Raw genomic sequence first — 243,793 nt, 5'->3', positions numbered from 1 at the left:
GAATGGTGTATGTCTTGAAGGGGAACTTATAGGTTGTCCTCTTTCCATGCAACTGCTGCCTTTGTGCTTTTGAAATGACAAAGGATTTAGAAGGTGCTATCTAAAGAGCTTTGACAAGTTGCCACAGTAGATTTTAAGTTAATGTGTGAAATTGGAGGGAGCGAGTGTTTAAGATGGTGGATTTACAAATAGTAGAATATGGGAAGACTGTGGCCAGAGGTACAAATGGTCAAGTGAAGTGTTAACATTGGCAGGAAAGGGCATTTCAGCAGAAAATCAGCTAAAATAGGCAGCTCATGCCCAAAACATCGACTCTCCTGCTCCTCGGATGCTACCTGACTGGCTGTGCCTTTCCACACTTTTTGACTCAAATAGGGGTGGAGTCAGGCAATGTTATGCAGGTGAAAATCTTAGTGATGGTGCAGTAACAAGGTGAGATGTGTGAACAGAGTGGCTACATCTCACTGCTGCTAGGAAGAGCAATGCAGCTGGAACACGGACTGAGAAGAAGTGAGGACTGCAGATGATGGAGATCGGAGTTGAGGGTGTGGTGCTGGGAAAGCACAGTCAAACAGGCAGTATCCGAGGAGCAGGCAAATCGACATTTCGGGCAAAAGCCCTTCATCGGGAATGAGGCAAGGAGCCTCGGAAGTGAACCGACAAAGGAAGGAGGGTGGGGCTGGGGCGGAAAGTAGCTGACAGTGCGATAGATAGATGGAGGTGGGGGTAAAGTTGATAGGTAGAGAGGAAAGTGAAGAAGATAGGTGGGAAGAAAGATACACGGGTAGGACAGGTCATGAGGGTGGTGCCGAATTGGAAAGTTGGAACTGTGATAAGGTGGGGGGAGGGGGAATGTGGAAACTGGTGAAGTCCACTTTGATGCCATGTGGTTGGAGGGTACCAAGGTGGAAGGTGAGGCATTCTTCCTCCAGACATCGGATGGTTAGGGAGTGGCTGGGGGAGGCCCAGGATATACATGTCCTTGGCGGAGTGAGAGGTAGAGTTCAAATGTTTGGCCACGAGGCGATGGAGTTGGTTGGTGCGGGTGTCCCGGAGATGTTCCCTGAAGCGCTCTGCGAGCAGTCGTCCAATCTCCCCAAAGTAGAGTAGACCGCATCGGGAGTAACGGTTACAGTAAATGACGTGTGGAAGTGCAGGTAAAACTTTGATGGATGTGGAAGGCTCCTTTGGGGCTTTGGATGGAGGTGAGGGAGGAGGTGTGGGCGCAGGTTTTGCAGTTCCTGCGGTGGCAGGGGAGGGTGCTGGGACGGGAGGGTGGGTTGTAGGGGGGTGTGGACCTGACCAGGGAATTCTCCTGCTCCTCAGATGCTGCCTGACCTGTTGTGCTTGTCCAGCACCACTCTCTCCACTGGGACTGAGGGGGTCTGGGGGTGGGAAGGGCCGAAGGGGTGGTGCAAAGGTGGAGGGGTGGGGCCAAGGTGGTGAGGGCGGGGCCAAGGTGGTGAGGGCGGGGCCGAGGTGGTGAGGGTGGGGCCAACGTGGTGAGGGCGGGCCGAGTGTGGTGAGGGCGGGGCCGAGTGTGGTGAGGGCGGGGCCAACATGGTGAGGGCGGGGCCGAGTGTGGTGAGGGCGGGGCCGAGTGTGGTGAGGGCGGGGCCAACATGGTGAGGGCGGAGCCAACGTGGTGAGGGCGGGGCCGAGGTGGTGAGGGCGGGGCCGAGGGCGGGCAGATGTTGGGGGGCGGTGCGGAGGTTTTTCGGGGCGGGATCGAAGCTTCTGGAGCGGAGCGGAAATGGAGGTAGCGATTGAAGGGGCTGGGACAAAAAAATGAAGATGCGAACCCGACGAGGTCAGTATTTAACGGTGCGAACCCCCTGAGATGTGGGTGGGCGGAATGCGGAAGAGGGCGGGTAAAGGGCGGTGCCCTCAGTGAGGCGGGGGTGGGTGGCAGGGAGAGGGCGGGGCTATTGGAGATGGGGCGGAGTGGGTGGTAGGGAGAGGGCGGGGCTACTGAGGATGGGGCGGGGGTGGGTGGTAGGGAGAGGGCGGGGCTATTGGGGATGGGGCGGAGTGGGTGGTAGGGAGTGGGCGGGGCTATTGGGGATGGGGCGGAGTGGGTGGTAGGGAGTGGGCGGGGCTATTGGGGATGGGGCGGAGTGGGTGGTAGGGAGTGGGCGGGGCTATTGGGGATGGGGCGGAGTGGGTGGTAGGGAGTGGGCGGGGCTATTGGGGATGGGGCGGAGTGGGTGGTAGGGAGTGGGCGGGGCTATTGGGGATGGGGCGGAGTGGGTGGTAGGGAAGGAGCGGGGTTATTGGGGATGGGGCGGGGGTGGGTGGTAGGGAAGGAGCGGGGCTATTGGGGATGGGGCGGGGGTGGGTGGTAGGGAGTGGGCGGGGCTATTGGGGATGGGGCGGAGTGGGTGGTAGGGAGTGGGCGGGGCTATGGCGAATGGTGCGGGTGGATGTTAGGGAGTGGGCGGGGTCTTTGGGAAATGGGGCGGGGTCTTTGGGGTATGGGCGGGAGCGTTTCGAATGGGGCGGGGCCGCGCCGCTGGTGGGTGGGGCCCAACCGCCGTTTATCGGACGCCGCCATCTTGTGAGCCGGATTTGGAGATGAACAGAACGGTGGGATTCTAGAACTTTCTTCTCCCCTCATTACTCTTCACTTTCTGCCTCTTTTTCCTCCTTATCTTTCGCAGCTCGGCACCCTTCCCTCTTCTGCTCGTCATAAAATAACTCCAGAGTCACCCTTCATTTACACGTGGAGACACCTTCACACTAATCCAACTCACTCACAGTTGAACGTTCCTCTTTAGATCTGTCTGTCAGGGTCCCCTGATTGGACCAGATTAACAGCCCGAGTCAGGCAGCTCACATTCCATGAGGTCCACCTGGTTACAATCATTATTTAAGAAAGAATTGGATAGAGCTCTTAAAGATCGTGGAGTCAAGGGTTATGGAGATAAGGCTGGAACAGGATACTGATTGGGAATGATCAGCCATGATCATATTGAATGGCGGTGCAGGCTCGAAGGGCTGAATGGCCTACTCCTGCATCTATTGTCTATTGTCTATTATCCCTTTCCCCAGGAGTTCGAGGACTAGGGCCGACTGATCTCCATCGGGGTCACCCAGGGGTTGGTGTGGTGTCTGGTGGTCAGGATTGGAGGCAGACATAGTTGTGTTGGTGGGTACAGTGCCAACAAGAACAGAAATTACCATCAGCAGTACCCCCACATTGGTGGGAATGGCTGGGTAAACCTTGGTTGGGTTACGCATTGACTATGCAGGGTCTTTTGTGGGCTCAATGTTCTTAATCATTGCTGATGCCCACACAAAGTGGCTGGGCATGTACAGACTTCATTCTTCAAACACAGCGACGACAGTAGAAAAGCTGCAAGCAAAAACTCCCATATGTGTTGGTTACAGATTTACCAGCAGGCAGTTTGACTGTTTCCTAAAGTTGAATAGCATTCAACATATAAGGAAAGCTCCAAACCATCCATCATCCAATGGTCTGACAGAAAGAGCAGCCCAAACCTTTGAAGGCATGCTTAAAGGAACAGCCTACAGCTTCACGAGATGCCAAACTGTCCCGGTTCCTCCTTGACTATAAGACCACCCCTCATGCAGCTATTGGTATAGCTCCAGCAGAATTGCTAATACAGGGAAGACTCCACACCAGATTAAGTCTGAGCTTCCCAGAACGTTGGGGTGGGGGAGGGGGTTAGGGTGAAACGGCATCAGCAACACCAATGCTGGTCACAAGACTGCTAAGCAAGACTGGGTTTGGTGTATGAATGACTGGAATGGCCCTGCATTAGTCAGAGGCATATTTGATGGAACGTCAGGTCCACTGACATAAAGTTCAATTAAGTGCGATGGTCCTGAATAAGCATGTGAACCACATGAATACTCCAAACTTGCAAGTGGTGCGGGAGTAAAATGTGCCTGGCTCCTTGACTGCCTTTCTAAAGATTCTGTAACCTATGTTCTCCATCTCTGTCAAACTTTGAAGATACCTCGGAATGTGAGTTGGACACTGCGAATGTCACTGCCTCGATGCATTTGCTGCCTGAAGAAGAAAATGAATTTCTTCGAGATGCTGCAGATGTAAGAGATCAGCTACTGTGTGTCACATGCTGCCCATTTCAGAGGAGGAGTTGAAGGAACCTGACCCAGTGCTAAAGTGTGCTAGGAGGAGCTATAAAAATAAGAACCAGCCTACATCCTCTGACTCAGAAGGGAAGGAATGTAGTGTTTGTAACAAGGTCAGACAGGTGGACCTCATAAAATATGAGTTCCCCAATGGTGACTGTTCATCTGATCCAATTAGGCAGCCTGGCTGACAGATACAAACTTGAGTGTCAAAAGTTCTGTTCACTCTGAGAACTGTGTCTGAGAGAGCTGGACCAGTATGAAGGTCTCTCCGTGTGTAAATAAAGGTTGGCTTGTAATGTGATACTGGCCTATGTGGAGTTATTTCAAATATAACTTTCAAGAATTAGATTGAATCAAATTCCCCCTCTCCATCTAATCTGTTAGGTGTTAACTTTCCCACGCAGCAACACATATAAGATAAGCTGGTTATTTCTTAGAGTCTCTGACACATTTAAGTTTAGCCCACTATAGGATTCAGAGATCTTATGATTTTTTTTGTCACAAGAGAGCATACTACACCATACTTAACTCTTGTTTCAACGGAGGTGATATTTGACATCTGTCTGTTGGTCTGTTTGCCTAAATAAAATCTTTAGGGGGTATTTTATTTTATTTTAAAGAATGCTGTAAATTGTCTTATTTGGAAAGTTGTGGATTTTCTCAGCTGCTGAGATGAATATTGCAACAGCTATCAGAGCAGAGCTTTCAGAACAGATTGTTGGATGTAGATTGGTCTGTTCTTATATACTTCAATTAGCCAATCACAAAATGGCACTTACCAGGACCAGGAGTAGTCACGTCTAAAGTGAGGTATTGTGTAGAATTTGGAAGCTTTGAGAGTAGAGAATGGTGATGTTAGTTTAATGAAAAACAAATTCAAGTATGTTGAGTTGTGGTAAAGCACGAAATATTGTAACGTGAAGCACTTTAAAATCACTATGACTAGTGTTAAATTATATAAGTGACTGTCACTATTCTACTTAGTACACATTACAGGTAGTTCTTCTATAATGCAATAATTGTGATCTTGTGCAACCCCGCATTATAGAAAAATTGTTCTTTAGAGTCAGCGCTTAAACATTTTAAAGGTTTGTGCTTTAAAAACAGTGTCCACAATTCGTCAATCGCTTTACAGTAAATTTGCGCTAATGAAACACGTGTTGTAGTACAACAACTTGTAGTTTCATCAATTAACTTCTAGTATACCGCAAAGAAAGGGAAGCACTCTTTAAGGCCATATATTTTAGATACAAAAATAGAAATTACATGGAATATCAGGAGGTCTGGCAGTACCTTTTGAGTGTAAGCTAAGTTAAGGTTTTGGATCCAGTGACCCTTACTTCAAAACTGAAGCATTTTAGATACTTGCAGTGCACCATAAATTTGCTTAGATATACCTTTCAAAATAAAGTGGGAAATTTGTTAAATCTGTCTAACTTCATATCTTTTTCACAGATTTTCCACACTTGAATTGGTCTGGTTAGCTACACGGTTTCAGTGAGACATAATTCGAATTCCATCCACACTCAATGGACTGACATGAAGGATGACAGGAACAGTGCAGACCAAAACCCACGGTCTAAATATGAGCTCCTCATGCAAGCTAAGATTCTCCCAACTAACAATTCAAGAAAATTTGTGCTGAAAAGACTCTACTTAAAGCAAGCCAGGACTGTGGGGAGCATTAAGGAGGACCTCGGGCAGCCGAGATGTGGTGGAAGATGTTCTCAGCTTGTCGTGTGTGCTTGACATCACGTTTCAGAATAAAACCACATTGTTATTGTCAAAGTGAAGACACAATATTTTGTGGGGCTGTCTCTTTTCTAAATGCTCTTCCCAGAAATCCTTGTCGATTTATACATGACAAAATTACGGGATTTAACTGTGTGACCCATTGGCAAAAGGTATTTGAACAGAATGGAGTATCAGAGCCACAGCAATCAAGTGAACACATAATATCTCACGTGCTTGGAGGAAAAACAGTTAAGTATCAAGCAGTTCAGCTCTGGATTAGGTAATGTAGAGATTTATGTCTGTTAAAATGCCTTAAAGGGACGAGGTATAAGATGCATGTTGAGGAGTTGAAGAAAATGAAAAGAACATGAAGGTGACCCATAAAAAGGTGCTGGATGTTGAGGGAATGTTAGAACATGTAAGCTATGCAGCTCCTTGGAGTCTGTTCCACCATCCGATTTAGCTGTTAGATCAATTGACACAGGAACAGGAGTAAGTCATTCAGCCCTTGAGGTTGAATTTGAGTTTGCTATGCTATTCAGTAATATCTTGCTTGCTCTGATTATGGTGTTAACACTACTTCCCTGCATCCTCCCCATAATCTTTGACTCCCTTCTTGATCAAAAAATTCAAAAATGTTCAATGATTAGCTGGAAAGAAAATTCCAGCGAAGAAATTCCTTCTCATTCTCTACTTTAAATGGAAAGTTCTTATTTTTAAACTATGCCCCACAGTTCTACGATTCCTTCACTGAAGAGACATCCTCTCAACATTTCCTTGTTATGCCCCCTCAGAATCTTTTATGTTTCAATAAAATCACTTCTAAATTCTTTTGAACTCGAATGAGTATCAACCCAACATGTTCAGCCTTCAAAATGCAGTTCCTTCATCCTAAGAATCCATTGAGTGAGACTTTTCTGAATTGTTTCCAATGCAAGTATATACCTTAAAATTAAGGAGACCAAAATTCCAACTCCACGTACAGTCTCACCAATATCCTTGCACTGTAACATTAAGACTTCCCTGCATTTATCCTCCATCCATTTTGCAACAAAGGCCAACATTCCATTTGCCTTCCTATTACTTGTTGTACATACATGCTAATTTTTATGGTGATGATCATGGGGTCTAGGTATATGCTGTCAACAAGCACCAGCATCATAGTGTCAATGCCAATAGATGGCGATATGACAACATCTTGGGCTGTGATGCTCGCCTTCCTGCTGCTGATGGTCAAACCAAATATTTTACATTTGTGAGAGACTTAATTTGCTGCTATATAGCTGTTCCTCAGCAAGGGACCTTAGAGCAGCATTGTCAACATATAGCAGCTCTGTGATGAGGACTTGATGGGCATTTGCCTTGGATCTCAGACCAGCAAGGCTGAATATGTTTCCATCAGTTCAGGCAGCATCCAAGTAGCTTCAAAATCGACATTTCGGGCCAAACATCGATTTCGAAGCTACTTGGATGCTGCCTGAACTGCTATGCTCTTCCAGCACCACTAATCCAGAATCTGGTTTCCAGCATCTGCAGTCATTGTTTTTACCTCTATGTTTCCATCAGTTCTAGTTTGTATCTTGTCCTCTGTAGATTAGGTGAAAGCAAATGGAGCAGAGGAGAAAAATATGCCCAAGATTCTTGGTGCCACAATATACTATTGTTTGACCCCAGTATAGATTCCGTTGTGCTCTACCTTAGCTGACCTCATCCATCACAGAAAGAGAATATTACTTTGAGCTGTTTCGGCAGGCAGCCAGTTTTCTACATGAGCTGAAATAGACTACTTCTGCTCATGTGCTTCACTGTTATGTTCCCTCTAACTTTATTTCCTTCTGCGTGGTCCTTCAAGATTCATGTGTGGCAGCAACTTCTGAAAACCAAACTTTGCTATCTCCATCATAATATTTCTCCAGCAGCCAATGGACCGAGAACATCATACCAATTGTAGAGCCTCCACTTCTGAAACCACACTAGGATTCAGGATAAAAGTGTTCATTCAGAATTTGCAATCTGACAAGAACAATGCAATAATTGTTACAATGACAGCAATTGCCATTCAACAGGATCATTGTCTTTCCATCACACAAGTAATGTTATACACCTGCCAGACAAGTACCATCTCAAAGAAGAAAATTTAACCTACACCCATTGACATGCAGTGGTATTACCATTGATGAGTCCCTCACTGTCAACATCCTTGGGATACAGTTGACCAGCAACAATATTTTAAAATTCCGTCATGGCATGTGGGCTTGGCTGGCTAGACCAGCATTTATTGCCCATTCCAACTGGGCCAGCCATCTAAATACTGTGGCAGCGAATGTAGTTCATGAAAATAACACCAGCTTTTTCAGGGCAGTAAGGAATGAGGCAATGAAAGCAACTCACACAACATCTTGTCAAATCTTTGCAGCATTACAGATAGGAACCTCAGCAATGGGCTCATCAATAGCTGGCTGAGGTGGTTAGCCTTATGCACAAGCTGCATCTGGAGATATGGCAACTGAGGATGTAGTGTACATGTTGAATGGGCTGGGATTTCACATTGGAATGGATCTGCTGAAGTTATTGTATGCTGCTGGATATTTATCTGCAGAGCTCTAAATAGGAAAACCAGCTCTAAAGTTGTTCAGGCATCTTACAAATTGGAGTAATTCATGTACTGGCTGAATGAATGGAAGAATAGACAAGTACTGCAAACATTTTCTACCCAACAACTTTCTTGTAATTTCTATGTAATATTGGGCTAGATTCTGAAACATATTTGTTTAATAACTTGTTCCTCCTAAAGAGAAACATCAGCTTCAGACATTATCTGTTTATGGATGTAGGTTTGCTTGCTGAACTGGAAGGTTCATTTCCAGACGTTTCGTCACCCCACTAGGTAACCTCTCTGGGTTGGTTATGTCATTTCCTGTTCTTTTTCTCAGGGGTGGTAGATGGGGTCTAACTCAATGTGTTAGAAACCAACCATGTAAAGAGAAAGCAGGAATCAGCAGCAGTGCTTTGCCCGGCAGCCCACTGAAGATGTTACCTAGTAGGGTCGAAACGTCTGGAAATGAACCTTCCAGCTCAGCGAGCAAACCTACATCCAGACCTTCAACCTGAGCTACAAATCTTCTCAAAACTCGCTACTATTTTTTATTATCCTTGCTTTTTCCCAAAAATGCCCCTCATAATTACCTAATGATTTTTCTTTTATATTTCAAGTTTTTTCACCACAACCAAGTGCTTTCGCATAGGTTATACTGAGCTAACTCCTGTCTGGGTGACAAGGTGGCTTAGTGATTAGCACTGCTGCCTCACAGCACCAAAGACCCAGGTTTGATTCCAGCCTTAGTTGACTGTTGGTCTGGAGTTTGCAGGTTCTCCCTGCATCCGTGTGGGTTTCCGTCAGGTGCTCCAGTTTCCTCCCACAGTCTAAAGATGGTGCAGGTTGTGTGGGTTGCCCTGTCGTGTCAGGGTATGCAGGCTAGGTGGATTAACCATGGTAAATGTAGGGTTACGGGATCGGGGCTGGATCTGGATAGGGTGCTCTTTGGAGGTTGGTGCAGACTTGATGAATCAAATGGCCTCTTTCTGCACTGTAGGAATTCTACTCCATACCACATCCTAAGCACAAATAAATATTCTTGGGACAGTGCCCTCTTTCAGCAGGGCTTCAGATATCCATGCAGATGTTACTGTTTCCAATGCTGGATGAGTTATTGTGGTGTATTGCCCATGGCAGATGAGTTAGTATCTTTGCTAAGCTCCTTCCCTGTGGATTCTTCAACCAGCTCTGCCGTGTGAGATGGGTTTTCTGTGGTGTCTGGAACTTCCTCAGTGACTGCATTTTCCTTGACATACAGCTCAGGATTGTGTTCCACTCACCTTTCAACTGTTTTTGTAGTCATAGTGATCTTGACCTTTTTATTCAGCCACTCTTTTTCAGTGGAGCTACTTTCTTTGATAATGAGCCCTGTGGACTTTTGATGTTACATACTTCTGGCATCCCTTGTGTTGAATGAGTTCTGGATATTCTGGCAAAACTTGTGAGCATGGTCATCAGCCTACCTCCTAGCAGTCTGTTGGACTTTACGCAACCCTTAGGTAAAAACAATGACTGCAGATGCTGGAAACCAGATTCTGGATTAGTGGTGCTGGAAGAGCACAGCAGTTCAGGCAGCATCCAAGTAGCTTCGAAATCGACGTTTCGGGCAAAAGCCTTTCATCATAAATAAAGGCAGTGAGCCTGAAGCGTGGAGAGATAAGCTAGAGGAGGGTGGGGGTGGGGAGAAAATAGCATAGAGTACAATGGGTGAGTGGGGGAGGGGATGAAGGTGATAGGTCAGGGAGGAGAGGGTGGAGTGGATAAGTGGAAAAGGAGATAGGCAGGTAGGACAAATCCGGACAAGTTATGGGGACAGTTACTGAGCTGGAAGTTTGGAACTAGGGTGAGGTGGGGGAAGGGGAAATGAGGAAACTGTTGAAGTCCACATTGATGCCCTGGGGTTGAAGTGTTCCGAGGCAGAAGATGAGGCGTTCTTCCTCCAGGCGTCTGGTGGTGAGGGAGCGGCGGTGAAGGAAGCCCAGGACCTCCATGTCCTCGGCAGAGTGGGAGGGGGAGTTGAAATGTTGGGCCACGGGGCGGTGTGGTTGATTGGTGCGGGTGTCTCGGAGATGTTCCCTAAAGTGCTCTGCTAGGAGGCGCTCAGTCTCCCCAATGTAGAGGAGACCGCATCGGGAGCAACGGATACAATAAATGATATTAGTGGATGTGCAAGTAAAACCTTGATGGATGTGGAAGGCTCCTTTAGGGCCTTGGATAGAGGTGAGGGAGGAGGTGTGGGCGCAGGTTTTACAGTTCCTGCGGTGGCAGGGGAAAGTGCCAGGATTGGAGGGTGGGTTGTTTGGGGGCGTGGACCTGACCAGGTAGTCGCGGAGGGAATGGTCTTTGCGGAAGGTGGGGAGGGATATATATCCCTGGTAGTGGGGTCTGTTTGGAGGTGGCGGAAATGTCGGCGGGTGATTTGGTTTATGCGAAGGTTGGTAGGGTGGAAGGTGAGCACCAGGAGTGTTCTGTCCTTGTTATGGTTGGAGGGGTGGGGTCTGAGGGCAGAGGTGCGGGATGTAGACGAGATGCGTTGGAGGGCATCTTTAACCACGTGGGAAGGGAATTTGCGGTCTCTAAAGAAGGAGGCCATCTGATGTGTCCTGTGGTGGATTCTAAAGAAGGAGGCCATCTGATGTGTTCTGTGTACGCAACCCTTAGCCCACTTACAGTCTCCTTGCTCATACATCTCATTTAATTAAGGTGAGCAAATTGGTTTTAATCACAAGTTCCTTCATAGTGATGTTAGCCTCATAAGAGTCTGCATTTTCTGCTCCTACCTTCCATATGTTGTGAATGTGGCATTGTGATTAGTATCTTGGACGATGTTACATTTGGATTTTGCATTCCATGTGGAATGCTGGAGGGTGCCAGTTCAGTTGTCAAAAATGATTAGTTTTATATGGGTGGGCACTATGATTGATGTTGATATAAGATTCTTTGAATAACAATCTTCAAGTATTGCATGCGCACCTTGGTGCCAGCCAGGAAGTGATCTATATTACAGTGAGATCTGTAGCACCTACTTGTGTTGAGAATTCTATTCAGTGAGTCACATCTGATGATCAGGTCTAGCAGGTGCCAATGCCCTGATCTTGGATATTTCTCAGACATCTTGTGGCATGATTCCTTCTAATAGAAGGTGTCCATTATCTAAGGTTTACGCTTGTAGAAAAGCGTTAGTGGCTGTACATTCTCATTTACCTTTCCCTGGTAATGATGCCCAAGGCAGGAAATCCATGTCACATAAGACTGTAATTGTTCAGTCAATAAAGATGTTATGCCTTAAGGATTCTGCAGATTGAGGTGTCACTCTCTTCATGGAATTGGTATTTTCTTTCGGTAATGGAGCACTGCATTGGCTTGTCGATAACCATAAAGTTAACTAGAACAAACAAAGAAAAAGCTGGAAAAGCGCAGTAGGTCTGGCATGATTTGGAGAGAAAAACAGTAAAGATTTCAAGTCTAGTATGAGTCTTTTTCTGGACAAAAGAATGTGAAGTTAACTGGCTTTGCTCAAATTGAGAAGTGAATGAACACAGTCTGAACCATTTGTAGGGTGTGCTATTTTTAAGAGCTTTCCCACAGAAAAACTTGCACCTTTCTCATGTGTCTCCTTTGAACTGTTTCCCTGCCAGATGAATGTGTTTTTATTTCAGTCATCTGCTCTCACTCTGCTTGTTCTGCAGTGTGGGTTGGTGTCTTGATGTTCAGAGTATCAGGTTCGATGTTGATCACAGCTGTTTTGTACTCATTATCAACCAGTTGAAAGTTGTCTGTCAATGCTGTGCGCATTCAACCTTCATGTTCCACTTGCCAATGAAGAGTTGTCATCTTCCTTCTTTTCATTTATTTTCTTGCTGTGTCTTTGATTGGAGTGATGCATTCTGTCCATTTGATGAACCTAACTCTTAAATGCTTCGATTACTCATGTAGCAGATGTACCTTGATGGGATAGCATCTCAGTTGCAGAAACTATCTTACTGGAAGTAGTGCTGGATGATCACTTCAACACAGTGTTTCTCCTGCTATTGGAGACAGCCTGTTGCATCACTTCTTTATGCCAGTCAAATTGGGGTTTTCGTTTGTAATTGTTGTTTTACTTAGAGTCATAGAGGTGTACAGCATGGAAACAGACCCTTCAGTCCAACCCGTCTGTGCCAACCAGATATCCCAATCCAATCCAGTCCCACCTGCCAGCACCCGGCCCATATCCCACCAAATCCTTCCTATTCAAATACCCATCCAAATGCCTCTTAAATGTTCCAATTGTACCAGCCTCCACCACTTCCTCTGGCAGCTCATTCCATACACACATCACCCTCTGTGTGAAAAAGTTGCCCCTTAGGTCTCTTTTATATCTTTCCCCTCTCACCCTAAACCTATGCCCTCTAGTTCTGGACCCCCCAACCCCAGGGAAAAGACTTTGTCTATTTATCCTATCCATGCCCCTCATAAGTTTGTAACTCTCTATAATGTTATCCCTCAGCCTCTGACACTCCAGGGAAAACAGCCCCAGCCTCTTCAGCCTCTCCTTATAGCTCAAATCCTCCAACCCTGGCAAAAACCTTGTAATTTTTTTCTGAACCTTTTCAGGTTTCACAACATCTTTCCAATAGGAAGGAGACCAGAATTGCACGCAATATTCCAACAGTGGCCTAACCAATATCCTGTACAGCCACAACATGACCTCCCAACTCCTGTACTCAATACTCTGATGAATAAACGAAAGCATACCAAACGCCTTCTTCACTATCCTATCTAACTGCGACTCCACTTTCAAGGAGCTATGAACCTGCACTCCAATGTCTCTTTGTTCAGCAACATTCCCTAGGACCTTATCATTAAGTGTATAAGTCCTGTTAAGATTTGCTTTCCCAAAATGCAACACCTTGCATTTAACTGAATTAAACTCCATCTGTCACTTCTCAGCCCATTGGCCCATTTGGTCAAGATCCTGTTGTAATCTGAGGTCACCCTCTTCACTGTCCACTCCACCTCCAAGTTTGGTATCATCTGCAAACTTACTAACTGTACCTTTTATGCTCGCATCCAAATCATTTATGTAAATGACAAAAAGTAGAGGACCTCGCACCGATCCTTGTGGTACTCCACTGGTCACAGGCCTCCTGTCTGTAAAACAACCCTCTTCCACCACCCTCTGTCTTCTACCTTTGAGCCAGTTCTGTATCCAAATGGCTAGTTCTCCCTGTATTCCATGAGATCTAACCTTGCTAATCAGTCTCCCATGGGGAACCTTGTTGAACGCCTTACTGAAGTCCATATAGATCACATCTACCACTCTGCCTTCATCAATCCTCTTTGTTACTTCCTTTCCAGGGTGCGGTATATGACAATCCCGAACTTGCCAAATAGCAGGGTGTCCACCCTCTTGGCCTCCCTAAGTGCATCCCAAGGCATACAAATCAGTGCATTCTGTTACAAGAGTTGCAGGAAAAATGACCTATTTACACATCAGTCTATCTTTCAATTACATTATAGTTTCTTTTTCCTCAGCATTTACTCCCTTAGTCTTCACCTCTTCTGAGCTATTTGCTCAAACCTGAGAAATAAATTTGTGAATCCAGGGCATGACTACATGTCATTAGGCCTGCACATTATCTTTGTGCCACCATGAGAAAACAAGGCTGTGAACTGTCTTATGGGCAAACAGTATACTGTTGGAGAGATGTGTACGTTTAATTCTCTTTTTCAAAATGTAGCTAGTCAGCAGTGGAGGTTGAAAATGAGAAATAAACTAGTATGCCAAAGTGGAAAGCTTTGCTAACTGTCTTTCACCCATATACCAGACACATCATATTGATCTGCTGGTACCCTGAATTACAAAACTAAATGCTATAGCATTAATGGTCACCAGTCTGACCTGGAAGTGAAAGATGTGGGCAAAGCTCGCACTCTTTTGATGGGATCAATTCGATGTATGAAAGACCCTTAAGTTGTTGATTCGTTTTAGCTCAAAAGGAGTTCATTCAGCCCTTCCCATCCATGCTATACGTCCATTTAGCCATACAGTCATTCTATATGTTGAATCATTCCTAAGCCTCATTATGAAGTATGAAAGCAGACATAAATCCTTCACATAAATTATTCACAGAATGCAGTATTACATATATTTGCTTCCATCTTCTTACCCAGCAGTCACTACTCTTGATTCTAAATTAAACAGTGACCTTCATTCAAATACCTTAACAATGTCCTTAAAATGTCACAAACACCAATCCTCTCTTCTAGCCCTGTAGCCCTGCAAATCGATCTTGCTCAAGTGGCCAGTTTTCTTTTACCATCATTGATTAGCTCCTCTCCATAGAGAGTGAATTTGCAACTTTCAAAAGGAGTTTGAATAAGCACATAAATTGAAAAACATTTGCTGAGTTATGGGGAAAGGACAGGAAGGTGAGACAGGTTAGATGGCATTATCAAAGAGCTACCATAGGCACAATTAGCTGAATGGCCGAAGTAAAAACTGAAAAAACTGCAGATGCTGTAAATCAAAAACAAAACTAAAAAGCTGGAAAAGCTCAGCAGGTCAAGCAGCATCTGTGGAGAGAAATCAGAGTTAATGTTTCGGGTCGAGTGACTTTTCCTCAGACCAGCTGAATGGTCTCCTGTGTTCTATTATTCAATTCTATAAATGTATTTTCATATCTAGAAGTGAATTCATTCAGCTGCAATATTTTTCTATAGTGTATTGGCATCAACATGGCAGTGCAGTCACAGTAGGTATATTTATTTTTAATCAACAACAGTGTTCACTTTTTATTAACTGTTTTTCTGTATCCTCCAGATTTACAACCTTACAGAAGAGGTCCTGTCACATCCACTCACTGCAGAGCAGAAGCAGATGATCTGGAATTTGTGTACGAAGCGCTTACACCAGTACGATATTTTAAATATATTTTTACAGCTCCCTTTTTTTATGTTTTTCACATATAATTCATTTTCACTTATTTTCATCTTAAACACTGTCCACTGCAATTTTATATTATTTGTCAGATGGCTCGGTAAAGAGCTCAGCCAATGTCTTAGTATAATCAGTGACTGACCACCGTTAGGATTCATCTAGCATGTTTTATTTCCCTCAGTGTGTGAAAGCTCCTCAACTCTGTATCACATCTTCAGAGGGCACTTCTGTAATAAGGATGTCCACATGTGCAGTATGAAAAAGCAGAATACCCTCACTGTGCAGGGCCTTGGTGCAGTAGAGCTACAATGGTAGCACTTATGGTTGAGCACAGATCACTGTGGGAATTCCTCATTTTTAGTCAAACTGACAACACAATGTCCAACATCAGATGTGATTCTGCAATTGGACAACATTTACTGGATAATCTGGAGTATGCAAAATTGTGTTGACGTCCAGTTTCAGGGGTTCTGAGGAAGAGTCACTTGCCCCGAAATGTTAACTCTGATTTATCTCCACAGATGCTGCCAGACCTGCTAAGCTTTCCAGCAATTTCTATTTTTGTCTCCCAATTTCAGACGGTCAGTCAGGCAGGCAGTCTGAATATCTTGCATGTACTGGAAGCTACATACATTAGTACACATAACCCTAACCTTTGCAGTCAGAACATACATACAGTGCACCTGTTTCAACTCAATAGGTGACAGTCATTCACTTCTTGGGACAATGCGTGGTTCAACCTGCATTGTTTAAATTTAATTGAAGCTGGATAGATAGTTGTCAGTCATCACTAACTGGTGCATTCTCCATGGCAATGGCTGCTAAACAATTAACATTCTTCTTTCATGCAGTGTAAATATTGATTTTTCCATTGAATAATATTCTTGCAAATTGTCCTAATGAGTGCAAGATGGAAGTTTTCGACAAAATATTTCTCTTCTTAGCAGTGCCCAATATTTTAACAATTTTGTAAATGGTTTAGTTTGCAGCATGTTCTCTTTTTTTTTACTTCTAGCATGCCTGTGCAGTATGTAATCGAGGAGTGGGACTTCTGTGATCTGACCCTGAAAATAAAGCCACCAGTTTTTATTCCCAGACCAGAAACCGAGGTAAACCGATGCATTCAATCACAAAATCACCTTATTGATTTGCATGATGGTGTATTTGTACTCCATTCATTGAGTTACCCTACATTTTCATATCAATAAATTTAGCAAAGGACTGAAGCACTTAATGTGAGATGTCACTCAAGTTAAAAATGTTGTCACTGGACTTTCTCTTCTCACTGTCACTGCTCTGCCACGAGTCATTTATTTTTCTTCTGTTCTCTTGGCCTCCTTTGCCTCAAGTGCTGATATATAGACAGGAATTTTTGAGTGCAGGAATGGGAACCATTATAGCCTGAAAATATTGGACCTTGCTTAGGCACTTTAAAAGCCTTTTTAAAATTCAGCAAAAGGTGGCTGATTGTAATTTTGTAGCCATAATGGAAGATGCTGGCGTTGGACTGGTTGGACAAAGTCAGAAGTCACACCATACCTGACAAAGTGGCAGTACTCTGAAAGCTTGTGATTTGAAATAAAACTGTTGGACACTAACCTGGAGTGTGACTTCTGACTTTGCAATTTCGTAGACAGCCTCAAATTTCCTATACTCTTAGGGGCAGTTTAAGTGTCTGAAGGCAGGTACTCAGCAGCAGGCTGGGGAGAGGAGTGGTTGCAGTGGTAGAAATACTCCAGTCAGACACAGAAGCTGGTCTTCCTGGCTTAACTATGAGAGCAATTATATCTTTTCCGTAGACACGTACCACTGCCGCCTCCAGGATGGCTTGGTTGCAAGAAAGATTTTTAAATTATAAAGTTTGAATACATGGTTAAGAGGATGCTTCCCTGGTGAAACATCTTCCTTGTTATCCGCCTGTCATCGTAGCCTGCTCTGCTTTCCTTCTTGCTGCCACCTTCCTCAGTTGAACAGAACATGAATCTCCACCCCATTTAGGAGTTTCCTTCATGAAGATAGGACTAGGAATTTCTGGTCAGCATTGATAAGTTGGACCAAAAGGTCTGTTTCCATGCTGCACGCCTCAATGGCTCTAAAATCCCAACAATTGACTGCCACCACTGCCCCCACCCACCCACCTCAAATGGGTTTGCAGTCCAGAAACTGTCCTGACTCATGTTTCTCCCATTCCCACCCAGAGGGCTTATCTAGATCTATTAATTTTTTAAAATATGAACAATTGGTAGAGGCAGGCACAGTAAATACATTTAAGATACGTCTGGACAGATGCATGAGTAGGTGGGGAGCAGAGGGTTACAGATGCTTAGGAATTGAGTGGTTTCGACAGTAGATTTGGAGCGGCTCAGGCTTGGAGGGGCAAAGGGCCTGTTCCTGGGCTGTAAATTTTCTTTGTTCTCTGTTCCCCCAGCCACTGTTCACTTTGCCACACCTGCATGGTCTTGAGAACCTCCTTAAGCCTTGCCTTGCCTGAGCTGTGGTTCCACTCATTTTGCTATGCAGTGAGGCTGATCACTGGTCTTGTTAGACTGGATAGAACAATGCTATCCCTACCTGATCTGGCCTAAATGATCAGCAATGTCCTTGTTTGCTGCAACACAGGAACCTGACTTAACATGTATCAAAGAATCTTCCATACAGAATCTTCTTGTAAGATGAGCACTTCCACTGGAAATCTGCTGGTAGATAGTCACACTTTTCAGCTGCGTTGGAAGTGACTCAGTTTATATTGGATTACCTACAGACTGGAATGTGTTACAAGGCAGCTGAGATGACGTTACAAAACTAGAACTGTGATTCTTGAGCCGCTTAATCAGTGTTATTTGAACCTTGGGAGACGTTCATCCTTGAAATGCTGTCCAATCTTTCCTATTTATAATCTGTTCAGGTCAACTTCAGGGAAGCTGTTTATTCTCTTTTCTAGTGATTGGTATGTTGTTTTGTTCCTAGTAGTGTTGAAGCACACACCAACCAGGAACAGAACCCAGCTATTTAAAGCAATAAACTATAACAGAATGTGTAGGACTGGAATTGATTTTCCAAATGACTGAAAGATTGGAAAGACTTGGATTTCAGTCGTCATCATTCAGAACCTAAAAGCATCCAACGTAATGACGCAGTTTTGATGTTATAGTATAGGAAATCCACTGACAGTTTATATATCATTCACAGGATGCAGACATTGTTGGTTAGGCCGGTATTTATTGCCCATCCTGTATGTCTCTTGAGAAGGTAGTGGTGAGCCATCTTTTTGAACTGCTGTACTGATAGATCAGCCATAGTGAAAGAATGTTGATTATAGTTTCAAATTAGTATGGTGTGTGGCTTGGAGAGGAACTTACAAAAGCGGTATCCCCAGGCAACCTAGTCCTTCTAGGTGGAGAGGTTGGGAATTTGTGAAGAATTTTTGCAAGTGATTTAGCTGAGGGATAAATACTAGCTCTGACAACTGGGGAAAACTGCTAATCTTCTTTGGATAGTGCCATGGGATTTTTTTATGTCCACCTGATAGAGTAGGTGGAGCCATAGTTTAACACCTTGTTTGAAAGCTAGCCTCTCTGGTGGGGCAGCCCTCCTGGAGTCTCAGCCTTGATTTTGTGATCAAGATTCTCAAAAAACGTTACAATTAGAAACAAAGACAGAAAGTGCTGGAAAAGCTCAGAAGATCTTGTAGCATCTTTGGAGAGAACTAATTCTGACAAAGGTCTCGGGACCCAAAACTCTAGAGATGCTGTCAGGACTAAGTTTCTCCAGTATTTTCTGTCTTCGTTTCAGATCTCTAGCATTCACAGTTCTTTATTTTGTTTGAGAGTTGCAGTTTTATTACGTTTAGATTTTCCTATAATTCATATGTGTTGGTAGTTTAATTTGTTGAATACAACACAATAAAACCAATCATTGCTCAGCTTGGCTTTGTTTATTCCAAAGGTTTATAGACTGTGGTGGTCATTTGATTGTGAGTCTGAGACAGCATTGCTGAGTGTTGAGGATAGCCTCTGGCTCTTTTCTTGAATTCTTGTGGATGTCATTGACAAGGTCAGCATTTGTTACCCATCCTTATTTGCCCTTGAACTACAAGGCTTCCTGGACCATTTCAGAGTGCAGTTCAGAGTCAAGGACATTGCTGAAGGGCTAGAGTCACATATAGGCCAGATCAGGTAAGGATAACATTGTTCTTTCTCTAAAGTTGGGAAATTCCGTTGATGTGCTTGTTATGAAGGATGTAGTTTGAATAAACATTGGAAAAATGACAGGACATTCTTGGGATTGAAGCTCATACTTCATTGCCTTCCACACACCACTTGACTCTGAGGCTCCGTAAGAGTCTTCAAAACAGTGTGGACAAAACCATTGGTACCTTTCCAACAGAGCAACAGCCCATCCTTACTCTGAGATTGCACCTATTTTCAAACATTAATGATAGGTCACAGTAGAAAAACACTTGGAATGCACTGTTTTATTCATTCTGTTATGACTTTTCTGTGCTACCCTTAGTGTCCACCAGATGGCTGAGTTAGCACATTAAGTTTAAATCACAGCATTATTTCATATTATAGATGGACAGTTTTGTCCGTGAATGTCTATTATTCAAATTATATCTGTCCATCCATGTTTCTAAGCAAATCACATTCTGTATCTCAGTTGATGATTTTCATTTACGTGTTATTACAAGTGTAAAGTTATTTCGAACATGCTGGATTCGGTCTTTGCAGCACTCTTTCACCTTCAGATCTGCATGTTTTTTGCCTTGCAACTTCAGACTTGAGACACACTTGTTTTTAAAAGAGCTCTTAGTTCAGGCTCCAGAATCTTGAAGAAGGAATCATTTGGTGGCCTAGGAACCATTGAGCTTTAAGCAGCATCTGATCATCAATCTACCTACACTGATATGATGCTATGATAACTCTCAGTACTCATTTTGTTGTGAGCTTTGACTCAGTTAATAGTATACTCTCACTGTCTCAAATGAATAGAAAATGTCTTTGTGTTGCAATTGCAGCTCTGAGGAATGCCAAATTCCAAAATGTAGTTTGCTTTTTCGTTGCAAAGAACTGTTTTAGGACTTGTTGAAGGTAGTTACAGATACATTTTATGAATAAATTATATTCTTGAGAAACTGTCCTGCAGATCTGTCACAGCATGTTCAAACAGGTTGATGAAAACAGTTATTAAATGTACTGGAAGGACTCTTGTGGAGAAGTATTAGTGTCATTACCTGGTTGGGAGGCCCAGGTGCAAAACTTACCTGCTTCAGAGATGTGTCATGACATGATTTATAAAATATCCATAATTGCAATCGAGAGGGTACAGAACTGATTTACACAGTTATGATCAGGACTAGAAAAAAACAGCTGTGAGGAAAGATTGGATTGGCTGGGCTTGTTCTCCTTGAAGTAGAGGTTGATGGGAGTATTTGGTTGAGATGTACAAAGTTGTGAGAGTCCTGAATTGAGTAGACACCATGATTTACCACAGCAAAGAGATCAGTGACCAAGCAGTGAAAAATTAAAGTGCTTGGTAGAAGGCTGAGAGAGGAGATAAGGGACGATATTTTCTCTGAGGGTGTTTAAGGGTCTGGAATTCACTGCCTGAAAGGCTAGTGGAGGCAGAAACCTTAACCCAATGAAAATATGTCTGGATATGAGCCTGAAGTGCCATAAGCTATGGTCCAAATGCTGGAAAATGGAATAGTGCCTGCTGGCTCATTTTCCAACTAATGCCAACAGGAAAAATTGAGTGACCGTCACTACCTCCAACACAGAAAGACAGAGTGAAAAGACAGAAAAAGAAGCGAAAGAGAACAGAGTAAGTTAGCAAGAAGGGGTTAAGAAGAGAGTAGCAGACAGAAAGCGAATATGACTGAAACAGGTCAGAGGCATTGCAATGAGAAGCAACAGCATAGAGACACCATATTCTTCAAGTTGGTGTATAGTGTCATGGGATATTATTCACAATGTGTCTTCATACTATAATAAGTTTTATAAGTACATTGAATAACTTTGTTTTTGTATTTTGATTAACGAACAATACAGTTGATTCATGGTTTTAATTTTGCATACTTGTTTAGTACATAATGTTTTCCATCATTGGTTAAACTGGAATGAATGAGCTGACCATTCCATTTCACAGTTTCCTCCAATCAAATTTTTTAAAAATCTAAGCCATGTCATGGTTGCAAGTTCAATTAACGATTTTGGGTCCTGAGAGACTCGGAGCCACTTCAAAACATCTTCGTTATGCTGTGGACAGTGCTTTAAATAAAAGTTTAAACAATTATTCTTCAAAAATAAAGACAAAATTAATTTCTGACAGATAACCATATCCATTTCAACTTGTCTATTGATGTTTATTTGCAAGTTCTTTGGATGTTATGAATCATTAAAGTAGAGATAGGACCACTAAAGTGCGGAACGTTTCAGAGAACACCTCTGGGACACCCGGACCAACCAACCCAACCACCCCATGGCTCAACACTTCAACTCCCCCTCCCACTCCACCAAGGACATACAGGTCCTTGGACTCCTCCATCGCCAGACCATAGCAACACGACGGTTGGAGGAAGAGCGCCTCATCTTCCGCCTAGGAACCCTCCAACCACAAGGGATGAACTCAGATTTCTCCAGTTTCCTCATTTCCCCTCCCCCCACCCTGTCTCAGTCAAATCCCTCGAACTCAGCACCGCCTTCCTAACCTGCAATCTTCTTCCTGACCTCTCTGCCCCCACCCCACTCCGGCCTATCACCCTCACCTTGACCTCCTTCCACCTATCGCATTTCCAACGCCCCTCCCCCAAGCCCCTCCTCCCTACCTTTTATCTTAGCCTGCTGGACACACTTTCCTCATTCCTGAAGAAGGGCTGATGCCCGAAACGTCGATTCTCCAGTTCCTTGGATGCTGCCTGACCTGCTGCGCTTTTCCAGCAACACATTTTCAGCTCTGATCTCCAGCATCTGCAGTCCTCACTTTCTCCACTACAGATTGATCAATTGTGATTGTGCTTTAGTGTTTCAGCACATTTACATAGATCCTGTTTGTACGATGGATAAGTTTAATTTACTCAGCCACATTGTGATTTATACAAAGGCTCCCATTTCTATTTTGTCCCTTATTGTAAATTGTCTGTTCCACTATAATCATGGCATTGAAGGAATAAAACCACAGATTTCTCAGTAAGTTTGCTCGTCAAGTTTCCTTCTCAAAGCCCTCTGTACATTGCCAGAAGGCAGAACTATCACTGGATAATTAGATAACAGTGCCTGTTGCCTTTTCTTGTGAATAGAGATGCTTTGTTTCCAGAGGAAACTGAAGGGGCAGCGATGGGGCATTCCCCATCTCGTGATTCAGCAAAGAGCTAATGGTAGACTTGCATGTGTTTGTTCTTATTGCTGCAAGAAGGTTTGAGTTTCCTGCTGCTATGTGAGGAAAGATGTGGTCTTTCTACACCCACCTCTGCAACATAAGCTGCTTCTCAGTGTCATCAGCAAAGCATTATTGTTGACTGCTCAAAAATGTTAATCAGAAACAACATTTGTAAAGCACCAACCCTGAAAAGGGTCTTGGATATATCTCACAGACAGTGATTTATTTTGAAGTGCAGTATGTTTTTGGTCTATAGGAAGAAAAGACGAAACTTCTGTTTATAATTATGCCTCTCACAATCTTAGAACATCCCTACGTCATTTATAGCTAATGATTTCCTTTTGAATTATGAGCACTGGTATATGGTAGGGAAACACAGTGTCCACTTTGCACACAACAGGCTTCCTCAGGTAGCAATTTTATAACAAACAGACAAGTTATTTTAGTGATTTTTGGGATAAATATTGGCCAAGACAATGAGGATATATCACCTGTTCTTCTTTGAAATAGCATTGAGATCTTCTGAAATACAACATCTCTGATGATGTAGCAATCCCCTTGTACTGCAGTGAATTCCCAGTCTTACTCCAGACTCTGGAATGGAGCATGGAACTACAACCCTGTAAGTGAGGCATCAGCAAAATGCTCTCTACCAATTGTAACATCAAGGTTCTGACCTACGTTGCTATACTATTGTGGGAATAGTGAAGGAAATCTGACACTCTGGAATCAACCATAAATGGCTCCATTCTGTCCTTATCAGAAAAGCAAAGCCCATTGATGAAGGAGTTGAAGAACATTGGGTGAAGGATGTTTGCTTGGAAACCTACAATAGCAACCTTCTGTAGTTGCAATGTTTGGTCTCGGCAAATTTTCCTTTTTGATTTACTCAGATTTCAGATTCAATATTAAACTAGCTACTTAAGTACAAAACCACATGGAAAGCCTCTAATGAGTAGCTTGAGCTCACTTTTCCACTTCCAGGCCATTTAGTTAGGAATAGTTTATTCTTCTGAACTCTCGTCCCACTCCACAGCCCCAAAGACTCATTGTCCAGTGCTGTTAAAACACTAATGCTGTTTCTCTGTTTCAAAGCCCTTACCACAATGTAGAATTATACAGAACGGAAACAGACCTTTTTGTTCAACTCATCCACGCCAACCATATTCCCAAACCAAACTCGTCCCACTTGCCAGCATTTGGCCCATATCCCTCCAAACCTTTCCTGTTCAAAATTGGCTTGACGGTTAGAGACAGAAGGTGGTGGTGGAGGGTTTTGTTTTGGACTGGAGACCTGTGACCAGTGGTGTTCCACAGGGATCAGTACTTGCACTTAACCAAATGTCTTTCAAATATTGTAACTGTATCTGCATCCGTCACTTCCTCTGGCAGTTTTCTACCAACAAACCAACTCTCTGTGTAAAAACATTGCCGTTTGTCCATGCTAAATCTTTCTCCTCTTACCTTACAAGTGTGCCCTCTAGTTTTGATCTGCCCCACCCTAGATAAAAGACCCTTGCTATTCTTACCTATGCCCATCATGATTTTTTAAAAGATTTATAAGGTCACCCTCAACGTCCTACCTTCCTGTGAAAAACGTGCCAGAGTATCTTTATAATACAAACTTTCCATTCCAGGTGCCATGCTTGTAAACATTTCTGAACCCTCTCCAATTTATTAATATCCTTCCTATAGCAGGGCGACCAGAACTGTACCCAGTACTCAGAAGAGGCCTCAGCAACGTGCTGTACAACCACACCATGACATTCCAACTCCTGTACTCAGAGGTCAGAACGAAGAAGTCAAGTGTGCTGAACACCTTCATAAACCACCCTGTCTACATCGCATGCAAATCCCTGGGTCTTTCTGTTTTACTACACTACCCAGGGTCTACCATTAACTGTATAAGGTCTACCCTTGTTTGTTTTACCAAAATGCAATATCTCAAATTCACTCAAATTAAACTTCATCAGTCACTTTATCAACCGATTGACCCAATTGATCAAGATCTCTTGGGAATCTTAGACAGACTTCTTCACTGTCTACTATACCACCAATTTTGGTGTCATCCACAAGCTTGCCAGCCATGTCTCCTAATTTCTGTTCCAGATTGTTTATATAATGTCAAGCAACAAAGTGGATGCAGTAACAATCCCTGTGGAACACCACTGGTCACAGGTCTCCAGTCCAAAACAAAACCCTCCACCACCACCTTCTGTCTCTAACCATCAAGCCAATTTTGTATCCAATTGGCAAGCTGTCCCTGAATCCCATGTGATCTCACTTTACTAATTTGCCCACCATATGGAAACTTGTCAGAGGCTTTACTAAGGTCCATGTAGACAATGTTTACTAATCTGCTGTCATTAAACATTCCTCAAAAAACTCAAATCAAGTTTATGAGACACAATTTCTCTCACACAAAGCTATGCTGACTCTCCTCAATCAGTCCTCGCTTCTCCAAAAGCATGTAAATCCTATCTTTCAGAATCGTTTCCAACAATTTACTCACAGTCAGTATCAAACTCACAGGTCAACCATTTCCTGGCTTCTCCTTACAGCCTTTCTTGAATAGAAGTGCAGCATTAGCCACCGTCCAGTCTTCCTCACCCATGGTAATAGATGATAGAATACCTCTGCTTATAATTTCAAAACATCAATATTTATTTCCCTGAGTTTTCTAGCATCCATTTTTTTCTTCACAGTAAAAAGGGATGTGAAATATTCATTTAATATCTCCCATCTCCTGAGGTTCAACACATAGATGACCTCACTGATCTTTAAGGATCCGTATTCTCTCTCTAGTTGTGCTTTTGCTCTTAATGTATTTGTAGAATCTCTTTGGATTATCTTTAACTATAACTGCCAATGCTATCTCATAACCCCTTTTTGCCCCCCTGATTTCTCTTTTAAGATTGCCCCTACACTGTTTATACCCTTCAAGAGATTCATTTGATCTCAGTTGTCTGTTTCTAGTATATGATTCTTTCATATTCTTGACCAGAACCTTAATATCTTGATTCATCCATTGTTCCTCACTCTTACCAGCCTTATCCTTCACTCTAATAGGAATATAATGCCTCTGATCTCTCGTTAGCATGCTTTTGAAAGCTTTCCACTTCAGTCGTTCCTTTTCCTGAGAACAGTCTATTGCAATCAACTTTTGAAAGTTTCTGTCTTCTGCCATTAAAATTTGAGAAATTTAACTTTTATGGAAGGCCTATGCTTTTCTATAACTATTTTAAAACTAATAGAATTCTGATCACTAGTCCCAAAGTGTTCCCCTGCTAACACTTCAGTCTCTTGCCCTGCCTTATTTCTCAAGAGAAGGTCAGGGTTTGCTCCTTCTCTAGTAGGTACATTTATATATTGACAAATAAAATTATCTTGAGTACATGTAACAAATTCCTCACCATCCAAACCCTTAAAACCATGGCAGTTCCAGTCTATGTTTGGAAAATTAAAATCCTGTAATTTTACAATTGTTAAATAAATCTGAGATCTCTCTACATATTTGCTCTCATTTTCCCTCTAAATATTGGGGAGCCTATAGTACAGTCCCATAAAGGTGATCAATGTATTCTTATTTCTAAGTTCTACCTATATAACTCTAGTGGACAATCCTCCAGAAATATCCTCTCTAAGTAAAGTAGTAATGCAAATGTAGTAGTAATAGTGCTGTAAATGATCACCATTCCAGTTCTTTCAAATCCTATTCCCCCATTCAGGAGCAATCAGATCCCAGAATGAGCACCTCAGAGCTGTCAAAACTCAGGTCTATAATGGATGAATAAAGATATTAAGGTTTTGCTCAAGAATATGAAAGAATCATATACTAGTTAGAGATAACTGGGATCAAATGAATCTCCTGAAAGGTATAAATAGTGTGGGGGCAATCTTAAGAGGGAAATCAGGAGGACAAAAAGAGGTTATAAGATAGTATTGGCAGTTAAACTTAAGGATAATCCAGAGATTCTACAAGTACATTAAGAGCAAATGAACATACGGTGTGTTAGCTTTTATTCGTAGAGAGATTGAATTTCGGAGCCATGAGGTCATGCTGCAGCTGTACAAAACTCTGGTGCGGCCACACTTGGAGTATTGCATACAGTTCTGGTCACCGCATTATAGGAAGCATTGGAAAGGGTTCAGAGGAGATATACTAGGATATTGCCTGATGTGGAGGGGAAGGTCTTATGAGGAAAGGCTGGGGGACTTGAGGCTGTTTTCGTTAGAGAGAAGAAGGTTAAGAGGTGACTTAATTGAGACATAAGATAACCAGAGGGTTAGATAGGGTGAACAGTGAGAGCCTTTTTCCTTGGGTGGTGATGACTAGCACATGGGGGCATAGCTTTAAATTGAGGGTTGATGGATATAGGACAGATGTCAGAGGTAGTTTTTTTACTCAGACAGTAGTGGGGGTGTGGAATGCCCTGCCTGCAACGGTAGTAGACTTGCCAACTTTAAGGGCATTTAAATGGTCATTGGATAGACATATGGATAAAAATGGAATAGTGTAAGTTAGATGGGCTTCAGGTTGTTTTAATAGGTTAACACAACATTGAGGGCTGAAGAGCGTGTACTGCACTGTAATGTTCTGTGTCCTAACCTAAGGTTTTCACCAGAAACCTCAGTTCATTTCTGCTAAAGATCTAGGCTGTTTCTAGTGCTGCTGATTCCCCATGATTTCATTAGCTTCAGTGCTGCTTAATACTTGTTAACTACCTCCAACCCAGTGCATCTTTTTACAGTGATCAAAACTATAAGAATTTAATCTGAGCATGATAAACTATTCTGCTCTAACAATCAATGTGAATCAGGACTTTCCTTTGCCCACTATATAGTAACACTACAACTCATGATGGACCTATGCCTGAAATTTTCATAGGGTTTCCCCAATCAGTATTGAAATTGCAAAGTGCTGTTTATGCAATTCCTTTGAGGTTTCTGCTGAGGTTACATTTGTTGATCAAGGGAATCCTCCCTTTCACACCTGACTTTCACCACCTCCTGTTTCCCCTCCCTTCACCTCCCCTGTGGGGAAAGTTCCACCCAATGTTTTCATTAGTTTCTTTGCAACTGGAAACATGGTAAATTTTGCTGCTTATGCTGGGTAACTCCCTTGCAGTTTTAGTTTACTACCTGATGTCAAACCCTTCCAGTAACTCTGGAGATTAATTCATTTTACAGTGATTATGTTAGATAACATTATCAGAAAAGACTTTTCTTACAACAGCCTTATGTGATATTCCTTTGATGTCTGGTATGTGTTGATCTCAGCTGAAAATGTGTTGCTGGAAAAGCGCAGCAGGTCAGGCAGCATCCAAGGAGCAGGAGAATCAACGTTTCGGGCATGAGCCCTTCTTCAGGATCTCAGGTGGACCAGCTTTTTGGGATTGATCTCACTGTTAGCTAATAGAGGAAAATATTCCAACCTGGATTTCCATTCCTCATATTTGTGCAGTGAATTCTGCTTTTAAGTTTACGCGGGTCCACAAACAAATAAGAGTAGTATATAGCTCTGTTGTTATACCCCATATAGTTGAACAACCTCTCAAAGTCACTGTCAAAATTCCGTAAGACCATAAGGCATAGGAGTAGAAGCAAGGCCATTCAGCCCATCGAGTCCATTCCACCATTCGATCATGGCTAATGAGCATTTCAGCTCCACATACCCACAGTCTCCTCATATCCCTTAATTCCTTGCGAGATCCAGAATTTATCAATCTCTACCTTGAAGACATTTAACGTCCCGGCCTCCACTGCACTCCATGGCAATGAATTCCACAGGCCCACCACTCTCTGGATAAAGAAATGCCTCCTCATTTCCATTCTAAATTCACCCCCTCTAAATCTAAGGCTGTGCTCACGGGTCCTAGTCTTCCTGCCTACCGGAAACAAATTCCCAGCGTCCACCCTTCAAGTAATTCAAATAAAGAATGGCCACTTAGGCAAGATATTTTGGTGTTACTGGTCCCAGGAGTTGGCCCAAGCAAGAGAAGGAACCTGTCAGAAGAAAAAAATGTAAAATTAAAAGAAACACATCAGTGTATTGAAACTGCAGAAATATGTTGTGTTTTCCCAAATGGTTTCCAGATCAGAACGCCAGTTTCATTACCTCAGTAATTTTAATGAAACTTTACCAGTTTTCATTATCTGAAAGCTTAGCTGGATTCCTGCCTTATAATTCAATGAGAATTACCTGAATAAGCAGTGGTCCAGCTTTTTGTCTGCATATAGTAATTTTTATTTTTAAATATTTTTTAAGCACGTGTTATTCCATTCTTGTGAATATTCGACTTTAATTACTCACCTGCCTCTATTTATCTCCCTTATATTAGATCTCTTCATTTAGAATCATGGAATGATACAGCATAGAGGTGCTAATTTGGCCCATCACCCCTGGGCATGTACTTTGAAACAACTGTCCAATTAGTCGCCACTTACCTGTATTTTCCCACAACCCTTCACAAGTTTCTCCAATTCCCTTTGCATGTATCACAGTGTGCTTAAGATTACAGCATATAATATCTGCTCTATCCAAGACACTTGATGCTTATCTCTCTTTTACATTTCCATGTCAGGCTGGTGTCATGTCAGCAGAGCTGCTGTGTTTAGCTGTGAAATGCAGAGACTGAATTTGGCAGAGTTCAAAAGACTCAAGTAGCTTTAACCCAGTAACAGATTTGCTGATCTACATTTCCCTACAATGTAGTCAGTGTCCTAATGGTCACCTCAATTATACTTAGAATTGCAGCCTGTACTGGATAAATTCTGCTCATGTGAAAGCTACCAGCTTTTAAGTCAAAACCTAAAATTACATGCAAGAGCTCCCAATGCTGATACGGGATTACCACTGTCGTGTTATATGTCTCCTGCTTCTTGGCATTACCAAATACTTGTACCGGAGCCAACAAAGTGTATAATTGTACTGACTTTTTTTTTGCAATTCCAAGTGAATATAGCACAAACATTTGGCGCATTATATTAAAAGGACAGATGCTCAAATGTACAAGGATTTCAGTGTCACCAACAAAATGTTGTATGGCTACCCTGTATTTTCTCAGTCACACTAATTCCATGGGTTGGAAAATTTGCAACTCACTTTTAATCACTCATTGGATGCGTCTGTTAATGGCTGAGCCAGAATTTATTCCTTGGCCCTGTTGCACTTAAGATGATGTGAGCTGTCTTCTTAACTGCTGCAGTCCAATTTATTGGTCAGTGCTTTGAGTATAGGAGTTGGAAGATCACGTGACTATACAGGACATTAGTTAGGCCACTTTTGAAATACTGCATGCAATTCTGGTCTCCCTGCTATAGAAAAGATGTTGTGAAACTTAAGAGGGTTCAGAAAAGGGTTGCAAGGGTTGGAGGGTTTGAGCTATAGGGAGAGGCTGAAGCGTTGGAGGCTGAGGAGTGACTTTATAGAGGTTTATAAAATCATGAGGGGCATGGATAGGGTAAATACACAAGGGCTTTTCCCTGGGATAGGGGAGTCCAGGATTAGAGTACATATGCTTAAGGTGAGAGGGGAAAGATTTAAAAGGGACCTAAGAGGCAATGTTTTCACCCAGAGGATGGTGCGTGTATGGAATTTGTTACCAGAGGAAATGGTGGAGGCTGGTACAATTACAACATTTCAAAGGGACTTGGATAGGCCTATGAATAGGAACAGTTTCGAAGGATATGGGCTAAATGGCTAAATATATGGCAAATTAATTTAGGATGTCTGGTTGACATGGGTGAGTTGGACCAAAGGATCTGTTTCCACGCTGCACAATTCTATGATTCTGTGAGGGTATGTGATGTAGTTAGATCCACAAATCCGTTACCCTATGTTACAGCATTGAAGGAATGACAGTATATTTCCTAAGTCAGAATGCTGTATGATTTTGGGGGAGTCTTGAAGGTATTTATTGCCAATTTCCTTCCATCTGGAAGTGGCTGTGATTTTGGAAGATTCAGTCTAAAGAGCGTGGTAAATTTCTGCAGTGTGTCTTGCAAATGGTATGCACTGCTGCTACTGAGCATCGGTGGTTGAGTGAGTGGATGTTTGTGGATGTGTCAATCAAGCAGGCTGCTTTGTCTTGGATGATGTATAAGATCAGATGGATTTAAAAAAACACAGGCTACTGAGACAAGTTGCATGTTTCAGGAAATTTATTGATTCACGGGACAGAAAAATCTCCCCTGAATTTTGGAATCTTTGTTCTGGGGTTGGATGGAGGATGGAATTGGGCCCATAGGCCTGAATGTAGATTGGAGCTGGCCACAGACTCAGTTCACTAGGATGTCGTCCTAGTGGTTTAAAGTTATAGGCCCTCATAGCTCATCACCTCCAAATTTTACTCATGTCCCTCCATGCCAACTCACCCACCATCCTTTAGCCTTACATCCTCCCTACTAGTCATCTAGTATTTACCATTGGCAAACGAATGTTGAGTTGAAATAACATAAAAATTTAAACATTTATTGCAGTCATTACTGTTTCTGAAAGTCTGTTCATAACATTTAAGTCTCCTCTAGCACCTAATCGACATAAAAACAAACTTGTATTCATGATCCCTTGGTAAGGTCCTTTATTGACTACTTTCAGTTATCAATCGGACTGAATTTTAGATCACTGCCTGAGATAACAAACATTGTGCAAAGCAGCCAAGCATTAATAAAGCCTTTTGTGCGAGGTGACAACAGCTTTTGTAACTGGTAGAAAAGACCATTTTTACAATCTTAAAAGCACAGGATCCTTCCTTTAACTTGATTAAGAGGTGTGGATTTAAATAAGTTGAGCATTTAACCGGCCTGAGGCTTTATCCACCCTGCAATGTGTAGTTGCCACACTCCATTTTCAGGCCCTTTAGACAGTGAAAATGGGGTCCCTTTGAACTCAGTACTAATGACCCTGCTGACTTGGAATTTCTTCACATAAGTCATGCCCCATCCCCTTCACTGTATTTGTGAAAATGGGATTGGTTGTTAAATGGAGTTGGGATTTCGAATCTTGTCCCTTTGGCTGTTTAGAAGAACCATGGAATGTCAACAATTCCATGCAAATCCAGGACATAGAACAACAAAATAAAGTGATGGGCAAATAACTCTTTTTAAATACTTCAGATTCTCAAACAGCACAATAAGAAATTCTGCAAGATATTATTGACCTGATGATTTTTCCAACTTGCGGTTTGTTGCTCACTCACCAGCATGTCTGATTCTAAACTTTCAGATGTGTTCTAAAAGTGAATGTTCTCTGTGTTTGAACTCATAATGGAATACAACTAATGCTGAAAAATAGCAAGCATGTTAATCCTTTCCAACACAGCATTTATGTGCTGAAGATTGCAGTTTCTGTTTTTGTGTGTTCAGATGCGCTGTGTACCATAATATTTTCAATCACATTCATGAATAAATGCAGAACTCCCGTGGATGTTTCTGACGATTGAGGAGTCCAGGTCCAGGGATCAGTCTCAGCATGTGGGAGCAGGTCACATAGGGCTATGGTGAGGAGAAATTTCTTCACCCAGAGAGTGATGAGGCTGTGGAATTCTCTGCTACAACAGAAAGCGGTTGAGGCTATGTTTTCAAGAACATAGAACATAGACATAGAACAGTACAGCACAAAACAGGCCCTTCAGCCCACAATGTTGTGCCGACCTCATGTATGCACCCTCAAATTTCTGTGACCATATGCATGTCCAGTAGTCTCTTAAATGTCCCCAATGACCGTGCCTCCACAACTGCTGCTGGCAACGCATTCCATGCTCTCACAACTCTCTGTGTAAAGAACCCGCCTCTGACATCCCCTCTATACTTTCCTCCAACCAGCTTAAAACTATGACCCCTCGTGTTAGTCATTTCTGCCCTGGGAAATAGTCTCTGGCTATCGACTCCACCTATGCCTCTCATTATCTTGTATACCTCAATTAGGTCCCCCTCCTCCTCCTTTTCTCCAATGAAAAAAGTCCGAGCTCAGTCAACCTCTCTTCATAAGATAAGCCCTCCAGTCCAAGCAGCATCCTGGTAAACCTCCTCTGAACCCTCTCCAAAGCATCCACATCTTTCTTATAATAGGGCGACCAGAACTGGACGCAGTATTCCAAGTGCGGTCTAACCAAAGTTTTATAGAGCTACAACAAGATCTCATGACTCTTAAACTCAATCCCCCTGTTAGATAGGAGTTAGATATTGTAAGGAGCATGTGGAGAAAGCAGGGGTAGAGTTTGATGATCAGCCATGATCATGTTGAATAATGGAAGGCTCAAAGGCTGACTGCTGCTCTTATTTTTCATGTTTCACTCAGGGCAGGGGTGAGAGAATTAATAATAAACAAGCAAATTGCTCTTCACACTTGCAAAATGGTTCTGTAAAGCTTGAGCCAGATTGTCCGAGCTTCATTGAGCACTTGTTATCTGATCCAACTTGGGACTGTAATTCCATGATTGCTGAGGCCAGCTGTAATTAATTCCTAAAGCTTTCTTGGAAAGGATCATTCTTCTTACAAAATGAATCATACACCACTCGGTTAGGTAAGAGACATATTTGGTAAAAGGATTAAAAAGGCAGATGTCTTTGAACAAAGTAGCTGAAATGAGCTGCTTAACCTGTTTTGGAGAGGTCACAGCACAGAAATAGATCAGTAAATAGTTTTAAGTACAGCCTTGCTGTAAATCTACAATACTGAGTAGCGTGAGTTCTTTCTTGATTATATGTTTTTATTGGGATCTGTCTCTTGATTAAATTTTTAAAACATAAACCGTAAGTATTAAGTTAGCCGAGAGCAGGGTTTTGTAGAGCAATAAGGTGGTGCTATTTTCTGGTTCTGTAGATTGGAAAGAGCAAAATGTGTTTAGTAGAGTGATAGACTCTACTTGTCAGATGTGGGAGTTTCGGGAGACTTTAAGGGTTACTGAGGATTACATCTGCAATAAATGTCATTGGTTGCAAATCCTGTCAGAATGAATGGATTGGCTGGAGTGACAGTTAGAGGCAATGAGGAATTTACAAGAGCTAGGGGGTATGATGGATGGCAGTTATATAAAGGGAAAAATGCTGTCGATACAGTCAGGTAGATGGGTTAACTCCAAGGAAGGGTAGGTAGGTAGTCTTCTGTGGCCATCCCCATTTCAAACAAGAGTGCTGTTTTGGAAAATGTAGGGGATGATGGACTTTCAGGGGGAGCCAAGTTTCTGGTAACAGGAGCAGCCAAGTTTCTGGTAACAAGACTGGCTCTAATGTGATGAGGGGTACATCGTGATCCAAGCGATCGATAGTGTTAGAGGACTCTCTAATCAGGGGCACAGACAGACGTTTCTGCAAGGCAAAAGTGAGGACTGCAGATGCTGGAAGCCAGACTTTAGACGTTTTACCTATACAGTAAATGAACCTGCACATCCACCAATGTCATTTATTGTATCCATTGCTCCCGATGCAGTCTCCTCTACCTTGGGGAGATTGGACGCCTCCATGCAGAGCGCTTTTGGGAACATCTCCAGGACACCTGCACAAATCAACCCCACCGCCCTGTGGCCCAACATTTCAACTCCCCCTCCCACTCTGTCGAGGACATGTAGGTCCTGGGCTTCCTCCACCGCCGCTGCCTCACCACCCGACTCCTGGAGGAAGAAGGCCTCATCTTCGCTTCAGAACACATCAACCCCAGGGCATCAATGTGGACTTCACCAGTTTTCTCATTTCCCCTCCCTCCACCTTATCTCAGTTCCAACCTTCCAGCTCTGCACTGCCCTTATGACCTGTCCTACTTGCCAAACTCCCTTCCCACCTATCCACTCCACCCTCCCCTCTGACCTATCACCTCCATCCCCACCCTCATTCACCTATTGTACTCTTTGCTACCTTCTCCCCAGCCCCCCCCCCTCCACCTTGGAGGCTTCCTGCCTCTATTCCTGATGAAGGGCTTTTGCCCGAAACGTAGATTTTCCTGCCCCTCGGATGGTGCCTGACCTGCTGTGCTTTTCCAGCACCACTCTGATCTAAACAGACGTTTCTGCAGCCAGCAGCAAAAATCAGGATGTTGTGTTGCCTCCCTGGTGCCAGGATCAAGAATGTCTCAGAGAGGTTGCAGAATGTTCTCAAAGGGGAGAGGGACCAGCAGGAGGTCATTGTACACATTGGTACCAACGACATTTTGTGGATTCAGATGCGTTGTGTACCATAATCTTTTCAAATACATTCACGAATAAATGCAGAGACCTCCTGTGGATGTTCCTGATGATTGAGAAGTCCAGGTCCAGGGGACATAGGAAGGGAAAAAGATGAAATTCTGAAGGGAGAATATAGAAAGTTAGGCCGGAATTTAAAAAGGAGTTCCTCAGAGGGGTAGTAATATCTGGCTTACTCCCGGTGCTATGAGCTGGTGAGGATAGGAATAGGAGGATTGAGCAGATGAATGTGTAGCTGAAGAGTTGGTATATGGGAGAAGGATTCACATTTTTGGATCATTGGAAGCTCTTCTAGGGGTAGAAGTGACCTGCACAAGAAAGATGAATTGCACCTGAATTGGGAGGGGATTAATATACTGGCAGGGAGATTTGCTCAAGCTGCTCGTGTGGATTTAAACTAGTCAGGATGTGGGATGCGACCCAAAGAGGTAGTGAGGAAAGAGATCAGTCTGAGACTGGTACTGTTGAGAAAAGAAGCAAGTCAAACAGTCAAGGCAGGTAGGAACAAAGCAGAGAACAAGGTAGGACTGATAAACTGCATTTATTACAATGCAACAGGCCGAACAGAGAAGGCAGATGAACACAAGGCATGGTTAGGGACAGGGGACTGGGATATGATAGTAATGCCAGAAACGTGGCTCAGAGATGAACAGGACTGGCAGCTTAATGTTCCAGGATACAAATGATACAGGAAGGACAGAAAGGGAGGCAAGAGAGGAGGGATAGTGGCGTTTTTGATAAGGGATAGCATTACAGTTGTACTGAGGGAGGATATTCCCAGAAATACATCCAGGGAAGTTATATGGGTGGAACTGTGAAATAAGAAAGGGATGTTCACCTTATCGGGATTGTATTATACACTCCCTAATAGCTGGAAATTGAGAAACAAATTTGCAAGGCGATCTCAGTTATCTGTAAGAATAATAGGTTTGTTATGGTAGAGGATTTTAACTTTTCAAACACAGTCTGGGACTGCCATAGTGTTAAGGGTTTAAATAGAGAGGGATTTGTTAAGAGTGTACAAGAATATTTTCTGATTCAGTATGTGGATGTACCTACTAAAGAAGGTGCAAAACTTATTGGGAAATAAGGCAGGGCAGGTGCCTCAGGTGTCAGTGGGGGAGCACTTTGGGGCCAGTGACCATAATTCTGTTAGTTTTAAAATAATGATGGAAAAGGATAGACCAGATCTAACACTTGGAGTTGTAAATTGGAGGAAGGCTAATTTTGATGGTATTAGGCAAGAACTTTCAAAAGCTGATTGGGTGCTGATGTTCACAGGTAAAGGGATGGCTGGAAAATGGGAAGCCTTCAGAATTGAGGTAACTTGAGTCCAGAGAAAGTATATTCCTGTTAGGGTGAAAGGAAAAGCTGGTAGATATAGGGAATGCTGGATGACTAGAGAGATTGAGGGTTTGGTTAAGAAAAAGAAGGAAGCATATGTCGGGTATAGACAAGGTAGATCGAGTGAATCCTTAGAAGAGTATAAAGGCAGTAGGAGTGTACTTAAAAGGGAAATCAGGAAGGCAGAAGGAGCTAGCTCTGGCAAATAGAGTTAAGGAGAATCCAAAGGTTTTTTACAAATACATTAAGGACAAAAGGGTAACTAGGGAGAGAATAGGGCCCCTTAGAGATCAGCAAGGCAGCCAATGTGTGGAGCCGCAGGAGATGGGGCAGATGCTAAACAAGTATTTTGCATCAGCGTTTAACGTGAAGAAGGACATGGAAGATATAGAATGTGGGGAAATAGATGGTGACATCTTGAAAAATGTCCATATCACAGAGGAGAAAGTGCTGGATGTCTTGAAACACATAAAAGTGTATAAATCCCCAGGACCTGATCAGGTGTATCCTCGAACTCTGTGGGAAGCTAGGGAAGTGATTGCTGAGCCCCTTGCTGAGATACTTGTATCATCGATAGTCACAGGTGAGGTGCCGGAAGACTGGAGGTTGGCTATCGTGGTACCTTTATTTAAGAAAGGTGGTAAGGACAAGCCAGGGAACTTTGAACCGGTGAGCCTGACGTCAATGGTGGGCAATTTGTTGGAGGGAATCCTGAGGGACAGGATTTACACGTATTTGTAAATGCAAGAACTGATTAGGATAGTCAGTATGGCTTTCTGCGTGGGAAATCATGTCTCACAAACTTGATTGAGTTTTTTGAAGAAGTAAGAAGGAGGATTGATAAAGGCAGAGAGGTGGACGTGATCTATATGGACTTCAGTAAGGCATTTGACAAGGCTCCCCATGGGACACTGGTTAGCAAGGTTAGATCTCATGAAATACAGGGAGAACTAGCCATTTGGATACAGAATTGGCTCGACAGAAGGTGTGGTGGAGGGTTGTTTTTCAGACTGGAGGCCTGTGACTAGTGGAGTGTCACAAGGATCGGTGCTGGGTCCTCTACTTTTCGTCATTTATATAAATGATTTGGAGGTATAGTTAATAAGTTTACAGATGACACCAAAATTGGAGGTGAAGTGTACAGTGAAGAAGGTTATCTCAGATTACAACAGGATCTTGATCAGATTGGCCAATGGACTGAGGAGTGGCAGATGGAGTTTAATTTGGATACATGTGAGGTGCTGCAATTTGGGGAAGCAAATCTTAGCACTATATATATATATATACACACACACTTAATGGTAAAGTTCTAGGGAATGTTCCTGAACAAAGAGACCTTGGAGTGCAGGTTCATAGCTCCTTGAAAGTGGAGTCGCAGGTAGATAGGATAGTGAAGAAGGCATTTGCTTTGCTTTCCTTTATTGGTCAGAGCATCGCGTATAGAGGTTGAGGGGTCATGTTGCGGCTGTCCAAGACGTTGGTTAGGCCATTTTTGGAATACTGCATGCAATTCTGGTCTCCTTCCTTTTAGAAGGATGTTGTGAAATTTGAAAGGGTTCAGAAAAGATTTACAAGGATGTTGCCAGGATTGGAGGAATTGAGCAATGGGAAGAGGCTGAATAAGCTAGGGCTGTTTTCCCTGGAGCGTCGAAGGCATGGATAGCATAAATCGACAAAGACTTTTCCCTGGGTTGAGGGAGTCCAGAACTAGAGAGCATAGGTTTAGGGTGAGAAGGGAAAGATAGGAAAGGGACCTAAGGGACAACTTTTTCCCTCAGAGGGTGGTGCGTGTATGGAATGAGGTGCCAGAGGAAGTGGTGGAGGCTAGTACAATTGCAACATTTAAAAGGCATCTGGATGGGTATATGAATAGGATGGGTTTAGAGGGATATGGGCCAAATGCTGGCAAATGGGACTAAATTTGGTTGAGATACCTGGTCGGCATTGAAGAGTTGGACAAAAGAGTCTGTTTCCGTGCTGTACATCCCTATGACTGTAAACAGGGCTGGAGACTAAAACAGTAACAGAAATGATAGTCTTGTGGTTAAACATTCATAACCATTGCGTGTGTGACATTGAACATTAAAAGAGTTAATCAGATAACGTTCCTACTCCTAACTGCTGTACAGTGACACTTACAGAAAGGTTAAGTGTTGTAGAGCAAAGACAAACAGGTTCAGACGGATCTGAAAATTTGAAACAAACAAAAAGTGAAAAAGGGTCACTTGACTCGAAACATTAGTTCTGTTTTCTGTCTACAGATACTGCCAGATCTGCTGAGTGTCTCCAGCAATTTCTGTTTTTGTGTGTTTATAATTTGAGTACCATAATTGTACACTGCCTGGGATCATACATAATGGTTGTTTCGCAAAATGCCCTCTGATTATCAATGCGTGCAGACTTTTAATGCATCAGAAAAAGAGGACAGATCAGAAAGCACCAAAATAAATCAGTGTCTTTCTTTTTCCACTGTGGTGGGTATAGCTGTTGTGTCTTTACATCACAGTAATTCAGTGGCAAAAGGAAAATTAATTAACTGCAACTTATGACATCAGAAGATTTAAAACTGGGGGTATTGGCAAACAATCTTGACAACTAATGTGCCACAAGAGTTTTCCACCTCCTTTTGAACTTTTAAGTAGTCTGTCAAGTTTTGAAGTGGGACTTAAATCTGGTGGCTTTCAGCTCAGAGACCATAAGATGAATCATGACTCAACAACAATGAACAGATGTGATAAATGTACATGTGGAAATGGTCTGTGATTTGAAGAGGAACTTGAAAGTAATGATGTTTCCCTGGAATCTCTAGATGATTGATGTCACATGTTTAAAAGGTCCCTCCACCTGTTATTAACCGGAGTTGATGAGGGGCCAGTTTCAAATCTTATGATATTCATTGTAATTCTGTCATTTCATCCTCCAACCAGTTTGATGTTCTTGACTCATCCATTTTCTGACCTGACCTGTTCATTCTTGATGTTTTATCACCTATTGTCACCAGCACCAGATTCAACCTCACCCTCTGTGGGCATACATGCATAATTTCTGCTTCTTCATTTCATCAAAAACCCTGAAGATACTCAAATTTTCCTGTGGACAAATTAATTGGTTCGTCACTTTGTCCACTCTTTCAAAGGACCCTTCACTGTCAAAAGTTGTCATTCTCATTAGGCTTATTGAGGGTCTAACTCTCACATCCATGCAGCTCAGTTGTCCACACCAGGAATTCTACAAATTAGAATGGTAATTAGAATAGAACAGCAATTTATTATCACTTGTATTTATGAAAATATGTATAAGTTGCCACAATTTGGTGCCAGTTTAATTACAGAAATTATAAAAATAAATAATTGAGATAAGAATTTGTCTTGCAAACGTTTCGTCCCCTGTCTAGGTGACATCCTCAGTGCTTGGGAGCCTCCTGTGAAGCGCTTCTGTGCTGTTTCCTCCGGCATTTATAGTGACCTGTCTCTGCCGCTTCCGGTTGTCAGTTCGAGCTGTCCGCTGTAGTGGCCAGTATATTGGGTCCAGGTCGATGTGTTTATTGATAGAATCTGTGGATGAGTGCCACGCCTCTAGGAATTCCCTGGCTGTTCTCTGTTTGGCTTGCCCTATAATGGTAGTGTTGTCCCAGTCGAATTCATGTTGCTTGTCGTCTGTGTGTGTGGCTACTAAGGATAGCTGGTCGTGTCGTTTCGTGGCTAGTTGGTGTTCGTGTATACGGATCATTAACTGTCTTCCTGTTTGTCCGATGTAGTGTTTTGTGCAGTCCTTGCATGGGATTTTGCAAAAAAAAAATCCCATGATAGCTGCATGGAACTAAGATGGTGTTGCCATATAACCACATTGCAGGGCAGAGTCCAACTCCCTAAGTGTTAGGTCTTGGGCGGATTGTAAATCCCACGGTCAATCCATCACCATCCGTAGTAAAATCAGACAGATTAATTTCACTCATTATAGATTGGATAGAAATCTTTGAATCTACTGGACTAGATAATGAGTGTTACTGACTTGTGCAGTCCCTGTGATGAAACCCTGCATCCATCAAAGTCTGATACACAGAAATGGAGAGCGTTGCCTCCTGAGCTGAAGCTGAAACTGGCTCCAAATTATAAAAAATTCAGTTTGGTCAATTATTCTTTTGGAAATGGGAAGAACAACTTCAATCCATGGAGGGAATGGGTTTGAGTGGACCAAATGTGCCTCAGACCCCATTCATATTCGTCAGTGCAGTACAAAAGACGCAAGCAGAGATTCTTCCTACGGACATGTCAAGACATTTCTGCTGAGTTCATTTTTGCTGACATCACCGGCACCATCCATGCAGGCCATGGTCATCTTTGCTGGCCACCCTTATGTTTTCATCACCCTCTTGGTTTTGGTGTGCCTGCATGCTCCTCACATGTCCTCATGTATACTTTATTGAACCAGAGTTTATCCACTGGCTATGTGGTGATTTGCCAGGCAATAAGATTAGAGATTGTGATTGATTAAAATTCTGCTGATGGCCCACAGCATATCATGGATTCTCAGTTTTGAGATATGAGATTCATTTGAAAAACATCCCATCCATTATGGTGACAGTTCCCATATTAAGTCTAGGAGCTGAAGGAGGCCATTTAGCACATCAAGTTTGTTCCGCCCTTTATTGAGATCATGGCTGATCAAGTAATCATTAACTCCACTTTCCTGCTTTTTCCCCAGAACTCTTGATTCCCATACTGATTAAAATCTGTCTCTCTCAGCTTTGACCACTTAATAACCCAGCCTCAATAGCCCTTTGTGGTAAAGGATTCCACAGATTCATTTCCTTCTGAGGGAAGAAATTTATCTTTATTTCAAATGTGGGACCCCCTTATTCTGAGATTAAACCCTCTGGATTGAGAGTGTTCCCACAAGGGGAAGTAATCTTTCCAAATATTGTCTGTCAAGTCCTCCAAGAATCCTGTAAGTTTCAATAAAGTGGTCTCTCATTCTTCTTTATTCCAGTGAGTACAGGGCCAGTCAACTCAACCTCTTATAGAACAGTTCCGCCATATATGATATCAATCTTGTGAACCTTCTCTGGACTGCCACCAATGCCAGTATATCTTTCCTTAGATAAGATGTTCAGAACTGTTCACAGTATTCCATCTGTGGTCTGACAGATGCCTTGTGTAGTGAAAGCAAACTTAGAGTCATAGAGTCAGAGAGATGTCCAGCATGGAAACAGACCCTTTGGTTCAACCCGTTCATGCTGACCAGATATCCCAACCCAATCTAGTCCTACCTACCAGCACCCGGCCCCTATCCCTCCAAACCCTTCCTATTCACATACCCATCCAAATGCCTCTTAAATGTTGCAATTGTACCAGCCTCCACCACATCCTCTGGCAGCTCATTCTATACACGTACCATCCTCTGTGTGAAAAAGTTGCCCCTTAGGTCTCTTTTATATCTTTCCCCTCTCACCCTAAACCTATTCCCTCTAGTTCTGGACTCCATAACCCCAGGGAAAAGACTTTGTCTATTTATCCTATTCATGCCCCTCATAATTTTGTAAACCTCTATAAGGTCACCCCTCAGCCTCCGACACTTCAGGGAAAACAGCCCCAGTCTGTTCAGCTTCTCCCTGTAGCTCAGATCCTCCAACCCTGGCAACATCCTTGTAAACCTTTTCTGAACCCTTTCAAGTTTCACAACATCTTTCCAATAGGAAGGAGACCAGAATTGCACGCAATATTCCAACAGTGGCCTAACCAATGTCCTGTACAGCCGCAACATGACCTCCCAACTCGTGTACTCAATACTCTGACCAATAACGGAAAGCATAACGGAACGCCTTCTTCACTATCCTATCTACCTGCGACTCCACTTTCAAGGAGCTATGAACCTGCACTCCGAGGTCTCTTTGTTCAGCAACACTCCCTAGGACCTTACCATTAAGTGTATAAGTCCTGCTGAGATTTGCTTTCCCAAAATGCAGCACCTCGCATTTATCTGAATTAAACTCCATCTGCCACTTCTCAGCCCATTGGCCCATCTGGTCCAGATCCTGTTGTAATCTGAGGTAACCCTCTTCACTGTCCACTACACCTCCAATTTTGCTGTCATCTGCAAACTTACTAACTGTACCTCTTATGCTCACATCCAAATCATTTATGTAAATGACAAAAAGTAGAGGGCCCAGCACCGATCCTTGTGGCACTCCACTGGTCACAGGCCTCCAGTCTGAAAAACAACCCTCCACCACAACCCTCTGTCTTCTACCTTTGAGCCAGTTCTGTATCCAAATGGCTAGTTCTCCCTAGTTCTCCCTGTATTCTATGAGATCTAACCTTGCTAATCAGTCTCCCATGGGGAACCTTGTCGAACGCCTTACTGAAGTCCATGTAGATCACATCTACTGCCCTGCCCTCATCAATCTTCTTTGTTACTTCTTCAAAAAACCCAACCAAGTTTGTGAGACATGACTTCCCACGCACAAAGCCATGTTGACTATCCCTAATCAGACCTTGCCTTTCCAAATACATGTACATCCTGTCCCTCAGGATTCCCTCCAACAACTTGCCCACCACCGAGGTCAGGCTCACCGGTCTAGAGTTCCCTGGCTTATCTTTACTGCCCTTCTTAAACTTCTTTCCAATTTGTACTCTTAGGCATTAAATTGTGACTTCTGCTAGATGTAAATATGTCTCATTCAAAAATGGCAGCTCCAGTACTTTATCACTCCAACAGAAATGCACAGGGGTATCAGTCCAAAGAAAATGTCTTTGTCTCATGAAAAATTTAATGGCTACTAAGAGCAAGGTTCTGACTTCAAGTTTTCCAAGACATTGATGAATTGCACATTCTCAGCACATGGCCATCATCCATGAAAAATCACTGCCTGGGGGCGTGTGATTTCAGATAGGTGCTCTTAAAGCAGACTGTGAAATGTAACATCATTTCAGAATAAAATGCGTGTTTCTGTACACAACATACTTGAATTTTGAGAACTGCTGAAACAGAATTGGTAAAATTTGATCAAAACATGGAAACGGTATCCTCACTGTCAGAAATCACACAACACCTGGTTATAGTCCAACAGGTTTATTTGAAATCACAAACTTTCGGAGTGCTGCTCCTTCATCAGGTGAATTGGACAGAAGCACACAGGCACAGAATTTATAGGCAGAGGGATCAAAAGATCATACAAATAGTGTGAGTGGAATGTCAGCAGGCTGAATAGTTAATCTCTGCAGGTGATCAGAAGTGTCAGACAGTGTGAATAAAGTGTCAATAACTGAATAGCAAGTGAAGAGATGGCCCATAATCTGATTAATTGAGACAGATAATTACAAAACATTAACAATAAAGTGGTGCTGAAGACAAACCAAATGACTGGAATACCATGATAGGTATAAGAGTCACATGCTGAGGGTCCTCAGTGTGACATTGGGTCTTCATTGCCACAGCGACAGTCCCATGGTTAGTTCTGATGATACAGTTGTTGACAGGTGCATCTACAACAGACAAGTTGGTGAGGGTGAGGTCTTTGCTACCTTCCCCCACCCTCCCCTCTGACCTTTCACCTCCATCCCCACCTATTGTACACTTTGCTACCTTCTTCCCAGCACCCCCCTTCCCACCCACCCCCATTTATCTCTCCACCCTGGAGGCTCCCTGCCTCCCTCCTGATGAAGGGCCTTTGCCCAAAACTTCAATTTTCCTGCTCCTCGGATGCTGCCTAACCTGCTGTGCTTTTCCAGCACCACTCTAATCTAAACTCTAGCCACAAGTCAGTAATGTGAATGACTACTTCGTAATGCATGGAAAGTTAAAGCTGTAAGAAATTCAAAAACATTCAAGAAACAGCATCCTGCTTGATCAGTTGGCTCATCCACCACAGTATGTACTATGCACAGACAAACTGCAGGGACATTCAAAACAGTACACTCAAACTTTCAATCATACCTGACCGAGTCTCAGGTAAAACATGGGAAGGAAACATCCTGATTACCACCAGCATGCCCTCTCTTAGCTGATAAATTAATTCTCCAAACACTATTTGGAGGATGTAATAAGGTTGGCAAAGGCATGGAATTTAGTTTGTGTGGGAGGCTTCAAGGTTTACCACTAAGATTATCTTGGTAGTACCAATGCTGATTTCTCATTGAAATTGCAGTTTGAAAGGTAATACAGGTATTGTAAGAGCTAATGTAAGCCTCAAGTATAAGATCTGGTTGATTATCATGTCGATGTGTGACAGTCTTTGTATAGAGTGTTGGTCAGGTCTGTGGTGTATGTTTCCTCCATGTACCTCATGCTGACTTAAATTCTAGGAACTTGTGCATGCGCCACTTCTACTAGGAAGGCAATGCAAGCTTAATTTCTCAGGGGGACTTTGTTAGCAATGTGTCTTACCAGGAACTTGCGTTTGTGATAAACACAGCAATTCTACTTTATCATTTTTTATGATCAGTGAGTAAGAAAATGCATGAAATCTTCCCCCCACATGACACTTGCTTGTCACTAATTAGGATAGTTCATTATTAAACATAGTCTGTAACCAAGAGGCACACCATGCTGGAAAACAAATGCAATAACTTCACAGCTTTGGTGACTTTAGTCATGCAATAAATTTAACAATAGCCTTCAAAATTATCAAAGGCTTCGTAAAGGAAAAATTAAAAAAAACTTGCATTTATGTAGCACATTTTATGACCTCAGAGCATCCCAAAATGCATTACTGCTAATTAAGTACATTTTAGTTGAAGTGTAATAATGGTGGAGCAGGCTCAAGACACTGAATTAACTACTCCTACTCCTAATTCTCATTGAAAAAGAAGTGTTTGTATGTCTAATGGGGAAAGAATGGGAAGTAGAGTTAATTGGATAGCTCCTTCAAAGAATTGGTAGAGGCTGAAATGGCCTTCTTTTCTGTGTTATTTTATGAAACAAAACACATACAGCATTGAATGATCATGGAAAATTGAGCAGGAAAAATCAAAAGTAATTGAATTTCAATATATGTTTAAAATCTGTCTGAAAGAATAACTAAATCTGAAAACATTCACATAATCATCATGTTGCAAATCAATTGAAGAGAAAGTTTAGAGAAACAGTTTGCCAACTATTCAAGACAGTCATTTTTCTTCAGCCTACACAAAGTTTCGAAATGTTGCTTAATCTCAAAGATCAGCTCACTTCAGCTGCTGGATCAGTCTGCACATTGCAAAGTCATAAAATTCTCAAGATATTTCAAAGGTATCGATTCCTGGAATTGGGCTGCCTCTTTGGTGGACCAAAAGATGACGTGTATCTGATCGATTTCCAGGCCATTAGTTAATGATTGATACGAGCTCCAATCCCTGACAGATTTTTTTTTGGAATGGCTGTGGACATTAGCTTGTTAGAATATTATTTTTGAAAACTCTACTGTATGTGTGCATTTATTCCATATGTCCACGATTATGGAATTATATTTTAGGATTGAACAATATGATACATTATTGATTTTCTAAGGGCTTTGGGACTCTGGAGCAACTTTGTGATGATGTCTCAGAACTTCATATAACTGAGCATAAATAGCATAGTGTGGGTAGAGTTAGAACATCTGAAAGGCTCTCATGAGCACATTGTTGATCCATGGTTACCAAATTTAATAGAATTCTTTGAGAAGGTAATAAGCAGGATCGATAAAGGAGAAGCATTGGATATATCCTATTTGGAATTTAGGAAGACACTTGATAGGATATTATGTGTTAGGCTAATTATTAAGTCAGGGAGAAAGTGAGGACTGCAGATGCTGGAGATCAGAGCTGAAAATGTGTTGCTGGAAAAGCGCAGCAGGTCAGGCAACATCCAAGGAACAGGAGAATCGACGTTTCGGGCATCAGCCCTTCTTCAGGAATGAGGAAAGTGTGTCCAGCAGGCTAAGATAAAAGGTAGGGAGGAGGGATTTGGGGGAGGGACGTTGGAAATGCGATAGGTGGAAGGAGGTCAGGGTGAGGGTGATAGGCTGGAGTGGGGTGGGGCGGAGAGGTCAGGAAGAAGATTGCAGGTTAGGAAGGCGGTGCTGAGTTCGAGGGATTTGACTGAGACAAGGTGAGGGGAGGGGAAATGAGGGAACTGGAGAAATCTGAGTTCATCCCTTGTGGTTGGAGGGTTCCTAGGCGGAAGATGAGGCGCTCTTCCTCCAACCGTCGTGTTGCTATGGTCTGGCGATGGAGGAGTCCAAGGACCTGTATGTCCTTGGTGGAGTGGGAGGGGGAGTTGAAGTGTTGAGCTACGGGGTGGTTGAGTTGGTTGGTCCGGGTGTCCCAGAGGTGTTCTCTGAAACATTCCACAAGTAGGCGGCCTGTCTCCCCAATATAGAGGAGGCCACATTGGGTGCAGCGGATGCAATAGATGATGTGTGTGGAGGTGCAGGTGAATTTGTGGCAGATATGGAAGTATCCCTTGGGGCCTTGGAGGGAAGTAAGCGGGGAGGTGTCGGCGCAAGTTTTGCATTCTTGCGGTTGCAGGGGAAGGTGCCGGGACTGGAGGTTGGGTTGGTGGGGGGTGTGGACCTGACGAGGGAGTCACGGAGGGAGTGGTCTTTTCGGAACGCTGATAGGGGAGGGAAGGGAAATATATCTCTGGTGGTGGGGGATAGGGGAGGGAAGGGAAATATATCCCTGGTGGTGGGGAATAGGGGAGGGAAGGGAAATATATCCCTGGTGGTGGGGGATAGGGGAGGGAATGGAAATATATCCCTGGTGGTGGGATATGATTTTGGAGTCAGAGCATTAGCATGAATAGAGGATTGGCTAACTAATGGAATTGAGGGAGTTGGGAAAGGTGTGATATTTTCAGGATGGCAACCTGTAACTAGTGGATCACAGGATCAGTGCTGGGGCAGAATTTTATTTTACGATATATATTAATGACTTTGGGTTAGGGTTAGGTTTGATGGGTAAGTATTATAGCCGAGTTTGTAGAGATACAAAAATAGGTGGGAACACAAGTAGTGAGGATAATACCAAGAATCAGTAGAGGGATAAAGACAGGCTAAGCAGGTGGGACAAAAACTTGGCAACTGGAATATAATGTTGAAAAATATGAGGTTATGTACTTTTTCAAGAGGTATAGCAAAGTTGAATATTGAAGATGGAAAAAGGCTGCAGAACAGAGGGATTAGGGAATTCTCATGCGTCAGTCACAAAAAGCTAGTGTCCAAGTTCAGCAGATAATGATGAATTTGACCTTTAATTCAAAGGGAAAGGAATATAACAATGCAGTCCTGCTAAAGCTGTATAAGGCACTACAAGATGCACTTCAGAAACTCACCAGGGCTTCTCAGATAGCATCTTCCAAACCCACGACGGCTACAACCTAGAAGGAGAAGAGCAGCAACTATATAGGAGCACTACCTGCATGTACCCCACAAAGCCATTCTTCATATTAACTTGAAATATATCACCATTTAGTAGTATTGCTGGGTCTAAGGCTTAAGAGTTCCCTCCCTAGTGGCTTGGTGGGTGCAACTACACCAAATGGACTGCAGTGGTTCAAGAATCAGCTGTCCACCATTTCAAGAGAAATTAGAGATAAGCAATGAATGCTGTCCTTGCCATCAATGCCCATGTCATATTGGTGAATGAATGTAAACCAAACAGTTAGATCATCGTTAATATATCGGTTTGGAGCCCGTTATCTTAGGAAACATATACTGGCCTGGAGGGGAGTCCAAAAATGTTCTCTTGACTGAACCAGGTATGGAGATAATGTCTTATAATGAGAGGTTGAGGAGGCTGAGTCTGTACCCAGTGGAGTTTAGAGGGATGAATAGTGACCTTATTGAAACAAGCAAGATTCTCAGGGGATTTAACAGGGCAGATGTAGAAGGGTTGTTTCCCACTTTGGGAGAGTCTTGGAATAATCAGTGAATAACAAATTACTTCTGACGATATCATAGTAAGGCATTGCCCATTTAAAACAAAGATGAAGAGGAATTTGTTCTTTCAGAGAGAAGTGGATCTGTAGAATTCTTTACGAAATAGGGATGTAGAGGCTGGGTCATTAAGTATATTCAAGGCCAAGATAAACAAAAGTTTAATTAATAAGGGAATCAGCGGTTATGGGGATAAGGCAACAAAGACGAGTTAGGGATTAGCAGTTCATCCATGATCAACTGAATGGCCTACTTCTGCTCCGACATCTTATGGTCTGAACGAAGATTTAAACAATAGTAACACGACAGAAAAATGAGTCACGTACAAGGAGATCAAAATCCTAACAATCATCCTCCAAATCAAGAAAATAATCAGCAGTTTCAAGTGCCTTGTCAACAACATAACGCAGCAAAATTCACCGCTACAACCACAAATCTTTCCACCACAAAGATTTGAGCTTTCAAAACCATTTACTAAATCAACAAATTGGCAGAACGTGGAAACCACATTCCTAACATTTCAAACAGTTTTGGCATTGGGCAGCAAATCACATCATTAGCAGACATTTTTCCTGCATGAGAAGAATATCAGATTATGTGGTACACAGACAGCAGGTAATGAGAAATAAGCTACATGTGATAGTATCCCAGCAGCTTGTATCAATATTTCACATCAAGAACAAATAAGACACAGCAATAGGATTAAAGGACACATCTCAATATAGAATATCAACTCCCCGGAGATTTTGTAGATAATTTCATTAACAACCTGTGTGCACCTTCAGAACCATGCAACTAAGGAAACTTACAGCAAGAGTTTATTTGTGACAGGATTGTTGTTAGTCTCTTAGTTCAGTCACTGAACGTCTTTAATCAAAAGAGGATCTAACTCTAGAGAAAGCAGTCCAAATAGCAGTGAGTACAGAATCTACAAGGTTGTTCAAGAGGCTTTATACAGCAAAGGTTCTGTTTTATGCAGAATACTCTACAGAGCTTGTTGTCTATTTAAGCCATAATAAACTTAGATGGAGAGAGGATGTTTCCACATGTGGGACAATCCAGAAAGGAAGATCATAGTTTTAGGATAATGGGAAGCAGATTTAAAACAGAGATGAGGAAAGATTACTTCTCTCAAAGGATCGTAAATCTGTGGAATTCATTATCCCAAAGAGTGGTGGTCTCTGGGACGCTGAATAAATTGAAGGAGAAGATAGACGTAGTTTTAATTAGTAATGGGTTGAAGGGTTATAGAGAGTGAACAGGAAAGTGAAGTTGAACCCAAGATGAGATCAACTAGGAGAAAGTGAGGACTGCAGATGCTGGAGACCAGAGTTGAAAAATGTGCTGAGAAAACACAGCAGGCCAGGCAGCATCCGAGGAGCAGGAGAGTCGGTATTTCAGACATAAGCCCTTCTTCCTGATTCCTGAAGCCTCATTCCTGAAGAAGAGCTTATGCCCGAAATGTCGATTCTCCTGCTCCTTGGATGCTGCCTGGCCTGCTGTGTTTTCCAGCACCACATTTTTCAACCCAAGATGAGATCAGTTTTGGTTGTACTAAATGGCGGAGCAGGCTCGAGGAGCTGAATTGCCTGTTCCTGCTCCTAGTTCTTATATTATTATGTTCTTATCTGACCAGAGGAGACAGACCTCTCATCTGTATAATATACTGCACATGACAACATCAACACTATGTTGTAAAATATCTAATACTTCAGTATTTTCTCAGAGTTTAAAGTCACACAAAAAGGTGTCATCTCAGCTCAGGCAATGTATTAAAGGTGTGAGGTTAGAGTTTGTCTGTATCCCAATTTTGATTCTGGATTAGTGGTGCTGGAAGAGCACTGCAGTTCAGGCAGCATCCAAGGAGCTTCCTGAACTGCTGTGCTCTTCCAGCACCACTAATCCAGAATCTGGTTTCCAGCATCTGCAGTCATTGTTTTTACCTCCCAATCTTGAGTCAGACTGGTTCTATTTCTGAAGTGGAGTTTACAAAATGTTATATGGATTGACTGTCTGCATTGACTGTCTGCAGATTGTGTGCTTTTTGAGCAAAAAACAAATGTATCTGCAAATACAATTCTGCAAATGTAAATTCACCCCATAGACCTGTGTGTGTGTGTGCGCGCGCGTGCATGTGAGAGAGAGAGGGACAGTGTGAATATGCATGAGAGTGTGTGTTTACATGTGTGTGAGTGTGACAGAATATAAGCCTGTGAGAGGGTGAGTGGTTGTGAGTGTGGGGAGTGTATGCGCGTGTCTGAGAGTGAGCATGTGTTTGAGCGAGGGTCTGCATGACTGTATATGTGTGTGTATATGTGTATGTGTGTGTCTGAGAGTGAGCGTGTGTATGAGCGAGGGTCTGCATGACTGTATATGTGTGTGTGTGTGTGTGTGTGTTAGAGTGTGTAGTATAGTGGGGTCACCTGTAATGTGACATGAACCTAAGGTCCGGTTGAGGCTATCCTCATAATTTTATGATCCTGCCTCACTAGTTAACTGTTGAATCTGACCTTCTGAATCTCCTGTTTATATCTGTCAGCCAGGACTCCCTTCCTGGCCCAGTTTAACAACCCAATCAAGGATGTCATTGTCAAAGACCCTGGCGATAGCAACACCTTCAAACTCTGGATGCCCTTGGATCCCACCCCAAAGACTCTTAAGTCTATACTACCTTCCCAGAGTTCTTGAATGTGTTAAGACTACCACTAATACTCCCATTCCTCACCCTGCCTAAACCCAGGACAGCCCCCACTCCCTAGTTACTATCAGACCTCAGACCTCAGTACTTCCAGATCCCAAAACACTCACCAGTCTTTTCATATCCCAAGAGTTATCCTAAATACTGGTGTAGGAATGCCCTTATAAAATGCTTTTCATAATGCCCTTGTTCCTATAGAATCCGTAACTCACTGTAAGAATTGAAAGCCGTCAACTAAAACTGTGTTAAATGGTTTATGAGCAGCCCATTGTTCCTGTAAGTGTAACACTTACCTTGTTACATTTCATGGATAAATGTATATTTGTATGTATAAATGCTTGTTGATCCATACTCACCATATCCTAAATCTCACAGATCCATTCATCCATTGCACCTGTGCTCACTGATCTACATTGACTGTGTTCAACAACATCCCTGTTTTAAAATTCTCATCTTGTTTTTACATCCTTCCATGTCGACTCACTTCCCAATGTCCCACTAATTTTCTTTTTAGTTGCATGGGTCTCCGAGGCCCATATGTGGTAGTGACTTGCATTACTATCTTGGAACAACCACAAGCATGCAGAGCTATGCAGCTTATAGAGAATGGTGCCTGTGTCTATAATTGCCTCCACTGCAGCAACTTTCTGAGGTCTCTATGATTAGAGTCATTTTGTTGTACAGAAGTTGAGTATAGCAACAAAAGACACGTTTTGTACCAAGGTAAAGGGAAAACAACATTTATATTGTATAAGTGGAGATTGCTAATTGGTTGTCAAATAGACTTTGATTGGTAGAGATGTTGTCATGAAGAATGCACCAGTTAATGATTATTCACAGTTAACTGCCAAAGTTTGTTTAAAAATTATACAGGGCAGGTTGACTCTGATGGATTAATATTAGATTAGATTCCCTACAGTATGGTAACAGGCCCTTTGGCCCAACAGGTCCACACCAACCCTCCGAAGAGTAACCCACCCAGACCCATTCCCCTACCCTATATTTACCCCTAACTAATGCACCGAACACTATGGGCAATTTACCATGGCCAATTAACCTGACCTGCACATCTTTGAATTGTGAGAGGAAACCAGAGAACCCAGCAGAAACCCACGCAGACGCAGGGAGAATGTGCAAACTTCATGCAGACAGTCGCTCTAGGCTGGAATCAAACCCAGCTCCCTGGTGCTGTGAGGCAGCAGTGCTAACCACTGAGCCACCATGCTGCCCTAAGGCACTACCCTGAAAATTGCACCAGGCTTCTTTATTTCTGAACTCCTATACATCCATGATTTTAAGAATGCGTGTTGCCTTCAGCTTATTTGGTCATAAGCTCTGACCAGCATTTTTAAACATCCCCTTCACTCTCTTCATTCCTTCTTTAAGACACTCATTAAAATCTAGCTTTTGAACAAACTTTTAGCATCAACCCTAACATTTCCTTAAGTGGCTCAGTGTCATATCTTGTTTGGCAACTACTGCTGAAATGCGTTAGAATGATTTCCAAACTTAAATAAAATTCATTGGTGCAAAATTGTGAATTGATATTTTATGTGTTATGATCCCAGCTATGTTATTACTGAACAAGTCAGTACCAGACTGAAATCTGGTGTGACAGATCATGCTTTTATTTCATTTTACAAGGTGAACGTCCACTGAAACACGGAGTGGTGCGGTTCTGGTTTTAACGATGAAACAGAAGTTTATTACTTCAAAGAAGAAAAGCTAAAATAGGATAAAACAAGCTATAAATGAGAGTGATTAATAAAATTGAGAAATACATCATTTTTTTCAATGCCTTGACTATTTTGCTTCCAGATTTTAGTTGCTGCAATGTCCTGAGGTGGAATTTAATCCTCTTGCCCATTGCATATTAAGAGGTAGGAAAGGCATTTAATTGGATGGAGGGTGGCAGGTGAGGCCAGTTATTGTCAGTCTTGTAGGTGTATAATAACATCTCTGCAACAGGTTAATTAGAAAATGCCTATTATTACTGAAGTGCTACCATGCTTGTATTATGTGAGTGACTTACCCCTTCATTGCTATCCTCAGCAACATGTAAAAGCAGTAAGTCCAAGGTTTGCTCCCTTTATGTTCTTCCTCCTTCACCCAACTCAATCAATTTATCCATAACTGCGCTGTCATCATTGTGAACTCTTTCACACAATACAGCTATTGATTTTCTTCATGTCACCCAGTATGTGATGACTAAGACCCTTAATCATGTTTATATCTGTTTTATTGAAATGTGAACGAGTAAAATAGACTCCAATTCACAGAACCTTTTGACACTCTTCCTATTTTTTTTTGAAAGCACACACTTCATGCTGAATGAAAAGAGCTAAAGCCAGGATTTCTTTGTGTATTTGTTATTTTTTAATACTAGGATAGAATAGAATGATGAGATCTGTCAAGATTTGTCATCAATTAAAAAAAGGTTCCACAACAAAAGAACAACTTGTATTGTCTCTGTAGCAAATGTACAATGTTGCTGATACTTCTATGACTTTTTGTTTCACCTTGCCTCAGCCTAGCACCTTACTCATTGATAGGCCAAAAGTAAGAATTTATTGTGGGTGGAGTCTTAAATTTTAACCTTCAGCATAAAGCACTGTTCTAAGCTCAATTAATACACAAGACAAACACCGTAAGTTTGGAAAATTACATAAAACACAGGGGAAAAAAAGGAAAGGTGCAAGTTCCTGTCAAAGAGTTAAGTAACTTTTAATAGTGTTTCTTTGATTTGCTACTTTTTTTAGTAAGAAGGACTGTTAATGTTTAACTTTTTAACCTTGCTTCTTTACTTTTCTGCTTTGTACCTAAGGTTCTCTCAGGAGCACCAAAGGTGGCAACTTGTAAACTTTTCACTGTACTCATGTGAATCCATGACAATAAATCAAATTGTGTTTTTAACCTGAAATTTTCATCAAAGATATAAGTTTTAAACATTTCCTCTTACTTAATTCACTTGTGAGATGATGAAGGTGGCCAGCAAGGCTGACATTATTTGGATTCCCTAATTATCCTTGCGGATGATAACTTTTGAACCAGTGTAGTCCACATAGTAAAGTCACTCTCACTCTTTGCTGCCAATATTGAAGTCTGAACTGATTGGCCACATCTCTGCTGCTCTTAACACTTGAAAATTCCATGTGAAGAGTGTTTATCTGGCACCCTACATAATCCTGCTCAGTGAATCTAGACTGGTTACCTGTCAGCTCCAACCACTGCTTCTCTCCTGCAGCCACAATGAACTAAGTTGACTTGTTGTAACAGTTCATAGGTTATGGATGTCCATGTCTTGGTCAGCGTTTATTGTCCACCCCTATTGCCTGGAGAATGTGGGAAAGTGGGGATCAACTGCTTTCTCGAACCCGTATTAGTCCTCCTTAAGACTGGAGGGACTACCACAGTGCTGTTAGGAAGGGAGTTCCACGATTGTGACCCAGCAGCAATGAAGAAATGACAATGTAATTCCAAGTCATGGTAGTGTGTGGTTTTGAGGAGAGCTTGAAAGTGGTAGTCTTGTGTATCTGCTGCCTGTGCTGCTTTTCTCGCTTGGTGGAAATGATCATTGCCTGGTACTCGTGTGGTTTAAATATCATATGTCACATCCAGGACCAAGCCTTGCTGCATTTGGACACAGACTGCCTCAGTATCTGAGGAGTTATAAATGGTGATGAACATGATGCAGTTATCAGTAAACAGTCCCACTTTTGTTCATATGGTGAAGGGAAGGTCATTGATGAACCAAGTGAAGATAGTTGGACCCTAGGACATGACCCAGGAGGCCAGGTTCACATTCCACCTGCTCCAGAAGCTTGTAATAATATTCTTGAATAGGTTGATTAGAACATGCCTGTCCTCAGGATCTCCTGCAGAGGAGTCCTGGGACTCAGATGACTTTTAACCCTCAACCATTTTCTTTTGTGTTAGGTATGACTGTAGCTCCCATTGGTTGCAGTTTTGCTCAGGCTCCTTGATGTGGTACTCAGTCAAATACTGCCTTGATGCAAAGAGCATTCTCTGTTATTGCCCCTATCAAGTTGAGCTGTTTTGTCCATGTTTGGACCAAGGATGTGATGAAGTCTGGAGCAGTGTGGCTCTGTTGATAAACAAACTCAGTGTTTATGAGCAAATAATTGTTGTTGAAGTTGGAGATATTTGTGGAGCCTCCACCTTCTAGAGGGGTGAGGTATGACTACAGAGCTTAGATCTAATCTATTGATTATGGGATCTCTTAACGCTATCTACTTCATGCTTTTCTCCACTGTTTGGCATGCACGTTGTTGTGTGATGTAGCCTCACCAGGCTACTTTTTTAGGTATGCTTGATGCTGCTGCTGGAAAATCCTCCTGAAATCTTCATTGATCTCTTCTTTGGCGTGCCTACAAATAATTGATTTCCATTTTACTTTTAATGCAGTACTCAGGAAACACGGCAAATAGGAAGACTGCCCTTTATTTGACTTTGCATACAACGTCCTTGCGCAAAGTTTTCCCTGGATTGAGACCAGTTGTGAGTCCTAAACCTGAGGAACTGAAGGAACAATGTCTTTGGAGGCAACCTCCTATTTGCTTGCTGATCTGTTCAGTTGCGCTTGTTCCCACCACTAGGTGTAGCATACAGGCAGATGTATAAAATCAGAGATTAATTATATTTTTTGCAACTCTAGTTTCTCTTAAGGGGGTGTCCTTTTTTTGTTCTGCGAGCATATACCCAATCTCAGCACTTTTCTTTAGAATTTTCTGGCAGAGGCTATTTTTAAATTGTGCTGAGATTAAGCTGACCGTACTTTATGACAAACCATCCACATCAAGATCCGTCAGTGTTTCTGAGATAATGGTCTTATGATAAAGTAAAGAGGACTTGTAATTTGCATTTGTTTAAAAGGGCAGACAGTGGCATAGTGGTAATGTCACTGAGCTAGCAATCTAGAACCTCAGGCCAGTATTTTGAGAGACAAAAACAGGAATTGCCAGAAAAACTCAGCAGGTCTGGCAGCATCTGTGGAGAGAAATCAGAGTTAAAGTTTCAGGTCCAGTGACCCTTCTTCAGACCCTTTTTCCAGCAGTTTCTGTTTTTGTTTCTGATTTCCAGCATCCGCAGTTCTTTGTTCAGTATTCGTGGGACTTGGATTTGAATCCCACCAAGGCAGATGCATTCAATGTTTTCTCTGCTCAGTTTGAGCAGAATGTCACCTGCCCCAGACACACCTGTCCCCGCTGCCACTGCTGCTGACATCAGATCAGACTTCCTGAGAGTAAACCTGGGGAAAGCGACAGGCCCAATGGAGTCCCCATGTCTGTCCTTAGATTGTGTAGACCAGGTGGGGGAGGTATTCACTGACATCTTCAACATCTCCTTGCCATAATCCATAGTCCCCACCTGCTTCAAGAGGCTGGTCATGGCCCACATCAACTCGAACCTCCAAGTCTGCCTTTATCCTCTGCAATTTGCCTACTGGAGAAATAGGTCCATTGTGGACGTTATTTCCCATGACTGCACTCATCCTTTAAACATCTGGATAACAAGAACACCTTTGAGAGGCTCCGACTCAGCAATACAGCTCCTCCTTCAACGCTATAATCCCTACTAGGTTAATCTCAAAACTCCGAAACCTAGGTCTCAGCTCCTCCCTCTGCAACTGGATCCTCAGCTTCCTGACCCACAGACCGCAATCAGTAAATATAGATAACTGCACTTCTTCTACAATAATCCTCAATGCTGGTGCCCCACAAGATGCATTCTCAGCCCCCTACTCTACTCCCTGTACACCCACGGCTGTGTAACCAAATTCTGAGCAAATGCCATCTGCAAGTTTCCTGACAACACCAGGTAGGGGGTTGGATATCAAACAATTATGAGTCAGAATATAGACAGGAGATGGGGGGCTTGGTGACATTTGCAATGATAACAACCTCTCTCTGAATGTCAGCAAAATAAAAGAACTGATCATTGACTTCAGGAAGAAAGGAGCAGGACACGTCCCTACCTATCAACGGAGTGAAGGTGGAGAGTGTCAAGAGCATCAAATTCCTCAAAGTGACGATAACCAAAAATTTGTCCTGGACCTCCCACGTAAATGCGACGGTCAAGAAGGCACAAAAATATCTCTTCTTCCTCAGGGGCTTAGGAAACTTGGCATGTTCACAAGGACGCTCACCAACTTTTACAGGTGCACCAAAAAGCGTATTCTATCTGAGTGCATAACAGCCTAGTATGGCAACTGCTCTGCCCAGGACTGTGAGAAACTACAGAAGGTGGTGTACACAACCCAGACCATCACAGAAGCTAACCTTCCATCCATGGACTCCATTTACACGTCTCATTGCCGCAGAAAGGCTGCCAACATCATCAAAGACCCCTCCCATCCTGGTAATGTTCTCTTCCAACTTCTTCCGTCAAGCAGTAGATACAGAAGCTTGAACACATTCACCAGCAAGTTCAAGAAAAATTTCTTCCTGGCTGATATTATGCTGCTGAATGGACTTCCCTAACTTCGAATAATGCTGATTTTGCTAATGTTGATCTTGCTTTGTGCACCTCCTGTGCAGCTGTAACTTTGTGTGCTGCACACTATCTAAGCACCCTAGGATCTGTATGTCCTTTTTTTGCTATGATTTGTATGACCTTGTTTGTTATGATCTGCTTGTACTGCTAGCAAAACAAAGCTTTTCACCATTCTTAGATACATGCGACTACAATAAATCAAATCAAATCAATTAATACTGGTCCCAATCTCTCGTGTAATGACTGAAACAGCTCCTTGTAACACATCAAAGAGGTTGCTTTGTGGATTCTTTCAAAATCTACTTTTCTGAATCTATTTAAACCTTGGAAGTGTTTCACTGGACCTTCATTATTTCTTTAAAGAAAGGGCATGCTTTTATGAATATTATCGATCATTCCTTTCAGACATATTATAATGTACCTTTGGAGCTGGTGAGACTTGAATAGCAGATGACATGGTGGCTCAGTGGTTAGCATTGCTGCCTCAGCACAGGGACCTGGGTTCGATTCCAACCTCAGGTGACTCTCTATGTGGAGTTTGCACATTATCCTTGCGCCTTGTGGGTTTCTACTGCATGCTCTGGTTTCCTACCAAAGTCCAAAGATGTACAGGTTAAGTGAATGGATCTTGCTAGAAAAATTGCCCTGTGGATGTACAGATTAGGTGAATTAGTAATAGTAAAAAAGCCCATATGGGATGGGGACTGTGGGTCTGCTTGGGATGTTCTTTGGAGAGTCAGGGTAGACTCGATGGGCCAATTGGCCTCTTCCCATACTGTAGACATTCTATGATCTTCTTCTTGAATTGCTGCAGTCGATCCAGTGAAGGTGGCTGGCCTGTAGTTTCGTACAAGAGTTGATGGTTTATTTGCAAGGAATGTCCTGTGAAGAAAGGGTTCTCAGAAAGCTGTAAGCTTCTTATAGTTGAATTTCTAAGTGTTTGGTTCTCAGGTGATTGCAATTTTGGAACAGTTTGGGTCGCGTCCTTCTCCCACATTCAGAATACTGTACTTTATTATCTTGACTGCTTAGATGATGTAGTTGGTGTTATGGTTTTTTTTAAGATTATGATCCCCTACAATATGGAAACAGGCCCTTCGACCCAACCAGTCCACATCGACCCTCCGAAGAGTAACCCAGACCCATTTCCCTCTGACTGATGCACCTAACAGTATGGGCAATTTAGCATGGCCAATTCACCTGGCCTGCACATCTTTGGACTGTGGGAGGAAACCAGAACATCCGGAGGAAACTCACACAGATACGGGGACAATGTGCAAACTCCACACTAAAAGTCACCCGAGGTTAGAATCGAACCGAGGTCCCTGGCACTGTAAGGTAGCAGTGCTAATCACTGAGCTACCGTGCTGCTCAACATTCTGATGGAACTCTGTTTGCAGAACAACTTGTTGCTGGCAGACAAAAAAATTACTTCCTCATCAAATGACTTAAAACCTTTTCCAAATAGTGTGTTAGATCAATTATACATCCTGTACTGCAGCTTTCACATCGTGAGATTCACCAAACCCGGTTTAAATGAGAGAAACCATCAAGAAACAATGGATGTTTGCTACAATCTATTTAAATTGTTCTAATGCACATTGGGTTTTGATGTTTTATTTGCCCAAATAGAAACAGAAAAATAGTATGTCTGGAATGCATTTGTTAATCATCACCCTTAAACAAAAGAATGTATGAGTTCCCTGGATGAATTTGAATATCCATAATTACTTGATTCTTATGACAACCTAGAACTCAGAATACTAAAGGTCAAACGGGTTTCAGTGTTCAAAGTGTCAAAGTATTATGTTAAAATTCATGGTATACCAAAATATAATGCCACCAATTTTCCTCAAGCACATTATTGCCCCACTGGATCAAATTGTTCTTGATGTCAAGTGCAGTCACTCTCACTTACTCTCTTTTGTCTGTCATTGAACTAAAGCTGTGATAAACCCATTCACTGAATGATGATGGCAAGGAGAAAAATAATCTAATCTTGTGAAATTTGTAATCAACTGGGCACAGAAAATCTGCATGCGCAACAATCAGTACAAAATGAGTGTCAGTTCTTTCATGTTGATTTTGTGGTTTTTTTTCATTTTAATTAGGAGTTAGTTAGTCTGGTGGTGTCAGAACTTGCTGAAGAAGAGGATGTTTTATTTTCTGCGGAAGACGCTCATTGGCAGAACTCCCATCGGGCTGCTCGCCCTGTGTTCCTGGAAATTGGATGTGGATCTGGTGCCATTGTTCTGAGCTTGCTGCATTTCTTCAAACAAGTGTGTGCTGGCAATTTCTTTCATTAAAGCACTTTATTCTTAACAGAATGAAATTGGAACTTTCCCATCAAAATGTTAAAATCATTCCAGTTTTTTTTTTCTGGTTTTGTTTGAAAACAGTGTTAGCATGGCCCTACACCATATTGTTGAAACACAATAATAAATTTATATGAAAGTTTTGCATTCTTTTAAGCTTTTGCTTTCTTATGGTTTGCTTGTGCAACATATCATCCTTAATAGTAGTTCTAAACCAAAACATCAAACTCATTAGATTAGATTACTTACAGTATGGAAACAGGCCCTTCGGCCCGGCAAGTCCACACCGACCCTCCGAAGAGCAACCCACCCAGACACATTCCCCTACACCTAACACTACGGGCAATTTAGCATGGCCAATTCACCTAACCTGCACATTTTTGGACTGTGGGAGGAAACCAGAGCACCCGGAGGAAACCCACACAGACGCAGGGAGAATGTGTAAACTCCACCCAGACAGTTACCTGAGGCGGGAATTGAACCCAGGTCTCTGGTGGTATGAGGCAGCAGTGCTGACCACTGTGCCACCGTGCCATTAGTTGTGAAAACTTCATACCAAATTTCATCAAACAAATCTTATAATTTCTAACTAAAAATATTAACACTGGTGGGTCAGAAAAATGTTTTCTCCTTCGCTTACTTCCCTTTTCCAGCTTCTTTACTATGACCAAAATTTCAGCCCACATCCCAGTGGGATGGGCTGACATGTGGAGAGGATGTAAAGTGGGTGAAATGACAAGGTGTGACAGGGTGGGGGCAGGTTGGGGGGTAGGGGAGGGGAGGTTTGATGTGCCATACCCATCGCCTAACCGCCTTGGCTGGAATTTTACCAGTGCCGGTGGTGATGTTGGGCTGTTCATCCACTCTATAGCCCATTAAGTGGCTAATTGATAATTTCTGAAGGCTCTCTTTCTGCTGCCCCTGGTATTTTATTAGCAGTAAGGAAGGTGTCCATGCCATGTGGTGAGGCCATTGGGCATGATCCCGCTCCTAGCTTGGTCTTTCTCCTATTTAGAAACCCAGAGTGCAAAGGGCTGCCTCTGCTTGATCCCACTGCCCACTGCCTTCCTCCCTCCCTCCCCCTGCTTCACCCTTTGCCATAGCCTGCCTGACTTGCCTAGCTCCTTTGCAAGCTTCTCTTCCTCCATCATCACTCCTGGTCAGGGCTGCCTGCAATCCCAACAGTGGCCATCACTTCTAGTGGCACTGCTAGCCATTTGATTTGCCAGTAAGTCTTATTACAGAATCTCTACAGTGTAGAAACTGGCCATTCGGTCCACTGAGTTCACACCAACCCTCCAAAGAGCATGCCACCCCTGTAACCCTGCATTTCCCACGGCTAATGCACCTAACCTACATACTCCTGGACACTATGGGCAATTAAGCATGGCCAATTCACTGTGCATTTAAAATCATGGAATCCCTACAGTGTGGAAACAGGCCATTTGGTCCAACAAGTCCGCACCAACCCACCCAGACCCATTCCCCTAACCAATTACTGTACATTTCCCCTGACTAATATACATAGCCTACACATCCCTGAACATTACTGGCAATTTAGCATGAGCAATTCACCGAACCTGCACATCTTTAGACTGTCGGAGGAAAGCACCTGGAGGAAACCCACGCAGACACAGGGAGAATGTGCAAACTCCAAACCTCTTGGAGGATGAAGCTATCTTATTAAGCATCTAAAATCCTGACACCTATAAAATCTGGTCATGGCTCCCACTGTTAACAGAGAGATAGTTTCATATTTATTTTCTAGCCACACTTTTCTCATTAAATTCCAACTTCCTTTCATTCTTCCGTTCTTTTTCTGGCTCCCTTTACTTTCTACTGTGTTCCTGTCTATCCATTTCTATTTCATTATTTCTCTCATGACCTTTTATTTTGTCTCCCTGCTTCTCTTCAGTTCTCTTTGCTCTCTTGACATCCTTATCTATATTCCTGCTTTGTACCTTTCTCACCACCTTCTCTACACCTTTCTCATGTCGTCTTTCTCACCTTGTTTCTGTTGATGCTTGTTCTTCCCATATTATTCTTTTAGATTTCCAAACTGAAAACAGATAATATTAAAATTAAGATTAGATTCCCTACAGTGTGGAAACAGGTCCTTTGGCCCAACAAGTCCACACCAACCCTCCGAAGAGTAACCCACCCAGTCCCATTTTCCTTTGACTAATGCACCTAACACTGCAGGCAATTTAGCAAGGCCAATTCACCTGGCCTGCACATCTTTGAACTGTGGGAGGAAACCAGAGCAAACCCAAGCTGAATGTACAAACTCCACCCAGACAGTCACCTGAGGCTGGAATCAAACCTGGGACCCTGGTGCTGTGAGGCAGCAGTGCTAACCACTGAGCCACGGTGCCTCCCAAGCACTTGTGGCAGCATCTACGGAGAGAGGAAAACAGCATTAATATTTCCTATCATTGAGCTTCGTGTTTCTCTCTGTAAGTGCTGCCTGACTTGTTGAATGTTTTCAACATTTTCTGTTTCTGCTCTCTGTGAAATAATACACACCTGACCTTTATAATGCAACACTTTCCAATGTAGTAGCTTTTCAGTTAATCTTTAGATTAGGTTCCCGACATTTAATTTTTTTTAGAGTTATGCTGTTCAAAGTCATTGTCAACCTATCTGTCAGCTCAATCACTCTAGGTCGAATTGTTTTACTTTGCAGAGTTATGCTGTGGCAGTCGATAAGAGTGCAGAAGCTGTGAACCTCACGAGACAAAATGCTGAGAGGTAATGAAATGTTCCCCCATATCATATAATATTTAAGTACCATTGATGCACTATTTCTGAAGTGTGTGATTAATGTATTATCAGATTATTTATATGCATAGTATTATGTAGAGGTGATTATGTACTGAGAAATAGTTTGTCATAATTGAGTGTTGAGTATCACTTGACGACGTTCAGTGATTACATTTTCACACAGTTAAGATCTGAAAAACATTGCCTGATAGTGTGGCCACTATCATTAAATTAAAGCATTTGAAAGAGAATATTTGGAAAGGGATAACGTGTAGGTGTTATGGGGAGAAGCAGGAAGTGATACAAAATGAATTGCACAACTTTCATGTGACAAAATCTATCCATCAGATGGCAGATTTTGAACCATCATGATGTGAATGGTCTTTGCTGAACAGATTCAGGAGAAGCCAGGGTCCCTGTGCAGCCAACCTTTACTGCTGGTGCCTCAGTACAAACTCCTAATGCATTTGTAGAGCAATATTGCATAATACTGAGGATATCCACTGACTAATTAGCAGAATAATTCCCGAAACTCAGCTAATGGCGTTGCTTGGTTTGAGAAATTTGCGCTTGCGAAATACATAAATAGCAATTACCCATTTGGAGAACTTGTACAGATGTGATACGCTAAGCAGCCTTCTGCACTATAACAATTTTGTGACTCTTGATGCGGTGATCTTTTGTACCAAATTCATCTGCTCTCTCTGGTGGACCATAAATATCCCACAGCACTATTTGAAGAGCAGCAGAGAAATTCTCCAAATGATCCATATAAATTGAAAACGTTCCCAGCAACCACTGAGGTAGTTAAAAAAAAAGCTCATTGTACATAGTCACAAGCATGAAGCCATGTCTGCGCAAAACCTTTAGGGGAGTATGCAGTTAAATAAATTACCCACTGTCTCCAAAAAAAATTGGAGAGAACAGTGCCTACTGTCAGCAGATAAAACCAATAGCAGTCATTTCCATCATTCATACTTGAGTACCTTATTTTGTATCAGTGTCCTATTTTGACTCAAAATCACCTTGAAGTGTCCTGAGGTTGTGCAAGTTCCAAACTCTCCCGTGCTCTTAAAGTGCCTCTCTTCTTAATGGATCCTGTGGCCATTTTGAATATTTGAGCTAAGAGAATGGAGGCTTGATTTTTCTCCACTATGAAAAGCAGGAGGTTTTGTGAATTAGATGAGGAATTTCTTCAGCCAGAGGGTGGTTAATCTGTGGAACTCATTGTCGCAGAAGGCTGTGGAGGGAAAGCCACTTGAGTATATTTTGAACAGAGATAGATTGTTTCTCGATTAGTAAGGTGATCACTGATTATGGAGAGAAGACGGGGGAATGGAGTTCCATGATCGAACAGTAGAGCTGACTCAATGGACCAAATGACCTAATTCTGCTTCAATACCTTAAGGTCTTATGGTCAATCTTCACAGTAGAAGACTGCAGGGATGAGAGATGAACTGACCACCAAAGTGTGATAGAGGGAACCATTCAAGTAAGAGGATGAATAGCAATGCAAAAATATGAATGAATTAAGGGGCAAAGTGAGGGAGGATATAAACATAATAACTATCAGCTAGAAATAAGTTTTATGGAAGCTAATGGGGCAAAAGGCAATATGCCCCTTGACTCTGATGGGTTCCATTCTAAGATATTACGGGGATAGTGGTTGACTGGTAGTAATCATCCAAGAATCCTTAGATTCAGGAAAAGTTGCAAACGTTTGGAAAACTATCAATGTAACACCCTTTTTCAAAAAGGGATAAAGACAAAAAACAGGTAAGTATAGGACAGTTAGCTTGACATCTGGCATTGCTGGAATGTGAAAGACTGTTTTCAAAGATGTAATAAGAGAGCAGGGTCCTTCTGGTTTGTCTGACAAAATTAAAGTTCTTTGAGGAGGTAAGATTCTAAGATGGAATTGACAGGGTGAATACAGAGAAGCTGTTTCCCATTGTGGGAGAGTGTTGGACCAGATAGCATAATCTCAGAATAAGAGATTGCACATTTAAGACAGAGATGAAGAGGGATGTCTTTTATCAGAGGGTAGTGAATCTGTGGAATTCTTTATTGAAGAGAGCTGTATTATATACTCAAAGCTGAGGGGCACAGACTTTTAATCACTAAGGGAATGGAGGGATGTAGGGATAAAGTGGGAAAGTGAAGTTGGGAATTATCAGATCAGCCATGTACTAATTGAATGTCAGAGCAGGCTCAATATGCTAAATGACCTACTTTAGCTGCTACATCTTATGGTCTTTTGACTCCTTTCTTTCTCTTTACTTACCCATCTTACCCTCAAGTACATCCATGCCTCAACTATACCATTTGGCAACAGGATATGAGAGACCAGATACTTGCTCTTTTCTGCAGCTTCTCTGATCCTGGCATTAACTCTGGAAACCTCCTGGTTGGTAGTGCTCACAGAGTAGGACTAATGAAGTCCCTTTGAAAGAGGGAGGGTGGCCAGGTAGCCACTACTCCCTTCTCTGAGCCTCCATTGGCTTATTTTAGTCTGAGGCCTAGGCAAAACATTGTTCTAGGTCCCTAGAATTTATTGAGCACTATCAGCCCAGCCACTCCCTTTCAGATGTTACATTAGATGCCTCAATCATCTGTAACACTTTTCCTTCCTTTACAACAGCAAGCAATTTCTTGGTAGCCAAAGTAGAATCAGAGGTCCACTCTGAGAAGAGAAAAAGACTCCATTTATGTAGCACCTCCTCTGACCTTAACATTTCTGAAAGTACTGTATAGGTAATGAAGTGCTTTTGAAGTAGGCATTGTTGTAAGATGGGAAACATAAGTCAATCTGCATACAATAAATCCCACAAACAAGAATTTGATAGTGATGGCACTTATCTATTTTAGGTAAAGCATAAAACAAAGAACTGTGGGTGCTGAAGATCTGAAACGAAAACTAAAATTGTTGGCAAACTCAGCAGTTTTGACAGCATCTGTGGGGAGAAAGCAGAGCTAACGTTTTGCATCAGGTGACTTTTCACCAGAACTCAAGATGTTAACTCTGTTTTCTACCCATAGATGTTTCCAGACCTGCTGAGTTTTGTCAGCAATTTCCATATCTGTCCATATTGGTCAGGACACTGACTGACAAGGATAACTCACCTGCACATCAATGAATTTGCATGGAATTTTTTCTCTCCATCCAGGCAAGGCAAGGCCTTTGTTTTATGTCTCATTTATAGATGACACCTCCAGGGATGCAGTACTCCCAGCACTATTGCACTGAAATGTCAACCATGTTTTTGGATTCAGGCCCCAGCATGGTACTTGAATCCACATCTGACTTTGAATTCTAACCTTGCATAAATAATTGGCACCCAGGTTGACAGGGTTGTTAAGAAGGCATACAGTGTTTTAGCTTTCATTAATAGATGGATCGAGTTTCCGAACCATGAGGTTATGCTACAGCTGTACAAAACTCTAGTGCGGCCGCACTTGGAGTATTGTGTTCAGTTCTGGTCACCGCATTATAAGAAGGATGTGGAAGCTTTGGAAAGGGTGCAGAGGAGATTTACTAGGATGTTGCCTGGTATGGAGGGAAGTCTTACGAGGAAAGGCTGAGGGACTTGAGGCTGTTTTTGTTAGAGAGAAGAAGGTTGAGAGGTGACTTAATAGAGACATATAAGACAACCAGAGGGTTAGATAGGGTGGACAGGGAGAGCCTTTTTCCAAGAATGGTGACGCGAGCACGAGGGGGCATAGCTTTAAATTGAGGGGTGATAGATATAGGAGAAAGTGAGGACTGCAGATGCTGGAAATCAGAGCTGAAAATGTGTTGCTGGAAAAGCGCAACAGGTCAGGCAGCATCCAAGGACAGGAGAATCGATGTTTCGGGCATGACCCCTTCTTCATAGATATAGGACACTTGTCAGAGGTAGTTTCTTTACTCAGAGAGTAGTAAGGGTATGGAATGCTTTGCCTACCACTGGTAGAAAATTCGCCAACTTTAAGTATATTTAAGTCGACATTGGACAAGCACATGGACGTACATGGAATAGTGTAGGTTTGATGGGCTCAGATTGGTATGACAGGTCGGTGCAACATCGAGGGCCGAATGGCCTGTACTGCGCTGTAATGTTCTATGTTCTATCACTCCTTTCTCCCCATTATCCCAGAGCAGGAAGATTCTTTCACTCCTCCTGCAATGGTCAGCCACCTTATAAAAAAATCTAGGTGTGAGGATCTGAAACCTTTATAATCACTGAAGACATCAGATAAAACTGGGCTGGTTTCCAGCCTATGCTAATTGAGTGCTCCCTTAAAGCTCACTTGCCAATGATCCTTGTGATTAGAGCCAAGAGTCCAAGCTTTATTTTCAAGTGTTCCAGTGAATCTGAAGTCGATGTTGTGCCTGTCTTCTACAATTCATTGATGTCAGTAGTAACTAAAATTTGATCAATTAGTTACTTCGTGACAGAGCTTCCTCAGTTCACTGGGATAGAGATTTCTAAAGATTCTCCATACTCTGAGTAAAGAAATTCCATCCCATCTCTGTCTGATGAACCTCCATTGTACCCCCTCTTTGGCAAGCATATTCTTCCTTAGGCAATGCTCTAGGTTTAGTATCACCAGTGTTATATACAGTTAAAGACTTCTTTGCTTCTGTATTCAAATGTTTTTGCAGTAAAGGCTAACATATCATTTCCCTTTTTGGAATCGCTTACTGCACCTGCATGATAGCTTTCACTGACTTATGAGCAAGTCCCTTTGGACATCAATACTTTCCAGTCTCAAACCATTTAAAAAATGTCTTGCATGTTCAATCCGACTTATAACCTCACACTTATCCACCTAACTTTCCATCTGCTGTGCCCATGCCCATTCACTCAGCCTGTCTAAATCCCCTTGAAGCCTCTTTGCATTCTCCGAACAAATGTACATTCACAAAAAGTTTTGGATCATCTGCAAACTTGAAAAATTGTACTGGTTCCCAGATCCAAATCACTGATATTGGACCGTGAACAGCTGGGGCCCAAGAACTAATTGCTCCATACCTCACTTGTCACAGCTTACCAACGGTGAAGGCCATCTTTTCCAAGGCCATACTCTTTGACATTTATTCTTCCTCTCTACATGTTAACTAATTCACAATCCATTCTAGTACATTACTTCCAATTCCATGCACTTTGATTTTGTTTACTGACCTGTGTGTGACTTTATCAAAAGCCTTCTGCAAATCCAAATGTAACACATCTACAACTAGTTTCTAATCAACTCTGCTAGTAACATTCTGAGAAGTTTTATCATATTTATCAAACATGATTTTCCCTGTCTAATCGGGCAATTATTTTCTGAGTATCCAGTCATCAATGTTTGAAATAATTTCTGATATTTTCTGAACTATGGACTACATCTGTAGTTCGTGGTTTCTCTCTTCCCCACTTTCTGAAGCAAGAGATTACATTTGCCAAGAAAGCCCAACAGCATCTCAACTTCCCGAGCAGACTGAGGAAAGCCCAACTCCCACCACCCCCATTCTCACCATAGTTTTCTAAGTCAAAAGGCCCAAGTTTGTGTCTACCTGCTCCAAGGGTGAAGAATAATATCTCTGAACAGGCTGACTAGAAAATACCCACCCTGGAGCACATAAAAATAAAAACAGCTGGAACACAGCAAATGTAGGTGAGGGAGTAAGCAGATACTAAATACTGCATTCTGTAAGCAAACCTATTATCAGGCAAAGGACCTTACCATCTGAAGTAATGCCACTCACCGCAAACCTTGCTACTCACCACTTCCTGAAACAGTAAGGTAGAGGGGTGGGTTGGGGCTCAGTGAGTGGAAAGGAGGCAAGACAGCGGAGCAGTAAGCAGGAGGGCAGTAAAAAAATAGGAGATGGCAACAATATATCGAGTGACGCAGCAAGCTAAAGACCGGAAATATCAAGTAGTTGGTAATTTGAAAGAGTAAGTCATTCAGCGTTAGGTTTTGAAAGTTAGTACGAACATTTTGGGATAGTTAATACCACTCATCTCACCATATTGCTTCAATGGTTTTGTGAATTTTTAAAGGGAGATTGATTCCAAAGATGATTGACACCTTGAAACTACAAGGCATTTCTAGAGAACTTGTGCAATGTTTTGGAATCCTAGCACACATACTACCTTGCCCCACTTCACCTTGTGTATTATGAGACACAGTTTAAAAATAGTGAATCGTTTTATTGTTGAAGAATTCATGGATGTTTAGTCTGAAGAAAACTGTAGGTTTAATAATTCTGCCAAAACTAGCTCAACAGGTAGTTTCCCTCCTGAGATTCCAGATTCTCTTCATCGCCGTGATATCATTCACAATTCCCAGATGCAGTCACACTTTTCAATAATACGTCCTGTTGACTATTCACAAATGGCAGTAAACCACTCGTGGTCAACCAGCTTTGAGTTTGCAAGTCTCAGAAAAGTATATCCATCATTAGATGTGATTCAGCCATTAGAAGTCATTTATTAAATAACCTGGACTGAGTTAATAGTTACACCAAACACTAATTTAAGATCATCGGCTGTCCCGACGGAGTGGTGTATTGTGTGCAACAATGTTTAGACCCTGATTTATGTAGGTGAAAGGAATTTGTAGATTGCATCTTCTTCAAAAGGATGGGTCATGGAGACAGCTAGACTTTGCTTCATCTCATATCAGAACCTTGGCTAATCAGAATCTACTTGGCTGGTTTGAGAATTAAGTTTGACCAGTAACTGTTCTAGCTGCATTTGCATGCCAATGATGGCCCAGTCAATCAACACCCACTTCTAATGCTATATGAAATGATATCGTTTTTTTCAAGTCTGTTCACATTCTAATTTTGATGAGTGCTGTACTGATTGTAGCTAGGTCAGCCAGGTGGACTTTATGGAGCGTGAGTTCCCTGGTTGGAGCTATTAATCTAGGCGCCCTGGCTGACAAATATAAACAAGAGTATCAGTAGTTCTGCTCACTGTGAGAACTGCCTCTAAGGGAACTGGATCAGTGACAAGGACTCTCCATGTGTAAATGAAGGGTGACTTGGTAATGGGATATTTCAAGTGCAGGACAAAAAATGGTTCAGCTTCTAGTCTCCTTTGAACAATGTTTAAGTTCTGCACTTGAAGTAACTGTCTGGAGTGTCAAGCCTTGGAGTCAGAAGGCTACCATTATCATATCACATTATCAAATGGACATGTGCTGCACAACAGATTTTGTAACCTTACATTATCTTAATGGTGTACCTGCAATTTCAGTTTAATTGACAGCTCCTCTTGATCCTAGACTCTGTGTGAGACTATGAATTCCACTGTTTGTTATCATAAACATTAAGTACTTTCATGAAAGGCTTGATGTTACAAGGAATCGTATAGCAAAAGGGATATAAATGTAGTGAATGTGTATTTTTGAATGAATTTTCTTTTCAAAATAAAATTTTGAAGTATTTAGACCTTAGAATCTCAGCATAGATCCTGAGGTCTGCTATGATGAATACATGGTAGTTGTAAGGGCAAAGAGTCGAGGGTGGGAGGGAATTGACTGGCATGAGTTGGAACTAGGTTGACAAAGTGGCTATAAAGGACTTTGGGGTGTAGAGAGGCATAGGTTGGCGTAGAGGATATGAGGGATTATAGAGGGTGGAGGGACTATTGGGAATGGATAGTATGGGTATGGGATTGGAGAGCTGTTTTATGTTTTATTGATTTTTAAAAAAATCTTCAAGACAGTCTGGAACCCTGAGGCAGACCTTCAGCCCAGTTCTCCTCCATACAATCGCCTGGCCTGACTGACAGAGAATGGAGACACTTGGGAACTTACATGGCACTTGCTGCAGATCAGATTAGCAGAACCTGGAGCTGTTCAGATTCCACACTGCTGTCTATCTGACCTTCACCCTCCAGTACACAAGAGCCAATCTCTTTCCAAGTTCAAAACAGCCACTTTGCTGCTGTTTGATTGTATTTGTCAATGTGAAAAAAATCCTTCAGCTATTTTCCTCTCTATTCATAACAGCTTTAAAGAAAGCACTCATTACACTGAAAGAAGTTGCTTTTTTAATATGTTCCATCAATTCAAAACATCAACCTCCTTATTTCCTTCTATTTTGATTATCAAAATGAAACACAAGATTATTGTTTTGAGATGTTGTTATAATTCAGCTGCTCATCACTCAAATAACTAAAATCAAGCTATGGTATAAGATGATAATGAGGTTAAAAATGTACCTTTTAAGTTTGATCTCATATTGGTCAATTTGAAATTGAGGAGGAGAAAGTGAGGACAATCCTAATGAAGAGCTTATGCTCAAAATGTCAAATCTCCTGCTCCTCGGATGCTGCCTGACCGGCTGTGCTTTTCCAGCACTGCACATTTTGACTCCAGTTTAAAATTGAATTGAGTAAATCTAGTCATTTATGTGCGGTGTTACGAAGTGGAAATAATTGGTGGCACGAACATATAGTTCAAAGTTGGAAGCTCGATTCAGAAATCAGATATGGCACCAGGTTTGCAAAGCAGTTTTTGTCAGGGAGGGGTTTTAGAAAGTCGGTGATTTGGGAAGAAAGTTTGGAAGGGAGACTGAGGATAATTGATTTGGTCTTACGGATATTGGAGGAAATTTCTGCACATTCTGGTACAATTCCAGAAATACTCCTAATGTTTTTTTGCTGATTGCATCTTCAGGTTATGTGTTCAGCACAGACTTCAAGCATTGCAGCTCAATGTTATATCAGGTATGTAAAACTGAGAATACTGGAAGTTATTGTTATAGCTTTGTGTCTCTTCATTTGAGTTTTCAATCATGAAGAAAATACTTTTGTCCCTCATTTTCCATTAACGGCAAAGGTGAGATTGAGCTAGCTTCATTGGAACTCCAGAGGTAGCAGACTGAGCTTTGTAGCAGGATATACTCTTTTAACTTGAATAGATTATTGGGATGTGACAAAGTTTGTCTCGAGAGGCAGCTGCTGTTCACTATTAAAGGAGCAACTATTGGTGATGCTAGGAGGAGACTGTTCTCTGGGCAGCATTGCTACTTTTGATGCTGATGGGGTGCTAAAATGTACAGTTGAATTAAAAGATGGTTAAATAATGTTAAACTTGTATAACACTTTGGTTAGCCTACACTTGGTGTAGTGGGAGCTGTTCTAGTGTCCATATTGGAAAAAACATTGAGAAGCAGTGAAGAAGATGCAAAAAAAAGTGGTGTTGGATATAGTTGCTGAGAGATTTTAGTTTTTGGGAAAGACTTCAGGTTCTTTTGAGCAAAGTAAAGACAGAGCAGGCCTGGTAGAGCACTTGAAAAGGGCTTTGAAAAGGTAGATATAGAGAAGCTATTTCCACTTATGGAAAAGGTCTGAATAGAGGCCTTAAATCAACATAGTCACTCATAAATTCAGTAAAGATTTCAGGAGGACCATCTTCACCCAAGCATGATTGGAATGTAAAACTAACACCCATGTGGAGCGGTTGAGGCAAAGAGTATAGATGGATTCATTGGGAAGCTCAGTAACTACGTGAGATAGAATGCAGTTAAAGAGTATGATTGGTTGGTCATTGAGGACTATTTAAATTTATTAATAATATTTCAATGAGGCCCTAAGCATACCCTATGGCACTGCCATATTATAGCTCCACAGTCAGGCACATGAGGTCCTGAGTGGCAGTCCACCTGCTCTTAGCACAGCACTGCAGCGTCAGCATAGCCTCGGAAACTGAGGGCTGTGGTCTAATGTTCCCAGAGCACTGCTGTTGCGTGGGCATGTTTAATGTACAGTTCAGTTTCATGTTCATTCATTTTGGAAATTCCCAGCACAGGCCTTCCACAGATTCTTGCACCTCCAGGCCATATGCTGTCAGTGGGTGCAGATGTTGCAAATAAATCAAGTGCATGCTTTTAGTGGCTTGGTCAGTATCAAGTTATTCTGTGTTGTAATAATAGATTGAGTTATAGGTTCATAGAAACAACTCCCAGTAGCATTATTTTAAGGGGTTACTTTCATTTCTGGACTTTTTCTGTTCCTTTGCAATTTTTTCAATTATATATGTCAGTCTAGATCTGATCATATTTTGTTATTGTGGTTTTATTGGGTGCTAATTTTTTTTTGCATTAGTTGCTAATCACACTTAGTAAAACTTAAAGAGCTTGTATATGCATTTCAGGATGTGTCACAGCACTGTATAGCCAATTATGTACTCTTGAACTGTAATCACTGTAGGAGACATGGTAGCCAATTTTCACACAGTAAGTTGCCACTAACAAAAATAGGATCATTATCAGATGTTCTGTTTGTGTGATAATGATCATTTTGTAATTTGTTCTTAGTACTGCTGTAATAAACCAAGTACTTAATAGGGCTCATGAAATTATGTTTATTGTTAAGGATGTTGTACCATGTGGTGATGCAGTACAATTGCATTCCATCCCAGTGTTGGGATTTCAATTTATTAATTATATACTCGAAACACAGCAGTGTAAAATGGAGCGTGGTGGATAATGGGGAGGGAAGAGCTAAGATTGAAGCTCAATCTAGGTAGGAAATCAGCAAAGACAACAAGGTGACTCCTCAGATACTGAAGCATCCCATATCTAAATGCAATGAGACTTGAACAATATCCAGATTTGAGCTGACAACTGACAGGTAACATTCACACCACACAAATACCAGAAAATGACCATCTTTAACAAGAGAGAATCTAATTCACACCTCTTTGCATTCATGGTATTACCACTATTAAATCAAAAACGTCAGAACTAGGGGCAGGAATAGGCAACTCAGGACCTCGAGCCTGATCTGCTATTTAATACGTGGCTAATCTTATCTCAGTCCGAACTCCACTTTGCTACCCACTCACCAAAGACCTTCAACCAAATGCTACTTAAAAATTTATCTACTCCTGTTTTTTTATAGATATTTTTATTAGAAATTTAACATTTTTACAAGTTTACAAAAACAAACAAAACTCTCAAGTACAAACATTGATATACAATTAAATCTTAAATATATAATAACCAAAATTTAACAAAAGAAAAATACCGAGAAAAATAAACAAAACTCAACTAACTACTAATTTAACCTACAACTAACCAGAGTGTATATTTAAGTCTCTTACATTATTCAAATAAGAGAAAGAGAAAAAACGAACAAACAGTGGATAACATAGAAATTGGGTAGTGAGATACATGCGTGGAATGTGTTAACATCAAATGTAACAAAACCCGTATTCGTGCGGGATTCCTCTCCCAAGGGGCCCCGGACCAGCCAGGTTTGTAACGACAATTAAATAAAAGCCCTTGTTAGGATAGCCGAAATATCTATATTCATATAATTCAAGAAGGGCTGCCGTATTTTATAAAATAATTCAGTCTTTCGGTGCACCATATTTGTAAGGAAGTCAAGGGGAATACATTCAATAATTAATCTGTGCCAATTTGAAAGTCCAGGGGGGCCCTCAGCCACCCAGTTTACCAAAATGTTTTTCCTTGCACAGAAAGAATAGAAAATAGTCTCTTCCCATGCATGTCCAGGGAGGATAAGTTCGAAAAGCCCAAAAGGAGAGATACGGGGTCCACTTTAATTTCCATTCCTAAAATTTCTGTCAGGGCACTTGCTACTTTAGTCCAGTATCTACGGATCTTATGACAGGTCTATAGACAATGTACAAGAGTGCCCACCTCTATTTTACATTTGGGACACATTGGAGATGCCCCTGCCTTAAATTTTGCCAATCGATCCGGTGCTATATGGGCCCTATGAAGTATCTTCAACTGGATAGCCTGATTTTTGTTACAGATGGTGATTCTTCTGGCGTTTTCCCAAATGTCATTCCACGTTTCTATAGAGATTTCTAGTCCCAATTCCTGATCCCATGTTTTAAGCAGATTGTCCATATCTCCCGATACTTCATCATGTAGTAAATGATAAATAGTACTGATGGAGGATACCCCCATTGGTCGTAGTACTCTACATTCTCTATCTGATTTATAAAGACTATCTAATAACATAGTCTTCTTCTGTTTATAGTCTCGAATTTGGAAGTATCGATAGAGGTCTCCATTAGGTAATCCGAATTTCTGACGCAGCTGTTCAAAAGACATCAGGACCCCATCTTTAAATAGGTCCCCTAGACATGAGATACCCCTGGATCTCCAGAGTTTAAAAGTGGCGTCTGTAAACCCCGGTTGAAATCCCCATGCTCCCACTGTTGGCGCATAGGGGTATGTTTTAGATTAGATTAGATTACTTACAGTGTGGAAACAGGCCCTTCGGCCCAACAAGTCCACACCGACCCGCCGAAGCGCAACCCACCCAGACCCATTCCCCTACATTTACCCCTGCACCTAACACTACGGGCAATTTAGCATGGCCAATTCACCTGACCTGCACATCTTTGGACTGTGGGAGGAAACCGGAGCACCCGGAAGAAACCCACGCAGACACGGGGAGAATGTGCAAACTCCACACAGTCAGTCGCCTGAGGCGGGAATTGAACCCAGGTCTCTGGTGCTGTGAGGCAGCAGTGCTAACCACTGGGCCACCGTGCCGCCCTTTTTTATGTAAGTTGCCCTCATTTTGCCACATTATATTACAAGCTTTAATTGTATTTAGTATTATAGGGTTTTTACAGTGATCCGTAATGATTTTCCTCTTGTCTGAAAATAAAAGGTAAATAAGTGGGCATTTTACTTGAGAAGCCTCGATGTCCAGTCAGATTGATTGTCGATCAAACAAGACCCAATCAGCTATGTAACTTAATAAGGAACTTAACTGATATTTCCTAAAATCTGGGAAGTCCAATCCTCCCCTTGCCTGTGGAAGTTGTAGCTTCTTCAGCTTAATGAGAGGCCGTCTATGATTCCAGATAAAGGAACCCAACCAGCCATATAATTTACGTAGTGCCAGCCTCGGCAGCATCACCGGAAGCATTCTCATAGGGTATAGGAGACGGGGCAGGACGTTCATTTTAATTAGTGCTATTCTACCCAGCCAGGAAATTGGAAGGTCTCCCCATCGCTGGAGGTCCTGCCTTATCCTTTCCAGTAAATGCACAAAGTTAGCCTTGTATAACTGACCAAATACTGGGGTAATAAAAATGCCTAAATATAAGAAAACCTCCAGGGACCAACGAAAGGGAAAATGGGATCCGTCCACTAAGTGGGCTATCATAGCAAGGCCACCCAATGGCATAGCCTCCGATTTTGAGAAATTAATTTTATAGCCTGAGAATGCTCTATTAATAACTTGGATTAAGCGAGGTATGGACATCAGAGGATTTCTGAGGAATAGAAGAACATCATCTGCATACAGGGTAATTTTATGTTTACCTGTACCAATCCTCGGGGCCGTTATATTAGGATCAGCCCGTATAGCTTCTGCTAGTGGCTCAATTATTAGCGTAAATAACAATGGCGAGAGAGGACATCCCTGACGGCAGCCCCTACCCACACTGAAACTATCCGAACCTAATCCATTGGTAACCACAACTGCTTTGGGATCACTATACAATGTTGAGACCCATTTGGTAAACACCTTTCCAATGTGTAAAACAAATATGACCATTCAACCCTATCAAATGCCTTTTCCGCATCTAACGAAACTACTACTCCTGGTAGCTTTCCCTGATGGCTTGAATCATATTCAAAACCCTTCTAATATTAATGGATGATCTACGGCCCTTAATAACCCCGTCTGATCCTCCTTTATGATATGTGGCAGTACCCTTTCTAGTCTCAATGCTAACGTTTTAGAAAGGATTTTAAAATCTACATTTAGCAAGGATATTGGTCTGTATGACGTACAATCTTCTGGATCCTTTCCTTTTTTAAGGATAAGAGAGATATTTGCCTCTTTCAGCGAAGGCGGGAGACAGCCCTGACTATATGCATAGTTATACATGTCCATAAGTGGACCAGCCAATATTTCTGTAAATTCTTTATAGAATTCAGCTTGAAAACCATCTGGGCCTGGTTTCTTACCGCTCTGAAGTTGCCTGATTACGTCAAGTATTTCTTGGACTGTTAGGGGAGCATTTAAGACCGATACCTGTTCCAGAGTTAGGCCCGGAAAGGTCAAATTTTTAAAAAATGATTACATCCTCCTAGTCCTGTCTTCACAATCCTGCGATTTATATAAATCTGAATAAACTTTTCTAAAGATTGCATTAATCTTTTTATGATCATGAGTCAAAATACCCATCCTTTCCTTGATAGACGTGATAGTTTGAGGGGCCTTTTTTTCTTTGCAAGAAATGCTAAGTATCTACCCGGTTTGTCGCCAAATTCATATAACCTTTGTTTTGCAAATAATATTTCCCTCTTAGCCGTTTGGATAAGCGTGATATTTAGAGCTGTCCTAAGGGCCGTAATCCTTTGCAATTTAATAATAGAAGGTCTATCAGCGTATGCAGTTTCAGCTGCTTTTAAGCGAGCTTCGAGCAGACGCTGTTGTTCTCCCTTTAATTTTTTCTGGGTAGCTGAGTAGGAGATGATCAAACCTTGCGCGCAAGCTTTGATGGTCTCCCACATTATCTACACCTTAAATTTACTTCATATCTCAGCATCCACTGCACTCTATCATAGTGAATTCCATCCTTGCATTTCCCATTACTAATCACATCCCTGGACAGTATGGGCAATTTAACATGGCCAATCAACCTAACCCACACATCTTTGGACTGTGGGAGGAAGCACCCAGAGGAAACCCACGCAGACACAGGGGAGAATGTGCAATCTCCACACAGACAGTCGCCCGAGGGTGGAATCATGCCTATGTCCCTGCTGCTGTGAGGCAGCAGTGCTAACCACTGGGCTACCATGCTGCCCTATCCATATCCATTTGTAAATTTCTTATTTCTTCATTGCAACCTACTTTCTCACAATTTAGCAAATATTTGGCTGTAGTACTTTCTAGCCATGCATCCAAGTCATTCATATAGAAGGTAAACAGCTGGAGTCTGATGACTGAGTCCTGTGGCATCCCACTAGTTACATCTTTTAAACCAGAAAAACCCCATTTATCCCAAGTCTCTGCTTTCAGTTCATTGGCCATTTATTATCCAAGCTAATAAATTGCTCCAATGCCATATGATCTTCCCTTGTGCATTAACCTTGTCAAATGCTTTTGGAAGTCCAGATATCCTACATCTATAGGATCCCTAGTATCCACATTGCTTGTTATTAGATTAGATTACTTACAGTGTGGAAACAGGCCCTTCGGCCCAACAAGTCCATACCAATCCTTCGAAGAGCAACCCATCCTGACCCATTCCCCTCCATTTACCCTTTCACCTAACACTATGGGCAATTTAGCATGGTCAATTCACCTGACCTGCACATTGTTGGACTGTGGGAGGAAACCGGAGCACCTGGAGGAAACCCACGCAGACACGGGGAGAATGTGCAAACTCCATCCAGACAGTTGCCTGAGGCAGGAATTGAACCCGGGTCTCTGGCACTGTGAGACCCAGATTCAAAGAACTTTAGCAAATTAGTCAATCAAGATTTACCCTTCATAAAAGGGTGAATGCTGACTCTGATAGATTTTATTTTGACTTTCCAAATGTCATTTTATTACTTCCTTAATAGTGAATTTGAACGACTTCCCAATGCCACTTATCAAACTAACAGGCCTGCCGTTTCCTACATTCTTCCACTCTCCCTTTTTAAATAAGGGTGTTATATTAGATATTTTCCAATCCAGTGGAACCTTCCCTGCATCCAGGAAGTTTTGGAATATTATAACCAGTAGATCTACTATTTCTGCTGCCAATTTCTTTAGGATATAAGCCATCAGGCTCTGGGAACTCTTTGGCCTTCAGTTTACTCAGTACTTTTTCCCTAGTGATGATGATTGTTTTGAGTTCCTCCTGTTCAATAATCTCTGTATTACTTGTGACTATTGGGATAGTAGTAGTTTCCTCCACTGCGAATCCTGAAGTAAAATATTGATTTAGTAACTCTGCCACTTCTGTGTTCCTCACTATTAGCTCCCCAGTCTCATCGTCCCAGGGACCACCATTCACTTTAGCTATTCTATTCTCTTTAAATACAAGTCGAAGGTTTTGACGGGTTAGAGAATGGGAATCCTGCAGAGGGTAACTCACGAGAATCAACATTTTGTGCATAAGCCCTTCATCAGGAGGGCTTATGCCCAAAACGTCAGGCATTCCTGATGATGGGCTTATGCCCGAAACGTCGATTCTCCTGCTTCTTAGATGCTGCCTGACCTTTTCCAGCACTACACTCTCGACTCTGAGCTCCAGCATCTGCAGTCCTCACTTTCTCCTAGAGGGTAACTCACCACCTGATTCCAAGAATCTGCCTGGCATCTGCAAGGCACAAGTCAGTGGAATATTCTCCACTTGCCTGGATAAGTGCAGATCGAGCAACACTCGAAAAGCGAGACACCATCTAGGGCAAAGCAATCTGTTTGATTGGTAATACTTCCATAAACATTCACTTCCTACACCATAGACACTTAGTAGCAGCAATGTGTACAATATACAAGACATTCTGCAGTAATTCACCAAGGCTTCTTAAAAAACACACTCCAAACTATGAATGCTACTATCTAAAAAGACATGAGCAGCAAATGCATGATAACACCACCTACGGGTTCTCCTGCTAGCTGCTCACCCTTCAGACTTCAAAATATATCACCATTCCTTCAGTGCTGTTGTGTCAAAATGCTGGGTCTCCCTCCATAATGCTATTATGGGCCTACCTACAGCATACGGACAGCAGCAGTTCAAGAAGGCAGCACACCAACACCTTCTCAGGGGCAACTGGGGTTGGGTAATAAATGACAGTACAGCCAGTAATGCCCATATCCCATGAACAGTTTAAAAAAGAGAGATGATTTTGAGAAACTGGCCAAACAGGGATTGCACAAGCTTGAAGATGAGTCAGACAGGAGCTATGAAGGCACCATGACAAAGTTACTGGATTATTTCTTAGATGATTACTCAAGCTCTAGAGAACATACATTGGCAGAGATAAGACTATAGGTTGTTTAATGTGCGTTAGTATGTATCTGTAGGTTGTTGCTCATGATTGAAACAAACTTTCTCTCACCAGTCTCACTGATAATTGTTTTCACAAAAGTTCATTTCATGTAATCTCATTAGATGTGGGAAAGGCTGACTAAGTAAGTATTTTTGACAGCATGTTGATAGTTTTAGTAATAGGTTTGTATGATAGCTACAAAGGTGTGGAAAAAAAAGTCTCCGAATTGTTACGTGTGCCATGTGCAAATTGGCATGGGGTAAAAGAGAGATATAATTGCATGGTTCCAAGATTGGTGGGGAGAAATTGGTTCCAGTTCACGGGCACCAGCACTAGTACTGGGGAAAAAGAGTGCTGTTCCACTGGAATGGGTTTAATTTGAACCATACTGGGACCAGTGTCTTAACGTATTATGTATCCAACATTGTAGCTAGAGCTTTATACAAATTTGTAGTTAGGAGAGTCTGATTGAAATGAAGTTTAAAAAATCAAAAAGAAATGAGAGAGCATAAGACCATCAGACATAGGAGCAGAATTGGTCATTCAGCCCATCAAGGCTGCCCTGACCTTCACTGACAATCATGGCTGATCTATTTGAGAGCTGAAGTGTTGAGTAGTAAAGAGATAAATGATAATTAAAGTGCAACAGGAAGGGCAGAAATTATAATTAGAAGGGTCCAACTGTAACTAGAACTAGAGTAAGTAATAATGGTAAAAAGTCAAAGCTTAAGACTCTATCTGAATGCTAACAGCATTTGTAATAAAACGGAGAGTCGATGGCTCAAGAAGAGATAAGATGATTTGATAACTATTACAGACATGATTGCAAGACAATGAGGACTGAGAACTCAATAGTCAAGGTTTTTTGATGTTTTGAAAAAATAGGCAGAAAGAAGAGGAGGTGGAGTAATATTGTTAGTAAAGGAAGGCATCACCGACAACTTTGGGCAACTACATATACACACTCATTCGGGAACGCATAGTTCTAAGCACTAACGTCCAAACATACACTTTGTGTGACATCATGTGCAAATGTATTACTGTACATGGTCAGGGAAGCATGTGATTTTAAACTGGGCTTCATTGGTGGGCAGAAGGGGGGGCTTCCCAGCACAGGATCGGGAAGCTCCTGGAGTGGGAAGGGAAGAGGACGCATAGCTGGGGTTAGTGGCCAAAGGAGAGAAAGGATCTGCGTTAAGGATCGAAAAGGAGAGAATAGGAGCTGGAGTTCTGGACCAAGAAGAGAGAGCAGGAATTGGGAGGCCTTTCTTCCTCGAGCTCCCTTCACGCTCTTCTCAGCTCCCTTCATTGCCTTTCCCCTCTGGTTCTTTCCCAGATCCCCGTGGACCCCCCTCAAACCTTCCTGGATTCTCGTGATCTCCCTCACTGCCATTCTGATCTGTTAGACTTGGCCATCTCAATCTCAACTCATTCTGTGTCAATCTCTTACTATCCATCGCATATTCCCCCAAAACCTGAGCACGTGCCATTTAAATCGGCACATGTGTCCATGTCAGGAAACGCAGCCATGATGAATAGTGTTGGTACAATAGGTCATAATGTAAAATAAATTTGGGTAGCATTAAGGAATAGCAAAAGGATAGCAGTCTCAAGTGAGAGGAATCTATAGGTCCCTGATGAATTTCCTCAGTGTAGATCTAAGTGCAAATCAGGAAATAATAGAAGCATGTAAAAACGATGCTGCAGCTGTAATGGGTGATTTTATTCTGCATACTGACTAGACAAATCAGATGGGTGATGGAAACTTGGGTTGCAAAGTTATAGCATGTATCAGGAATTGTGTGTTGCAGTACATTGCACACCATACCCAATATTAGATCTAGTAATGTGTGGTAAGGTAGGATTAATTAGAGATGTTGTAGTTGAATATCCTAAAGGGTAGCAATCATATCATGATCAAATTTCAAGTTCAGTTTCAGAGCAACTTGGGCCTCGAACCAGTATCTTGAACTTAAATAAGGCATTGCAGAAGTAAGAAGAATAAGTTGCCTAAAGTGGGCTGGAAAATTGACTAATTGGAAGGTTAGGAGATGAGCAGTGGCAGACATTTAAGTAAATATTTCAAAATGCTCAGCAAAAATACATTCTGGTCAAAAGGAAGGACTTGAGAGAGAGAGAGAGAGAAATGGAGATGAACCACCCATGGTTAATAACAGTAGTCAAGGAGAGTTTCCAAACAAGTACTAAAACAGTGAAAACTAGTGGTAGGCCAGAGGATTGGGAACCTGTGGCGGATGACTAAAAAGCAAATACAAAGGGTGAAGGTTGATATTGAAAGTTAATTAGCAGGAAATATTAAAAACATGCAGCAAGAGCTTCAATGGTTATATAACAGAGAGTAGCTAATGTGAATGTGGGACCCTTGGAGGATGCAACTCAAGAACTGATAACAGGGAAAGGAGAAATGATACATAATTTCATTTAATATTTTTCAACTGTTTTCACAGTGGAGGATACTGTAAACATCCCAAAGATATCATGTAATTAAGGTGATAACAGGAGGAAAGGACTTGTTTGAAAGCCTCTGTCAAGATGGGCAAAGTATTTGGCAAACTAACTTGACTAAAGGCAGACAAATCATTCAGATCCGATGGCCTGTATCCAAGGATTTTAAGGGAAGTGGCTGTAGAAGTGGTGGGGGTATTGATTAGATTAGATTAGATTAGATTACTTACAGTGTGGAAACAGGCCCTTCGGCCCAACAAGTCCACACCGCCCTGCCGAAGCGTAACCCACCCATACCCCTACATCTACATTTACCCCTTACCTAACACTACGGGCAATTTAGCATGGCCAATTCACCTGGCCTGCACATCTTTGGACTGTGGGAGGAAACCGGAGCACCCGGAGGAAACCCACGCAGACACGGGGAGAACATGCAAACTCCACATAGTTTCAGCATAAGGGGACATTCATTGAAAACTGAGATGCAAAGGAATTTCTTCTCTCAAAGAGTAGTAAATGCTTAGCATTTTGTATCCCTTAGCTTTGTGGATGTTAAATTTCAGAAAATATTTAAAGTCAAAGTTGATTTTCAAAATATTGGCGATTCGAATGCTATGAGGAGCTGAAACACAATGACAGTTGAGGCCATCCGGGGTAGGTCAGCGATGATCATATAGAATGGGAGTGGGAGGCAGGCTTGAAGGGATGAATGATCAACTACTGTTTCAATTTTGTATATTCTAACATGACAATTGATTCAGATTTTTGAGAGTATATTGGACCATGGATTCTATGTTACTTTGTTTGGCATGCGGAAATTATCTGGTTGTGGGTTGTTCTTGCAAGTCAATCTATGAGGCCACCAAAAATAGGAAGTGGCTTCCCAATGGAGAATTCAAGAGAACTTTGAGATTTAAATGAGGAACTCACTACCACACAGAGTTGTTGAGGCAATTAATATGGATATTTTTAAGAGAAAACTAGAGAAGTGCATGAGAAGTGATGGAGGAGCATGATGGATTGAGATAAACAGGGGTAGAAGGCACACGTGGATCACAAAGAATAGCATGAATCTGTTGGGCCAAACAGTCTGTTCCTTTGCTGTAAAAACTTAATGTTAGCAGTGTTTCAGGTGTTAGCACAGGAAAAATGATTTTTGCCAAACATATCCTTGAGTAAAATATATGGTTACTGTATTTTTATTATAAATTATAAATACAATTTGTAATGAGAGTTGGATTTTTAATGATACCAAAATAGACAGGTAAATGAGTTGTGAGGAGAATGTAAAGAATTTGCAAAGGAATATAGATATTAAGTGAGTGGACATTTAATTGACAGATGCCATGTAATGTGGGAAGTTGCAACATTTGACAAGAAGAATAGAGAAGCTGAACCGAGAGGGACTATAGAATGTTGACATGCAATGGTATCTGTATTATTTTTTATGATTCATAAGAAAATATGATTTGAAGCTGCTGGACTGGGCTGGACAAATTCAGAAGTCACACGACACCAAGTTATAGTTTAGTAGGTTTATTTGAAATCACCTAATGAAGGAGCAGCACTGCAAAAGCTTGTGATTTCAACCTTTCACTCCAGGATTTAACTGCTTGCAAAGCAAGTATATCCCTCACTAATTAAAGAGATCAAAACTGTATACTGACTGACTGAAGTCCTGTACATTGATAGGAAGAACTCTCGACTTATTTAACTTCGTGTCCCTTGCCATGAAGGCCAACATTGCACCTGACTTCCCAATTATTTGCTATTGTTGCATGCTTTTGTTTTGTAGAAAAAGTCAAAAGTCACGAGATACCAGGTTATAGTCCAACTGGTTTATTTGAAATCACCTAATGAAGGAGCAGCACTGCAAAAGCTTGTGATTTCAAAAAAAAGCATGCAACTATAGCAAGTAATTAGGAAGTCAGGTGCAATGTTGGCCTTCATGGCAAGGGACATGAGGTTAAATAATTCTAGAGTTCTTCCTATCAATGTACAGGACTTTAATAAGTCTGTATACAGTTTTGATTTCTTTAATTAAAGAGGGATATACCTTCTTTGTAAGTAGTTCAATCCTGGAGTGAAAGGTTGAGAAAAAGTTGAGAAAGCTGGCCATTGGAGTTCAGAAGAATGAAGGATGAAAACATTGAAACAAGATTCTGAGGGGCTCAGTAGGATCAAAATTGAGAGGATGTTTCCCCTCATAAGGCAATCTAGACCTAGGTAACACAGTTTAAAAATAAAGAATCTCCCATTTAAGACTAAGATTAGGAGAAATTTCTTCTTTTAGAGGGCTGTTAATGTTTGGAATTCTCTTTGTCATTGGGCAGTGGAAGATAGAATATATTTGAGGCTGAGTTAGACACATTTTTGATCTGTGAGAAATGAGGGACAGGCAGGAAAGTGAAGTTAATGCTGCAATCAGATCAGCCATAATCGTGTGAAATGGCAGAGCACACTTGAGGAGCCAAATGGCCTACTGCCTGAAGGGCTGCAAAGTGAGGCCTGGAAGTTAAAATTGCCCGGGCTTGGGTGTTGCGAAGTTGCATGGAGTGCACATTGTCTAACCAAGCAAGCATATAGGCAGACATCAATCCTGCCCTAGCCCCACCCTAACATATACACCTGCTTAGTGAAGTTTAGTCAAGATTTTAATGAGTTCCAAATAGGAAGATTGACAAGTAGGGAGATTTAGGAAGACTGTTCTAGAGCTTAGGCAGTTACCACTGATGGCAAAGTGGTAATAGATGCAGATTTCCCAGAGTATAGTGGGATTGGAAGAGTTCCAGAGTTAGATGGGGCAAAAGTAGTTTGAGACTTGCTAGACAAGGAGCCAGTGTTCATGTGCTCAGGGGTGGCAGAGGATCAGGGCTTTGTCTGAGGTGAGGTATGGCATGTGGTCTTTGGGTTAGCTCAAGGAGGATGAAAGATTGAAAGCTATTCAGAATTGCTTTGGAGTAGTTCATTCTAGACATAATAGAAGCACGATTGAAGGTTTCAATATTGGTTGAGTTGAGACAGAAAATAGATAATAATAAAGTGGAAGTGGAAAGAAGCAGTCTTAGTGATACATCAAATATGAGATTAGAAGCTAATCACAGTTGCCAAAGATCTGCGAGCAATTTGTTTCAGCCTGTATCAATGTCAGATATTATCCAAAAGGACATTTTTATCCCCTGTCAGACTTTGCAACTCCAGTAGCTAAAGATTGCCTCATTTTCCCACTCAGTGACTAAGATAATTAAGTTGCCATAGTTCTAGAGGACTACTTTATTATCAGAGAGGGATGACTGGTGGTGGCTTATCCTGAGAGTTGCCACACTTCACACAACAGAAGAAGTTGAGAAGGAGAGTTCCTCATGGTAACCTCAGCTGATGCAGGAATTGAAACTATGCTGGTATTGTTAACGAGCCATGAAGCTAACTGAACTAACCTATCTCTAAGGTTATTAACAGACTGATTGGAAGCATATTGCATTTATACACAGTCCCTGAACTACAAAAGCCATGGACTGTATCAAGCTCTTTGCTGCATTTCAAGATGTTAGGAAAAGAAGTGTTATATCAGCCAGTTCTCAAATACATTGCTGGATGAGACACAGCTGCAAAATGGTGCTTCCGTGAAAATTAATCAGGCAGTGAGCAATAGAGAATCCTTATCATTAATCTGTGCTTTTCTAAAAACAAATCAACGATTCCACCTAACTGACAACTTCAATTTTACTTTAAATATACATTCTCCTGGGTGCGTACCAACTAAAATATTGTTTACCATTTTACTTTTTTCCCCTTCAATCTTGTGATTGAAATGAGATGCATTTGGCTGCAATTCAGTTGAAGGATGAATGGCTTCTTAGTGCAGTTTATTCAAACCTTTGTACTGGTTGGAAGGCCAAAACAACAACTTGAAAAGATTTCTGTGCTTTTCTAAAATTCTTTGATTAATAGAAGCATGTTTCATTGTCAAACCTGTCCTGACCAGAATTTCTATCACACAGATTCCCAGAAGCTGGCACGGATCTGTGGATCAGTGGATGTTATTGTCAGTAACCCTCCATACGTGTTTCATGAAGATATGCCTGGGCTAATCCCTGACATTCTCAGGTAAATTGAACAAAACATATTCTCCATACTACCTCTACACCCCGTTGAAGCACCATTCTTTTCATGCCATGGAATGAGGATCAGAATAGTTTCTTCTTTTCCTCTCAAAATCTTGGAGAAAGTGAGGACTGCAGATGCTGCAGATCGCAGTCAAAGAGTGTGGTGCTGGAAAAACGCAGTGGTCAGGCAGCGTCCGAGGAACAGGAGAATTGTTCAAGCATAAGCCTTTTCAGCACCACACTGCTTTTCGCAGCAGAGAGCGGCGGGAGCTGGGCGGAAGTTCAGACGGAGCGCAAAGCTGGTCGGGTAGGTAAGTGATTGTTATTAGAGTGGGTGTTTTCTAAACCCCAGATCCTACAAAGTAGGGTCTCCCTCCCTCCCTCCTCCTCTAACCTTAATTAAGAGTCCACAGAGTTGCCATAGGAAGACGGTCTAAGGAAGTTTAGATCGAAGAGTGAGGCTTCAGCTCAGGAATCTTGATAAAGAGGTTGAGTAAAGAGATTACACCACAGTTGAAGAGGGTGAAGACATGACTGCTCAGCTGGTTCAGTGCGCTACGTGTTTGATGTGGCAAGTCAATGACTCTGGTGTGTCTGGCTCGTATATGTGTGGAAAGTGTGCGCACATTCAGCAATTGACCGAGCATATTGCAGCACTGACGAAAGAACTCGAAGACCTTAGGCTCATCCGAGAGAACGAGATCTTTCTGGACAAGACCTTCAGTGATGTTATTACACCAATCATGCCAGAAGAGAGCAGAAGAGTGCAGACGATGAGGAAGGCAGAGAGGAGACAGGTGCAAGAGACGCCGGGAGAAGTACCTGTCAGGAACAAGTTGAAGCTTTTGGAAACAGTAGAGTCTGATGACACTACCAGTTCGCAAGGCGGCCATGTTTGTCAATCAAAAGTTGCCGCAGAAGCAGAGCGGAAGAGTCGGACATCACATAGAGCCGTGGTAATAGGGGACTCCATCGTGAGAGGAACTGACCGGGGTTTTTGTGGCAGCAGACGGGATTTAAGGATGGTGTGTTGCTTTCCTGGTGCTAGAGTGAAAGACATCGCGGACAGAGTGCAGGACATCCTCAAGGACGAGGGTGAAGAGCCCGAGGTGGTGGTACACGTCGGCACAAATGATGTCGGGAAGAAGAGGAGGAACATACTGCAGCGAGACTTCGCAGAACTAGGAAGAAGGCTAAAAAGCAGGACGTCCAAGGTGGTTATCTCCAGTTTGCTTCCAGTTCCTCGGGCTAGTGTGGTCAGAAACCGGGAGATAATGGACTTGAACGTGTGGTTGGGGAACTGGTGCAGGAAGCAAGGTTTCAAGTTCTTGGATCACTGGGGTATATTTTATGGTAACCATAAATTCTACAAGAGAGATGGCTTGCACCTTAATAGAACAGGGATCGGCATTCTGGCAGGCAGGTTTTCTGCTGCAACACCGCTACATTTAAACTAAGTAGCGGGGGGGAGGGGACAAGCTGGATGTTTAAAAAGGAAATTGAAGGGGTAGTTAGAACAAGAGAAGTCAAGAAAGACAACTGTATCAAGGAGGCAGAAAACTGGAAAAGGCATCATGCTGTAAAGTTGAGTGAAATAAGGGTTGAGGGGAAGGGTGAGAGCAGTAACAAATTAAAAATTCTATATATGAATGCACGAAGCATTAGACACAAGGTGGATGAGCTTGAGGCTCTTTTGGAAATTGGCAGATACGATATTGTGGGGATAACTGAGACGTGGCTTCATGGGGACAGGGCCTGGGAAATGAATATTCAAGGCTACATGTGTTATCGTAAGGATAGACTGACGGGCAGAGGGGGTGGGGTGGCCTTGTTGGTAAGGGAGGATATTCAGTCCCTTGCGCGGGCGGACCTAGAGTCAGGGGATGTAGAGTCAGTGTGGATAGAGCTTCGAAACACTAAGGGTAAAAAGACCCTCATGGGAGTCATCTACAGGCCCCCAAACAGTAGTCTGGATGTTGGAGGTAAGTTGAATCAGGAGCTGAAATTGGCTTGTCGCAAAGATGTTACTACAGTTGTTATGGGGGATTTTAACATGCAGGTAGACTGGGAGAATCAGGATGGTATCGGGCCTCAAGAAAGAGACTTTGTGGAGTGCCTCAGAGATGGATTTTTAGTGCAGCTGGTGCTGGAGCCGACCAGGGATAAGGCGATTCTGGATCTGGTATTGTGTAACGAACCAGAATTGGTCAGTGACCTCGAAGTGAAGGAGCCATTGGGAAGTAGTGACCATAATACAATAAGCTTCAATCTGCAATTTGAGAGGGAGTGGGTACAATCTGAAGTGACAATATTTCAGTTGAATAAAGGGAAATATGGAGCTATGAGGGAGCAACTGGCCAAAGTTCAATGGTTTAATACCTTAACAGGGAAGACCGTGGAGGAACAATGGCAGATATTTCTGTGTATAATGCAGAAGATGCAGGATCAGTTCATTCCTAAAAGGAAGAAAGATCCCAGGAGGAGACATGGGCGGCCGTGGCTGACAAGGGAAGTAAAGAAACATATAAGGTTAAAAGAGAAAAAGTATAACTTAGCGAAGATAAGCGGGAAAACGGAGGACTGGGAAGCTTTTAAAGAACAACAGAGGATTAGTAAGAAGGAAATACGCAGAGAAAAAATGAGGTACGAAGGTAAACTGGCCAAGAATATAAAGGAGGATAGTAAAAGCTTTTTTAGGTATGTCCAAGGCAAAAAAATGGTTAGGACAAAAATTGGGCCCTTGAAGACAGAAGCAGGGGAATATATTACTGGGAACGAAGAAATGGCAGAGGAATTAAATGGGTACTTCAGATCTGTGTTCACTGGGGAAGACACAAGCAATCTCCCTGAGGTAACAGTGGCTGAAGGACCTGAACTTAAGGGAATTTCTATTTGCCAGGATTTGGTGTTGGAGAGACTGTTAGGTCTGAAGGTTGATAAGTCTCCGGGACCTGATGGCCTGCATCCCAGGGTACTGAAGGAGGTGGCTCGGGAAATCGTGGATGCGCTGGTGATTATTTTCCAGAGTTCAATAGAATCGGGGTTGGTTCCTGAGGATTGGAGGGCGGCTAATGTTGTGCCACTTTTTAAGAAGGGTGGGCGGGAGAAAGCAGGAAATTATAGACCAGTTAGTCTGACCTCAGTGGTGGGAAAGATGCTGGAGTCTATTATAAAGGATGAAATTACGGCACATCTGGATAATAGTAACAGGATAGGACAGAGTCAGCATGGATTTATGAAGGGGAAATCATGCTTGACTAATCTTCTTGAATTTTTTGAGGATGTAACTCGGAAGATGGACGAGGGAGATCCAGTGGATGTAGTGTACCTGGACTTTCAGAAAGCTTTTGATAAAGTCCCACACAAGAGGTTAGTGAGTAAAATTAGGGCGCACGGGATTGGGGGCAAAGTACTAGATTGGATAGAGAATTGGTTGGCTAACAGGAAACAAAGGGTAGTGATTAACGGCTCCATTTCGAAATGGCAGGCAGTGACCAGTGGGGTACCGCAGGGATCCGTGCTGGGACCGCAGCTTTTTACAATATATGTAAATGATATAGAAGATGGTATCAGCAATAACATTAGCAAATTTGCTGATGACACAAAGCTAGGTGGTAGGGTGAAATGTGATGAGGATGTTAGGGGATTACAGGGTGACCTGGACAAGTTAGGTGAGTGGGCAGATGCATGGCAGATGCAGTTTAATGTGGATAAATGTCTGGTTATCCACTTTGGTGGCAAGAACAGGAAGGCAGATTACTACCTCAATGGTATCAAATTAGGTAAAGGGGCTGTTCAGAGAGATCTGGGTGTTCTTGTCCACCAGTCAATGAAGGCAAGCATGCAGGTACAGCAGGTCGTGAAGAAGGCTAATAGCATGCTGGCCTTCATAACAAGAGGGATTGAGTATAGAAGCAAAGAGGTGCTTCTGCAGCTGTACAGGGCCCTGGTGAGACCACACCTGGAGTACTGTGTACAGTTCTGGTCTCCAAATTTGAGGAAAGACATTCTGGCTATTGAGGGAGTGCAGCGTAGGTTCACGAGGTCAATTCCTGGAATGGCAGGATTGCCTTACACGGAAAGACTGAAGCGACTGGGCTTGTATACCCTTGAGTTTAGAAGACTGAGAGGGGATCTGATTGAAACGTATAGGCTTATGAAAGGACTGGACACTCTGGCAGGAGGGAACATATTTCCGTTGATGGGGGAGTGCCGAACCAGAGGACACAACTTAAAAATACGGGGTAGACCATTTAGGACAGAGATGAGGAGAAACTACTTCACACAGAGAGTGGTGGCTGTGTGGAATGCTCTGCCCCAGAGGGCAGTGGAGGCCCAGTCTCTGGATTCTTTTAAGAAAGAATTGGATAGAGCTCTTAAAGATAGTGGAGTCAAGGGGTATGGAGATAAGGCTGGAACAGGATACTAATTAGGAATGATCAGCCATGATCATATTGAATGGCGGTGCAGGCTCGAAGGGCAGAATGGCCTACTCCTGCATCTATTGTCTATTGTCTATTGTCTATTGTCTTCGACTCCTCTCGAAATCTATCTGGGTTCCAATACAGTCCAATATACTACGATAAAAGTTTCTTTCCAAATAGGATGATGTTTGCTTAATTCCATCTAATTAGGTACATTTAGAACAAACTGACATCTACAGGCAGCACAGTTTTGCGGTGGTTAGCATTGCTGCCGCACAGTGCCAGGGACCCAGGTTCACTTCCAACATTGGGTGACTTTCTGTGTGTCTGACTGTTTTTGTCAGGTGCTCTAGTTTCCTCCCACAGTCAAAAGATGTGGATTTGCCATGCGAAATGCGGGGTTACGGGGATAGGGGTGGACGGGATGTTCTTTAGAGATTCGGTGCAGACTCAATGGACCGCTATCTATACTGTAGGGATTCTTTAATTGATGAGCTAATGTCTAATTATATAAGACATCATATAATAACAGCCCCTTGTGTGGGAGGGTAATGGTTGATATGTATGTAGGAACATACAGAATTGGAGCAGAAGTAGGTCATTTGCCCACTCAGGCCTGCTTTGCTAGTCAATAAAATCATGGGCTGATCTATTTGTGCTTTGAATTCTCAATTGTTGTGGTAGCATACATTGTAGGTTGAAGCTTTGGATAGTGAGAGTAATGGATGCAGTGTAATTTCCATCACATGGCTGACCAGAAATCTTACTGCCTCAATTGACATGTGCTGGGAGGATTTGCAGATGGTTACTCAATCTGTTTGGCCACATTGTCATTTCCTTGACCATCAAGTCTTAGAATGGAACCTAAACCCAGAGCTTCTGGTCTACAGACAGAGATGCTACCCACTGCACTGCAAGATCTGCAGGCAGGATGTTACCCATATGTAAATGTTATTTAATGATGATGTTATTTGATGATGATGTTATGTACTCAGAAAATAAACAGAAGCCTGACATCTTAGAATTGAGGGAGGTGAGTAATTGTTAACCTCCCCAGAGTTGCTTGTGTTCACCTTCTGCCAGTCATTTGTGGATGCTGAGCTTCTTGAGGCCAATGAATAGATTATTCTATGTGTTGGCCTGATCACGTGTAGCCTAGAACTTTGTGAAAAGCTAAGGAAGTGATTGCTGGGCCCCTTGCTGAAATTTTTGTATCATTGATAGCTGCGGGAAGAGGTGCCAGAAGACTGGAGGTTGGCTAACGTGGTGCCATTATTTAAGAAAGGTGGTAAGGAAAAGCCAGGGAACTATAGACCAGTGAGCCTGAGACCAGTGGTGGGTAAGTTGTTGGAGGGGATTCTGAGGGACAGGATTTGCTTGTATTTGGAAAGGTAAAGACTGGTTAAGGATAGTCAGCATGGTTTTGTGCGTGGGAAATCATGTTTCACTAACTTGATTGAGTTGGTTGAAGAAGTGACAAAGAGGATTGATGAAGGCAGAACGGTGGACGTTGTCTATGTGGACTTCAGTCAGGTGTTTGGCAAGGTTCCACATGGTAGACTGATTAGCAAGGTTAGATCACATGGAATACAGGGAAACTAGCTTTTTGGATACAAAATTGACTCGAAGGTAGGAGACAGAGGATGGTGGTGGAGGGTTGCTTTTTGGACTAGAGGCGTGTGACCAATGGTGTGCTGTAAGGATCAGTGCTGGGTCCACTGCTTTTTGTCATTTATATGAATAATTTGGATGTGAATATAGGAAATATGGTTAGTAAGTTTCCAGATCACACCAAAATTGGAGGTGTAGTGTGCAGCAAAGAAGGTTTCCTCAGAATACAACAGGACCTTGATCAGATAGGCAAATGGGCAGAGGAGTGACAGATGAAGTTCAATTTAAAGTGCTTAAATCTAAAGTGCTTCATTTTGGAAAGGCAAATCAGGGAAGGACTTATACATTTAATGGTAAGGTCCTAGGGAGTGTTGCTGAACAAAGAGATCTTGGGGCGCAGGTTCATAGTTTCTTGAAATCAAAGTCACGGGTAGACATGGTATAGGAGTTGGGTGATCATGTTGCGGCTGTACAGGACATTGGTTAGGCCACTTTTGGAATACTGCGTTCAACTCTGGTCTGCCTGATATCAGAAAAATATTGTGAAACTTGAAAGCGTTCAGAAAAGAAGTACAAGGTTGTTGCCGGGATTGGAGGGTTTGAGCTATAGGGAGAGCCTGAATAGGCTGGGGCTATTTTCCCTGGGGTATTGGATGCTGAGGGGTGACCTTACAGAAGTTTATGGATAGAGTGAATAGCCAAGGTCTTTTTTCCCCAGGGTGAGGAAGTCCAGAACTAGAGGCACAGGTTTAAGGTGAGAGGGAAAAAAGGGACCTAATGGGCAACTTTTTCACACAGAGGGTGGTGCACGTATGGAAGAAGCTCCCGGTGGAGGCTGATGCAATTACAACATTTAAAAGGCACCTGGATGGGTATATGAATAGGAAGAATATTGGGGGATGTGGGCCAAATGCTGGCAAGTGGGAAGAGATTAACATAGAATATCTGGTCAGTATGAACAAGTTGGACTAAAGAATCTGTTTCCGCACTGTACATTTCTGTGACTCTAACCAAGAAATGCTGAGAGCACCAGGCACTTAAGAAAGTTAGTGAGAAAAATAGCATGATGCTGTTCACAACAAGAAGAGAGCCAATGGAATTATAAGGGGAAAATCCAGGAGTTTGTTAAAGCAGCTTCTTTACCTGAATACCTGCAGGTATGAATACTATGATGCCTTAGATGGTGGTGCAGATGGATTGAAAGTCATCAGAGCTATACTGCAGCTTGCGCCTACTGTTCTTAAGGATCATGGGTAAGTGTGGATTATTATCATTTTACATTTTAGTATGAATTTAGGAACATACGACTGACACTTATTTCAATGTTAATTTAATGAAATGACGAACTTGGTACAACATGTACGCGATTTACTCACCATGGTTAAATGGCCACCTGCTTCCCCGTGTTAATTATAGTTAACTATAAGCAGGTGGAGGGCATTGATCAGGGTGTCACTTGAGATACTTACAGACACTGTGGCACGTTTGAGTTCAGAGGGTTGTACTCATAACATTTCACTTTGTGAATAAATCCAAATTGAGGCAAAACTGAGTCCAGTTTGATTCATCCCTAACTGGCTATCAGCAGTATAACTCCCTGCAACCTCTGTCAGTGAGCAAGACATAGACTGCAGTACTATTGAGAACACAGCCATCTCCAAATTGCGTCATCACTAGTGCAGTTTGGATGTGTATCTCTGATATTGATCTGGCAACAGTGACTTGGAGGTGATATGTTCCTATGACCTTAATCCAGAGTATTAAAAAAGAATCATTATTTTATATCCTAATCTCATTCTATAACTTTTTAGAGATTAAAAAGTATAATTATAAGGATCATAAAATGTCCTTACTGAGAAAAGCTATCTGACATCTGAAAGTTTGTTCAGTGTAGATACATTGAGATACATGCAGTCTTGAGGCTCATTAAATACACCAATTGACATTTTGAACAATACATTTTGACAAATGAAAAGAACTTCTTCAATTTAAACTCATAGAAATGTACAGCATGGAAACCGATCCTTTGGTCCAAACCGTCCATGCCGACCAGATATCCCAACCCAATCTAGTCCCACCTGCCAGCACCCGGCCCATATCCCTCCAAACCCTTCCTATTCATCTACCCATCCAAATGCCTCTTCAATGTTGTAATTGTACCAGCCTCCACCACATCCTCTGACAGCTCATTCCATACCCGTACCACCATCTGTGTGAAAAAGTTTTTCCTTAGGTCTCTTTTATGTCTTTCCCCTCTCACCCTAAACCTATGCCCTCTAGTTCTGGACTCCCTGACCCCAGGGAAAAGACTTTGCCTATTTACCCTATCCATGCTCCTTGTAATTTTGTAAACCTATATAAGGTCACCCCTCAGCCTCCGACACTCCAGGGAAAACAGCCTCAACCTGTTCAGCCTCTCCCTGTAGCTCAAATCCTCCAACCCTGGCAATATCTTTGTAACTCTTTTCTGAACCCTTTCAAGTTTCACAGCATCTTTCCGATAGGAAGGAGACCAGAATTGCACGCAATATTTCAACAGTGGCCTAACCAATGTTCTGTACAGCCGCAACATGACCTCCCAACTCCTGTACTCAATACTCTGACCAATAAAAGAAAGCATATCAAACGCCTTCTTCACTTTCCTATCTACCTGCGACTCCACTTTCCAGAAGCTATGAACCTGCACTCTGAGGTCTCTTTGTTCAGCAACATTCCTTGCTGCATGCTTCTCAACTTTGAGATCCTGGGAGACAGTAGCAAATGCTACAATTGCACATAAACTTAAATTTGCTTGTAATAGGGCTGGAGTTGACATTGGGCAGTTGCTCATGCCCTCCTACCCAACACCTGCATCTGAACAGACGGCCATGCGCAACAGTCAGAGTCCATAAAATGTATAGAACAATACTTTCTTTATCCCTTTATGGGATTTCCCTGTAACAGCTATTAACCTCAGAAAAATCTAATTGTAATCTTTTGAAATTCACAGAATGTTTCATGTGTAAAGATCTGTACCCAGCATCTCATGCTAATCTCATATAGCCTTGCATTGACTTTATCGCACAGATACACACCACAATGCTGTTGTTAATGCTCTATGCAAATTTCCCCTTGAGCAAGTTGAGATACTATTTGCTTTGGCCACTCACTGTGGTAGTGATTTTCACATGCTCTCCACACTTTGAGTTTATTTTATCGTGACTAATAAAATGTATACAGAAAGTGCTGGAAATAGGCAGCAGGTTAGACAGCATCTGTGGAATTAAAAATAGAGTTAGCATTTATTTTGGATCAATAAATTGTTCATCACTACCTATCTTTCCTTCCATTTTGTTGTGTCCAGTATTTGGAGCTCTTGCTTTTCACCTATATGTTGGCCTACTGTCTGATCTGTCTTTGTCACAGCAAAGCACCAGGTTTCTAATCAGCCTATCTGATTAGCAGCAGGAATCAGATCAGGAAATGAGCAAAGATTGTGCAAGGAATTCTGACCTAAGCCCTCTTTAATATTAAAATGACAGACTTTGTTCGGCAACAGAATTGTATGATTGAATTGGTTTATGTTGTTGATTGGCTCAGAAATTAGATGGAATGCATTAGGTTTTCTCTCATTATTTGATCAGTGCCAGAGGACTGTTCCTGAAGCAGATGTTTTTTCTTCTCTTACTGGGAAGTGTAGATAACAATCCAGATAAGCTCAGACTGTACAGCACGTTCCTGTCAGCACGACCAAGCTCAACGTAAATAGAATTGATCTACGTGGGTAGAATGTACAAGGCCTTTTTAGAAACAGATTCACTCAGTTCTCGTTAATCATTTGAGAGGCCGCACTGCCAAAAATATAACTGATCATTTTTATTACAGAGACTTTTAAAAGAAAACATTTTTTTCCCCATCCCCTTACTAATTATGAGCGTGATGATACATTATATAGCTACAGGAGGCACTTTATGTGTGGAGAGGAAGTACTTTTGAACAATAGCCTTTTATCTTGCCAAATATAATGAGAAATATTCAGGTGTGGGAACAACCAGGATAGAGAAGCAACAATATGAGAAATTGAAAAATTTGCAGTTGAATAGCTTCTTGTACAATACCAGGGCAGAGGTTGCAATTACAGCGTATATTTTTCCAAGATATATATACGTAGAAGGATTCACAGATAATAATGTGATGATGATCTGGGAGGAAAAATCAGCACATTGAACATAAGAGCTTCAGACATGGCTTGCATCAAAAGCAACTGCAAAAGTATTTAATTGACACTAATGTGTTTTAGGGTGTCCTGCAACCATGAAAGGGATTATGTAAATGCAAGCCTTTTATTCTTTAAATCAGTGTTTCTCTGTTGGTCTAACAGTCAGACTGTTAGTCATTTTCTCTTTTTTAGTTAATGTTAACTGCTTCCCAATTCATTTATTCCCGCTTAAATAACTTTGCATCAAAGGTAACAATCTAAACCAAGATTTTCACTTAACCACACTATTTTAAGGTCACTACCAGCATCTCATCTTCCGCTTGGGCAGTCTACAGCCCCGTAGGACTCAACATTGACTTCCTCAATTTCAAATAACCCTCCCGCCATCCCTTGGTTCCCTTTCCAACTCCCGCCTCCTCTTTTCCATCTCTCGAACTGATCCCTCCTTCTAGCTATCAACTAGATTCATTCCTCCTATTGACCTACAAGGTCGTATACCTACCACCTGGATTCACCTATCACCACTTCACCACTCTGCTCCTCTCCCACTCATGACCCTTACCTCCCTTCTCTTTATCTGCAGCTCACCCTACCCCACCCCCAGTCCTGAAGAAGGGTTATACCCGAAATGTCAGACCTCTCCACTTCCTGAAGTTGCCTGCCTTGCTGTGTTCTTCCAGCCTCCTGCTTGTCCACTACTCCACTTGGACATAAGTCCAAGTTTCTCTGCATAATTGCTGGTTTGAGGCCTGAAGCATCAGTAAGAGAAAGCTGGTAGGGTTCATTGAATAGTACCCAGCGGCAAGGCACGTGACCTAATTTTCCACTGAGGCCCATTTTGACATGTCTACAGCCATTGTGCTGTGACCAGCATGGACTGGGAGTCAACTCCTATGTTAGTATCATGCTTTAGAATGGAAAAAGCTCTGGACAGCCAACTGTATTGTTGTGCACTAACATGTAGCAACTAATATAAATATAGTTACTTGAAAATTTATTTTTCCAAATTATGTTGTGGCTTCTCCCAGCCACCTGTTAAAGTGCATGTTTCAAATCATATACCATGGTATCTCATCTCACTCCTTATGCCGCAAAGCTGTGATGTGTTGTTTAAGTTGGGGATTAACCATAATGTCTAACTAAAAGGCTAGAATGTTACCATTCAGTCAACCAACTGTTCAGCACAGTGGAATTACTCAACTGGGTGAACATGTTTCAGCATCACATGAGGCTGCTCTTTTTATACTTCTACACTTCTTTCAGCATTTGTTACAAATGGCGTAGGAAAGTTTATATGTTTCCCTGAGACAACAGAATTAAAATGTGCTAACTATCTCATTGTTTTCTCTGTGAGCTTGCTGTATGCAAATTGATGACACATTTCCTTGCATCAGAAGAAATAATCTCCTCATATGCTGCTTGATTCTATCTAAAACATCTTGCCAATTTGCTCTTACCTCTCCTTTGTTGCTAGAGTAACAAAGTCAGGATCTACTTCCATACAATAATTGTTAACGTGTCCTGTGTTTTTAAGAGGATTCTTAAAATCTATTTTTAAAAATTGTGACAATAGAGAATCAAGGCTGTTTTACTGTATGGCTGCTAAGAGTTTCTCGTGGCAAATAGTGATGTTAATTTATCTTTCCATTGGGTGGCGCTGGAGATTACTACAGGGACAGAGTTATAGGCAGCAGGAGGTCTTTTTAATAGTAATTTTATTTAGCTAGGAATAAAATAGGTAGGAAATCTGAATCCTGAATTAAGAAGCTGGAAATAGATCACATGGAGAAAAGAAACATCCCCAGAAGACTGAAGGATAGAGGGTGAATAAGTGACATCGAAATGCTCAGTTTTACAGATGTATCATAGAGTCAGAGATGTACAGCTCAGAAACAGACTCTTCGATCCAACTTGACCATGATGACCAGATATCCTAGTCCTATTTCCCAGTACTTGGCCCATACCCTTCCTATTCATATACCCATCTAGATGCCTTTTAAATGTTATAATTGTACCAGCCTCCACCACTTCCCTAGCAGCTCATTCCATACAATCACCACCCTTTGCTTGAAAATGTTGCCCCTTAGGTCCTCTTTAAAATTTTCCCCTCTCACCCTAAACCTATATCCCTATAGTTCTGGACTCCCCCATCCCAGGCAATGTTTATTTATCCATGCCCCTCATGATATCATTACATTTGCCTTTCTAACTACTGACTTGACCTGCAAGTTTACCTTCAGAAAATCCTGGACTCGAACTCCCAAGTATTTTTGCACTTCAAACTTCTGAAGTTTCTCTCCATTTAGAAAATAGTCCATGCCTCTATTCTTTCTATCAAACTGCATGACCTCACACTTTCCCACATTGTGCCACTTCTTTGCCCATTCTCCTAACCTATCCAAATCCTTCTGCAGCCTCCCTGCATCCTCAATGTTACCTGTCCTTCTGCCTATCTATGTATTGTCTGCAAACTTAGTCGAATGCCCTTGGTTCCTTTATCTTGATCATTATTATATAAAGTGAAAAGTTGTGGTCCCAACACTGAGCTTTGCAGACCACCAGCTGCCATCCTGAGAAAGACCCTATTATCTCCAATCCCTGCTTTTTGCCAGACAGCCAAGCTTCTATCATGCTAGCAGCTTGCCTTTAACACCATGGGCCCTTATCTTACTCAGTAACCTCCTGTGCAGCACCTTGTCAAAAGCCTTCTGGAAGTCCAGGTAGATAACATCCGTTGGCTCTCCTTGGTATAACCTGCTCATTACGTCCTCAAAGATTTCTAGCAGGTTTATCAGGCATGATATCCCTTGGTGAAACCATACTGACTTTGCCCTATTTCACCAAACACTTTCAAGTATTCAGAAATCTCATCCTCCACAATGGGTTCCAGGATCTTACCCATGACCGAGTTAGGTTGATCAGTCTGTAATTTTCTGCAATTATGGCCCTGCAGCTTCACTTAAAAAAAAGCTATCCAATTCTTCCCGTTGTGGGGACGGCACGGTGGCTCAGTGGTTAGCACTGCTGCCTCACAGTGCCAGCGTCCCCAGTTCGATTCCAGCCTGTGTGAAGTTTGCACATTCTCCCTGTGTCTGCCTGGGTTTGCTCCGGTTTCCTCCCACAGTCCAAAGATGTGCAGGTCAGGTGAATTGGCCATGCTAAATTGCCCATAGTGTTAGGTGCATTAGTCAAAGGGAAATGGGTCTGGGTGGGTTACTCTTCAGCGAGTCGGTGTGAACTGGTTGGCCTGAAGGGCCTATTTCCACACTGTAGGGATTCTAATGATTTTGTAAACCTCTATAAAGTCATCCCTCAGCCTCCGAGACTCCAGGGAAAACGGCCCCAGCCTATTCAGCCTCTCCCTATAGCTCAAACCCTCCAACACTGGCCAGCTGGAATATGTCTGTCACCAGAGGCACAAGATTTGCAGAGCCCAATGTAGATGAGAACTCAAGCTGTTATCCAGCTAGTAAGCGAGTTCCACACAACAGCTGAAATGTGCCTGTGCTTCCCAGGGCTAGGGAGCATTACTGATCTGTAATTCAAACAATAGGGACCCTCTCCAAACACCTCCCTACCCCTGACAATGGACCCAGAGTCACCATATATTCAATAATTTTAAGTAGAGGAATTTCCTGTCAGTTTACCTAAGATCCCATGTTCCATCCTCCTCTCCCTGGAACTCCTTTTGTGCTGTATTTGCAGGACAACTAGGAGTGATACCTCGCCAAGTAACTTCCACTTCTGGTCACTAGCCTCCAGTTCAGCCAAAATGAAAATCAAATGATTGCTCCTAACACAGTGCAACTTGAAGATCTGCATTTGATCCAAAGTTAGGATTCCAACCTGGAATGGGAAATCCTGTTTGGTATCGATTTCAGATCATTTTCATGCATACCACACAGTTGCCTTAGACAGATGTTAGGACTTGTGCACGTGTTATTAAGGGGCCCCTTAGCTGTTGTATGATCCCTCCACAACATGGATCATGGCTGGGTATGTCATTGTTAGGGGGGGATACCAGCCGCCGGCCAACAATGAGCAGTTTGTTTACACAACGTACTGTGGACCCTGGAGGAACAGGCTCCACCATTGTCTTGCTACCCTGTGCTAGTCAGCAAGCATGCCTCCTCCAGAGGCTTTCTCCATCGTCTTCCATCCCTACCATGCACCTTAACCTGAGCTGATGACGTCTGATATGCTTCCATTGTGTGTTTAGCTACAATTTATTTCAGCTTTCCTTTAATCAGGGTGTGGTCCCTTTTTTTTTATCTCTCTGTAATTTGCTGTTTCTTTGTTTTATATGCTACCCTTAACCTGTACTATTCTGTTTCATCTGTTTTTACATTGAACCTAAACTTCATGTGGCCACAGTTTTTGCCAAATCATGTGCATTGGGGTCGACCTGTTTGCTCTATTGCATGATCCAGAGCCAGATCAAATGGGCTAGTCCTGTGTTGAAACAGAGAAATACATGCATTTTTGAGTGGAAAGTTATTCCACAACTTGTATTATGCTTCAAATATATTCCTATCCTAAACCTCTTTTATATAAAGGCAAAGTAAGGCAGCTTCTAGAAATTGGAAGTAAACGCAGGCAGTGATAGAAAGTCAAACATTATCTGCAAGTAAAAGAAAAACATTGATTGATTTCATGCAGCTCAAAATCAGTTCTGGAAATAGTCAAACTTTTTAACTTCCTCTACACCTTCTGAGTGTTTTAACATTTTCTGTTTTTCTTTCTTCTTTAGTCAGAACTCATACAAACTCTCATTTGGCTTCAGACTTTATCCTGAATTTCCTTTTTGGTCTGTAATATACTTCAACTAATATGAGCTATTTCCTTGTGCCTGACTCCTGAGGAAACTGATGTTTAAATTCTAAACCCAGTGTTCAAGCTGATGGGGAGATCTTGTGAGTAGTGGATAGAGTCCCTGCCTCTAAGTCAGAAGCTCTCGGTTCAAATCCCGGTTAGGGGCTTGGATATTATGAGGTGCCACCGAGTTTGTTTTAGTAGAGGGGCAAGTAATTAGGGAGGACGCCCAGCTCACACATAATCACGGGTTCACCCTGTAATAGAGAGGATAGAAAGCCAAAGCATTTAGCAGACCACCCATCATACGAAAATAAATAATTGGCCCTTAAAATAATAAGGTTGGGTTGGGCAAATGGGTGTGAGCAGGAGGCCCATTTTTTTCCAAAGTGTTAAAATTAGCAGTGGGCGGCACGGTGGCGCAGTGGTTAGCACTGCTGCCTCACAGCGCCAGAGACCCGGGTTCAATTCCCGCCTCAGGCGACTGACTGTGTGGAGTTTGCACGTTCTCCCCGTGTCTGCATGGGTTTCCTCCGGGTGCTCCGGTTTCCTCCCACACTCCAAAGATGTGCAGGTCAGGTGAATTGGCCATGCTAAATTGCCCGTAGTGTTAGGTAAGGGGTAGATGTAGGGGTATGGGTGGGTTACGCTTCGGCGGGGCGGTGTGGACTTGTTGGGCCGAAGGGCCTGTTTCCACACTGTAAGTAATCTAATCTAATCTAATCTAGCAGGAAGGACATGGGGAATGATATCATTGGAGGGTACCATTTGCTCCTTACTCGGGGCAACTGCCTGGAAGATTGCAACCTCACCTTCCTCCCTATCCATCTGTTTTACTGAGAACCCACTTCCAGATAACACCATCCATCTGCCAAAACAGAAAGGTCTAACCTTTTTTTCAAATGTCTTGGGCCCTTTGCCTGGGCCAGTAAGGGATAGCAGCCCAGCTAGTCACAGCTGTTTATGGGCACACGATGAGTTCTAACCAGAGAGTTAGCTGGCTGTCAGCATTTCATCCAGGGAGCCATTTGCCATGTGCATAACTAAAGCAGGAATTTTGGTGCTTTGATTTTAGGTCGAGGGACAGAGTGAAATCTAAAAGATCAGTATTTTGGAGATCTTGCACTCTCTCCTAGGATTGTATTTCCCTTTTAAGAGATTAGTAAGTGTGCACTAATTCAAGAAAATAAAACAGTTAATGCAATGACTTCATTTTGGGTCATGTGTGATTTCAGAATGGGAGAAGCTACTGACAAACCTTGCTTTGCTTTGTATTCAACTCCCTGTCTCTCTGCTCCTGCCTACCCTCCCCCTGATTCCCAAAGTCCAGTGTAGAATCTGTCACTGATAGTATTGTTGGAAATCAGCAGACATGAAAACCATTGTTTTCTTTCACTGATATCTCTCTATTTACTTCATGTATTTGCAGAACATATTACACAGCACAAGTAAAGGAAGGTGAAAAGTTTAGTCCTTCATTTAAGTAAATAAAGCACACCACCAACTGTTGCCAACTGGGGATCATCATTTTATTTTACAAGAACAATAATTTTTAATAGTTTGATACTTACTAGGAAGCCTAAGTACTCAATGATCGTTAAACATTTTTAAAGAATAAACATCTGATAGTTACAGAATGTGCTGTTTTTGACATGCTGGTTGTGCAGGAGAAATGAGAATATATTCCTGAAATAGCAGCAATTATATTTTTCTTGGGTCTGACGTTGTTGATCCTGTTCCAGTTGCCTCTGGTAGATGCAGTATAACTTGCTAAAGAAAATTGCTCGAAAGCTTTATTGTCATTAATCTTTCAGTTGAATTGTTGCTCAGTAAACCTGGACACAAAAAGCTTCATTTCCAATGAAGGAGATAAAATTTCACAAAAGTAGCAAAGAGGAAAGTGAACAGCAGCAAATTGCCTTTGTATAATATCTTTAATGTAGAAAACAATATGTGACATTTTACAAACACAATAGCAAACAAAATTTGACATCATGTCAGACAGTAAGACAGGGAACCAAAACTTTGTTTAAAAAGCCAGTACCAGGGAATATCTTAAAACCATTTTTAAAACTAGTACCCTGCCAGATAGGAAACTGTGATTCAGTAGTGATTGTAGCGAGGTCAGCCAGGTGGACCCCATAGAATATGAATTCCCAGATTGGAACTGTTAATCTGGTCCAATTCTAAAATGCTATTAGTTTTACTCAGCAATTCAAGAACCATATCAGAATTTCTGACTAGGCTAAGTGACTAGCAGAGGCATGTGACTTTGGTTTAACTGTTATTGAGATGCTGAGAGACCATCTGCTATGTGGAATTAATAGTGTAACCATGCAAAAGCACCTACTAGCTGAAACCCAATAGGACTTCTGAAACCAAAGGGCCATCACGACCAAGATTTGAAACATATTTGGATCCAGAGAGACAAGATCACAGTAGAGGACGACTTTACTATGGTGAGCAAAAGTGATTGTCCCGAGCAAAAGTTGAAGCCAAATACTGGCTGAACTCCACCAGCATCATCCAGGGCTCTTCAAAATGAAGATAGTGGTGAGAACATATTGGTAGGCCAGGATTAGATGCAGACATAGCCCTGTTGGTGGGGCAGTGCCCAGAGTGCCAACAAGGACAAAATTTAATGCCAGCAGCTCCCCCACATTCTTGGAAATGGCTGGGAAACCCTGGACTCAGTTACATGTCAGCTATGCAGGTCATTTCAAGGGCTCGATGCTTTTCATCATTGTGGATGCCCTCTCAAAGTGGCTGGAGTTCATTTGTCAAACTCAGGGATGACGACAGAAAATCTGCACACGTCTTTTACAGTACACAGACTCGTGGAAGTGTTGGTTACAGATGATGGATCAGTGTTTACCTGCACAGAGCTTGAGTATTTCCGAAAGTCGAATGGCATTCAGTATATAAGGACAGCTCCATACCATCCATCATCCAATCATCTGACAGGAAGAGCAGTCCAAACTTCGAAGGCAAGCTTAAAGAAACAGCCTACAGCTGCACTAGATACCAAACTGTCCCAGTTCCTGTTTGTTTACAGGACCAGCCCTCATGCAACTACATTGATAGCACCAGCAGAGTCGTTAATGGGGAGAAGACTCTGCACTAGATTAAGTCTGATCTTCCCAGACCTAGGGGAAGGGTGAAACAGCATCAGGAATGCCGATGCTGGACACAAGAATCGCTAAGCGAGAGAGGCAGTTTATTTCGGAGAAAGAAGTTTGGTGTAGGAACCATGGGAATGGCCCAGCATGGCTAAGAGGCTTGGTCAACACGAGGTCAATTTCAATGACATATAAAGTTCAGGTTGATCTGATGGAACTGAACAAGCACGTTGACCATATAAAAGCTGCAAACTCGCAAACAGTGTAGGAGCAAAACATGCCCAGTCTCTCAACGGCCTTTCCCTCTGTTCTGGAACCCTTGGATTCTATTTCTCCGTCAAACATTGAAAATACCTCACAATGTGAGACAGACACGGCAGATGTTGCTGCCTCACTGCCTGAAGAAGAGAATGAGTATCTTCCAAGACAATCCGGGTGCAAGAGGTGAGTTATTGTGCGTTACACATCACCCATATCAGAGGTGGAATTGGGGGAACCTGAACTGATGCTGAAATGACCCAGGAGGACCTACAAAAAAAAATTGCCCCATATCCTCAGATTCAGATGGGGAGGGATATAGTGATTGTAACAAGGTCAATCAGGTGGATCTCATAAGTATGAGTTCCCTGATTATGGCTGTTAATCTGCTCCAATCAGGGAGCTGTGGCTCATAGACATAAACAGGAGTATCCAAGGTTCTGTTCATTCTGAGAGCTGAATCAGCATCAAGGACTCTCCAGGAGTCAATGATGGGTGACTTTGTGATGGGATACTTGCCTCTGTGGAGTCATTTCAATTTCCACATGGGCTGCGGCGCTTCAAGAAGGCAACTCCCACACCTTCCCAAGGACAACTAGGAAAGGGCAATAAATGTTGGCCTAGTAAGCAATACTCACGTCCCACGAGTGACTATAGAAGAAAAAAGATGGGATTGATATGAAATTCTGCTCACACAGTCATGCTTAAAGCTGTCCCAAGATAAACTTGTGAATATTTTTTTATTTCAAATGATGATTTAAGGGGTGCCACAGAATAGTGTGACTCTGTCTTATAAGCAAAGACACCACCACGTGCCCAAAATTGACCGTGCAACTAGCTTGAGATTTTCCAACAGGAACCCATGCTTCTGTGCAGTTGGTGATAGAAGCTTCAGATCTGGAACTTTTCTGAAGGTGCATTTCCCGAAACCTGCACGTGGGCCAGCCACTAGCTCAGCTAGAGATAATCAATGCTGTAGCAAGATCCAGGGTCGATAAGGAGAAGAAATCTTCTTAAAAAGAAACAAATAAAAATGAAAAGTCAATAAGTTTTATGCTTTTAGCTTTGATTCGAGTTTTTGAACATGGACTTTATACTTTTCTTACCCTCTTCCACCCATTATCTAATAATAAAAAATGGCAACTGTTGTGAAGTAACATGGATAGAGACAACTTTGTTCCTCAATTGATTAAGCCATCCAAGTTAAAATAGAATTGCTGAGAAAAGTAGCTACCAGGCTCCTAACTCATTATAAAAAGAATTTATTTGGCTGCAAGATATTTTCAAATTTTTACTATCTCTGCTTTTTTATCAAAATCATCTGACTTGCTAATTCTACAGAGAAAGGTATTCCAACCAAAACAGAATCTTGACATTTAATAGATTTGATGTTGAGGGATAGTTTGTAGCATGACAGCTTTTACTTGCAACACCAATTTTATTAATTAAATTGATAAGTGCTAACACAAGATTTGTTGCAACAGTGCCACGTTTTACCACTCTGATCTGGCACAATGTCTAACTATAACACCAACCATGTCATAGACTCCAGAAAATTCTGCCTTAATGAAGTGCTTTGGGATGCTGCCATTAGATTTTTTGAAGTCAGCAGACGTGCTATCAGTACTACCCACTTCTCTTGTAAGGTGCCCAGAAGATCAGTGCAGAAAAGGAACACAATAAATAGGAGCAGGAGTGTGTCATTTGGACCATAGGGCCTCCTCTGCCATTTGATAAGATCATAGCTGATCTAGTTGTGACCGTAACTGAGCTTTCATTTTTTGTTCATTCCTCTGTGGAGAGAAATCAGAGTTAACATTTCAGGTCAAATGACCCTTCCTCAGAACTGGCTAAGTTCAATCAGAAAAGTCAACTCTTGACTTCTGTCCACAGATGTTGCCAGACCTGCTAATCTTTTGCAGCTATTTCTATTTTTGTCTCTGATTTACAGCTTCCAAAGTTCTTTCAGTTTTTATTTAGTAAAAGAACATTAAAGTTTATTACAATCAAAAGGGGAAAAAATGCAAACTACTTCACTACATGCAAAAACTATTTAAAACAGCCTTTTTACAAATCACCAGAAATAAAGATTTAACCCTTTTGCCTAAATAATAACCTTACAATATTCGACTTCTGTGAAGTTTACTGAACCCTTGTTGGATTTTGGTGCTTTGGGACCACAGTACCTAATGTAGACAGTCAGCCTATAGGAAAGAAGTTTTCAGATAGTTTATTAAGTTTGTTAAGAAGCAACAATTTAGATACAATACCTTAGTTTGACAAAACAAATGTACTACCTGTGACAGGACAATTGCTTATGGCATCCCAGTTACTGTTGTCCTTTTGTCCACCTTCATTGAAAGGTTAGTTTTCATTTTTTTTTGGGAACAAAGTGTTTATTTTCTTCAACGCTACATGGAATATATGTGCCAGATAAGTCTTTGATGTCAGCGTATGGAACAACGTGGCCTTAGCTCTCTTTATTGACACCTTCCTTTTATTCTTACTTATTATAAACTATTTATGTTTGCGAAAGGAAGTAATTGTTATTGTAACCATTATATGAGGCCTCATGCTACACTGGATATACTAGAAAAAATAAGTTTTCAAGAGACCTCAATTTCCAATCCTGTCTCCACTTTAAAATTCCGAGTGCATTTCATACAGCTGGAATTGTTTTCTGGAGTTGTTTTTGTACTGGCTCCTAATCCTTTCAGAGCAGGCATTTGTGTTGTCCACACCCTTCACTGTTTAGCAATTTACTGCTTCTGGAGTTTTCTCCTCACTCAGAACTTTTTCCACAGCCTTGAATTTTTGGAAACTGTAAAACTAGCAGTGTCTTTTCACTCTGACTGAACTGACAAGTTATATAGCTGTGTCTTTCTGTAAATCTGGATTCCAGTCACTCAGCAACAATGATATTTTTTCTCCTATCTTTGTTTCTAAAACTGAAGACTACATTCTCCACCTCAAGCTTTACTCCAAACCCTCAATAAAAATGCACACATTAACAAACCTCTCTAGCCCTTCCCTCCTTAAATCAACCAATATAGAAATATAAATCAAATCAGTCTCACCATGGTATTTCAAAGACTGCCGTTCAACAGCGGATTTATCATAAGAAATTTATTGGTGAGTTCCCATGTGTGTTCTTCCTTGAGCAGTTATAGACCAAATATCTGTCAGTTTCCTCTCTGAGAAAAATAATTCCAAACAGTAATGATCCTTCTGAGAAAAGAAAGTCCTCCTCATCTCCATCTTAAATGTGAGATGTCTTAGTTTTAAGCTATGCCCCCTAATTCTCTAGGATGGGAAACATTCAGCATGCACTCTGGTAAGTCATCATCAGAATCTCCAATGCGATCACCTCTCATCCTTATAAATTTCAAGTTGCTCTACCTCTCCTGATGAGAAGACCCATTCATCTCAGACATCAGTCAATCTGTGTGGGTTTCCTCTGGGTGCTCTGGTTTCCTCCCACAGTTTAAAGATGTGCAGGTTAGGTGAACTGGCCATGATAAATTACCCCTGATGATAGATGTGTTAGTCAGAGGGAAGTGGGTCTGGGTGGGTTACTCTTCGGAGGGTCAGTGTGGACTGGTTGGGCCGAAGGGCCTGTTTCCACACTAGGTAATTTAATCTAATCTAAATAAAGTGAGCCATCTTGGAACTACATCCAATGCAATTTCTTAAGGAAGTAGGCCAAACTATACATACCACTCTTGGTAATGCCCTGGTCAGCTGTCATGAAACTTGCCAACTTTTATCTTCCATATGCCTTGCAATAACTGCCATCATTCCATGTATTTTAACAGCATTGTGATTCACTTTTGGGAGCAATGGATCAACCCCAACCTAAATGTTGAATTATGTAGCACAAAAGGAAGCTATTCAGCCTATATCACATGTCAGGTCTTGTAAAGAACATCATAGTCTCCCCACTCCACCCTGTAGCCTTGCAATGGGTATCATTAAATCTGTTTACAACACCTTTACAGGCATTCCCTTCCCAGTTGCAACTTAGTGTGTTAAAAATTTTTTTCTTTCAACTCGCTATGGTATCTTTGTTCAGAACATTCAGCACTAAACAGTTCAGTCAGTTAAATCTCAATAATTGAAATCTGAAGTCACTGACTTGGCCCTGTTGGCAGTCCTTAGTCTTTTTCCAGATTTTAGGCTCCATAGAAAATTAAAAATCGGGGAAGTATAGAAACTAGGTTATATAGCTGTATTTGATTTACACACTAAAAATTTACACCCTTGACCTATCAAAAGAATTCCATTTAGGCTGGTGTTTTAGATTTGAAAGCTGCATGGAGGACTGACCACTTGTGCCAATGATCTTAATGTATAAGTTTTATTTTCCCTGACAACACTGTGCATGTGAACAGAGGAGGCCACTTGAGTTTGTCACACCTTTCAGTAAGATGACAGCTGATCTGATTACTCCACATTCCTGCCTACATCCAATAGCCTTTCATTTCTTTGTTTCACAAGAATCAATGTACCTATGTCTTAAAAATATTTAAAGATTCTATTTCCACCACCTTTTGTGGAAGAGAGTGCGAATAATTCATGACCAAGTGTGCTAAAATAATTCTCAACAATTCTGTCTTCAATGAACAATATCTTATTTTTAAATAGTGATCCATAGTTCTGGATTTTCACACAAGATGATCAGCTTTTCCACCTGTCAAGATCCCTTGGGATCTCATATTTTCAACCAAATCAGTTCTAAGTCCAGCAGATACAAGCCGAGCCTCTCCATATTCTACCTTAGCTTTACCTCATAAGACACACTGCCCATTCTATATATTAGTCCAGTACACATTCTCTGTCCAGCTTCAATCCAGTTACATCCTTCCTTAATTTAGGAGACCTTTTATATATAGTGCTCCTTAATGCTATATTAAGTCAATTGCTGCCTTGATGTCAAGGGCAATCACCCTCAGTCCACTGTTTTATCTGTGTTTGGACCAAGGCTTCAATAAGAACATGAGTTGAATGGACCCGGCAGAACATTAACAGCGCCAGTGAACAGGTTATTGTTGAGTAAGTGTTGCTTTAAGCATTATCCATAAGACCATAAGTCATAGGAGCTGAAGCAGATCATTTGGCCTGTTGAGTCTGCCATGCTACTCAATGAGATCATGGTTGATTTGATAATACTCAACTTCACTTTCCTGCCTCTTCCCACAATCTATGATTCCCTTACTGGTTAAACAGTTGCCTGATTCAGCCTTGAATATACTCAATGACCCAACCTCGATAGCCCTCCACCATAAAGAATTCCACAGATTCAGTATCCTCAGAGAGAAGGAATTCCACCTCATGTTTGTCCTAACTGGGTGATCTTATTACTCTGACTTTTGCCTCTGGTCCTACAGTCAGACTGTGTTTCATTCTTCTAAACCCCAGTGAGTATGGATCCAATGTACTCAGCCTGTCACAAGAAAATCCAATAAAAAGTTCACAATAGCTTCCGTCACGTTACTGATGATTGAAAATAGACTGATATGGTGGGAATTGGCCAGGTTGGATTTTTCTACCTCTCTGTGTGTATATAACATAGCAGGGCAATTTTCCACATGGCAAGGAATATGCAATCATTCTAACTGTATAGGAGCAACTTGGCTTGATAATGGGGAGGGGTTTGTGATTATGGAAGCAACTAGATCCGGAGCAGAAGACTTTAGTATTTTTTCCAGAATTTTGTCAGGGCCCAGAATCTTTGGTATCCGGCCTTCAGCCAGTTTTTGATATCTCAAGAAGTGAATTGTATTGGTTCAAAACTCACATCTGTAATGCTAGGAACCTCAGGAGGAGGTTCACTAAACTCCTAGCTGAAGATGTTTACAAATCCATCAGTTTTGTCTTTTATACAGAGCTCTCTTGGTTTGTGTAACTTAACTCTTCTAACCTTGTTTTAGCTGTAGTATATCATTTCTGCTGATCCTGAACAGTGATCACATTCCCGACTCCAACATATGTGGTCCTGAGGTTTAGTGTACCTCTGCCCAGACTGAGATTAGTGAGCACAGCACAGATCAGGGATCTATCCCAGAATTTCTGTGCTCTTCAGGAGTCAAATACCTATCAGCAGAGCAAAGAAATATCTCATGGTTCAGGCAACAAGCCTCCTCACTTTAAACTTCTAAGTGTTGGCTTTTGCAGATATCTGGAGCAGCTGGAGGATGCTGGTCCCTGCACTCTGTACAAAGCTCATTCCACCTTGCCAGATCCTGAGTAAATTCATCGACTTGTCCACTGCTGGAGCTGAAATGCATGAATAGAATATAGAACGTTACAGTGCAGTACAGGCCCTTTAGCCCTTGATGTTGCGCCGACCTGTGAAATGAATATATTACCATTTCCAGCCATAGGTCAGATTGGGATGTCTGGTCAGTGTGGACGAGTTGCACCAAAAGGTCTGGATCCATGTCTTTTGACTCTGACTCCATAGTTTCCTGTCTTCTGCCTCCATCCCTTCTTAAACAGGGGTGTTACATCAGCCATTTACCAGTCCTCTGGGATCCTCTTTGATTCCAGTGACTCCTGAATGATCACCACTAATGCCACTACAATTTCCTCAGCCATCTCCTTCAGAACTCTGGGGTTAGTCCATCCGGTCCAGGTGATTTATCCACCTTCAGACCTTTCAGCTTCCCTAGCATCTTCTTCTCAGTGACTGCTCTCATCTCTGACTCTCTTGAAGTTCTGGTATGCTGCTGGTGTCTTCCACTGTGAGAATTGACGCAAAGTATCTGTTGAGTTCCTCTGCCATTTCTTTGTTCCCCATTCTCCAGCCTCATTTTTCAATGCCCATTCTTGTCTCTCTCCTGCATTTTATGTATCTAACAAAAATTTGCAATCTTCTTTTATATTATTGCTAGCTTACTCTCATATTTCATATCCTCCCCCTCTATTGCTTTTTAACTTGTCCTCTGCTGGTTTTCAAAGGCTTCCTAAACCTCTGGCTTCCCACTAATCTTCACCAAATTGTATGCTTGCTCCTTTGCTTTTAAGCTGTTCCCGACTTCCCCTGTCAGCCATGGTTGCCTTATCCTCCCCTTGGTATGTTTCTCCTTCCATGGGATGGATTTCTGTTGTGTGTCCTGAATTACCCCAGAAACGCCTGCCATTGCTGCTCCCTTGTCTTCCCTGCTAGGTTTCCCTTACAATCAATTCCGGCCAGCTCCTCCCTCATGTCTTTGTAGTTACCTTTACACGATTGTAATACCGTTTGATCTGATTCCAGCTTCTCCCTCTTAAACTACAGGGTGAATTCTATCATATAATGGTCACTGCCCCCTTGGGGTTCCTTCACCGTCAGCTCCTTAATCCAGTCTACCTCATTACACATCACCAAATCCAGAATTTCCTGTTCCCTAATGGGCTCTGCCACAATCTGCTCACAATCATAGACATTCCATGAATTCCTTTTCTCAAGATTCACTTACCAGTCTGATTCTTCCCCAGTCCACCTGCATATTGAAGTCCCCCATGACTATTGCAGTTGTGCCTTTCTTACATGTCTTTTCTCTCTCCTGATTTATTTTCCTTCCCCACATCCTGACTACTGCTTGGAGACCTGTATACAACTCCCATTGTGATCTATTCTTTCTTTTGCGGTTCCTCAACCCTACCCACAGAGATTCTACGCCTTCGAACTCTATATCCCTTCTTGCTATTGATTTTATTTCATTTTTAACCGACAAGGTAGCTCCACCCCGTCTGCCCTTCAACCTGTCCTTTTGCTAGGATGTGGATATTTAGTCCCTAGCCCTGATCTCCTTGCAGCCATGTCTCTGTGACACACACAGTATCGTACCTGCCAATTTCAATCTGCACTACATGTACTTTGTATCATACACTGCACGCATTTATGTACAACACTCTCAGTCCTGTGTTGACCCCTTCTCTTTGAGTAGTTGTCCCCTTATCTGCTGGGCCTGAAGTTAGATTCCGGACCCTTTCCATACTCTCTGTCCCATTACTTGTTCTGGAAACTTTAATAACGTTTCCTGAGCCCTCCCATTTTCCATAATTTTCCATGAACTGATCTACCATTTAGTTCAAACCCTAACCCTAGTTATGCGGTTGGCCAGGACTCTGTCCCAGCATGGTTCCGGTGAGGCCAGTGCAATCAGGACAGCTCTCTCCTTCCCCTGTACTGGTGCCAATTTCCAGGAATTCAGGTCTATTTCTCCCAAACCAATCTCTGAGCCACGCATTGATCTCTTTAACCTTGTTGACCTTGTACCAATTTGCTCGTGGCTCAGCTAGTAATCTAGAGATTATTACCATTTGGGTTCTGCTGTTTAACTTTGCCCCTAGCTGCTCATGTTTCCTCAGAAGAACCTCTTTCCTGTTTCCACCTATATCGCTGGTACATGGACAATTATTATTCCAGCATGGATGAGAGTTACACAATGAGACGCAGTCCCTGCAGAATCTCCATCATAGCAAACTTTGAAGGGATAACCTAGGAAATTGAATAATCCGATGTTGTGAAACTTGAAAGGGTTCAGAAAAAATTTACAACGATGTTGCCAGGGTTGGAAGGTTTGAGCGATAGGGAGAGGTTGAACAGGCTGGGGCTGTTTTTCCTGGACTGTTGGAGGTTGAGGGGTGACCTTACAGAGGTTTATAAAATCATGAGGGGCTCGGATAGGGTAAACAGACAAGGCCTTTTCTCTGGGGTGGAGGAGTCCAGAACTAGAGGGCATAGGTTTAGGGTGAGAGGGGAAAGATATAAAAAGGACCTAAGGGGAAACTGTTTCATGCAGAGGGTGGTACATGTATGGAATGAGTTGCCAGAGGAAGTGGTGGAGGCTGGTACAATTACAACATTTAAAAGACATCTGGATGGGTATGTGAATGGGAAGGGTTTGGAGGGAGATGGGCCAAATGCTGGCAGGTGGGGCTAGATTGGGATATCTGGTTGGCATGGATGAGTTGGACCGAAGGGTCTGTTTCCATGCTGTATATCTCTCTATGACTCTCCCATTATTTAAGATGGGGCATATTTATGGTACCTCCTCCTTCAGTGAGTTCAGTTGTCCACCACCATTCACAACTTGATGAGGGGAATTGATTCATCAGCTGAGGGGGTATGGTTCATGGTCATCAGCAAGAGGATTACTTACCCTTGCTTGACCCAGTGGCAGAAAATTTCATGAGATCCAGAGTAAACATTGAGCCCTCCTAGGGCAGTTACCTCCTGACAGTATGCCGCTTTCCCACCAACTATGGATGAGTTTGTCTTGTCCCAATCGGATTGTTGATGTGAGGTCTGGGATCAAGTCATCTCCATGAAGTCGAACTTTACAGACAATGTCAGGTTGAAGCTTATCTGGTCTGAGGGAGACAGCTCTACTAATTTTGACACAAGGTCCCAGTCAGAGGACTTTGCAGGGTCAACAGGCTGATGTGTGCCATTGTCGATTCTTTAGTCAATGACAAGTGGTCCTTCTGGTTTCATTCTTTTTATCAGATTTTGTTGTAGTTACATCTGACCGAATAGCTTGCGTGGTTATTTTACATGGCATTTAAATGACTCACCTTGCTGTGGATCTGGAATCACATGTAGACCAAACCAGGTGCAAATGGTGAACCAGATGGGTTTTTTGACTGTTAGCATTAGACTAGCTTTGAGTTCCATATTTTTATGAATTAAATTCAGATTTCACCGACTGTCTTGTTGGAATTTGAACTAATGTCTCCCGAGCATTAGCCTTAACCTTTGGATTACTTATCCAGTGACAACATCATGATGCCTCCACCTCCTCAAGTAAGTTAAATATTTGAAGAGGGAATGTTGGTAGGGCTAAGGGGAAGAGCTGGAGAGTGGGACTAATTGTTTCTTAAAGAATCACAGCGCAACTCGAAGGGCTAAATGGCTTTGTCTTGTTCCATGTTCATATTTTCAGGTCTTTCAAAGATCTGGTTTAGGCATGATGGACTGAATGGTCCCCCTTTGTGATATATCTTTCTGTGGGAAGGTAAAAGTGAAGTTTAATCGAAGTGCACAGTATTATGTAAGGTTTCAAAGGAGTCGACAAGGAGAAACCATTTCACCGACAGGAGAGTCAGTAAGCAGATGAAAGATAGCTGGCAAAGAACCAGAGGCCAGATGAGATTTCTGTTCACACAGAAAGTTATTATGAACTGGAATATGCTGCCAGAAAAAAAATGAAAGAAGATTCAAAAATAATTTGCAAAGTGGAATTGGATAAATATCTGATAAAGAAATGTGCAGGTTTACTGGAAAAAATCATGGTAGTGGGGTTAACATATAGCTCTTTCAGCAAGTTGGCATCATTACGACAGATTGAATTATCTTCAACTCTGCTACATAATGTGTTTATAGTAATCTTGGGAGGTCTGTGCACATTAGTGGTATCACTATCTCTGGGACAGAAGCCCTGGGTTCAAGACCCTCTCCAGGGCTCATTGGCTGCAGAATGTGCATATATGATGTGATACAACAGACTAATATTCAGCCGAGGAGTTCTTCCATCATGTCCCCATTGAAATAGCTCCACGAAAGCCAGTTTCCTGCCACCAAATCACCTTTTATTTACAAATGCATAGTGCATGACACTGACCCAGCTAGCATAGAGCTGGCTCCTAGAGTGAGCAGAACCCCTGACTGTTCTGTTTATACCTGTCAACCAGGACTAGCTGACAGTGTCAGATTAACAGCCCCAATCAGGGAACTTATATTCTATGAGATCCACCTGCTGACCTCATTCCAATCACTACATCTGTTATTCCCCAAAGGGGGAAAGTGTAGCCATATGTACATGTGAAGGTATTCAAAAGAAAATAACACTAGTCACTCCACATCTAGACAATTGGAGAACATTACCAATGAGCAGTGAATGCAGATCTGGTCCCCTTACCCATACCTCCACTGCTGGAAGGCAATTTACTTTCCCATTGTCTTGATTATTAAATCATTTTAAAAGAACAAAATGTTTCACATGGTTTCATTAGGAAAGGTTGATGCACTGTTGAACTTATTTGAGGAAAGTCCCAGGTAAACCCTTAACCTTCCTCAGCTTAGCAGAAGTTAATTTGCTGATATTTGGGTTCCCCATCCCTCCCACCAATACCACCACAGTTTTTTTGCTAACTTTCCATTCAACTACCAATCATAGTGAGCCTTGTGAAACAAAGGGACTTCTGGAATGATTACCTAAAGAGTCTTTCAACAGCAGATTTCCATTCACCAGTATTAAATTTTAACAAAAAATAAAGTTAAACTGAATTGTCAAGCTGATTGTCTGCAGGAATGAGGTGGAGATGCCGGTATCGAACTGGGGTGGACAAAGTTAAAAATCATACAATACCAGGTTAGAGTCCAACTGGTTTATTTGGAAGTACAAGCTTTCAGAGCGCTGCTCCTTCATCAGGTAGCGAGTGGAGTAGGACCATAGGACACAGAATTTATAGCAAAAGATCATGGTGTCATACACTGATACAATATATTGAACAAACCTAGATTGCTGTTTACTCTTTCATCTTTTATAATGTATTGCAGGTTTCGTTCATTAATATGTAAATCCCAGAACTTCTTTCAAGTCATATTCCTGAGATAACTTAAGGTTTTATAAAAAATGGTGACATCTCAGCTCAGACAATGCATTAAAGATGTGTGGTTAGAGTCTGCATGTATTTCAGTCTTGAGTCAGACTGGTTCTATTTCCAAAGTAGAAATTTATAAAATGTCATATGGATTATATAAAATATTGACTGCCGACAGATTGTGTGCTTTTTGAACAAAATAGAAGGCATCTGCAAATACAATTCTGCAAATGTAAATTCATCCTGTTGACTTATATGTGTGTTTGCATGCATGTGGGGTGGGGGGGAAGAGTGTAAGAGAGAGAGAGAGTGTGTGTGCACGCAAGCAATAGTGGGGTCACCTGTAGTGTGACATGAACATGGTTGAGGCCATCCTCATGTGTAATGAACTTGACTATCAGCCTCTGCTCAGCCACTTTATATTGTTGCCTATCCCGAAGTCCGCCTTGGAGGACCACAACACCATACAACCCTGTCATGACAACCACTGCGAGACATGTCAGAGTGTTCCAATGGATACTACTATTACACATGGGGACACTATCCACAATGTATGCAGCAAATATTCATGAGACTCGGCAAATGTTGTCTAGGCAAGGATGCCCTGAGGCATGGTACATTGGTGAGACCAAGCAGACACTACAACACTGGAATGGATGAATGGAACAACAGTCGTCAGACAGGGATGTTCCCTCCCAGTCGGGATTCAGTTCAGTGGTCAGGGACATTCGGCCTTGGATCTCCAGGTCCTCCAAGGCAGACTTCAGGATACGTAACACCACACAGTGGCTGAACAAAGGCTGATAGCCAAGTTCGGTAACCATGAAGATGGCCTCAACCGGGAGCTTGGGTTCATGTCACACTACAGGTGACCCCACTATACTATATATTCTCATACAATCACAAATACTCACACACTGTTACATACTCACACACTCACGCAAACCCTCTCTCATACATATGCTCTCTCTCAGACACACACACACCGCCCCATATTCACAGGCATATATTCCATCACACTCACACATACACTCTATCATGCATGCATGAACACACACACCCACATACTCCCACACACATGCACATACTGTTATGATATGGGGTAAATCCTCCTGCTTAATTTAAACCATTAACGCAGAAAAACATTTATCCTGAGCGGTTATCTGTGAAAATTCAAGAGGCCGAAAACTATTTCAAGTAAAAATTAACAAATTTATTTTTTAAGGTATAATACAGAATAATTAACCAACAACTATTGACAACTCCTTCCTCTAACCTATCTTTTACCTTCCCTTTGATAATACTAGTCTGATAAAACCCCAATTAAGATTTATCAAAATTCAACTTTTCAAAAAACCAGCCAGATGTCAAATCTTATTTTCTTCTTCTTAGGGATTTCTGCTTAGGGAACTTTTAAGAGAGCTATTCTCCGGGCAGTCTGCAGATGTCATTGGCTTGGCACTTCTCCCCCCAACTTTTTAATTTTCCCCGGTTTTATACACCCAAAGCATTGGATTGTGTCATTGGCTTTTAAGATCGTCAGTGTACTAAATTCAAACTTGATTGGAATTTGGTATTTTTCGGGGTATAATTTAAACTGATTGGCCTAATTTGAATCTGTTTTGTAATTTCCAGGCAACCCAGCTAATCCATCTTTTGACCAAGTGTTACATTATTACCTTATTGAGAACACTTGGTGCTGTCAGATAGTTCTTCTAGCTTTTAACTCTCTTAAAGGTACAATACACCCACATCTTCATAACACCTCCCCCTTTTGGAAAGAATGAACCATCATAATGAAAAAATGGCTTTTTTTTCTCCTTTGTTTTAAACACTTTACCCTAACATACGGACAACTTTAATATAAGTTCACCTGAACTTCTTCATACAAATCTCATCTAAACTTTATCAGTTAAATTCGCGATAATGCATTTGCATTTACATCCTTACGACCTTTAAATTTTTTAATTAACCATCTGTAACGTGAGACTCCAATGAAATAGTCTCATATTCTTGCTTGTAAAGTGTTCTAAGAATGTAAGCAGGTTCTGATCCAAGTACATAACCATCTCCGACACGGTGTTCATGGCATACACATTAAAATATTGGAAGGCCAGTATTAAACTCAATAGTTCATTATCGATGATGGAGTATTTCCTTCGATGGATGTTGATCTTCTTTAAAAAGTAACGAATGGCATTTCAATCCCATGCTCATCTTCCTGGAGGAGTACAGCTCCAACTCCTATGTCACTAGTATCGATGGCAACTTTAAAAGGTTTTGAAAAGTTTGGTGTAGCTAAAACTGGTTTGGTGGTTATTATGACTTTCAAATGGTCGAATGCCTCGTGGCATGGTTCTGTTCACTGAAATTTTGTGTTCTTCTTCAGAAAATCGGCTAATGGTGCCACTACACTGCTGAAATTTGGAACAAATGTCCAATACAATCCGCTGAGTCCCAAGAATTCCAAGCACCTCTTACTTTGAGGTTGACGTGGAAATTCCTTGATTGCCTTATCTTTGCTTTCTTTGGGGTCAACCTTCCATGACCGATGTTATGTCCCAGGAGCATCACCTCTGCTTTTGCAAATTCAGTTTTATTTAAGTTTATCACCAGTTTTGCTTCTCATTGTTGTTCAAAGAGCACTGCCAACTGTACCATGTGATCTTTCCAGGACTCACTAAAGATCATGACATCATCCAAAGAGACTGCACAATTTGTTAACCCAGCCACAACTCTCTTCATGAGTCTTTGCAATGTGGCGGGTGTGTTCTTCATTCCAAAGGGCATCACTTTAAACTGATATAGCCCATTTGGGGTTACAAACACAGAAATCTCTTTCACCATCTCTGATAGAGGTACCTGCCAGTAACCACACATTAAGTCCAACTTGGTGATGTAACTGGTATGTCCAACTTTCTCGATACAGTCCTCCCATCTAGGAATTGGATATGAGTCCGATTTTGTAACAGCGTTGACCTTCCAATAATCCACGGAGAATCGTTGAGTCCTGTCTGGTTTGGGAACTAAGACGATCGCCGAACTCCACTCGCTTTGGCTTGTTTCAGTGATGACCTCATTGAGCATGGCCTCCACCTCCATCTGAACCTGTCTGGCTTTGAAAGGATTAAGCCGATAGGAGTGTTGTTTTATCGGAGCAGTATTCCCTACCTCTACTTCATGTACAATAGCATTAGTCCTCTCCATCTTATGCTTACATCTGTCCTTATACTGCAGTAACAAATCTTTCAACTGTGTTCTACGCTCCTGAAACGGATAGCCTAGTAATCTATCCCACTCCTCAAGGACTTCTTCATTTTTTTAAATCTATTTTGAGGCACATCAAAATCCACATCATCTGGATTTGATTCCTCGGTCTGCAGTAACTAACACCTGTTTCTCCAGTTCATTCTCTCTAGTATAATACGGTTTCAAGATGTTCACGTGACATACCCGATACCGATTTTTTTTCTGTCTGGCATCTTTACTAGATAGTTCACCTGACTGAACTTTTTCTCAATTTGATAGGGACCACTAAACTTGGCTCTGAAGGGATCTCCTATCACTGATAACCGTACTAACACGTCATCCTCTTGGGAAAGCGTCAGAGTCTCAGAGCTTCTATCTGCCACCTGCTTCATTCTACACTGGGCCCTCTTTAGGTGCTGTTTATCTAACTCACCTACTCAATTTAGTCTCTCCCTCACCTCCGATACATAATCTAAGTGTGAGATCTCCAACAACTTTGGTCCTGTCAATTTTTCTTTTAATTAATTTCAAAGGACCTCTCACTTCATGCCCAAATATTAACTCAAAGGGAGTGAACTGAGTAGATTCATTTGGGTCATCTCTAATGGTAAAAAATATGAATGGGATACCTTTATCTCAATCATTCGGGTAATCCTGACAGTAAGGTCTCAACTTGGTCTTCAAGGTCTGATGCCTCCTTTCTAAAGCTCCCTGGGATTCAGGATGATATGCACTGGATTTAAAGTGCTGTGTACCAAAGCTATCCATAACCTCTTCAAGCAGCCTAGCAGTCAAATTTGACCCTTGGTCCGACTGAATCTGTCTGGGTAGCCCGTACCGTGTGAAGAAAGCTACTAACTCCTCTACTACCCATTTTTGCCTTGATACTCCATAATAGAATTGCCTCTGGAGATCTAGTAGATGCATCCATTATGGTTAACAAGTACTGGTTCCCACTTTTAGTTCACGGAAGGGGACCTACACAATCAATTGTAACCTGTGTGAAAGGTTCTTCAAATGCGGGAATTGGCAACAAGGGTGCTGGTTTTATTACTGCCTGTGGCTTACCGACCATTTGGCATGTGTGGCATTTACGACAAAAGTTAACCACATCCTTGTGCATTCTGGGTCAATAACAATGTTTTTGTATCTTAGCATGAGTCTTTTGTACGGCTCGGTGACCTCCTACAGGTGGTTCATGTACTACCTGTAACACTTCCTGACTGCATGCTACTGGCAACACAATCTAGTGCACATTGGTCCATTTCTCCACTGCACTCACCTACCATGGTCTCTGTTTCCACTTCAGGATTCTGTCTTCCAGATAATAACCCTCCAGAATATTCTCTTTTCAGAGTACACATCCACATATATATCTTTTATCGTCTTGCCTTGCTGTTGCAAGTCTCTTAGTCTTTCGGACTAAACACTTCTGTCTGACCCTCTGCCTGATCAGGGTTATCCTGTACCAATATATCAAACAGGGTATCTGCTAACCGAACCTCATCTCCTTCATCTTTCTCTTTACTTTTGATTTTGTGCAGTGACTTATGATAGTGGGATCTGGTTACCACACAGATTTAGAAAACACCAGGATATTTCTGTTTTAACTCCTCAGTTTCTTGGTCTTCCCTGGGCTTCTCCACAACAAGGGGTGTCACTCCCACCTTGGATCCTGCTAAATCATTCCCAAGAACAAACTGAATTCCTGGAATTGACACTCTGTCAATCACTCCCACTGTAACTTCCCCAATCTTGAGTTGGCACTCCAACCTGATTTTACATAGGCAAACACTAAATTTCTGTCCATCTGACCCACAAATTACCACACTCTTGGGTAACAGATCAGAAAGAGCGCACATTCATTCATCGCTTACTATCAAAGACTGGTTAGATCCTGTATCTCTCAAAATTATAACTTCCTGTCCTTCTCCCCCTGTTATTTCTGAGTAAACTTTACCCACAGAGGCAAATTCTTTGTAAAGATCAGGTACTTACTCCGTACCCAGCCCCTGCCGCTCTTCTTAAAATCTCCTCTATTACCTTCACTAATGCCACTGACTTAGCTTCTTTTTCCACATCTTTTCCCACAGTGCCTTTGTTTAATGACCAGTACTGTGTCTTTACGTGTCCTACTCTCTGGCGGTGAAAACACCTGTTCCCAGTGCCTTTCTGAAACCACTGGCACGTAATTTTCTGCGTCCCACTCCATTACAGTGAAAACACCTGAGGCCTTTCAGTTCCTGTCGACCCTCTTGAGCTTCTTTTTTATCCTGCGATAAATTCTTACCAGTGTTCTCCACTTTTGGTTTTGTAGTGTAGGATCTCCCCTTCTCCCAACTTCTGACCCTCACAGAATGAAATTCCAACAGGAAGCTTGTCTTATGCACCAACATGTACTCATCTGTGTGTGTGGCTACTAAGGATAGCTGGACAAGCCAAACAGAGAACAGCCAGGGAATTCCTAGAGGCATGGCACTCATCCACAGATTCTATCAACAAACACATCGACCTGGACCCAATATACCGACCACTGCAGCGGACAGCTGGAACTGACAACCGGAAGCGGCAGATTGAAACCACTACAAATGCCGAAGGAAAGATCACAGAAGCGCTTCACAGGAGGCTCCCAAGCACTGAGGATGTCACCTAGACAGGGGACGAAACGTCTGCAACACAAATTCCCAGCTCGGCAAACAGAACCACAACATACAGGCACAGCACCTGAAGGGTGGAGGTGTAGCATAGACTCTATGCTACTTTCTCCCCACTCCCATTCTCCTCTCACTTATTTCTCCATCCTTCAGGCTCTCTGCCTGTATTCCTGATGAAGGGCTTTTGCCAGAAATGTGAATTTTACTGCTCTTCGGATGCTGCCTGAACTGCTGTGCTCTTCCAGCACCACTAATCCAGAATCTGGTTTCCAGCATCTACAGTCATTGTTTTTACCTAATACATATAGGCTGTCTTGCTGATCTTTGAAGGGCCCTATTCTCTCCCTAGTTACCCTTTTGTCCTTAATGTATTTATAAAATCTCTTTTGTTTCTCCTTAACCCTGTTTGTCAAAGCTATCTCATGTCCCCTTCTTGCCTTCCTGATTTCCCTCTTAAGTATACTCATGTTGCCTATATACTCTTCTAAGGATTCACTCGATCTCTGCTGACATGTGCTTCTTTCTTTTTTTAACCTAAACCTCACTTTCTGTAGTCATCCAGCATTCCCTGCACCTACCAGCCTTTCCTTTCACCCCAACAGGAATATGCTGTCTCTGGACTCTTGTTATCTCATTTTTGAAGACTTCCCATTTTCCAGCTGTCCCTTTACCAGCAAACATCTGCCCCCAATCAGCTTTTGAAAGTTCTTGCCTAAAATCATCAAAATTGGCTTTCTTCCAGTTTAGAACTTCAACTTTTAGATCTGGTCTATCCTGTTCCATCACTATTTTAAAAATAATAGAGCCCCAAAGTGCTCACCCTCTGACACCTCAGTCGCCTGCCCTGCCTTATTTCCCAAGAGTAGGTAATGTTTTGCACCTTCTTTCATAGGAACATTTACATACTGAATCAGAAAATTTTCTTCTTAACACTTAACAAATTCCTCTCAACCTAAACCCTTAACATTATGGCAGTCCCTGTCTATATTTGGAAAGTTAAAATGCCCTGCCATAATCACCCTATTATTCTTACACATGTCCAAAATCTCCTTAGAAATTTGTTTCCCAATTCCCCGCTGACTATTAGGGGGTCTATGATACAATCCCAATAAGTAACTATCCCTTCCTTATTTCTCAATTCCACTCAAATAACTTCCTTGGATGTATTCCCAGGAATATTGTCCCTAAGTACAGCTGTAATGCTATCCCTTATTAAAAACATCACTCCCGCTTCTCTCTTGCCTCCTTTCTATCCTTTCTGTAGCATTTGTGTCCTGGAACATTAAGCTGCCAATCCTGTCCATCCCTGAGGCATGTCTCTGTAATTGGTATGATATCTCAGTCCCATGTTCCTAACCATGCCCTGAGTTCATCTGCCTTCCATGTTAGGCCTCTTGCATTGAAATAAATGCAGTTTAATTTCTCATTCCTGCCATGTTCTCTGCTTTGTTCCTACCACCACCCACCCACACACACATATGCACACACACGCCTAAAAGGTGATTTTTAACTTTGCAGGAATGAGGATCAATTAATTGTTTGGAAATGAGAGCAAATTCTCAAATGTTGCACTTAGGATTATGAATAAACAGGTCAATAAAGATTTTAACTGGAGAACTATTCAAAGTTTTTATTTTTTTAAAGAAACTCACAAGGTTGGAAAACAGTCATCTATGACTTTCATTATAAATAGTGAGGTATAGTGTTGGGATTTTCACCTAACTTTCATTCCTGCCAAGAGCTTGAATGCGCGCATTGGGGATGTCGCAAATTGAAAATTTAACAATTGCTTCGTATTACTTTCCTGATCCATATGGTGTCATTGTATGGGCACCTTAAAAAGGACAGCCTAAGTTTACTGCCTGATTCAGTCAAATACAGTTTTAACCAGTTTAAGTCAGAATCCTGGGATATGTAAAGGACCTACAGCTGTTTCAGTCACCAGTAGGTGCATTGATCCAGGCCTAGAGCAGCCGAGAAAATAGCAGTCCTTAAGGAGAACACGTGTACTGCATAGTCCAGAATTAAAACCAGGTTATTGCTTTTTGTATGAGCAACCAAGCAACAAATGCTAAAACTTGTTTATGGACATTTTCTGCCCTCTCCCTTTAATGACCTATTTAACTCTGTGGTGTAGTCTCCAGATGTCTCTTCTCTGTGTAACCTCAATTCCCAGCCATGGGGATGACTTCACATGTTGAACATCGGTGGTTCCATCGCCTCTACGTTAGCTGCTTCATAAACATTAAAATCCATTGTAGGGATGAGCAATGGATTGAAATGTGTTGCACCTCACAGTCGCAATTTCTGAAATGTAGAGCAAATAACCATTTGGGCAGAGAACTGTCAAAACCAGAATTCACTCTAAGGGTTTGAACCTTAGGAAGAGAAGGGTGAGGACATAAAGGGCAATTATACTTACTGATGCAAAATTTATTTTCAATTATTTATTGCAATTCGTGGTTTTTGTATTTGCTTGTTTTTGGACAGACTTCCTCATTTCTGATTTTAAAAAAAACAAATTGAGCAGAATATTTGTTGAGCTTAGGTTCCATTAGCCATCAAGTTACAGATATTTCCATTTAAAACAAATAAATCAAGCTTCCTAAATCTATAGCACCCCAGGAATAATGTACAGTCTTGACCAACTCTGAAGCCTCTTGGATGAAGATTTCTGTTGACTATGTGAAAGAAGATATTCTACAACTTTCATACCTTGTTCTTTCAACAGCACAATTGAAAGCAGCTCAAACCATTTTACTGCCAGGAGGCATTTTGTCTCTCCTGTTGTTGTTTAATGCCAATAAAACAACCTGGCAATCCACCGCAGGCTAATCAGTGACCTGTGATAGCTGGAAAGCAGAAATGAACTGCTAGTATTCTAAATGCACAGCTTAAATCACTGGGGAAAAGGTTATTTTGGGTACAAATTATAAATTAAAAGTCTTTATGTTTACGCAAGGAAATCTTTAAAATAGAGCATCGGTTCATTTAGGTAGTCAGTTTGGGTATTGGATTAGTGGTGCTGGAAGAGCACAGCAGTTCAGGCAGCATCCAATGAGCAGCGAAATCGACGTTTCGGGCAAAAGCCCTTCATCAGGAACGTCGATTTCGCTGCTCGTTGGATGCTGCCTGAACTGCTGTGCTCTTCCAGCACCACTAATCCAGTATTTGCTTTCCAGCATCTGCAGTCATTGTTTTTACCTCACCAGTTTGGGTATTGGAATTGTGTGTCCAGATTAGGACACTGTTTGGATCCAGTACACTATGCCCTTTTCTGCTGCTATTGCAGATTTCGTGGAAAGCATGTTGTTATGGGAGAAGAGCAACATAGGGAAAGTTTTAATTTTGTCTTTACCCCTCCTCAGCATGCTGTCTCAGTTGGTTTTGCCTCCATGGCACGGTGGTACAGTGGGCGGCACGGTGGTACAGTGGTTAGCACTGCTGCCTCACAGCGCCAGAGACCCGGGTTCAATTCCCGCCTCAGGCGACTGACTGTGTGGAGTTTGCACGTTCTCCCTGTGTCTGCGTGGGTTTCCTCCGGGTGCTCCGGTTTCCTCCCACAGTCCAAAGATGTGCAGGTCAGGTGAATTGGCCATGCTAAATTGCCCATAGTTTAGGTAAGGGGTAGATGTAGATGTAGGGGTATGGGTGGGTTACGCTTCGGCGGGGCGGTGTGGACTTGTTGGGCCGAAGGGCCTGTTTCCACACTGTAAGTAATCTAATCTAATCTAATCTAATCACCACATTTCCAGGCATTGTGTTCCATGCTCACTGAGTGAAAGACAATTTCCTCACTTCACCATGACTTCTTTTGCAGATCACTTTAAGCCTATACCCACATGTTCTTGTTCCTTCAACAAGTGGGTGCAGCATCTCCCTATGTATTCTACCCAGCCCATTCATGGTTTTTAAAAGCTCGGTCAGATCTCCTCTCAACCTTTTTCTCTTCAAGAAGAACAGTCCCAACTTCTTCAATCTATCTTCATAACAAGTTCCTCATTCCTAAAACCATTCTTGTAAACTTCTTCTGCACTCCTTCCTTGGAAGCTGCTGTGTAAGAATCTTTAGTGAGTATTGTGGAGGATACTGAATGTTACTTACCACACAGTCTACCTGTCCTGTCACTTTCAATGATCTGTGCACATTTACACCCAGGCTGCTCTGCTGTTGCAATCTCCTTAAAATTGTATCCCCTATTTGATGTGGTCTTTCAATGTTCTTCCGAGCAAAATGTATCACAAAATCCAGATCAGATAAACCACACACACGTGAGATTTGTGGTGTAATTGGCTCAGTAGCACACCAGCTGGAAAATGCTTTCACTGCCAAGCTGACTTTGTTGGTGATGATTTGAATTTGAGTGTCATGTACTATGCCTTTAGTGACTGGGATGACAGTACATCACTTTATTCTTCTGAAATTTTCCAGTGTTCATTGTTGTTGACCATGATGCTATCCTTTTCCACTTGCTCCCTTCTTATGGTCCAGCTCCTTGGAACTGCCCTTACATGGTTCTACCGAACCAAATACAGTCAGTGGCTGTCTAGTATTGGCTTTTCTTTTCTCCCTCTCATTGACCTGAACACCAGAGATGAGGTGAGAGTGACTGCCCTCGACATCAAGAGTGCATTTAACCAAGTGTGGCATCAAGGAACCCTAGCAAAACTGGAATCAGTAGCATTTGAGGGGAAAATCTTCCACACATTGGAGTCCTATGTGGTACAAAGAAAGATAGTTGTGTATGTTGGAGGTCCGTCATCAGAGCTACAGGACATCTTTGCAGGAGAACATCTGTGCAGGGACTCCACAGGTCTTCTTGATAGGCAAGCCATCTTCAGCTACTTCAGTCACAGCATATTTGCTCAGCAAATGTTCAGCACCATTTGCAGTCCTTCCAATTCTAAAGCGTTCATGTGCAAATGCAGCAAGTTCCAGGCTTGGACCAAGGAATGGCAAGTAACATTCATATCAGACAAGTTCCAGCATTGACCATGTCCAACAAGAGAGAATCTAACCATTGCCCCTTGATTTCCAGTCATGCCCTGACATGTAAATTGCAATGAGTTGTGACTTAATGTTATTATAATGGATTCCAGGCCGGTCTTATGAAGTATGAAACAAGACACAAATCCTATCCTTTTCTTGGTAATAGGTTTAGTTGCAGAATGCAGCATTACTTATGTCTGCCTCCTACAAACACCACCACTTTGTCCCACAAATCTCCAGTCATTCAATTTGATAAATCAATGAAAGCACTGAACCTGAAATTGAACCAGATTAGACATGTTCCAGTCTATTACAGGAGCATTGTAGCTAACAACAAAGACTCAAAGGAATCTGAATAATTTAAATTAGAATATAATTTTGCAGGGTACGCACAAGTTGTAAAGAGCCTGAATTGTGCCAGCAACACCATGAGCTCCCTCTTCAAGGACACATAGTGCAGATATAACTGTGAAAGAGAGGCGGGCAGTCAAGTCAGTCTCTATTTTTACCCTTTTAATAAATTAATTAAAACAATGAAATCAAATTCAACCACATGAAACTGAATTAAAGAAACTCAGCTAAATTTGAACAGTGACAGCCCCCAAAGAGAAACTGCAAGAGAAGGCAAGATCTCAAAAGAAACTTAAATTAGAATGTGGTTTTAGGAGGCAATGGTACACTAGAGCCCCTGCAGTGTACATGACTTAGTGAGTTCCTGAAGTGTGTCAGCAGCTACTATGTTATTGTTCACCATGTTCACAATATCTGTTCAGAGATGTTCTTACACACCTCTGGAGCAGGTAGGACTTTAACCTCATTCTCTGGTTCAGAGGTAGGGACACTATCATCCATGCCACAAGAACCTGGAAATGCTCCAGACCTTTTCCATCACTAAATCACTCATGGGATTTTTAACTATTTTTAAATCACCAATGTTTCCTGTTACTCAAATTATACATGATGCCCAACAACGACAATATAGACCACAAAAGGGGAGGGAGCAGGGGCTAAATCAAAATAGAGTGGAAGGGCAGATAAAGCATTGCATCCCCCACTGAACACACTTTTCTCTAAAACCGTCAAACGTATTGGTGGGTATTGCCTGCTCCCTCTCCAAGGACACCCAAACATGAACATAGCTGTGGAAGAGGGGCAGGTAATCAGCAGCCACCAGTGCTCTAGCTTTTTTCCAAGCAACCTGTTCAGAGTTATTATGACACCACATCTGGAGCAGGTGGGAATTGAACCGAGGACCCTGCTCCAGAGATAGGGATGTTACCACTGCAAAACAAGAACTGTTAACCCAGAAACGCTCAGGAAAATGAGACAAAATTAGCTTGACATTCAGATGTGTGATCTTAACCTGTTTTGCTTGAGAATCTGCCAGTTTGAGAAATCATGTTCCTTCTTTCTGGAACTATACATAATGTGGCCACTTTGGAGACATCACAGGTCACAGAGAACTCCTTGAAATATGTAGGAGTGCAGGAGAGAATTTGAAGTAATAAAATTGTTCTCCTGAGTAGGCTCCAGTGATGTGCAAGACAAAAGTGAGGACTGCAGATGCTGGAAACCAGAGTTTAGATCAGAGTGGTGCTGGAAAAGCACAGCAGGTCAGGCCTATTCCTGATGAAAGGGTTTTGCCCGAAACATCAACTTTCCTGCTGCTCAGATGCTGCCTGACCTGCTGTGCTTTTCCAACACCACTCTGATCTAAGCTCCAGTGATGTGCACCCTTTCCCCAAAAATTTCAGAAGAATGGCAATCAATTTCATCGTTGAGACTCTCTTCCTTGTATAACAGCAGAATTAGGCTGACACTCACACTGCTGCAGTATAGAGGACGCACTGCTCTCTATTTTTCAGGTTAAACATTAGCCACAGCATCCACAGTGGCACCCCTAAACACCAGGAGCTGCCATCCACTGATTGGCATGCAGCTCCCACCAGCTGTGACATCCACCACCAGGGTTTTGATTCCAGGGGCCCACAAGTGGTTGTGCTGCTACTGGATTGGCAAATGGATCAGAGGCCTTCCTGAACAAAGTCACCATGTGTCTCTCACCAGCTCCTCTACCTGAATGCTGAGTATTTGCAATAGATTTTATTTTTGTATCACAGAAAGCATGTTGGATGATTACCTCATTGCTGTTTGTGGGAGCTTACTGTTCAGCATTTCCTCCATCGTAACGGTGGGGTCTGTACTTCAAAATTATTTCATTGGCTATCTAAAATCATTTGGACTATATTGAGGTCCTGCAAGGTGCCATATAAATGAAAGTTGTTCATTTCTTGTGGTGCTTCCTTTCTGTTGACATATTTTTATTAATCTACCATTTTGAGTAGAATGGTATAAAGTCAGAACGATAGAGGTAGGTTGCCAATCAGTCATTGAATGACCAAACAAGCTTGAGGGAACAAATGGCCTCCTTCTGTTCCCACGTTTCCCTCAGCACGCTTCTTCTTTACTCCAGCAAGGTTTTCCTCGAGGTGGATCCCAGACATCCAGAAATGATACAAAATTGGCTTCAGGAATGTGCTGACATGCAGCTCACCTACAGGGCTACCCACCGTGACTTCTGTGGAAAGTAAGTATGAACATTTTTTTAAAAAAATGAACACAGACAATGATTAAAATACTATATGTCACCGAAGCTATAAAGAGTTGGAAGTCTGTAAAGCCAACAGAGAGTTCAAATTGAATTCTGTTTAAATTAAATGTTGCTTTGAAAGAACATGTTTTTGAATGAAAGCCAAGTCATTTAAACATAAACTCAAGGAGCTACTTACTCTGAGAATTAACTTCTGGTTGACCCATCTTTTACTATTTTTTATATCCTAGGCAAATGCCAGAAACAGGTGGATTTTTTTGCTTATCAAGCAAATTTCTTTCAGAACGATCTAGTTCTAAAAGAGACCATTTACCCCACATAAAATGCAGGTTTTCCCTCCCCAAAGCACTCAGGCCATCACATAATGAAAAAGAGATTAAGCATGATATAGTAAACTTAGATTAATAAAAGTAAAATATATTAAACTTCTTGTACAGCTGAACTGGAAGATCAGAGAGATATTTTAGATCACACAACACTAAAAAAGCTTCTGGAACACTGATAAACTATCATTTGTTCCAGCTCCTATGGAACATAAAAATAGGGATTAATGTTTAGTGCATGTAAAACTCTATTCAGACCACAGTTGGAGTATTGTGTGTAGTTTTGGGTTCTACAGTAGAGAAAGGTTTCTGATCCAGGGGTCAACAGAGCTGCACAACGAATTTGTCTGGTATAGTCTTTGAAAACTTGGGCTGACTTAAAATTGAATAAAACTAAAGGGCAATTTGAAACAAGTTCAGTCATGTCCTTTCCGCCGTCCTTCCCTGGTCTGGCCTACATGATATTCCACACTCACAGCAATATAGTTGTCCATTAACTGCCCTCTGAATGGCCTGCCAAGTTACTTAGTTCAATGTTAATTCGCAACGGAAGCAACAAAGGTGACTGCTGGGTTCCATGAAAGAATGAAAAATTTAAAATCATTTAAGTGATTGGGTAGGACAGACTCCTTTCTGTTGTTAAATGGTTAAGTTAAATGAGTATTGTAGTGATTGTAACGAGGTCACCTCACAGAATATGAACTCCCTGATTGGAACAGATAATCTGATCCAATCAGGGAGCCCCTAATAGGTAAAAACAGGAGTGTCAGAGGTTCTGCTCACTCTGAGTGCTGGTTCTAAAAAAGCCAGTTTAGGTACAATGCACATGTAAATAAAGGGTGACTTGGTGGTGGGATAACGACCTCTGTGGAGTTACTTTAGTAACGACGAAAGAGAAAAATACGCTACTGAAGAAATTAGATCTCAATATTTGACTTTGATTTGGATCAGCATTTCTGGCATCATGCCGCTATTCGGAAAGCTTAGATCGTTCGATCCTGCCTTCAATCACTGGGCCTAGTATGTGGAAAGAATGCGTGAACGTGCATAAAGTTCGTTCGTCAAACACTGGGACAATGATAGAAAAACTGCATGCATCTTTTACATTACATGGACTCCCTTATTAGAGGCAGAGTTGGAATAACCTGACCTGGTGGCCCTGGGGGAGGTACAAATCAAGAACCAGCCTATGTCCTCAGACTCGAACATGGGTGGGTTGGGGGGTGATGTAGTGATTGTAATGAGGTTAGCCGAGTAGACCTCATCAAATATGAGTTCCCTAATTGGGGCCATTAACCTGGACTAATCAGTAAGCCCTGGCTGACATATGAGCAGGACTGTTAGACCATTCTGACAATCTGAGAGGTAGCTCTAAGGGAGCTGGATCAGTGTCAAGAGGACTTTACACATGTAAATCAACAGTGACTTGGTGATGGAATACCAGCCTCTGTGGAGTTATTTCAGGTATTGCTGTAAGATTTAATGGAAGTGATTTAGGAATGTAAACCGGAAAAATATTTTTACACATTCAGACTTGCTTATCTAAGTTAGTCATTGAAGCAGAAACTGCATATCACATTGAAGAATGAGTTAGGTAGATATTCCAGGGAAATGGGTGGGGGGGTAAAGGGATATCGAAATGAGGCCGGACTAGAAAAGAATCTGCTGATTGCAAAACCAAAAATCTCCAACTCGCCCAATCTATCAAAAACACATCTAATTCCTACAAATTTGATAAAGCTGTTGATTTTTTGTGTCATGATGTTGGCACCCTGAAAATGTTGTATCTTTGTTAAGGCTTTGTAATTAAGTTAAAGCTAATCTGTGATACCATAGGGAACAGTCCTTTTGTGAATATTTCCCTCACAACAGACTAACAATACCCCCATAGGAAACCTCAGGACTGTATTGTTAGAGGTTCCTGGGGCAGATTATTCACCCCTTTCTTTTGGAATGAGCTGTCAGCTTCACAAACACCGGAAATAAGCTGAGAACAAAATAGCTTTAAATATGCAGTTTCACTTCCTCAGAGTCTTATCTAATAATTTACAATGACGTGGATTCTAGGAACAGAGCTTTGGCTTGAAATTCACCAGTAAATGGCTTCAGTGCCAGCTGTGGGTTGTGAACTTCTGCTTGGATATAGTCCTGCAGGTTTTATCAAATGCGTTCCTAACTACATCTGCCTCATCTACCCCAAAATGCCTTGCCTCTCCCTATCCATTCCGTTTATAATACCAGCATATATTCACACAGTGTAATCACATTTCGATAACCTGAAATCTCTGGTTGTGATAAGTTATTCAGCCATTCCTGCCAGCAGGGTAAGAAACTCAAAATAAGGAGACTCATGATAAGTCTAGTTCCAGACTGGTAAATCCAAGTTACCTGTGCACACTTGTCATATGAGCCATGCCAACCAGTCAGAGTGGTGTTAGATATCGAAATCTGCCAGTATGTCTAAACCTGGTAACAATTTGTCGATTGTAAACAAAGTGAAGTTGATACAGCAAGTGGAACACAATGGTGTGAAACAAAAGGCTTCATAAAGGGTTGGAGATTCCACTGTCACGTTTGTCAATCATTCTGAAACACAAGGCAATCATCTTGGAACAGTTTGACAGGCTGGCATTCTTTTCAGCAAGGAAGATGATGAGAATGGCTGCCTTCCCCAACCTTGGGGGACCTGCACTAACATGGTTCATGGCATTTCAAGCAGATCCAAGTCCAATCCTACAGGAAAGGGGAATCACCTTGGAAAGGAGGCTGGGCCACATGGTGTCCACATGCAGCGATGGGTGGCTGAAGCAATTGAAGACAACATGTGGCATCATCCTCTGAATGGAAAGCAGTGAGGGTGTGGCAGATTGGACTGTAATGACAGGTTATTAGCTGCAACATGATCTTCCCCACGTCCTGAATCAGGACTCACCAAGAGACAAGAAGCTGGACCATTCACCATCTTTTACCAGATCATTCTTGAATATTGAAAGATGGAACAAACCGTGGAAAGCAAAGCAAGGAATGTCTCACTGCTGTGGTCTGGCCACATGGGCAGCGCTGAAAAGCTGTTACTTCATGTGCTATGAAAATCCAAGGGGCCTTTGACCAAGATGTCACTTTGTGAATGTCAGAACACTAACCACACGTTACAAAGCTGGCAAAACTGCCATCGTGAAATGGACAAAATGTATCAATGGAACAAAAGTAACATTATCATCATTACAGGCTCTCCCCAGTGCACCTCCCAACATTGCTGACCTTAGGAGTGTCAAGCTGACATTCTCACAGCCAAACTTCAGCTTGTAGTTCTGGTGCTGCTTAGGAATCTATAAAACCTTGGACAAGTGATCTCAGATTATAAAGAGGCAGGAGTATAACTCATCTACTTTATTAGTCCATGATAGATAGTGACAGAAGCCACAAATACTGGCAGCTTCCACCATGCTGAGTTCAAAAAGGTTACAACTTCACAAGGCATCAAAGATGAGGAAGAACTAATCATTCCAATGATGAGGTTCTTTTTGCTTGCCCAGCATAGAAATTCCAGCAGCTGAAACTATGGAAACTAGTGTACTCATCTTAGATGACACCATACACTGCCAAATCTGACAGTTCTACTGTGCAATTGCAGATGCAATACAGTTTTCATTCGAGGAGGCTGAAGATCTTGAAGAATCTGATGAATGCTGTCTCACTCGTACAGCTGTTTCCCTAGCTGAAGCTGTGAGGGTCAGAGAGATGCTTCAAGATTTTGGGTTGTAACACGAAAACACAGAAAACATTTTGACTGCATTAACGACTGTCTAAACTATATCGGCCATGACCAACAACAGAACACTAAATGGAAGTAGATTACTGAGGTTTTCCAGAGCCAACTTCCAACTTTCTTCAATGCCTATTACTATTCAAGATCCAGCCATTATAAGATATGAATGGATTGGAAAATTCAGACATATTTAACATATTTATGGAGTCACCATGTTTTTCAATTGTTTTTCTTTTGACATAGAGCACATTTGTAGGCAGAATCAGGTTGCTAGGGGATGTCTTTATATTCTCTACCTAACACAGATTTTTGGACAAGCCCTATACAATTCGACTGAGTGTGATTTTACTGTACTGAACAAACAAAGCCTTCAAAGAAATTTAAAATTACATGTAATAAAAGCAAAGTGCTGTGGATACTGGAGATTGGAAATAAAACCAAAATGCTGGAGAAACCCAGCAGGTCTGGCAGCATCTGGGGTGAAGGAAACAGAGTCAACGTTTTGATTATGATATAACTCTTCTTCAGAGTCAAAGGGAGCTGGAAAATTATGGTAAAATGGTGGTTAAACAATGTCTAATTCATTTAGTGACTTTGTGATTTTTACTCCTGGATGTTGCTCAGACATTGTCCAAAAGTTAGTCTTTAATGTCTGCAGACTTGAGCAATTCTGGAGGATTGTCAATTCCATTTCAGAGTATGAACGGTCTGGGGGATTGAATTTGAGAGTGCATCTGGACAGTGTATCTTATCAGCTCACACAAACTGGGATTGAGACCATAGAATTGATCTTCTGGTGTGCAAACCTTCTGCAAAATTAACTTTGATGAACTGGACACTGCCCAGATCTGTCTCTTTCAAACTCTCAAGTGACCAGCTTTCCAGAGAGGAAGATGGTAAATGTTGCTGTCCTTAAAGCAGAGCAACATTGTCAGTAATAGCTGGGAGGAGCTTGCTGCCAATTGTTCAAAAATGGCAATAGCAGGCTGTTCCACGCTTTGAGCTACAAGGCCTTAATGCTGAGGCAGGATGCTAGCAGAGCAGGAACGAAAAACAAACAAATCCTGCACCTTGTGGAAGCTCCTACCTCTATGTGCTCAAAGGTCTGAAGGTTGAGAATCAACCTGTTCACTCATATTAGACCCAAAACTTGGAATCCTGACTATACGTCACCCTGGAGTCTGACATTGAAAATGCTTTCATATGCTTATGTCATAAGCTCTGGAATTCCCATCCTAAACTTTACCACCTCTCTCCTTTTACAATGCTCCTTAATATGTATCTTGTTCACTTACCTTTTGGCCACCTGTTCTCACACAGTTCAGTGCCAGTTTTATTGGTTTGAATTGCTCTGAAGCGTCATGAAAGGTTGGTTTGCATTTTGTAAATTATTCTTTTATGGGATGTGGGCGTCATGATGAGGCAGGCATTTCTTGCATATTCCTAATTGCTCTTCAACTGAGAGGCTTACTAGGCCATCTCAGAGGGCAGTTAAGATTCAGCTATATTGTTGTAGGTCTGGAGTCACATACAGGCCTGACTACGTAAGGATCCTTACCTAAAGGGTATTAGTGAACCAGATAGTATTTTTACGACAATTGTTGGTGGTTGCCATGGTCACCATTACTGAGCTGAGCTGTCAATTCTTGATTTATTAATTGAATTCAAATTACATCAGTTGCCAATAATACTACCTCTACACCACCATTCTCCACCTCCCCCCTGCACCAACGGATCAGCACTGGAGCTTACAAGTGAGTTATTAATGAGTGGTACACACTGCCTTTAGAATCTGAAAACGGGAATCATTGAAAACTGTGTCTTAAATTTGACTCCTAAAATTGTCAAAATATGTTGAAAATGAAAAGTAACTAAAGGTAATGTTTATGGTGTTTTGCTAGAAGTGATTTTTAAATTTGTAAATTTACTTGTTCCCATTACAGGCTGCGTTTCTGTGAACTGCAGAGAAGTTGAACAATTGAAGGACCAAGCTCTTACTCCATCGTAGAGATACTTAATAGGAACTGTCAGAATATGCCTGCACTATTCTAGAACTTGTTTATGAATCCAAATTTCTACTTGGAAGGAAGGGCAATGTTTTGCATCGCATCTGTTACGAAGGGCAACTTCTCACTGAGATCTCTGATGTATAATGCTACAAATGGCACTAGTTCTTCAGGGAGTGGATTCTAATCAATCACTAACTCTGGGAGAAGATTGGCTGGAAGCCTTTTTAGACATGCCCAGGATTCAAATCAAAGTGGAAGAAGTCAGTGGAGTGTCCCCATGATAATCAGCTTTACTTTCTATTCACAGAATCAAAAATTTTAAAGGGAGTAGCTAAACAGCTGGACGAACAAAAAGTGTACTGATTAGCAGGTAGGCCTTGTGTGATCAAGGTGTCGTGGTAGAAAATGCACCAGGGAATGTTTGTTTAATTTGAAAACACACAATACATATTGCTTTTTTCCTGTAAAGGACAGGTCCCAGGTTATGAATATGTGTAACTTCTAGCAAATATCAATGAGCCACACGTTAACCCTGCCTGGTCCTCTTTAATTGATTGTAAGTTAAATTCTTAGCTCACTTTGAATTGCTTAGCAACTGCTGTTCATCTAACATTATGTTTTGAGTGTTGTAAGTGCGGCCTAGCTGAGTATTGTCAATATTATGCCAATTGTAAACATCCAAAGGGTTGTGCTGTTTATTCCACCAGTCATTGAGATGTAAAGCCTATGTTCCTGGTGATGTAAAAGCCTGGGGCAATGGCTCTCTAATACATTCACTGTGATAATTTCTCGACCACTGTGGTAATTTCCAACCAGTCTACAGCCTTTCCTCATCCAGTGCAAATTGTTGTTCCCTTTGATGCTTGGTATTCTTGAGGCTGTCCTGATAACTTCAAGACAAAAAGCTTCAGTCATGTGTCTGCTTTTTGCAGCAATAATCAAGTTCTGTGCTACCAAGCCATAGAGTTATACAGCAACAGAAGAGAGTCATTTGCAATTGTATTGTCTCTTAGAAGATCTATCCAAATTTGTACTACTCTCAACTTTGTCCCATTATCGTGTAAGTTTATTCTCATCAGCTAGTTGTTCAGGTGTTTTTCGTAAGTTCCTATGAAATCTGATTCCATCACCTTCTCAGAAAGCCAACTCCAGATATAACAGCCCTCTGAAATTATTTCTCCTCATTTTCTTTCTAGTTCTTTGGTCAATATTTTAAAATCTATATCCTATGGTTTGCTACTCACTTGTCAAAGAATGTTGGAACCCTTCAGAATTTTCAGTATCAATTTTCAAAATCAATTCAGTAGGATCCTTCTCTGCTATAAGAGGAACTATCCTTGAATATTGTCTCCACATAACTGAAGCCCCTCACCTCTGGCAGCATTCTGATGAATGTCCCTGTACCTTCTTCCAAACCTAAATTGAATTGCCCACTATACTCTACAGTTACACGTGGTTCTAATTTTCCTCCTGGCTGGTTGCCATTATTGGACATGAATATTTCATTTCTTTAATAAGAGACTTTTAAAATAATGCCAGACATCCAGTCTTTAATGTCCTGTCCTGAACCTGTGGAGTATGTCCTCTTCAGTCCTTCTATAATCAGTGGAGCTCTCTGGACCTCTTAGACCTACTCAGTTGACAGCAATACGTTGTTGAGTCAAGACATGTTCGAAGTTCTGAGTAAAGAAGTCAAGATGCTGCCTTTCAGAAGGAATGTTAAACTAAGATTTTCCCAATTTGAAAGTGGCATTGAAAATCCTTTAATACCCAATAAGTCAACGTAATGGTTCAGCCACAATCTCATTAAATGATTGAATATACTAGTCAGATAGCCTGATCCTATTTATTATGTTCTTACTGTCACCAAAAAAAGAAATGTTTTATTGCTGCTTGGGTGTGTTACTGTGCTCAAATTGGCTACTAAACAGTGACTAAATTTTAAACAAAAAAAAGCAATTCATGTGAATGGCCATGAGTGATTTCTCAAGAGACGTAGTGTGTCAGTATATATATATATATAATATATATATATATGTATATAGAGTCATAGAGATGTACAGCATGGAAACAGACCCTTCGGTCCAACCCATCCATGCCGACCAGATATCAAAACCCAAACTAGTCCACCTGCCAGCACCCGGCCCATATCCCTCCAAACCCTTCCTATTATACCCATATAGGAAGGGTTTTCATATACCCATCCAAATGCCTCTTAAATGTTGCAATTGTACCAGCCTCCACCAGATCCTCTGGCAGCTCATTCCATACATGTACCACCCTCTGCGTGAAAAAGTTGCCCTTTAGGTCTCTTTTATATCTATCCCCTCTCACCCTAAACCTATGCCCTCTAGTTCTGGACTCCCCGACCCCAGGAAAAAGACTTTGCCTATTTATCCTATCCATGCCCCTCATAATTTTGTAAACCTCTATAAGGTCACCCTCAGCCTCCGACGCTCCAAGGAAAACAGCCCCAGCCTGTTCAGCATCTCCCTGTAGCTCAGATCCTCCAACCTTGGCAACATCCTTGTAAATCTTTTCTGAACCCTTTCAAGTTTACTTATTCCTTTTGTCACCAGGCAGGATGGGAGACTACATCACTCAGCTGTCAATTCAGATGAGAAAGCTGAGAAAAAGCTTTTCTTTAAAACGCTTGGGGGAGCTACACTGCACAGCAGAGTACCTCATTAGGTAGCACAGTGGCTAGCACTACTACCTCACAGCACTAGGGACCCAGGTTCAATTCCAGCCTTGGGTAACTATTTGCACATTCTTCTTATATCTGCTTGGGTTTCCTCCGGGTGCTCCTGTTTCCTCCCACAGTCCAAAGATGTGCAGGTTGGTGAATTGGCCACTATAAATTGCCCAGTGTGTTCAGGGATGTGTAGGTTAGGTGCATTAGTCAGGAGTAGTTGTAGACTGATGGGGAATGGGTTTGAGTGAGATATTCTTCAGAGGGTCGGAGTGGACCTTTTGGACTGAAGGCCCTGTTTTCACACTGTAGGGATTCTATAAATATGTGTGTTAGTGTGACAGAAATTAAACCACTGAAGCGTCATGGTTTAATATATATTTTACCAGCAGAGACCCGCAGAGCATTTGCGGTCGAATTTGTTTCCTTATTGCAACAGAACTTCTTTAATTACAGGAATTCCAGTCACTATTTCAGCAAAGACTTTATCAGAATAAAAATTTCTCATGCAGGAAATAAGTTACATGAAGCTGTTCAAGCAGGCCTAGGAATTAATTACCTACTTTGTCAAAAGTCTGGTCTTGTGACTTTGTGGAATATTATCATTGAATTGGGAAATGTTTTCTTGTGAATTGAAAATGTTGAGATCTGCCCTCAACATTATTTGGGGAATAAATACGTTTTCCTTCTGTTCAGAATCTTTCATCAAAGAAACAGCCTTCCTAACTACAAACCTTGTTCCAGTAGAGTCCATTTTTAGGTTTCAAATTATATCCAAACGTAACTGCTTCTTCTTTGAGTGTCTGATTTGCACTGACATGCCTGCAGTTGGAGACTTATCTATAGAATCAATGCAACCAGGCAGCTTTTCTAAAGCATTGTCATTCAAATCTATTGAATCTTCATTTAGGATATTGTTGGAATATAAAGAACCTGAGTTTATTGTGTGTTTTTGTATCTTCAGCATGTTTCAATGTGCTTTACGACCAATGCATTATTTGATAAACTTCCCAGACCTTACAGTCTTTTCCCTCAAAAGAAATCCCTAACTTAGCAGAGGACATGAGAGCTTAAGGCATAGAAGTTTGACCTGGGTACTTGAGTGAAAGAATAGCTTAGCTAATTACATTGCATCATCCAACCTCTCATACCATCCCAGTCACATGTCATTCCATCCTGTCCATGCCATCTATGTCACACCATCTCCTTCTCACACTTGACATCCTCATCTTTCCCTCAGATCCCATTCCAATCTTACATCCAGGGTAACTTTGTTGCTGGGCTGTCCTATTGCCACCAAATGTTTTTGTTCCCTACCACTTCCATAAACCATTACTGGCTGCACATTTGCCACGCACTTCATTCCCCTGTCTACTGATAGAATCCCAACAGGTGGAAGCAGGTCATTTGGCCGTTGAGTCCACACCGACCCTCCAAAGAACATCCCACCACAGACCCACCCCATCACTGTAAATGCCATTGCTAAGCCACCTAGCCGACACATCTCTGGAAACTATGAGCAATTTACCATGGCCAATCCACCATGGACTGGGGGAGGAAACTGGAGCACCTGGAGGAGAATCCCACAGGCACGAGGCGAATGTGAACACTCCACACAGTCGCCCAAGGGTGGACTTGAACTCGGGTCCCTAGCGGTAGGAGGCAGTGGTGTTAACCACCTAGCCACTATGCCGCCTCACATGCATCTGCATGCAGCAGGCACCACCCACCAAATAAAGCTACGAGTTTCTTTTCATCTAACCAACAAAAGTATTCCAGACAGACAAAAACAGACTTACTGATGCAGCTTTTTAAGGAAGCTGTATCTGTGATATGCTTTGAGAGAGGAAATCTTAAAGCTGCACTTGAGCAGGCTTTGATGAGATTCCCTACAGCATGGAAACAGGCCCTTCGGCCCAACAAGTCCACACTGACCCTCCGAAGAGCAATCCACCCAGACCTACTCCCCTACACCAAACACTACAGGCAATTTAGCATGGTCAATTCACCTAACCTGCGCATCTTTTGGACTGTGAGAGGAAACTGGAACACCCGGAGGAAACCCACGCAGACACGGGGAGAATGTGCAAACTCCACACAGACAGTCGCGCAAGGTGGGAAATGAACCCAGGTCTCTGGCGCTGTGAGGCAGTAGTGCTAACCACTATGCCACAGTGAGGCAGATTTCCTAGTTTTTCTTGTTATTGTTCCTCATTTCACAGAATAAGTCAATTACTTATGGTTTATTGCACCAGAATTCACAAGATTTAGTGAGTAATGCATCACGCGATGTCCTGAGTAAGGGAGAAGGCCTGGGGAAATTTCTGTTTTTTGTCCCTTTGGAGTGCTTCACAGTTCCTTAATCTTGTTAGAGACAGAAGTGTGCAGCCTGAGTTAGAAATTCAGGAAGTGATAGCCCTGAGCTGGCCATATTACATCATTACAATCAGCCCTGGTCTATCAAGCCAATGCTCAACTCCATTAAAGTCATTTAAATTCAATATTGGACTATCAAAGCCCTTTCACTCTAGCACCCTGGTCAAATTTCTATCCTTTGAGCTCTCATGTGCCTCTGCTAAGTAGGGAATCATTTTTGGAAATAAAAGACTGCAAGCCATGCAAGTTTATCAAATAATGCACTGGTTGTCAAGCACTTTGGAACATATTGAATGTATGTTAACACAACTTCAAATCAGGTTCTTTCCATTTTGCAAAGTACTTTCTTGCCACCCGTTTTGGTTTCTCTGCAAGGCAGTAAGTATTCAGGAATTCCCTTTCTTCTTGCTCTTACAAGGGCAGTGACTCATGCCAGCAATATCCCAAAGTCTTATGAAAGTTATTATTCTGCAGAAGTCAAAACAGTGAGTTCATTAGATACCCAACTGTGAAACACAACCAATTCTCATACATCTAGGAATCTTGCAGCAAGTAATTCACCTCCTGACTTCCCAAAAGCCTGTGCACCACCTACAAAGCCGTGCAGATTGATGGCACCACACCCACAAATATTCATCCCCCCACCACCAACACGCACTAGCAGCAGTGTGTACCATCTATAAAATGCACTGCAAGATGTCATTTAAAGCTTCTTAGACAGCACCCTCCAACCTCACCACCACTACATCAAGAAGGACAAGGGCATCAAATACATGGGAATACTACCACATGCAAGTTCCCTTCCAAGCCATTCACCATCCTGACTTGGAAATATATCACATTTCCTTTACTCTCGTTGGGTCAAAATCATGGCATTGCAATGTGGGTATACCTTCACCAAATGCAAAGGTTCACGAAGGCAACTCACCACCACCTTCTCAAGGGCAATTAGGGCTAATAAATGCTGGCCCAGCCCATGAGTGAATGAATAAAAACAATATTTTTGGAGAGGTTAATAGAAGTTGATTAAATATTCCTAATAGCTCTAGAGGTACAAATTCATGACAGCTAATGAGACTGAGAGTACCCATCAGACTAGGTTGTAATTGTGGCAACTTCATCATCAATTTCAAGGAATACCACGCCCCTCTCAACAAAAGTCTCAAGGGTTTTATTTTGAGGATTATAGTAGCCATGATGATTCAACAGCACCTACTTTATTAACTAATGGTGTCCTTTTCCTCTGGAGTAACTTGTAGACCTGGTTAACACATTCTTGAACCTCAGCACCATCACTTTGACGAATGTTGGCTCAAAGTGGAACAAAGCTCCATGCAGGGCACCAACTCATCAATTCACAATAAACAAATAGGACCGTTGGCCTTGTAAGATGAGATGTTGTTTTGAGTAGCCAATGCATCTGCTTGAAACAGAGAACACTGTGTTCTTTGTGCAAGTACTCCAAGAAGCCTTGGTCCTCATAATTCTGGCTATATTTGGATTGAACTCTCAGCTTGGTTATGCTGTACAAACAGCAAGGATAGTTCTGCACTGACATTAAGGAACGGGTCAGTAACATAGCTTCAGTCACTGAAAACATTCAATGTTTTGGTCTCAATTGTTTTCTGTGGCAAAGAATGCCACAGGCTCACCACTCTTGATGAAGCAATTTCTCTTCACCTTTGTCCTAAATTGCCTACTCCTGTCCTTGTATATCCTTGCATCCTACGACAGTGTATAGATTATCTATTAGCCCATTAACGTCCTTTATTATTCATTCTTCTACATCATATGGATGTCAATGGCCCGGCCAGCATTTGTTCCTCTCGAGAAGATGGTGTTAAGCCTTGAATTGCTTAAGAGCATCTGATATGTTGTACATCAACAGTTCGAAAAAATTCCAGGATGTTGATTTAGCCACATAAGAGAACATTAGTGGATTTCTAAGTCAGGATAGTGTATGACTTAAGAGGTGAATCTACAAGTAGTAGTGTTCTCATGCATCCACTGCCCTTATCTTTCTTTGGTAGTAGGAGTACCTGTATGATCTGTCCCACATTATTACTGGAGCAATATTCAAGTACTTGTTCTGAGCATTTGAATGATGCTGCATTCATTGCTCCCTTCTTCCTCTTGTAAGAAGTGTAGCTGTGAACCCTTTGCAGCTCTGTGAAAAGTTAACATAGTGACTTTTGTGGGGACAAGGCACAGATATCATTGAACATGTTATTATAGTGAGATTTGTTCTCAAAACTATATTATTTAGTTGTTGGCTCAAATGCTGAAACCACTCCAGTCCCATTATGACTAAGCCCCCATTACAAATGTGTTATACCTGAGTTAGTAAAGCACTGAGAGCAATCTCAGTAAACAACAGAGAAAATTAATCTTTGACACATTAACTATAAAAAATGCTGCTAACCTGCCCAAGATGGAAAATATTTGCAAAAAGTGCTATTTTTGGTTTGAATGGTTAACAAATTCATACTAAATGCTGGTTTGTTTTAAATGTTAATGTTTCTTTTAATTCATTCCAGCGTAATGGTTCAGGTAAAGCATGTTTTTTTTAAAAATTCCAAGGGCTCTGTATGAATCCATGTATGCATGTATGTCTTCATGTTTGGTTTTAGAATGCAAACCAAACTGTGTGAGAAATTCCAACCCTGAGGGATTAAGTATTAGACAGCCCCCAGAAAAAAAAAATCAATGAGTTCAGGAGAAACTTTCTTGATCCTGACTGTGGTTTCAGTGTGAAATGTGCGGACACACCAAGTGATTCAAGTGAACATTTAGGGGGAAGCAAAACATCAAGATGGAGAAAGTGTGGGGGACATGTCAATAGTTTCAGATGACTTAAATAGAATGGGAAGAGGCTTATCAGGAGCAGATTGTGTTTCTGTGCTGTACGTTACAATGTTTTGCATAAAGTTACGGGGATCCTTTAGTGCACCTACAAAGCACTGGCAGACGAAACCACAAGCCAGCGTTCCTGAAAAACAATCAGGAGGGATAATAACTGCGCTAGTTAAAATTTTAAAATGGATCAGCAATGTAATGTAAATTATAGCTCAAATGGTTTCCCTCTGGGGGTTTCTTAAATGCAGCCATAAGCAATGTTGTATTGCTTGTTGTATTGCATTTCAGGAATGTGCTTTTCATAGCTGCAATGTGAGAATTGAAGCTGTGGGAGTTTTTGGCAATCACGTCTGTATGACTAGTGGGTTCTCTTGAATTAAACTCAAACCTCGAGTTCAGCAGCTGGCGCCAGAACTTGAGCTTTACTAGAAAACTGAACAAGTGCAAGTGGAACAGGGTTCCCTGCAGAGCATTCAAGTCTAATAACAGGCAGGAGCTTATCGTGCAGCATAGGATCAGTGCACATATTTAGCATAATTATCACGTAAATTAACATGGCATTTTGCTAAAATATGTCTTGATCCCTGAAAAGTTATAGACATACGCTGATAGCCCTGAATTTGAAAGAGAAAAGCAGGTTAATGTTGCAGGTGGGTGCATGGATTTTTATAATACCTTCTAAGAACTTAGGAAATCCCAAAGCACTTTCCAATGATGTTGTTAACTTTGTTAAGTAGCGGGTTGAAGTAAGAAAACCATGCTGAAACTTGTGCTGTTTTCTATCCCCAGGAGGGCTCTTACTCACCAAAAGTTATTTCTTATTCTGTGCAAATTTTCATTGGCAAGGGCAGCATTTGTTACACACCCCTAATTGCCCTAGAGAAGGTGAGCTGCCTTTTTGACTCACAGCATACCTACATCCACAATACCAGCAGTAAGAAAGTTCCAAGATTTTGACCCAGTAACAATGAAGGAACAATGGGATATGTTTCTAAGTCAGTATGGTGCACGGCTTGGAGGGGAACTTGCGGGTGGTGCTGTTTCTATATAGCTGCCGCCCTTCCTGGATGGAAGTGGTCATGAGTTTGGAAAGTGCTGCCTCAGGATCTTTGGTGACTTTCTGCAGTGTATCGTTAGATAGTACACACTGCTGCTACTGAGCGTTGGTCATGAAGAGAGAGAATATTGAAGATAGTGGACAGGTTGTTTTGTTCTAGATGGTGTTGAACTTTTTAAGTGTTAGTGGAGCCACACTCATCCAGGCAATGGGAGGTATTCTTTACAGGCTCAACATATATCTTTAGATGATGGGCAGAATTTTAAGAGACAGAAGGAGAATTAACAATCAAAGAATTCACTGTTTCTGACCTGCTGTTCAGCCACAATAATTATATGGTTGGTGCACTTCCATTTCTGGTAAATAGTAACTCCCAGGATGCAGATAGTGAGTGATTGAGTGTTGGAAAGTCTCTCAGAGGTGGTTATTGCCTCGTAATTGTGTGGCACCAATGAAACCTGCCATCTATCAGTCCAAACAAAAAAATTGTCTAGGTTTTGCTGCACGTTAACCCTGTTAGATGTGGTGGGACTCATGCCCCATTGTCGACAAAAGATATGGTGCTGGAAACGCACAGCAGGTCAAACAGCATCCAAAGAACAGGAGAGTCGACATTTCGAGCAAAAGTCCTTCATCAGGAATGATGAAGAGCTTATACTTATAACGTCGACTCATCTGCTCAAAGTTTGGGAGAAGATTTGTAGCTCGGGTGCTCGTTGTTGTGGTTCTGTTCGCCGAGCTGGGAATTTGTGTTGCAGACATTTCGTCCCCTGTCTAGGTGACATCCTCAGTGCTTGGGAGCCTCCTGTGAAGCGCTTCTGTGATGTTTCCTCCAGCATTTATCGTGATTTGTATCTGCCGCTTCCGGTTGTCAGTTCCAGCTGTCCGCTGCAGTAGCCGGTATATTGGGTCCAGGTCGATGTGCTTATTGATTGAATCTGTGGATGAGTGCCATGCCTCTAGGAATTCCCTGCCTGTTCTCTGCTCCTTGGATGCTACCTGACCAGCTGTGCTTTTCCAGCACCACACCTTTTGACTCTGATCTCCAGTATCTGCGGTCCTCACTTTCTCCTCATGTCCCATTATTCCTGACAAGTGTCATACTTCACACCTTACTGTACAATTTACATTTTCATTTATGCTGCAATAATTTAGATGTTGTTCTTAGGGGTAAAGGAATCAAAAGGTATGGGCGAAATTGGTAACAGGATACAGAGTAAGAATGATCAGCCATGATCATATTGAGTGACAAAGCAGGCTGGAAGATGTGAGTGGCCTACTCCTGCTCCCATTTTTTATGTTCCTATATACAGAATGGGCCAGGATTTACCTTAATGAGTGGATGTATAGAGATCACATTTATTAAGATTTTCCTTGACCATTTAATTTCCATTAAGATCTGGAGGTACAGTAAGTTGCTGTAAATTGCAGTTGCTTCCTATAATGTGTTTATTGGTTACCACAAAGTAAAATGAAAGCTAGTTACACCAGCAGTAGAAATCACATGACTATGGTCAGTACAATTGCATTTAAAGTCATAGAGATATACAGCACCAAAACTGACCCTTCGGTCCAACTCATCTCTGCCACCCAGATACCCTAAATTAATCTAGTCCCATTTACTAGTATTTGGACCATATCCCTCTACACCCTTCCTATTCATATACCCATCCAGATGCCTTTTAAATGTTGTAATTACACCAGCCTCCACCATTATCTCTGGCATGCTCGTTCCATATAGATGGCACCCTCTGTGGAAAGAATTGCCCCTTAGATCTCTTTTAAATATTTCCCCTCTCACCTTAAAACTGCGCCCTCTAGTTTTGGACTCTACTACCCTGGGGAAAAGACCTTAACTATTTTCCTAATCCATGCCCCTCATGATTTTATAAATCTCAATAAGATCACTCCTCAGGCTCCAACGCTCCAGGGAAAATAGCCTCTCTGAACTCTTGTGGCTGCTGAGCAGCACTTATATTAAAAGTACAAGCAAATACCCTGACTATAATTCAGCAAACCAAAGTATTGCTAATGAAGAAACAGAGTTGGAATCGGGAGAAATGAGCGAGAGTAGTGAAATCAACATCAAATTAGAATTGGACTTAGAGAGATGGAAGGAAAGAGTTGGTGAAGAGAGGAAAGAGAAAAGAAGATGGAGAGAAAAGAAGATGGAGAGAAAAAAGCAAACAAGACATTGAATATATCTTTCAGAAAAAGAACTCCAACAATTAAACTCTGGAGGAATGAGACTTCATTCTTGTAAAAAAATTGTTTTCAGTGCCAGCGAAGCTGTTTGGCAGAAAATCACATTTATCACATCCTTAAAATAGACAATTAACAGAGGTGGATGAACTACAACTCTGAAGTGAGGTTAATACATCTCCATAGCATCAGTAGACAAACTATATTTCCCTGTTCCCCTTAGTTGAAGAGTCATTAACAAGGGGGCATAATTTTAAAGTGAAAGGCAGGCAGTTTAGAGGGGACAAAAACAGAAATCTCTGGAAAATTCCAGTAGTTCTGGCAGCATCCGTGGAGAGAAAGAGAATTAATGTTTCAGGTCTAGTAACCCTTCTTCAGAACTGATTGTAGATGGGAAAAGTTGGCTCTATATGCCAAAGATGGGATGGAGGGAGGTAGGGAAGAGTAAACAATAGTTGGAAATGGAGCCCAGAGAAACAGACAAACAGTTGGGCAGATAAAGGAATAGGTAAAGGTCAGCCTGGGAGAATCAGTAGCTGCTAGTGGGGACCATTAGAGGCTGACAATGGTTGGTTTGTGGTGGTAGCCCATGTGAATGACAAGGCTGGTTTGTGAAGGTTGGGGTGAGATCATGGAAGAAAGTGCTTAAGCCCAAAAATTATTGAACTCAATATTGAGCCCCGAAGACTGCAGGTTTCCCAGGTGGAAGATGAGATGCTGTTCTTCCAGGTTGCGCTGAATTTCACTGGAGCACTGCAGCAAGCCTAAGACAATAATGTTGGCCAGGGGACAGGGTGGTGTGTTGAAATGCTGGGCAACTGGAAGCTCAGGGTCATTTTTACATACAGATCATAGGTGTTCTGCAAAGTGGTTGCCCGATCTGTACTTCATCTCCCCAAAGTGGAGGAGACCACATTGTGAGCAGTGAATACAGTAGTCTAGCTTGAAGGGAAGTACTGTTTCACATGGAAGGTGTATCAGGGTTTGGAGGGGATTTGAAGAAAAACCTTTTCACCCAGAGTGTGGTGAGGGTCTGGAATGCTCAGCCAGGGAGGGTAATTGAGGCAGGAAGCCTCACAACTTTTAAAAGGTATTTGGATGATCACTTCAAGTGTCATAACATTTAAGGCTATTGGGACTAGTGTAAATTTAATGTAGCTTTGATGGTACAGCCTGAGTGGTCCAAATGGTCTTCTATACTCTATGATTCAATGGGGAGGCAATGACCTAGTGGTATTATCACTGGACTGTTGATCCAGGTAACATTCTGGGGACTTGAGTTCCAATCCTGCCATGGCAGATGGTGGAAATCTGGAATTTTGAGTCTAAATGATGACCATTGTTGATTGTCACAACAAAACTCATCTGATTTTTTTTTGATTAGATTAGATTACACAGTGTGGAAACAGGCCCTTCGGCCCAACAAGTCCACACCGCCCCGCCGAAGCGCAACCCACCCATACCCCTACATCTACCCCTTACCTAACACTACGGGCAATTTAGCATGGCCAATTCACCTGACCTGCGCATCTTTCGACTGTGGGAGGAAACCGGAGCACCCAGAGGAAACCCACACAGACACAGGGAGAACGTGCAAACTCCACACAGTCAGTCGCCTGAGGCGGGAATTGAACCCGGGTCACTGGCGCTGTGAGGCAGCAGTGCTAACCACTGTGCCACCGTGCCACCCAAGGCCTTTAGGGAAGGAAATTCTACCTGGTCTGGCCTACATGTGATTCCAGACCCACAGCAATGTGGTTGACTCCTAACTGCTCATTGGGCAATTAGAGATGGGCAATCAATGCTGACCTTAGCCAGTCATGCCATCATCCCATGAATGATTTTTTTTTAAATTCTGTGATTCAATACGTCTGATGGGTAAGCTGGATGGTGAAATCCATTTTCACACAGTCTGTGGAGAATCAGTAAAATTCAGATAGTGAATCCTGGCTGAAGCTTATGAGTATGACAGGTTTCTTTAGAAAAATGTAGCCTGGAGCAAGTTGTTGGCACTGGCAGACAAATACTGAACACCTTGCTCTGATTTTAAGTCTGCCATTTTAGTTGGCATTAATGGATGTATTGGTGCATTGAACAAAGGCAGCTCAGCTAACGGAGAATCAGGTTTTCAATCTGGCAGTCTTGGCTACAGGCCCTTGCTCAGGTCATGCTATATGGGACAATAGCGTAATGGTAATACCATGGGGTCACTTGGTTCACGAGTCCACAGAAGTTAGGGAATTTCAATTCAATTAATTCAGAAATCTTAAACAAGAAGCGTGTCTCAGGAATGATTGTCACTTTCATTGCTACATTGTGCTAACAATGCATTTGGTTCACTCGTGCTGCAGGGAAGGAAACCAACCATCCTTGCGCAGACTGACCTACACGTGACTCCAGCCCCACAGCAAAATGTGGTTGGCTCTTAATTGCCCTTTGAAAGAGTTTGGCAAGCCACAGATCTGTATCAACCACTACAGAAAGTAAAACCAAATGAGAACCAGGTGGACCACCCAGCATCAGCATCAAGCACACAGAGTGCAGTGGTTTCAAAAGGTGACTCCCACTACATTCTCTGAGAAAGTAAGGAACAGCCAATATATCTTGGCCTTACCAGCCATACTTTCATCCCATGATGAATAAAAAGCAAGCAGACTTATGCCACATTAATGTTTACCTTCTCATGTCTCAAATAAATTTAATGGGATGCACAGAGTATTGACCTAAGTCCATTTCTATCTTTGCCATCTAGAAAAAATATTGTTAATTATCCCCCACCTCATTAAAAGAGTGCTTTGTCTAATATCTAGAACTTTTCAAAGCTGCTTCTAAGTAAGGGCTTTTAACTCAGTTCCTAGGGGACCCATGCCTCAGCTTCTAAGTTGGACTTCCTATTCTTGGTACAATGGCTCATAGGCAAAATAGCATCTGCAAGACTCCCACTGGGTTAAAAGTATCAAACTTAGCAGTGCAAAATATTAAGAGCTGTTTCCAGGAAATCCAGTTCTCATGTTTAAAAAGAAAGAGTTCATATACAATGACAGCAACTTGTAATTAGATATAATCTTTAACATATTAATATATCCTAAGCAACTTCTCAGCAGTATTGCCCAAGCTAGATAGATATAAAGACAGATGACCAAACACTTAGACAAAGAGACTGTCGTGAAGAAAAAGGGCTCACCTTCGCAAGAGAGCGGGGAGCTTCATCACTGTTCACAGTCAATGTTGTACATCATAATGTGGCTGATATGTGTACAGCAAGACCCCACAAATAAATAAAGAAATAGTTACATGACCGATTAATTGATCTTTATTCATGGTGTAAATTCAGGGACAGGTGCATTGTTAAAAACACACTTAATCAGCGCCTAATGAGCCTAAAGGATCCATTCGATACTGCCAGCAAACTAACGTCATTTATAAGATACCATGCAAGAAGTGTAAAAAGCACTACATTAGACAAACAAGCAGGAAACTTGCCACCAGGATACATGAACACCAACTAGCCACCAAAAGACACGACCCACTTTCACTAGTTTCCATACATACAGACAAAGAAGGACACCACTTTGACTGGGACAACACACACATCCTAGGAGAGGCGAAACAAAGACACGCACGAGAATTCTTAGAGGCATGGCATTCTAACCAGAATTCCATCAATAAACAGATTCCATCTACCTTCCCCTGAAAAAAAGAACCAGAAATGACATTAAGAAACCAAGACCTATAAATAGCAAGGCGGGACATAGCACCAGCACTTCACCAGAAACTCTCACTGATGATGTTACCTAGTATGGTGACAAAAGTCTGAAAACAAACCTTCCAGCTCAGCGAGCTAACTTACATACTTATGATCAACCTTAACTACAAATCTTCTCACAGATGCACGGTGCCATCATCTGAGAGGACAGAAAAGGGGTTTTGGTTTAACATCTCAGTAAAAAGCAGGCACTTCCAGAAATACAATACTCCTTTACTACTGCGGTGAAATATCAGGCGATTTCCATGTGGATAAGTCTGTCAAAATGAGTTGGCTACCCCCAAGGAATAAGCAATTAGGATTCACCTATCTCACCTTGTACACTATAAAATAGAGCCCCAGTATATGCATATATTATTTTCCAAAGATTACTGGTTTCTTGACTGTTGCTTCCTCTCTGAATCAGAGTGTGACCCTTGAAACATGGCTGAGACCTATACAAAGGCAGCTTCAAAATGAGAACCTGTCCTTTAACTTGTTTCTGATCAGAAGACATCCATATTACTTTGTCCTGCAATAGACTGTGTTAGAATGCTTGCTGATTTTTCAATGTTTATATTCTATGCTTGTATCAATTTTTAGTTTTGAGCTGTGAACTGTGAGCTGAAGGTGACCTTCAGCCTGGACAGTAGCTTGTGTTAAAAGAAAAAGGGACAAACAAGATGTTATTTGTTTGTCTGGTCAGGCCTGAAAGTCAATTGCAGGTTGGTTCTCTATTAAAATGCTCCATAGATGCTTCAACACTGGGGAAAAGCAGTATATCTAACCAGATAGCAGATCTTTTGGCCATTAGCAAGGTCGGTGCATGGGGATTGATGCTAGCATGACTGGGAGTGAACGTGATTGTCAAATAAAGGGAAGGCTGAAGAATTTGAATTAGGTTTTGGATTGTGTTCCTGAGTAAAGGAGTTTGGCTGTTGATGCTACAGCATGAGGGTTTGAAAGCTCCTTACCTAACCTTCCATTATCAGCTAATGAAAGTTCAGAGAATAGAAGTGAAGTTAGAAACATTACTGACTTCATCAGAGTGATCTGGAAAAAGTAGCCCTGATCAACGTCTTCAGAAAATCATTTAGGAAGAAATCATATATACCGGTGAAAACCACTTAAATAATCTAGAAAGTTTTATTATTTTCATTTGTTCATTTTTAAATTGTATTTGGTTATCTCTTTTGTGTTAATGGACTGAAAACAAAGGTATTCATTTTAAAGACATCAGTTACATCACCGGAGCAGAACAGGCTGGATGCCTGGAGAAGAGTGCGAATGGTTGTTTGACTGGGCTCTGGCACAGGCATTCAGCTGCATGCAAAGCCCTTCAGACCACATGTGTAAGCCTTGTGCAATGTAATGTTTACGTGTAATTTGTTTATCTATCCGCAGCGTTTATCCTTTTAACTACAGTCGTTTCTGCTATAAGATGTATTTCTTCAACACAAATTGGCTTACACATGATTGAAGAATTTAGACTGTTAATTGTAGAACACAAACTTTCCTTATCTGTATTGGCTATAACGTGATTCTGGCCCCATTAGTTTAAATGGCGTGACTATTGCTTAATTTTCTTATAACGCAAGATTGCACAATAAAAGAGATATCACGTTGTCTCAGTACCAACTGTATGTCTTATTTCTAAGAATCACTGTAAGGTAATATAACTTTTCTTTTTCATTCCTCTTTTGTACCTAAGATTTGCACTTAGGTACTTTGTACCTAAGATGGCACCATGAGAGCGACATTGTAAACTTTTCACTGTAATCCCGTACTTCTGTACTTGAGAACATGTGACAATAAAGGATATTCTGTTCTATTCTATTTGTTGTTCAATTTTGCTCTGCTGAAGTTACTGTATTGCTAAGAATGGTTAAGTCTTTTGTTTAAGCTACAAACCCAGACTCGAGAATTGATTAGTCATAGAGTCTGGGATTGCTTATTCAAAAAGTCTGGTTATGAAACATTGGGGCCAATTCTGAAAGTCTTCGAAGGTTTTAATCCTACTGTATGACAAATACAGATTTGGAAAGGCTGATTTAATTCGGTTGTCTGTTTACATGTCATAACTGAATTTTCCTGTAGACCAATGTCATTTGCTTTATGTTTTCAAATCATATAACCCAGAGGAGACTATTTTACCCAGCCTCTGCTGGTTTGTTGAAGTAATTGGCAATTATCTAATTAATCCCACATTCCTGCTTCCCCCCCATTGTGCTGCTCAACATTTATGTCAGCCCCATTTTTTTCTGCCATTTGACCAAGAATCACTCATCCTTGCCTTGAACCTGAGACTGGAATGTCCATCTACACAAACATAAAACCAATTTAGAAGGCACACAGAATGTGAGAAATTCCAGAAACTCTATGACACTCAGTGACTCTATGGCACTCAGTGTACATTGACCCTGGGTGAGTGACATATTTTCTATTCATATTCTTTTGTCAACCATTTCACAACAATTTCAGATCTCCTGTTCTGCTGTTCCAGCTTTCTTAATTTACATTTGTGCAGAAAGTTAAATGGCTGTGGGATTTTGCAAGGCATACAGAACCCACACTGTGGAAGTATCGATGTTGGACTGGAGTGGACAAAGTTAAGAATCAGAGTCGAAAAGTGTGGTGCTGGAAGTGCACAGGAGGTCAGGCAGCATCCGAGGAGCAGGAGAGTCGATGCTTTGGGCATCAGCCCTTCATTAGGAGTCACATTCCCAAGATGCACCTTTAATGCATTGTTTGAGCTGAGATGTCGCCTTTTTTTATAAAACCTTATGTTATCTCAGAATGTAACTTGAAAGAAGTTCTGGGATCTAAATATTAATAAAATTCTAAGTGATTAAGGACTTAACAGCAATCTAGGTTCGTTCAATATATTGCATCAGTCGTATAACACTTTGATCTTTTGCTATAAATTCTGTCCGCTCCACAACCTACCTGACAAGGGAGTAGCCCTCCGAAAGCTTGTACTTTCAAATAAACCTGTTGGACTATAACCTGGTGTTGTGTGATTCTTAAAGTTGTTTTTGAGGTTAGTTGGTGTAAAACTCCAAAATTTCGGCAATATTTCCTTTAAAGTTGGCTGCAAATTCTTGAGTTTCCAATCTCAACTCAACTCATTCTCCCCGTGTCTGCGTGGATTTCTGTCAGGTGCTCCAGTTTCCTCCTACAATCCAAAGAGGTAAATGGATTGGCCATGTTAAATTGCCTGGAGTGTCCAAGGATGCGCAGGCTAGGTGGATTAGACATGGAAAATGCAGGCATAACATAAGAGGGGTGGGTCTGGATAGGATGCTCTTCAGTAGGTTGGTGTGGACTCAATGGGTTAAATGGCCTGCTTCCACACTGTAGGGATTCAAAGAATGGTAATAAAATGGTATTGATTCCTCGTGCCCACAGCTGCAAGTAATGGACAGGGGCAATCCCAGCTCAATTTATGTCGAACTCCAATAGGTAGGCAGAGAGAGAAAGAACGATTGGATTTCCATGTCATGTTAATTTAGTCAAAACTAAAGATTAAGCAAACATACAGGTTTAAGAACTAGAGGCAGGCACTGTTATTATAAGCATCCACCTCTTGCACTATTTCCAAACCCTGTGATATCTTTAGTATCCAAACATCCATTGATCTCTGCCTTGAATAGACTCAACAAGTGAGAATTGTGGCAAATTCCGAAGGTTGACAACCCAGAGGATGCTATTTCCCTCGCCCTGTGCTCATCTCTTGAACATCTGGGCCAAAAGGTCACCTATGTCAGACTCCTGCTCATTGACTACAGCTCCACCTTCACTATCAGTCCAGACTGATCTCAAAACTTAGAGCAATAGGTCTTGGCTCCACCCTCTGCAACTGGATCTTCAGCTTCCTAACCCATAGACCACAATCAGTGAGGATAGACAACTGTGCCTCCTCCATGATAGCATTCAACACTGGAGCCCCTCAAGGATGCATTCTCTGTCCCCTACTGTACACCCAGGACTGTGTTGCCAAATTCCGAACAACGCCATCTACAAGTTTGCAGATGACACCACCGTGGTAGGACAGATATCAAACAATGATGAGTCAGAATGTAGAAAGGAGATAGAGGGCTTGGTGATGTGGTGCAATGATAACAACCTCTCAATGTCAGAAAAGCAAAAGAACTGATCATTGGCTTCAGAAGAAAAGGAGGAAAACACATCCCATCTACAGAGCTAAGATTGACAAGTTTGAGAGCGTCAAGTTCCTCGGACTGTCCTGGACTTTCCACATAGATATGACGGTCAAGAAGTCACAACAGCGCCTCTTCTTCCTCAGGCGGCTCAGGAAATTTGACATGTTCATAAAGACCCTCACCAACTTTTATAGATGCACCATAGAAAACATACTGATTGGGTACATAACAGTCTGGTACGGCAACTGCTCTGCCCAGGACTGTAAGAAACTACAGAAAGTTGTGTACACAGTCCAGACCATCACAGAATCCAACCTTACATCTGTGGACTTGATTTACATAGCCTGTTGCCACAGAAAGGCTGCCAACATCTATCAAAGACCCCTCCCACCCAGGTAATGCTCTCCAAAACTTCTTTGATCAGGCAGAAGACACAAGCTTGAACACAGGCACCTGCAAGTTCAAGAACAGCTTTTTCTTGGCCGTTATTAGACTGATGAATGGACTCTCTAACTTCAAATAATGCTGACCTTGTTAATGTTGATCTTACCTACCGCACACCTTAGAACATAGAACATAGAAAAATACAGCGCAGTACAGGCCCTTTGGCCCTCGATGTTGCGCCGATCCAAGCCCACCTAACCTACACTATCCTCCATATGCCTATCCAATGCCCGTTTAAATGCCCATAAAGAGGGAGAGTCCACCACTGCTACTGGCAGGGCATTCCATGAACTCACGACTCGCTGAGTAAAGAATCTACCCCTAACATCTGTCCTATACCTACCACCCCCTAATTTAAAGCTATGCCCCCTCGTAATAGCTGACTCCATATGTGGAAAGAGGTTCTCATGGTCAACCCTATCTAAACCCCTAATCATCTTGTACACCTCTATCAAATCATCCCTAAACCTTCTTTTCTCCAATGAAAACAACCCCAAGTGCCTCAGCCTTTCCTCATACGATCTTCCTACCATACCAGGCAACATCCTGTTGCCCCGATCACCTTGTTCAGTGTGATCCGTAAATCTGTGTCAACATTTGTTTTCATCCTATGATCTGTATGTCCTTGCTTACTATGCTGTGTCTGGTTATAGTCCAACAGGTTTAATTGGAAGCACTAGCTTTCAGAATGCTGCTCCTTCATCAGGTGGTTGTGGAGGACACAATTGTAAGACACAGAATTTATAGCAAAAGTTTACATTGTGATGTAACTGAAATTATACATTGAAAAATACCTTGATTATTTATTGAGTCTTTCATCTGTTTGAATACCATGATAGTTTCACTTCTTTCAGATGTAAATTACAAAACTTTTCTTTAAAAGTTACATTCTCAGGTTAACTGTAACAATTGGTGTTAGCCAGATAATATGTTGAAGGTGTTAGCCCCCTGTGTTCTCTGTCTGTGCCATAATGTTTAGACTGATTCTAATCTAAAAAGTGAGTTAACAGTCTTACATGAATTCATGCAATTTTTGAGCAAAGTACAATGTAACTCTGCAAGTACAAATTCACCCCACAAACGTATATGTATATGTGCGCATGTGGGTTTTGTGTGTCTGTCTGTCTGTCTGCCTTTCTGGGGTGGGGGGGTTATGAGTATGTGACCATTTGTTACAGTTAACCTAAGAATGTAATTTTTAAAGAAAATTTTTGTGATTTACTTATGAAAGAAGTGAAACTAACATGGTCACTCTAACAGATGAGAGATTTAACAAGCAATCAAAGTATTTTGCAATGTATAATTTCAGTTACATTACACTGTAAACTTTTGCTATAAATTCTGTGTCTTACAATTGTGTCCTCCACGGTCACCAAAAGCTCCAAAAGCTCCTGTGCTTCCAATTAAACCTGTTGGACCATAACCTGGTGTTGTGTGGTTTTTAACTTTGTACACCCCAGTCCAACACCGGCATCTGTACTGCTTACAAACAAAGCTTTTCACTGTACTTCGGTAAACATGACAATAAATCAAATCAAATTATTTGAGTGGTGAAATTTCACTTCAAGACTATCTTAAGTCAATGATCCCCATATCATGAGACAGTGATCTTGAGATTTGGTTCTCCAGTGGGTGGGAGGGAGATATCCTCCCAGTGCCCACCCTGTCCAGTCTGTAAAGAAATCTGTGTACTTCAATAACCATTCAGCAGCACACTAGACCATTAATCCAGAGACCTAGGTAGTATTCTGGGACCCATGCCATGTCTGTTAGGCATGATACAGAGGTACCAGTGTTGGACTGGAGTGGACAAGGTCAGAACTCACACAACACCAGGTTATAGTCCAACAGGTTTATTGGAAATTTCGGGGAAGTGATATCCGTGACGAAGTTCCAAAAGCTTGTGATTTCAAATAAACCTGTTGGACAATAACCTGATGTGTGTGTGTCTTCTGACTTTGTTTGTTTGGGAATACGTGCACAAGTCAGAATGAGTGGGTGCTCAATTGTTTATGATGTTGGCCAACTTATCTCCAACCCAGCATACACGTGGGAATCACAGGGCTGCAGATCACCCGCAATTTCCACCAACCACAGGGACTGGGGTTCTTGGCACTATTATCAAGGCTGTTCACTCTATTTTAATCTCTCCAGACCCACCTGGGTATTTCCAGCATTTTCAGATAAAGATATCAGATTTCCAGATTTTCTCTTTTGACATAAGTGGAACCATATAGTTTCAGTCCTTTCGTTTCCTGTTTTGTTTCTCCCTTCCCAGTTTCTTCACCCAGAGAGTGGTGTGCTCATGGAATTCTCTGCCACAGAAAGCGGTTGAGGCCAAAACATGCAATGTTTTCAAGTAGGAGATAGATATAGTTCTCAGGGCTAAAAGGGACCAGGATGAAAATGAGGACAGGGTACTGAGTTGGAATGATCAGCCATGATTATATTGAGTGGCAGAGCAGGCTCGAAGGACCGAATGGACTACTCCTGCTTCAATCGCTCTAGTTCTAACTGGCCTAAGCAGGGGATTTGACTCTTTTCAAATTAGATACAATTCTATGTCAGGGTTCTGGCACTTTATGACATCAGGAGTGAAACTCATACAGAAGTTACTTGAAATAAGAAAAGTGGAGTTATTGTGATTATTCTGATAATAGCAATTCGCTCAATCCATCTCAAAAAAGCAGATAATCTGGTCATTACCACATTTCAGTTTGTGGGAGTTTGCCATGTACCAAAATTGCCAGTTTTCCTACGTTACAACAGTGGCTACACTTCAAAAATACTCCACTGGCTGGAAAACACTCTGGGCCACCCCATGGTCTGTTTCGTTCTGGAAACCAGACTAATTGTAGACTCAGTGAACACAAACTTTGAAAGCTTTCATTGGGAGTAATTATTGAATGAATCACAGATGTGAAATCATTGCCCTGTTATTTGCTGCTGTGCAGTTAGTGAGTGGTTTTATTCCAGGTTTTATGGGTCAATGATTGGACGACAATCTGTACAACGGCAATCAACGGGAATGTGGAATTCAAAGCACAAACGGCTCAATCAAGATCCTGTTGAATGGTAGATAAGCCTTGAAGGGCCTGTTTCTTCTCCCAATGAAGAGCTTCTGCTTGAAATGTCGATTCTCCTGCTCCTCGGATGTTGCCTGAGCGGCTGTACTTTTCAAGCACCATACTCTTCAACTCTGATCTCCAGCATATGCAGTCCTCATTTTCTCCCTGCATGTGTTTATAGACCTGCCCTCATCTATCATTGTGATTCCAAATATATAAACATTTCCTCGACAGAGAATATAGAACAGTACAGCACACGAACAGGCCCTTAGGCCCACCATGTCTATGTCAACCATGATGCCATTCTAAACTAATCCCATCTGCCAGTACATGGTCCATATCCCTTTATTCTTTGCCTGTTTATGTGTCTGTCAAAATGCCTCTTAAATATTGCTATTGTATCTGCTTCTGCCACCTCTCCTGGTACCTACCAATGTCTGTAAAAACTTTGCTCACACATCTCCTGAAAACTTTCCCCCCTCACCTTAAACCTATCCCCTGAGTATTTGACATTTTCACCCTGGAAAAAAGTCTCTGACTATCCACCCTATCCACACCTCTGATAGTTTTATGCACTTCTATCAGGTCGCCCCTCAGTCTCTAGTGAAAACGATTAATTTTTGTCCAACCTCTCTTTTCAGCTAAGAGAATGCGAGGAGACAGCATTTTATGCAATGAGTCATTGTGATCAGCAACGTTCTTCTTGAAAGAGCAATTGATGCACCAGGAACATTCAAAGGAGAATTGATAAGTGGTTGAACAGAGAGGTTCTGCAGGATTTTGGATAGTGGGGTCGGACCAATTGAAAACCTCTACTGGAGAACCAGCACAGGTAGGAGGGGATGAATGGCCTCTTTCTGTGATTTTTAATTGGCCAAATCCCTATTCATCACATGTGCATTGTTATTTAAAGATTGAGCATAATGTGTTAATTGACTTCCTACTTTTTATTTGCATGTTCTTATACCTTTGCCTCTTCACTCTCCAGGGGAGCCGTACCGGAGGATAGGAAAGAGGCAAATGTTGTTCCCCTTTTCAAGAAGGGTAATAGGGAAATCCCTGGCAATTACAGACCAGTCAGTCTTATGTCTGTGGTCAGCAAGGTTTTGGAAAGAATTCTGAGGGATAGGATTTATGACTATTTGGAAAAGCATAGCGTGATTAAAGGCAGTCAGCATGGCTTTATGAGGGGCACGGTAAAAGCAATGACTGCAGATGCTGAAAACCAAATACTGGATTAGTGGTGCTGGAAGAGCACAGCAGTTCAGGCAGCATCCAACGAGCAGCGAAATCGACGTTTCGGGCAAAAGCCCTTCATCAGGAATAAAGGGGGGCATCAGGAATGAGGGGCACGTCATGCCTCACAATCTTATTGAGTTCTTTGAGGAGGTGACGAGACAGGTCGACAAAGGTCGAGCATTGGATGTGGTGTATATGGACTTCAGCAAGGCAATTGATAAGGTTCCCCATGGTAGGCTCATTCATAAAGTCAGGAAGTATGGGACACAGGGAGATTTGGCTATCTGGATTCAGAATTGATTGGCTGACAGAAGACAGAGAGTGGTTGTAGATGGAAAGTATTCTGCCTGGAGGTCAGTGTTGAGTGGGGTCCTGCAGGGCTCTGATCTTGGGCCTCTGCTCTATAGTTTTTGTAAATGACTTGGATGAGGAGGTTGAGGGGTGGGTTAGTAAGTTTGCAGATGATACAAAGGTTGGAGGTGCCGTTGATAGTATCAAGGGCTATTGCAGGCTGCAGCGCGACACAGACAGGATGCAGAGCTGGGCTGAGAAATGGCAGATGGAGTTCAACCTGGATTAATGCAAAGTGATACATTTTGGAAGATTGAACTCAAATGCTGAAACATAGGATTAAAGGAAATTAAAGGAATTAAAGAAATATAGGATTAAAATATAGGAGGAACAGAGGGATCTTTGTGTTCAAGTACATATATCCCTCAAAGTTGCCACCAAAGTGGATAGGGTTGTTAAGAAAGCATATGGTGTTTTGGCTTTCATTAACAGGGGGATCGAGTTTAAGAGCCACGAGGTTTTGCTACAGTCCTGGGTGAGACCACACTGTGTACTGTGTCCAATTCTGGTCGCCCTACTATAGGAAAGATACAGAGGATTTGGAGAGGGTGCAAAGGAGGTTTACCAGAATGCTGGCTGGACTGGAGGGCTTGTCTTATGAAGAGAAGTTGACTAAGCTCGGACTTTTCTCTCTGGAAAGAAGGAGGAAGAGAGGTGACCTGATCGAGGTATATAAGATAATCTGAGGCATGGGTAGAGTCAAGAGCCAGACACTTTTCCCCAGGGCAGGATTAACTGGCACGAGGGGTCATAGTTTTAAGATATTAGGAAAAAGGTACAGAGGGTATGTCAGAGGAAAGTTCTTTATGCAGAGAGTTGTGAATGTATGGAATGCATTGCCAGCGGTGGTGGTGGAAGCAGAGTCATTAGAGACATTTAAATGACTGCTGGACATGCACATGGATAGCAGTGAATAGAGGGGTGCGTAAGTTAAGTTATTTTATTTTCGATTAGGAATAATCCTCGGCACAACATCGTGGGACAAAGGCCCTATTCTGTGTTGCACTTTTCTATGTTCTATGTGTTGATATTTGTGATGTATTCATAACTTGCTGATGAGATGATAACCAGCAGAAAAGCAAAAGAAACTTGCAAAGACTTTAACCATTATTTGCAGATAGATATAATCTGGCGTCAGCCTTTCCTGTTTTGGAGTGTTTTGTGCAACAGGCATCCAGGTGTCTGCATCTTTAGCTCCCAACAGAAAGGATGTTGAACAATAGTAGGTCAATGTCAAGTTCGGTTAATGCGAGTTTTTCTTAACTAAAAATAGATGTACCTCTTGAACGTTTTACAGTTATTTATATCATTCTTAACAACTCCCTGACATTGACAGCTGTGGTATTAATGGGCCAGTTTGAAAGGAGGACTAATTTAGTGACTCACAATGGTATTTTTATTCACAAAAAAGTCCTTGTGAGGTGTTATTCTGCTGTTGTCCTGGTCAGAATTTATTATGCACTCAAGCAAGTGCATCATGCAGAGATTATAAACTCATTCACCTTGCTGCTGTTTGTACAACAACATGGTGCACAAGATGGTTACCGTATACAGGAACTGCATGTCAATATAGAAACATCAACATGGTCATTCCACCATCCAATAAGATCATGGCTGATCATCCAACTCAGCCTCCCGTTCCCACTTTCTCCCCATATTTTTTAATCCCTTCAGCTGTAAGAACTATATTTGTGGCAGAGAATTGCACAGGTTCACCATTCTCTGGATGTCAAAATTTCTCTTCATCTCAATCCTAAATGGCCTATCCTGTATCTTAAGGCTGTGAACCCCTCTAGTTCTGAAATCCCCAGTCATCCGAACTTCATTTTGAATTTTTCCTGTCTTAGGCCTGTTAGAATTTTACAGATTTCTATAAGATGACCCCTCTTGATTTTTCTCGACTACTACCTCCCTCCACTGGCGAGACATTGCCTAGTGGTACTACCACTAAACTGTTAATCCAGAGAACCAGGTAATGTTCTGAGGAGCTGCATCTAAATCCGATCATGGAAGATGGTGGAATTTAAATTCAATGAAAAATCTGGAATTAAGAGTCTCATGAAACTATTGTTGGAATATATCCACCTGGTTCGCAAATGCTCTTTAGGCAAGGAAACTTCCATCTTTACCTGGTCTGGCCAACTCTAGATTGACTGTAATGCGGTTGACTCTTAACTGCCCTCTAGGATGGGCAATCTATGCTGGTCTAGCCAGTGACACCCTCATCCAATCAATGAAAAAAATAAAATGAGAAGATTATCTGTGGTTCACATCATTGGCATCGGTCCTTTCTCTTACCTCTTCTTGGGTGTACAGTAGTAAATGGCTGAAGTGTCCTGGTGATGACCAACACTGACCATCTAGATTAGGGTGTTTAATGTTCGGTCTTATCAAGGAATAGCAATTTAAAGTAAACCAGATGAGGAAATAGCAGAGATTTAAAAAGTGAAAGGTCAGTTTAAGACATTCAGTATGCGTATGCACGGATTAGAGAAGGTGCAAAGCTTGGATCAGAGTGATGCTGGAAAAGCACAGCAGGTCAGGCCTGACCTGGTGCTGATCTAAACTCTGGTTTCCAGCAACTGCAGTCCTCACTTTTGCCAAGGTGCAAAGCTTGACCTACTCTTGGGAAATAAGGCAGGGTAGGTGACTGAGGTGTCAGTGGGGGAGCACTTTGGGACCAGCGACCATAATTCTATTAGTTTTAAAATCATGATGGAAAAGGATAGACCAGATCTAAAAGTTGAAGTTCTAAATTGGAGGAAGGCTAATTTTGATGATATTAGGCAAGAACCTTCAAAAGCTTTTTGGGGGCAGATGTTCTCAGGTAAAGGAACAGCTGGAAAATGGGAAGCCTTCAGAAATTACATAATGAGGGTCCAGAGATAGTATATTCTTGTTAGGAATAAAGGAAAGGCTGGTAGGTGTAGGAAATGCTGGATGACTAAAGAAATTGAGGGTTTGGTTAAGAAAAAGAAGGAAACATACGTCAGATATAGACAAGATAGATCAAATGGATCTTTAGAAGAGTATAAAGGCAATAGGAGTACACTTAAGAGGGAAATCAGGAGGGCTGATTTCAAAGAGACCTTGGAATGCAGGTTCATAGGTCCTTGAAAGTAGAGTCGCAGATAGATAGGATAGTGAAGAAAGCGTTTGGTATGCTTTTCTTTATTGGTCAGAGTATTGAGTACAGGTGTTGGGAGGTCATGTTGTAGTTAGGCCACTTTTGGAATTTTTCATGCAATTCTGGTCTCCTTCCTATTGGAAGGATGTTGTGAAACTTGAAAGGGTTGAGAAAAGATTTACAAGGATGTTGCCAGGGTTGGAGGAGTTGAGCTAGAGGGAGAATTTGAATAGGCTAGGGCTGTTTTCCTGGGAGGGTCAGAAGCTGAGAGGTGATAGGTTTATAAAATCATGAGAGTCATGGATAGGATAAATAAACAAAGTCTTTTTGCTGGTGTGGGGGAGTCCAGAACTAGAGGGCATAGGTTTAGGGTGAGAGGGGAAAGATATAAAAGAGACCTAAGGGGCAACTATTTCACGCAGAGGTACTACTTATATGGAATGAGCTGCCAGAGGAGGTGGTAGGGGCTAGTACAATTGCAACATTTGAAAGGTATCTGGATGGATATACGAATAGGAAGGGGTATGGGCCGGGTGCTGGCATTTGGGACTAGATTGGGTTGGAATATCTGGTCGGCATGGATGAGTTGGACCAAAGAGTCTGTTTCTGTGCTGTACACCTCTATGACTCTTTATTAAGGAGAGCATCTATTTTCAGAGTATCTGCCACGTGGGACATTAGAAACATGGGAAGCTTGAGATAATCAAGCTGTGGGTGGATGCTGTCTGGAAGAGCAACTCTTGATTAGCCGAATGGCCTTTCTTTATTCTTCTTAGCTGTCCTGATGCCATGTACAAAACCATCTCATGTTGAATTCACTTCTGGAAGGAGAGTAATATGAATTATCAAAATATGAGCTTGGCTCAGACGGATAAACTCTTGATATGAATAAGGTCATATAGGAAGATGAGTAGGTCACCTGACCCTTCAGACCTGCTCTTTCATTCATGAGATAGATATAGTTCTTGGGGTTAATGGGATCAAAGGGTTTGGGGCAAAAGTGGGACCAGGGAACTGAGTTAGATGATCAGCCATGATCATATTGTACGGCGGAGCATAGTCAAAGGCCAAATGGCCCATGCCTGTTCTATTTTCTATATTTTATTCCTTTATTATGAGATGATCCCATAACCTACTCTTGTCCCTAAATACTAAAAGTGAACAAAAATCTATCAATTTCAGGTAAGGACAGTGGATTTACTTCACCAAAGAATATTAGGGGATCAGATGGAGGTTTTTTAAACAACTGACAACATAATTGAGATAGATTTTTATTGATTTTAAATGCCATCATATGTCATGGTGGGATTGTGAACTCATGGACCTAGGAATCTGTGTTACTAATCCAGAAACATTACCACTTCACCATTTCCACCACAAAGCTGCAGCTGCTGTAAAAGTACAGTAGAAATGCTGATCCCAGGTGAAACAGCTCTTCCCACGCAAATTAAGATTTTTGGATTTGTTAAATGAATTAGCAGGGGTTTAGATTGTAGTAGAAAGAAAATGAGGACTGCAGATGCTGGAGATCAGAGCTGAAAAATGTGTTGCTGGAAAAGTGCAGCAGGTCAGGCAGCATCCAAGGAGCAGGAGAATCGACGTTTCGGGCATGAGCCCTTCTTCAGGAATCCTGAAGAAGGGCTCATGCCCGAAAATTCGATTCTCCTGCTCCTTGGATGCTGCCTGACCTGCTGCGCTTTTCCAGCAACACATTTTCAGCTTTAGATTGTAGTGGCAGCTCAGTTGAAACATTCACACTTTTGCCAAATTGTCAATTTCTTCTTTCACTAGACTGTTAGACTCACATTCATGGAAATCCTGTATGCATTTTCCTAGTGAATCCATTTTCATGGAACTCTACCAGATCTCTTTGAAACTTCCCACTCGTTCGCCTCACCCTCCCTCCCTCCCTTCACTGCATCTTACTAAGAAAGCAGAAGCCAAGTCTTCCTGGAAGCATAAAGCAGTGCTCACATCACAAAGACATAAATATTCCTTTATCATTGCAGTCAATCATCATTGCATGCAGTTTCTCTCTCTCTCTCTCTCTCTCTCTCTGACATTGTGTAAAGTAGAAAATGAATGGTTTAATGTAGAATTTTAACACATTGCTCACTGTGAGGTGGGAAATTAAAGCTGTGAAACCTTTATTCTGGGAATTGTAATTTCATTCCTCATCGTAAGTAACCAACATATTAAATAACACACTCATTGGCCTGGACGGGGTATATTCACATCTTACAGAATACGTGGCTTGGATCTGCTACTGTCCCCCATCTGTCAGGCTCCAACTGAAACACATGAACATTGCTAGAAGTAAACAAAAAATCAAAACTTTTTGTCTTGCACTTGTCAAGACTAGGATGCAAGAAACAGGTTTGAGAAATGGAGACCAGTGCGTGCCTCATGAGGAGAAAGGACTGATTAGCTGGATCATCATTGCCATGGAAACGTAACAGGAACAGTTATGTTGCGGCTGTACAGGACATTGGTTAGTCCACTTTTGGTTACTGCATTCAATGCTGATCTCCTTGCTACAGGAAGAATGCTGTTAAACTTGAAAAGGTTCAGAAAAGATTTACACGGATGTTGCCAGGGCTGGATGATTTGAGTGTAGGTAGAGGCTGAATAGGCTGGGGCTGTTTTCCTTGGAGCGTCGGAGGCTGAGGGGTGACCTAATAGAGATTTATAAAATCATGAGGGGCATGGATAGGGTGAATCATCAAAGTCTTTTCCCCATGGTAGGGGAGTCCAAAACTAGAGGGCATAGGTTTAAGGTGAGAAGGGAAAGATTTAAAAAGGACCTAAGGGGCAACGTTTCACATAGAGGGTGGTGCGTGTATGGAATGAACTACCAGAGGCAGTGGTTGAGGCTGGTACAATTACAATATTTAAAAGGCATCTGAATGGGTATGTGAATAGGAAGGGTTTAGAGGGATATGGGCCAAATACTGGCAATAGGACTAGATTAATTTAGGATATATGGACGAGTTGGACTGAAGGATCTGTTTCCGTGCTATGCAATCTTAGTTCTCAGATGAGGCAGGTAGAGTCTGAATAGTTTCATTGATAATAAACTACCAGATTGAAGCACCATTGACAATTTTCCCTCTTTGCTATGTTTTTATCTAACCTACATATGGTGCTGAATGTTGCCTTGGGAATGCAGCAGAGATTGATAGTCTCCATGGCCCCTTTTCTTCCCAGTGGAAAAGGTGCAACATATATACAAATTCCACTTGCCAGCATAAAACAGAGCACCATATAGCCTCTAGTATGTCCAAATGCATCACATTACGACTGAACTGATAACCGTATATTGGTTTCCAATGTAATTCTTGGCACAGTCGAGCTTATTTACGAAGTGGTATCCAATAGCTGAATCGCATCTAATATTGGACATGCTGTTCAAGCTTTGTTGAGAGCAATCATCATGCTGTCCTTTGCAAATGCTTATTGGGACACGTTGTTTGATACATTCCATCAGTTGTTCGTATGTATGGTCTACATACCTGTCATTGCACCATCACTGGCCCTCTTATATCATGTTACTCATTTGCGAGGTAGGCAAAACTGTTTTTGGATTGATGGCACCAGCCATTGGAGAAAACCATGTGTGTGTTTACTGCAGTGTAAGGGTGTGAGACACCTGTTTTCAAATGTTTGAGACACATTCCCCCTCCAGGGTAATCTGAGGTAAACTGGGCACCACTCAAGGCTGGAAGTGTTGGCCATAGACCCCAATTGAGTTTTCGTGATTTACGACTAATGATTTGACCAGGGTAGCGATTATCACACTGGATAGTTTTGATATCCTCTATCACAGCATTAAGCTTACCAAGTGAACATTCATAAGATTGCCAGCAAGTTGGTCTTATAGAGCAAGGAACTTGTAGAAAATTCATGTCTTTTCTTCCCAGACTGGCAGTGTGCCAGAATACATGGTATCAGCTTTGCTTAGGCAGCGATTTGCAAGCCCCATGACCTTTACAAAGATGAGAGTGGTCCTAAGGGAAGAGTACTAAACTGGGCCAAGGTCAGTTATATCAAAATTAGGCAGGAGCTGGAAAATGTCAATTGGACACAGCTATTTGAAGGGAAGTTCACATTTAAGTTGTGGGAGGCTTTGAAAGGTAGGTTAAAGATAGTGTAGGATAGGCATGTCCCGTTGAAAGCAAAGGATAGGAAGGCAAGATTCATGAACCGTGGATGACAGGAGAAATCATACGACTAGCCAAGAGGAAAAGGGAAGCATACACAAGGTCCAGGTAGCTAAGAACAGAACGGGCCCTGGAAGAATATCGGAAGAGTTGGACCAGTCTTAAACGAGAAATCAAGCGGGCTAAAATGGGTCATGAAATAACTTTAGCAAGCAGAATTAAGGAGAATCCCAAAGCCTTTTATTCTTACATAAGAAGCAAGTGGGTAACTAAAGAAAGGATTGGTCTACTAAAAGAATAATGAAGGAAGGTTGTGTCGAACCTGAGAGAATGGGTGAGATTCTGAATGATTACTTTGCATCAGTGTTCACTGAGGGGAGAGACATCATGAATGTTGAGATTAGAGATAGAAGTTTGATAACTCTGGATCATGCTGACATAAATAGGAAGATGTGTTGGGTAGGGTAAAAGTTATTGAGGTGGACAAATCCCCAGACCGGATGGGATCTATCCCAGGTTGCTGAGAGAGGCGAGAGAGGAAATAGCTGGAGCCCTGACAGATATCTTTGTAGCATCCTTAAATACAGGTGAGATGCCGGAGGACTGGAGGGTTGCTCATGTTGTCCCCCTGTACAAGAAGGGTAGTAGGGATATTCCAGGTAACTACAGACCAGTGAGCCTGACGTCAGTGGTGGGAAAGTTGCTGGAGAAGGTACTGAGGGATACAATCTATTTATATTTAGAAAAGAATGGGCTTATCAGTAATCGGCAACATGGTTTTGTTTGGGGAAAATTGTGCCTTAACAACTTAATAGAGTTCTTTGAGGAAGTGACCAAGAGGATAGATGAAGGAAGGGCTGGAAATGTCATATACATGGACTTCAGTAAGGCATTTGATAAGGTTCCCCATGGTAAACTAATAGAGAAAGTGAAGTCACATGGTGTGCAGGGTGTTCTAGCTAGGTGGATAAAGAACTGGTTGAGCAATAGGAGACAGAGAAGTAGTAGTTAAAGGGAGTTGCATGAAATGGAGAAAGGTGACCAGTGGTGTTCCACAGGGGTCAGTGTTGGGGCCACTGTTGTTTGTGATATACATAAATGGTCTGGAAGAGGGCACTGTTGGTATGATCAGCAGGTTTGCAGATGACACGAAGATTGGTGGAGTAGCAGAAAGCATAGGGGACTGTCAGAGAATACAGAAGATTGTAAATAGAATGTAGAGTTGGGCGCAGACATGGCAGATGGAGTTCAATCCAGGCAAATGTGAGGTGATGCATTTTGGGAAGTCTAATTCTAGAGCGAATGATACAGTAAACGGAAGAGCCTTGGGAAAAGTTGATGAGTAGAGACCCTGAAGGTTCTGCACAGGTGGATAGAGTGGTCAAGAAGGCAAATGGTATGCTTGCCTTCATCGGACGGGGTATTGAGTATAAGAGTTGGCAAGTCATGTTAAAATTGTACACGACGCATTTAGAACACTGTGTACAGTTCTGGTCGCCACATTACCAAAAGGATGTGGACGCTTTGGAGAGGGTACAGAGAAGGTTTACGAGGATGTTGCCTGGTATGGAAAGTGCTAGCTAAGAGAGGTTGAGTAGGTTAGGTTTGTTTTCATTAGAAAAAAGGAGATTGAGGGGGGACCTGATTGAGGTCTACAAAATCATGGAGGGTATAGATAGGGTAGATAGAGATAAGCTTTTTCCCAGGGTGAAGGATTCAGTAACGAGAGGTCACGTTTTCAAGGTGAGAGGTGAAAAGTTTAAGGGGGATACACGCGACAAGTACTTTACACAGGGTGGTAGGTGCCAGGAACGAGCTGCCAGCAGAGATAGCAGAGGCAGGTACGGTAGATTCATTTAAGGTGCATTTGGACAGATGCATGAGTAGGTGGGGAGCAGAGGGATACAGAATTGGGCGACAGGTTTAGACAATGGATTTGGATTGGCTCAGGCTTGGAGGGCCGAAGGGCCCGTTCCTGGGCTGTAGATTTTCTTTGTTCTTTGTTCTTTACCACCTAGAGTAGCAAGGGCAGCAGATGCATGGGAACACCTCAGCTTGAAAGGCTTCCTCAAGACACACATTAACCTAATCAGGGGATGCTAGCATTGTGGTAATGTTACTGACCGAGTAAATCAGAGACCTAGCTTAATTCTTAGGCCCTAAAAATAGGATATAGGCCCTAAATCCCATCAAAGTCATGAGAAAAATTTCAATTCAATAAATCATGGAGTCATAGAGTCATAGAGATGTACAGCATGGAAACAGACCCTTCGGTCCAACCCGTCCATGCCGACCAGATATCCCAACCCAATGTGGTCCCACCTGCCAGCACCCGGCCCATATCCCTCCAAACCCTTCCTATTCATATGCCCATCCAAATGCCTCTTAAATGTTGCAATTGTACCAGCCTCCACCACATCCTCTCGCAGCTCATTCCATACACATACCACCCTCTGTGTGAAAAGGTTGCCCTAAGGTCTCTTTTATATCTTTCCCCTCTCACCCTAAACAGACTCCCCAACTCCAGGGAAAAGACTGCCTATTTACCGTATCCGTGCCCCTCATAATTTTGTAAACCTCTATAAGGTCATCCCTCAGCCTCTGACACTCCAGGGAATACAGCACCAGCCTCTTCAGCCTCTCCCTGTAGCTCAGATCCTCCAGGGTAGAGGTCTATCGCATAGAGGGGAAAGGGTCTTTGGCCCAACAAGTCTCTGCCTGTCAAAAACAACCACTTAACTATTCAAATCCCATTTCCCAGCACTTGGTCCGTATACTTGTTTCATTAGCAATAAACTGCCATATTGAAAGAGCCATCTGCCAATCTTATCCATCATTCTGGAACCACATTAATGTGGTTGACTCTAATATGGTCAAGTATACCCCTCAATTACGTCAAAGGTTTGCAGCAAGAAAACACTGTGGGTTTGCCTACACTGCACAGACTACAGTCATTTCAGAAAATAACCAACCTTCTGAAGAGAAATTAAGGATCGGCAATAAAGGCTGACCTTGCCAGTTATGGCCCCATAAATCAAGATAAAAATAAAGGGAAGGTTACATCATCTGTTATTAAAGGCAGAAGCATCCATCTGAACAAACATGGGAGTGTTAAAGTGAATGCAATAATCCCATAGCTTTGGGGTTCAGATAGCTCAGTTGACTGTACAGCTGGTTTGGAATCCAGAGTGCTGCCAACAATACATGTTTAGTTCTAATACCAGCCAAGGTTACATAGGAACAGGAATAGGCCATTCAGCCCCTCATGCCTGTTCCACCATTCAATGAGATCATGGTCTAACTCTATGTATCTGCCTTTGGCTCCTATCCCTTAATAGCTTTGCTTCACAAAAGTTCATCTATCTCAGATTCACTGTTTGTGGAAGAGAGTTCCAAAACTCTGAAGGTTTGTATGTAGAAATGCTTCCTATAATCTCCCCTGAATAGCCTGGCCTGATTCTCAGATGATGTCCCTAGTTCTAGAATTCCGAACATCGGAAATAGTTTACCTATATCAACCGTGTATTTTCCTGTTTAATTGAGATCACAAGTTTTCAGAGCACTGCCCTTTGTCAGGTCACTTCAGTCTGTTGGACTATAACCTGGTATCAAGTAGGCAAAAGTGAGGATTGCAGATGCTGGGGATCAGAGTAGAGAGTGTGGTGCTGGAAAAGCACAGCAGGTCAGGTAGCATACGAGCAGCAGACTTGCTTCTTGGATGCTGCCTGCCCTGCTGTGCCTTTCCAGCACCACACACTCGACTGTAACCTGGTATCATGTGATTTCTGACCTCGTTCACCCCAGTCCAACACTGGCATCTCCACATCATTGCATTTTCCTGTTATTTTCTTGAAGATTTCCATCAGATCACTCTTCAACCTTCTAAATTCTAGAGAAAACTGGCTTAATTTGTCTAATCTCTCAACATAACTTAACCTCTGAATTTCAGGTGTCATTTTTGTAAACTTACGATGCATTCCCTCCAAGTACAACATATTCTTCACAAACCCATTCCTGCCCCATGGAACTTGCCTCTTCCTCCAGTGCAGCCCACTTCTATCTTCTTCCCAAAGTCCACCAGCAGGATTGATTGGACAGACGCATTGCTTCGCCTGTTCCTGCCTCTTGAAACCTTTTACTTTTACAGCATCTGCAGTTTTATATTACCAATATATCCTTATGCCCGTATGATGCTCACATTTGCTCACAGTGGGGTTTGTGTAGATGCAGCATAATATCTGTACCTTTATACTCCAGTCTTCTACAGGACCATCCTGCTTTCTCGATTTCACCCCTCACCTGAACCCACCACCAGTCATCTCTCTCTCTCTCTCTCTCTCTCTTTCTCTCTCTCTAATGAGACAGCAGCCTTATTGTCCTCTGGGACTATGGCAACTTTGCAGTGGCGAGCCCAGATGAGCCAATCTGCTTGCTCAGTCCCAGATAAGACATGGAAGCACTACGCAGCACAGTCTCATGGCTTCATTTTCTCTGCTGACACAGCACTGCTTTCCAGTAAGTTCACCTCCTCCCCAGGCACACATATTCATGGTCTGTGAACTCAGGCGGCCTCCTCAAATCGCACGGCCATCTGTCCAGGCTGCAGAATCTATCCCTTCACCTTCTTAAGTGGCCGGATCCGATGTCAGCAGAGCTGCTCAGGAGCTGATGTCGATTTTCTTGTCAAGCAGTTAGGTGATGTAATTCATCTTTCAGTAAGGCCACAGAGATGGCAAATGTTCAGGGCCATTTAAACACCACCTCAGAATGCTAAGGATGTCCATCCCTGTCCAACATGAAGCTGGGATCAAGTACTAAGTAGCTCTCCCTATCACTCCATATTTCTAGCCAATAGGAAATGAGTACAGGCTTCTTATTCCAGGAGGAATGTCATTGTATTGAAGATAGTTCAGGGAGGTTTATAGATTGATACCCGGAGTGAGTGGGTTACTTTCTGAGCATAGTTTGGACAGGCCGGACTTGTATCCACTGGACGTTAGAAGAACAAGGGGTGACTTGATTTAAATGTATTATATCCTGAATGGTCTTGAGAAGGTAAGGATGATTCCTCTTGTGGGTGTGTCCAAAACTAAAAGGACATTGTTTTCAAATTAGGAGTCTCCCTTTCAGGACAGAGATGTGGAGAAACCTTCCGCAGTTTGTGCAACTTTGTAGCTCTCTGCCTCAGAAGGCAGTGAAGTCCATGAGGCGTTGGAGCAAAAATTATGCTATTCAGCCCATCAAATCTGCTCCACCATTCAATCATGGCTGCTATGTTTATCAACCTCATTCTCCCGCTTTCTTCTTGTGACCCATGATACTCAAGAACCTATCTACCGAAGTCTTAGATATACTCAATGACTGTCCTCCACAGCCTTCTGTGGCAGTGAATTCCATAGTTTCACCACTCTCTGGCTGAAGAAGTTTCTCCTTATCTCCATTCTACAAGGTCTTCCCTTTACTCTAAGGCTGTGCCCTCGGACCCTAGTCTCTCCTACAAAAGGGGGCATCTTCCCAACATCCACTCTGTCCAGGTCATTCAGTATCCTGTATGTTTCAATTAGATCCCCCCTCATCCTTCTAAACTCCTCCAAGTATAGACCCAGAGTCCTCCAACATTCTTCATACATTAAGCTTTTCATTCCTGGGACCATTCTCAGTAACCTCCTCTGAACATGCTCCAGGACTAGTACATCCTTCTTAAGATGACATATTAATGGATGTAGGTTTGCTCACTGAGCTGGAAGGTTCATTTCCAGACGTTTCATTACCTTACTAGGTAACATCTTCAGTGGGCCTCTGGCGAAGCAAAGCTGAAAATTCCTGCTTTCTATTTATATGTTTGGGTTTCTTTGGGTTGGTGATGTCATTTCCTGTGGTGAAGTCACGCCCGTTCCTTTTCTCAGGAGGTGGTAGATGGGGTCTAACTCCATGTGATTGTTGATAGAGATCCGGTTAGGATGCCACGCTTCTAGGAGTTCTCGTGCGTGTCTTTGTTTGGCTTGTCCTAGATGGATGTGTTGTCCCAGTGCCAGACATGACCCTCTCTCACTAGTATCCTCACATACGGATGAGTAAGGACACCACTTCAACTGGGACAACACATCCATCCTAGGATAAGCCAAACAAAGTCATGCACAAGAATTCCTGGAAGCATGGCATTCCAACCGGAACTCTATCAACAAACACATCGAGTTAGACCCCATCTACCACCCCCTGAGAAAAGGAACAGGAAGTGACTTCACCACAGGAAATAACATAACCACAGGAAATGACATCACCAACCCAAAGAAACCCAAACATATAAATAGAAAGCAGGAACTTACAGCATTGCTTCACCTGAGGCCCACTGAAGATGTTACCTAGTAGGGTAACAAAACGTCTGGAAATGAACCTTCCAGCTCAGTGAGCAAACCTACATCCAAAACCTCAACCTGAGCTACAAATCTTCTCAAAAGCTCGCTATGACATGTTAATTATTCTTCAGAGGCATAGATAGGATTTTGTTTGAAGGGGGAATGATAGGAATGTGGAATTCAAAAGACAACATATATCCATGATCTTATCATGCGATCGTATGTTAGCACCCAACATTAACATTTTAGATATTTGACACACAGAACCAGCTAACCCTGTTAGAAATAGGCCATTCTGTCCTTTCCTATCAGAAGGGCATATCAACAGCATGGGTTCATTTCCTGCACCAACTGAGGTTACCATGAAGGACTCTCATAGAGTCATAGAGATGTACAGCATGGAAACAGACCTTTTGGTCCAACTCATCTATGCCAACCCAATCTAGTCCCAACTGCCAGCACCTGGTCCATACCTATTCAAACCCTTCCTATTCATATATCCATCTTTCAAAAGTTGCAACTGTACCAGCCTCCACCACTTCCACTGGCAGTTCATTCCATACAAGTCTGGCCTTCTCAACCTCTCCCCCTCAACTGAGGCATGGCAAACGCAATTTAAACCACCACCAGTTAACGTTCTCTAATGAGAGAGCAGCCAAATAGCTGGTAGGATTTTAACTTTTTAACCAGAAGGGAACTACTTACATTCTGCCATTGATAGTGAATCAGCCATTAGATTGAGCAAGGTCAGCTTCATACCCATTTATTGATGAAAATGAGGCATCTTAGAGGTTACTGAGGTTATGATCTACCTTTCATGAGAAAGGCAGCAAGTAACCAATGCTACCTCAAAGCTAATAACTTTCTTTTGAATTTTGCCACCTTTGCTCTGTGGGAAAAATGGCTGGCATCTGTGGCCACCAATGCTCCCCAGACAGCAGTAGAGATGTATTTAATTTGTCTGATGGCCTGTGTTGAAGCTCAATGATATGTTGCATCTCTGGTTTGCAGTACAATATTTTAAATTCAGACGTTAATGGTCACATGGTACCTCTGATTCCTGGTCCCAAAGCTTTGGAATTCCTTTCCGAAATCTCTCTGGTTTTCTGCCTTTCCTCTTAAGGACACTCCTCAAATCTTATCACAGATTTAGAATTTGACATCTGCCCTAATAGCACTTCATGCCAATTCCAGCTTTATAATGTGCCTAAGAATTATTCCACTGCAGTTTGTCAACCATAACTCATCTCTGAATCACAAGGTTCCAGGTGCAAGTTCCACTCCAAGGCTTGAGCGCAAACAAAATACAGTAATGGAAGTGCCATCTCATTAATAAGGGACTAAACTAAATCAGACTTGAGGAAAAGTTTCTTCACCCAGAGAGTGGTGAGCTTGTGGAATTGTCTGCCACAGGAACCCGGTGAGGCCAAGACATTGAAGACTTTCAAGAAAGATCTAGATTTGTTTTTAGGACTAAAGGCAGCAAAGAATATCCAGGAGAAACCAGGAACAGAAAACTGAGTGGATGATCTTCCTTGTTCATATCGATTGGTGGAGCAGACTTGAAGGGCTGAATGGCCTCCTCCTCCTGTTTTCTTTGTTTCCACGCATTTGGAGTTAATCTGCACTGCAATAGTGACCACTTGAAAAGCAATTAGAGTGTCTACTTCTCCAAACGCATATTGACAGCACAAAAAAGAGCCTATTCCCAATATTACAGCATGGACTGCACATCCCCAAAAGGAAAGGTGTTGCTTGTTGTGAAATCCTCTGGAAAAGGAGAGAGTGAGGATTGCAGATGCTGGGAATCAGAGTCAAAAATCAGGGGCACTGGAAAAGCACAGCAGGTCAGGCAGCATCTGAGCAGCAGGAGAGTCAATGTTTCGGGCATAAACCCTTCATCAAGAATGTGGTGAGAGGAAGGGGACTGAGATAAATAGGACGTTAGGCATGGGGTGTGGGAGGGGGAAGATAACTGGAAAGGTGATTATAGATGCAGGTGGGGGCTGATGGTGATAGGTGGGAGGAAGATGGACAGGTAGGACCGTTCAAGAGGGTGGTGCCACGTTGGAGGGTTGGATCTGGGAGAGGAGATGTGGCAACTGGTGAAATCAACATTGATGCCATGTGGTTGGGGGGTCCCAAGACAGAAAATGAGGCGTTCTTCCTGCAGGCATCGAGTGGCTTGGATTTGGCGGTGGAGGAGGCCCAGGAATTGCTTGTCCTTGACCTCCCTCCCCTTTCTCAACCTGTTTGTCTCTATCTCCAGTGACTGACTCAATGCAGACATCTACTTAAAATGCACAGACTCCCACAGCTATAACTCCTCCCACCCACCCCCCCCTCCCCCCCACCCCCTGTAAAAATGCTATCCCTTACTCCCAATTCCTCTGCCTCCACTTTATCTGCGCCCAGGAGGAGCAATTCCACTCCAGGCCATCCCAGATGGCCTCCTATTTCAAAGACAATTTCTACTCCCACGTGGTCAACAATGCCCTTCAGCGCATCTACTCCACTTCCTAGACCTCCACCTTTGAACCCCACCCCTCCAATCACAACAAGGATAGAACCCTCTGGTCCTCACTTTCCACCCCACTAACCTTCGGATACAACGCATCATCCTCTGTCATTTCTGTCACCTACAATCAGACCGCACCACCAGAGATATATTTTCCTTCGCACCCCTGTCAGCATTTCATAGAGCCCATTCCCTCCATGATTCCGTCGTTAGGTCCACACCCACCACCAACCCACCTTTGACTCCTAACAACTTTCCTTGCCACTGCAAGAGGTGTAAAACCTGCACCCACACCTCCCCCCTCACCTCTGTCCGAGGCCCTAAAGGATCCTTCCACATCCAGCAGAGACTTTCCTGCACATCCAAACACCTCATCTACTGTGAATGTTGCTCTCTATGTAGTCTTCTCTACCTTGTGGAGACAGGACACCAACTTGTGGAACATTTCAGAGAACATCTCTGGGACACAGTCACCAAACAACCCTCCCACTCAGCCAAGGGCATGCAAGTTCTGCGCCCCCTCCACGGCCAAATACAAGCCACCTGACACTTGGAGGAAGAACACCTTATATTCTGCCTTGAGACCCTTCAACCACATGGTTTCACCAGTTTCCTCATCTCCCCTCCCCTTCCCCTCCTCATTCCAGATCCAACCCTCCAACCCGGCACCACCACCTCGACCTGTCCTACCTGTCCATCGTCCTTCCCACCTATCTGCTCCACTTTCCCCTCCGACCTATCACCATCACCCCCCACCTGCATCTTCCTATCACCTTCCCAGTTGCCTTCCTGCCATCCCCACCCCAATCCTCCTATTTAGCTCTCAGCCCCCTTCCCCACCCTCTTACTCCACCCCCACATTCCTGATGAAGGGCTTATGCCCAAAATGTCAACTCTCCTGCTCCTTGGATGCTGCCTGACCTGCTGTGCTTTTCCAGCGCCACACTTTTCAAATCCCCTGGAATACCCTAGCAAACTTTTTACAGATGAAGCATAAAAAGCATTCTGTCTGGATGCATCACAGTTTGGTATGGCAACTGCTCTTCTCAAGACCAATAGAATCTACAGAGAGTTATGAACACAGCCCACTCCATCACACAAAACAGCCTTCCATATATTGACACCATCTATACTTTCCACTGCCTCAGGAAGGCAACCAACATCATCAAAGACCCCTCCCACTCCAGTTATACTTTCTCCCACTCTCTTCCATCGGGCAGAAGATAGAACAGTTTGCATACACGTATGAATCGATTTAAGAAGGGCTTCTTCCCTGCTGTTATCAGACTTTTAAATGGACCTCTTTTAATGTTAATGTTGATCTCTCTCTCTGTGCACCTTCTCTGCAGCTGTAACACTGTATCTCGCACTCTGTTCTGTTACCCTGATGGACTTTGCATCTGATACAAACTGCCTGTAAAGCTCAACATTTTTCACTGTCTGTGGCTCGTTGGTGTAGTGGTATGATTCTCGCTTAAGGTGTTCCGCTACGCAGATTTGCAAGTGTTTCATGTTCAACTCCTGGACGAGCCCACCACCGGTGGCTCAGTGGTTAGCATTGCTGCCTCACAGCACTAGGGACCCGGGTTCAATTCCCACCTCAGGCAACTGTCTGTGTGGAGTTTGCACATTCTCCCCCTGTCTGGGTGCTGTAGTTTCCTCCCACAGTCCAAAGATGTGCAGGTCAGTTGAATTGTCATGCTAAATTGCCCATAGTGTTAAGTGCATTAGTCAGGGGTAAATGTAGGGGAATGGGCCTGGTTGGGTTGGTGTGGACTTGTTGGGCCAAAGGGCCTGTTTCCACACTGTAGGGGATCTAATCTATCTAAAAAAACCTCAGTATATGTGACAGTAATAAATCAAATCAAAATGTATTTTCTCTTTCTGTGAAGGAGTGCTTCTTAGTCAACTGTAAATAGATACTGAAGACTTCTGTAACTTATATGTTTCAAACTTTTGGTTGTTTTCAAACAAGGTGCTATGCCTGAAGGGAGAAAGATGCCTTTTGAAAGACAACACAGACATGGTTTAAAATAGATTGCTTACATGCTGTAGGGTGTGAACTATTACAACTTCTAAGAACTTTAAAAACAAACTGGGCTGGGTCGTAACTCTTTGTATGCTGAAGGTTTCTTCCTGACATCTTTACCTCATCAGAGTGCTATAATGCTGCTCTCTGTTAACCACTAACTAAGTGCATTACCACTGACTGATTCCACTTATTGCTGCAACTCTGCGGTAGCTACTTTTTACTAAATGCAAACTGCTTATTTCTCTTTATAAATTTGTTTTGTTCTGTTCTAGGGAAGGTTTGGGTGGGACGCTGATAAAATTGTTCACCACACTGGGGAAGCTTCATCCTGGCGTGCGCTCATGAAAACACACACACAACACACACACGCTCACACACACACCCCTATCCCCACTCCCTCTTTAATTAACTTTTGAAAACAAACAATGGGCCGAGAAGTGGCAGATGGAGTTTAATTCAGATAAATGCAAGATGTTGCATTTTGGGAAAGCAAATCTCAGCAGCTCTTATACACTTAATGGTAAGGTCCTAGGGAGTGTTGCTGAACAAAGAGACCTTGGAGTGCAGGTTCCTAGCTTCTAGAAAATGGAGTCGCAGGTAGATAGGATAGTGAAGAAGGTGTTTGGTATGCTTTCCTTTATTGGTCAGAGTATTGAGTACAGGAGTTGGGAGGTCATGTTGTGGCTGTACAGTACATTTGTTAGGCCACTGTTGGAATATTGTGTGCAATTCTGGTCTCCTTCCTATCGGAAAGATGTTGTGAAACTTGAAAGGGTTCAGAAAAGATTTAAAAAGATGTTGCCAGGGTTGGAGGATTTGAGCTACAGGGAGAGGCTGAACAGGCTGGGGCTGTTTTCCCTGGAGCGTCGGAGGTTGAGGGCTGACCTTATATAGGTTTACAAAATTATGAGGGGGATGGATAGGATAAATAGACAAAGTCTTTTCCCTGGGGTTGGGGAGTCCAGAACTAGAGGGCATAGGTTTAGGGTGAGAGGGGAAAGATATAAAAGAGACCTAAAGGGCAAATTTTTTACGCAGAGGGTGGTACGTGTATGGGATGAGCTGCCAGAGGAAGTGGTGGAGGCTGGTACAATTGCAACATTTAAGAGGTATTTGGATGGGTATATGAATAGGAAGGGTTTGGAGGGATATTGGTCGGGTGCTGTCAGGTGGGACTAGATTGGGTTGGGATATCTGGTCGGCATGGACGGATTTGACTGAAGGGTCTGTTTCCATGCTGTACATCGCTATGACTCTATGAATGATCCCACACTGCTGAACATGATCAAGCTCACAGGTCATTGTTATCCATGGCCTGTCCTCAGCCTGGTCTCAGCCTCCAGGCTTTGTTGTTTGTCTCAGCTCTTGCTGGATTTTGGAATCTCCAAATGGACACTGAGAAGGGAAAATCTCCAATGCCAAAGCTGCCTCCATTTTGTCGACGTGAAACCTTCGGAAATGCTTCATCCCAAACAATTTTGCACTCAAATAAAAGATTCTGCCTCCCCAAAGGTATAATCATGAAACTTCTTGCTTAAAGAGCCCTTCAAAATCAGACTAATCAAGATGATTGCCTCGAGAATTTGTCCTTCCCTAAAATAAAGCAAATTAGAAAAATCCTCTTCCAGATGCAGAGCTGTCACGGGTGTTACGGTCTCCCCTACTCACATCCCCTATGATTTTCTTTCCTATTTAAAACCTCAAATCAAAATTGTACAAATCAAAGGAAGGCTGGAGTAAGTCTGTGCCAAACGTATAAAATACTTATTTTAGGATTGACATTGATAAACAATTTTTAAAGTGTGGGAAATGCACAATGACTGTATCCGAGAGATTACCAAAAAACAATGGCCCCCATCTCAAAATGATCCTTACGTGGCAATCAATTTGCTGTGCATTGACAACCAGGTTTCATCTACGGATTCAGGCAGTTTTTAACGTATTTATTATTCCCATGAAGATTTTCAGAGTTAGTCATCAATAGAAATGAGTGAAAGATGTTCTGATCAATTATTGGTAGGATAGGCTGCTGAGAATTCAGGGAAATGAATCTCGAGATGCTGCTGTTCACTTGATCAGTCTAAGCCTTCAATCCCAGAGCAGAGAATGTAAGAATATTCCCAGAGTCCAATATCAAATTGATCCTAGAGAGGAGAAGGTGAGGATATTCTCAGAATCTGATCCCAAATTGATCCTCGAGGTAGAGAAGGTGAAATATTCCCAGAGTCCAATCCCAAAGTGATCTTGGAGGTGGAGAAGGTGAGAATACGCCCAAGGTCTGATCCCAAATTGATCTTGGAGCTGAGAGTGTGAGGAAATCCCCAGAATCTAATCCCAAACTTATCCCATAGCTGAAATTGTAAAAGAGTATTCCCAGAGTCTGATCCCAAATTTAACCTTGAGCAGAGAATGTGCAAATATTCCTAGAGCCTGATCCCAAATGCATCCAAGAGCAGAGAATCAGAGTTTTCCCAGAGTCTGATCCCAAATTGATCCAGGACCAGACAGGTTGGGAAGATTTCCAGACTTGGAGCCTGAAATGATCTCAGACGAAACAGAGTGGGAACATTTCTGAACTCAGATCCCATTTCCAGCTGATTGCCAATTTATCACTTCCCTTCCTGATTGCTTGCTACATCTGTATACTGGCTTTTAGTGACTCATGGACAAGCACCATCAACTCTCTTTGAACACTCACACTTCTGACCTCATCTTTCAAAAACATATTCCACTTTCTGTGTTTTTCTGCCAAAGTGAATCATGTCTCACTTATTTACATTTGAATCTGCTGTGCCATGTTCTAATCTTCGCCTGTACAAGTCCTCTTGAAAGCCTGTTTACATCTGCCTCACAGCTTACATTCCCACCCAATTTGGTGTCAGTAGCAAATTGGAATTTTTTTTAAAAAATGTATTCATTTGTGGGATGTGGGCATTGCTGGCTGGGCCAATAATTGGCTGTCCCTAGTTGTCCTTGAGTACGAGGTGGTGAGCTGCCTTCTTGAAATATTACAATTAATCCCTATATTCAAACCATTGACACAGATTGTCAATTGTTGTGGAATTGGCACTGAACCTTGTGATTAGTAACAGCCTGCCATCCTGAAAATTATTAATTCTTACTCTCTGCTTTCTGTGTCTTAACCAATTCGCAATCCATTCTAATATTCCCTCCCAATCCTGTGCAGTCTGATTTTATTTACCAAATTGCTGTTGAGGGACCTGTTCAAAACTCTTCCAAAACTCCAAATACACTTTACCCTTGATTCTCATTTGTCTATGCTACAAGTAACATCTTCAAAAAAGCTCCCAACAGTTTACCAAATAGGAATTCCATTACAATAGATTTTAACATTCTTAATGTTTCCAGCAATAAGCCAATGAGGTCAGTAATTTTTCACTCTCCCTTTTGAGTTTCTTCTTAATTTGTGGGCTTAGAGTTGTGACTTTCCAGTTCATAAGACCATAAGAAGCAGGAACTGGAGTAGGCCATTCAGCGCCTCACACCTGCTCTGTCGTTCAATAGGATCATGGCTGATCTGACATTCCTTATATCCACTTTCCTGACCATTCCCCGTAACTCTTGATTTCCCTTTGGATCAAGAATCTATCTATCTCAGCCTTAAATATATATAGGACTCTACTCCCACAGATCTCGTGGCAAGGAGTTCCACAAACTCTCAAAGCTCTGAGAGAAATAAACCTGTTGGACGAGAACCTGGTGTTGCGTGATTTTTAACTGAGAGAAGAAATTCCTCTTCATCTCTTCATCTTAAATTGGTACCACTTTATTCTGAGACTGCGCCCTCAGCTTCTAAACTCTCCTAGAAGGGTAATCATCCTCACAGCATTGACCCTGTCAAGCCCTTTAAGAATCCCTGATGTTTCAATGAGATCACCTCTCATTCTTTTATACTCGAGTGAGCCCCAAACTGTTTAGCTTTTGATCATTAGACAATTCCTCCATACCAGAGATCATCCTAATGAACTTTCACTGAACTGTCTCCATTAAAATAATATCTTTTCTGAAAGGGTCCTAAGCTGCTCACAGTACTCCAGATGTGGTTTCACCAGCACCTTGTATAGTTGCAATAAGATTTCTCTATCCTTATACTTTAACCCCCTTGAAAGAAGGCCAATATGATGAAGGGCTTTTGCCTGAAACGTCGATTTCGAAGCTACTTGGATGCTGCCTGAACTGCTGTACTCTTCCAGCACCACTAATCCAGAATCTGGTTTCCAGCATCTGCAGTCATTGTTTTTACCAATATTCCATAAGCCTACCTGATTACCTGCTGCAACTGTGTACTAACTCTCTGTTTTATGCACAAGTACCCCAAGTCCCTTTGTGTTGTTGCAGTTTCCTACAGTCTTTCTCCATTTAAATAATACCCTGTTGTTTTGTTCCCCCTTCCAAAACAAACATAAATCTTTACAGAATCTATTGGATTACAAAAGATAAAAACCAATGCACCTGATATCCATATTGCTATGTCTCTCAGCACTCTGGACTGAAGCTCATCTGGTCCAGGAGGTTTAGTAACCCTCAAATCAGTTAGATTTGCAAACACTGCCTCCTTATCTAATCCCAAACTTATCCCATGGCAGAAATTGTAAGAATATTCAGAGTCTGATTCCAAATTTATCCCAGAGCAGAGATTCTGAGAGTTTTCCTAGCTTTAGATCCCAGACTGATCCAGGACCAGACAGGATGAGAAGATTTCCATACTTGGAGCCTGAAATGATCTCAGACGAAACAGGGTGGGAGTATTCCTGAACTCAGATCACATTTTCAACTGATTGCCAATTTATCACTTCCCTTCCTGATTGCTTGCTACATCTGTATGCTGGCTTTTAGTGACTCATGGACAAGCACCATCAACTCTCTTTGAACACTTACACTTCTAATCTCATTTTTCAAAAACATATTCCACTTTCTGTATTTTTCTGCCAAAGTGAATCATGTCTCATTTATTCACATTCTAATCCAATGTTCTATCCTCCATCTAATTTCATCTAGCTTCTCAGTTGCACAAGTTCCTTGATCACCTTGTGTTTCTGGGAGATTTTCTGTATCTCCTTCTATGAAGAGAGACAAAGTTAATGTTTGGTTTTTACTATTTTCATTTTCTTTTTTTACACAAGATATTCTCCCATCCCCACCTCTAATGGGCATGTGTTTATCCTTGCTGACTTTCTCCTGTCACATGTCTATAGAAGACTTTACAGCCTGCCATTATGTTTATTGCTAGGTTGCATTCATATGGCCTTTTTCTTTTCCCTATCCATTTTCAGCTCTAGTTTGCCTTATCCCAAATTGCTACCAATCCTCAGATTGAAAACTATTTCTGGCATTCTTATAAGTACTTCTTTTGATCCAGTGCAATTGTAACTTCTTTTCACAACCAGGGTTGATTTTTCTTTGCCTTTGGCTATTTGTATCTTACAGGAAGGTAGATCTGTTATCAGCCTTCTAGTTTAAAGGCTAGTCTACCATCAGATCTTACACTGCAACTTCTCAAAACCTCACTGCCACATTGTATTATTTACTCAAATTTAATACTCTAATTTCAGAAGTAAACAATGTCTCGGTCAAACTTCATATAATGTTCTATCATATTATGGTCACTACTTCTCAAAGACTCGTTTACATCAAGGTTATGAAAGTCATACAGCACACAATAGGCCCTTTGTCATCACACAAAATCTAATGTAAAATTGCTTGATTCCTAGTTGACTCCTCAACATAATGTTCCAGAACCACTCGCGCACAGAGTCATAGAGTCATAGAGATGGAAACAGACCCTTCAGTCCAACTCTTCCATGCCAACCAGATATCCTAAGCTAATATTGTCCCATTTGCCAGCATTTGGCCCATATTCCTCAAAACCCTTCCTATTCATATACCCATCCAGATGCCTTTGTAATTGTACCAGCCTCCACAACTTCCTCTGGCAGCTCATTCAATACAAGGACCACCCTCTGCATTAAAACGTTGTCCCTTAGGTCCCTTTTAAATATTTCCCCTCATCTTAAACCTATGCCCTTTAGTTTTGGACTCCCCTACCCTGTGGAAAAGACCTTGACTATTCACCCTAACTATGCACCTCATGATTTTTAACCTTCTATAAGGTCACCTCTAAGCCCCAGATGCTCCAGGGAAAACAGCCCCAGCCTATTCAGCCTCTCCCTTTGGCTCCGTCCAACCCTGGTAACATCCTTATAAGTCTTTTCTGAATACTTTCAAGTTTCAAAACACTCTTCCTCTCACATGGAGACCAAAAATGAACGGAGTTTTCCAAAAGCAGCCTAACCAATGTCCTGTACAGCTGCAACATGACTTCCCAACTCCTTTACTCAATGCACTGATGAATAAAGCAGAACAAACGCCTTCTTCGCTATCCTGTCTAACTGCGAGTCTACTTTCAAGGAGCTATGAATCTACACTCCAAGGGTTTTTGTTCAGCAACTCTCCGCAGGACCTTACCATCATGTTTGTCCTGATGTACCTTTACAAAATGGAACAGCTCACATTCATCTAAATTAAACTCTATTTGCCGCTCCTCAGCCGACTGACCATTCAATTCAATGTCCCGTTGTAATCTGAGGTAACCTTCTTCACTGTCCACTGCACCTCCAATTTTGTTGTCATCTGCAAACTTTCTATAACTACTATGTTCACATCCAAATCATTTATATAAATGACGAAAAGCAGTGGTCCCAGCACCGATCCTTACGGCACATTACTTAAGTTTACTTCTGATGTCCTAATATTCCTCTTGGTAGTCACTCGATTCCAGCTGTTATTATAGAGTCATTGAGATGTACAGCATGGAAACAGATCCTTACCAGCCTCCACCACATCCTCTGGCAGCTCATTCCATACACGTACCACCCTCTGCGTGAAAGAGTTGCCCCTTAGGTCTCTTTTATATCTTTCCCCTCTCACCCTCAACCTATGCCCTTGAGTTCTGGACTCCCCGACCTTAGGGAAGAGACCTAGCCTATTTATCCTATCCATGCCCCTCTATAAGGTCACCCCTCAGCCTCCGACGCTCCAGGGAAAACAGTCCCAGCCTGTTCAGCCTCTCCCTATAGCTCAAATCCTCCAACCCTAGCAACATCCTTGTAAATCTTTTCTGAACCCTTTCAAGTTTCACAACATTTTTCCGATAGGAAGGAGACCAGAATTCCACGCAATATTTCAACAGTGGCCTAACCTATGTCCTGTACAGCCACAACATGACCTCCCAACTCCTCTACTCAATACTCTGACCAATAAAGGAAAGCATACCAAACGCCTTCTTCACCATCCTATCTAACTGCGACTCCACTTTCAAGGAGCTATGAACCTGCACTCCAAGGTCTCTTTGTTCAGCAACATGCCCTAGGACCTTACCATTAAGTGTATAAGTCCTGCTAAAATTTGCTTTCCCAAAATGCAGCACCTCACACTTATCTGAATTAAACTCCATCTGCCACTTCTCAGCCCATTGGTCCATCTGGTCCAGATCCTGCTGTAATCTGAGGTAACCCTCTTCACGGTCCACTACACCTCCAATTTTGGTGTCATCTGCAAACTTACTAACTGTACCTCTCATACTCGCATCCAAATCATTTATCTAGGAATTCATTCTCCATTGCATTAGTGCTCATGTGGTTGATCCAGTTGATATTCAAATCAAAGTTGCCCGTTGTTACTGTATTATCCACATGGGTTCTAGTGCAGAGTTCTCCGAAGCTGGTCAGGCAAGTTGAGATAGTTGTTAAGAAAGCTAATATGACCATTGAGTTATAAGCAGAGTCAAAGAGTGTAAAAGCAAGGAAGTGATGTTACACTTCTACCAATCATTGGTCAGGCAAATTTTAATGTTCTGGGCTCCTTATTTAGGAAGGATGTTAAATCCCTGGAGAGAGTGCAAAGGAGATTTACTAGAATGATACCAAGACTAAGGGATTTTAGATACAAGGGAACTTTAGAGAAATTGAGCCTATTCTCCTTGGAGCAGAGAAGATTAAGAGATGACCGTATTGAGGTGTTCCAAATTATGAACAATTTTGACAGAATAAAGAAGGATATAAAGAAGGATATAAGTTGGTATGTCAGTAAGCAGGGGTCATAGTTTCAAGATTGTCAGCCAGAGAGCTAGGAATAAGATGAGGAGAAACATCTTTACTCAGAGAGTTGTTAGGATTTGGAATGCATTACCTGGGAGAATGGTGGAGATGGAATCTATAGGAGGCTTTATAAGAGAGCTGGATAGATGTATGAAAGTGTTGGTTTTAGAGGGCTACAGAGATAGGGGTGGAGAGTGGAACTACTTGAGTAGTTCTTTTAGAAGCTGGAACAGACACGTTGGGTTGAATGGCCTCCTTCTATATGGGAAATTCTATAAATCTATGCATCTCCAATCTCCTGCTTAATAGTGTACCCAACATTAGTACTGCAGTTTGGTTGCCTATTTATAACTCTCACTAATGTTCACTGCTCCTTGCTATTTCTTAACGTTGCCCATACTAATTGATCAGTGATTATGTCTTACCAATGCACTAATATCTCCCTTCATTAGAAGTGCTATTCAGTCTGCTTTGCCTATAAGACAATCCAGCATGCTTGGATATTCAGTTCCTCAGTCACATTAGCCACATCTCTGTATTGGAATTGGAATTGAGTAAGAATTGAGCAATCACTTGTAGTGCTGTCTCAAGCCACTGTTTACTTTATACACACTACGTAGTGAGAGTGCTGGATCTATGAATTGACCCTGTAATGTAAATCCAAACAAGGAGAAACATCTATTTTCCAGTTCATTGACACAATCCTAGCAATCCTCTACTAGCGCAAATATTGAAATTGCCTTCAGTACAGAGGCCAGGGTACACTTTTATTCTAAATTGATATTCAATAAACTACACTGAGGGAAAGTTTTGAAACAGGAATAGAGACAAACATTGACTTAGCTGAAACTGTGCGATGCAACGGAAAGAAAGAATCGCATTTGGATAGCACCTTTCACAACCACAAAACATCTCAAAGTGCGTCCCTTATTTTCTCATGGAATTTTGCTGCCAGCATTTGTCAAGGTCAACCACATTGCTGTGCATCTGGAGTCCTTAAGACCATAAGACGTAGGACCCCAAGTAGGCCATTTTGCGTATCAAGTCTCTGCCATTCTGTGAAATTATTGCTGTTCTGGTGATCCTCAATTCCACTTTCAAAATTCCTCCTCATTTCTGTCTTAAATATGTGACCCCCTTCTTCTGAGAATATACCTTCTGGTCCTAGACTCACCGCAATCTTTCTACATTGACCCCATCAAATCACTTAAGAGTCTTGTATGCTTCAATAGGATTGTCTCTCATCCTTCTAAGTTCCAATGAGTACAAGCCCAACTTCCACGACCTCCCCTTATAAGACTGGTTAAGGACAACAAATTTCCTTCTTTGAAGGATATTAACAAACTCCAAAAGAATGAAGTCATGCAATGTGATCTTTTACATCCATCTGAGAGGACAGATGGATCAAGATGACAGCAAAAAGTGGCTGGTACAGTAGCTGGAATTGACAGTTTAATAATGATTTATTTGGGAGAAACTCAATTAACTAATTGAATCAGAGTATGTAAAGGCCAAGTGTCATAGCCCATGGTAGTATAGGCATTGACGTAATGGTAATATCCCTGGGCTTGTAATCCAGAGCCCCAAGCTAATGTGTTGGGGACATAGGTTCAAATCCCACTGTGGCAGGTATTGAAATTTAATGAAAGTCTGGAATAAAGGACAAATGGTGGCCATTATCAATTGTCATAAAAACCAATTGGTTCCCTCATGTGCTTTTGGAAATCTGTCCTTACCTGGTCTGACCTGCCTGTGGCTCTGAACACACAGCAATGTAAAAGCAAAATGATGCACATTGTTGGAAATAGGGAATAAAAGCAGAAAGCTTTGGGGAAACTCAGCAGCTCTAGCAGCAACTTAGAACTCTTCAAAACTGAAAGAGGTCAGAAAATGGAAATCAAGAGGGCATAGATTTAAAGTGATGTAAAGCAGAAGCAAAAGTAATGTGAGTTGGGAAATAGTTCAGGTATAGAATGCACTGCCTGGAAATGTCATAAAGGCAGCTTCAATTGAGACATTCAGGAAGGTTAATTGGACCGTTACTTGGTTATATTTGGAAGGATGGTTATTTGGATAGAAACAATGTACAAGGGTATGGGGAAAAGGCAGGAGATTGGCACTGGGTAATGAAGCTTGTTTGAAGGTCAGTGCAGATACATCTGAGGGCAAGAAGCTTTCCTTCCTTCCTTAAAGAATAACAATGGACCAGATGAATGTTTGCAACATCCAATGATGGTTTCATGGTCCCCCTTAATGAGAATAGGTCTCATTTCCAGCATTGTACATTGAGTCACAAATCCCACCAATGATTGAATTTGAACTCACACCCTCAGAGCAATAGCTAGCTCTTTGGATTGCTGGTCCACCAACATTACTGCATGCCAGTGGACGCCCCTTCACAAATTATGTTATGTAATTGTAATTATGCAATGACGAGGAAGAACAAGGTTCGCCACATTTGCTGATTATTCCTAATTTAGTTTTATTTTTATGTTTTTGCTTTGATGGAACTTGGGCATTACCACCCTACACTATGGGGAGGTGATAGACTAGTGGTATTATCGCTGGAGTGTGCATTCAGAGACCCAGCTAATGCTCTGAGGACATGGGTTTAAATCTCACCCTGGTAGCATTTGAATTCAATTTTTTTTAAATCTGGAATGAAGAATCTAATGATGACCATGAATCCATTACTAGATTGTTGAGGGACAATCCATCTGGTTCACTCACGTCCTTTAGAGAAGGAAACTGCCATCCTTACTTGGTCTGGCCTACAAGTGACTCCAGACACACAGCCCTTCCTGATGAAAATGCCCAAAATGTTGATTCTCCTGCTCCTCGGATGCTGCCTGACCTGTTGTGCTTTTCCAGCACCACTCTAATCTTGACACAATAATGTGGTTGATTCTCTTGATAATTAGGGATAGACAATAAATGCTGCTTAGGCTGTGACACCTTCCTCCAATGAATGAAGGAAAAAGCAGCCCTACCACCCTATGCCCTATTAATGGGTTTCACCATTGTAAATGGTAAGGTATGATTGGATGGAAGGAAATAATTCCATCTCAAACAAACTTTCCCATCCTATCATCATTTTCCTTGAGGCTGTTGTGTTTGGAGATGGGTCTCGGTCCTGAATATACTGATGGACTGACCATCCAAGGCTGTCCAGCAAAAGATGCTCAATATTCTCAAAATATCTAGCATGAATAAAGTTCTCATCACCTCTGTCTAAAATGGGTGAACTATTAATCTGAGACTGTGTGACCTCGTGTTCTGAACTCTACATCCAGCATATGTCAAAACTTCAAAGAATTGCCAGTCACTTCTCATTCTTCTGAACTCCTGACAACGTAAGCCTTGAATATAAAAGAAGCAACTTTCTTTTTCCTCCTTTTCAAGGATTTGCCAAATATAGTTTCCGAGCATCACTTTCAGGCACTGCAATCCATAGTAAGATCATGTCTGAGCTGTTGATAGAAGCTAATCCTTGTCTGTGAACATCAACACCCTGTATTAAGTACAAGACTAAATACAAGAAGGAGTAACAGAAGAAACTTTGAGACTCACTGAACCACCTTCCAATGTGATCTGGTGTCATCCTGAAATTGCTACTTAGGCATGTTCTCAGTAGCTATTATTAGAATAAAGATGCAGTTAACCCTTCACCTTCCACACTGTGTAAAAACGCCTCCTGCTCCCTCTTGCTCTTTAGCCAATTTAGCCAGAACCTATATCTCCTGCTTCCCTAGTGGAAGCAATTTCTTTCCCTTTGACTTGAGCGAAACCCATTCATAATTTTAATACATCAATTAAATCTTGAAATAACATTTTCTAATTTAAGAAGAATTAAGTAACTCATTTCCTGATATCATTCTGCAAAATATCCACTGATCCCTCTCCAAGGCCTGGCTGACAATGTTCCAAAACAATGATGCCTTAACACTCCAGCTGAGCCCTTAATCGTTCATTTATAAAGGTCTGGCATAATTTCCTCACTTTTGTATGCAATACATTTTTTTATAAAACCTTTTCTCCTGTATGCTCTATCAACAGATTTATCAATTTGTCCAGCCTGATTAAGAGATTTCTGTAATTAAACCTGACTTATTTCTTTTGGGTTCAGAGGGTGGTCAAATTCAACTGAGGTTCAGGAATCAAAATCTCTGAATCATTTTCACCACAGTGTGGACACTCGTGAAAGATGAACTAGGCTGAGGCCAACCAGACTCAGTTCATAAAAGATGCTTACAATTGTTCAGGGCAAGAAGGCATGTCACATGTCAGGCAGGATTCATCTTGCAAATTGACTTCACTAAGGTAGTGCTATTTTATTATTAAGTGCACACACAGTTATATGAAATAAATATAAATTCTAATGCTTAATAGCAAAGACGTGGAGAAGTTCATTGATTATGTTCAAGGCAGAGATTGATATATTTCTAGAGACTAATAACATCAAAGGGTATGGAGATATGAATCTTAGAATCCCTACATTCCAGAAGGAGGCTATTCAGCCCAGCCAGTCCGCAGCAACCCTCCAAAGAACATCCTACCCAGATCCATCCTATCTTCTTAAAGCTGCATTTCTAATGGCTAGCCCACCGGCCAACATACCCCTGGACACTGGAGACGGTAAGGACTGCAGATGCTGGAAGTTATAATCAATTGATGTGGTGCTGGGGAAGCACAGCAAGTCAGGCAGCATCCAAGGAGCAGGAGAGTCAACGTTTCAGGCCAAATCCCAAAGCTATGCTATCCCAACTCCACATGTATTGACATCCCTGCACACTATGAGCAATTTAGCTTGGCCAATCCACCTAGCCTGTACATCTGTGCACAAAAACCAGAGCACGCAGTGGAAATGCACACAGACACAAGAGGATGAACGTGCAAACTCCACACACTCAAGGGTGGAATCGAACCCAGTCTCTCACATTATGAGACAGCAATGCTAACCAATGAGCCACCATGCCACCCTTGACAGGAGCATGGCTTTGAGGTAGATGATCAACCAAGATCTAGAATGGAAGAACAGGCTTGATGGGCTGAATAGCCTTAACCTGCTCCTAGTGCCTTTCCCTGGTAGTTGACATACATGAACTTTGTTGCTTAACCTCAGATCCCCTGCATACACCTAATCATTCACTGCTTAAAATCCAAGCCTTTGCAATTGTTACGTTTTCTCATGTCTTCTTCCATATATAGCACTTGTGATTTGTGGCATAAAGATCCTAAGCTCAACTGAATCAGCACAAGTTATGAAACTGAATTCATTAAATCCAACCTGATAGAGTCATAGAGGTGTACAACACAGAAACAGACCCTTTGGTCCAACTCATCCATGCCGACCAGATATCCCAAATTAATCTAGTCCCATTTGCCAGCATTTGGCCCATATCCCTCTAAACTCTTCTTATTCATATACCCATCCAGATAAATATTGTAATTATACCAGCCTCCACCACTTCCTCTGGCAGCTCATTCCATACATGCACCACCCTCTGTATGAAAAAGTTGCCCCTTCGATCCCTTTTAAATGGGTGGCATAGTGGCACAGTGGTCAGCACTGCTGCCTCACAGTGCCAGAAACCCAGGTTCAATTCCCCCCTCAGGCAACTGCCTGTGTGGAGTTTGCACATTCTCTGCGTGTGTTTCCTCCCACAGTCACAGATGTGTGGGTTAGCCATGGGAAACTGCCTGTAGTGTTAGGTGAAGGGGTAAATGTAGGGGAATGGGTCTGGGTGGGTTGCTCTTCGGAGGGTCATTGTGGACTTGGTGGGCCAAAGGGCCCAACACTGTAAGTAAGCTTCCACACTGTAAGTAAGTAATCTAATCTAAATCTTATCTCTCTCATCCTAAACCTATGCCCTCTAGATCTGGACTCCCCTACCTGGAAAAATGACCTTGTCTGTTTACCCTATCCATGCCCCTCATGATTTTATAAGCCTCTGTAAGGTCACCCCTCGGCCTCTGGCTCTCTAGGGAAAATAGGCCCAGCCTATTCATCCTCTCCCTATAGCTCAAATCCTCCAACCCTGGCAACATCCTTGTAAATCTTTGCTGAACCTTTTCGACTGTAATAACATTTTTCCTATAGCATGGAGACCAGAATTGAACGCAGTTTTCCAAAAGTGGACTAATCAATGTCCTGTGCAGCTGCATCATGACCTCCCAACCCCTATAAATCTCAAGGATCAAAAAAAAGCCAATGGTTCACTAACAGTAGAGCAGACTATTGGTGTGACCTACAAGCACTTGGTCCGTAGTTCCATACTGAATGCTTCTAGTGGTCTAGGAAGCTACTGACTGGAAATGAAAATGCAGCCGATTATTATTCAGAAAGGGACTCATCATTCCGGAATGGCAACTCGGGATGAGCAACAAATGCTGGTGTTGCCAATGTACCCCACACTCTGAGTGCATTTTTGAAAAATTTCAGGAGAGCTCGAATGTTACGGTGGCTCAGTGGTTAGCGCTGCTGCCTTACAGCACCAGGGACCTGGGTTCAATTCCTGCCTCAGGTGGCTGTCTGTGTGGAGTCTGCACATTCTCCCCACATCTGGGTGCTCTGGTTTCCTCCCACAACCCACAATGTGCAGGTCAGGTGAATTGGCCTTGCTAAATTGCCCATAGTGCATTAGTCAAGAGTAAACATGGGGTAGGGGAATGCGTCTGGCTGGGTTACTCTTCGGAGGGTTGGTATGGACTTGTTGTGCTGAAGGGCCTGTTTCCATACTGTAAGGAATCTAATCTAACTCAAGGATTTATGAAGTTGTAGGTAGGATTTTATCATGTATAGAGAGGATTGGCTGCCTTTAAATGAGTAATTTTCAACATGGCAAATGGCAATCAAATGAAGTGCAAGAGGGATCCCACATCCTTAAATTGAGGACTGAGATGAAAGGACAGATTGTATTGTAGCCCCATTTGCTGACCATACACAGAGAAGTAGGAAGGTAAATTGTGATGAGGATACAAAGAGTCTGCACAGGAATATGCGTTGGTTAAGTGAGCAGGCACAAACTTAGCAGATGGATTTAAAGTGGGAAGATATGGGGTTAGAAGAACAGAAAGGTAGGATAGTATTTAAAAGGAGAGATGCTTCAGAATTCATTCCCAAGGTGACCTTGCACATAGTTACAAAAAGTTAACAGATTTGGTCCTCTCATCTAAGGAGTAAAACACTTGCATCAGAAGGAATACACAAAAGGTTCACTTATCTGATCCATGAGACAAAGTGTCTGTCTTATGAGGAAAACTTAAGCAGCCTGAGCATCTACTCATTCGAATTGGGAAAAATCAGAGGTGATCTTTTCGAAACATGTAGATATCCTGAGGATTGATGCTGTGAGGATGTTTCTCCTCATGGGGGAGTCGAGAAATGTGGGCACCATATAAAAATAAGGAGCTTTCCACTTTTTATTGAGGTGCGAGGAAATTTCTTCTCTCAGAGCGTCTGTCATCTTTGGAATTCTCTTCCCCAGAAAGCAATGCAGGCTGGGCTATTGAATGTATTCATGACTGTGTTGGACAGATTATTGATTAATATGAGACTCAAAAATGATGCAGGACAGACAAGAAAATGGAGTTAAGGTTACAATCAGTAACGATCTTATTGAATGACAGAGTAAGTCTGAGAGACAAAACAATCTGCTCCTAAAGAACAAAGAAAATTTACAGCTCAGGACCAGGCCCTTCGGCCCTCCAAGCCTGAGCCGATCCAAATCTACTGGTTAAACCTGTCGCCCAATTCCTAACCATCTGTATCACTCTGCTCCGCACCTACTCACGTATCTGTCCAGACGCATCTTAAATGAATCTGCCATGCCTGACTTTACCACCTCCTCTGGCAACACATTCCAGACACCCACCACCCTCTCTGCCCCTGCTCCTATTTCTTCTGATCTTATGAAATATGTTTACACTGGTCTAATGGTCTAACCAGTGAACTAAACAGCTCTCTCATACTTGGGAAAATAAGAGCATTCAGAAACACAAAAACAGAGAATATAGGAGCAGTAGTAGGCCATTCAGCCCTTTGAGCCTGCTCCACCATTCAATTTAATCATGATGATCAGTTGGATCATCCAACTCAATGCCATGTTCCTGTTTTCTCCCCATATCCTTTGATCCCTTAACTCTGAGAACTATATCTAACTCCTTGAGAATGTTCAATATTTTGGCCTCGACTGCTTTTTGTGGCAGAGAATTCCACGAGCTCCCCACTCTCTGGGTGAAGACATTTCTCCTCATCTCAGTTCTAAGTGGCCTACCCTGTATCCTAAGACTGTAACCCCTAGTTCTGGATTTGAAGTGGACTTCTTATGGCGATTAAATTATCACATTGCTACTTGTCACTTCTAAAGCTATTAACCTCCATCACCATCATCCTCTTTGTGACAATACCCCAACTCCTCGCCCTGTAACTGTTGCAGTCAATTAGTCTCAGCCTCTCCTCTAACCCAGTCTGTCTCACCAGACTCCAAATTCCAAGCAACCTGCACCCTTTACTGCGCTTATTTCGTAATAGCAAATATCTTATTTAATTATTCTGGATTCTTCCTTGATGACATCAAAAACAGGATAAAATCTTGAATGTTCCAGTGCAGAAGGAGGTTGTTCAGGCCATGGTGTCTGCATTGGCTTTCCTTCACAGCCCCTGAGCACAACCTGCCTTGTTTACTTTACCTTTTCCTTTCCCAGACACAGCCGTTCTCACGAAAGGCACTACATCAATTCAAGCAGTTATTGTTGTCAGCAGTGTAGTCCCTTTTCAAGCCACACACAAATCCAGGTTTAGCCAAAGCAGTCATTTGCAATTAAGGCAGAAATATTGGTATTTGTGTTAGAGGATTGGGCGTAATGGGCCAAGGGCGTCAGGCTTTTGATTTCTAATTGCTGTGCGTACAAAGACTAATCGATCCTGTCATTCTCGTAGGCTCTGTTAGTGGAATCTTCAGCTTATTGAGCAAAATGTGCAAATGGAACATGGTTCAGAGGCACTTGGCAGAACATTCAGTTTTACCTGTTCAAACTACAAAGATTCCATTCAGGTCAGTTCTTGGAAAGCATCCACCTTAGTCGTAATTAATAGCTTTAAATAATATGCATTCAAGCATTGCTCAATTGTTTTTGTCTGCACTTGCCACAGAAACAGCATTTCTGTTTTTAAACCAGTTCTGCCCTTCCCTGTTTGAAACCAGAGCTTTAAGCAGCAGCTGAAGAGAGAAAGGATGGGGAACAAGTGGGGGCAAGAGTGGGAGGCCTCTCCTTATTACTTCATCTCTCAGTCCCACCACTACTAAAACTTTTTGTCTGACGAACGTACAATATTGGCAGACAGGGTGAGACTCTCTGATTCACCCAACCTGCCCCAAACAATTGCAGCACTTTCTGTCTTTGGTGTCTAACCCTTTGGCACAGTTTTAAGAGATACAGACTTGTCTGGCACCTGAATCAGGGCTCTATGGTATCACTTTATTGTGGGTGTCCCAATGGATAATCTGCAGTGATTCAAGCAGCTCACCCTCGTTCTGAGGGCAATTATAGGTGGGCCTTGCCAGTGACAGCCACATCCTGTGAAAGAGGGATAAATGGAGTTCATTCCGGCCTTGATTAATTTTTTTGTTTATTCACTCATGCAACGTGGATGTTACTTGCTTTTCCAGTGTTTATTGCCCATCCCTGAGCTGCTCTTGAGAAAGTGCCAGTGATCTGCCTTCTTGAATTGCTGCAGTCTATTTGTTGTAGAGATGTCACAGTGACATATGGAAGACTGTCCCAGGATTTTAACCCAGCGACAGTGAAGGAACAGTGATATATTTCCAATTCAGGTTGGTGAGTGGCTTGGAGGGGAGCTTGCAGGTGATGGTCTTCCCATGTACCTGCTGCCCTTGTCCTTCCAGTTAGAAGTGGTTGTGGGTTTGCAAGGTGTCGTCTAAGGAGCCTTGGTGAATTTCTGCAGTGGATCTTTTGGATAGTACACACTGCTGCTACTGAGTGTTGGTGGTGGTGGGGGAGTGTATTCCATTACCGTCCTGACTTGTGCCTTGTAGATAGTGTAAATCTTCCAGGAGAAAGTGAGGACTGCAGATGCTGGAGATCAGAGCTGAAAATGTGTTGCTGGAAAAGCGCAGCAGGTCAGGCAGCATTCAAGGAACAGGAGAATCGATGTTTCGGGCATGAGCCCTTCTTCAGGAACGCCTGACCTGCTGCACTTTTCCAGCAACACACTTTCAGCCTTGTAGATAGTGGACAGGCTTTGGGGAGTGAGGAGGTAAGTTACTTGTTGGAAGATACCCAGTTTCTAACCACTGTACGCATATGACTAGTCCAGTTCAGTTTCTGATCAATAGTATCCCAAGATTTTGATTTTAGGAGCTTCAGGGATTATAATTCCATTGAAAGTAAAGGGGTTATGGTTAGGTTCTCCCTTGCTAGAGATGATCAATGAGGGGCGCTTGTGTGGCACAAATGTAACTTGCCACTTGTCAGCCCAAACTAGGTCTTGCTGCCTTGGGGTATGGACCACTCCAATATCCAAGGACTTCCAAATGGTGCTGAACATTCACCAGCAAATGCCGTCACTTATGACCTTTTATTAGGGAGGGAAGATTGTCGATGAAGCAGCTGAAATTAGTTGGGCCAAAAACATCCAGAACCATAGGTTAATGTTCTCAGGGCAGGAGTTTGTGTGCCACCACAGGAAGATGGTGACATTTGAATTCAATCAAAAAATCTGCAATTAAAAGCTACCTTAATGATGATTAAGTAACAACTGTCAGTCACTGTAAAGTTCTGTCTGGTTTACTCATGTTCTTTAGGGAAGGAAATCTGCCATCCTTGCCTGGCCTGGCCTACACACCCATAGCAATGTGATTTACTTTTCATTGTCCTTTGAAATGGCCTAACAAGCCATTCAGTTCCAGAGCAATTAGGGATTGCCAAGAAACTCTCAGCTTGGCATAAACTCCCCCCCCCCCACCCCCCTCCCCCCCACTACCATTCGATAACAAATAAAAACAATTGAAGAAAATCTGTAACTCCTTTTTCAGTGAGATGTAAATAGTGCTCTAACAAGTTTATGAAACGCAGAAAGAGAGGAGGTTAAACATGCATTGTTATAGCTCCTTTGACTCCCCCGGGCTGACCCAAACTGCTTTACAGCCAATGATACACTTTTGAAGTATCCACCGCTATAATGAAGGAAGTATGGAAGCCAATTTGTGCACAGCAAGTTCCCTCAAATAGCAACATAGACAATTAGTGGATAATCTGTTTTTCAGTCTTGTGGTCGATGGTCAATGATACTGGGAGATCCACTGCTCTGATCTGACTGGCGGTGGACAGGACCTTTTACCCCCTTACTTATGAAGAATCTATTCCCTCTGCCTTAAAAAAAATCCAAAGACTCTCTTTCCACTGACTTTAAAGGAATAGAATTCCAAACGTCCTGACCCTCTGTCAGAAGCTAAACTAATCCTTACCTCCATCTTAAACGGGTGACCTTGCTTTGAATTAGTGACCCAATATGAAGCAGTGCATTGATATAACACCGGTTGCAACTTCAGAATGTTCCGGAGCACTGCACAGCCAATGAGCTACGTTTTCCAGTATACTCACCATTGCAATTTGTCGGAGATGCAGCAGACAGTTTCTGCACAGCAACATCTAATGGATAACAGTCAAGTGAAATTAGCAGCTAAAAATCACCCACAATGCATTATTCCAACACTGATACTATTACAGAGTTGTGTTAGAGTCTGCTCCCCACCATCCCAACTCATTCAGTTTAGGGAAATTAAACATTGCCACCAAGGTGTTTGAAGATAATGGGGATGGGTATGTTTTAATGCAATAAAATGGGCGGTTTTTGATCAACTGGTGGGGGGGGAGGTGGGGAAGGCGGTGGGGTGTGGGGGGAATGCAAGAGGTTAAAGTGTTAAAAACCTGCATCCTAGACACTGCTTCAACTCTCAATCCCAGCAGAGGTGAGATGGGGAAAGGATATCAGAACTCCTCACTAGAGGTGAGGGGTTTGTCAATTAAAATATAAAAATGTTATAGGCCTCACGTTTTTGCGCCATTTTGTTTATTCAAATTTTCAAAACATTTTAAAGTTGCCATCGATGATAGTGACATAGGAGTTGGAACTGTACTACTACAGGAAGAGGAGGATGGGATTGAACTGCCAGTTGGTTACTTTTTGAAGATCAACATCCACCAGAGGAAATACTCCACAATCAAAAAAGGGCTATTGAGTTTGGTACTGGCCTTACAACATTTTAATGTGCATGTCACAAACAATGTGTTGCAGACAGTTGTGTAAATGGATCACAACCTTCTTACATTCTTAGAATGCTTTAAAAACAAGAATATGAGACTATTTCATTGGAGTCTTATGTTACAGACTTTTAATTTAAACATCGTACATTTTACAGGTGGTAAGAATGTAATTTCAGATGCATTATTGCGAATTTAACTGGTAAAGTATAGATAAGATACATCTATTCAATGTTATATACAGGTGGGAGGAAGTTAATATGAACTTTGATTAAGGTTATCCGTATGTTTTGGTAATGTGTTTGAAGAATAGAAAAAAATGATGTCATCTTTTCATTATGTTGGTTCAATTTTTCTTAAGGGGACAGGTGTTATGAAGGTGTAGAGATACTGTACCTTTAAGAGAGCAGAACTACCTGACAAAGCACAAAGTGTTAGGAATAAGGTAACAATATAACATTCGGTCGAACTGGGTTGTTATGAGACAAAAACAAATTTCAAATTCAGCCAATCAGTTTAAACTATGCCCCAAGATACCAAACTCCAATCAAGTTTGAATTTAGTATTTTGATAATGTTAAAACCAATGAAATGATCCGATATTTTGGGGTATAAATATCAGACATTTTGAACAGTTAGCCAGAGCTGCAAAGAGAACCTCCAAAATACCCACAGATGTAGCTACTAGTAAGAGCTGTCTGACAGGTACCTGTCTGGAGAAGGGGTTTGTACAGAAAAAGCATCAAAACCGACCTGGAGAGAAAATCTACAGAGGAAACTTGGCAAAGCTGACTGGTTTTGAAACGTGATTATTTTTCTGTAAATCGTAATCGGGTTTTTTTTATTGAACTAGTATGGTAGAGACAGAGGTAAAAGATAGGTTGAGAAAGGAGTTGTTAGTTAATCTCTGGTAGACTTAAAGAATAAAGTTCTTAAATTGTTTTGCACTTTAAATAATGACTTTGGGGATAGTTCTTTGGCTCTCGGATTTTAACAGATTACAGCACGGGGTGAATCTTATCTATGTGGCTGGTTTAAATTAGCGCAGGGGTTTACATTGTCACATGTTACACCATCATAACAGTGTTGAGCTGCCATTTTGAATCACTGCAGTCCACCTGTGGGTTGACCCACAATGCCCTCATGGAGGGAATTCCAGGATTTTGACCCAGCGACAGTGAAGAAACAGCGATATATTTCCAAGACAGGATGGTGAGTGGCTTGGAGGGGACTTGCAGGTCGTGGTGTTCCCAGGTATCTGCTGCTCTTGTCCTAGATGGAAGTGAGCTGAAAATGTGTTGCTGGAAAAGCGCAGCAGGTCAGGCAGCATCCAAGGAACAGGAGAATCAACGTTTCGGGCATCAGCCCTTCAGGAGGAGAATCAACGCTTCGGGCATCAGCCCTTCTTCAGGATGCCCGAAACGTCGATTCTCCTGCTCCTTGGATGTTGCCTGACCTGCTGCGCTTTTCCAGCAACACATTTTCAGCTCTGATCTCCAGCAGCTGCAGTCCTCACTTTCTCCTAGATGGAAGTGACCGTGGGTTTGGAAAGTCTAAGGATCTTTGGTGAATTTCTGCAGTGCATCTTATAGATAGTATACACTGCGAGTCGGTGGTGGAGGAAGTGGATACTTGTGGATGTGGCGACAATCAAGTGGACGCTTTGTGGTGTCAAACTCCTTGAGTGTTGTTGGAGCTGCACCCATGCAGAAAATTGGGGATTATTCCATCACAGTCCTGACTTGAACCTTGGACAGGCTTTGGAGAGTCGGGAGGTGAGATACTCGTTGCAGTATTCCTAGCCTCTGCCCTGCTCTTGTAACCACAGGATGCAGATGTAATAAGTGATTAGGAAAGTAAAAGGAATAGTGAGTATTTTTCACAGGGCAGTGGGGTGAAATATGAAAGCAGAAACATCTTACTACAACTGGACATGACCAGAGTAGTGGGTGTACTTCTGGTCTCCTTATTTAGGACATAATTACATTTAAAGCAGTTCAGCGATAGTTCTCTCATCTGAGATCTAATTTGATCCCAGATCTTCCCTCCAGGCCCAAGGGCTCAGATTCTAAGTCCTAACATGTGATCCCTCTGGCTTCCACAGTGCTCTTACCCCAGGAGTGGATCCTACTTGTTCAAATTCCCTCCCCCAAGAAAGGACCCCCATTCCAAACTGTGGCCCAAGTTCATAGAGCACTGGAACACAGTTGGCAGTACCAGCATTTCTTCCTCATCCTTAAGTGCCCTGAAACTGAATGGCTTACTGGGTCATTTGAGAGCAATGATAAGAATCAAACACATTGTTGTGAGTCTGGGATCCCATGTAGGCCCAGCTGGTGAAAGGCTGTGTCCTTTTATTTTTGTGCTTTTAAAAATTGTGGACTGAATTTGAGCAGCACTGTTTCTAAAACTACAGTTTTAAAGGAGGGTTGTATGTTTTGAAAAACAAGCGACCTCTCACACATGACAAGTATCAAAATAGCTATTTGAACAAGCAGTCATTGAAATGTTTGCAGATGAACTGGAGCCAAAGGCTGGGTGGCAACAAGAACTTCGGTCTGTACACAAGTCTCCAGTTATGGACAATAAAAACCTTTTGCCTGCCGATGACATTATGATTGGTTTTCAGGTGACCGAATACCTTGGGGCTGGGAACATGAAAGGGAGAGAAGGAGAGAAATGGCTGGATCTCCACCAACTCAAGAACTGTCTCTCTGTCCCGTGCAATCAAACCCATTTTAAACCTGAGGAAAACCAGTGGATAATTGCTACAACAGTTGTTGTAAGCTGTGACCCTTAACTGATGAGCCAAAGACATTTTTATCAGTGAGCCAGCCATTTTGTATCTCTTGTGAAACAGTGGAAGCTTTCGGAGAAAAACAGCTAAACAACGATGTCCACCCTAAAAAAGTTCTTGCTTTTCACTAGTGTTCGTTTCTTTCTCCAAATTAATTCCAAATTAATTTTTGGGTTTTTTTGTATTTGATCACTTGGTACCATTACCAGTCACTATTGCCTTGCACCATCATCGTTTTTGTCATTTTATTCCTGCATCCATCAATTCATAGGAACTAATCCCTCTGGTATTTTTCCCATTGTCTCAGGCTTTGTAATCACTTTGGAGCTGTTCACCAGCAAAATCTTTCAGTTTTAGAGTCATACTGCACGGAAACAGACCCTCCAGTCTAACTCGGTAAAAACAAGGACTGCAGATGCTGGAAACCAGATTCTAGATTAGAGTGGTGCTGGAAAAGCACAGCAGTTCAGGCAGCATCCGAGGAGCAGGAAGATTGACGTTTCAGGCAAAAGCCCTTTATCAGGAATAGACCCCCTTCAGTCGAACTAGTCCATGCCGACCATGTCCCCAAACTCAAATAGTCCCAGCTGCCTGTGTTTGGCCTATATCTCTCCAAACCTTTCCTATTCATGTACTTATCCAAACGTCTTTTAAATGTTGTAACTGTACCTGCATCCATCACTTCTTCTGATAGTTCATTCCACACACAAACAGCTCTCTGTGTAAAAGAGTTGCCCCTTTTTAAATCTTTCTCCTTTTGCCTTAAAAATATGCCCTTTAGTTTTGAACTTGCCCCACCTGAGGGAAAAACCATTGTCATTCACCTTTTCCATGCCCCTCATGAGATGAAAGACAAGGTCACAGAGTCATGAAGTCATAGAGATGTACAGCATGGAAACAGACCCTTCGGGTCCAACCCATCCATGCTGACCAGATATCCCAACCCAATCTAGTCCCACCTGCCAGCACCCGGCCCATATCCCTCCAAACCCTTCCTATTCATATACCCATCTAAATGCCTCTTAAATGCTGTAATTGTACCAGCCTCCACCACATCCTCTCACAGCTCATTCCATACACGTGCCACCCTCTGCGTGAAAAAGTTGCCCCTTAGGTCTCTTTTATACCTTTCCCCTCTCACCCTAAACCTATGCCCTCTAGTACTGGACTCCCCGACCCCAGGGAAAAGGCTTTGCCTATTTATCCTATTCATGCCCCTCAGAATTTTGTAAACCTCTATAAGGTCACCCCTCAGTCTCCGCCGCTGCAGGGAAAACAGCCCCAGCCTGTTCAGCCTCTCCCTGTAGCTCAGATCCTCCAACCCTGGCAACATCCTTGTAAATCTTTTCTGAACCCTTTCAAGTTTCACAACATCTTTCCGATAGGGAGGAGACCAGAATTGCACGCAATATTCCAACAGTGGCCTAACCAATGTCCTGTACAGCCGCAACATGACCTCCCAACTCCTACACTCAATGCTCTGACCAATAAAGGAAAGCATACCAAACGCTTTCTTCACTATCCTATGTACCTGTGACTCTACTTTCAAGGAGCTATGAACGTACACTCCAAGGTCTCTGTTCAGCAACACTCCCTAGGACCTTGCCATTAAGTGTATAAGTCCTGCTAAGATTTGCTTTCCCAAAATGCAGCACCTCGCATTTATCTGAATTAAATTCCATCTGCCACTTCTCAGCCCATTGGCCCATCTGGTCCAGATCCTGTTGTAACCTGAGGTAACCCTTTTCGCTGTCCACAACACCTCCAAGTTTGGTGTCATCTGCAAACTTACTAACTGTACCTCTTATGCTCGCATCCAAATCATTTATGTAAATGACAAAAAGAGAACCCAGCACCAATCCTTGTGGCACTCCACTGGTCACAGGCCTCCAGTCTGAAAAACAACCCTCCACCACCACCCTCTGTCTTCTACCTTTGAGCCAGTTCTGTATCCAAATGGCTACTTTTCCCTGTATTCCATGAGATCTAACCTTGCTAATCAGTCTCCCATGGGGAACCTTGTTGAACGCCTTACTGAAGTCCATATAGATCACATCTACTGCTCTGCCCTCATCAATCTTCTTTGTTACTTCTTCAAAAAACTCAATCAAGTTTGTGAGACATGATTTCCCATGCACAAAGCCATGTTGACTATCCCTAATCAGTCCTTGCCTTTGCAAATACATGTACATCCTGTCCCTCAGGATTCCCTCCAACAACTTGCCCACCACCGAGGTCAGGCTCACTGGTCTATAGTTCCCTGGCTTGTCTTTACCACCCTTCTTAAAAAGTGGCACCATATTAGCCAACCTCCAGTCTTCCGGCACCTCACCTGTGACTATCGATGATACAAATAATTCAGCAAGAGGCCCAGCAATGACTTCTCTATCTTCCCACAGAGTTCTAGGGTACACCTGATCAGGTCCTGTTTCAAGACATCCAGCACTTCCTCCTCTGTAATCTGGACATTTTGCATGATGCCACCATCTATTTCCCTACAGTCTATATCTTCCATATCCTTTTCCACAGTAAATACTGATGCAAAATATTCATTTAGTTTGTCCCCCATTTTTCTGTGGCTCCACACAAAGGCCGTCTTGCTGATCTTTGACAAGGTCAGAGGAATTTTTGTAGATGCCTATGTATGGCTACCTGAAATAAGTCAGTTGGGAGCGCATTATACTGATGGCCTAAAGGTCCCTGGCTCAATCCTGCTATGCTTTTTCAGCCAAACGAGTAGGCCCTCTTTTAAAGGCAGCAGCAGAGTAAGAGGACTGCATGAGGGCTCTTAGCCAGGGCTCATCTGCTTTCTTTCCTTTTTTTTTGTTTCAGTTCTTTTTCTTTCTTTTGTTTTTCTTTTCTCTTTTGCTTGTTTTTGTTTTCTGTGGTGGTTCGGTCGGCAGCATTGGTGCAGCAGTGTGCGAAGTGGAGGTTGGAGCAGGGGTTGGAGGTAGTGACAACAAAGCCATTCTCCCAGCCTTCACGGCCGGCGGCAGCAAAGCTCCTCCAGCGCTCAGGGACGGCAGCGTCGGCAGCAGCAGACTTTTCAAGATGGCGGCGCCAGCAATGCAGCACCTGGAACTGAAGCAGGACTCTTGGCCCAGTAGTGGAGCCAGGGACTCCTAGTAACCTAGGCCCAGAGCGGCGACTCCTGGCACTCCTGCCCAGCAATGGCAGCATCAATTGAGGCAGTGGTGGACGCAGGGACTCCAGGTTGCATTAGGCCCAGAGTGGGGATTCCTGACCTGACAGTGGAGCCAGGGACTCCTGGGTACAGTCACTGTAGGCCTGCAGTGGAGACCCCTGATTATTGGTGAGATGAAAGCAGCATCCTGGTTGTGAGGTGAGTGTGGGTTCAGTAGCATCAGTGAGGTGCACCCAGTGATGATGAGAAGGTGCCTAAAGTGGAGTGACTCCTACATTGTTGAGTCTGGTGCAGGCAGTAGTGAGGTGGTGGAGATCTCTCTTTCAGTTACTGGAGGTTAGGTGCCTGCATGGACTGGCTCAAAAAGACTGTTATTCTGAACTTTTTATTTCTTTATTTCTCTCATTTTTCCCTACAACCTGTAATGATGGACTTTATACCTCATTTCTAACATTTTTTTACCTAAACACTCTTCATGAAGAATCTGTACATAGGTAGCATGTAGCTCAGATGGCACGATAAGTGACGAATTTTAACCTTTCACCGTACTCCTTTGAGTACATGTGACAATAAAGCTAATTCAATCCTATTAATTTCAACAAAGCAAATGCGATTCAATTCAAGCCCGTTGAAAATGTTCAGGCCCGTGTTCTATTTCTGGGTCATGACCCACGCAAAAGTCATTGATGCCACACCAAGTCGATTCTTCTGGGAGGAAGGCCATCAAACAACAAAAGTGGCAAGCGTGTTGTCATCGGTTCAAGGGTAATTAGGGATGAGCAACAAACACTGATCCTGCCAATGGTAACTACAATTCCCAGGAGAGCTCTAAATGGAAGAAAGAATTATTCCAGTGGAACTGTCAATTGTGTCATTTTGGTATTTGGTCATGGTGAACAAAATGGCCTTTGTCTTCACTTTGTCTGTTGTGAACTTTGGACTTGTACCTCTCTCAGTAAGGATAGCAGAAAGTCGTCACTAGAATCATCCACGTCAGTCTTCCCAATAAATAGTCCACTGACTGCAAGGTCACTTGTAGAAAGTTCAAGATTAACCAATCGGAGACGCATTGAATCTGGGATCTTCCTGTTCTTCAACATTTCAGGCAATACATTCACCGGTTAGAAACCCTTGCCTCACTTTCATCACCATACCGCAACCCACCTCAGGTCGACTCACCTTCAACAACACAATGCCTGCATTTCTGTAGCCTTTAGTGTTGTATAATAGGCCAACACACCCCAAAGGCGCACAGTCAGTGTCTCACATCCAAAAAAGGAGCTATTTGAACATGTGACCAGCAAGCTAGATTTTCAGTGGCATCTTAAGGGAATGGGGAGTGGTGAAGAGACACAGAGGGCATTAGAGGAGGAAATTCCAGAGCTGAGGGCTGAGGCAACTGGAATCATAACCAGCAACTGTGGTGCGATGAGTCATAACCGTGGTGTGATGGAAAGTGAGACGGCACCTAAAAACAGAGGTGAAGGAACAAATGCGTTTTCAGAGGGCAATTGGTCCAGAGGTGGTGTCGGGTCAAGGTAAAGGTGAGGCCACACAGAGACTAGAGCAGAAGAATTTTAAAATGGAAGTGTTTGCAGATCTGGAGACAGTACAGGTGAGCACGCACAGGGCTAAGTGTAAGTTTGTCACAACCAGTTGAGAAAATCCTGTTGCCTTTGGCATGATGGCAAGTTGCTCCTCTATGTTGAGGAAAGAGGTTTCCTAAACTGCAAAAGACAACCCTTTAAAAACAGGCCTGTGTTCTATTTCTGGGTCATGACTCATGCAAAAGTCATTGATGCCACACCAAGTCAAATCTTCTGGGAGGAGGGCCATCAAATAACAAAGATGGCAAGCGTGTTGTCATCGGTTCAAGGGCAATTAGGGATTGTGAGTTCTAATAATGCCCATAACTGTGCTTTTATTTAGGAGTTGTTATTGCATTGTGTGTCTCCTGATTATAAGAGAGTCATATTCTAGACCCTATAGTGAATTATCATCTGGTCCTTTAAATTTACCCCGTCAGTAAACCATTCAGGAAACTTGCTCCAATTAAAAAAAAGACATAAACATTACTTTGTAAAGGGATTTTGGCTGTGCAGACAGTAACTTCTAGAGCAGTAAGCTTTGAAATGTGAAATGTAAATACGGTTCAGTAGGGCAAACAAGTACTGACACTGCCAGAAAGCACTTTCACTGACACGGTGTTCATTCATTCTTGGCTTTCAATAAACACTGGGAGATATATTAACCAGTTTGCAGTTTCTCCCTGCCACAGAATGTTTAATCATTAACTCAGGGAGGCTGTCCAGCTAAACACAGACTGAGAATAAAAGTCTCAGCTGAGGTATTTCACTCCAAAGCGTTGTTTTCTGCATATTCACTTATTAAAAAGAGCTTGCATTAATATCATGCCTTTCACCCCCTGCAGGGAACCCCAGAGTGTCTCAGAGCCAATGAACTGCTTTATCCCCCCACCACACAGCCTGCTGTGCACAGCAAGATCCCACAATCAGCATAGTGAATGAGTCTGTGCTGGTGTTCACTGAGGACTAATGGTGGCTGCGGCTGACAAGTGAAGTCACCATATTCTTACCAGGCCATAGAGCCTCTCTTTCATTAAAGAGGGACAACTGGCAATGTTTTAACCTGAGGGTCACCAAATCTCAGCTGAAAGGAGTGTCCTTTATGGTAACTTCAGCCAGTATAGGGAATTGAACCCCCACTGTTGGTATCACATTGCTTTGTAAGCCAACTGAGCTAACCCGATCGCACTAGGGGTGTTTCTCAGTAAATATTGGCATCCCAAAGGGCACACATTCAATGCTTCATCCACAAGACGGGTGCTCCTCTGACTGTGCAGCACCCTCTCAGTTCAATGCCCCAACCTAATTTAAATCCTCAATGGGTTAACCCCCACATGACTCTATAATTTAAACTTGAACATTGCATCACTTGCAAGATAATTAAGATTGTGGATTTTCCACGAGTATCTAACTACACATTAGTAACAGGAAGCTGTTGGATTTGTTCACCCTGAGGTGAAGTTGCTTAATCTCTTATTCCATTGATATCTTGCTATTCTGATACTTCAGAAAGCCTTTTGAACTGTTTAGAAGATTCTTCGGAGCTTAGTTCCTTTTGTGGTTAATAACTAATGCTGATTATGTTGGAAAAAGTCAGGCACGCATTTTCCTTTTTTAGTACCAGACCTCGGGTTGATAAACAGGAATCTGGGGAAGTTTCAGCAAGTAACAATTCCTCAGAATTCCCCAAGTAACAAATCCCCAGAATTCCCCAAGTAACAAATCCCCAGTGAGGGTTGTCTCACTTTGATATAACAGAGAGAGGCTCAACAATAAGAAACCTATAGAATTAGATTTCCAGTTGATTCCGTTTCTCCAGTGAAATATTAATTTGGGGTGATGTTGTGAAATGGGAACCATCTGATTATCCACAACCCTCCATGATTTATCTTCCCCATTGTAATCTCAACAATATAGTAATCTCCTTCAAGGTAGGCATCCTTGCAAGAAGATTCGCAGTAAGGTTAAAATCAACTAGCCAAAAGTGGGGACTGCAGATGCTGGATACCAGAGTTTAGATCAGAGTGGTGCTGGAAAAGCACAGCAGGTCAGGCAGCATCTGAGGAGCAGGAAAATCGACGTTTCAGGCAAAAGCCCTTCATAGTAATCTCCTCCAGGGGTAGAGCAAAGAGATCTTAAATTCACCATGGCAGGTTTGGTGATCAAACCCAGCACTGGTGGTACCAATCTAATCAAATTCAGCTATCTAGTCAATTGAGCCAACCAGCTTGGGTCAATGAAACGACTTCTAAGGACCATCTTAAAGGACAAAGTTAAAAATCTCACAAAACCAGGTTATAGTTCAACGAGTTTATTTGGAAGCACTGGTTTTCGGAGTGCTGCTCCATCATCAGGTAGCTGTGGAGCAGGATCATAAGATACAGAATTTATAGCAAATTCTGCTCCACAGTTACCTGATGAAGGAGTAGCACTCCAAAAGCTAGCGCTTCCAACTAAACCTGTTGGACTATAACCTGGTGTTGGGGTCAAGGGTGTGGTGCTGAAAAAGCACCGCAGGTCAGGCACAGCATCCGAGGAGCAGGAGAATCAATGTTCCTGATGAAGGACTTATACCCGAAACGTCGAATCTCCTGCTCCTCGGATGCTGCCTGACCTGATGTGCTTTTGCAGCACTATACTCTCTGCTCTGATCTCCAGCATCTGCTGCTCACTTTCTCTCATAACCTGGTGTTGTGTGATATTTTTAACTTTGTCCACCCTGGTCCAACACAGGCACCTCCATATTATCTTAAAGGAAGAGAGCAAAGATGGAGTGTTAGGGTCGAAGTTTTAGAGATTTAAATACCTGAAGATCTTGTCTCCAATGACAGAGCAATGAGAATTGGAGATGTGCAAGAGTCCCAAATGGTGGAGAATGAAGTGGAGGTGCCGGTGTTGGACAGGGGTGGACAAAGTCACACAACACCAGGTTATAGTCCAACAGGTTTATTTAAAATCATAAACTTTTGAAGCGCTGCTCCTTCTTCAGGTGTGTCTTCAGACTGGTGGAAGGTACACAAGAGTGAAGTTTTAAGATTATGAGTTACTGGAATGGGAGCTAATGTAAGTCAGTGAGTGCGGGGGCCGGAGGGGTGGGTTTCAATACAGGTTAGGATACAGGCAGCACAATTTGGGATGGCATCACGTTTATGGAGACAGCAGGGCAGGAACTAACAAGGAGAGCATTACAATAGGTGAACAGAGAGGAAGTATCCAATGAATGAGGCTTTCCAGTGTATGAGCTGTGGGAAATGCAAAACGAGATAACAGTAGGATGCTGACATTGGCAATCTTGGAGCTTGGGAGCTTTTGGAGGTAGGAGTGTAGGTCAGGGTTAGAAAGTCACAATTGCCACCAGTTTGATTTTAGTGGTTTTGGTGGCCAAGGAGAGAGGTGGAGGCAAAGTTTATGGTAAGGATCAACTGCAATGGTTTTGGTCTTCTAAACACTTAATTGGAAGGAGTTTCTGTTCTCAATAATTGTGCATTTAAGAATGATAATTTTCTCCCATGCTACATATTGTAACTTCTTAGTCATTAAACAGTTGAGAAACTAAAAATACGTAAATAAATTAACTTGGATATGAACAATACATACTCTATTAATGCTAATTTTAACAAAGTGAAAATCAAGCACCCCAGAGATTTTAATTCTGTCACTGGAGGACAGGAAGCAAAATTCTGAATGGGAATGATGTGGGTAGGGATATAATGTCAGTACCAGGGACCCAAGGAATGTAATGTTAGCCACATTAATGAGTGGATGTGACTGCTCAAATCCAGAAAAGGAGGAGGTAGAAAGCCAGAAATGCTTCCTGTAAAATGCTGCAATCTTTTGTCAAGAAGGATGTGGCATGGCATTTAGGAAATCTTAATGCAAGCATATAGGGTCAATATGGTTTTGTGAAAGGAAAATCATTTTTGACTACTTTATTGAAGATTTAATGAGGAAGTGACAGCAATGTGGATCAAGGTGACCCTGTTGGTGTGTCACACCTAGATTTCCAGAAGGCATTTGACAAGGTGCGGCATCAGAGGTTACGACGCAAACTGAAAGCTTATGTTGTGAGAGGTAATATAATGTCCAGATAGAGGATTGGTTAGATAACTGGTAGCACACAGCAGACAGCAATTGGTCATTTTCAAATGACAGGAGGTGTTCTTCATGGATCAGTGCTGGGGCCACACTGGTTTAGAATCTAAATAAATGACTTGGATGCAGAAACTGCAGCATTTGCTGATGACACAATGCAGGCAGAAAAATAAACTGTTAAAAGGACATAAGGAGTCGACAAACAGATACCTATGGTTTCACTGAATGGACTTACATTTGAAATGAATTAAGTTAGCTTTACTGTCACGTGTGCTCACATGACAACAGTGAAAAGTTTACAAGCTGTTACTTACAGCATTATCTCACATGCAAAGGGACAGATACTTGAGTACAGATTCCTTAGTATAAAATCGAAACGATTATTTAAGTCCAGCAGAGGAATAAAATTGAAAAATAAAGAAATAGGAAGTACACAGTTGACAGGCCTTCCAATCCGATCCGCACAGCTACAGTCTGCACTGGACCTTGCCTCCAGACAACGCCGGGGGCTCGCCTCCAATCCACGTGTCAGGGACACACCTTCAATCCACGTGTCAGGGACACACCTTCAATCCACGTGTCAGGGACACACCTTCAATCCACGTGTCAGAGAGACACCTCTAATCCACGTGTCAGGGACACACCTTCAATCCACGTGTCAGGGACTCACCTCCAATCCACGTGTCAGGGACTCGCCTCCAATCCACGTGTCAGGGACTCACCTCCAATCCACGTGTCAGGGACTCGCCTCCAATCCACGTGTCAGGGACTCATCTCCAATCCCATGTCAGGGACTCGCCTCCAATCCACGTGTCAGGGACTCATCTCCAATCCCATGTCAGGGACTCACCCCCAATCCATGTGTCAGGGACTCACCTCCAATCCATGTGTCAGGGACTCACCCCCAATCCACGTGTCAGGGACTCACCCCCAATCCACGTGTCAGGGACTCACCTCCAATCCACGTATCAGGGACTCGCCTCCAATCCACGTGTCAGGGACTCACCTCCAATCCATGTGTCAGGGACTCACCTCCAATCCATGTGTCAGGGACTCACCCCCAATCCACGTGTCAGGGACTCACCCCCAATCCATGTGTCAGGGACTCACCCCCAATCCACGTGTCAGGGACTCACCCCCAATCCATGTGTCAGGGACTCACCCCCAATCCATGTGTCAGGGACTCGCCTCCAATCCATGTGTCAGGGACTCGCCTCCAATCCACGTGTCAGGGACTCATCTCCAATCCCATGTCAGGGACTCACCCCCAATCCACGTGTCAGGGACTCACCCCCAATCCACGTGTCAGGGACTCACCTCCAATCCATGTGTCAGGGACTCACCTCCAATCCATGTGTCAGGGACACGCCCCCAATCCACGTGTCAGGGACTCACCTCCAATCCATGTGTCAGGGACTCGCCCCCAATCCACGTGTCAGGGGCTCACCTCCAATCCATGTGTCAGAGACTTGTCTCCAATCCATGTGTCAGGAACTCACCTCCAATCCATGTGTCAGGGACTCACCTCCAATCCACGTGTCAGGGACTCAGCTTCAATCCATGTGTCAGGGGCTCGTCTCCAATCCCATGTCCGGGACTCACACCCAATCCACATGTCAGGGACTCACCTCCAATCCCCGTGTCAGAGACACACCTCCAATCCACGTGTCAGGGACTCACCTCCAATCCACGTGTCAGTGACTTACCTCCAATCCACGTATCAGGGACTCACCTCCAATCCACATGTCAGGGACTCACCTCCAATCCACGTATCAGGGACTCACCTCCAATGCACGTGTCAGGGACTCGCCTCCAATCCCATGTCAGGGATTTGACCCAATCCACGTGTCAGGGACTCGCCTCCAATCCCATGTCAGGGATTTGACCCAATCCACGTGTCAGGGACTCGCCTCCAATCCCATGTCAGGGATTTGACCCAATCCACGTGTCAGGGACTCACCTCCAATCCACGTGTCAGGGACTCACCTCCAATCCATGTGTCAGGGACTCACCTCCAATCCACGTGTCAGGGACTCACCTCCAATCCATGTGTCAGGGACTCACCTCCAATCCACGTGTCAGGGACTCACCTCCAATCCATGTGTCAGAGACTTGTCTCCAATCCATGTGTCAGGGACTTATCTCCAATCCACGTGTCAGTGACTTATCTCCAATCCACGTGTCAGGGACTTACCTCCAATCAACGTGTCAGGGACTCAACTCCAATCCACGTGACAGGGACTCTCCTCCAATCCACGTGTCAGGAACTCTCCTCCAATCCACGTGTCAGGGTCGCACCTCCAATCCACGTGTCAGGGACTCGCCTCCAATCCACGTGTCAGGGTCTCACCTCCAATCCACGTGTCAGAGACTCGCCTCTAATCCACGTGTCTGGGACTCACCTCCAATCCACGTGTCACAGACTTGCCTCCAATCCACGTGTCACAGACTTGCCTCCAATCCACGTGTCACAGACTTGCCTCCAATCCACGTGCCAGGGATTCACCTCAAATCCACGTGTCAGGGATTTGCCTCCAGTCCATCACCTCCAGTTTGCGATACTGGGACTTGCCACTGGTCCATACCATCCTCGCCTCCAGTCTGTTCCCGGCCATCTCACCACCGATCGCGGACCGGGATCACCAGCCTCAAGAGTTCCGGGCTGGTACTGCTCTGGGCCTCAATAAAAGGAGCATTTTTTAGGAAAATATCAACTTGTCCACTTTAGCAAGAAGAATAGAATAAAAGAGATTTTATTTAACTGTAGAGAAATTATGGAACGCTGAGGTGCAGAGGATATTGTGTGCCTCAATAAATGAATCACAAAATTAGCATCCAGGTGCAGCATGTGATGAGGAAGGGGATGGTAATGCCATCGCTGTGGTAATTCAGAACCCCAGACTAATCTCTGGTAGCATGGCTTTGAATCCCACGGCTGATGGGGAATTCAATGAAAAACTGATGACAGTTTGCTAATGTCCTTTAGTGAAGAAAATCAGCCTTCCTTACCCAGTCAGACCACCACATGTCCCCTGATTTACAGTAATGTTGATTCCTAACCTCTCTCTGAAATGGCTTAGAGAGCCAGTCTGTCCAAGGGTAATTAGGGATGGGGAACAAATTCTGACCTTGCTATTGACACCCACATCCCATGAAAGGAACACATCCCATGAGTGTTATCGTAAAATAAGAAGAATGGAATGTAAGGGTAAGGATTCCTTGTTCTAGTCTTACTTAGTCCCCTCCATAATTCTTTCTCCAATCCATCCACTAATTGCATTAACAACACTTCCTGCTCTTGTCTGGAACTGGAAAAAAATAAATCAATTTTGTTCCCCATCCTACCCTTACCTTCACTTGGTCGTGCCCAAATTCATCCACACCATCCCCTTCCTTGACTTTTCTGTTTTGAATTCTGGGGGGATAGGTTGTGTATGAGTATTCATTCCAAACCCACTCCCAAAGTTACCTCGACTATGCGACCTCACATCCTGCTTCCTGTGAGGATTCCATCCCATTCTCCCAGGGAGCCCATCTCCATGGGCATCTGTTCAGATGATGCCACCTTCCACAATAGCACTTTCAACATGTCTTCTATTTCTCTTAGGTAAAGATTGTACTTGAAATGTTAACTCTCTCTCCCCCTCCGTCTCTCACTATCTCTCTCTCTCTCTCTCTCTCTCTCTCTCTCTCTCTCTCTCCAGTTGGAGTTACTCCACGCTTTCTGTTTTTGCCTTATTTTCTGTTTTGGCATCTTCTAGACTTTTAGAGTCATTGAGTCACAGAGTTATACAGCATGGAAACAGACCCTTCGGCCCAACTAATCCACGTCAACCATGTTCCCAAAGTAGGTTCTGGATTAGTGGTGCTGTAAGAGCACAGCAGTTCAGGCAGCACCCAAGGCGCAGCGAAATCGACGTTTCGGGCAAAAGCCCTTCATCAGGAATACAGGCAGAAAGCCTGAAGGGTGGAGAGATAAGGGAGAGGAGGGTGGGGGTGGGGAGAAAGTAGCATAGAGTACAATGGGTGAGTGGGGGAGGAGATGAAGGTGATAGGTCAGGGAGGAGAGGGTGGAGTGGATAGGTGGAAAAGGAGATAGGCAGGTCGGACAAGTCCGGACAAGTCATGGGGACAGTGCTGAGCTGGGAAGATTGGAACTAGGGTGAGGTGGGGGAAGGGGAAATGAGGAAACTGTTGAAGTCCACATTGATGCCCTGGGGTTGAAGTGTTCCGAGGCGGAAGATGAGGCGTTCTTCCTCCAGGCGTCTGGTGGTGAGGGAGCGGCGGTGAAGGAGGCCCAGGACCTCCTAAGTAAACTAGTCTTACCTGCCTGCACTTGACCCACATCCCTCCGAGCATTTTTCATCCATGTGTTTGTCTAAATGTTTTTTAAATGCTGTAACTGTACCCACATCCACCACTTTGTCTGGAAATTCAGTCCACACATGAACCACTCTCTATGTAAAAAAATTGACCATTATGTCTTTTGTAAATCTTTCTCCTCTCACCCCCAGTCTTGAAATTCCTGACTGTATAGAAACGACACCTGTCTCTCACCTTACCTATATTCCTCATTGTTTTATAAACCCCTATAAGGTTACTTCTCATGGAACCTCCTTATACTCCTGTGAAAAGAAATCCCAGTCTATCCAGCCTCTCCTGATACCTCGAGCCCTGCATTCCGGGCAGCATCCTGATAAATCTCTTCTAAATCCTCTCCAGCTTAGTAATATCCTTCCTGTAACATGGGGACCAGAACTGCACACAGTAATCCAGAAGAGGCCTCACCAACATCTTGTACAACCTCAATATCTGGAGGACAGTGCACAGTTTTGGAATTTCTCATTTAAGGAAGTGTACAAATGTATCAAGAGACTGGTCATTCGACTCCTCTGGGATGGCAGGCGCATCTTAGCTTTAATGGTTAGGCCCTCACCCATTGGAGTTGAAAAGAATGAGAGGTGATCTTATTGAGACATGTAGGGTCCTGACAACATTTGACAAGGAGGATGTGAATAGGATGTTTCTCCTAATGGGAGAGATGAGAACAAGGGGGACACAGTTTAAAAGTATGTAGCATTTAGACCACTAGATGGAGCACCTCTGTACATGCACAGACCAGGGGTTGCAGAGCTACATCAGTAAAAAGTGACGAGGAGGAGTTGCTGGAGCAGACAGTGTCTAGACTTGGTGAGTGGGTGGGGCATTGCACGCCTCAGCGACACTTACTGAGTCGAATGGAGCCCTGGCTATGTTAGAGACCATGGGCAGAATCTTCCCAGCCCCTGAATGAAGTGGGCATTGGGGTGAAGGTTGGTAAGATGTCTCAGAGAGGAACCTCTCGAACCCAAGAGCAAGAAGTCCCATTTTCCGACAGTGAGACGGGAGTGTTCCTAGTCAGCAATGAGAAGCCTATTTGCATGCAAAAGCACACAGAACCAACTCACCTCATTTATCTGGAGTTTCCCATTCTCAAGAAGAACGAGAGGTCATCTCTTTTAAAAACATAGGTTTGTTAAGAGACTTGATAGGAAAAATGCTGAGACGATGGTTCCCCACCATGGGAGACTAGAGAGCACAGTCTCAGATTAAAGGAGTGCCAATTTAAAACTGAGCTGAGAAGGAATTTCTTCTCTCAGAGGGTTAAGAGTCTCTGGAACTCCTTACCACAGAGAGCTGTGAGGGTAGAGTCATCGAGTCCTGCAGCACGGAGTCAGGCCCTTCGGCCCAAACTGGTCCATGCTGACCAAAATGTCCTTGAGGTCCTTGTCCTTAACGCTGAGATAGATTCTAGATCAGTTGGGGAATTGGGGGAAAATGCAGGAAAGTGGATGTGAGGAATGTTGGATCAACCATGATCCTATTGAATGGTGAAGCAGGCTCGAGGGTTGAGCAGCCTGTTCCTGCTCCTGTTTCGTATGGTCTTTTGTTGGAATGTGTAATTGTATATTAAATGAAGGGTTAGTCATGCCACCTCTGTGCCCTGGGCAGTGTTGGCTTGTGGATGCTCTCCTACTGCATGCAAGGTGAAGGGTAACTCCAGATGGCCAATACTTGACCAGCCACATGGCTGGAGTTCAGAGATGATGCCAGTGTCAGGGATCCCAGGATATCCATTCAGTGGCATGAAGTCCACCTTGTTGCCCCCTTGCTTAGTGGAAGCACTCATCAAAGTGGTAGCTAACTGGGAGAGGGGGTTTGGGTCAATAGACTGGGTGGGGGGAGTGCAGAGATGACAGCGTGAAAGCACATTGAGACCTTGTTTCCATAAAGATGAGCTCTCAGTTGACTGACCTCAAATTATTTATCAGTATAGTGAAGGATAAAAATGTTACCAGTTATTCAATACTTCATTATAGTAAAGACGGAAAATTCTGGAAACTCTTTGCGTGCAAAGCAGCACCTGTGCAAAGAGGAACGTGTGGTTTGCATTTCAGGCCGAAGACCTGTCACCCAATGCACCAATATTTTGTTGACTCAGAAACCAAGTTTCCAGTATCGACTTTGACACAAAGCCAAGAACTATTGACGAGTCCCTGGCACAAAGAGGAGCTTTGATAAATTTCCAGGACCTGTTGACAGAGTACAACCTCAGGCCTCCACCTTGTTTGCATGAAGCTGGTGAACGAGGTCAGCAAAGCTGATCAAATAGAATTACAATAGGGATGGAATCTTTTTTATTCACTTGTAGGATGCGGTGACCCTAGTTGCCCTTGAGATATTGATGAGTGCAGCAAGTAATTGATACTGCATTCTTCCTCCGATTTTTCAAGAGAAATTAAGACCTACTGGTAATTTCATTTAATAATGATATAGATCACGATGGGTTTTATTGTCAGATCAATGTAACACAGGTGTTGACTGGCTGATGGAATCATGTATTTATCGGCAAGAGTGAAGGATATGAAGGAAGAGAGAAAGAAAACAGAAGAGGATGGGAAAGAAAGAGAGAACAAACGACAGAGGGTGGGAAAGGAGAGAGAGAAGAAGAGAAAAAGACAGAAAAAAAATGGGGAGAGAGAGAGAGAGAAAGAGGATGGAAAAGTAAGAGATAGAGAAAGATAAAGAGGGAGAGAGAAATGAGACAGTGAACAAGAGCAAGAAACAGAAGACAGAAAGAAAGAGAGAAAGATAAAGAAAAAGAAAGGAACGGGACAGATAGAGAGACAGAGCAAGAGTGGGAAAGATAGAGAAAAAAAGTGAGAAAATGAATGACAGAAAAAAGAGAAAAATTAAGATTGGGAAAGAAAAAGAAAAGAATGAACGCCAGGAAGAAAGTAAAAGGCAGGTTTTGAGCTATAATGGGAGGCTGAATAGGCTGGTTTTGTTTCACTACAGCATCTGAGGGATGATCTTATAGAGGTTTATAAAATCATGAGGTGCTTGAATAGGATGAATAGGCAAGGTCTTTTCATCTAGGGTGGGGGAGACCAAAGCTAGAGGGCATAGATTTAAGGTGAGAGGGAAAAATCAAAAAAAGACCTGGGGGTACCATCTTCACTCAGAGGTGAATGAAACAAACTGCCAGAGGAAGTGGTGGAGATTGCTACAATTACAACATTTAAAAGTCATCTGGATAGGTACATGAATAGGAAAGGTTTAGAGGGATGTAGGCTAAATGCTGGCAAACAGGACTAGGTCAGATTGGGATATCTGGTTGGCATGGATGAGTTGGACCAAAGGGTCTGTTTTCGTGCTGTATGACCCTATGAGTCTAAAAAGAAAGGAGTGGGAAAGAACGAGAGAGAAAGATAAAGGAAGAAAGAAGGAAAGTGAGGAAGAAAGGGGGAGCTAAAGAAAGAAAGAGTGGAGGGAATTTTCATGACTGCTGAAAGTGCTTTTTCAGGTGTAGTCACTGTTGTGTTCAAAGCAAACTTCCACAAGCACCAGTGCCATCATGACCCATTAATCTGTTTTTTGTGATGTAGATTAAGGGTGAATATTGGCCGGAACACTGGAGAGAACTCCTTTGACCTAATCTCCTTCAAAAAGAGTGCTGTAGGATCGTTCAGATCTTCATTTGTACACTGGATGTCCCACGACCAAGTGCAAGCACTTTCAAAAGCACAAGATAAGCAGAAAAGTACACCATCAAAAACAAATGCCTCGTGCATCTGCGCTCATCCAGCCAGTCAATAGTGAAACCTGCGCAGACGCCAAAGTAGCCCATCTCATTGGCTGCAGCCATTGAAGTGACAGTCTAGTTTACGTGGAAATTGCTGTGACGTATTTTATCTGAAATTCTTAGAAAAGTTGTGGTTCATCGGCAGTTCAGTTTCCTCGGAATTCTATATCAGCAAAAGGAGAGCTCGGATTTCATAAGCCAACACATTGCCTTTCAAGTTGCTTGCAGATATTTCAAACACTTTTTTTGAAGACTGTGGTGAGAGATGACGTATGATTTGTTTCTGCAAAGTACCTGTCAGCTGGCTAGGTAGTTAGAAATGTATTGCATAGGATCATAAGAAAGAAAGAGTATTTAATTTAAAGAGCATTTTACCACTTTGAATTTTGTGACCCCATTTCTGTATTATTGCTCCATCAGAGCAAAGAGAATTGAGACTTTGGTTTGTCAGTATAACTTGGGTCTGTCACCAACTCGCTGCTGATCTCTGTTTCCATTGTTTCATTTTTACAAAGTCACAGGTGAGCATAATTATCTCCATCAATGTGGAGTATTGTTAGTTCAGTTGGCTGGACAGCAGGTTTGCAAATTCAAAGTGACACTAACAAAGTGGTTCAGTTCATGCTCTGGCTGAAGTTAGCATGAAGGTCTCTCCTTCACAACCTTACCCCTCACGCTCAGGTCAAGACACCTGCTGTGTCCCAATGAGAGAGCAACCGTATGGTATGATCCACCAGTACAATTATTTTTGTTTTGCCTTAATTCATTTATGGGATGAGTGTGTCACTGGTTAAGCCAGCATTTGTTGCCCATCCCTAATTGCTCAGAGAGCAGTGAAGCATTAACCACATTACTGTGTGGTCTGGAGTCGCATATAGGCCACAACAGGTTAGGAATAGAGACAAACAAAAAACTGCAAATGCTGGAATCCAAGGTAGACAAGCAGGAGGCCGGGAGAACACAGCAAGGCAGGCAGCATCAGGAGGCTGGGAGAACACAGCAAGGCAGGCAGCATCAGGAGGGAGAGGAACACAGCAAGGCAGGCAGCATCAGGAGGCTGGGAGAACACAGCAAGGCAGGCAGCATCAGGAGGGAGAGGAACACAGCAAGGCAGGCAGCATCAGGAGGGAGAGGGACACAGCAAGGCAGGCAGTATCAGGAGGGAGAGGGACACAGCAAGGCAGGCAGCATCAGGAGGTGGAGAAGTCAACGTTTCACGTGTAATGTTTCTTGGGATGGCAGTTTCCTTCCTTAAAGGACATTAGCAAACCAGATGGGTTTTGCCAACAATGGACAAATGGTCGTCAGTAGACTCTTAATTTCAGACTTCTTTCCTTATTGGATTCAGATTCCACTGTCTGCCCTGGTGGGATTTAAACACAGGTCCCCAGAATATTAACACTACAGTGATGATACCATTAGGCTATCACTTCCTCCCATTAGGGGAAATAGGTGGAAGAGGCCACTCAGTCCCTTGAGCTAATTCCACTATTCAGTAAATCAGCATCTTGACTCCATTCACCCAACATAATTACTCTCTCTTTTATGAACTGTACCCAGAGAGAAATTAACAAAATACTGCAAAGGCTGGAGAACTCCCTCAAAGTTAACCTGGAGGGCTACAGTTTTACATTTAGTTTTCGCAGACTTCCTCAGAGCTGGTAAGTTTTCGATCCACACAGCAGTGAAGCTGCAGGAGAAACTCAGCAGGTCTGCCAGCATCTGTTGAGAGAGAAACAGAGTCAACGTTTCAAATCTGGTCTGATTTTTCTGCAGAATCGAGATTGATTTTGACTCAAAATGTAAGAGAGTGGCCTATCTAATCTCACTGATTCTACATTGTGTTGTGCAAGATCAAAATGGTGCCTTGGGGCTCAGTGTGTTGAATTCCTGTCGGTTCATGACACTTTAAGCTGGGTCACTGTTGTGTCATGGTATTTATTAATAGCACTGTGCAGCTGGGGAAACGCCTGCCATTTGGAAGACGCTGCTTGCCGGTTCCCCTCTGTCTGTCTCTTTTTGGAGTGAGTTACAAAGGTTGAGCCAGTAGCTTTGGGTTCAAGTCTTACCTTACAATTGAAGGCACATTCATAAAACAGCCAAACAGGCCAATATGTGATTGCTCCAAACCCAATGCCATTGGCAAATGCTAAAACCATGAGAGTTCCCTGATCAGCTGTGTGATGGAAAAAAAAATGTCAGAGTATCTATCAACAGGATCTGTTCTGAAGGGGTTGATGTTTGTGTAACTTTGGCTCCACCCATTCTACTGAGTGCGCAGAGTCCAGGATGGATGTTAGAAAACTACCTTAAACAGACCTTAGTCAGGTCCAATTCACTGGTAGATGTGCAAATGCCACAAGTTATGAGGAATAGTGATCATTTGTTTCAAAGAGAATGGTGTATAAAAGTAGGGAAGTTTTGCTAAAGCTGTACAAGGCACTGGTCAGACCACAGCTGGAATACTGTGAAGCATTTTGGGCTCCTTATTGAAATAAAGATATTTGTTATTGGAGGCAATCCAGAGAAGATTCACTTGTTTGATCCTGGTTTTAAAGGGATTGTCTTATGAGGAAACATTGAGTAGATTGGGCCTAGAATTGGGATATAGAAGGTGACCTTATGGAAATATATAGAATTCTTAAGGGACTTGACAGGGTAAATGCGGATAGGTTGTTTTCCCTTGTGAAAGAGTCTAGGACCAGAGGGCACAATCTTTGAAGAAGGGATTATCCACTTAAAATACAGACATGGAGAAATTATTTTTCTCTCAAAAGATGGTGAACCTGTGGAATTCTTTATCATGGAGTGCTGTCATATCAGGGTCATCAAGGCTGAGCAGATTTTTAAATCATTAAGAGGATCGAGGATTATGAGAAAAGGTAGGAAAGTGGAGTTGAGATTGATCAGATCAGCCATGATCTCAATGAATGGCAGAGTGGAATCAATGGGCTGAATGGCCTCCCTTTCCTCCTATATATGGTCAGATGATCACACTATCCATAACTCTGGACTATGACATTGCTGAAAAGGTGCATGTTGCCACAGAAACGTAGAGATTAGGGCAGTGTCCTAGGCCCAACCATCTTTGGCTGCTTCATCAATGATCATCCCTACATCACAAGCTCAAAAGTGGGATGTTTGCCAATGATTGCGCAAGGTTCAGCGCCATTCATGACTCCTCAGATACTGAAGCAGTCGATGTTCAAATGCAACAGGACGTGGGCAATATCCAGGCTTGGGCTGACAAGTGGCAGTACATATTCCAGACAATCGCTATCGCCAATCAGAGGCCATCTAAGCATCGTCCCATGACTTTCAATGGTATGACCGTCACTGAATTCTCCAATATCAATGTCCTGAAACTGAGCCATATATATATAATATAATAATATAAAATATATATATATGTATGTATATATAAATATATATATATATACACTGGTTATAAGAGCAGGTCAGAGGTAGGAAATCTGCAGCAAGTAACTAACCTTCTGACACCCCAAAGCCTGTCCACTACCTTCAAGGCACAAGTCAGAATGTGATAAAACATTTCCCATGAAGTGTGCAAAACCTTAACATCAGTCAGGACAAAGCAGCCTGCCTGACTTGCACCACATCCACAAAAGCCCACTCCCTCCACCACCAACGCTCAATAGCAGCAGCATGCGTTACCTACAGGATGCTGTGCAGAATTTTACCAAAGATGCTTGGGACAATAGGGCAGCAGATAGATGGGAACACCAGCAGCTGCAAGTCACACACCATCCTTGGAAATATATTTCTCCACTGCAGCTGAGTCAATTTCCTGGACCTTATTCCCTAATAGCATTGTGGGTAAGCACATGGGCTGCAGCTATTCAAGGAGTCAGCTGATCACCATGTTCTCTAGGGAACTTAGGGACTGCAAATAATGCTTGCCCAGCTAATGATGTTGCCCACATCCCATGAGTGAGTATAAAAGGCATTGATTTAATCCTGGCTGGGGACTCAAGGGCTGTGGAAACTTTGCCAAATCCAAGACAGGTGAGGGCTTCAAAAGAATGCTAAGTCCCTCTCTTTGCTTGTGGGCCAAGTGTAACAGGCGAGCAGCCCTCCACTCTCTCCCTCCCTGAGATCGGACCCGCACACAACTAAGAAACTGCTGTCCATACCCTCCAACCCTGTGGATCCTGCCAGCATCCGAGGTGCCCTGACCTGAAGTTGTAACCTACTCCTAGGATGCTCTCCGCCTGACTGGAAGCCAAGATTGTCGATGAGACTTGCATCTTTTAAACAATAAGCCCACCTGGCTCAAACACTGCCACCCACAACTTGGAAAATACATTCCCAGCACCTTGGTCTTTCTGTTTTATAGTGTCCATGAAAAAAAAGAGGGAAATTGTGAAATTAATGGTCAGGACAATTTCAGTCGCCCCAGTCCCCAAATTTTCACCAATTCCTGATCAGCTATCGCCTCTGAGCTCACTGATCTAGGCCCAGTCCCTATCAAAAAAGCTTCTGAGTTTAAACTTCATTGTCTTCAAAGACTCCTGCAGTCCCATCCTTTCCTACCTCCACCAGCCCCACCACCCTCCAAGATCACTGAGCTCCTCTCAATCTGGCCTAGATGCACATCCCCAATGTTTGACCCTTTAGTGAGATAGCAGCTGTGGCTGCTGTTAACTTCATGTGTTAAGTTGTATCCCTGTCACAGCGTATAAATGTGTCTGGGACACTAAATATTTGTACAGCTGGCTGTCTTTTAAGCAGCTTCTGTTGGCTTGATCACTTCAAGCTAAACCGTATAGCATCAGTGTATTACAGCAGTAACTTTGACTCTGTAGCTCCTTCAATTTAGTCAATCATCCCAAATTTGACATCGAGTTATATTTTATTTTATTCATTCACGAGGTGTGATTGTCACTGGGTGGCCAGCATTTATTGCCTATCCCTAATTGCCCAGAGGGCCGTTAAAAAGTCAATCACATTGCTGGGGTCTGGAGCCACATGTAGGCCAGACTAGGTAAGGATGGCAGATTTCCTTCTCTAAAGGATATCAGTGAACCAGATGGGTTTCAAGATTACAAGCTGCTCTCATACCAGGTCTGAGGAGCTTCAGGCACTCCGCAGTACTAACCCTCTTAGTGCTAACCCTCTCAATCCACATAACATTTTATAAATTCCTACTTTGGAAATAGAACCAGTCTGACTCAAGATTGGGATACAGACAGACTCTAACCTCACTACAAGCAATGACTCATGATAGGTGTCAGTCTTGGTTCAGCGTGAACAACTTTTGCTTATAAACCAGAAATGTTTGACTGAAATACCAGTGACTTGGACACATTGTTCAAGCTGACCCTGACCAACACTCCAACACCACCCCCACCCCCACCCCCCCACCCCCATAAACAAGCTACTAAATGGCAGATGGAGTTTTATTTAGATAAATGTGAGGTGGTACATTTTGGAAAGGCAAATCAGAGCAGGACTTATACACTTAATGGTAGGGTTCTGGGGAATGTTGTTGAACAAAGAGACCTTGAGGTGCAGGTTCATAGTTCCTTGAAAGTGGAGTCATGGATACACTAGGTAATAAAGAAGGTGTTTGGTACACTTGTCTTTATTGGTCAGTGCATTGAGTGTTGGAGTTGGGAGGTCATGTTGCGGCTGTACAGGACATTGGTTAGGCCACTTTCAGAATACTATGTTCAATTTTGGTCTCCCTGCTTTTGCAAAGATGTTGTGAAACCTGAAAGGATTCAGAAAAGGTTTATAAGGATGCTGCCAGGGTTGGAGGGTTTGAGCTATAGGGAGAAGCTGGGGCTATTTTCCCTGAAGCATCAGAGGCTGAGGGGTGTCCTGATAGAGATTTATATAACCGTGAGGGGCATGGATAGGGTAAATAGACAAGGCTTTTTTCTCAGGGTAGAGGATTCCAAAGCTAGACAGCATAGGATAAGGTGAGAAGGGAAACATTTAAAAGGGATCTAAGGGGCAATCTTTTCAGGCAGAGAGTGGTGCGTGTATGAAATAAACTACCAGAGGAAGTGGTGCGCATGCTCGAAACATCAACTCTCTTGCTTCTCGGATGCTGCCTGACCTGCTGTGCTTTTCCAGCACCACACTCTCGACTCTGATCTCCAGCATCTGCAGTCCTCACTTTCTCTGAGAGAAAGTGGTGGAGATTGGTACGATTGCAATATTTCGAAGGCATCTGGATGGGTGTATGAATAAGAAGGGTTTAGAGGGATATGGGCCAAATGCTGACAAATGGGACTAGATTAATTTAAGATATCTGGTTGGCATGGATAAGTTGGACCGAAGGGTCTGTTCCTGTGCTGTACATCTCTATGACTATGACTCTGAATCAAAACAGAGTCGGAGGGAGAGACAAGACACTGCAATGCCCACTCTCTCTAAAAGCATCAAGAGAATTGGTGGGACCTGACTGCTCCCACTCCAACACCATCTGAGCAGAAACAAATCCACGCAAGAGGAGCAGGCAGTTGGCAGATGTGACTCCCTCTGCCGCCTGCTGCCGGGACCTGATCATGGCCAACTTGGCCAGGCCCAGGAGCAGATCCACAAGGATTACTCTAACATGTCCACGCCCTTCCGTACCCGGGGTGGCCAAGGATCAGGAGCTTGGGGCTGAGATGTAACCCAAAACGTAGACCTAGTTCTTAAAGACCAAGTCTGATTAGCATCACTGTGTTCTCAATCAGTGCTGAAGCTGTTCCAAATGACCCTGAGAGGAACTTGCATCTCTAACGCTGACATTCATACAAAATGGAAGTTTTGTCTCTGTCCTCACAAAACCCCTGGGTCTCTGCAGCAAAGTAAATGCTGTGTTGGTCCTTGTGCTCATATCAGCGGTTGGACTCTGACAATTGGCAACAGCATTTTCAGAGACTTGGCAGTGTGATCATGTCATGGTAAACACAGTCTGATTTGTTTCAGGGCGTTTCAGGTCAACATGTAAACATCCCAATGACTTGGCAGACCTCTTCAAGCATGGTGTAAGCTCGTTCCTATTTTAAGAGCATCGAAGCTAAGAACACTGGGGTTTTCTCCTCTTCTGGACTTGTTTGCTGTTTGAGCTGCAAATAAACCGGGTTCAAACTGAGAGGTAGACAGTGATATGCAATACCAGAATGTAAAGCTGGGAAACAAAACTGAGTCTTTGTGAAGCCGAATAATATGGACAACTTTGGTTCTGAACATAGGGTAAACACACAGTGTTCCTTACATCAGTGCGAATAAAACCCTCCGAAATTTCTGAATTGCTGAAATGTAAGCTGGAAATTTACAGCAGGTCCAGCAGCATATCTGAAATTAGCAAAAAAAAACCCAAAGATTTTGGAGAAATGCCCCTGTTTACAGATCTGGCCTCTCAAGCTGCTTGCCAGCCTTCGCTTTAGCAAAAACAAATTTGCATTGATGTAGCTTCCTTCAGGAGCACTCAGCTGCAGTGATGTACGGCCACTGTCAGAAAGCAGGAAATTGCCTATTTGTGCATTGTATACAGCGAAGAAATAAACATCCATTGTACCAGCTTTGATGACTTGGGTTAAATATTTGCCAGGGGGACAGGACTGGGCAACTCTTTGAAGTGTGCCACGGGGTATGATACCTCCATGCAGGGTGGCACAGTGGCTCAGTGGCTAGCACTGATACCTCACAGTTGCTGGAAAAGCTTCTGAGGAAGGGTCACTGGACCTGAAACATTAACTCTGCTTTCTCTGCACAGACCAGCTGAGCTTTTCCAGGCATGGTACCGTCAAGGCGATCATTATATTTACATATATTACATATATTTCAGGCAACAGGAGGATCCGATAACTGATAGGACCCCCATTCCAATAACGCAGCAATTTATTTTTATTTCAAAAGTATGCTTTATTCATTATAAATATCTTTGCGTGTGAACACACATACATAGTCACAAATGCAGTTCATTTCTGTACAGTAGTGTATCAAGGAAACATTGAATTTGACTCCATCCAAACAAACCAAAGATCTCTCTTACACATGCAATACTAATATTTACATATATTTGAGACACCGGGAGGATCTGATAACTGAACGGACCCCCATTTACCTTCAGCAGGAAGACCTCAGACAGTGCCCTTTCCCCTCTGGGCCTTGGCTATAGTGCATCCCTCAGCATGTAGTCCTGGACCTTGCAATGTGCCAGTCTGCATACTTGGTCAGGGTCAACTCCTTGCTTTGGAAGACCAAGAAGTTTCAGGCAGACCAAAGAGCGTCTTTCACCGAGGTGATGGTCCTGCAGCCGCAGTCGATGTTTGTCCCAGGGAACAGCCCCTAGAGCACAGAGTTCCGCATTACGGAGCTGCTCAGGGTGAACCTCGATACAAGCCACTGCACCTCTCTCCAGACCATCTATCCAAAGGCACATCACCCCAGTGTGACAGTCTCAACCCACACCCCGCTCCCCCCACCCCCTCCCCCCCGCCCCCCCAGGGAGTAGCGTGTGGTGGCACAGAGACCGGGTGTACATGAAGGATCCCAATGGTAATGTCCTCACCATCAGCCAAATGATGTCTCAGTGCTTGTTCGAAAGTTTTGGTGATGAGGCATTCTGCCAAATTACTTTGACAGATGCTCAGGGACCTTCTTGAGAGGATCCTCCCTCTCTTTTTCCAACAGGGTTTCAAGGACGCTATGTGTTGACCATTTCCTGATGGACTTGTGGTCAAAAGTGTTTCTCTTTGCAAATTTCTCCACGAGGGACAGGTGAAATGGAACAGTCCAACTACTTGGAGTGGTCCACAGCAGTGAGGCCAGACCCATCCTTCACAACACTGAGGACAGGTAGATCCTCAGCACGTAGTGACACTTGGTGTTTGCATACTGAAGATCTATGCTCAGCTTGATGCAGCCACACATAAAGATAGCCATTTAGCACTCTCCCAGCACTGTGCTAGGGCCTCAGTGCAGAATGAATAGTCAAGACTCTGAGTTGAGCTTTAACACAAATGCACAAAATGAAGCCAACCTTTCACCCATGTACTCGATCTACACAGCTCACTGCCACAAAAGGTGCCAACAACATCAAAGACCCATCACTCCCCAGTAATGATCTCCTACCTCTTCCATCAAGCAGAGGATACAGAAGCCTGAACACATGCAGGTTCAGGAACAGTTTCTTCTCAGCTGTTAATGGACTGATGAATGGACTCTCTAACCTCAATAAGCAATGTGACCTGTATGCCTCTGTCTAAGTCATTTCGATTGCGACGTCCTTGCTTACTATGATCTGAAATGCTCGTTAACAAAAGCTCTACATTGTACTTCAGTACACTTGACAATAAGCAAATCAATCAAACAATTATTCAGTGTGGTGAATCAGATCAATCAGGCATTCAAAACAAAACATCTGGATTTCATTTCCAGTGGGATAGAATTACAAAGCAGAGAGGTGTGTTAAATTTGTATGAAGAGTCATACAACAGTTGATTTGCAATGAATAGTCCCAGCTTTTGTTTAAACAAGATCTTTGCAAATATTCCTGGAGCTGAGATGTGAGATTTATACAGGAAGACTGAATAACTGCTTTCACAACTGCAGGACCCTCCATTTACAATTTCAGGGAATCCAAATCGAAGAGGAGTTTCTGAAAAATGGATTTTACAGAAATGGGGGTGGGAAAGTGTGAGACAAGTGCTTTCAGCTCCTAAATTAGCCAACAGCAAGAGCTCTGTCCTTCACTATGGAGATGACCTGCTCCTGGGAGCCACTGGTCACTCTAATTGCCCCACAACACTTGCAGTCCTGGCACTTGTCACTAGTCACTGCAGAGAGAGGCTCCAAGGAGGTCTCAGATAGGTCAATCCTACTGTTTTAGACCAGGGAGAGACTCGAGTGCCCACAAAGAGGTGTGCAGGGGCAACCATCTTCTTTCATAAGATACCCTCCTTTAAAGCACAAGGTGAGGGTCCATAGTTGTAGCTGCAATACAGGAGAAGTGGCAGCTAATTTGCACACAGCAAGATTTGATTCCTGATGAAAAGCTTATGCCCGAAACGTCAATTCTCCTGCTCCTCGGATGCTGCTTGACCTACTGTGCTTTTCCACTCTTGACATAGTCAATTGATAATGACCAGCCAATTTTTTTTTGTGTGATGTACAGTGTATGTGATAAATTTCAGCCAGGACACCTGGGATTACTCCCTTAGTAGGATTGAATGACTGCAGATGCTAAAATCTGTACTGAAGGCAACAAATGCTGGAGCTTATAGCAGGTCAGCGGCATCCGTGGAGAGAAAGTAAGGTAACACTTCAAGTCTAGATGACTCTTCAACAAAGCTGAAGTGATGTATGGAGGGCGCAGCATTTATGCTATAGTATTGGGCTGGAGTGCTGGGGGAGAAAAGGTGTTGATAGTGCAGATTAGTGATTGGAATGTGAGAATGGCAGAACACTGGCCGTATAGTCTTTTATCCTGTCTGAAATGACCGGGACATGACCCTAATTTAACATCTCCTGCAAAAAACAGCACCTCTGACAGTGTAGCACTTCCCTGGTAATGCACTGGAGTGCTAAGAACTGAAGATATTTGGCCTCAAATTGTAGAGTAAGACTTGAACCTACAACCATCTGATTCAGAGTGGACAGTGCTGCCAACAAAGACGCAGCTAATAATATACACTTATACAGAAAATCATAACGAGAAGCTGTAAATACCATTACCATAGCTGCAACTATACTTAAAATTTAAATTAGCGTAATGAAATATCCTAAGGTGCTTCATGAAAACATTATGACACAAGTCGCATAAAGATATATTAGTTCAGATGTCCAAGAGGTAGGCTTTAAGATGTGTCTTAAATGAAGAAAACAAAGTAGAGAGGAGTTAAGATGAAGGGAGAGAATTCCAGAGCATGGGGTCAAGGTAACTAAAGACATAGTGACCAGTGGTAAAGTAATTATACTGCTGTTGGAAAGACATTGTGAAACTTGAAACGGTTCAGAAATGATTTACAAGGATGTTGCCAGGCTTGGGCTATAGGGAGAGTTTGAATAGGCTGGGGCTGTCTTCCATGGAACGTCAGAGGATGGGGGGGGGGAGGTGACTGATAAAATCTTGAGGGATATGGATGGGGTGAATAGCCAAGGTATTTTCCCCAGCACAGGGGAGTCAAAACTAGAGGGTGTGGGTTTAAGGTGAGAGGGAAAATATTTAGAAGGGATCTAAGGGGCAACTTTTTCATGCAGAGGGTGGTGTATATATGGAATCAGTTGTCAGAAGAGTTATCGAGTCATAGAGTCATACAGCTTACAGCATAGAAACAGACCATTCAGTCCTATGCCGACCAGATATCCTAAATTCATGTAGTCCCATTTCCTAGCATTGGCCCATATCCTGTAAACCCTTCCTATTCATATACCCATCCAGATGCCTTTTAAATGTTGTAACTGTACCAGCCTCCACCACTTCCTCTGGCAACTCATTCCATGCACATACTATCCTTTGCATGAAAATGTTGCCCCTTAGGTCCCTTTTAAATCTTTCCCCTCTTACCCGAAACCTCTGCCATCTAGTTCTGGTCTCCCCCACCCCAGGGAAAAGCCCTTGGGGGAGGCTGGTACAATAGCAACATTTCAGCGGCATCTTGATGGGTGTAGAGATAGGAGGGGTTTAGAGAGATAGGGACCAAATGCTGGCAAATAGGACTTGATTGATATAGAATATCTGGTCAGTATGGACGGGTTGGACTGAAGGGTCTGTTTCCGTGCTGTACATCTCTATGACTCCAATTAGGAATGAGGCCAGAATTGTGGAAGTGCAGATGCCATGAACGGATGTGGTTTACGAGGGATCACAGAGAGGTGAGCCCATGGAGGGATTTGAAAACGAGAATGAGAATTTTAAAAACTTACTTGTGAGGGAGTGACGGTAGATCAGTGAGTGATAGGGGACTTAGTACAAGTTAAGAGGCAGCCTGTAGAGTTTTGGATGACCTCAGATTTACATTGGGTAGTGTGACGGTGACCAGCTGGGGGGAGGGGAGAGGGGCTTGGATTGTGAAGTCTAGAGATTGCACAGGTGTGATGAAGGTTTCAGTAGTTGATGAGCTGAGATGGGCGATGTTGAACGAGGTAACGGAGGCGGAATGAGGCAGTCTTAATGATTAAGAGGATATGAGGTCAAAACCTTATCTCAGAATGAAATGCCAGCACATTCACTGGGAAGTTGAGAGAATTCAAGAGAACTTAGGAGAGTTCAACAGAAACCTCTTCACCAGAAAGGTTTTTATTGGGAAGTTTAAATAACCACATGACAGGGAAAGAAAAAGCAAGAGGTGGAGATAAAACTTGAACAGAGTGAGAGGAGGTTTGTGCTGACAAGAAGTATATCCAATTAAGCTGAATGATCTGTTTGTGTCTCACATATTCTATAGAATCCTATAAAAGATAAGGTAACAAAGATAACTGATAAAAGATAACTGAGTAAATGATAAGGCCATTGCTAAACCCATCACCTCCCAAGTGAGGCAACTTTTTCGGACTTCCAAAATTTTTCTTGTAAGTGAAATTAATTAAGTTTACAGGCTACAAGAGAGACTTCTGAGGAAGGGTCTTCAGACCCGAAACGTTAATTCTGATTTCCCTTTACAGATGTTTCCAGACCTGCTGAGCTTTTCCAGCAATTTCTATTTTTATTAATGCCGCGCCCCCCCCCCCCCCCATTCCTGTACTTATCCAAATGCATTTTAAATATTGTAACTGTATCCAGTTCCAACACTTCCTCTGGAGGTTCATTCCACATATGAACCAATCTCTACAAAAGAGTTGCCCCTCATGTCTTTCTTAAGTCTTTTTTCTCTCACTTTAAAAATAAGCCCCAGTCTAGAAACCCCCACCCAGGGGAAAGGACACCTGCCATTCACCCCTCATGATTTTATAAACTTCTAGACAGCAGACAGGGGAGAATGTGCAAACTTCACACAGAAGTCGCCCGAGACGGGTTCGATTCCCACCTTGGGTGCCTGTCCATGTGGAGTTTGCACATTCTCCCCGTGTCTGCGTGGTTTTCCTCCGGGTGTTCCAGTTTCCTCCCACAATCCAAAGATGTGCAGGTCAGGTGAATTGGTTATGCTAAATTGCCCATAGTGTTAGGTGCATTAGTCAGGGTAAATATAGTGTAGGGGAATGAGTCTGGGTGGGTTAGTCTTCAGAGGGTCAGTGTGGACTTGTTGGGCTGAAGGGCCTGTTTCCATACTGTAGGGAATCTAATCTAATCTAATTTAATCTAAAGTCACTCCTCAACCTTGTATGTTCCAGTGAAAAGGTCCCAGGCTATCCAGCCTCTCCCTATAACTCAAACGCTCCATTCCCAGCAATATCCTGCTAAATCTCTTCTGAATCTGCTGTAGTTTAATAATATCCTTTCGATAACAGGGCGACCAGAACTATACACAGTACTCCAGAAGAGGGCTCACCAATGTTCTGTACAACCTCAACACAATGTCCCAACTCCTTGCATATCAAGAAATAATAGAACATGGAAAAGTGCAAACACAGAACAGGCCCCTTGGCCCACAATATTCTGCCGAAGATTATTCCTAATCTAAAATAAAATAACTTAACCTACGCACCCCTCAATTCACTGCTATCCACGTGCATGTCCAGCAGTCGTTTAAATGTCCCCAATGACTAATAACGTTGGAATCTGACATTCTGAACAACTAACCCAAAGTTTCAAATTAGGTCCTGGTTTATGTGCTATGGGAACAAGCAGGGGGTCAGCCCTTCAATTCTGCCCCACCGTTCAATCAGCGCATGGCTGGTCTGTGCTGTAGGATAATGGGAATGAATGCACAGAACAATTCACCAGGTTTGGACTGGATAGGTCAAGGAAAGAGATGTACATTTTTATAGCGCCCTTCAACATTACAAAACATTTTAAGCCAATTAACACCTTTGAAGTCTCGTCACAATTGCAAGGGAGGAAACATGGCAGCCAATTGAGGGCAGCAAACTCCCACTGTGGACCAAGTGCAGGTAAGTGGGATTAGTGTAGTTTTCTGTTAGTTAGTCAGTGTAGACATAGTGGGCCTATGCTGTATGATTCTATGACACATGTGTTGGTGTTGTTGGGCAACAAATATTGGAGATAACTTTCTTTGAAATAGTGCCCTGGTGCTACCAAGGTGTTCATTTAATGTCTCATCTGATAGATGGCCGTTCTAACAGTGCACATTCCCTCAGTTGTTCATGAAGTGTCAGTTTAAATTATAGGAACCTGAGGCCATTCTTTAATTCATTCACAGTATGGAGGTGTTGCCAATTAGACCAGTATTTATTGCTCAATCTAATTGCCTTTGAGAAGATATTTGAATAGGCGTGCTGAGTATTCCATCACCCAAATAAAAATGAACATACTATCAATGCTAGAAATCTGAAATAAACAGAGAAATTGCTGGAGAAACCCAGCAAGCTAGGCACATCTGTGCAACAAGAACCAGAGTTAATGTTTCAAACATGGTATGATTTGTCTTTAAATCAGGTTAAATCTGACGTGTAACATTTACTCCTCTCTTTTCTGTGTTTATATTCCATCACAGTGACTGGTGCCTTTGTAGATGATGGACAGGCTTTCAGGAATCTGGAGATGAGTTACTGGTCACAGAATTCCCAACATCTGACTCACTGTTTTAGCCATGGTACGTATATGGCTGGACTTGGTATGTTTCTAGTCAATGGTAGTCCCCAGGATGTTGATAGAGGGGGGGGCAGTGATGGTGATGCTATTGCAAGTTAGAAGTCATACAACACCAGATTATAGTCCAACAGGTTTATTTAAAATCAGAAGCATTAAGAGTGCAGCTCCTTCATCAGATAAAATGACACTTCACCTTCATTGTGACTTCCAATGGACCTGTTGAACTATAACCTTCTGACCTCGTCCACCCCGTCCAACACTGGCATCTCCACATTATGGCTATTGAAAGTCAAATGGTGATGATTGGATTCCTTTTTGTTGGTCATTGCCAGGCACTTGTATGGTGTGGGTGTTACTTGCCAGTTATCAGCTCAAGCCTGGGTCCTGGCTGGGTGTTGTTGTAACAACAGCCATAGGCCATTTAGCCTTTTGACCCTTCCTTGCTGTTCAATAACACCACGACTGATCTGATTTGGGTCTCAAAACCCCTTTCGCGTTTGCACCTTGACCCCATAACCTTTGACTCCCTCATCCAGCAAAAATCTATCTAACTCCGCTTCCACTAATTTCTGGGAAGAGAATTCCACATACTAACAACCTTCTGGGAGAAAGAAATCCTTTGTCTTAAAAATGAAATTGCTTATTCTTAAACTGTGCCTCCCACTCCTAGTCTTCCTCACAGAGTGAAACCCCATCATAGAATGTTCAGGGAGAAGGTAGAGCCGATCAGGGATAGTGGAGGGAACTTGTGTGTGGAGTCTGAGCAGATAGAGGAAGCCCTAAGTGAGTTTTTTGCTCCGATTTTCACTAAGGAAAGGGATCTTGTTGTAAATGAAAACTTAGAGGAGTTGGGATACAGTCTTGACCAGATCAAGATGAAGTTAATGTGCTGGAAATTTTGGAAAACATTAAGATTGATAAGTCCCCAGGGCCAGACCAGATTTATCCTAAGTTGCTCCGGGAAGTGAGAAAGGAGGTTGCTAAGCCGCTGGTGAGGATATTTGCCTCCTCCCTCTCCACGGGAGTCGTACCGGAGGATTGGAAGGAAGCGAATGTTGTTCCACTTTTCAAGAAGGGTAATAGGGAAATCCCTGGCAATTACAGACCAGTCAGACTTACGTCTGTCATCAGCAAAGTTTTGGAAATAATTCTGAGGGATAGGATTTATGACTATTTGGCAAAGCATAGCATGATTAAAGGCAGTCAGCATGGCTTTGTGAGGGGCACGTCATGCCTCACAAATCTTATCAAGCTCTTTGAGGAGGTGTCAAGATAGGTTGATGACAGTCAAGCAGTGGATGTAGTGTGTACGGACTTCAGCAAGACATTTGATAGGGTTCCCCATGGTAGGCTCATTCATAAAGTCAGGAAATATGGGATATAGGGAGATTTGGCTATCTGGATTCAGAATTGGCTGGCTGACAGAAGGCAGAGAGTGGTTGTAGATGGGAAGTATTCTGCCTGGAGGTCAGTGTTGAGTGGAGTCCCGCAGGGCTCTGTTCTTGGCCCTTTGCTCTTTGTAGATTTTAAAGATGACTTGGATGAGGAGGTTGAGGGGTGGGTTAGTAAATTTGCAGATGACGCAAAGGTTGGAGGTGTCGCCGATAGTATCGAGGGCTACTGCAGACTGCAGCACGACATAGACAGGATGCAGAGCTGGGCTGAGAAATGACAGATGGAATTCAATCTGGATGAATGCGAAGTGATGCATTTTGGAAGGTCGAACTCGAATGTTGAATATAGGATTACAGACAGGATTCTTGACAGTGTGGAGGAACAGAGGGATCTGGGTGTGCAGGTACATAGATCCCTCAAAGTTGCCACCCAAGTGGATAGGGTTGTTAAGAAAGCATATGGTGTTTTGGCTTTCATCAACAGGGGGATCGAGTTTAAGAGCCACAAGGTTTTGCTGCAGCTCTACAAGTCCCTGGTGAGACCACAATTGGAATATTGTATCCAGTTCTGGTCGCCCTACTATAGGAAAGATACGAAGGCTTTGTAGAGGGTGCAAAGAAGGTTTACTAGGATGCTGCCTGGACTGGAGGGCTTGTCTTATGAAGAAAGGTTGAATAAGCTCGGACTTTTCTTTCTGGAGAGAAAGAGGAAGAGAGGATACCTGATAGAGGTATACAAAATATTGAGAGGAATAGATAGAGTCAATAACCGGGGACATTTAAGTGACTGCTGGACATGCACATGGATAGCAGTGAATTGAGGTTAAGTTATTATATTTTACATTAGGATTAAATCTCGGCACAACATCGTGGGCCAAAGGGCCTGTACTGTGCTGTACCTTTCTATGTTTGTGTTCTCTATAACATCCACCCATTCAGTCCCCTTACGATGTTATATATTTCCATTAGATTATCTCAGGTTCTTCTAAATTCCAATCGATATAGGCCTGATCCTGTCGCTGTAAGAGAGTCCCTTAAACTCAAGAATATGTTGAGTGAATCATCTCTGTGCTTGCATCCCTGGAGTGAGATTTGAATTCACAATCTTAATGCCCCTCTCCAGATAATAAGAATGAATCACAGGTCATTGAAGCCCTACAGTGTGGAAGAAGGCCATTTGGCCCATTGAGTGCACACCAACTCTCCAAAGTGCATCTCACCCCGTCCATCTCGATCCCCATAAACCTGCGTTCCGCACCACTAACCCACCTAGCCTGCACACCATGGGCAATTTAACATGGCCAATGCACCTCTTTGGACTGTGGGGAGGGGAAACTGGAGCACCTGGAGGCAGTCCACACAGACACAGGGAGAACATACAAAACTGCACAGTGTTGAATCGAGCCTGGGTCCCTGGCACTGTGAGGCAGCAGTGCTAACCACTGAGCCACACATATGCCTCAAACATCGGCATTGTTTGAACAGAATAAGTCTGAGCATTTTTTCTAAACCATCTATCCTCTTGGGAGATGTTTGGAAGTGACCTTAGCTGCAGTGAGACTGTATTTTTTTAAAATTCCTGATGTGAGTGAGGACGGCCTGAAACTCCAGAACAAGGCTGCATCATGCAGGCAGAGTCTGCAGGAATTCATGAAAACCCCATCATCTTAAACCTGCCTCTTTGTTAGATTCTGCTTTGCACAACGCACTAAGTGGATTAAGTGGATCAAAGGTTACCAGGAGAAGGCTGGAGAATGGGGTTGAGAAACAGGATTGAATGGTGGAGCAGAGTCGATGGGACGAATGGCCTAATTCTGCTCCTTTAGCTTATGGTCTTATGGAAACACAAACAGAATGCTTATTAAACCCAAAGAAAAGACAGACAGCTACTAACCAGTGCACAGGCCTCTGACTCAAACCACTTAAGCTGGTTATGATTATCTTCTGATCTGTGGTGAAGGGTCTCACATCCTTGTCCAATATTAAGCTCTCAAACAGAAATAATAAATGAGATAGTACCTCTTCAAGGAGTCGCAGTGACCAATGATCATTGAACTATTGAAAAACATACACACAACACTTCCTTCACATAAACAATTGTAAGAAAAATGTTGAACAAATGTTTTCTGTTAGAAATTTGGAAAAAAATACGAAACTGAATAGGAACCCTGTGAACTCGAGTCGCCATATTATTTTACTCTGTTCAACATTCCATCACCATCGCTGGGGCGGAGTTCTGCAACAGCCTCCCTTTGGGTGTCCCTACCACCACCCATCCCCCAGGAACTGGTTCAGGTTGATTACTCAAGAATGGAAAATGAATGCCAGTCTGGAGATTGATGCTGAACTCCTGAAGAATAAAAGGGTTTGTTTTGTGCATGTTTTGATTCGAATTGAGCTATTCATTCAGAAACATCTATTAGCATTTGACAATGACTTGTCCAAGTGGCTAGAAGGAAATCTGCTTTGGAAGTGAGGTCATTGCTGTTGTTTGGGCAAATATCCACAAGTTGGTAACCTGTTGGGTCTCAACAGGTGCTGGCATCTCACAATGACTCTCCAAAACTTTCTTTGCACAGATGAGTTGTTCCTTTTATTAACTAATCTCATTAAACAAACAAGACATCCAAAAGTTATGTGTTTGCCTTCCAAGAACCAGGGCCAGTAACCACAGCTTTCCAAGTAAGTCATCTTTCTTGAAATATTTATGTAATTCCCTAAAGGGGAAATTGATTTCTGCTTTTCTTAGGGACTGCATGAGTTGGGATAGAATCAGCTTGCTTCTGCTGGCTGTTGACAATGGAACGTGGGGATTCTGAGGCCAGGGGTGCTGCTGGAGGTGAGTTAAGGACAGACACTAAGATATTTTCAGCCAACAGGGGTCAAAGAACCAGCTGATGCTCCAAATGAACTGTCCCATTACTTGAAGCTGGTACACAGTGTACGAGACAGAGAGGGTATCAGGTCTAACCCGAGTCCTCTCACCTTAATAACATGCCACATAGTTTTGAACTCCCCCACCCTAGGGAAAAGATCCTTGCTTTTCACCTTATCTATGCCCCTCATGGTTTTATAAACCTCTATAAGGTCACTCCTCAACCTCCTACGCTCCAATGCTGAAAAATATGATTTGAATAGTTAGATGGCGGTTGTTGATCAACTTTAGAAGGACAAGGGCAGCAGATATATGGGAGCCCCACCACCTGTAAGTTCCCATCTAAGCCACGCACCATCCTGACTTGGAAATATATCTCTGTTCCTTCACTGTGGCTGGGTCAAATCCTGGAATTCCCTCCCTAATGGCATTGAGAGTCAACCCATAGCAGGTGGACTGCAGCAGTTCAAGACTGCAGCTCACCACCACCTTCTCAAGAGGCAACTAGGGACGGGCAATAACTGCTGGGCCCAGCCAGAAATGCCCACTTCCGGCAAATGAATTTAAAGAAAGGATACGATGGGTCAAAGGGCCCCTTTTGTTTTCTGCTGTAATCTCAATGACTGGAAGGTTGGAAGTTGAATTTGGGCATCTCACTAATGTGAAGAGTCAGCAGCAGTAACCACACAAAAAGTCAATGCTGTTTGAAGGGGAGCCGTTATGTGCACAGCTTCCATAGTTCCAGTTTCCTCGTTGATCAGTCAACGTAACAACGATCTGTACTGAATGCAGTGGGAAGCTGAGAGCTTGAGGTGAGTCTGGGGTCGGACAGGGGCTGGAGTGCTGCAGGCACACCCTCCTCAATGACATTAGCAGGAGTCACTCAGCCCGGCATGGCCCCTTCACCAGACTGCACGTACCAAGCCTGAGGGTAGATGGCCAATGTGGGCATGACCCTAGTTATTCATGTCCAGCACATACCACTGTGTATTCACAGCCGCTCATCTGCAGAGAATGCTGCCGAAGACTGCTCTGAGATCTAAGAAACACTTCAAGCTCCTTTCGCTCCAACTTCCAACAGTCACCTGTGGAACATTGGTCACTGTGGCTACCTAAGAGACGATGGTAGATAGTGGGCTGACAGCAAGTCCCAGGAGCAGGCCCCTGCAGACGACAAAGCGCACCTGGGCTCAAGGAGAGGTAGCTGTCATACAGCTCCTCAGGATGTGTCAGGGGACCAGAGTTTTTCAGCCCCGACTCCGTTACCTGGGGATGAATGAGGCACAGTGTTTATGCAGGAAAAAGTGAGGACTGCAGATGCTGGAGCTCAGAGTCGAAACAGACAGGACACCATCTTGTGGATCATTTCAGAGAATATCTCTGGGACACCTGCACCAACCAACCCCACCGCCCCATGACTGGACACTTCAACTCCCCCTCCCACTCTGTCGAGGACATGCAGGTCCTGGGCTCCTCCACCACCAAACCATTACGACCCGACACCTGGAGGAGGAACGCTTCATATTCTGCCTTGGGATCCTGCAACCACACGGGATAAATGTGGATTTCAACAGTTTCCTCATTTCCCCTCCCCCTACATTATCCTAGTCCCAAGCCACCAACTCGGCACCACCCTCCGGACCTGTCCATCACTCCCCCCTCTGACCTATTACCTTCTCCCTCACCTTCATCTACCTATCGCTTTCCCAGCTACCTTCCCCCTGAACCCAGCCCCCTCCCATTTATCTCTCAGCCCCGACCCATAAGCATCATCCCTGATGAAGGGCTTCTGCCGGAAACATCTACTATCCTGCTCCTCGGATGCTGTCTGACCTGCTGTGCTTTTCCAGCACTGCACTTTCAACAGTGTTTACGCAGCCTTTATAAGTCCTTGAGGTGCCAGTGTTGGACTGGGGTGGACAAAGTTAAAAATCACGCTAGTTACCTAAAAGTCAGCTAGTTACCTGACGAGGGGCAATGCTTCGAAAGCTTGTGATTTCAAATAAACCTGTTAGACTGTAACCTGGGTGTAGTGTGGTTTTCAACTTTGTCCATACATCCTGGGACATGGTTCTGGATTCTACTGTAGGACCTGAGGGCTACTGCAATGGGAGACTATGGTCTCCTAGTGACTGTGAAGGTGACAGCTGCTTTGAACATCAACATTGCTGGCTCCTTCCAGGGAGAGACGGGTGACCTTTGTGGGATTTCTCAATCATGCCCACACAAATACATTGTAATGGAAAATTAACAAAATTAACATTTATTGTGAAATCTGTAAAAGAATATCTTCCTCAGACAATTTAATGCAGACAGTCTGACTTCACTGAACTCTGTGAACAGACAGCCTGTCCTTGCAAGTTTTGCAAACAATCTAATTCAGGAGTCAGGGGAAAACACAAGGACAGTAACAGTTTTTTCAACAGTAAAGGAATGGGAAAACAACTCCTTATGTGGAAAAGGGCTCAAACTGTTCCTAAGTTGATTGTCCTTGAGGTGAGAGAAGGCTGAGCGAAGTATGGTAGAAAGGAAACATATGAATGACACTTGGGCCCCCTTGCATAAGGCATTTTGTCAAGTGCAGAGGGTCCCTTTGCAAAGGCCTGTAATAAAAATTTTCTTTGCTCTTGCTAGCATTTGAGTTGAGTCGGTTTAATTTCCACGACAGTAAACCTGGGGGGTCGTCCGGGATCCCACGACTGGGTGAGATTCTGAGGATTCCCAGAAGGTGAAGGCACCAGCGCCTTGACGGTTTTTCACTTCATCTCGAGCGCTGAATTGGCCCTTTTGCGTGGGAGGACTGGGAATCTGTGGATTGCCCTAGCACTGGGATTCGAACTGAATAGGGTTGGGGTACGAGTCGTGGCTTAAGTAATCCTATATAGAGACTCATTCCAAGAGAATAAATGAATCAGGAAAATAGTTCAGTAAACTCTTGCGTGGTATTTGAGCAAAACTCAAGGGAAAGGATTACCGTCTCTACAGTGTTTGAGAGACAGCAAGTTTAAGGGTGGTTTTAGACTTGGAACCACCACTGGCTGAGTTGGACTCACCAAAGACATACCGCGTAGGTGGTTTCTTGGTTTACGAAAACCAAGGCATTGAGACGGATGCGCCCAATGCGAGGGGAGACCTCTGGAGATAAAAAGCAAGTCAAAGGGAAAAAGATAACGGTACCGCGCGAGAGAGAGAGCTGAACACTTTTCCAGTAACACTGAAAATGGGCTCCGGCAAGAGCAAACAAAAAGAGGGTCCACAGAGGACTTGGAATGGCCAACCAAAAATACAATACATGTTAAATAATTATGGCCCAGAGTCTGCAAAGCAGTTAGTTGTGGATCAAGGAACGTGGTTTTCTGGAGGGGAGATGTTTTAGCAAAAGGCAGTTGGAAGTATTGAGGTTGAGGTAGGAGGAGAAAGAGAAGGAGGAATTGAAGGGAAAAATAGAAACTGTGAATTGGAGTGCTTATAACATGTGGAACGCTGAGGCTGATATCAGGGAAAGGAAATCTCAAGTAAAAGATAGATCAAATACACGTACAAACACCAGTGCACATGCAGACATCCGCGGAAAACAACCTAATCAAGCTGTACAGTGTCTTAAGTCTGTTCCAGATCCTGACCTTGATGACTGCCCTCCGAGACCTACAGCCCCCTTACAAGATCCGCCTGGCGAAGGTCCCAAGTCAGCGGCCACCACCTCAGGGTCTGCTGGATCACCAATAGCAAATCGCACCTGCAACCTACTGAAGCAAGAAGCCCAAAATGACAACATCCACTCCACGACAGAAAGGCATCCAGGACCTGCTCGCAATCTCCCCACGACGGATGATGAGTCAGACGGTGAGGGGTTTGACATACAACCATCTAACCAGATAGTTCTGCAAGCCCCAATGGTTGAAGTTGCAGGCCCAGAAGGGTGCCCAGTGCTGGTCTACCGACCATGGACCATGAAGGATTTGGAAAGTACCTGTGGGCAGTTGCCTGACCCACGTGAGGTCGGAGGTAATAAGTTCACCGAAGAAGTGACAAAGTTCTGTACAGTGTTCCATCCCACGTCACTTGAGATGAGACATCTCCTAAGACGTAAACTGGGCGCCGATGTCACCAAAATCAAGTATAGATGACCAGCCATAAATGTCCATACCAGATCAACCGACCCGCAAGCAGAAGAGAACAGAGACTTTAATGCTTTAGCTGCAGCGCTGGCAACCGCCTGTAGGGAGGCATGCCCAGTACGACTGGGCATGACCAAAATAGCAATGTGTAAACAACAAGAAGGTGAGACAGTGTCCCAGTACCTTTTGTGCCTCACTGAACTCCATTACGCCCATAGTGAACTGAGACCATCCGACGACATAACGGCGGCAGAGATCATGCCTTATGAAGCATACCTGAGGAACAGCTTCATCAATGGAATGAAAGACGAAATAGCGAAAAAGGTAAAAGACATCTGTATTACCCGGGACACGGGAAAGCTGAATTTGATAGAACAACATGCGATACATGCTGAAAAATTGTTTACCCAAGAGAAGGATAAGTGGAAACTAAAGATGGAACAGCAAGTACATAAAGCTCAGCCAACTCTGATGCAGATGGTCGCCCAGCTGTTGGAGGGAGGTGCTGTGTAAAAAGAGAGCAGAAGAGGTAGATCTGGTGGGTGCTTTGTTTTTGGAGCAATGGACCACTGGGTGAGACAGTGCCCACACAGACACCTTCAATCAGCCCTGAGCAGCAAGGTGACTGACAGGGGAAGGCTGAGGTGGAGGTGGACAGCCCACAAGGTCCAGGTAAGCCTCTTTCCTTTAGGTTTGGCAATGAAGACTCGCTTGTACTAATCTCTTCTACTAACCTTACGGGCACTGAGACATGTCCCACCTCTATATTCAGCGCTGAGATTGCAAAGGGTGGACAATATATCCAATATAACAACGGTGCGTATACGTCAATGCCTATGTTATATGTGGAAGGTACACCAGTTACCTTTTTGGTGGAATCAGGGGCAACATATTCAATCCTTAAATCAAGCCAGTTCAGAGAGTCAACGCCAATAAAGATGAGTGGAAGGTTCCTGAACTCAATGAGTGCATCAGGAGTCGTGCTACGAGAGAGATTTACCGCGTCCTTGCAGAGCACGATACTTGTTAAAACCCAAGGCTATAGAAGCAATTACTCCAGTCTTTGAATCCCTCCTAAAGGCTGGAGTGATAATCCCCTGTGAGAACTCACTGGTGAGAACCCCCATTTCTCCGGTCAACAAAGCAAACATTCCCGGTGAACTGGAGGAAGAGCTTTGTTCAAGACCTGCAGCCAGTCAATAGCGCTGTTGTCTCCCACACCCCAAATGTTCATAACCCCTATACCATATTAGCTCAAATTCCAGCAGACAATAAATGGTTCTCTGTTGTGGATTTAGCAAATGCCTTCTTTAGTGTACCAGTGCACCCAGATAGTCAATTCTGGTTCGCTTTTTCATTCAAAGGGAAATCATATACCTTCATGCAACTTTGTCAAGGTTACTGTGAGTCCCCCACCGTATATAATGAGGGTCTATGCAGGAGCCTGGAGACTCTTGTTTTAACCCCGGGATCAGTGCTTCTGCAGTAAGCTAACCGCTACCCAAGCAAAAGACAGCACACATGTCAGCAGCACGTTGGCTGAGATACAATACTGTGTTATTGGAGATGTCTAACATTATAATAAAGTGATATAACGTCCTTAACCCTGCTAGCCTTCTCCCCACAGAAGGAGACAGAGACTCACATGATTGTGTCGCTGTAACTAATGAAATTTGCAGCCCCAGACCGGATTTGCAGGATTCACCACTTCAGAATCCGGATATGGAGTTTTTTGTGGATGGGTCAGTGTTTAGGAGCAAGGAGACAGGCCAGAACTGTGTTGAATATGCTGTAGTGACTATCCACGAGGTAGTCAAAGCGGGATCGCTCCCTTCTCACCTGTCAGCACAAGCAGCTGAGCTGATAGCCTTGACTGAGGCCTGTAAATTGGCTGAGGGAAGGACAGTGAATATTTACACCGATAGCAGGTATGCATTCGGGGTTGTACATGATTTTGGAACCCTGTGGAAACACAGGGGCTCCTTAACCTCCACCGGAAAGCCCATCACACACCGTGGCCTGATTTCTGATCTCCTGGAAGTGGTCCTATTGCCCAAATCAATTTCTGTGTGCAAATGTGAAGCCCACACAAAAAATAATGATTTTAATGCGAGGGCAGATTCAGCAGCAGCCCTGCAGCCGCCAAGTGAGCAGATTGACATGTGTATGACAAAAATTTGTACCCGAACAGCAGCCGTACAGGAGTTACAGTTGCAGGCCACTCCAGAAGAAAAGTGTGAGTGGACGAAAGCAGGATGCAGTGTGAGGGAAGGAGTATGGTGTGGCCCCAATGGGAAACCCTGTCTACCACCATCATTATTTCCATTCTATGCCAAACTGATCCACGGTAAGGACCATGTGTCAAAAGGAGGGATGTATGACAGTATTTCAGCACACTGGTACACTAAGGGATTTGCTCAATACTCTGCAGAAGTATTGTGAACGGTGTGTTATCTGTTCCACTAGTAATGTGGGGAGGGGAATACAGGTGAGTCAGGCTGCACATCCCCAATCCCAAAGACCCTTTGAACATTTACAAATGGATTTTATTGAACTAACATCCAGCAAAA

The 243,793-nt window shown here is 42.7% G+C and overlaps 1 protein-coding gene across 5 annotated transcripts; it reads left to right on the top strand.

Annotated features, from left to right (window-relative positions):
- The first annotated feature begins 1,727 nt into the window (after positions 1 to 1,727).
- Positions 1,728 to 139,011, top strand: hemk1 (HemK methyltransferase family member 1). Of its 5 annotated transcripts, none has more exons than XM_072581847.1 (11): positions 1,728 to 1,810; positions 5,578 to 6,104; positions 15,258 to 15,349; positions 16,390 to 16,483; positions 59,493 to 59,660; positions 62,383 to 62,447; positions 71,121 to 71,170; positions 85,908 to 86,013; positions 93,205 to 93,300; positions 129,392 to 129,505; positions 135,565 to 139,011. In XM_072581847.1, exons 2-11 carry the CDS (start codon positions 5,832 to 5,834, stop codon positions 135,593 to 135,595), a joined length of 1,089 nt encoding a protein of 362 aa, XP_072437948.1. In that variant the 5' UTR covers positions 1,728 to 1,810; positions 5,578 to 5,831; the 3' UTR covers positions 135,596 to 139,011. The 5 variants fall into 5 exon arrangements, with proteins under 5 accessions (XP_072437948.1, XP_072437947.1, XP_072437951.1 ...); XM_072581846.1 differs by lacking the exon at positions 1,728 to 1,810 and adding an exon at positions 2,508 to 2,586; XM_072581848.1 differs by lacking the exon at positions 1,728 to 1,810 and adding an exon at positions 3,945 to 4,074.
- The last annotated feature ends 104,782 nt before the right edge of the window (positions 139,012 to 243,793 follow it).

The sequence above is a fragment of the Chiloscyllium punctatum genome, chromosome 12 (assembly GCF_047496795.1).
Source record: "Chiloscyllium punctatum isolate Juve2018m chromosome 12, sChiPun1.3, whole genome shotgun sequence".
Taxonomy (NCBI): domain Eukaryota; kingdom Metazoa; phylum Chordata; class Chondrichthyes; order Orectolobiformes; family Hemiscylliidae; genus Chiloscyllium; species Chiloscyllium punctatum.
Note: the sequence above shows the minus strand (reverse complement) of the source record. Positions and strands in the feature narration are given on the sequence as shown.

Excerpts from the sequence above, each read along its gene's own strand:
- hemk1 (XM_072581847.1), top strand. The coding sequence starts at position 5,832 with ATGTGGTGGAAGATGTTCTCAGCTTGTCGTGTGTGCTTGACATCACGT. Across the intron at positions 16,484-59,492 it reads TTCCCAGACCAGAAACCGAG|GAGTTAGTTAGTCTGGTGGT; the intron begins GTAAACCGATGC and ends CATTTTAATTAG. Across the intron at positions 129,506-135,564 it reads CACCGTGACTTCTGTGGAAA|GCTGCGTTTCTGTGAACTGC; the intron begins GTAAGTATGAAC and ends TTCCCATTACAG.